We start from the raw sequence: 268,510 nt of genomic DNA on the forward strand, positions 1-268,510 counted from the left end.
CAGAGCATCGTGTCATAAGACTCTTCAAAAAATTGTCACCCACCCATGCTAATCTTTTTTTTTTTATTATTAGCTATGGTGTGTGCGCACATGTGTGTGTGCGTATTGGAGCATATTATGCATGCAGTTTATTTTGAGTGAGAAAGGGGAGTACAGTCCAGCATGTGCAAGTCAGCAGCTTCACAGTTGTTAATCACGTTAAGAGAACATCATGCAAGGGACAGAACATGCAAACACATCCACTAATCTACTACACACATGCGTCTTTGATGATCACACACTCGGAAAAAGGAAGAGAGAAGGGCAGAGAGGTTGGGGTGGGGTACAAGTCAAAGTCATCCAACACTGGCAGGTTTGCCGCAGCCTTGGAGGGCATGTTTTCATTTTCTGATCAGATAAGAAGCATATATCAGGTATGTTTGAGGAGCTTTTTCTCTCTTTTTCACTGTCTGCGTCTCTGTCTTCCTCCCACCTCTGCACACAGGGCCTTCGGTGCTGCAGCGCTGCTGACGAGCTGGGATTGTGAAGGGAGACGCAGGGCAGCAGAGCTGAGCCAGTGATACTCTACACCTCTCAACCACTGGGCAGTGGGGCCGCTGGCTGTACTGTGCTATTTGCAAAACACGAAAGAAGAAGCCAGTGCTTCTTCGGAACTGGCTTGGTGATGTTTGTCGACACCATGAATGCACAAATATTTCTTTGAAAGAGATTTTCACATTTTTGCCTTCAGGGTTCGGGTGGCTGCAGTGACTTGAAGATGCCATGTTGCCCCTTTAGATATGACTGTGCAGGGAGAAACCCAGCTACTCCGTCACCTGGTCTGATCTTTGTGAAGCATAAGGCTGGGGGGAAAAGAGTGAAGCTTTAGATGTCAAACTGCTATAAAGTCTGTGTTTGCCTGAGAAATAATATTGACAAGTCAAAGGCTTTTGTTGTCTGAATCCTTAGAATATACTATTCAGTTTACTTACAGTATTCCCAAGATCAACAGAAGATTAAATCTCATAAAGTGCCTACATAAATACCAACAGTAGGAAAAAATACTCCGTTAGAGTATACTTGCATTCAAAATTAAATGCTTTGATTACAAGTTTTGGAAACCAAGTACGCACAAGGTGTTAGAATTAAAGTAGTCACCAAGTAGAATGACTCCTGTCAGTGTTATATTATCATTTCACTTGAAGGCTATTACATATTAATGTGCAACCATTACTTTAATGTTGTAACTGGAGCTATTTTAAATACTTTATAGACTCTGCGTAGTTTAATTTGTATGAATACATCCAATTTACGAACTGATGACGTTTTTTGTGTTAAATCTTAATCTTAAAGCTAGTACAACCTTGTTGAAAACATAAATAAAACAAACATGAGATAATTTGCTAATCCTTTTTGACATATTCTCAATTGAAAACCATACAAAGACAATATACTTAATGTTTAACTCATCAGCTTTATTGATTTTTGTAAATATCTGCTTATCCTGAATTTGATGCTGCAACACGTTTCAAACAAGTTGGGACAGGAGAAACAACAGACTGGGAAAAACACCTGTTTGAAACATTCCACAGGTAAACAGGCTGATTGGTAACAGGTGATAGTATCATAATTGGGTATGAAAGGAGCATTCTGGAAAGGCTCAGTCAAAAATACATATCCCCCTAAAAAAGAATTAAAGAGGTAGCATAAAATGGACAAAACTCAAAGTACAAGTACCTCAGAATTGTGCTTGAGTAAGTGTATTTACTGCTTCTACTACTACTACTCCACCACTGGTGAGGTTTATGGAAAACCAGTGGTGGATGGTGTACTTAGATGTATTATTGTAGCAATAACGCACCGCAAAAATAACCCATTACAAAACAAAGCTCTGCATTAAAAAGGTTACTTGAGTGAGAGTTTGCAAGTATAAGTAATAAAATGTGCTGAAAATATCAAAAGTAGAAGTCTTAGTAATACAGACAAATGGCCCCTCTGAGTGTTTTAGTATCATATATTACATAGTTGGATTATTCTTACTGATGTATTTAGGATCTCACAGCTGTGGTTGGATGAGGTGAAGCTAATTTTAACAACGCATCATATGCTCATTATACACTACTGGTTGTGCGTAAAACTGTAATGGAGTACAAGCATTAAGACACATGAAATGGAAATATTTAAGATACAGTAAAATACAAGTAATTTGTGCTTAAGTACAGTACTTGAGTTGAAGTTATATTTTTTCAGTAGCATGGCACTTAAAGAAGCTATACAATCAGAAATAACAGGGACAGTAGTTAAAGCAGAAAATTAATTACTGTGCAAATGCATTAGCGGTGGTGGTATGATTAAACAGTGGAACCCCAAACCGGCAATGGAAATTCACATGATCAACACTCACTTAGAGGCAGGGGGGCTGTAAAAATTCCTGCTCCCAGGCCCATTATGAGCCAGCTCTGCCAATGTTGGCCACAGAGACAGACAGAGGAGGCTGGGATTGTCACAGACAGAGCAGGGATTGTGTAGTGCTGATCTGTCACCTAACTGCAGCAACAGAATGCAGACAGTAGGCCGTAATTATTGTTTGTAGCCCGGTGTTTGCCAGTGCCACAGTTTCGGCCAAATAGCTCCCATTCTTGGCGATGTTTGGAATTTATCGTTCGGCCCTTTTATTTTTGTTGCTGAGGCTCCTGTTTCTCTTCAGAGCAGCAGCGCTGCAGGGGGAGCTCATTAAAAAGATCGCACAACAGGACCAGGAGAAGAATCAAATAAGGTTCACCATTACTCAGCCTGTAATGGGACAGGGCAGCAGATAAGTTAAATCTTGTTTCTGGGTGTCATTGCTTCAAAACCACAGGCGCTGGGCAGCAATAAGGCAGCCTTTGTTTAATCTCCCATGATGGTGAATCACCGACCCGCGTGCACAGTAGCCATAGCAATCCTACCCAACATTGTTTGCCCAATCGGAAACCCAGACAGGGACAAGATTCGGGGGCTTCCCTGCTCACAGAGATGAACTGTTACACAGAATAAATGATTTATTGTACTTATAATCAGAGTTTGTAGTGTGTAGTTTGCAGCAGAAGATGTCTCCATCTTACATTAGTTTTTTGTTTTTTCTCTTTCATGTTTTTTTTTGGTCTTATAACTTGATTGGCTGCTACAGCATGGCAGATTTAGTGGAGGGAGTGCTGCAGCGGTTTGCTGCGCCTCATTGAGCGCATGGAGATCAGACTGAAGTAAATCACAATGTAAGAAAGAAAAGCTGTAAATCCTGCCGGAGGCCCCCAGTGAGCTTTTGTCAAGTCTGTGTGTGATGGCGAGGTTATTATCAGTGGTGCGAAGTAGCCCTGGACACCAGTGCAGAGGGGAATATTCTTTCTGCTCCACCACATTTATCTGAATGTAAAGATTTTACATAAAAACATATGATAATGCTATAAAATAGTTTACTTGTTAAATATTGAAGCAGCGGTTTTCAACCCTTTTGGTAAGTAACAAAAAAAGCAGTGTGCAGTTGGGGCCCCTTGCCACATTTCACGTGCCTGAGTTGTTAGCGGCTCAACCAAAGAGACATTTGTTGTCTAAACTTTACGATGGCCAAAGAGGTCAAATTTGTGTCAAAATCCAATTTGTGTATGAGAAGTTTGTTTTTTCTTATTTTCTATTCATTCATTCCTTAATTATCTCACAACCCCTCAGATTCATCTTGAGACCCTGCAGAGGGGCCCGACCCTTCATCTGGGAACCTACCTCACTCTATATAAAGCAGTTAAAGCTAGCCCCGCTTCAGCTCGCTAACACAGTAAAATGCTGCATGTTCATTAACGTATCAGTATTAATAATCCAATGATGTCATGCATAATCGTCAGAGGTAGCATTTATCTGCAGAATAAGCTCATACTTGAGGTCTGCTGATCATACTTCTCTAAATTTACTTTAAAAGGGTTTTAAATACTGGGCTACTTCTTGTAATCGAGTACTTTTATATTGCTTTATTAGTACTTTACTCCATACAGGATATTTCTACTTAATATACCGTTGGCTATCATGAGTATTTTTTTCTTAAGCTCCAGTTTTTCTGTCAGTCCAAAGTGAGCAGAGTAAGGACGGGCGTTCGTTTCGGGGAATGCAGCTTCCACTGGATACCTTTAGCCATAGTAACAACAGAGGAATTAAACTGCAGGGGCTGTTTTCCAAATCTCCATAGTGACTGACAAAACCCTTGGAAAGAATCCAGAATGGTCACTCTCTAAAGACCTCTCTTTCACTCTCGCTCTCTGTGTCTCCCTCGTCCTTTGTCTCACTCCGTGTTTGCAGGGAGTGATTGGGTCAGGAACAGGGAGGGGAAACAGGCGAATAATAACCCCCCAGCATTTGCTTCTGTTATTCAGATACAATCATTACGTATGGTATGCCAAATATATAGATTCAAATTCTCAAATGACCCACTGTCATTTTGAGTCATACTTATTTCAAGGATAATATCCTCTGGTCACACATATTTCAAGCCAGCCTGTCAGTGACAATCACATCACCAGTGTCACTCGCAGATGCCTGACTGCACCAGGGGGGCATCACCCGGACTGACTGACAGCTGCAGATGACTCTCTCTCCTCTGCGTACTCACCTGCCTCCAGACTAAAAAAGAGTGAGAGAAACCCATCAAGTGTGAGGACAAAGGAGAAACATACATGGAAGGCACCCGTTCATATTCATAACAGTTTCCAAAGTCAGAATAACACTGTGGTAAATTATTATTTAAAGAGATTTAAATAATCCCCCCGCCGTGTGTGAGTCGGGGCTGGGCTGGAGTTTGGGCTCTGTTGTACTCCAGTTCCAAGAATGAACAGCATATTGTAAGTTCAAGGCTCATTCTGAATTCACGTGGTTCTCTCAGTTAATAACCTTATGAAGGCCAAATGTCACCACAGTCTAGAGATGCTTCGAGGCATTTATCGTAAGTGGCATTATTCACGCCAGTTTGTATCTAAACCACACATGTAATTTCTATGAGACAAGAAATTACTGTTGGAATCGTTTTGTGAAATGGAAAACTGCTTTTAGGTTAAAAAAATGCAAATACAAAAAATGTGTTAGTGTTTAACAAAATCTTAAGTTATAACTGGGCTTCAATCATGGAGTAAATAATGTACATTGATAGGCGTAACGTCAAAACTGCAGCCGAGTCTGCTGCTCCTGCAGACGAATATGTTCTGACACACAAAGCTGCTTTTGAGTCCAAGTGCTTGCGATGCTGCTGTATGTTCAAACCCGGAGCCACTAAGATACAAAACAGGTCAGCGTGACCTCAGCACTGCTGTTCTCTGAGTCTGCAGGTGTTCCCACTTCCACTGCATGAACTGAAAATCTTTTTTATCTTAATGATAAAAAGAGATCTTCGGTCTGTTTTCCCAGGTTGTGACTCTGATGCTGTTTCCCTTGAGAAACAGGCAAAAAATTCATTCATTCAGCATTCAGCAAATTAAATGTTTTTGAAGAGTCTGCAGGGAGTCTGGAAATAACTTTTAGGTTTGTCAAACACTGCAGGTTAAATATTAGAGAGACTGATGAGTACCCCTGTGACCCAAGTGTATGCTAACACACACAGACTGGGGCGACTTCTTTAGGTGCTAAATGCTGCACCACTTCCACCAGCTGGTCACTGCCTCTGATAGTCTTCTCACAGAAATCTGATTCTGTTATTTTAGTTTGCACTGTGCAGTAGTTAGAGGGGCACTTCACTGGTTTTACACTTCAAAGTCGAATTATTAGTAATGTTTTGTAAAACTGCTGAAAACAGTTGTGTTTCAGTTTGTGTTACAAACATTGGATGTGGAGTTAGAAAGACATTTTCATTAAGCAGACAGGGAAAGACAAACAAAAGGTGCTATTGCATGGTGGGAAATGTGAGATCCAGTGTTTTTGGAGCTTGATCCAGACAAACTCAACATATCTTAACCTCTGTTGCATTAATTTTGACTTGTTCTTTTTTCTTTTTTTTTTCATCTGTCTCATGTTGGTCCCCCAACTTTATTACAGCGCAATACTAAATCACTGGGGTGCCCATTGAGTTGTGTAAGTATGGCAACTATAAACACAATTTAAAAATGAAACATATTTTATTGAACATTTTTACAGCCGAAAACATTTTGTCAGAAGCTGCCTTATACTGAAATTAGGAATTTTGTCTCACTTATTTAGATTCATAACTGATATACAGTGATCGTCTGTTACAACCCCGAGAGGAGCTGCAGAGCAACGAGGTGAACATCATAGCACCCGCAGCTGTTTTAGGAAGCAGTAATCTCTGAAAATGCATTGCACATTCTGGAAGATCCCAAACAAGCAAAACACAATATACAACAAGTGACAAAATCTGCTTTCCCTGGCAGATATTCTTTTTGTGATGTATTTCATAATAGTCAATAAGAAACCAATGACTTATGGTACTTGTTATAATAGAAACTACGGTGATGTACAGTCTGGGGCATTGAATCCATTAAAAAAGTTCTTCATTTTGACGATGTTATGTTCCATATTCAATTTTCTAATTCATTTAAGTCAGTCATTTAAGTCAGTCACCAAAAAGACAACATTGAACTTAATGTGCGTAAACTGACATTTTCAACTCTAAACAAGAGGCACAACGCATACGTCTGTAGGGCTGCTGGGGCTGCAAGAAGTTTTTGTTCAGGATTATTTGACAAACACAAAACATCTCTAGCTGCTTTACAACAAAATCATCACATCCAAGACTATAAGCACATGAAGAACCAGCATGTGTGGATATTTCTGTGAAACATGATGTCCTGCTTTTATAATATGGGACAGTATTGGCCACATCTCACGTGAAGGGTGTCCAGGGAGTCCTGGGCTTGCAGTACACTCCCTCCTCCACTAGATGTCCTTCTTGGCTGTGTCACAGCAGACGACTCGCCCTCAGGGTGCACTTTTCTGTCCGGTATTTTAAACTCGACTGATGCAAATGAAGACAGACTACCATTTTTACTTGCAAAGGTTTTGGAAGTGTCAATTGTAGGCGACACCCTGAAGCCTCTTCCTCTGACGCTGCTTGTATCTTTTTTCCCACTTTTGAAACTGGAATCATCCAAGAAGGGGTCTGAATCGCTTCCATGTGGCATGTTGTAGTAGGTGCACTTTGGAGTTGGAGGCTTTGCCATCTCCTCAAGCTCTGATGAGGATATGGCTGCAAGAGGGTTGTGCCGGGTTTTATACTGAGACAGGGAATCCTCGCTGGTGTTCTCCTGACCTGTATCTAGAGATGTGCTATCCACATTACCGTACATTCCCAAGGAGACTGGTGGAGATTTTCTGATCAGGTGATTCTCCTTTAGCAGCCATCTACCTTGGTCGATCAAAACCCCATCCGCTGAGTCTTTTTCTGAGGCGAAAGAAATGCTCTGTGCGGCCTCCGCTGTAGCTTCAGCGTCCGCCTTTTGCGAACTTGCGCCACTGAAATAAGACAGATCCTCCCTCGAGGCTTTAGTGCCTGAGTCAAAAGAAGAGAAACTCCCTCCACTTTTTAATCGGGAATTCTGCAAGGTGTCTGAATTACTTGTAACGTGCAGTTTGGAGTTAGCTCGCTGCATGTTTGTTCTCCCATTCGGGATACCAGTCACATGTCTGCAGACTGGAAAAGGTTTCCGTGAAGCCTCTTCCTCACTCTCTGTGACAATATCTACAGAGTCCTGACTTTTATAGCCTCCACTCTCCGACGTTTCCGGCCTGTAGTCGGACAATTCTGAGGTGCTCGGGCTGCGGAGACACTTTAAGCCGTATGAAATATCCTCTTTACTTTTTGGAATAACGGTAAGTTTGTTTTGCACAACTCGAGCACTATCTGGCTCTATCCTGATGTTCCCCTGAGCATCGTACGTGAATGTAAGTGAAGAGGATTGTAGGGCAGAGTTAACAAAGTCAAGTAATTCCTGGGATATCTCCACTGGATGTGGCAGACTGCTGCTTCTTTCCCCTCCCTCCTCTGCCTCAAGTTCATCAGCTTTGTCTGATCCAATATCTTTATCAAGCTCACACTGACCCTCGGAGGAATACTTGGTTGGCGATTCATTGTCATGTTCTGCTGCGTTAGCATCTACAGCTGCCTCCTCCTCCTCACAGCTACTCTGCTGCTGTAAATACGAGGCCTCCTCCAGGAGGACTTTACAGTCCGTATCAGCAGCAATGCTGTCTGCATCATCAGGGACACTTTCTTCCTCTGCTCCTTCCTTTGATTCGTGCTCTTCCACCTCGTCTAACACCTCACTGAACTCACTACTTTTACTTTCTTCATCATCCTCCCTCTCCTCTTCATCTCGGCTTTGCTCTGCTTTCATGCTTTCTTCAATCTTCATCTCCTCTAAGACTCCTTCCTCTTCTACCGATTCTTCCTCAAGACTGTTTCCTGTTTTCAGCAGCTCTTTCCTGCTCTCCTCACCCTCAGCACGCTCTTGCTCGTCTATATTCTTGTCAGTTTCATCTTCTTCCTCTTCCTCATCTGTGATCACCCTTCCTTTTGTATTTTTTACCTCTACATCCTCCTCTTGTTCCTCCTCTTGTTGTCTATCTTGTTCCTCCTCATCTTCCTCCTCATTGTTTTCCTCACTAACCACCTCAGTTTCGTCCTCTTCCTCATCTTTTTCTCGACCGTCTTTTCTATCATCCTCCATTTCCTCTTCCTCCTCCTCCTCAGTAAACTTGTTCTCTACATCTTTCTTAGAAACCACATCTGCTCCTTCTTCCTCCTCCTCTTCCTCCTCCTCTTCCACCTCCATAACCTCGTTCTCTACGTCTTTCTCAGTTATCGCATCTGTTCCTTCTTCCTCCTCCTCCTCTTCCTCCTCAGTAACCTCATTCTCTCCATCTTTCTCAATAATCGCATCTGCTCCTTCTTCCTCCTCCTCTTCTTCCTCCTCAGTAGCCTCATTCTCTACATCTTTCTCAGTAACCACATCTTCCTCCTCCTTCTCTTTAATTAGGTTTTCAACCTCCTCTTCCTCATCTTTCTCCTCAATAACCTCCATCATTTCCTCTTCCGCATTTTCCTCAACACCTTCCTGTGCTTCCTCCTCTACATCCACAGAAAAAGTATCCGCTTCTTCTTCTCCTTCCTCCTCCTCCTGCACTTCCTCAACATTATTATCTACTTCCTCTTCATCTGTCTCTTCAGTAACCTCATCTGCTTCTTCTTCAATCTCTTCACCTTTCTTCACCTCAGTTTCCCCTTCCTCCCCCTTGTCTTCGTCATCTGCCTCTTCATCAACCTTATCCTCTACCTCTTCTTCCTCCTCTGCTTCCTCAACACCCTCTCTCTCATCCGTCTCAACACTACCATCCTCTCTTTCTTCTTGATCTTCTTCATCCTTGAGCTCATCGGCTGTCTCCTCAATCTCTTCTTTCTCTCCTACATTTAATTCCTCCCCCTCTTCTTCCTCATACAGTGTCACCTCTTCCTCTGTCCCTTCCTCTGCTTTATCAACAGTTTCCTCTTCCTCTTCTTTTCCTTCCTCTGCTTCCCTTTCCTCCTGCCTATTGTCATCCATGTTTTCTTCTGTCGATGGCCCCTCTTCTGCCTCTTCCTCCCCTTCCCTTTCTCCTGTTTCAGTCTCTTCACCAGAGCCATCATCATCTAGCTCTTTTGTATGTCCTTCCTCTCTGTCATTCACCTCCTCCCTATCCTCCCCTACTTGTTCCTCATCTTCATTTTCTTTGTCATCTTTTTCAATCTGTGATATTTCTGATTCTTTTACGTCAGTGCCTACTTCCTGAGCTTTATCAGGTTCTTGCTCTGTCATCGTCTTGGTCTGCTCATTGTCATCTTCATCCTGTTTTGTCTGAGTAATGTCCTCAGCTAAAGTATCAGGCTCCGGTGATTGTTTTGTTTCATCGTTGCATTCTTCAACAAATTTTTCCACGTCTTCCTCGGAGTCTGACAGTCTCTCAGTTTCTACAAAAGTACTCTCCTCTGCAGGGTAAAAACCTTTAGCTTGGATGGTTGAAGAAATCTGTTCCCTGAGGTCTTGCGGCATATTCAGTTCCTCCATCAGCTCGTCAATAACCAAATGCTGATCCTCGAATATATCACCCCCTTCAGAGACCACGTCCAGGGCGAATTCTGTCTCTGAAAACTTGGGAGACAGCGGTTCACTCTCAAGCCTTTCCCTCAGAATCTGGAAATCCTTCCAGCGTTCTCTGAGGTTAGAAGACGCTCTGCTTTGCAGATCCGTCAGACTCGCCCTCTGCTCCTGCTCGTCGTCAATGGCAGAAATCTTCTGCAGGGATTCCATCATTAGCATGGCCTCGGAGGTGCTTCTCGATTGGTTGCCATCTCCCGCTGCAGATCCTGTTAAGACATCCCGCAGAGTCATCACTGATAAGAATGACAGGAAGGCTTTACACGATGAGCCGAACACTGAAGCCACTTGTGTTGGGAAATCAGGAAGGCTGTTGGACTTCTCAAGATTCGACGTCGTGTTGGTGTCAGGCACCCTTCTGATGCAGTGGACTGATGAACAAAGTTGCCGCAAGGCAGGTTTTATCTTTGCATGGGGACTTAAAACGTTGGATGTAGATGAAGATGACTCATTATCAGCGGGAGCGATGGCTTCTGCAGATCTGTGCGCCCTCAGTCTGTTCTCCTGGTGTACAGGATCGACTCTGACACTGGGCATGGAAACGCATAAACCTCTCATGTATTGTTCATTGTGCAGCAGAGCTGTAGCTGGCGCTGCATGGCAAAGAGGTACTGATAGACAAGAAGATGATTTCTTTACAGCATCACCAGGCGATGGATAATACTCATCTAGATTAGTCTGGCATTCAGTCTTTTCATCGGATTCAGAGTCACCACCGATCTGGAACATAACCTTCGTCCGAGGCTCCGATTCATCGGCAATGGCCTCCTCGGTGTGCGGTGCAGGGTCTGGGCTGACTTTCTCCAACCAGCTCTCAACATATTGGTGGATTTCAGAGGGTGAAGGATTGAGAGAAGGCATTGAAAAACTCTCACTCAACTCTGAAGACTTTTTAGGTGATGACGTTCTATTTTCAGTCATGGATTCAGGCTTGCTGATTGTCTTTTTGACAGGCAAAAGAGATTTTTTGGGTTGTAAAATGTCCAACATGTTCTTTTTCATTTGAGGCCTTCCAGTTGGAGTATTTACATTATGGCCGTTATCTTTAGCTGCTGCTTTACTCATGGTTTGTCTCTGAGGTGGGGTCCTTTTCACATTTTCAGTGCTGGCTAATAAGGCTTGCCCTTTCCTGGCAGTCTTTTCCTCCTTACCCACTTTCTTTATTTGATGCTTTTCTGCTCCTCTGCTCTTTTGGCCACTTTTAGCACTTTCTGATGAGCTCAGGCTCTTTTTTCCCACACTGGCACTGCTGCTGAGCTTGTCTGTAGATGAATGTTTGCTATGTTTTGAGGGGCTTATGCTTTCCTTTGGCTTTTTACCTGAGCTGCTTGTTGAAGTCGAATTCTTCTGACTTGGAGCAGGGTTAGTTATCTTTTTCTTCTCACTTTTAGGAGTTTTATCTTTTGTTACTCGCCCCTGTGTTTGAGAGTCTGTTGCTGTTCTGGCCTCGTTCTCAGTCTCTGACTTGCTCGTAATCTCATGTGTTGGAGTTACTGGCTCTGATGACAATGATAACATCTCCTCTTTCTGTCTTTGTAGTAAATAAGTAGTTGAAAAATCTATATCACAATCATTGCTGGATGAACGCGGCCCTGACACAGTGGATGGTTTGCTGTCTGGCGCTGGAGTGGAACCATGCAAAGGTACACCGTCTACGCTATAGTCCTCATTTGCAAAGTAGTTGTCATAGCAGCCTTGACTCTCATAAATATGCATCACAGTCTCTGTAACCTCCATCCCGTTATTCTGTATCTGAAGAACCTCAGCTACTCCCGATGACTTGATGGAGGAGTGGGAGCCTGCCTTTTTCGCCCCTGCAGACGCCGTTTTCCGAGGTTTTGGGATTGGCCTGCTGCTGCTGCTGCTGTGTCTGACAACGCAGTATCCCTCAGTTGTCTCGCCATCAGCCGTCTTCTCCATGTAGGAATAATGTCCCAGGGTGCTCTCTTGAACCCCTGACTCTGTCACCGTCTTCACACTCTCAACAGACGCCGTCTTATTAACATGCCGAGGACCTGGCGTAGGAGTGCGTTTGAAGCCTGCTTTTGCTTTCCCCGAGGCCGTGGATGTGTACCCCTCATATACTCCCCCGTCACTAAAGCCGACGCCCTTTCCAGCTCCAACCGGGTGGTTCTCCTCCTTTGTTTCATCTTCACTGATGCTCGAGGAGTCTTTGGCAAAGGCGTTGTTTGAGTCAGGTGAGCTGTTCCCCGACTCGGAAATCGAGGAACAAACTGTCCTCTTGCTAAGGCTGGAGCGGCTGAGTGTGGTCGTCCAGTGGAGCATCTCCTCCTCTTTAATGGTCAGATGAACTTTCATCTCCACCGTCATGCTGCCGTCTTGATTCACCCGGAAAGACTTTTCAATGTCATCTTCCTGAGGTACAATGAAAGCATGATGCTCATTGCCGATCCTCCCGGTTCCACAGGTCTCTATGGAAGTGTGACGATGGTTGACCTCTGTTTCAAACGATCGGCCGTGGCGATGCAGATGGCTGTTTGCGCTTCCACCTCGAGACTTGTTTACTTGGTTGACAATATATCTCTCTGATGATAAGGAAAAATTCCTTGAGCCTCTTCCACTCGAGAAAGATTTGGTGTTCTCTTTGGTTGGAGGTGTTTGATGATATGAATATGAAAAATGGAAGCGTTTGTGAAAGAGAGAGAGAGAGACAAAGAGAAAAAACTGATTTAAGGACAATATAAAAGCACAATGGAGTATTCACATTGACATTTTAGAAAATAGCATTATTTGCTTTCAAGATGACAGTTTTATTCTACTGTCATGTGTGTCATTTGTTAAAAAGGGAAGCTACAGCCAGCATCCAATTAGCTTAGTGTAGCATAAAGACTGGAAGCAGCCAGCCCAGGTCTGTTCAAAGGTAAAAAAAAAAACAAAAAAACAAAACAACAACCTGACTTCCAGAACCCAGCTGACTTGACAGCCAGCAAAGGAATTCACTGCTGTGGGCTGAGAAAAAGTCTGACACGTCACCATCCAAACAACAAGATAAAAGGTGTCTGTGTTTGTTTGTGCAATTTAGAGTTGCCTGTAGGCAGAGTTTGTGACCTTTGGACAGAGCCAGAGCAGCTGCTTCCCCTCATTTCCAGTCTTTGTGTTAAGATAAGATGTCCTAGCTCTTCATTCTTAGGGTACAGACAGAAGAGTGGTATCAATCAACTTTTCTGACTCTTGCTCAACTTATTCAACAACAAATAACAACTGGATTTCTCATTTGAAGTACACATTAGAAACATCACAGATAAACAGAAGTGATGGGATTGCACTTTCTTCTATCTGTTACGCCACACTGACCACCAGCCTTGAAAAAAAAAAACTTCATAACATGAAAGTTGGTGTGAAAGTCCTCACAGGACAACATGTTTTAATGCTTAAGTCTGGAGACAAAACAAATGTCTGCACAGTGAAATGTTCAACTGTCTGTCAAAGTTTCATTCTTTCTTTGTGTACTTTGCATTTGTAATTATGGAGTATGATATTTTTACATAGCAATTTAGACTAGTACAAAGTAACACTTACGTGATCTGGGCTGCAGCATAGCTGGCTCCATTGTATCCATGTACATGGCTTGTGCCATCTGGCCTGCTCTGTGAAAATTGTAGTTTCCTAATCTGAATGGCTCGTTTCCTGCTGCCACAACTACTCCAGAGCACAGGATGAGCGCTGCAAGACCATCAACCTGAAAGCAGCAGGAGCAGAAATACTTTTCATTGCACGCTCAATGATGGCTGACATTTGTTTGGCTGCGTACTGTCCCAAAACAGACTGGAGATCACAGATGATACAGCACTTCTAGAGGAATAAAATGCATTTAAAGGTTCTCACTACACGTGACCTTTAAGAGAAGGGTTAGGGTTAGGCCTGTTGCTGTTAAAGAACACGTGGGCAGAGGGATTACAGACTGATAACCACCAGGGGGTAGAGATCTTGATAGCACCACTTAGCGCTTCTTGGAATGCTAATAACGTGTATAGTCATGGGGTTAAAGTCTTGTTTCGTAATTCCTGTAACACAATTTACGGTGAAAGTTAAGTGCGCAGCAGTTATTTATTTTAGCTGTGCAGGTCTGTGTACACAGATAGAGCATCTCCCAAAACAAGAATCTAAAAGTCAAATCTACACATCACCTCTCAACAGCTTTCTTCAACCTCACATTTATAGACTGTCCTATTTGTGTGACCCAGACATAGACAAAGTATCTTCAAGGACAACAACTGAGATATCATGGATTCACACGACACGGTGCTAATTGAGAAGTCACAAAAACAACATCCTGTCTCCCAGTTGATCACTTATGCATTTTAGGAAATACACATTTGTTTTCTTGAGACGAGTTAGATGAGAAGATGGATACCACTTTTATACACATCCATTCAACGTGAAGCTGGCGCCAGCAGCCAATTATCTTAGCTTAGCATAAAGACTGGAAACGAGGAGAAACAGCTAGCCTGGCTCTGTCTGAAGGGAACAAAATCCGCCTACCAGCAACTCTAAAGCTCACTCATTAACATGTGATATCTTGTTTGTTTCATCTGTTCAAAGTGTAAAAATGGCAGTTGGTGGTTTTACAGTAGGTGGTGTGTGGTAGCATTTTTAGCTGGGTGCAGGGACTGGTTGCCTGTTTCCATTCTTTATGCTAAGCTAGGCTAACTGGCTGCTGGCTCCAGCTTTACGTGGAAGAGACTGAAATGAGAATCGTAACAATTCTCTCATCTAACTCTTGGCCAACAAAAGTATTTTCTAAAATTTACTGTTATTAACTATTTTTAAACACATTGACCAGATTAAGCTACACCCATTTCACAAAAGAAGATGGTTATGTTTCCAGGAGTTGCCTTAAATTAGCATTAATCCACAAACATTCTCCACTTTCAGTTTGCCAAACACTTACTCTTCTGCCATCTGTCGAGAAGAGTTTCAGCACTGGGAACTGCAGGACCTGGGAAAGGTAATCCAGTAAAGCGTCAAATGTTGGTGCGGTTCTTCTCTGCAACACAATCGTGCGTTTAACGGTGGGATCCCTGTTGTTGATGACCTCGAGTTTCTTCGGTGTCCGTACTGCCACCCTTTCAGTGACCTTCGCTGGCCTGTTGTTGACTTCATTCCTTCTGCCAAACTGCCCAAACTGGAGTCGCTGCCGCTTCCGTCGCCCTGCGCTGAAGGGCCTGGTGGTGTTCCACGGTACCTGTCGTCGGTTCACCTCATCCAGGTTTAATGGCTTCACCCGTTTCTGGTCAGAACACACATATGATCCCCCATCGTGCAAGTCATCTAAAGCCCTAACCACGTGGGTCCCGCGAGGTGTGGTTATGGTCCTCACTCCAAATGGCAGAGGCACTTTCTTGGACAGAGCATCCAGTAGAGCATCAAATGTCTTGAAGGTGCGGGCATTGATGACCATGCGATGCCCACTGAATTTATAGTCGCCACTTTTGTAGAAACATACTCTTTTAGAGGCTGAGGGATCAGAGGTGGGCTGGAGGGGTCGGGAGGGTAACGTGTGCCCGCTGCCAGAGGACAGTTCCTGGGCAGATGGGTCCTGGACAGGTGTGTTGCTCATGTTTTGTGCAAATGGCTAGAAACAAAGCAGAGAGTGCTGATCGTTTGTTACTGGGGTTACGTTCAAGTTATGTTATGTTAAGACTTATGAGTGTCATACGCAAGCTTATTAGACAGGAAGGCTGTGTAAGGTTAAAGATTCAGTCACTTGCAATGGATTCCAATGATAACAAGCATTTAAGGTGGGAAAGAGATGTTAAAATGTCTACAGAAACTTTTCAGACCAGTCCTGCAGTACAATCCACTTCTCCACTGTCTAAAAATGCTGCTTCCATGTTTATCTCTAAGCTCTAATGCTCTGCCAAAAGTAGGTTGTTGTCAAAAATTGCCTCTGTTGGAATCGACTGTAACTAACTGACTTTTCCATCCTCATCTAAAACGTGAAGAGCTCATATGAGCACTTAAAACAACACTGAGAGCAGTGTTCAGCATACATTTATTGTGTTTGCTGTAGGAATTAAGTGGACTAGAAACATGAGGCACAACATCATATATTAACTGAAGAAACAATGATGTACTGTGTGTGGTCAGTGTAAAAATCTTAAAACTTAAATGATTAAATGTCGAGTAATATTCTTTAGCTGTTACATATACATATTTAATATTTTAGCTATATTGGTATATTAATGCAATAATAGATGCTATGGGTGTAGTTGACATTATAGTTGCATAATATCTGTAGCCTAAATACAGCATGATAGAAAAGCGCAGAGTCTCTGTTGTGTAGGCTGATAGTTTCATAAGTTGTATAATATTCTACAGTAAAGCAAACATAGTCTGAGGAACAATGTTTCATAACAGATTCTACATCGTGTTTGTGTGAAATAATAACCACATTGCTACTGTGAACAAGACAAGTCTAACAAGATGTAGTTATTATGTAGCTGTAAGCAAAGGCCATACACACACACACACACATACACACATACATATCAACTAATGAGATAAATCACATGCTGTAGATACTTCAGAAAATTACTGACTGGTAAACAAACATGTCAACAGAAATGTAATGAACAAGACTTACCATATATCTCACATTTCACCTTAATTATGAGAGCTAAAACAACAGGAAGTGTGCATCCGTTATTCCTCTGAGCGCTGGTCAAAGCCTCTCAGCAGCGTTCAAGGGCTATTTTGGGACATGCAACATCATGGCCAATTTGCTTAATCTTTGCTCACACTTAATCAGTATATCAAGGTAAAGGTAACAAAGGAAAGAAACACAAAAGAGCTGTATCACGGCATGCTGAGAAGTTCTACTACCAAAAAAGCAAAAAGGAAATGTTCCCGGAGACCCCTCTGCCTCACAAACGTCTCGCCTGCCATTTCCACGAAAATGCAACGTGAGAGAGGGAGTGAATGGGCAGAGTAAAGAGCTTAATGGGTGCCAGAATAAACAAGCAAATGATAAGGAGGTGGTGAGAGTTCATGAAGGTATATTTCCAGGTCAGATGACATTAATAAATCTTCCCCGCTCCAAACAGATACCACAGGTGGTTCGGACTATTTCTAATTTGCAAGCAGCCTGCATAATCAGATTTGAGAAGTCTTGGCCTAATAGGGATTAGGTTAAAGATTTTGCGCCCTTGCTGACAGCATGAGGTAGAATAGGGTCTTAAGACAGCACTTTTACCACACAGCAGGTAATGGAAATCCACCATTAGATTTTGGAACACACAATATATCCGTGTATGCACTTGCTGAATATGCAGGAGAAGGTAATTAATCAGAAATACTGCAGTTTTGTATCCAAACTCGGAAGGCTAACACAGTATATGCAGAGGTTTGTACCATGTAGCAGACTAGAATTTTGTTCAATGGTAAATGATCATGCATCACGGGGTGGAAGCTGTGTAGCTGCACTGCAGTTGGCAGACAGTGTGCTAATTACCAACTGCTGCTGCCTGAGTAAAAGCTGCTAATACCTCCCCTGGCACGTGCAGCTTGCTGGAAGATGTAGACTGGCTGGTGGGGGGACTGAAAGAAGGGCCTGTCTGGTCAAACAGTATCCAATAGAATAGAAATGTTCCATTACATCATGTGTTCAAAGTGTGAATAAGCAAAAAATAAAAGCATCATTAATATTTTTTCCTGTTTGTTCCCAATACCTCTTGTAAACCAGTGAAAAATAATGTGAATTTTGCCACAATGTTTGACATTTTTGAACTGTATACTGTTTATAATTGGCAGCAGATTGCATTTTTGCTGAAATCATTTGCAGTCATTGCCTAACCTTCAGTTGCTTGGTGGTAATGTCACATGCTGATCTGTTTGGATTAGTAAGATCCAAATTAGTGGGTCAATCAGTGCCACATCAATGTAGCATAAGATCAACAGTGTGCCATCATTGTGGCCTAGATCCTGTTAGTCCAAAGGTCACAGGTTTGATCTGCACAACAGCCATGCCTTCATCAGAAGCCATGAGTGCAACCAAAGTCCTTTAGCAAGACAGGAGCTCTTTCACTGACTGTTAATTACGATGAATAATGCAGTGATGACTGTCGATTGCTGCTCGGAGCGAAACGAATATTTTTACACCCAATGTACCTGCAGCTGACTTGTTTTAGGAATGGAAATGTCAACATTACCTAACAAGAATTACCACTGTGAATGTTCCAACACGAACCTAAATCATTGTTTTTCAATCTTATTGTCTCTTTGACCCATTTCCTGTAGGTCATGAACTGGTCCACCAAAATGTTATCTCTAATTAACATGAATAAAAGCAAAGATCAGAGAAATGTCCAAAAAAATACATATAATTTTGCACAGCATGAATGCCTCTGCTTTCCTATTCTATTAATTGTTGTTGAATGCTAATTGCAGTCCCTCTGACGTATTAGTATTGTCAGAAACAAGGGACCTCCCTTGTTTGAGACAATACTAGGGCTGCAACTAATTAATATTTTCATGATTGATTTGTCTGATTGTTATTTTCTCAATTAAGTGGTTGGTGTATGAACAGAAAAAAGTGAAAAACGTACCATCACAATTTCCAACAGTCCCAAACACAAAGAAGCTATATTTAACCACAGAAAAGACTTTAAAAAAATCAGCACATATCCACATTTGGGAAATATGAAGTGAAGTGATAATTAGGGAAATGTTTAATCTATTAGGCCCACTAAAGCATCCAGCGGCCACTCCATTATTGACACAAGCAGAGATGCAAGTGGCACTTTGGCGCCATCTGACGACGGATAGCGATACTACAAAAATGCATGCTTTGTTTTGGTAAACAAGAGGGCAGATGTTTGTGCATAACCACAGGAAATACGGGGACATATATTTAGATATTCAGAAATATGTGTCCTCTTGTCTAATTAATGCGCTTAGAGATGAAAACCTACTGCTCTCAGCTCTACCCAAGGAAGCTTGGGTTCCGTCTCGATTAACCCCCCCTGAACTCATCATGCATCAACTAATCAGGTCTGCTACACAGTGGAGGGTGCGTGTGCGGCTGTGCGGACCCGGTCCATCAAGTAGACACCGCCGCTTTCACTTCAGTGGCGTGGTCTTTGTCGCGAATTTTCTTTCTTTTTTGCTCCTGATTTTTGGATTCCATCAGATCAGTCAACATGGGCAAAAAGGAGGAAGAGGAGATTATCAGAATTGCGAAGAAGATGGATAAAATGGCGCAGAAGAAGAACGGGGTGAGATGTCTGAGGAGAATGAATGCATACCTGCCCGTCTGCTATGCCGTTCAGGGTGATGTTGATTTTTAGCTAACGTTGGCGCTAATGGACTGTGATGGGGTTAGCTGCCGACTGTCTAGCTAATTGAGCCTCTAGACAGTTCACTCGCTGTCAACACAATAATGCACAAGCTTGTCGTTTCACCAGAGTATTTTTTTCTGGTAACTACAGTGCTACCATCAACAATTAGCTCCACGGCTAATATACGCTACCTGTGTTGACTAACTGGCTAGCCGCAAATAGCTATCTTGCAAGTCTGTTATGTTAACGGTAGTTGCATGGGTTGCTAGCAGTTAGCCACATAGCAGCTCAGAAGTTCTTGCTAGCTTTGCGCCTTACAACGCAATAATATGTAGGATTTAGTCACTGTAAGGTAAGTGAGATTAGGTAGATAGATTTAAAAGTCTGGTGTGAAATTACGCTGTTATTTTTTAGATTTTTTTGTCGTGTTTCGCAAGCGGCTAAGTAGCTAGTCCCTTTAATGTTTTGGACGCTCAACCTTAGCCGCCTAGCAATTGTAACTGTACTAACGCTACAAGTAATATAAGGTAACGTAATAACGGTAATGGGAGCTACGACAAGTTAATTGTTGATTAACGTGTCTATTATCTTCAATTAACCATTTTGTCTTTAAAATGTTAGAAAATAGTAACTAATGCCTATCGCAATTTCATAAAACCTAAAGTGCTAATGTTAAATTTCCAACCAGCAGTACTAAACCAAGAGATATTCAACTGAATATACTTTAAGACAGGAAATGCAGCAAATCATCACATTTGTGAAGCTACCACAATATTTGTCATTTTTGATTAAGAACTCACTTTGCTTATTATTCAGTTGTCAACAGTTTCAGATTAATTTTCAGTCATTTGACTCATAACATAATCAACCAGTTGTTTCCCCTCTAAACATTATTGTTGAACTTGCTAAAATAATTGGCTTTTTTTCCCTACAGACATAGTGCAATAAGTAGTTAACAATCCCTTAAGTAATCAATTTTCTCCAACTCACTTATATCAGAAATATTACTGTCAGTAAACCCTGCAGAATGGTAGAGTATATCTTATGAATCACATGAGATCATAATTGGTGTGAAATGTGACCATACTGATGCATGTCCACGTAGGATTCTGCAAACTAACCAGTACCTACTTATTATATTGTTTTATTTATTGTATCTTTATCATATCTCATGACCTAAAACGTGTCCAAACACCCCTCCTTTCTCCTCTGCAGGCTGGGGCTTTGGACCTATTGAAGGAGCTGCGCAGTGTCCCCATGACTCTCGAGCTGCTTCAGGTATCTTTGCGCATTTCTTCTTAAAGGCTCTTCATCGACACAGGCAGTACTCAAACTCCAAAGCCCGCTGACACAGTGTCTCTCCACAGTCTACCAGAATCGGGATGTCCGTTAACGCCATCCGCAAGCAGAGCACTGACGAAGAAGTGACATCTCTAGCCAAGTCCTTGATCAAATCATGGAAGAAGCTTTTGGGTAATTAGTACTTAAATTCTACCAAGCCAATCACAGTATTATTATATTGTAACCAGTTGGTAACAGCTTTATAAAGCCCAATTTTGGAAAGGCAGATTTCGGTCCCACTGTAAGACATCATTCTCTGGGTACACCAGCTGTCAAAAATGTCCATTGGGAGTTTCTTAAATCACTTGCATCTATTCTCAGCCCACAGTGGTAGTGAGTGAGGTGTTCAGCACCACAAACAAATAAACAGCAGCCAGCAGTTTCATGAAGACATCCACACTGATTTCAAGCATCAGACAGAGAAGATTTAAGTTTTTTAAAAAGCTTACATGTTATGGTGTAATATAGGCATAACATCCTGTCATGATATTGTTCTTAATGTCCAAATTGAAACATCTGGCCATCCCGGTATTTGATTTTTGCTGCTAAAATGACCTTCTTGACATATGTTCATGTTTTCTGTTATGTCATACCTAAGAATACATGAGTTGCAGTTTCAACCCAAAATTTCCATGGGCCACTGTTGAATGTCTTTCTCCTCTGTCTCTCCATGTGTCCTGTCTGTCTCTACTGTCTGCTTTTAATAAAAGCTAAAATGCCCCAAAAATCTGACACTCTTCTATGCGCAGATATTGTAAAGAAATAATACAAAATATTATAGGAAACCACTGAAGGAAAGCTGTGAGGCTGGCATTTCTTTCTTAATGCAGTGCTGTTCAGCTGTCAGGCATATCAAAGAATTAACTTTACAACATTCAGTGCTGGCCTTCTCTTGTGTCTTATTTTCTCACTTCCTTCGTCTTTGTCCCTTGTACTCCAGATGAGCCTGGTGGTGGAGAGAAACCTTCAGATGAAAAGAGGAAAGAACAAACAACACCTGTTGTTTCTCCATCACAGGGAAGCCCAGAGGCAAAAGAAGAAAGGTTAACAAGAAAGATGATGATATATTTTGCTACTTTAAGCGTCACTGATGGTCACCTCAAATGTTTTGCTACTTAGATGTAGAAATGGAAATGTATTTTCTCTGCTTGTCCTCATTTTTGTTTTGCTTCACAAGCTGATTCAAGTTCTCTTCTCTTATTGCTCCCACAGCAGCTCCAGCAGTAACTCCAGCAGCAAGAGCGAGCCCACTGAAGTTACACCCAATACATTAATCAACACCTTTCCTCGTGCCCCCAGCACCTCTGACTCTATCAGGCTCAAGTGCAGAGAGATGATATCCAATGCTCTGCAGGCAGGAGGTATGCCTGTTGTTGTTATAGTAACATTAACACATCTCCAACATAGGAAGTCTGTTATTGTGGTTGGTTACGGTTGGCTTTATTTACAGTATTTTCCAAACATTTTCGTCCACTCTCTGACTTTTTTGTTTGTTTTGTTTTTTCTCCCAGATGATTATATTGCTATTGGTGCTGATTGTGATGAACTCGGAGCACAGGTTGAGGAATATATCCTTTACACTGAATGAAAAACGAGTTTGAAGCAGATGTTTTTGTTACTTCAAGATGTATGTTGCTCATGGAATTTGTTCAAATTTGGCACAAACGTCCACTTGGACACACAAACAAATTAGATTATGGTGGTCAAAGGTCACTGTGACCACACACTAAAAATATTTTTGACCATAACTCAAGAATTATGACAATTATGACAAAAAAAACACTTTTCTGGACTATTCAGCACCTGCCATGGGAATTTGACCACAATTCACATTTTGTTGGTTACAGTATATTATATGAGTTCAGACGGACATGGATGTAAACTGCAACTTCACTGGTGGAGGCATGAAACCGTGAGGTTATAATTCTAGTTTTTGTTTACAGTGATATAAAAACCTTAGAGCTGTGCCTAATGAATATTTTCATTACTTAGTATCTTACTTCTAATCTTAATTTAGTTTTTTAATTACTTTCATAGTCTTTTCATGATCGCGAATCACAATTTCTCCTGCCGAAAGTCATTTGTTTCTTTGGTGTATGTCTTATATCTAGTCTTCCAAAAATACCAAAAAAATCTTCCCATTTGTGAGGCTGAAAACAGTGAACGTTGAGCCTTTTTTCTTGATAAATAACGGAAATGTTTAATCAGTTGACAACATTTCATTTTTAGCACTAAATGTTTCAACACTAACACAACTGATGTGCCCAAGTTAAATTCCTTGACCTGCTATCACGTATCTTCCAAGAGTTTAAGAACACAGACATGAAATACAAGAATCGTGTGCGGAGCCGAATCTCGAACCTGAAGGATATGAAGAACCCTAATTTAAGGAGGACTGTGTTATGTGGGAGTGTAACCCCTGAGCGGATGGCTAAGATGACTGCAGAGGTGTGTTGGCTGTTGGTTTAATCTTAAAGATCCTGATATTGGCACACAGTCAGTAGTTATTCCAACACTGTTCTGAGTGTTTTGAGCGCTTTTACTACCATGTGGGTATAACATGATCGTATCGTATTGTTACACCAGGACCAGATTTAGATTAGTTTACTGAAAGGCATCATTCTTGTGTTCTCCAGGAAATGGCCAGTGATGAGCTGAAGGAAATGAGAAAGAATTTGACCAAAGAGGCTGTCAGGGACCACCAGATGGCCACCACTGGAGGCACTCAGACTGATCTGTTCACCTGTGGCAAGTGCAAGGGGAAGAGCTGCACCTACACACAGGTACAGATTGCCGCTTCATATTAACTGGCAGTAGCAGAAGGATATTATGGTCTGCGCAAAGTAACAGATGTGGTTAGAATCAGTTTCACTGCTGTTACAAACAAGTAACAGCTGGGTTTCTTTCAGCCATCCCGACATAGTCATTACTGCTCCTCTGCTGGAAAAGTTGATATAAGTTTGTGTACTTTGGTTTTGGTTAAAATGACGTGGTGCATTTTATGACTCTGTGCTCATCGAGCGACTTGTCAAGTTTCAGTGTTCACTTTGACATTGCAGCAAATGGTTTGTGCATGTTTTTGTCGTTCCCAGGTTCAAACTCGCAGTGCTGATGAGCCAATGACCACGTTCGTCTTCTGCAATCAATGCGGGAATAGATGGAAGGTACGTTGGTTAATGTGGACTTTGTTGCCTGTTTGAGGTTTAATAGAATTGACTCTTCATGCAGACTGTTTACCTCCACATCTATATTTTAAACCCCACCTGTGCACAACTCATCAATGCTATTCAGCCTTTAAACAGAAACCTGCATACTGGATATTAATGCATACAAATTAAGACTGAATTGAGGAGCCGAGTCATCAATTAGTTAATCAGTGTAAAACATATCTGCAACGTAGCTGCTACTCGATTATCTTTTTATGTAATTTATCCAGAAAATGTCAAAACATTCTCTGGTTCTGGTATCTCAGATTTTAAGATTTGCTGCTTTCCCTGTTTAAAAAATTGTAACTTGAATAACTTGTTGACTTGACTAAAGAAGATATCTGGAGACATAAAACTTGAGCTGTGGGAAGTTGTGATATATGTGATATACTGTATATGTGATGATATATGTGGAATTTTTTTCTCTATTTATATTGACTAAATAAGTTAGCAATTTAATGAAAAAGCTATTGATATACGTATTAAATGCTAACTAAAATATCTGTTACTTGCAGACCATCTACATTTATCTCACACTTTTGTTTTCATTGCAATAAATATATCCACATAAGTTAAAAAATATAAATAGAGCTTGGCAAAGTGCATCTTTCAAGGGTAAATAATAAGATTTGTGTTGCATTTACACCATAAATGTAATCAGTGTAATTTCATTCGAAATCCTTTGTGACATATGCGAAAATAAATGTCTTTCAAGCAATCTGAGAGTGAAATAAATAATAAACTAAAATCCCACATATGATGACAATACAGTGATTGGGTGGAGGTTTTTAACAAAACATCCAGTCTTTGATTTGGAAGTTTTTTTTTCTGCTGTTATTTTATGACTTGGTCATCAGTGCTTAATGTAAATATTGCAATATCTGGGTATTAATTAGTTTTTTTTTGTGTGTGTCCTAGTTCTGCTGAGTCTGCAGGCATTTCCACGGCACTCGGACAAGTAGCAAAATTCCTGGACCAGGTTCTGTCTCTCTGCAACAGATTGGAGCTTTGCATTCTGTGGTACATGGTACGCACATGCCATACAAAGATGCCACTGCGGTTACCGTTTGAGTAAATATCCTGTTCATAGATTGAGCTCATTGTCAGTTCCCCCGACTCCCTCCCCCCAAAAATCTTTTACTATTGTTATTAGTTGTTTCTCACTGTCAGATATATGCGATCAGTCTTGTCTCATTCTCTTTTATCTGCATTTTTTATATGTAGTTTTAACACTTTGGACAATGTCGTTTTGCGTTCCCCTCACAACATTGCATCATTTTATTTAATTTCCCAATAAAGTGTAATCCATTTGATTAAAAAGAAGTGCTTTTCATTACTCTTCAGTCTCTTCTGGTTATATGAATCTTGAACATAATAGGAACAGTGTGTGTGTGTATGGAGGAGTAGTATACATTTGTTATTGGTGGAATATTCATCACATCAAAGTGAATTGCTGATGTATGCATATTAATCTGTGCAGAGACCGGATAATGTCATTGGCTGAACCAGAGAAGACACACAATTGTTTCCTTTTTTCTCGAGGCTTTTTTTTTTTTTAATTGCCAGGTGCAACCACTCTTATGTTGGCAAACAGTTGTGCTGCATCACCCTCAGACAAACTGAACCCAGACCAGTCACACAACTCGATGGAATCATTAAAATTTAGGAAGGCTGCGTGGCTAAAAACAAAATTTTAAAAACACTACCCTTAATTTATCTGCTAATACATTAAAATTCTTTAAGGCTTCCAACAAGGTAAAGCCACTTGAGTGAAAATCCTGTCAGGACAGTATTTAGAGATGTTTGTTTTTCTCAGGAAGTTTTAGTTGCTGTTGTGGTTTTGTCTCAATTAAAATGGCCACAAGTCATTATTTTCCTGCAGAGTCGCAGAAAAAGAAACTGAATGCATCTGGTTTGGGGGAAAAGCTCCCGGTGGTTTGTGCAAACGTCATCATGTAATGCATGATGGTTCTTAACCTGGGGTTTTGGAATAAGAGAAAAAAAAACACAAGTAAACATACTATTTTTTTCTTACTTTCCCTAATCTTTGCCTCATCTGTTGTGAATTACTTGTTAGTTTTGCTTCTTCAAACCCTAAAAACTGTTAAAAAGAAACAAGTTGATACAATGGAAACATCACTTTTTGGTTGAACTGCATACAACTTACACTCAACCTTACTGTAGACACCAATTCACTTTAAGCTTCATGTTTTGTTGACATTGGCTTTCTTTCCTCATCCTGCTGCATGTGTGAATTCGAACAAATCGTTTCTTATTTACCCCAATATGTGCAGAAGGGTGAAAACCTCATTGGAGTTCTTGTGTCATTTAATAATAACCTGCAGCTTCTCTCTAAGTTTAACCTCCTTCAGTGGATGTTTATTCCCATCAACTCATCTCATGAACAATATAAATTAAATTGATGATTTCTTCATCTGAATTCATCTGATCAGTTTTTCTGACGATCAACGCTTCTAATATTTTCGGTAAACATCATCCTTTACTGGACACACTTACACTTGCAGGATGGGAGAGAATCGTTTTGCTCGTGTTTACCCTCGTCCTAATATTATAGTTATCTAACAACATTCTTACCATGAGGCAAAGTGACCGAAATCCTGTCAGAACAATATGTGTTGTTGTCTTGCTTTTTTCCCAGCAGAGTTTTAGTCCTCAGCGACTGCATTGTGTGTTTTTGTGATCAAATCATTTCAGAGTCAGTAAAATTATTGTGCTTTATTTTATCTCAATCAAAATGCCCACAAGTCATTATTTTCTTGGAGAGTAGCAGAAAAAAAAAAACCTAAACCGTATATTGTAAACATTCACATTTTTTGTTTTTTAAAAATGTATTCTTCAGTAAACTCAGCGCAAAATAACACATTTCATATAGTAAACAGAAGAAGAAACAACATTTATAGGCATCACTCCAAACCATTGGCTTAGATTGTGTTTTGAGGTTGATCTGCGCGGTGTATCCATCAGCTCAAATTGCACATAGTAAGTTAAAGTTAACTCTAAGACAAGTAGAAGTGCCACCGTGAAGCACACAGGTTGGCAAGAAGTTCAGATCAATCAGCCCTAACCACTGATCTTTGTTTGTCCTCAGCAAATAAAGACATGTGTTGTCATCACCCTCCACCATACCATTTGGCAGCGCCAACAAAATGGACCGATGTAGCCACGATTAAGGAATCAAGACAAAACACATGCAATAATTTGGCCAAAAAGGGGACAATTTCCAGTAAACTGGTGCTCCAGTAACCACCCTTATGGCAAGAGTCTGAAAACAACTGTTGCCCATGAGAAAGGTGTCATAAAATCGAATGTCAAGGCACTTCCCCATGAGAGGATCTTGTCTTTGAGTGACATGTTTGTGAGGCAACAAAGTAATTCAACTAAAACTATCAGAATACATAAAAGTACTTAACACTTGGCAACTCCAATTTCAGTCAATGGACACGCTCTCAATAAGCGTATGAACACAGTTTACGTGGTAGCTTTGGTGTTGCTGCTAACCTGGCCTGACCCCCACAGTCAGTTTCACGCTGCAGTCGGGCTTTTAAAACAGATGCTTAAGTCAAAATCTTGCAGAACGATGTGTGACTGTGAAGTGACTCCACAACCTGTCAAATTTTGGTGACACTTTCTTTTACTTGTTTGTAAATTCCTGCTAATTTCCAGGACGTTTCTTTTCCGTATAGAGGCAGTCAATTCCAATTAATTCCAAATAATTGTCAGCTCAACGTGAAACAAATTTGTCTCCAGGCAAACGTGCAAGTTGACATGAATGGAGAATTAATTATTTGCTTCGCTAGATGAGAAAATAAAACCACTCTCATATCTTTAAGATTGATATGAAGCTACAGCCAGAAGCCAGTTAGCTTAGCGTAGCGTAGCAAAATCCTCCTACCAGCACCTCTAAAGCTTGTTAATACATTATATGTTGTTTGTTTCCATACAAGGGGAAAAATAGCTGTTTTAGGGGTGGTTACATGGCCGACTATTTAGTTTCCACTGGTTGCTGGACGTGTAAAATATCAAGCGGTGGAGGTGCCAATAGGTGGATTTTGTTATCTTCGGACTGCTCGGGCGAGCTGTTTCCCAGTCTCCAGTCTTTGCGCTATGCTAAGCTAACTGGCTTCACATTTAGCATACAGATATGAAAGATATAAATGATATGAGGTTAAAATCCCCATCTAACTCTCTGCTACCAAGCAAATATACATATTTCCCAAAATGTCAGACCATTTCCAAGTTTCTGAGTTTCCAATCATACATGAATAATGAATAAACATTCATTAGATGCAGCAACTCTTTCAAGGACCTAATTACTTTTCCCAATCTTAATACCAAGTAACTTAGTAAGGAAACTTCCAGGAAATTATTATAAAATAAAGTGTCACTCAAATGCACCTACCTAAGCAGAATACTTTTACCATAGGTTTAAATATGATTTGTACTTGTTGGTTTTTCTGTGTTGGCAATAGATAAAAATACTTTATCTGGTAAATACAATTACTTATACTCTTATGTCACACTGGTAAAACTATATTAAATCAAAGCGATGTGCTCTGAGTAACGCTTGAATTAAAAAAAAGAACCGTGTTAAATTGGCAATCCTCTGTGGTTAAGATGGAGTAAAGAAAGTTCAAATACTCTTCCATCACTGATTTGAGTTTCTTGAGGAAACAAATTGCACTCTGTGACTAGAGCTATTGTCACTTTCTGTTACGTCACCTGTGACCACGTTTACAGCAGTTTCAATCACGCACAGCTTCTACATGAACTGGAGTTGCCAAGTCGCTGTCACAGGTACCAAAGTGTGAGGTTAGGTAACGAAACAGGGTGAAACCAAGGTAAAATCATATAGTACCCCACAAAGCTGCCTGCAAGTAGAGCTAACATGTAGCCTTTGACTTGAGCTTTGATTTTCATACGCAGTAAATAGAACCAGGCGTTTCTACATAAAATACCCACAATTCCATTTTTACTATTTACAAACTCATAAATATATAGTCTACAGTAGGAATCATTCCCCCCCAAACAATCATACAAAAAAACAACAGACCATAAAAAACTCTGAACACAAATAAAATAGATTATTTCTATCAAAAGAAAGAAAAAGAAAACAGAAACAAAATGTATTCATATTCCTTTGGAGTGTTTTGCTATGTTGATCTGTAGCAGTACTTGTGATGTCGAGCCCTCGGGAGATTTTGAGACCTGAGTGTCTTCGGTCAGGTGCAGATCACAATAGCGCTGAGATCCCTGGGAGGGGCCAGGCCCGGTTCATGTAATCCTACACTGAACATACAAAGAAAATTTTAAAAAAGGGGGGTAAGGATGAGGGGTCGGGGTGGGGGGAATAAAGACAGTTAAAAGATCACAGGTCATCACCACCCTAAGATTCGGGGGACTGCTCTGACAGAGTGTTGAGCAGGTTTTTGTAGGCTGGGGAGTTAATGTAGCGGGGGTACGAGTCTCTTTGCATTAGTGTGTAGATCTGCAGCTGGGCATCGTCGAACGTGTGCAAGGTGGGTTCCTGCATGTTCCTGTTGATCGCCTCACGCACACGGGAGTCAAGGCTCACCTGGAAGTCAAGAACAGGGGAAAACTTGGCTTCATTTTTTGTTAATGAAAGGTCAGTGACAAAATTGATCTCACGTTCATGCCTGTGCAGCAAATATGAAGCTACCAGCAGCTGTGTAGCTTAGCTTAGCATAATTACTGGAAACGGGGGAAACTGATAGCCCGGCTCTGTCTAAAGATAACACAATCCGCCTACCAGCACTTCTGAAGCTCACTAATTAATAAGTCATATCACGTTTGTTTAATCCACTGTGTTGTGTAAGTGTCCAGTCATCTCTGCGGTTTGCTGTAGTCAAGCATACAAACTCCTGTAAAACTGCAAATTAGCATTGACCCAGGCTACCTGTTTCCCTCCATTTCCAGTCTTTATGCTAAGCTAAGCTAACCGGCACTCGGCTGTAGCTTCACATTTATCGTACAGACATGAGAGTGGTGTCAATCTTCTCATCTAACTCTGTGTAAGAAAGCTAATACGTGGATTTCCCAAAATGTCAAAGTGACCCTTTAATGCAAGGCAGAATTAGATGAATCGGGTATAATGAAGTTTCACTCTTGAAATCAACACATTTCCAATAACACAGTGAAATCACGAGCTGTCAGACCTCTTTAGGCGAGAGAATGGAGATGTAGTCCTCGTAGATGACCCGAGCCTTCTCCTCTACCACACTCTTATTGGCCTCTTTGCTGAACTCATCACAGGCTAACCAGAAGAGCATGTTCTCCTCGCTGAACTCTGTGCGAAGAAACTGTCGGAAGGAGTTCCTCCCCGCTGGGCAGCACATCAGCTTGTCAAACGACTGCCCCCATGAGCGCACCTCCTCCAGCGTGGGCTTAGGACTGCACAGAGCGTAGGCAACACGCAAGTGAGTGATTTCAACATTTATTTTCCGCAAATACGTTCACGGATTTGGCATTTTCGTGCAGTGAAATGAACTGACCAGTCTTCACAGTCTGCGGTCCCTTCCTTGACGTCATGAGAAGTCTTTCGGCTCCTCTCATCCCGGTCTTCATTCCTAATGGTGACATGGAAACATAGCATGCAACAGAAAAACATTATGAACTGCACAGCATCGTTTTAGTTCTCTTACTGTAAATGTATTACATTTATGTTGCTGTGTAACAAACATCGCAAAACATTCAAAAAATATCTTTCCATTGTTATACACAAGTCTGAGCAGAATGCATGTACAGCTTGCATGCATGTATCATTAAGCAAAAGTAATTTACATTTATCTTTGCAACTATTTTGATAATTAATTAAGGTCAAAAGTAAAAAAAAAACTTGCCTTCTGTGACAGTAAACTGTAAGTCTTTGGTTGTTAGACAGGTGGTCGGACAAAAAAAAAGCTATTTGAGGATGTTATCTTGGGTCTGGGACATTTCAAGAAAATGTTCATTATATATATAGATATAACAAATAGTTCTATAAATAATATATTGTGTCTGTTGTCCAGCTCTTGTCTGTGTATGATGATAGTAATAATAATAATATTAATAGTTATGTGTTTAAGATTGCTTATGTTTGTTTAGTGTGCTATCTCTGTTTGGCTGCATGTATTTGCCTGTGTTGTTTGGTAAAAGTGTTCTCTGTCCTGTGCTCACATGTAATGAGAGTTACTGGGAACGAGACTCAAATTCCAAATATTGCCAAATATTCAGATTCTGCAGATACGTCTCTCGCATTTCTCACACTCGCAGCAGATTAGGCATGTTCAACGTTGTGATTAGGCTGCTGCAGGACAAGAGTCCACAGATCATGACAAGCATAAAACACGAGCTGGAGCCTGCCGCTCAGACACAGCAGCTCAGGCTGTGCCGTCCCGTGTGCAATAATGTCGGCCATGCTGGGCCACAATGAGCGAGTTCTCGGGTGGGGGAAACACCTACCAGGAACAGCTACAGCAGCAGCACCAGCAGAAGCAACATGCATTCGAGCCCCGTGGGTTGGCTTGGCCCGGCTGGCCCTGCTGGGCCGGTGCAGTTCCCCCCGCTGCCGACTCCTGCTGCACCGACATCTGCCTCTTTCGCATCTCCATCCGCTCTGATCCCATGGGCTATGACAGGCAGAGGAGAGGCGCTGAGTTCAGTGTCTAGATGTCAGGAATAGTATTTAACTGAGACTTCATCTTGTGGCAAGAAAATCTGTTGACCTGCAATGCATCTGTATGACACATAACAGTGCCAGTGCCATAGTAAGAACAGCATGGTGTACTGTGATGATACCAAAGACCAGTGTGAAATCCTTTTAAAAGCACCTTGATCACTTTCACCGTGGTAACAATTAATTTGATTTATTTCATTTACCACTCAGCAGTTGACACCTATGTATTTGTTATGTCTGCTGCTGCTCTGTGGCTGCGGCGTGTGCTGGCATGCCCAGAGGTCACACTGCAAAGGAATGCCGTTTTTTGCTCTATTCAGGGCAAAATTGTGGAAGAATAATTTGCTGATTTTGTTTTTCCTGCCAAATATGCAGGCGGCAAGCACATTTTAGCCCCGCTAATCTGAAACTGGCTGCATGTTCCCTTTTACACTCTAACAGCATGCATAAAAGCGATGGATTGTTGAACATGGGCTCAATGTCCATAATCCAAAATTTGAAATATCTCATTTGTGAAAGCCTGAGTGTAAAAGCAGTGCATTAAAGGATTTGCAATGCTCACTGGGCCCAAGTGAAGCAATACATTAAATACACATCAAAATAATGTAAATATTTTTCTCTGTTTTTTTTTTTTTGTTGTTGTTTGTTTGTTTTTGATTATTGCATGTCAAGTGTGACTTTGTCCTGCACCTTTAGGCTACATTTATCATGTTCATTGGATATTACCGTGTTCTGACTGAGACTCCAGCTCTCTAGCATTCAACAGAATCTCCATGAAGGTTTTTGCAGGCCTGTAGACTACAGACAAGCTATGTTCACAGAATGACTTCTTGTCTGATTTTAACAAATGTGTCATCACCGGGTCAGACACTGCCAAATCCTGTCAGATCATTTATGTAACAAAGCTGCCGCTTCCACCACACGGCATCATCCGGCTACTACCTGACACAAGAAACGACGCTTAAAAAAAAATGTCAGGAGATTTGGTACATGGGAGGGGGGGCGAAGGCGCAGCTTGCAAATCTATAACCGCAGCATCGCTCTATCACAGCCTTCAGTGAATACGATACTATTTGGTCGTTTCTAAAATGGATCCGCGCGGTTTCATTCAGACTCGGTGCTGGCTTCGGCTGCAGATTTCGTGCGTCGTGCCAAATGGCATATTTTACGCGTTAAAGGTGTCGGGTACTTCAAAAGCTGACACAACTGCAGCACGCTATGGCTTGACTCAACAGCTATAGACGATGAGATTGGGGGTGGGGGTGGTCGTATCCATTCAAAGGATAAATCATGATAACACCAAATAAACCGCCACTCTCCCCTCAATCTTACGGTAGCAGAAATGTGAACGACGCTGGGATGTAATGGTTCCCGGACGATCTGACAGCAGAAACCATTGCATTAGCAACTCGCACATCACATCAATGGAAAGTGCCACCATGAAGAACCGTGGAGCTTCATCGCCCTGGACAACCACCGAAAAGACACTGCCTAGATCTGTTAAAAGCCCGCTGTACAGCAAGATAGTGACATGCCATTTAAAACGCCGGGAAACGGACGCAAACGCCCCGCTTTCGAAATGTCCGTGCAATGATACATCGGTTTGCCACCAGTACTTACAATTTCACCATGTATGCACAACGAGAAGAGGTAAATCTTTGCCTTGATTACATCCGATGGCACATAAGGCTTTTTTTCCCGACCGGCTGCTTCAAGTCAGTACGCATGCGTCTTCTCTCCAACTCGTAGTAGCCAAGTGAAGAGAGTAAACCCCTGACAGTATGGCACAGGTTTACAGTGCAGCTCCTTTTCCCTGCCTTGTGTGTGATAAAGGGACTATTCAAGCAGCGGAGGCTGCGTGATGTCAGTTTACCATAAAGAAGAGGGAGAGGAACTGCAAATTCAGGCTAAACTCGAACCCACCAGGCAGAAACACACCCATAAACTTCGCTCGAGCTCCCGTTGCATTGCAGATACTTACAAAACTCAAAACATTTCAAATCACCAGGTATATTGCCCCCCCCCCCCCCCCCCCCCCCCCCACACACACACACACACACACACACACAAGAAAAGTCACGATTTGGTCGGCACATGCGCCAGTGAGCCTCCGCCTGAAGTCGCTGTCTGTGGTGCTGAAACAGGCGGCAGCTGATGGAGTGCAGCACTTGCTTCAACTTGCTGAAGGATGGCATGACTTTGGCAGCCAGGCAGCGTTGTATCATTTTCGAAGTGTAGTCTTACATGTCTACTGTGAGTGAGTGCTTTCACATTCTTCACTGATTTATGCACCCAGAGCACCGAACTGCTCCGTTTCTTTTCAGCTCTGAGTGAATTTTAATCCACTTGCCACACATGCACGCTCACATGCTGCATGCATGTACTCTTCCGTCAATGCACACACAATCATACACATACACACTCTCTTTTTATAATCCGTTCAGTTGTTTATGTCCTGAATCTGTTGCATTCATTTGCTTGTTTAGTTGTTTCAAACATGAATAATAATAAAAAAAAACTACTCTGGGATAGCAGCTGCTATTCAGTTAGTAGTTAATAGACATTAGATCTGTTGCATCGCTTCTCTCTGTGCAGCAGCCTTTCCTTTATCTCTTCTACAGATACTTACCAAGCTCATGTGTGCTGCTAATCTACAGCACAGGCCTGCAACCATTAAGGATGCAGACGACAACACTGCCATCTGAAGGTAGCTCAAACTACAGCACTGACATGTTCCCCATGCACATGGCAGCAAAGCACTCACTGACACTGAGCCTCGGTGTTCACATGAATGTGTGAAAAGCAGCTATGTTTGCAAGGTACAATCTTTTTAATGTGATCCTCATTATTTTACATGGTGCGATGTGTATGTTTCTGTGCCCTTGCGAATGCTAATTGATGCAGAATCAAGCCAGACATAGTGGGCTGTACATTTTCACACATATCTTTCAATGCAGTATACTATATGCCTTTATTAATGCTTTGTTTTCAGGGGCATGCCATGTCTTGCTTTGCAGAAACACCAGATGGCACTCTGCCTATTCTTCAGAAGTCTAATAAAACATACTCTATTTTATGTAATTATCTTCTTAATTTACACCAACAGATTTGTGCTGTTGCCTGTCTGCGTCACGTTGTCAGTGAAGATGCTCTCTGATGCCATGGAAATGAATGTCACCAGTTCTACATTGTGATAAGAAGCTGTAGGAGCGCCTTGGTAGCTGAATAGCTACAGCACATGTTGCCACATAACCGCAGTGCTACTGGTTCTATTCCAGCCTCTGTTGCATGTCATTTACCCCCTCCTTCCCCCGTCACATTTCCTGTGTGTCTCTTGTCCAATACGGGCAAAAATACCCCCAAATAATCAATAAAAGAATAAAAAAGCTTGTGCTGCACGATGGGAGCGTCTGTAATATAAAACTGAGTGGAGAGCTGTTCTTACAGTGCCCGCACAGACCTGGCACTGTGCTGTGATACTGCCTGTTGAACCACTTAGGAATTTAAGCATTCATCTGTTCTGTTATCTTGCCAAAAAAAGGGAAAATAAATAGATTTTCTTCTCTGTCCAGATTAATAACTTTCTGAACTGGGCCGTGCCCTGAGCAACCACGCATCTTTATTCCCCTCCTGAGATATGAACATGTGACTTTTCTCCACAACACTTCATTTAACACCTTCCCCTGTGTTCATGTTACGCAACACAGACCCACAAATAGCCAAGCGAGATTGATACATGCACACGCAAGCAACGAATGATACTTTATGCCGTTGTGATTCGACACACAGACTTTTCCCTCCGAGGGCACGATGCCAAGTGGAGGAGGGAGTCTGAACACGCAAGGTCACACGGAGGAGTAGGACACCAGAGCTGGGTGACAGTATGAATGAAGCCTTTTCAATATGTGATTAAGGGGATTCAAAGCATTGGGAAGCTTTGAGGAAGACAGAATAAACTGCAGATTCAATCACTGGAGCTCAACGTGCAGATAGGCACCGGAGAGAAAGTGTCTTACCAACTTAACACCTCAAGAGATCATGCCTGGCATATGTGAGCATTGTAAAGGTGAGGACGAACTGTCCGATCACCGCAACAAAGACGAAAACAGGATAGAAGAAACATCAGCTACTTTCCCTTCATTTGATTATTATCTCCTGCTGACATTATTGTTCTTCTAATGAATTTCTCTTTGTTTCCCTCGGGTACGTTGATCAAGTTGCTCTTTGTACTGTAAATGTCAGGCTCAATTTAATAAAACGCAATCAGTGTCTTAATCCTTGTAACCAAGTTACACAGTCATCTGTTCTCTTGTTTTTTTACTTTAACATCACATTATCAGCATAACTCTAGGCAACAGGTCTCCATGCAAACTGATTGTCCAAATTACCGCTATCAGTTAGGGGTAAACACAATTCTATTGGACTCAGTTAAAGAGCCTTGCGGGAGAAACATTTTTGTAGCTTTACACACACAAGGTCTGTGTAAAGCTCCCCCCCCCCCCCCCACACACACACACACACACACACTGCTCCAAGGGGCTCTGAACCTGGACTCAGGGTTAGAATATGATCATATAATTTCAATTACCTGCACACGCTGACAGTCCTGCTCTCATCTTAAAATGTGCAGGAGCTCATGAGACTATCAGTACTCGTAGCCTCTTTGTCCTGCTGACAAGGACTCTGAAATTGATGTTCGGAGGCATGGTCCTTATCAGGACATGCCAGTTATCATTTCTGTAATTAGGTCTGAACTCTATTATAACAAATAGTCTCTGAACCAGGTCACAAGAGTCATGCAATTACAACTGGAATATGATCCATAGCAATGGCTTGTGAATGGAAAAATATTGGACGTTGGGCTATCATCACCACTGTGAAAAAGCTATCTAAGTATAATAAACTGGTACAAAGATAAAGTATAGATGCATGTGTGTCTATGGTATGAGATACATACATGAAAATAGGTATAGGTTTAATAGAGCACATTATCTCTTCTAACGCGAACCGGATGTGACTGATCATCAGTATGAAAGATGATGTGTTTGGATGTATTTGTATCTGTGGTCAGCAATAGAATCTGTGCTTTAGTGTAAACTCAGTCACAGCTGTTCTAAAATAAAGACAGGTCAGGGCATCCTGGTGGCCTAGAGGTCTAAGATGCCAAGTAATAAATCTTTTCCACAGTTTTAACAAAGAAAGCGCAGATCTTCCCATCATGTGTTATCTACTGTGGGCTGAAATATTAAATAAACTAAAAAAGGTGATAAAAATAAAGATGGGTGCATATGGATGACTCCACAAGTGGCTGCCAAACCCACACAACTAACTGCTAATGCAACCATCCAAACTTTGATCCTTTATCCTCTAATTATGAGGCATTAAATCTTGGCAGTAGGGCAGTTAATCTTTTTCACACCAGACGCTTTGAGGTGTGACAGCAGGAAAAGCACAGGTGTAATTAATAACAATAATGATGACCAGTGGACACCTGGCCACCTTTTTTCTGCTGTGACCTGTCATGATGTCTGCTGTAGAAAAAGTCTATGAGTTTGATCCTCAAGCTGAATATCTATTCGGCTGCAGAGGTAAATTTAAAGGCTTGATATGAACATCCACAAGTGTGTGTTTCCTCCACTTAAAGGGGAACTCCTCTGATATTACACATCAAAGTCTGTTTACAGCTGTTGGGGAGAACTACTGCATATGAGTCCTTTTGTGTCTCCACAGGGGGATAATCCGATGAATTGCCTCAAGTGATGTCACTTGAGTCAGCATCGCTTGGGGCTGAAGACTACAAATTTAAAAATCAAAAAACATCCGGTAGTGTGGAGGTAGACAGAAGGTAGCCCGCCCCTCATCTCTGCTTGAGGCTAGCATCTTGAGGCTACTTTAGCCAGAATAACCAGAATGTCTGAGTTGCTTGTGGGTGAGTTGCATTGTGGGTAACGTAGGCCCCTGATTGTGAAGAAGAATTGGTGGATTTTGATACTGTGTTTGACATTTAATCTGTCCATCATGAGTCTGGCAGTAACTGTGCAGTCCTCTTTTAATGTCATGGGTCACAGTCTTTTTTTATCCAGATGCAGCTGTGTTTCATATAGTTTTATTACTATCAATCTGTGGTCAAAATGCTAAATATTTTGACAGGAACGCACCAGGCTCCAGTTCTGCTCTCGGACACACGGTCAAGCAACACATTGGTGAATATATATGTTAATAACCTGAACTAACTTTTCTGTCCTCCCACTCAGCTCTAGGAGCAGCTCCTGTGTCCTCATGGCTACCCTACAATCTTGTCCCCTCTGGAAATAGTAATATACTGGTACTCCTCCTTACTTCAGGAAGCTATCAGAAATCTTTATTTATCCATTTACTGGGAATGATTCTGCTGTCAAACAAAAGGCAAAATCACTTTTCAGATTACGTTTAGAAAGGACTGAATGTGTTTGTGTCTTACTCAGTTGTTTATCATTAAATACTGCAGCGGGATGTCCGGTCCGGCTGTTATGTATTTGGACTGTGTGGGTGTACAACTTTATTTAGATTTCAAGTGACCAGTATCACACTATTTCAAGACACACCATCTTCTTTTAATCTTCTTAAGCCTCGTTCAGACAGGAAGTGGATCCCTAAATAGAGGTTTGGCAAGAAGCAAAAAGAGCTGCTGATGCTGAGGCAGGAGTACTCTAGTGCAATTACAATAACAACAAATGATGGTATGACGGATGTTTCATTTACTGCAAGCGATTAATGACAAGAAAAACATTTCATTTAAAAGATGTGTGGAGATATATTTCTCTGAAGTTAGATTAGGCTCTTTTATTTTGACAGAAACTTTCAACGACAGACATGTTATTTTGTGTTTTGTGGCTGCTTATTAGTGCAACAACAAACAAGCACCACACTGATTAGTGTGTTGTGATTCAAAGTTTCTGAAATATGTACTCAAGCAACATAAACTTGTGTGCAGTTGTAGTTTTACGTGACTGTAAAAAACAGTAATGCTTTTTTTAGGGGGAAAAAAGACTATAACATTCTCATACCTCAAGGCACACCATCTCCTGCTCCTCTTGGATTGGGTCATTGTCGTTCAACAGGTATCCCACACTGTGCCGGCAGGTCCGGGCTAGTCCCCGTATCCGCTGCCACATCAGGGACCGGGTGCGTCTGATCCCCCGCAGAGCAGACGTGGGCCTGATCTCCCACTGCCTCAGCGCTCTACCACATGGCATGTTCCGTCCATGAGGCCTCACTCGCCACGTGAGGCTCAAGTCTCTCTGAGATCATAAGAAATCCACGCTCCTTGCTCTTTTCCGCTATGTTTTCCGGGCGTCTCTTCTGAAGCACATTGTGAGCAGAGGGAGGGGAGGGGGAGAAAAAACATCAGTGACCCTGACGACGAGAAGAGTGTTTACAAAGGAGAGGGCAGAAGGGGATTAGGACAATGTTCCCACTGGATGCAATCCTGATTCCTCTGTGCTTTACTGCGTCTCACCAGCTTAGGCCAGATTAAGCCAGGAGGTTTTAGTGTCTGAGTGAGATGGACGGAGAGGAAGACTAGTGACAGACGTGGATTCATTTGTGATTGTATATGCTCCTTGATGAATTCCCATGTAATGCAATGGATTAAAACACATTTGTGAATGGACTTTGTAGAGGAAACATATGGTCTCAATGTACACAATAGATGTACTCGTAGTGTAACCGTAGCGCTCGTCTGTTTTAGTGAGGCGCTTCTAAAGCATGGTACTTGGACATGTCACTCACAACAGAATCACAAGGATAAACACTGATCAGAGCTCTTCAGTGTGAGCAATCGAATGACTTCAGCAGTACGTCACCCTCACAAAACCACAAAGTACACTGTCCACTGATAACACAGCTGATTGTAATTGATTGGCTGTGGTGTAAATCTCATTTTGTAGCCCAGCAGGATGTTGAAAATATGTCTTGCAGATGGAAAATCTCTCCAGTGCTTCTTTTGCTTCGAGAGACTATTTGCAGTGTTGTCCAGGCTTTGGCAGCAGGGGCACCGACAGCCACTTCGGCTGTATCAATTTCTTATTCCGCAGCGGCCCTCACTTCTGGGGTTTATTGGGCAAGGCTTGCAAATTATTAAAGGACAACAAGGCAGTAGAGACAGATTTAGAACTTTTACATGGTAATTTAAACCTAAAACACAAAAATTTTAAGTCACTGACTTGTGGTTCTAGAAATTTGAGGAACACATGAATGTGAAAGTAGGTCAGTAGAAACTTTTAAATAAGTTAATTTAAACTAATATTCCCAACTTTATCAGTCCTTTTTATTATGTCCAACACTGTTGTACCCTGTGTTTTTATTTGTACTGATCATCATTACAGTGTTTTTCTTGCTTCTCTCTTAAAAGGGCTACATAAATAAAGTTTATTATTGTTAAGTGGTAACTGGATAATGTTACTTCTGTGAAAGCAGCTGTAACTTTTATTGTCCTGCAGGAATCAACCACATTTTTAAGTGAAATGAAACTGAACCGGCTTTGTGATCTCAGATAATTTCATTTGATCCACCACGTTTATACATTGTACATTGTTTCTAGGAGAAAAAAAAATATGTATTACATAAAATTCCTAAATTTAATAATATTCCTGCTTATAGCTAATGATGTTGCAGCAGTTAGTTATCAGTTAGTTATCCTTAAAGTCTAATTTATCTTCAATTTTGTAAAAACGCTCATAAAATTCCCCCCTATTTACAGGAGACATGGAGTCTATCTATCTATATAATTTGTCAGTCATCTATTGCCCAGATTATTATACCAAGGGACTGTAGCCATGATGTTCTACCGTTAAATTACTATGGGCATTAGGGAGGAACTGATTTGTCCGTCTTCTCTAACTTCTGCTGGGGTCAGACTGACTCATGTGACCGGCTGTCACATGATAGAACGTGACGCCGTGTTGTAGTCTGTCAGCTGTTCGCATAGGACAGTAGCTGGGTGAGTAATTCAGCAGAGTTTTTACTCCGTTATTCATTATCAATTGACAAAAAATTCCCAGTTGTTTTATGTGTTTGATTCTGTAATTGGAAATGGTGCCACCTGTGTAGCTGTTATCATTTTGACACGGCGACCGAACGGAGGTGAAGCTGCGTTAGCACAGCTAGCTTAGGGTTAGCATCCACATCTTATTTAGCTAGATGACGCTAGCTAACGCTTAGCTAACGGTTTCACCTGTGTCAAAATTACCGCTGTAATTTTACAGTTTTACATATGTGTGTCATATTTGGCTACAGGCTTAGTGCAGTTTAATGTCATACGCTGTGTATCGAGTTTCTCTATCTTAGTCTTAGAAAGACCCACCATGATATGTCGTGACATTGGATTAAGCTAGTTACCTAGCATAGCCTACAGCCAGCGGTTTCAGCTTCAGATGCTGGGCTGTTTTTAGCAGGCTAACTAACGTCAGAATTAATCTATTAGGATGAAACGTAAAGGCTGATATTTCTGCCACACGTCGAAGTATTCCTAGTTTTAAAGGTACACTATTTGTAGCTCAAAAGTACCTACATATCTAATAGCTGTCATCTTGGTTACAGCATTGCAACAGCTAATCAACATAGTTAACTAATATGGCACATTTAACTGATTACCAAAACCAGGCGTTGTGTTTTTGGATGTCATTGGTTAATGTATTGCATCTTACATTTACAGCCTGTAGTAAAAACCCAAACCTGTAACAATGCCTGATGTTGAGTTGTGTTTATTCTGGTCTTTCCATCCAGGTGGAGCTGGATTTTTATCTACACTTATCGTGGTAGATATATTACAGGATGGATATCCGCGGGGCTGTGGACGCTGCAGTCCCCACCAACATCATTGCTGCAAAGGCAGCTGAAGTGCGAGCCAATCTGGTCAACTGGCAGTCCTACCTGCAGTAAGTAGAACAGTAGATAATTTTAATGTACTTTTACTGGACACTTTAGCAGGCATAGTTGTACAGTCTAATGCAATTCCAACAGCTCTGCCTTTACAAAGCTTACAACATTATCTGTTCAACTTTTATTATTGAGGATGTAGTGCTGGTGATGTTGTCCTTAACTGCATTATATTGAAAGTTGTTTACAATATATTATTTTCCCACCCCATTCACATACATTCCCCTTCAGCTTCAGAAAGTCTACTTCTCATGATATTGAGAGGTTTCAGGGCTCTATTTGGCAGTTAGACGTTAGAAAAATATACGCGCTTTAAGATATCTATTTTGCTATGATATTGCATTATCTCTTAAATTCAGCATGATGTGCATTTCAGCTCTCATTGCACCAGCCTTTCTGAATACATTAGTGTAACTAAGTGTCAATCTAAAAGCAGCTCTGCTCGAGTTCCTGTGTTGTGATTCACTGTCTTGAGTGATACTTCCTCTTTGAGCCTGGATGTTTTGATACAGCAGATCTAATGACTCACATCATCATTACTAAAACAAACATCTGATGACTTGACTCCTTGTTTCAATTTGTATGGCTATACTATAAGCATATTTTTACTGAGACTACCCACCTTCATGTACGATCCATAGTGTGTTTTGCTTGAGCGAGAACATGTGGTATTTCCAGGTTAATTGCCACTATTGTGCAAGCTTCCCTTGCAATTAGAAGCAGCATGCTAGTGATAGGGCAAAGGTCAGTCCTCCAGTGAGCGGGTCAGTGGCACATATGTACGCCATATGGTAAAGGAGATGTTTTGAATACCTCATGAACAATCAATAGAAACCATCACTATTTATTAGCCTATCCACTGTTGGTCTTGCTGTTGTTCGTAGTCTAAAATGTCCATAATAAATTGCCCTGAGTGATTGTATATATTGTATCTTGATAGGAGTCAGATGATCTCTGCTGAAGACTGTGAATTCATCAAGAAATTTGAGGTGGCCAACTCTGAGGAGAAACAGGTCATTCTGACCAATGAAGGACATCAGGTATCAAGTCCTTGACATTATCTGTGCATTTTTATGTATTTAGTTAATGTTCTCATCCGACACATACTTTACCAGTGCACTTTTAGATTTCTTAGTAGTTGTTTTCAAACTTCATCTTTAATCCATAACCTTTCAAGCTAACCATACACACAGCTGTCTGCATGAAGAAGTCTTGGAGGCCCTTTGCAAGTATACAAGTTTGTATATATCTATCTTGTTTTGCTCAGTGTGCAAAGACCTTTCTGAACCTGATGGCTCACATCTCCAAGGAGCAGACAGTCCAGTACATCCTGACTCTGATTGATGACACTCTGCAGGTATACCGACAGACCCACTGACTATGGACAAATAGGACACGCATGTAGACATATGTAGACATTTTGAGAAGACAGCAGGACTTTGGCCAGAAAAGTTGAAAGGATCACATCATTTTACCTTCACCAAGCAAGAGCTTTGATTTAGCTCTTGTGTCCACTCAAAGTCTTGGGAAGTGTCATGATTTTTAAAAAAGTTAAATGAGGAAGTTGACAATGGAAGAAGATGGTTGGTTGAGTAATTTTTACACCTAAATTTAGCCCAAGTTCATGTTTATGTGCAACAAAATAAATAAAAAGATAAGAGTAATACACCTAGAACTTTTTAAATCAATTATGAATGTACTGACAAACACAGGAATTCAGTTGGCTAAATTCATGTAGCTGAAAGAAACACTAAACAATTTATAATGGTTACAGTTAAAAAAAAAAAGTAAATACTTGAATGGGCTAATATGCAGTTAGTATTCTGTTACCCAGACATGGACTTCCCTTCTTCTTAAACATGTCATGTTAAGTTTTGCTTTACCTGTTAAACATGTAATAGTAACTCTGTGTCAGTATGACGTTTTTCATACACAAACTTGTAAAGATGTATTGCGTTCCATGCAGTCAATCAGTTTCTCCAGCTGTGCAGCAGATGCATCTGATTCTAAGAGCTCATCTAACATCTTAACTCTACTCTGACTCAGGAGAATCATCAGCGTGTGAACATCTTCTTTGACTACGCCAAAAAGACAAAGAATACCGCCTGGTCCTACTTCCTTCCAATGCTGAATCGTCAAGACCTTTTCACTGTCCACATGGTGAGTTAAGAGACTTTGATACTGAGTGCTTTTCAGAGAGTGGAAAAATACAAATGCAAGACATATCACAACTCAAGCTGTTCCTGTGACATTAGAGTAGTTGGTGCATGTCAAACCCAATGAAGTCCCACAACCCAGGCAGCTTTTTGCTGTTGAAAAATTTTATCGACTGTCATGAGGAACGTTGTCAGTCCATATACTGAACAACATCAACACATGTGTGCACTGGGCTGTGGAGCAAGGAAACATCCAGTCCATACTTTAAACTTAAAGCACAGTGGGATATTTTTAGTAGCTTGTATGTTCTAATTAAGCATACAGTGTACTCAATAGGGTACCAGAGATCTATTTTCACAGGTAAAATACTGTGTCCATTACATTTTTCACAGCCATGAATTTTTCATAGATGTGACTCTGCTTCTAATCATAGCAAGACATCAATTATTCCTCACAAAGCAGCCTTCCCCCTTTTTCCACAAAACAGGCAATTAATGTAATGATTTCTCCCTGCCACCTTTTTTCAAATATAGACTGACCACCCAATGACAAACTGAGTACTATGATGGGGCACGCACAGCTTGATTAAAAATATCAGCCAGATGGCATCCAGCAGGTGGGCATAATGTAACCCCCGAGTCTGTGACACAGCACTTTAACTCAATCCAACTGTCATGCTGATTTTGCTTTTTAATTAGAGCCTCGATATTTCTGCACATCCTCTCCTTGCAAGGAGGAAATTGGAGAATCACAGGACTCAGGAGGCACTTTGCAAGCCAAAATTGTTCATGAGATAGTTAGACAGTAATTTTTGCACTTTTGTTCAGTATTCTGCCGGATTTTCAGGACAAGTTTTTTAAAATTCAAGGATTGTTATCTCTGTGTGTCCAGCCTTCCCCAGTATTCTTATTTCTTTATTTCTTCATCTCCCTGGAATAAAACTAGAGATGCTGTAATTCATCATAGAGGACATGATCATATAGTTAGTGCTACAAATGGAAAAAGTTGTGGGGTTTTTTTTTAAGTTCCTCCTTACCTTAAAACAATGCAGCAAAATGAATGAATTTCATCATTGTTGCTCAAAATATACATTTGCTATATGAATGTTCAAAGAAATGCTTTAAAGGTCTGCCAGATTACCATTGCTGCCACTAAATGCTATACTATGATCTTTCAGTGCAGTTTACTATGGCCATGCTCTACATTTCTGTCGTTCATGCACAACAGTATGAATTTAAACTGTCTTCCCTTATTAGGCTGCAAGAATCATCGCTAAGCTGGCTGCCTGGGGCCGTGATCTGATGGAGGGAAGTGATCTGAACTACTACTTTAACTGGATCAAAAGCCAACTCAGTTCACAGGTATGTAAATCAGAGTTTGTTTTTAAAAACCATCTTGTGCTATTTAAGTCTATTTATCTAAATATTTGGGTGACAGAGGAGTTTTCAGTGACCTCTGTCAAAAAAGCTGTTAACTGCATGTGGAACAAAGACCTCAATGTTAATAAATGAAAATGGCTATAAATAAATAAAAAATGAATAACGTTTGTTATAATTATTGTGCTGTAAGAAATCTAATTTTGTGTGTAATTGAGCTTGGAAAAAAGTTAACCGATTGTTTCTTCTTTTAAATTTGTCATATCATTGGTTATTAATTTCTTAGATATTGGCACATCAGCTTCTAGAGACTTTGCTACCCCTTTCTCACATAGAGTTTAATTTATTCCTTCTTTTTCTTTTCAAAGAGTCTAATCATCTTAAATGCCAAAGTAATTTCTACTTTTTATCTCTGCTCATTTTCCGTTTATTAAATTCTATTGGCAGCACGGTGGTGCAGCAGTTAGCACTCTCGCCTCACAAGAGGAAGGTTGTGAGTGTGAACCCGGCAGCCAGCTGGGCCCATGTTTCATGTTCTCCTTGTGTCTGCTTGGGTTTCCTCTGGGTGCTTTGGCTTTCTCCCACAGTCCTAAAACATGCAGGTTAATTTGTGACTCTAAATTGCCTTTTGGTGTGAATGTGAGTGTGAATGGTTATTTGTCTCGGTGTGTCAGCCCTGTGATGAACTGGCGGCCTGTCCAGGGTGTCTCATCCAGTGTCAGCTGGGATTGGCTCCAGCCCCCCACAACCCTGCAAAGGATAAGCAGTTATAGATAATGGATGGATGGATAAATTCTATTGTTTGGGCTCACTGTGAAAACCTTGCCTGAATGAATGTAATGTATTTATTTATATTGAGTTTGAGCAGGCGTGTCAGGCCTTGAGATGGTCGGTCTGATGAAAGCTGCACTGAAGGGGCTGGCTTTGCCTTGGCAGATGTATGCACTATGGAGTGGGCTGATAAAACAGCTGAATATTGATTTCCAGTTCTTTTTATGCTTCTGCATTGCACACCGGTATTTCTAAAATATCCGGCGGTGCAGGTACAGCGCTTCCAAAAGCATGATTTTATCAGCCTCTCTTTGTTTTGAACATTCTGTGTCTTTGCAAAATATCTCCTTTAAACTATAACTGCTTTAATTGTGTTTGATATTCATTTCTCTCCTCAACAGCCAATCAAATCAGTGAGCATCCACTGTCACTGAAGTGTTGTCAAGCATACAGCACATACGGTGTAGTCCAGTGCCTCTGAAACGTAGCTTCACGCGATGGATTGTGAACAATTGTGCACCTGTTTCTTTTGTTTATCTCTCATTAGAACCTACATGGTACAGGTCCAGAAACAGGCTCAGGAGCAGGAACTATTTCCCCCAGTGAAGTGAGTATGAGTGAAGTGCATCTTCGGTCACAATGGCGCTTCCAAAATAAAACAAAAACAAACAAAAAACGGCAGAGTTTGTGCAAGCTGGCGTCTGTCAGCTGTTGTGAACTTTCACATTTTCTCTTTCTCCTCTTTATCTCTCCCATCCTGTTCTTGCACTCCAGTTTTTCATTAATAATTGCAGACTGTTGGAGATCTGTGTAGAACAATCCTCCATTTAGACAGCATGGTGTTTGCTGCCACTGGTTGGTTTTAACTGTACATGTGAAAATTGCATGCAGTAAGCCACTTCTCCTTAATGCTGAAAGCGCATGACAAACACAGCTTCTCCTGTGCATTAGGATAACGAGGGAAAATTGGAATAGCATTTGCACAGCAACAGCATCGTCCCATTTTATTTCCTATACTTTACCAAGCATCCATGATTATTCTGAGAAGTGTGCTCAGAATTCTATTGACACAAGTGCTATCTAATAATAACTGAACATCATCTTTTCCTCTGCATTTACAACCAGGTAACCTCCACTCCTCCACTCTTTTGTCGTCACTGCTGCCTGTTCTTTCTGCTGGACTTCTTTGCTTCTCTAATTAACAGATTAATGTGATCTATTTTCTCCTCTCAGATTCCTCCACTCTCTAATCTCAATTTGCATTATTCTGCTCAGGTGTGATGGGACACTTTTCCCTGCTATTGCTCTGTATCGTACTACTGGGTCTGTGGCCTAGCATGTGTTGATGTATAATACTATACTGCATGTGCAATGCCTCAGGTTTGATTGGTGACAGTAATGCAAGTTTTGGACTGGCCTTCTTCCACGTGCTGTATCTGCTTGTCAACTACTCCATGTTTTAGACCTGCACTAATTGTAGTTGACCCTCTAACATTTTGTTTGTTTTCCTGATTACACAGCTAAGGCTTATACTTCTGTTGAGTAAACGTTTGCCTCTGTATTTTGCAGAGCTCCCAGTATGTCCAGTGTGTGGCTGGATGCCTTCAGCTGATGCTGAGGGTCAATGAGTATAGGTTTGCCTGGGTGGAGGCTGATGGAGTCAACTGGTGAGTAATGACTCCTGATACCTGCAGTTTTTTAATACTAATTCAAATTAATCAGAGTAGTCATGGTGAGATGGTGGCGGTAAGATGTCGTTGTTATGGGTCTGATCAAAAGAACTCTCATGGTGTTTTATTTATGGTGTATCAAATTCATCAGTAAGTTAAATGTTATCCTAATAATCCATTGACAGCAGCAATATAAATCTGGAGTACATTATGTGCAACTTGCCATTCAGACAGCTGTCAATATAGAATACAGGACACAAAAGTACAACAATAAGCAAAGGCAATAGTAAATACAGAAAAGTGTACACCAACACCACATTTGCCATCATTACTCGTCACCGAAACCACCAGAGAAGAAGAAGTTAGAAACTAGAGGAGCACCCTGTCAGATCCAAGGCTATTAACAGGCCAAATTACATTTTCTTTAAAGAGCCAATTACTGATGGAATAAAAGACCTCTTCCTGTTAGTGCCATCTCAAGAGGGGAAATCTCCGTCCTGATGGAAGCAAATTAACCTCATTTTGTTAAGGCTGCTGGTAGTCCAGTAAAATGACCTGAGCTCTCTCTATGGCCCTGACATGGCATAAATTGACCCTTTGTGTGATGCTTGTAAGCTTTGGAAACTGTATTAAAACTTCAGAGGCCACAATTTCAGTGACTTTAATTTTCTGTATGCGTCACAATCTTGATGAAATCTACCTTCTACTCAAAAAGAAAAAAAATCTCCACCCCGTCCAAAAATGGACCTACGGAAAAATATTGCTGAGGATCCCAAAAGTCCCACATGGATGTGAGGGATGTTTACGATTATTTTGTTTTGCAGTTTACACGGCCAGAAATTGTCTGAGATGTTAATCAACACTCGTGATGTGGAAGTTGAATTTTTTTAAGAGTTTAACTGCCAAACTGTCTTGTGGTACAAATTATTAGTGATTCCCACCATCTTTTGCCATACTTTTTTCTTAATGCAGCATCGTAAAACTAGCCTTCCTGCTCAGTTTGGATCAGAAAATGATTGCACGTCTATGAACTCCACACCTCTGCACTTACCAGCTAATTCTGCAAATGTACGCTGTGCTGTCTATCTGTGGTCATTAGTACTCTGTATTTTGAGCAGCTCTTCTGTTATCTAAAGACTGTCTGTCTGAACATTTCAATCTCAGCCATCATCAGAGATAATGGATGAGCAGCATGTAGGCACACAGCTGTGAAAGCTCCTCTATTAGTAAACAGATGGTAGATATAGTGGTCCTTTTCCTAGCAGTGTTTTTTTTCTCATTATAGTTTTTATTTATCTTTCGTGCTTTCTTTTTTTCTGTTAAAGCATCACAGCGGTGCTGAGCAACAAGTGTGGCTTCCAGCTCCAGTACCAGATGATCTTCTGTGTTTGGCTCCTGGCCTTCAGTCCTCAGCTCTGTGAGCAGTTGAGACGCTACAACGTAGTGCCAGCGCTGTCCGACATCCTCCAGGAGTCTGTCAAGGAGAAGGTCACTCGAATCATTCTGGCAGCCTTCAGGGTATGTGTAGAATTTCTCACTCATTCTGCGTGTCTCTAAAATGCCATTTTGCACAGATATGTTTTTACCACACTGGCTGAACTGCTGTCCCTTCCTGCCTCATGGACTGGCCAAGGGGCCCCCAAGATTTATTCCCTTTTTTATTCTTTACTGTTGGATTTGAACTAACATTTCACCACATGGAAAATAAGGCAACATTTACATTGGCTGGTTGGTTTTTATCATATTAGAAATCATACCAGCATTATCCGTAATAATATGACACACCCCTACTATGATTTGGCTGGAAAACGCTGCTCTACTAGTCCTTTATTTTTAAGCTATCAAATATTTTACCTTACCTTTATACTGATATAGGACATACTGTGTGTATTATCTGAATCTTGGACAGCACTTTGAACATTTGTATTTAATTTGGCTTTATACTTCACCACGCAGTGTATCGCAACAAATTAAAATAACAACTCTTAAAACAACAGAAGAGGCAGCTTGCAAAACCAAGCCCATAAAAGATATATCATTTATGATCATGCTGCCCTTTCAGCTGCCTGCTGTGATTGCTCTAAACATCTACTGAATATTTAATGCAGTCTTAAGAGCCGCGTTCAAGACTTGCTCTGTTGTTTTGTGTTTATGCATGCCCCATACTACGCCCTGGAAAAATTAAATAAATGGCAGTGGCCTCGTTTATCTTCTCATGCTGTGCATGCTTTTTTACAAGAGGAACTTCATCTGACAGGGCACCAACACAGGTCTGAAACATCTAAGAAATACAATGAAAATCAATGTGATACTTCCAGGTTCTCCGAGGGCTGATTGTTGGATTTTGGAACAGAAGTGATTTCTTTGTTCTCACTAGTAAGCATTTTATACAGATCAACACGCCTCTCCTAAGTTAACATACTGTATACTGATATTTTTGCTAACGGTAACAATCTTGTGCTATAACACTGCATTTGTCTAGTCAACAGCCAGTGGTACCTGGCCAACTTCAACGTATGCCACATAAAATACAAAACTTAATATTAATTTCTTCTCTACAAATCATGGCCTTGAGGAAAAATGAATTATAAGTGAAAGGCTTCAGAGATATTCTGGTTTAGTCCACCCTGGCAACACCAGACAGCCACACAGCGACCTTGCTGTCGGGTCAGATGACCTTGCTGACAGAGCACAATGGTGTGGTAAAGGCATTGATTACATGATTGAAACATGAGCTCATACATCAGTGGAGGAAAGTTGCCTGATTTTGAAACCCAACTTAAAGTAAGTTATTTAAGGTTGCTTTTACTTCTCTGTCAGCCAGTTCCCATCAATATTCCACTGCAATTGTGACCTCAGGAAATAGGCATCTGTGTTCCTAAAGGACTACCTTTCTTGTGTCTTTGTTTACTGACGTTTGAGACCACATTTTATAGAATGCTCTGTACTGTGTTATGTTTGCCGCAATAGACTGTACATGTTCCTGCTTTGAATTTCCCTCAAAGCACATTCATCACACCTCTCATGCAAGCAGCGCTGTCATGTCAAGCATTTGTGAGTGCTCCCATAAAGCGAGGGGCTCTGTTTTTAATTGGCCAGAGAAGTTTGTAGTTCAGTTTAGTGCTATATTTAAGCTAATTAAAGGCAGTGGTGAGCAATGAAGGGAGACCCTGAAACGTCTTGACGTTCAGTGGATTTTCCCCAGAGTCGTTCATCTTACCATTATCGTGAGTTAGGAGAGCTACAAAAACATTGTTCATCGCCAGCAAATACAGAATTGTTTTGTTGAGACCCAAAGGCTCACTACTGTGTGTCAAATTTTATGGAAGTTGGGACTATCACATGTGATAGGAATTTGCTTTTCACAAAATTCTTCGACAAAAATATTCTACATTGTTCAGCATGTTGTTATTTTCCCAAATGTCCTAATTATGCAAATGATTTTGCTCACCACATGGGAATAGCAGTGTGACTGGAATTATCCCGACCATCTGGAAGTCCTTGAACACATCCTCAAAGGCAGTACTGTGTTTATGATGTGTTTGCCCTAACCTGTCCGTGGTACGAAAAGTTTCTCTTTTTTTTACAATTAGGAAAACATGACATTTCTTTTAGCCATAGACCTTGAAAGGCAAGCAGGCTCTTAGCATTTGCTGTGACTTGGCCTTTTTGCTGTATTTAAGAAGGATGCTGTGCTCACATTGCAGGTTCTTGCATGAAAACATTTGTCTGATATTTGTAGTCAGCTGTAGCTATGCCCTCAATGGTGGCGTAAAGGGTTCAGAGAGCGGGATCATGGATGGAGTGGCTGTCTTTGATGTCAGACCCCCTTGAATTCACTTTTCTTTAGTGTCACTCCAAAATGTCAACACCACTTTTTTCTGCAACTTTGTCCAGAGATTTTGCTACAGAAATAGCTTTAACAGTACTTGAACATTGTGTTCCTGTTGCAGCACAGCTCTACATTCATCCCCTTCACACCTCACTCACATGAAACGGAAGCTTGGTTCAAAGTGTTCTTTTAAATGCAGTGTCCACCTGGGGAGAAATTCAATACTTCAACTTCAATAATGTCATTTGATACTGGTAGTCTATGGTTTGGATACAAGCCTCCTTCACACTATGTTCATTTTAAATTATGATAAAGAAGTTTTACACACTGTTTTGAATAAAATAATTCGGCTTTTGGCTAATACCCAAAACTCAATGTCTCCCACCCCCATTATATAAAAAGCTCTGTATAAATTCAGCTATTTATGACCGACGACATGCTCACTGCTGTATATTTGCAGCAGATTACAGCACTCTCTGCAAACACTTCACCTGCTCACTTCTCACTCCACAACGCTGTTCAGAAACCACAGAATTAGGAGCCACCTTTTCTTCTTTTTGTCATTTGAATCCTCTGGTGTCACTGATTGTTACTGTGGAAACATGGCTCTTCGTTATCCGGGGGGTAGGATGACTTATTTTTCAGGCGTAAAACAAGCCAGTTTGTATTTTTGTGATGCTGTCTTACTTGCATTCAGTGAACCTAAGAGTAAAAGTAAGACTGGCCTAATGTTACAGACCAGTGTAAATATATTGAAACTGCTCTCAGGTCAAACGACCGCCTGTGACCAAGCATCTGCAACAGCCTAATACACCTAGAAACATTTTAATATAAAGTACAAATGGTATGGCAAAATTTCAGTTTCTGCCATCAGGTCTCTCAACCCTATTTACAGTAATATCTTTATTTGACAGCATTACTTCATGTGACATTGAAAAAAAATACAAAGTAGCCTCACATGATTGTTAATTTAAACACAAGATACTTGTGCTCAAAAAGAGGATTCATTCTCAGTGAAGAACCTTGGACCCCTAATCTGCCTCTATACATGCCAAACTACTTTTTAAAATTAGGGTTTTTTAAAGTTACGAGGAACAATTATCTTCATTATCAAATTCCCATCACAGCTTCAGCAAGCTCGAGCTGATATGTTTAAATTGTTTGTTAAGCCAATTTCTGATATTTTTTTGAGTGAGTGTAGTCACATGTTTGCGTTTGTGTGTAGTGTACAAATCAAGTCTTTTCCTCACGCTGTTTCTTTGTGACAGAATCTCCTGGAGAAGGCAGCCGAGAGGGAGACCCGACAGGAGTACGCTTTGGCCATGATTCAGTGCAAGGTGCTGAAGCAGCTGGAGAACCTTGAGCAGCAGAAGTACGATGATGAGGACATCACCGAGGACATTAAGTTCCTGCTGGAGAGGCTGGGAGAGAGTGTGCAGGATCTCAGGTACCTAGTGGACTCCATTTCATGAGGATCATTCAGTCAGGCATACTTTACCAAACCATTTACTTTCAGCCAGAAGTTCTGTACAGATTGTGATTGTGAAAAAACTGAATGGAATGTGATGAATGTAAAAAATAAATGTTTGGACTAAGTCTTAGAATTAAGGGTATTGTAGTGCTATGCATCAATCTGGTCTATGAAGTGGTCTATTTTCTAAAGACATTTCTGTTCATCTTGCTGCAATGCTGCATTGATTACATGTGTGGGTGACCTTAAGATACTCTTGAAAATGGGCTACGCCTCTTAAATCACCACTCTTCACAACAGATGGGTTGAAAGAAAGTAGCTCCTTTTTGCTGAAGGAGAAATAACAGTGACGATCCTTTGACTGTTTTTTTCTTCTTCTTCTTCTTAATCAACAGCTCATTTGATGAGTACAGCTCTGAACTCAAGTCCGGCCGCCTAGAATGGAGTCCTGTGCACAAGTCTGAGAAGTTCTGGCGTGAGAATGCTGTCCGCCTGAACGAGAAGAACTACGAGCTCCTCAAGTAAGAAGGAGCATGCACTGCAGCCAGACAGTTTATTTTCTCCATCTCCCGTTTTTTTTTTTTTTACCTTGGCGTTGGTGGAGCCACTAAGAGCAATGCTGCTGAAAGAACAGCTTGTGCAGTTACACAAAGGCACAAAATATGCTTTATTATAGATACAAAAGATATTTCCTCTAGAGAGAATAATTAAAATGAACTGAAATTAAAAGACTTGATTTGTTCTGAAAAGTTTAATTGAGTTTTTTTTCCTCTAAACTGCATGTGACAATGGGGTTTTGAAGGTTTAATCCAGCTTCCTGAATAAAAAGAAAGTGTGTAGGACCAATTTTAAAAAGGCTTTTGAATTCAATAAAACATGTGTTGTAAAATGTGTTGAACTGAATTTAAGAGTAAGAATAGAAATGACATAGCTTTAGGAATGGTAACGTCAGTCAGCTGGTTGTGCACTCAGGCTGACCACTTTTTCTGAGATAAAATATCAAAACAACTGCTGGATGGATTGCAAAGACGTTTTTGTCCGACTTTTTCTGTAGCGCCATCATCAGGTCAAAATTTCAATTTGTCCAGTCCTTTGGTGTATGACCAAATACCTGCAAAACTAATGACACTCTCATATTAAACATATTAACTAACATATTAAACTAAGATGGTGAACATGGTGAATGTTTCAAAGCATCAGCATATTAACTTTGTTGTCGTGAGCGTGTTAGCATGCTGATGTTAGCATTTAGCAAAGTTCAGCCTCACAGAACTGCTAGCTAACGTGGCTGCAGACTTATGTCTTGTTTTATGTAAGTTGCATGTGAAAATGAAGCTTTGAAAGATTTAATACTGTTTCCCAAATTCAGGAATATGATAGTTGTATAATCTTCATTTTAAACAGTTTTAAATTAATTGAAACTGAAAGTTTCAGTGTCGAATGTCACATATATACAAAACACCGTGTGCCTTCACTTCTCAGGCTGTACTTTTAAGAGCTACCAAAAAGGCACACACTCGCCAGCATCATGTTTAGTGGTTGTACAGCCTCTTTATATTGTTTCTCATTCTTGTTGTGTGTGTGTGCGTGTGTGTGTGTGGCCCATCCAAGGACTCAGACCACAAGAGATAACACATCAACTTGTTTCTCTGTGCTTTGTTATTCCAGTCACATACTCTGTTGGGCCTACTGACATTCAGTAAAAATCCTGATCTATCCATCTCATTGTCTCATCACTGTCCTCTCTCTGTAATCAGATCAGGCATCATCTCATCTTAAATTACCCTCCCTTTTTATTAGTCTTTTTTCCCGGACTCTCACCCACGCTTTGTCTCAGTTTGAACCCTGAGGTGTCACTGTTTCAGAGGATGCCTTCTGTCTCATGTCCTTGGATTAAGATGTTAGTGTTTGGGTTGTTCCTCAGTTTTAGAGTAACATTAAGTCAGGCTTTCAGAGAGATCAGTGCATTTCTACACCCAACTAAGATTAGATAAGAAAAATAATCTCTATTTGATGAAGCTTTCTCAGTAAAGTGATGGCCTAGAAGCATCTGAGAAATCTGTGATTTTCAGAGTGAATAACATGTGATGGAATCTGCCGTTCGATGCAGGCAGACCTCCTTTTCAGTGCCTCTCCTTTTGTTTGCCTTTTCTTCAATAGGATCTTGACAAGGCTGTTGGAGGTGTCTGATGATCCACAAGTCATTGCAGTGGCAGCTCACGACATTGGAGAGTATGTGCGACATTACCCACGTGGCAAACGGTGAGGCATTTTTCTGCAAAAGGAAAAAAACAATCCATAATAAAGCCTAAAGTCACTCTGTGTAGAATTTCTGACCTTTGCACCCCGTTGTGGTAGTATCACAAGACATAATGATAAACTGCAATGCAAAAAAACATATCCACTATGGTTTTTTTCATGTGAATCTATGTCTAAAGTGAGATAGCAGCAGTGTATAAGCACCACTGAAGCCTCCAGCCCGTCCTATCCACACCTCAATCACTGTCCTCAGAACCAGCTGTCCCTTCAGCCGCTGAAAGGACAGCAGGAGGACATACCGTCTTCACCCATCATCCGAAACATGGTAGACAGTAATAGGCTGAAAAGCATCAGACACAATTTATTGTATTGTATACTGTATATGTTCTATGTATACATCCAGTTTTTTCAGCTCTTTGCCAATAATTTTACTGGTAATGTTTGTGATTCTGTTGGCCCTTTTGTTGATCTATCTGAAAAACACACACAATCTTCAGGAAGTAAAAGAGATTGTTGTCTGTTTCTTTTCTGTATTGCTGAAGTTAAGAGTGTCTGTCCACCTTCTTAAATCCTGTGAGGCTGCTAGTTCTCATCTCCACATCCTTCCTATGCATTCTTTAGGTTGCCATCAACAGACACTGTGTGATTGACAGATTAATAGCTTTTTCTTGTCTCCCACATCAATCTTATTACCCTGTGTTCTGGTCTCAGGGTTGATAAGCCCCATTTCTAGTGTTACGCTTGTAATTAGACCCCGTTAGGATCAGTGTCCTCACCAGACTTCCTTTATATTCACCTACTTTTCTTCTCTTTGGTCACACCATTTACTGTGTTATCACAGGAGTTATGGAGGTGTGTTTCTCCTTTTCATACCATTATATCATTTTACAAGGTCAGTGACCCCTGACTGAAATAGTACCTGTTTTCTGTATGGATAAAGGTTTTCTCCCATTACTCCTTTTTTCCTCCCATTTCAGGGTGATTGAGCAACTGGGTGGAAAACAGCTTGTCATGAATCATATGCACCACGAGGACCAGCTAGTCCGTTACAACGCCCTGTTGGCTGTGCAGAAGCTCATGGTCCACAACTGGTATGAACACATTTGTGTATATACACAACAATATAATTTATATGAGCCACTTATCACCCAGACGTTGTTATGAAAAAAAGTAGTCCTTATAGTTTTAATCAAACCAGGCTTTCTGACATTAAATAACAACCCCCTGCATTTACTTATAAATGATTTAATGCCCTGTATACCCTCACAAGTATTTTCATTGATTTTGAGTGATTATCTACTTCGGTTTCAGTTGGACGGAGATTTGCTGGAAATTATGTGAGGACAATGTATTCGGTGTACTGATGAGAATGATAAAAGCCTAATTTGCTCCAACAGGTGCAACAAAGCTAACAGGAGATTTATAAAGGCGTCAGTCAAGCTCAGTCTGTACACATCCACACAGTCCTAAGAAAGATCAAATTAAGCAAAATAAGTGAAATATACCTGTGTGGGAGGACCATGGCAAGACCTTTAAAGATGAGATACAAAGATATTAGTTTATTACATCAGTATTTAATGTCTTTGTAGCCTCTTTTAGTGACTAACCATCCAGCTACTAAACTGTTTTGACTGTGTGTTTTATGTTATTCATGGAGAATACAAAGGCTGAAATGTAGAAGCCAAAGGTTATTGAGGATTCTGCTCTGACTGTTTGTGCAAAGAGGAAGAGTTTTTTTTTTTTTTTTTTTTTTGGTTGTTCAATGTGTGCAGAGCTTTGTCTGCACAGCTGCACTTTAAAGGTTGCCTCTGTGCGTGCACCAGTTAGCTAACTAGGCTAATGCTTGGGCACATTTGGGGAAATACACTTTGCTTTCTTGCAGAGAGTTAGAGCAGATGATTGTTACCATTTCATGTACCATTTTATGTCTTATTTGTTGAATCTGTTCAACTTGACAGTGGTGGCTTTACAGGGGTTATTTGTGGGATTTTTTCTTGAAGAGGAACAGTGAGTTCCCTTCTTAGTCTATTAGTGCTAAGCTACACTAACTGGCTGTAGCTTCACATTTAATGTGCAGACAGAAAAGTGATATTAATCTCCTCATCTATCTCTCATCTAATTTAAGATCAAATATGGACAATCTTGGATCAATTCTAAAATATTCTTAAAATATATTTCTAGTCATTTAGAAAACTATAACTCAACTTAGTGTGTTTTTTTTTCTATCGACTGGATTGCTCAGAAACACAAAACAAATCAACAAGCAACAAGTGAAAGTGTGTTTCTGCTGCCACTATCTAAAACACACTCTGCTCCCTGAGCAACTGTGGATGGAGGTATTGTGTTTAATGTCATGGTGTCGTGCTGTTTTCCCATCTAAGTGACCATAATGTTCTGTGCAAACTGTATGTTCGCTGAAGAGCGGGCATAAGTTTATTTATTCACTGTAGCACAAAAGGTTTGTTTCAGTAACTGAAAAGAAAGACATGCTCATTATCAGACATACAATAGAAAGCAAGATGTCCTTTCCCCACCTCAGCTTGAATGCTGTGACTTTCAGTGTGAGATAGATGGCTTCTTTTTAATCCATAATAACATCTTGCAGGCTGAACAGTCATTAACTGTTAGCAAGGGCAGATGCAGGGTTAATTACATGATTTGGTCGTTTCGGGAAGTTTCCTTTGAGCCCAAAGAGATCTTTGTGATCTAGATTCCTGTGTTTGACAATATTTGGCCGTATGTTGAATCCCAGAAACTGGAACTCATGTTGTTATTTTATTATCTGTCTGCAAGAATTGAACTTGAATATGAGTTGTAGTCTGAGTTAAGAGCTGATGCAAAGTTCAGCACTCACCTTTTATACACAAAACAAAGTTGACTTGATTTTATATGGAAATGGATGTTTCATCACTCACTGCTTGTTGTAAAGCTGCGTGAAAGCAGCAGCGTCTAATTTAAAAGCCTGGCACACAAATCACATCTGAAGACATTCATCTATCTTTGTATTTTCTTTCACTTCTTCACCTTCCAAGGCTTCATCCCAGTCCTTCTCCTCTGATGAACTCTAGGCTGTGACATGCTGTTACTCAGCATGTCTGCTGATGTGGCAGCACAGTGACTGATTTTGTTTTTGTGTTGATATGATAAAATAGTTTAGCAAAGACAATGATGAAAAGCATGGGCATGTTGGGATGGGATGTTCATTACAGTTTTCTCTGTTACATCCTGGCTGCTTTTCCACTAGTTTGTTTACTTCGACAGAGCCTGTTATGTGAGGGGTTATTATGTCTCATGGTTGTTTCGCCACATTGAAATATGTGTGCTGCCTCAATTCATAGCCTTCATGAAAACGGAGATATGTGAATGCTTCTGCAGAGCGAGGAAAATACTAAGGTTGCTGATGTTATTATTTTTTTTGAAAAGGTGATCAAAGATATTTTCAGAGCAGCTCACCACACCCACTGTCACCTGAGTGGGTTGCCCTGCCATTGTTTCCATGAAGATCTTCTTACTGAAGGGCCCCTGCTGTCATGACAACAGCCCAGATGGATGTATGAACTGAGGAACTATTGTTATTCATCCTTGTGGCCTTTATTCTGCTTTGAAGTCATTTTCTTTAACATGTTTCCTGAACTGGAAAGAATCATGAGTCAGTGTGATTTTTGCCACGCAGCTCCGTATTGATGGATTGCTGTTTAAGCCCATCAGCTATTGATGGTCATTCTGTCCTGGTGCTGCACTGGCCTCAGTGTCAAAGACTGAAGCACAGCCCTTTATACAGAAGTCGATATTTCATGACGTATTATTAGATAACATTTCATGCACTAGCCTGGCTATAAGGTTCACCAAAATGCCTGTTGAAGATCACAGTGTGCTCCTGTTCAAAAAGCCAGAGGGAGGCAGTGAAAGTGACCTTGCCGAGAATTTCAAGGGAATAAATGGCCTTAAATTCATATTCCTCTTACCAATCCTTGTTTCACTGAAATTGTCACTGAATAGAAAGCGCTGTTGATTTCCAGTGATTGAATGCTGTTTATTTCCAAGATACCTTTGTCTTTTGTTGTTACATTATATTATTACATAAAGCTTCTTGAAAATGATGCTCTACTTGTTAGAAAGAATGCAACAGCATTCAGGTATTTTTGTTGTTGTTGTTTTTGGCAGTAATAATCAGATTAATCAATCTGTTTAGTTTAAATTCATCTACTGCTTTTTTTGTGAAAGCCAATAGAATAGGATAATGGAATAAACAGCATGAAAATGTGCAATATTTGCTGGTGGAATTGTTGAATCTTAGTGTTAACTAATGGAAACCTGGTAACAGGAGCCTAGGAAAATGAAATTGTGAAAGAAAAGGTTGAATATCCGCAGGCTGCCAGCACAAAGTTAACTAGAGATCCACCTTTTTGGGTTGTGGCCAAACCCCGTGTAGGCAGATTGACCAAAATGAATCCATCTCATTAGCCTGCCGTTCCCCTAGCAGCAGAGAGAGTGCAGGGGCGGTGGGTTGTTCAGTTAAATATGTTTAGTCTGCCGGACTCATGGATCCTTTATCTGACTGAGGTCTGTGCAAGTTAGAATTCATGGCCGGACCTTGCTGGGAAATATATCTGCTGTGTATTGATGAATCTATGATGCTGTCCGTGGTGCTGAAGCAGCAGACAGATTTGTAATTGTCCCTTTTTCTCTCAGTCCTGTTGTCCTTCTGTCAGTTTTGTCTCAGATCTATAATATTCTAATATATGTATCTAATAAGATGCAGGTCTCTCGTTCTCTCTGTCATGTTAGGTGACTGCTCCCAACAACAACAAGCTGGTCAGGGTTAAACAACACATCTGTGAACTAAAGCCAAGGAACCAAAACTCAAACACATCATGACATCAGTGATTAGTGAAAACATCCATAGAATACAAATGGAAAGAAGTAGACCTGTACAAGGGACAGCCCCACTGTCAGAAACAGTAAATAGTTACTGTGACGCACTATTGTTGTTGCTTTGTCATGGAACAGCAGCAGCGTGCTCTTGTGAATGCACTTGGATAATTATTGTCAACTGATTGTGATATAATGTAATGTTATCAAAGGTGAAAATACAAGAAAATTGACCTTGAATGTGGCATTTCAGCAAAGTGAAATTGCTCCCCGTATGTGTTTTATTACATTCAGTGATCCAGTGCCAGAGAAATGAATTGGCAAAGCAAATCACGCTCTGTGTAAAAGGGCCTTTAGATGTGTTTTCCTCTGCAGAGACAAGGCTGAATATTGAAAGTGTTGTAAATTAGGTTGCTGAAGTGTGTGGATTTCATTCTGATACTGTTTTTATTTAGCATGCATTTATCTTATGATTGGCTCTCACTGCCTGGTGCCGTATTCGCACACAGTAAGACCTGATTATTGTATCCCACTTTCAGATTGGTAATAAACCACATTATAATTTGTATTTTAAGAGAGTTGATGTATTTCCTTATATAGCATGTGATTTAAGTATAGCCAGTATCTTGCTGTTCAACCTCCATGACTCATATTGCTGTGTTTAGGTATTAATTCATGCAGCAGCTACAGATGCATCTGAGAGCGCTTTGGCTGCAGAACACTGACTTCTTGTTCATCTTTCCAATTATTGTCATCTGCCTTTATTAACTCCCTGGCAGTGAACATACTGTATAGCTGCTCTTTGTAGACCAGCTAAGGTTCTCACTGACAATGTCAGGGAAGTGTGGAGGGTTTTCAAGTTGGATGTTTTTTTCCCTCTTAAAAGCTGAAAATCTCCATGACACTGTGAGTAAGTCCCTGTGGGAAACAGAGGATAATGATCTAAAGATAAAAGCTGTTGACTTCGATAGATTGGAATTGATGGCGAGCTCGTATGAGAACCATTCCTGCCATTTCATTAATTAACTGCATTTTTTGTTTTCTTTAAGTCACTTCATTCAGATCAGTAAAATTTTCAGGTGCAGATGCAGAATTTTGGCCCTCAAACACTGCACACACCTGCTTGATTTGTTCATCGGGGTCAGTTGTCCGCAGTGAGATCAAACATTGAAGTGGCGTGGAAGCTTTGACCGGAGATGAGAAACGAGACCAGAGAAAAAAATGGAAAAACGCAGAAAAGTACTTTTAAGTTTTATGACACAGAAAGGCTATTGTGCTGTGTCCTGTGTCTCTTGCATGTTGTGCTGTATAAACTCACTGCTGTGGTTCGTACTTTAAAAATAGACCAATGTTGTTTATCAGCACTCACTGGTCTGAGTCTTAGTTTTTAAGGCGAGCGTGCTTTCCATCGTCAGCCTTTTCCGTTTCTAGGTTTGTGAGAGACATTTGATATTTCTGGTAGCAGTGAGGTGAGTTTCATGACATCATATCTGAAAATGTTACCGCCAAAAAGAAACCTAAAGGAGAAGTGTGACCTTTCAAAATAATGGAGTTTTATTTCAACACATAGACTAACATCATGTCTGGGTCAGAATGAGCGAGTGAAGTTCATATTCAGAGAATGAGACTGTCAGTTAAAATCACCACTTACTCTGATATTTAAGGATATTAAAGGACCTAATTCCACTTCATTAATCAGCTGGATGGGATTTGAAATACATGTCACTGAAGGAGTAGTTGCACATTTTTGGAAATATGCGTATTTGCTTTCTTGCTTAGCATTGGATGAGAAGATTGGCACCATCTAATCTGTCAATTCAGTATGGCTCTATCCAAAAGTAACAAGGTCTGCCAGCACCTCTAAAGCTCAGTAATCACTCACTGATGTTACATGTCATGGCAAAATGTCAGACTATTCCTTTAAATGATATTTAAGGTGTATTGAAGGTTATCAGGTGGATAGCAACTACAAGTGGATTTTTGTTGGGAGTGTTGACGTGTAACTTGCTCTTTCCTCCACAGGGAGTACCTGGGAAGACAACTCCAGTCCACTGATCAGCAGCAAGCTCCGGCCGTGGCAGCTCGAAGCTGAACTATTCCTGTGCATGTGTGTTTGTGTATTACTGTGAGGATGAGTGCGTACTGTGTGTACATTGGTCTTTGTCAGTTTAATGATCAGATGTTCATTTTGTGTAATAACTTGAAAATCAAACAGTGTGCTTACCTCCTTCCACCCGCACCCCAAATGATTCTCCATGTCGACTTGATTTGACTGTCGTGCTTGGTGTCGTGCCCTCTCAGCTAAGTGATGTGTGGTGATTGAAGTCGCACTTAATGTACAAAACTGCGAGTTATTTAAGTCTTACCTGTAAAACATTGTATGTATCCCAATAAAGATGCTTACCTATGGTGTCCCTGTGTTGCATCTGTGCTTCTTGTGCAGGATTCGGCTGTTATTGGGGTTACAACCGCTGAATAACAAAGAGATTTACTGAGATTAACCTGATTAAGATTATTGAGTTTTATCAGACCGTATTCAGCAAGTAAATGTAAAGGCTGAGGCTGAGAAACAAGGTTTTTAGTTTGTGTGTGTTTTTCACACAAATGTCCTGTAGGATAAAATGATGCCGTGATGACATTTTATATCCAGAGATCATTGGTGTTGCTGATATTGAGCTTCAGGTGATTGTTGCTGCACCATGTGATGAAGCTCTCTATTAGTCCTCTGTGAAAAGCAGTCGTAAAGTGAAGGCGGCAGATTTCTCACTGGACATTATTCACTGGAATCACACGTCAATATAGTGATAAATTCCATTTCACCAAAAAATACACTTCACTACCTTTTATTCAATTCCTTCAAAGTCTTCACTACATATTTCATATGAGTCTGGCCAGACACGGATGCAAACTGCAGCTTGACTGGTTGGTGAGGCTGTAATTCTAGTTGTTGTCATGTTTACGCTTATTTGCCTTCAGGCTCAAGTTGAGCATAACCTTCACTTTGAAAAAAAAAAATCCATTCATCCTTCAAACTGTGCCTGCAATACAGAGTAAGAAAGCTTGTGAAGTGTTAATTTAGTAAATTGTAATAATGCTCTGTTGTGAAATGAAAAGAGGCCTTGATGCAAAGCTTTTTTTCTTTCTTCCAACTTGAACATTTTAAACTGAAATAAAACATCAGAACTTTCAGCCAGAAAAGGTAACAGCCTATTTCCAAAAATCCCCCAATTTCCTATTGGATGTACAAAAGTGGAACTCCAGCAAAATCACTTTCACAGCTTTAAAAGAAATAGACCCTCAGTGGTCGCTTTATTAGGTGCACTTGCACAAACTAACGAAATTCAATACATACCTTTACAGCATTAATGTTCAGTCTTTGGTGACAAAATACATAAACTCACTTCTATGTTTGTTCTTGAGCCGTAGTTAAAGCTGCTGGTTATGTTGAGAGGTGTTTTGTCCTCCCTATTTACATACACGACTGGGAATTAGAAATTTAGATTATTAGAAACACCTCTGAATAGAATCCAGTTGTCCACCATTACTGTGACCTTCATGCTGACACATCATGGTTTCTGTACTTCTGCCATTTTAAAGTGAATATCTTTTGTATTCGGACTGTTGATGCATCACTTTGGGCCTTTGGAAATTGTAATGGCGATTTTTCAGCAGTTAATCAGTTACTTGAGGAAACAGCAGTCCTGCTTTTCACATGCAGCAACCTTTCCAAACTCTGTCACCCAGCCTGAGTGAAAACAGAACCAGCCTCTCCAGGCTTTTCCCATTCTTCAGAATAATTTGCCGTCCAATCACTGGTGCCTATCTTGGTCTTTTGACGACTGCAAAAAAAAAACAGATAACACCCTACAGTCATCTAAAATAAAAAGTTTTTGGCAGAATACAAACTGCACACCTGCGATGTTAACAACAAAACAGTGAACCTTCATTCAAAACTGAGGACGGAGGTTTTGATTGTGTTCTGCTAAACATGCAAAAGCCTCTTGTTGATCAGTAAAGACCACTTCTTCCACATCTTCTTCTCGCAGTTTGTTCTCAGACCTTCACTCCTCCAGACAACATTCAGGGCTTCTCTCTGCAATCCTCTAAAACTAACAATAACCCTTTGGTTCTGGGTGACTGACGGCTCTGCGGAGAAAACAATTTTGCGACCATCTTATAGAGTAAGTTAGCTTTCAAACGCTGTTGTGCCTTCTGGAGTTCTTCCATCAGAATTTAAATTGAATCGGAGGTGTCTGACCTCTTTTCATCTGACCTTGACATGCTTTTCCATCAGTATTTCAGCTCATTCGGCTCACACAGTCGAGGTAACAAACGGCTGCAACGTCGAAACAGCGACGCAATCTTCCCACGGGCAGAGGCATCTGTTTGAATGTATTCTGACTTTTATTAAAGGAGGTTTTGATCAGGGATAGAATCTTGAGTTTTTAATCTAAACGGCGCCCAAGGCTGTTTTTTTCTACCTACTGTACCGACCTCAAGTGCTGGTTTATATTTTTCTCTTTAATGAATCTCTGAGGAACAATTTGGCTACAGCAACATCGACGCATTTGTATGGAAAAACATGGCTATGATTACTTTTATGTTTTGTCTTCAAACACTCAAATAATTCCTTTGCTTGCCTGTCAGAACAGTGCCATCTCATTGCCATCATCATCACTTACTCATATTGTACTGTGTTTTTATAGGAATATTAAAGGGGAACTGGTTTGCAGGTTTTGGGCAGCACCTGATGAAGAAAACCTGGGTTAACAAAGAAAGTGGATAACCACCATTGTGGTGGTCTTTATCTCTGACGGGTTTAGTTTTTGTTGAGCCAGCTCGCACAAACAAATTGGCTGTGTCGAACTCGCTTTGCACTAAACCCCTCAGGGGAGTCCAGTGAGGCAGCTGCAGCTCATCCCTGTCTCCTCTTCACTCTTCAGTATCAAAATAAAGGCAATATTGCCAATCAAATGCTGAAAAAAAAAAATTCTCAGATGTCCGTCATCATGTTGAAATGATCTCAATGTTCATTACAGTCTGTTCAGCCAATCATGCACAACCCTTTGCAATGGTACACTTTCAATTTGGAGACATTAGTATTTAGAACAGCGACTGTCTGCTGAACTCGCAGCTGCATCGGCAGCCACAAGGCCCGGCTGAGAGCGGCACACCCATGAGTAATCTGCTTCCACATGCCTTCAGCGCTGAAGTTAAACTCCACGAGGAGAATTAACATCAACTTTCATCTCGACGTTCTCCAGAATATCAGCTCTCACCTTGTTTGATGAAGAGCGTCCTTTCACGCCTTAACACCTACAGTTTCTTGGACACGTCACTCGACTTTGCGAGCACGCATTTGAATCAGGTGTCAGTCTTTGCCGACTCTGATGCACTCGTCCTTCGTGCTTTGTCGCCTGAGAGGTCTGGAGAGCCGGGATGCACACAGAGTCAATATTTATGTAGAGGCTCGCTACGCCCGGCCGCAGTTGCCTGGCCCTGCTTTGCTCTCTGAGCGCTGTTTACAGTGGCTGGCACTCTGCAGTCCCTGTGCATGCTCACCTGCAACAACTGATTGAACTCTGGACCCTGAAACAGATGGTTTTTCTTCCCTGGCTGCCTCTTTTATTATGCTAACCACATTTGTTGCTCAGGGTCAAGGCGGAGGGTGGAACTGGCTGCTTGCATGCACAGTCAGCCTCTGAGTTTGGGTTTAGGTGAAGCCCCCCCTGAGGTGATGTTCAATGCAGCTTTGTTCCACCTCTCTCAGAAAGGTGTTTTATGTCCAGGTTTTTCGTGCATATTCGGGTAATTGAGTGTGTGAAGAGCAAATCAAGTTTCCAGTTCATGCTTCTAAATTGTTTGACATTTTCAGCTGTTCATCTGTTATATTAGCTTACTGAGAGTATTGTTGCCTTGCTTCATCGATCAACTCCCCTTGCTCTTGTAACCATGGGTTGGAGACTGTCCGTTCCCATAGTGACAACAAAACAGGACTCTGCCAACAGCCACGCGGCGTGAAGCTCGATTTAAGCCTGCATCGAAGGAGAATGAAAAATACCAGTGTTTACCAGTGCGAGCCGTAAACACCAGAGTGTTTACGGCTCGCTCCTCGGCCTGAAAATAATGCTCCCGCCTGTAACATTTAGCTGTGGATGCCTGTTATCTCCTGCTGTGAAATCAACTGTGCTGTATGGACACATGAATTATCTAATTTCCAAGGCTTTCAGGGCTGGACGTAATATCGCTCATGGCCAAGCAGGTGGATAGGAATCATTTTCCTGACGGGCGGTGTGCGCTCACACGAGGCTGGAGTTTCAGGCTGCACTGAACAACCTTTGGAAATACTCTTATGTGAGACGCCTGATTAACAACCAGTAAGATCTGGTGTAAAGAAGACGCTCCTGAAGTGTTACTAAATCATTTCATCATCATTGGTGGCAATGTTTAAAAAGGGTTCACGTCTCCAAACATTGTGGAGCATTGGTAAACTAACAATGAGTGGTTGAGGCCCAAACTGAGCTAGAAGGAGAGTGAATATGGGACTTACATGGCACCAAATGAAACATAATGTTGCTCCATTTTCTGTATGTGTAAACAGGCTGCAGTTTGCTAGCATGGCAGCCATATTAATGCCAAGGCCATATAATATGTTCAGCTATGTACAGCAACTTTCATGCAAGAAATGCAGCTCAACGTGCTTTACAACGAAGAAATCACATGCACCGAGTGCTTCACATAAAAGACATAGAATGAGCATGAAAAGAAGAATAAAATATTGGTGTAAAAATAACACAGAGAATAAAAACCCAGTAAAGAGAAGGATGAAACTAGAAGCATCAGAGGTTTCCGCACTCCTCTTATTCCTTTACTGCAGTGGCAGGCAGCAATTTCAGACTTAATAGGCGAGAACTCAGGAAGTATTTTCGCCTCGTGCGCGCACACACACACACACACACACACACACACAGAGTCATGTGGTGCATTATTTTTGGCCAGATTACATAGACTTACATACATTTCCTCAAGACTTACCCTAACCATAATCATAACCACTACTTGCCTAAACCTAGCCCAAGTCTTCACCCTAAAATTTTATGATTTACATTATGAGGACTTGCATTTTGTTCTGATAAGTAAGGCGAGTCCCCAGGATGTGACTGTGTAAACAGATTTATGTCCCCACAACATCAGCAATACATGGCCACACACACACACAGAGGGAGAGAGAAAGAGAGCCTCCCAATTTCCAGATGGGCACAGATTCACCATCGGTCTTGATTAACCAAAACAAGCCTATTTCTGCCAAACCCAGAACGTCTTCCCATGAGTTTCACCTCACTGTGGATTTTATCTGCATCTGGAAAAAAAAAAACAAAACACCTTGTTGACGTGCTGTGGGGGTTTGTGGCAACCAAAAACGTAATAACGGCCAATAATGTAATAACTACCAATAACGTAATAATTTTGGCAATTTTAAATCTAATAAAACCAATAATGTAATAACTTGCCAATAATGTAATAAAACCTTTGAGCCAATAACGTAATAACTTTTTGCCAATAATGTAATACGTTATTACATTATTGGCTAAACCCTTTGAAAATGTAATAACTGGTGCTGATAATGTAATAATAATAATAGACTGCAGTTCTTGGGAATAATAAACTTTTTTGTGCAGTTCACTGAATTAAAATAAGTACAGTGGACAAATTTAAGATTTATATTGATCAGATAAAAATGATATTTGATCCTGTAAGATCCTGTGATGTCATCCAGGTGTTTAACAGAGGGTTTAGCACAAATCTATGATATAACAGCCTATAGATCACATTTGGACTCTGTGAGGAACTGGAGCTGTTTTATAAAATATATGTTTATATTGTTGATATATATCTCATCAATTAATATCCATCATGTAAGCTGATGGAGGATTTTCACTTCCACTCCAAACCTCTTCATTAGCTCTCTCTCTCTTAAGTATTAGTGTCTTTGAATCAAAGTGTCTTTTAAGTATTAGTGTCTTTGAATCAAAGTGTCTTTTAAGTATTAGTGTCTTTGAATCAAAGTGTCTTTGAATCAAAGTGTCGTCTTTGAATCAAAGTGTCTTTTAAGTATTAGTGTCTTTGAATCAAAGTGTATTTGAATCAAAGTGTCTTTTAAGTATTAGTGTCTTTGAATCAAAGTGTCTTTTAAGTAATAGTGTCTTTGAATCAAAGTGTCTTTTAAGTATTAGTGTCTTTTTATCAAAGTGTCTTTGAATCAAAGTGTCTTTTAAGTATTAGTGTCTTTGAATCAAAGTGTCTTTTAAGTATTAGTGTCTTTGAATCAAAGTGTCTTTGAATCAAAGTGTCTTTTAAGTATTAGTGTCTTTGAATCAAAGTGTCTTTTAAGTAATAGTGTCTTTGAATCAAAGTGTCTTTTAAGTATTAGTGTCTTTGAATCAAAGTGTCTTTTTATCAAAGTGTCTTTGAATCAAAGTGTCTTTGAATCAAAGTGTCTTTTAAGTATTAGTGTCTTTGAATCAAAGTGTCTTTTAAGTATTAGTGTCTTTGAATCAAAGTGTATTTGAATCAAAGTGTCTTTTAAGTATTAGTGTCTTTGAATCAAAGTGTCTTTTAAGTAATAGTGTCTTTGAATCAAAGTGTCTTTTAAGTATTAGTGTCTTTGAATCAAAGTGTCTTTTTATCAAAGTGTCTTTGAATCAAAGTGTCTTTGAATCAAAGTGTCTTTTAAGTATTAGTGTCTTTGAATCAAAGTGTCTTTTAAGTATTAGTGTCTTTGAATCAAAGTGTCTTTTAAGTATTAGTGTCTTTGAATCAAAGTGTCTTTTAAGTATTAGTGTCTTTGAATCAAAGTGTCTTTGAATCAAAGTGTCTTTTAAGTATTAGTGTCTTTGAATCAAAGTGTCTTTGAATCAAAGTGTCATTTAAGTATTAGTGTCTTTGAATCAAAGTGTCTTTTAAGTATTAGTGTCTTTGAATCAAAGTGTCTTTTTATCAAAGTGTCTTTGAATCAAAGTGTCTTTTAAGTATTAGTGTCTTTGAATCAAAGTGTCTTTTTATCAAAGTGTCTTTGAATCAAAGTGTCTTTTAAGTATTAGTGTCTTTGAATCAAAGTGTCTTTGAATCAAAGTGTCTTTTAAGTATTAGGGTCTTTGAATCAAAGTGTCTTTTAAGTATTAGTGTCTTTGAATCAAAGTGTATTTGAATCAAAGTGTCGTCTTTGAATCAAAGTGTCTTTTAAGTATTAGTGTCTTTGAATCAAAGTGTCTTTTAAGTAATAGTGTCTTTGAATCAAAGTGTCTTTTAAGTATTAGTGTCTTTGAATCAAAGTGTCTTTTTATCAAAGTGTATTTGAATCAAAGTGTCTTTTAAGTATTAGTGTCTTTGAATCAAAGTGTCTTTGAATCAAAGTGTCATTTAAGTATTAGTGTCTTTGAATCAGTGTCTTTTAAGTATTAGTGTCTTTGAATCAAAGTGTCTTTGAATCAAAGTGTCTTTGAATCAAAGTGTCTTTTTATCAAAGTGTCTTTGAATCAAAGTGTCTTTTAAGTATTAGTGTCTTTGAATCAGTGTCTTTTAAGTATTAGTGTCTTTGAATCAAAGTGTCTTTGAATCAAAGTGTCTTTTAAGTATTAGTGTCTTTGAATCAAAGTGTCTTTGAATCAAAGTGTCTTTTAAGTATTAGTGTCTTTGAATCAAAGTGTCTTTTTAAGTGGAAGTGAAAATCCTCCATCAGCTTACATTAGATGGATATTAATTGATGAGATATATATCAACAATATAAACATATATTTTATAAAACAGCTCCAGTTCCTCACAGAGTCCAAATGTGATCTATAGGCTGTTATATCATAGATTTGTGCTAAACCCTCTGTTAAACACCTGGATGACATCACAGGATCTTACAGGATCAAATATCATTTTTATCTGATCAATATAAATCTTAAATTTGTCCACTGTACTTATTTTAATTCAGTGAACTGCACAAAAAAGTTTATTATTCCCAAGAACTGCAGTCATATATAATATTATTACATTATCAGCACCAGTTATTACATTTTCAAAGGGTTTAGCCAATAATGTAATAACGTATTACATTATTGGCAAAAAGTTATTACGTTATTGGCTCAAAGGTTTTATTACATTATTGGCAAGTTATTACATTATTGGTTTTATTAGATTTAAAATTGCCAAAATTATTACGTTATTGGTAGTTATTACATTATTGGCCATTATTACGTTTTTGGTTGCTACAGGGTTAAAAAACACACAACACAGTCTTTTATAAAGAGAATGCATAACATAAGATGGGAAATAAAACCTCTGATTGGCAGTAATGATGTAAAGCTAAAAGAATGCATTCAAATCTAGTTAAATCCAACATTTTAAAAGAAGTGCAGAAGCGTGAGGCAAACATGTCAGGTCTGTGCCAGGAAGTCACACTGAATCAAAGGCTAAAGTCAAGAGACATGCTTTTAGCTTTTTAAAAAATACCTAGCGAGCTGCTTGAAGAAAAAACTGATTAATTCAGCTTATCTTATTAAATGCAATAATTAAAAGTTAATAATTGTGTGCATCTAATGGCTAAAACCCGAGTTCAGAGAATGTCACCATGTATGTAAATGAGCCAGGTGACATTTGCAAACACATGTGCACTACTTTCCCACACCTAATGCACCTGCCGAATGGATTTAGTCTTCAACAGTCATGTCATTATAGAAAAGCCTCCTGCACACTGACAATAAAGCGGGAAAAGCTAGAAGATGCTGTTCAGATGCAAAATATGATTTAATATGCAACTAGTATCTGAAAATTGTAAGATGACGGGAGGAAGGTGGAAAGAGGCTGTCGGAGCCTTTTTGTGTTGATTGCAAATTACATTCTCACAATTTGCTACTTTATTGAGGTGATCTACATCCTTCTTTCTTTTCCCTTATGAATTGATGTCAAATTTAAGGTTTTAGGTTTATTGTGATGGATCAGCTGATGATCAGCTGTGATGGTTTCTTGAGCCTCGGTTTCTTCAGCGGGCGTGACGGAAACGAGTGTAGAACTGGGCAGCGGTGCCATCTTTGACCTCACATTAGAAATGTGCTGTTCTTTTTGTTTGAAGTGGGAATAAATCAGGCCGACGCAGGCAACAGAATCAGCTGCTGCCGTGTTGTGATTATGACTGTTTGACCTGTGAGTCAGGCCGCAGAGCCCTGTCACGGTGGTAAAAACTGCTTCCCGTAGTTGGGTGTCTGAATGCTCTTTCAATAAATGCCAGACATTAACAAAATGTGCATGTCTCATGCTCTAGTGGCACTACTGCTACTGCTTGTCCAAACAAGCACAGCCTAAAGAAAATAACATTTTGTTCCAAATTGCTGTCCTCTGTGCAGAAACACAGCATCAGCGCCAAACTGCAGCTGGATTCTCCAAAGTGGAAGTACGACTCACGCTGATCACATTTCCCCAAACCGAGTCGTTTCCATACCAAGCAAACACGGCACTCCTGGAGTGACCACAACATCTGGACACCTGATGAAGGCGATCACCTCACAGACTTGATGAAGTCATTATGTAATTATGCTGCTCAGGTGTTCATGAAGTTCATGCAACAGGTCTCCACGTGTCAACAGCAACAGCTGAAGAGCTCGTTTTGTGGCACAGACATATCTTAAAACCAAGCCGTCTTTTCTTGGTTCACGAGAAGAGGCGTTTTAAAGAAACGTGGTCTTCATCAGACAGTGACGAACAAAGGCCATGTCACCGCTCTTTTCTTCTTTTTTCACACTCGGGGAGATTTCAAACAATGCAATGAATATAAATCTTGTGCTGAAGAGACATTATTATGAGCTCGGCCGTGATTGCGTGTGGATTTTGATGAGTGAATGTAGTTATGGAACACAACAAAATTGCACCACATCTCAACAGAAATGGATCACTAAAGCCTGTGTGGAGCACAGAGGGGGACATAAAAATGAGGTCCAAACAAAAAAAATCCACCTTTAAAAATGAAGAAGTAAGATTTAGTCTCATCATGAAACTCCTCTGTGATGAGTCTTAGCTTTAAGGGGTAATATAAAGTCCCCGTTTTAATCTGAAAACATCCACCTCACAGATTTAAATAATGCATTTCAGCCCACAGGCACGCCTCCACCCTCCCTAACCCTGCTGTTACCCCATGACCACTTAAATACTGTAGACCGGCACCAGAATCAGAATCAGCTTTACGCACAGTTCCAACAACAAGGACGTGACTGTAAGTCATTTGTTGATTTCTGCAAAATAAACCTCATTACATCACTAAACTTATGCATCCAAAGAGAGTAACAAGATTATTTTGACTGACATGAGCAGACTGGCTGATATACTTGTATTATTAGTCATAGCAGTACTGGTAGTTATTAATTTCTTGTACATTGTCAAGTCCATATTGCTGTGAACTGTGGATATCTGAGGTCTGCACCCCTCTGATAGTCCACAGAAAGGCTGGTGGACTTAATATATTGTCCATTCGGAGCTTAATGAAGTCCAGACATTTGGATTCAGCTCACTGATACCTAACAGAACATATGAATTATGACATATTATTTATATATTGTAATATATCCAGTGAGAAATAGCGCCACAATATATCTGAGTGTCTTTTTCGGAGAGTATTTAAAGCCACATCTCTGCATATGAACAGGAGTCCCTTCTCATTCGCTCACTGAGAAACAGCTACATGTCAGCTTAATACCTTCTGTTTTGAAGAATGTCTCGAACAAGGCGATCACCAGAATTGAGTAGCATTTTCTCCATGTGAAGCATGCCTGGCTGAGCGTGGGAGGAGGATATTTTGAACTTTAATCAATAATACAGTAGAAGGATCGAATGAGTGTTGCGCTGCAGATGGGGAAGGGTTTCCGAGTGGGAAATCTACATTTTGCTGCTGTGGGAGAGAGCTTCTTTTGTCTCGAAGAGCTGCTCGGAAACTAAGGCGTCTCTTTGTCTTAATCTAATATGGCAGTGAATGTTCCGGGGATTCCACAGGAGAGCGTCAATGCGAGCGGAGGGTGTGACAAGTTTCAAATCATGAAGGCTAAATGAGACACAGCAAAATCAGTCTGTAATCATCTGGTGAAGCACACTTGACAAAGCCTGGCTTTCTGTGCAATCATTTGGGAAACCTCCAAATAAAAAGCTGAGGTTTTTTTCACGCTTTCACACATTTTTTCCCTCCAAATGTGAAGCGATCACGCGCTAATATCTTGCTAAATACCAATCGTCATCATGAAACCATTAATTAAAGCATTTTACTGACTACGGACTACCTCTGGAAGGCCGGTAAAGTGCAGAAAGGAATTCATGCTCGACCCTCGTGTACAGGAGGTTGCATAACAAACACTTCCTCTCCTCCTCTGGAACTCAAATAAAATGGCCTGTTTCAATAACCAGAGGAAGAGTAGCAGATTGTATGTGTGCGTAAACAGACCTTTATTAGGGTTGAGGGTAAACACTGTGACTGTCCTTTTTCTCCTCTGCTGCTCTCATGTGAGGGAAGACGTGATTCACCCTCTCATTACAGCCAGTTCAAGGTCGAAGCAGGACCTCGGCGAAGTTGTATCAAATATTTGTACGAGCAAACAGAGTCGAGCCTGTACGGCCCCTAACAATACAACACACCTACAGAAAGCGTTTGTCCCTCAAGCAACACCTGGCCATGATGGGTCTCTAAGCAACGAGTGTCAGTGCATGAAAGGAGGGAAACAGCGCCCGCTTAATTACATGCTGGTTAAAATCTATCTGCTGGGGGAGAAAATAAACAAGGGCGACTGGTTTTAGAGGAAGAGGCTGGATTTTCTTTCCATTTTGAGCTCTCAGTGCTGCTACGTTCTGCACTGTCGTGGGGGTGATCAGCGGATTGTTTTAAGGAAAGCTGCACATACAGAGGTGTAAGTTGAGCCCAGAGAGCTGAAACGAAATGACAAGAACGCAGTCGAAGTGATGCAATGAGCAGTTTTTACGTGAAGGCCTCTCTATTACTGTGCTTATTTCTGCCCATGTTATTACACACAGGGCTTCTAGTGTGATGCTGCTGGCAGATACAGATGCAGTCACCTGAAGGTTGCTGCTAGGTGTGCCTACTTCATGCCTCTTCATCATCTGGCAGTGCTCTGCATGTTTGCATCGCGGTGGCAGTTCTCACAGGAGGCACTAGGGAACATCTCTTGGCAGCATTGATAAGCATTTTCAGAAACATGTTCACACACATATTGTAGAATAATTTTGCTAGAGGGAACTCATGAGCTCATCTGAATGTAGAAAATTAGGATTTATTTCAGGTTAATGTGGCTGGATAGACAAGCAGGTGTTTTTTTTTAACTATTAGTGGTGCGTTTTAGCAGAAATAACGCAAAATAAATAACCACATCTAAATAAAGCGTTCAGTGCATGTGGTGGATGTATTTCCATGTGACTGAGATGCATGTGCTTAGAGCCGTTCTGCTTGCTGGATCCTGTCATATCTGTTGGCTCAGCCTCTGATGTCACTGAATGAGCAGTGCGGGCTTCCAGTGCGCACCTTCGGGGACGCAGCGGTGGCACAGGCAGCGAATTCTCTGCTTTTCCACAACTACACACAAACCTTTTTGTTTGCGACACATTTCCCGCAACGGGATCCTGACCTGTGTCCGAGCGCTCGGCGAGAAACTCCTCATCAGTGCTGCTGCATTTCAACGAACTTTTTGGAGGCGGAAAAACAGGTACACTTGTGTTTTGATGTCCTTGAGCGCGGGCTGTTGCGCTCCATTTTTTCCCCCACTCGGGGCATCATCTGTGCAAGTAGAGAAATTTGCTTTTTGCTTTTTTTTCTGCAGACATCGTGAATCCAGCTGTTTTCACCGACACCTGTTTTAGTTGAGCGGTCAGTTTACGCCCAGCAGCAGCACCATGGAGAGCAGCGTGGTGCACATCTACAAAGAGGACAGGTGTCCCTCGGGACGACCGGAGGAGTGCATCCCAAACTTCACGTGGCAGCCCGGCTTATCGGACGTCTTCAACTACACGCCCAACGGCACCTGGGACGCCGAACCTGAGCCTATGTCGCCCATCATTCCCATCATAGTCGCGGTGTACTCCGTGGTGTTCGTGGTGGGCTTGGCGGGGAATTGCTTGGTGATGTATGTCATCATCAGGTGAGTTTTCAGCTTTGAAATATGTCAGCTGTGTCAAAACACGGTGCAGGTTAGTGTGAAATAGCGTGCGCAGCTGCAGGCTGGTGAAGCAATAATAACATATCATAAATTAATGGCAGTGAAATTGCTGTAATTGAGTCAACACAGGGCCACAAATGCAAACAATGCGCGATAAGATTGCAATTAAAAGTATAATTAAATTTTGTTATTAAATTTGCATATTTGGTGGAGTTTCGTTGTGTGTGCGCCTCTTTGCTCTTTCCTTTACATGTGCATGTGTTTAAAGGTGTTTTTATTGCCGAGTCCAGCATCCAACCTCACCTGTTTTTTTTCCCTCACCATGTGACGACTGTGCGTTATGGATTGTAACAAGGTTTGCAGTGATTGTAATATCAATATTTCCTTTCCACGCTCATCCCTTCATGTAAGGCACCGTCTAAATCATCACAATGGTCCCCTGGTTTTAAATGCAGGATGTGAGATCAACGTTGACAGGCTGCATTTTAAATCTTTAAGAGATGATGGGAGTGTCTGTGTTTGTAAGCAGTATTTTGGCTGGTGAAGTTAATCTGTTTGTCCAGGAAAAGAGCTGATCACCTTGGTAACTAATCCTGATGTGAAAAGTGATTTAATTAACCTTGTTCCTCGTGCTTTCCTGTTTCCCTCCTCCACAATAGATACACCAAGATGAAAACAGCCACCAACATCTACATCTTCAACCTGGCTGTGGCCGACGCCCTGGTCACCACCACCATGCCCTTCCAGAGCACCGACTACCTGCTCAGCTCCTGGCCGTTCGGCGAGGTGGCTTGCAAGGTCTTCATCTCCATCGACTACTACAACATGTTCACCAGCATCTTCACGTTGACCATGATGAGCGTGGACCGCTACGTGGCCGTGTGCCACCCTATCAAGGCTCTGGATTTCCGCACCCCCGTCAAGGCCAAGATCATCAATGTGATCATCTGGGTGCTGTCGTCTGCTGCTGGGATCCCTGCCATGATACTTGGCAGCACCAAGACCAATAATGGTAGCTAGACCTTACATTCACACTGCTTTGCACTGGTATGACTCCACCTTTGATGTTTAAGCCTTTCTGCTCTTTTTAGTCAGGCTTAAAATAAATGAATCCATTCGATCAGCTGCAAATGGGCTCTTACAGTTTCAAACTTGAAGCCACAATGCAGCCCAATGAATTATCTCAATTGGCTGCAGGAAGTATACTTCAAATTCATTACAGCCACTTGACCAGATGAAGCTATTACAGGTATAATCGACCCTCCTTGAGAATGAGAAAAGCTTGAAAGATTCATTCATTCATTTATTATAGATTGTTCATGTTCACAGTGAGCTGCCATTCAATGAAGTGCACAATGCACTTTGCCCAGAGCAATAGACTATCTGATGAATCATTATTACATATTATAGTTCTTAACCATGTGAGCATGTCAGCGTCCATTGGTCGGTCTGTTGTTGTTATCTGCTTATTCTGAATTTGATGCAAGCAGCACGTTCAAAGCAAGTTTGGACAGGAGCAACAAAAGTCTGGGAAAGTTGTGGAACGCTCCAAAAACACCTGTGTGGATCATTCCACAGGTAAACAGGTTGATTGGTAACAGGTGATAGTATCCTGATTGGGTATGAGAGGAGCATCCTGGAAAGGCTCAGTCGCTCACAAGCGAGGATGGAGCGAGGTTAACCACTTTGTGAACACATGATTGTATAAAGGATATTACTACATGAGCTCAGGAACACTTTGTCACGCTGTTGTCAGGTAAAACACAGTTCATTTGCTAATGACTGCATTTTGTATTTACATTTCGCACAACGCCTCCACTTTTTTGGAATCAGCTTCACTATCAGCACATCTTAATGAGTTAATGTGGGTAATGTAGGAAAAAAATGTGTGTAACCTCAGCATACATAAGTACTATATAAACATTAAATAAATGGTTTTTAACACTACAATGTACGTGTAAGATAAAAGCATTTATTAATGTATTAGTCAACAATCGTAACTAGAATTTTATTAAATATATTTTCATGGGAGAAGTTACAATTGCTGACAAATACTGTACATCAATCAATTTTCAGAAATGAAAGCTGCATTTAACTGAATTATCGTGCATTAAAAACCATTGAAGTATATGAACATTTCAACGTTTAGATACTGTTTATAAATGTAAAAATTGGGACATCAGCAACTTTTCTTCCATTGCTCTACTTTGTGTTTTGTGCTAATTTGGAAATGTTAGCATGCTAACGCGCCAAACTGTGATGGTGAACTTGCTGAACATCACCGTGTTATCACTGACATCATGAGCATGTTAGCCATCAGAATGTAGCTAACCTCAGAAATTAGCATTTAGCTTGAAGCACCTGAGCACAGGCTCACAGGGCCGCTGTTGCTGTAGATCCTTGATGTTTTTATTTATTTCTATATTATATTGTGTTTTAATAGGGACTACAGAGTGTGCCCTACAGTTCCCTGAACCCTACATCTATTGGGACACCCTGATGAAAATCTGTGTCTTCATCTTCGCCTTTGTGGCACCGGTCATCATCATCACCGTCTGCTACACGCTGATGGTCATGCGGCTGAAGAGCGTGCGCCTGCTGTCGGGCTCACGCGAGAAGGACCGCAACCTCCGCCGGATCACGCGCCTGGTGCTGGTGGTGGTCGCCGTCTTCGTGGTGTGCTGGACGCCCATCCACATCTTCATCTTAGTCAAGGCGCTGTCGGGCAACGTGCCCGAGACCACCGCCGTCATGGCCGCCTACTTCTTCTGCGTGGCGCTGGGCTACACCAACAGCAGCCTCAACCCCATCCTCTACGCCTTCCTGGACGAGAACTTCAAGAGGTGCTTTAGGGACTTTTGCTGCCCTGGAGCCCAAGGACACGGAGACTGTCAAGGGGTGAGCCGGGTGAGGAGCACCCTGCGGGACCACTCCTGTCCCGCAGAGGCCCGGGGAGACATGAGGCAGGCCAGACCCGTATGACTAGCCATGGACATGTCCTCAGTGCCTTTTCAGGGCTGGGAGGACTCCAATGATCTGGGACTGACTCAAATCACCACTGCCATCTGAGGGAAAGGCTAAAGAGAGCGATAGCTGTTGGTCAGAGAATCCAAAAGCATGTTAACTTGCAGGATAATGTGGTGATACAGTTTTTTTTCATTGTCAACAAATCCCACGAAAAGACCCAAACCATCCTACGATCCTATGAGCTGGTACTGCCTGGTAATGGTTATTCTCTCAGTTTTCAAAAAAACATCAGTGAGACACACTGGATGTCACGTTCCTTCAATATGATCAACATTTATTTAGATTTAGCCCCACATGCACCATCCTGCTGCCAGAAATACTCACTAGACCACCAAATGTGTATCAATCCACCGCTGAAAATAGTCCCCACTAAATACACAATTTCCTCTGGTTAGAGTGATATTTGCAGAAATCTACAGTGCCCAGCTGTCTGAAAGCTACTTCAAAAAAGATAAAAAACGAACTATATCTATCATTTGTGACTTGTAGAGAAATCATAAATCACTAAGAGGCAGATTAGCGCATTGTTGTTATTGGTCTTTGGCGATTTTATGATTTAGGAAAATAGAGAATAACACCAGGGTGATCCTTTAAGATGATGTCTAGATTAAAATCCAGTGAGACAGTGACTCTCCACATTGCCTCCAGGATCGCAGTCCAGCTCGATACTAAATCACTGTATGGTATTAATGTAGAAAACCCCTTGTGACGTATTGATGTATTAAAACTATTGCGGTATTATTTTTCACTCTGTTGACATCAAACGACGATGAAAGATGTCCATACAAGGCAAACCAAAAGTATTTTATCATGTAGCGTGATCACATTGTGTTTACCTGACCTGTAAATTGTCCTATAGGTTCTCACATAAAAGTGATTAATGTAGTTCTCACACACGTCTAAAGATCAAGCTTTGTGCACAGAATGAAAACAGGTAATTTCCCCTGATTATTTTGGGGAGAAAACTGCATTATAAGCTTTGTTTTAAACTCTGTTTTTTGTGAATAGCAGTTTGGTGCTTTGCTGTACTGTAAATGTGTGAATAGTCCAGTCTCACTTCAGCAGTAAACCCATGTAGAATATTTAATAGCCTCTCAGGGATCATCCTCCACAATTCACCACGACAAGATACTGAATATAAGTGTTTTCTCCTTGACAAGATGGTTGACATTCAGTGTTGACACATCCGCGGCTATTGTTCTTTAAAGCCGACCTTTGTGCCATAAGAAGCTATTTTCATCTGACGCTGCTCCACACCTTCAAACATTTACAGCTGCTGATGCTACGTCTCGTCAAGGAGACGTCGCGTATTGTACATAGTGTTGTCAACCTGGCGTGTTCTCACCTTGTCAGAGGTACATGTGAAACCCGGGCAGAGGGCTCCAACAGCTGGAGTGAACGGAATAATGTACTATTTCTACACAACAGGGCTTTATGTGGCTTGTGCAATTTAATGTTCATACTGTAAACCCCTGCTCAACGTGGTATCGTTTCAGCTTGATAACTATGCATTTTTGAGTTCATCCTTATAAAAATTATGTTTTCCCTCAGCAAAAAAAGAAGAAAAAAATCGTTTGAGTGATTTGCTGTATTTGGTTTCCTTATTGCAGCTCAATAAGGCTCGTCTGGGCTTTTCTTAATGTCAAGCTAACCATTCATATATTTATCTGTCTAAATCTGATAATGCTACAGTATTTATAGCAGAAAATGTGTTTTTGTGCCTTGTTTTGTGTGCCTTATCTTTAGCTATTTTGCTTGCTGTAAAAGACCAGCAATTAGCCCCATGCATTTTTGTGATGATTTAAGTGAACATGAAAGTATATCCTGGTATGAGCTTGCTGTGTAAAGTTATTGTAGCAAAATCTAAATCTCACTGAGTCCATCCCACCGTTAGCTTGGTTACAGTTTCTTAACTTTTCCTTTAATGCTGTAACTCACTCATTAGACATGATTGCATTCATCAACAAATGATCCAGGTCTGAGTGTCATGTATGTATAATGTGCTGTTGCATTGCATCCCTGTATCTTTTGGACATTGTGCTGCATCTTTAAGCTTTGAATGTCAAAACATGCTTCATATATGTGCAACAAAGTCACAATAAAGCTGCAAAATGTGAGAGTGCTTCATTTTAAAGAAAACATTTGAAAGGAGGGGTTTTGATTCTGTCTTCAGTGATGTTCAGGCGGGTTTGATGAAGATAAAATGTGGATTAGCATCACAAAACAGCCATGACATTATAATTCACCTGGCCAATGATTCAGGGTTTTTTCAGTTTTAGATTAATACTATTCAACTCACATTCAAAGTTAGTGTTTCCATGGTGAGCGCACTGACCGAAAAGCAGAAATCCAATGCTTGTTGTATAATTATGAGGCGTTCTGTGTTGGTGGCCTTGCAGGAATTTGCAATGACTGAACATTCAGCCGCTGTGTGAGGATCTTAAGGACATGCTGCTGCTGCTGCTGCTGCTGCTGTTGTGCCTCTTTGATTGCTCAGGCATGAACATGGTCAAGAACATTCTGAAGGTGGGGGCAAAGGTTGCAGCACCAGTGCCACCTTTGCTGAGAAGATCTGCGTGAAGCTTAATATGGTGTGGCAACTGATGGCATCACTGATAGCCGTTTGTATCTGACAGTCCACCTCTCGCTGCTTCCTCCACTCTTGTGCCTCTGATCAACACATGTATCACCAGGAGGGGTTTACACCGCCTTCCTAAGGTCCTACATCCTCTGTGTAAGAGCTCTGACAAACCAATAGGAGGAGATTGTTTTCCATTTGTTAAAACAACCTATGTTTGTGTTGACCTGACAAAGATGGCATGGCAAAATGCACGGTAAAAAGAGCATGACTTGACACTGGACACTGGAATCAACAGTCAACATATTGTTAAATACAAGGCTGGATTATCAAACTGGCCCCGAAGCCCCGGATCCCAGGTTGCCCAAAGGCTGCAGGTTTGCTGCGTCATAATTACTTTGTGGTATTTCAATTAATTGAACGTGTGTTTGTGCATACTGCAAGAACCCCTGAAGTATATTGTTAACTGCAGTAACAGGTCCTATTTAATTATCAGGACCTATTTTGCATTAGTCCCTGAGGTAAAATTGAGTTTTATGGTCTTTATTACTTCAGTATATAATGAGCTCCCAACTAAATACTACATACACAATCCACAGAGAGTGGAGACTAACAGGTGAGAGGTTCAGGGCGTCTGGCTTGCTTTTGCCCTGTGGCCCCTTTGTGGTTTGATTTCGTGCTGCCTCACTCGATCCTAACCTTTAGCCAAAGAACTAGATGTTTCCCTCAGGAGTTAATCCAGCCCAAAAACAGAGCTAAAAGAGAGTGACTGACATTTATCAGGTGACCATAAACACGACTCCAAATCAATGATAACGTTGCTCTGTAACTGCTGGATGTGTAAATAAGCAAGTGTTTGCCAACATGTTCACCTCATTAAGTTAAGAGGTGATATTATATCGGTGTTGCTTCTGTGGCCAAAAAAAAAAAAGAATTAGTTTTAATGATTTTAGTTTAAGAATTAGTTTAGTTTTAAGAATTTAGTTTAATGAGGCGGATCAGAAAAAAGTCAGATCAGTTACTGCTGAAACAGTCATTTGTATCTGATTCGGAAAGCAATGATGAACCACGTGTTTGGAGTTTAGTTTGGAGGACATGTGGAGTTGGAAGATGAGGGATCGCATCTTCAAAAAATGCAACCACTGCCAAACGCGAGCACCCAACCGATGTGGAATGGAAGCCCAGAGTCAGTGCTGCTATGCTGGGCTATAATTTCCTTCTCATTTTATTTCTAATTGCAAAGGACAGAGTTTTGTGCCGTTGAGGAAGATATAGCGCTCTTTACAGCAGCTGACAGGCCTAATAGTACCCAGGGCTCCTTAGAGATTTGAGTGGCAAATTAAATCAATCAGTCCTTGTCTGCATTCATGAAGCTGTCAGCCATAATGACCAAAATTGCTGGCTTTTTTTCTACTCTCTGTCTCTGTCTCTCAAGGTTAGTGTGCATCAGTAAGCCGCTGCCTATAGCCAGGCTCAGGAACAGGTTTCTGTGTCTAATAAGGCTCTAATAGGCTTCATTGTTCGAAGGAAAAACTGTCACTCATTACTTGCTATATAAAGCACATGCTACAGATAACAAAAAATTGGGATTTAGATATTCTACTAGTATAATATGAATTAGTATTATGTGCTATTACAGTATATCTATACAGTATATTGATATATTGAACCAACAATGTTTACCACTTAGTGAGGCATCCATTATAAGCATTATTCATAGTTAAAAAAAAATCTGATTAAGTAATGCCTTGTAGATCTTTTAGAAGATATTAATGTGAACAAGTTTGGGGTTGCTAACGCGTGAAAAAATCTCTGTGGCTGGTGTTTATACTTTCTGTTTGGCAATCATGCTGCTAATGGGTTCCTCACTTTCTAACCTCACATCTGCGGTGATTAATGTTAACCCCACCCCACAGTAACCCCACCCAACACCCAAAGAAGTAACAAACCAGAAAAAACAGATTTCCTTTTCATCCTATTCATTATTCAGCTGTTTATTTATTTTAACTTAATTTTATTTTATTGTAAATGTTGTTTTCCAACTCTTATTTTCCACACTGCGTGAACTGGAACTCTGGGAAGGAAACATCAAATCTCTTTATTGAAATTTAAAGATCTTTAGTATAAAATATATCAGAATTAGCTGCCGACCATGTTTAGATTTCCTCCGTGGGCTCTGCTTATAACTGTAAAGCATTAGTAAATGATTTATTAACCCTGGATAAATCGATGAATTACAATTTATAAATGTGCATTATTATAAAATAGTACAATTCAGTTGGTACTTATGGCAGTGATGCAAAGTTACATAAGTACATTTCCTCCAGTGCTGTATTCAGGTATAATTTTTAGTCATATGTGCAGTGTTGGGGTGTAACAAAGACTGAAATGCATAGTCTATGGGGACAATAGGTTTTCACGAAAGCTGCAATCCTTTTTACTTGCCACAAGGGGGCAGGCGACTATTAAAATCCTCATTGGTCACAACTGGTTACGCCAACCAATGGGAACCTTTTGCGTCCGAACCGTTACTTCCGGGTGTCTTCAATGAAGAAATCCTTTAGCTTTTGAAGCCTTATTTGTTTTCCAAGGAAAGCTACGGCCTACGTAGCCATAAAACATTTAGGAAATGAACAGAATATTCGGACGCGGAAAGCCGAAAGCGCCTCCTCCGAATCTGTCGGACTGTATCGGGAATGTAAGTACTGCCTGGCTGATCTGTGTTGCTGTTTATGTCTCTATTATGTGACCTAGCGGTGTCGTTACTCTGCTAGCATGGTCAACATGGTAGCTACCTATCAACCTACAGTTACTAAACACTTTCTGCTACCGCCTAATATTTGTCTTTACTCCTGACTGCAAAAGATTTGTATTTATTATCCACAGCCGTCAGTTCTCTCATAGGATTTTAGCGGTCCAGGTCCGTCCTGTTTTCCTCCAGCACACACAAACACACATACATACACACACACACACACACGCAGCGCACACAGGACATTTTAACACTGTGTCTGCGTTTAGTCTGTGAGGAAATCATTACTCTACCTGGTCTCCTCACTCAGGTGGATGCGAGGGCAGAGTCCATAGAAAAGAAGATTAGCAGACTAGACGCTGAACTTATGAAGTACAAGGACCAGATGAAAAAGATGAGAGATGGGCCCTCGAAGGTACACACAACACGTCAACCATTGGAATAATGAAGGGTACAAGCTTGTTAATACACCAAAACATCAGTTTTATTTATTCCCCTTTTAATGCAGAACATGGTGAAACAGAAGGCAATGAGAGTTCTGAAGCAGAAGAGAATGTGAGTCCTGTACCTCATCATTTTGACTGTCTTTAATATGGTATGAGAACTAGAGCCCAGCCAGTATACTGGTATGGCAGATACTATTGACCATTATTAGCTTATCACAGGTATACCATTATCTGAGTGTACATAGCCTTGATCAAATACTGTATCGAGATATTTCTGCACAGTAATGCCATATATGTTAATGTATGATTTCTTTGAAACTCTGTCATCATTGAATCACTCCTCAGTCAGAGAGATCTCAAGTTTCAATTGTAAAATGTCTCATTTAGTGCATGTCCTGGTCACAATTCATGAACAAATTTAATTTAATCTCTAGTAAAAATATTTGCATATGTTAAGAGTATAAGCTGATATACGGATGTCAGTTTTTTGTTGTTGTTTTTTTAAACTGAAATATCATCCTATATCACCCTCAAAAATCCAGGGCTTTAATAAGGACTGAGATTTTAAAAAGTCTTTTCTCACTCATGTGTGCAATACAGATGCTTAAAAACCAAGTGTATTCTGTTTTCCACAGGTATGAAGGTCAAAGAGAGCAGCTGGCTCAGCAGTCTTTTAACATGGAGCAGGCTAACTACACAATCCAGACGTTAAAGGACACCAAAACAACAGTAAGGCCCACACCACTTGATAAGAACACTCGGCAGTTTGGGTTTGTGTTCACATGTATGAGCCGCTTTTTGTCATGCTGTCTTCTACACCTGCAAAGGGTCTTTTTTTTCGTGAGTGAATGTTTTGATTTTGTTCATTTAATCAGCAAGCAACTGGAATAGTACCTAAAAGTATCTGAGACTGAGTCAATTCTAGAACATACTGCTGGTCGCCAGATTCAGATCTGACTTGATCCGTATTGCCTGTGCTGATGGAGTCCTTTCTACCAGTGACTAAACGTGCTCTGTACTTTCTGTTCCCAGGTGGAGGCCATGAAGATTGGTGCAAAGGAAATGAAAAAGGCTTACAAGGACGTTAAACTCGATCAGATTGATGTACGTTTGTAATATACCGCTGAACTGTTGGTGTTATCTGTTAATGGTTGAGGTTACACCAGTTATCAGTACTAACAAAAAACCAAAAAAACAAGCAGAAGTATGTCAAGCTGTACACAGCAGTGAATGGGGATTCTGTCCAGATGTTAGACTTACCACCATCAGATGTTCTTGTCCTGCTTATATAATGAAATTATATATCCTTAGTCCTACTTCAATCAACAGTGAAACCGTTTAATAATGTGGCCTGATGAGCAGATTTTCTAGGAAATTTATATGAAATGATAAATGTAACACATAAGAAAAGGCAAATTTGCTTCTTACATACACTTTATTGTCTTCTTGTAAGTAAAAATCATTATTCCAGTTGTTCCAGTCAGAGATAGACTGTCAGACATTAAAAGTGATCACATGTGTTTGAACTTTCAGGATTTACAGGATCAGCTGGAGGACATGATGGAAGACGCCAACGAGGTACAGGAGGCCCTGAGCCGCAGCTACGGCACTCCAGACATAGACGAGGATGATCTTGAAGCAGGTAAACTTGGCTGTATCTGCGTAAAGGCATCTGTAATCTTTATTTTGCGTTCGCTTTCTGGGCACCTTCATCTATAGAGCAAATTCAGTCAAACATTAAAGCTTCCAGCACTCCACAAGTTGAGCAGAGGCTGTAAAGTTACAGGAAATATGAAATCAGGACTTTATGTTCCCATGATGCTCAATGATCAAGTCCCTGTGTGTTCATATGTTTAGCATTTCTATCCCACAGACCAAAACCAGGCAGTCCTCAGCAACTAACAAAGTCAAAAATCTCCACGTTAATCAGAAATCAGACTTCAGAGAGTGAACACAAGGGAAAAGCCAGGGGTAACCAGAGACAAATTTGATATCTGCGTTTACAAGCACATTTTAGAAACACATTAAGAACAACTGGCAAATAGTCAGTCAGGTTAATGACATATCCATCTGTGTAAAATCTGTTTACCTCGAACAACCCCTCTGCAACCCTGCAGTGGCTTTTAATGAGTCTGGGGATAAAGTTTATTCAGCAGTAACTGATGAGCAAATGGACCGAATATCTGGTATATACAACGCAGTCTCTCATGATGGATTACATGGTGGATGCACTGGTTGTGTCTTCTAAATCTGGGATAAATCATGCTGTACTGGTTGGTTTGGAGGAGCTTTTGAAATGGGATATGCCTTCATTGGTACTTACTACCTGCATGAAATGCAGACTTTACAGGATTATGCTCCTGTTTTGGGATCCAACTTGTGTGACCAAATTGAAAGTTTAGATGCAGACACAGGCAGAGATGCCTTTTCTGTACTATTATTAAAAAAAACAAGCAATGTTCCAGACAAGTAGGAGAGGCAATCAGCTGAAGAGGAAAACCATTGTCTGGAGTCTGACATGAGCACATTGTTTTGTGCCTGAAAGCTGCCCACTGCATTCTGAACCACAGAAAACAAACAGCTCCAGACTGTCATTTATACACTGATGTTGTAGCTGCTCCCAATTGTAATGCAGCATTTAATATTAAACAGCCATGTGCAGTAATGAAACAAGACAAATAATAGCCATAAATAATCAATAGTATTACACAAAATATTCCCTGAAACAAAGCAGTTGCTGGGACATTAACCTGGACAACATTTTTCATGTTGCCTTTTTTGGTTAATTTTAGTGTTTATTAAACTGGTTGAAACTTGTTTCAGAGCTGGACGCACTGGGTGACGAGCTGCTGCTGGATGATGACAGCTCCTATCTGGATGAGGCCTCAGCTGCCCCGTCGATCCCTGAGGGAATCCCCAGCGACAGCAAGACGAACAAGGTAACGGTCGTCCGAGCGCTGTGGAGCACAGCGATCGCTAAGCCTGACGTCATACTCAAGGCACAGATTGGACAATTACACTGTTGAAAATACATGCAAGTGCAATCAGAAATAATCACACTCTTGTATGCTTTACATGTACAGCATCATATTTTTCAGAGCATGGCCTTGTTTTTTAGGTTCCCCAGGCGGCCACTTGTTTGAATTCATTCTGTTATTGTACACTATTAAAAGTTCATGAACACCCCTTTCATATATTTCATCCTTTATTTTTTGCTAACGTACCATACATAATGTATTCATGCTGAGTCGGGAAACTCCAGCATCTTAGATTGAACAAGTTCACATTATCAAATTCAGGATTTAGGAGTTTGTGTTGAGAAAACTTCCCAAAGTGAATGAATGTATTCTCAACCTGCTCTTTTACCTGCATTTCTATGTAACAATAGAGTGAATCTGACCAAGTGGTTACATGTTACTGACTGTGACTGAAAACCAATCTCATACTGATTACTAATAAATACTGCTGGTCATGTGTATATTTTTTGTAGTAAATGGTCTAATATGTGTGAAAGTCTTGGTCTTTTAGATGTTTACAAGCAGCTCTGATGCCGTCTGACTGCGTCCATCCTGTTTAGCACAAACCAGCTGAAAGAACGCTAACAAAAGCTAAATGTGAGCGTGTGTTTAGAGCTCTGTTTGCTTGTGAATGCAGTCCCTGAAGTGTCTTCTTCTCTTGTTTTCAGGACGGTGTTTTGGTGGATGAGTTTGGCCTGCCGCAGATTCCTGCCACATAAACATGGGATGGATTAAAAGCTCTGCACTTCAACTGAAAACACTTTTATATGTAGAGTAACGTTTATACATGTAAAACCATTTGACCTGAGGACACTACAGTTTCGAAGCTGTGTTGGGTTGTGTGTTGTTACCACTACCGTGCTAGCATGTGGCCTTGGAACATACTGAACCTTTTTTAAAAGAAACATTGTTCCCCTTCCCTCCCTTTCGTCCTCCTGTCAGTCTTCGTTCAACACCAGTGTTACCGAGTTATTATTTATTTTTATCTGTTTTGTTCTCATTCTAGTCTTGTGTGCTGTCTGGTCATTACCATTTTGTTTGAGTTCTCAGAAGTGGAGATTATTTCCCACTGAATCCATTCGAATTTCTGCAGGTTATTTGAAACATGCAAAATAAATTATGTGTTTTAATTGAACCAGGATTTGTTTATTTATTGATCCTTGTCTCATCTTTGCTTTGTTGGCTTTGATTTTTTTCCTTTTGGTACCTTTGAGCCGTTGTGGATTGTACTCAACTCACAGACCTTGACTTTTCTGCTGCTGGCCAAGAGAATGCAGAAATATGCACTTTATTAAGACGTGGAATTGTGGTAAAATATTATTTGTAGCTGTTCAACCAGGACCAGATTAACTGACATGGTGGCCCTGCAGAACTGATGTGTGTGCTCATACCAAGCGGCACACAGCAACGCATTTCTCCAATAAATTTTGCCTTGAGTCTCAGAAATCAAGCTGCATTCCTGCACTATAAAACTACCGAACCAATGGTTTGCTGTCTGTTAGTTACTGTTTGATCAAACACGTACTTGTATAAAAAATATGCACCATGTAAGCTAAATATCCACTGCAATATTGTCATTGAAGTAGTAGGTTAGACATCACTCGCATGCAGCTTCTTGCCAAGTGATAGATAAGAGGATTTATACCACTCTCAGTTAGCTTAGCTTAGCTTAAAGACTGGAAATTGGGGAAGAAACTAGCATGCATACATCTAAAGAACTGTTAAATGAATTGCACTGAAACTGAAGCCTACTAATTCTGGTGGTTCCCTTGACTTAGCCCCGGGCACCATTAAGTTTTTTTTTTTCCTTCTCACTTTGCTTTTGAAGGACACAAAACTTTATTTACCATAAATGCCCTCAATGCTAACTGACTTTATCGACGTCTCTGAAGATGTCCATTTAAATTAAAAATGTTTTTTATTTATTAATTGTTACCTTCAGATGAGTTGAGCAAAGTCATCCGTTGACTGTACCGATCACTTGTATTTACAAGTATTTTGTCTGAATCAAACAGGAACACACTGTAGACAAATTCTTAAGGAAACACATATCATCTCGTTTTAAAAGTCCGACTCTGGTGGGACTCGAACCCACAACCTTTGAATCACTTCTCACGTGCTTGACTAGAAGTCCAATGCGCTATCCATTGCGCCACAGAGCCAGATGAACGCATCACCGCCTAGGGGATGCCAGCTTCCTGTTGTTTTAGGGTACAAGGAAACTAATTTTGGACATGTTTGGTGATCGCTATTCAAATATTGTGGTAAAAAAAAACAAACAAGATGCAGTGAAAACTCGCAGCAGTTTAGTTATATACGGTATGTGGGCACCTTTTTTTTAAATAGCTTTTGGTTACATCACCGGCATGATCACTTTTGTGTGTGCGTACTTTAGTTATTCTGTATGTCTTGTTCCGTTCATAAAAGATAAACAAAGTAAAAATAAAACCGTAAGAACTGTTTCCTGTCTGTCCCGGAAGTAGTTAGCAATCAGCTAAATGTAGCTGTGTGATTCGTGCTGTCATTTCAGGACGCCAAAAAGCAAAATGTCAGAGCAAACGATAACAGTGACAGTTGCATACGGTAATACGATTTTGCTTGATGTTACACGATTATTACATTATGATAGATGTAAACGTAATAATGTGAGTTTGCCAACCATTGACCGTCGCTCAGGTAGCTAGGAAATGGTTAGCTAATGTAGCTAGCTCTTAATAACATTTGCGAGTAGTCACCTCAGGAACTAGGTTAGCTTTAATATAGTTCACTTGTTGTATGCCTAAATACGCTTTAAATCCTGAATTAAATATTACCCACATATAAATTTATTCCACTCAGATTCAATGTATTACTGTCTGTTTTTAGTATGTAGATTTCGGTAATGAAACATTACTGTAAATGATTGCTTCTGCAATATCCAGAGTATGTTCAAATACTTCATAACATCACAAGCTTCAAGGGTAACTTTTACTAATTTGTGATTCGGTTAACTACATTTAGTTCAAAAGGTTTAAAGTATCATTTAGAGGTTACTGGAGTGAAAATGATGAATCTGAATGGTCATGATTTTATCCAAGTAATCCACATTGTTCCAGAAAAGTTATTTAGAAAATAATTGTGTTTGTGATTACCAAATGTTATTGATCATGCTAACATTTTGCAGAGTTGCTATAATTTTTTTTCTCCCTTTCCAGGATCGACAAAGCACAGCATCACAATAACTGGCCAGGATGATGGCAAGGGCCCCGTTGTCAAAGACCTGTCAGATGCTCTCACTCAAGCTACCGGAGTTCCACAAACCTCACAGAAACTTATCTTTAAAGGTACGCTGTAGGTCTCTCTTTTCTTTCACAGCCAAGTAGGTGTGAATATCATATATCCAGCTATAACCTTGCCTTCTCCAATCAGGAAAATCACTGAAGGACATGGAGGAGAGTCTGTCCAGCTATGGAATAAAAGAAGGCTGCAAACTTATGATGATTGGAAAGCGGGTAAGGCCTTTACATGTGTGATGTCCCCTGACGTGTGACTGTGTATGCAAATACTGACAATGATCTACAAACAGAACAGTCCTGAGGAAGAAGCTGAACTGAAGAAGCTGAAAGACATTGAGAAATCTGTGGAGCAGACAGCTAAAAAGCTGGAGAAGGTAGACGGGGAGTTGACTGGACTCAAGAATGTAAGCAATCAATCATCAGTTGTGTTTTTGTTTTTTTAAGATACATAATTGTCCCTGCATTGGCCGGTTTCTGTCAAATTCTTGCATTATCATCCATTTCTCCACAGGGCTTCCTGGCCAAAGACCTCCAGGCAGAGGCGTTGGGTAAACTAGATCACAGAGTGAAAATAGCAGCTGAACAGTTCATGAAGATCCTGGAGCAGATCGACGCTTTGGTAATCTATTTTTGGTGCATGTGTTCTTTCTTTGTGTGCATGTTTTTTTTAACGTATGTCACGTATAACAAACACCTTCTTTCAACAGAGTCTCCCAGAAAATTTCAGTGACTGCAGAATGAAGAAAAAGGGACTTGTAAAGACTGTGCAGGTAAACCACTTTTCAGTGTCACCTAAATGTTTTCATTGAAAATCACTGAAAATACTGGCTATTACTATTAAATATGATTATCTTCTGTCGATAGGATTTCCTGGCCCAGTGTGACAAGATTGAAGCTTGTATATCAGACCACCTATCAAAGATCCAGTCCAAAAATCTTGCCCTGGCAGAGTAGATCTACAAAGTCTCCCATATAATATGCTATACATTGCTCTGTGAACAAGTGCAAATTGTACAGAAAACCTCAAGTGTGGAGCAGCTCCTTGTCTGTTTATTGTTGACGTGATGTGTATGAGAGAGCCCTCATCACAGAGAACCCTGTGAACAGTGGGAGGCTGGTTATCTGCGCTGATCCTGGGTACAGCCGGGATACTTTCTCTGGGTTGAAGACCGATATGAAGTGCTCCTCGATAATATAACCACAGTCACACCGTGAAAGGATCAGAGGTGCTTTAAATTGTGTCAAAATAAAGGATGTTGATCCTCAAAGAGCATCCAAATCTGGTGCTGAATATAACTACCACAGCCAAATGGCTATCAAATTATCCACAATGATGTCATTACCCAGAATCTCACTGACTATACAGTAATATAAAGAAACCATGTTTTGTTTTTCTTCATATTGTGATGTACCAACTGTGGAGTGTTCCATATAGCAGTTTGTACACACAGCCAAAAGTATGTGGACACCCTCATTGAGTCTGCTGTCCACTCTTCTGGAATTGTTTTTCACATGGTTTTGGAACCTGGCCGCAAGGATCATCAGTGAGGTCAGACACTGATGTAGGGCCATAAGGTTCACAGTTTAGTCCCAATTCATCCCGAAGGTGTTGGATGGGTTTGAGGTCACGGCTCTGTGCAGGCCTCACCAAACTGAAAACATTTCTTAACTCAGTTTCTTCACAGGGGCATTTTCATGTTGTGTTTTATCTGATGCTGTGGAGGTAAATTAATTGAGAACTATTACAGTCCTAGCCCACACCTCACTAAAAGTTACGTAAGTAGTACACAATGCTGTCCACATACCTTTGGCTATATAGTGTATTTATTATTCTTCCATTGACAGTCAGTACCAAGCCAGCACCTTCTGTTAAATGCAGTAATTGATCCTGTTTAATCATTTATCTTTCAAATAAGTGTGAACTGTGGAATTGGTATTGTTTTAAACTATCATATTGTTTTAAAATAAAAACATTTTGAAAAACTCAGAACCTCCAAAGTTTTCATTTCCAACAAAACATAAGTGATTTGGTAAAACCAATTCAGTCACAATAACAGACTCTTTGTTTCAGTTTATTTGCAGCTTAATCCACAACAGTCTTTTCATTCATCTTTACTAGCTTATACAGACCCTTCAGTGGTGTTTTCATAGATGTGCAAATCAGCTTTGAGAGTAGGTTTGAGGAGTTGGAGAGGGGGTCCAGAGGTATGGTCCAAAAAGCATCTTAAACAAATGACCTTCAGTGAGCTGTACCACAGTGAAGCTTGCTATGAGCCAAATAACAGGATATAGCTTTTCTAAGTGGAAACCCATTAAAGATAAACACAACATTCAGAATAACCCTTGTCCAGAGCTGCTTCTGCCACTAGTCGTCTTTGTCCTTTGCGCCGTGCTTTAGTATGCGTGTGAATGCTACATAGTTGAAGTTGCCTTTCTTGTCAATGGGCGCCTCTCGGAAGAGCTCGTCCACTTCTTCATCTGTAAACCTGTCACCCATCGTAGTGAGCAGCTCCCGCAGGTTCTCCTCCTGGATCATACCTGTGGGAGAGAACATTTTTCATGCCAACAGAATGTTATGTCTACCGGGCTGCTGCTGTTACCTTTCAAACAAGCACACCAAATTAAATGACTTGATTAACAGAAACAAAAATATGTCCTGACAGGACTGGGCCTTGAGACGTTGAGAAATGACATTAGCAATGTTTAGTTAAATTTCAACCCACCTGTGCCCTCCTCGTCAAAGCAGGCAAAAGCATTACGGATCACATCCTCGGGATCAGTGCCGTTCAGCTTCTCTCCAAACATGGTCAGAAACATGGTAAAGTTGATTGGGCCCGGTGCTTCGTTCATCATCGTCTCCAGGTACTCGTCTGTGGGGTTCTTACCTGGGAAATAAAGTAATGATGATTTATGACACTCACTCTCACCCACCACCACACTGAGAGCACATTAGCTTCACAATAACAGGTGCTAGTATAGTTTTTAGTATAGTTTTCAGCCTAGTTTTCACTTCTTCATTTTCATCTCTAATCTTTGTACAATTACAACTCAACTTGAGCAAACTAGACATCTAACATCTAGAACAGCTTTGAAAGCAGAGATTTACTCTTAATTATTGTGTCTAAATGCCTGTAAATATACTCCTAAGTTTACCTAACGAGGCCAGCATGTCATGAAGGTCTTCTTTGTCAATAAAACCATCTCTGTTTTGGTCGATCATGTTGAAGGCCTCCTTGAACTCCTGAATTTGAGACTGGTCAAACATCGCGAACACATTGGAGGTTGCACGCTGAGGACGCTTCTTGGTGTTCTTTCCCTTGGCCCTTTTGCTCGACATGTTGGCGGCTGGTAGGTCCCCCTCTCCTGTAATACAGATGACATGAAGGCTGTAAACAAGAGCTCGACAATATTGTCTAAAATCTGTATCGCTATTGTCAAATGTAACTCAATAACTATTAATGTTAGTATGATAGGTATACATGTTCTTAATCTGTCGTATGTGTTTGTTTGGACTGATCAGAGTAGTAAAGACCAGGGCTCCATTCATAAAATATGGCTTTATTATTCCAGGCGATGGTTATGTTAGCAAAGAATCCTGTTAATTATTGTACAGCAAACAGTGGACCTTTGAACACAGTTACAGAATGCTGCAGGAATTACGTTTTCTGTAGGCCAACCCAAAGTTAGCATCACTCTGGTTCCCTCTACAAACAGCCAATGGCATTTTCCATTGCATTTTGGACTATTGCAGGAAATAAGATCTGTGGCATTTTAGAATATTGACACGCTTTGTTCAACAAAATAATCTTTTGAGTAATTAACCTTTCCTATATACAATAATTGGATTTCTAATATCTGTGATATATGTGACTTTGACTGACCTAAACTGAACTGTTTGTTTCAACCCTGTGTAACGTAGAGTTAAATGCCATGATCAAAAACCACGTTCTAACGTTCCACTGGTCTTATTACAGCCAACTGAAAGTGAAGATGAGGAGCTCACTTTGAAAAGGTTTTATCATCATCATCATCATCCAACAGCTGATCAATAATAAGGCTGTACTGTACAATGGATGGATGTCAGATGACACAGCTGTTCTCAACTTAGTTATATGGAATTCAGGCTCTTTTAATAACTGTACATAACTCATTTAACTTCGCAACAAAAGCATAATGTCGATAATTTAACAAAATCTGTTTAACGTTCGTGTCCTACATGCAGTCATCTGTCATGGGGATAGCACAACAAATGATGTTGGCGTTAGCCTGGAACGAAATAGCAAACAAAAACTGGAACAAATGCAAATGGTCGGAAAATAGTCATTGATCTGAGAAAAAGTCGTTACCTCTGTTTGGGCTGCAGCAAACTTTAGCTACCAAACTTAATTCAGAAATCTCCGGCAGTATCAAGTTAACATATCATTTATTAGCTACTATTCCTTAGCTAGCCCAACGTTGACCTAAATAACGGACTGACCAAGCTAGCTTAAGCGAGCTAACCGAGACCAATTCACAGAACAAAACAGCAGCTTTCTGTGGCCTTAATGAGCACAACATTTAGAGGCAAAGACAAGCCAGCAAACTAATTCACCCACCTTAAAGAATACTAGGGTGACTGCTCACTAGTTGTGTTCACAGCTATCACAGAACCCACCAGGATGATGAAGAGGAACCATCAACGCTGTCTATCCTGTTTCCCATTCTGACCAATCACAGCCGAGCTGGAAGGAGCCAACAGCCTGGAATATTCCATGTTGCCTTCGTATCTACTTTTTCGTGTGTTTTTAAAATGGACCTGATGAGTTAGTTAAACAATAAAGTGGGCATACTGAAAAAGAATTGTATGTTTTTTTCACTTCGACAACCACCTAACCGCAGCTCTAATTTTGGCAACAACTTTGGATTTGTCCGAATGATAAATGCTGTCGTGTGCATGCTCTACCAGCAGGTGGCAGCAATCACCAACAAACTTGTGCAAATTGCCGAAGGTTTTTGAAACCAGTACTCGAAGGGTTATTTTGTTGCGATTCTCTGTGTGTAAAAACCAACTTGTGCATGATTTTGCACAACAGAATGACTGCATATCGGTCACAAACATGTAGGTTGGGAAACTGGACTGTAAGTGTTGGGAAACAGTTCCGTTTAAGCGCTTTGAGGTCACATCTTGCTTCAGCCCTGCCGGTCGCGTTGGTCGGTGAATACATGTTCTCACATACAAAAGTTCAGCAGGCTTCCGGTCTAGGCTTTTAGCCGGTCATCTAAACGATGGCGGTTTATCGTCTGCTTTGGTACAATTCATTTCATCGCACTCTGCATATTGCAGCCACTGAAGTAGTGCAGCCCGTCTGTCACCTTCCATTAATGAACCGGACCTACGAATACACCAGAGAGTCCCACATTTCCTCCTTAAGCCCTGCTCACAGCGGAGGGCCAGGCCCGGCAGAGGCTCCTCAGCTCGCCTGGCCCTTCTCATGGTCTCATGGTCTAAATTTAAAGCCGCCCCAGCCTTAAAAGGTCCTGACGGTGTCTTGTGCATTCTGCAGAGTGGCAGCATTATTTTTGTTCTGTGGGCTGCCGTCCTGCTCACTGCCCCTCACCCTGCTGCTTTGCCTGGGTCTGGACTTGCTTTAGCTACTTTTGGAATAGCGCACCTTTTCTCTTGTTTCTAGATATTGTGGATTGTTGAATTCGTAGTTGTGGTGAGTGACATAAAAAATATTTTTTTCTTTATGAGTAAGTCTGTCTCTAATACTGAGGAGGAATTGTCCTAGGTTATGTCTTCTGGTTCTGTTAAAATCCTGATTCAGTATTGAGGCCTGAGGCCTTCTTTGAACCACTTTAATGTTTTGTTTTTTTTTATTGAATAGTTTTTACTTTACCTTATACTTACAAGGTCTTGTTAATTTTTATCTACTGTGTCCTTGTAGCTTACTGCATGTGTCATTGAAGGGAAACTTCAGCCTCAAGGAGAAGCTAATCTGTTCACTTAATGCTTGCTTTAACTCAAAACAAGAAGTTTGTATGACTCAGATGTTCTCTTTATGCACTCTGTGCCCTCATGTCTTACAGTACAGTTTACAGTTTGTGGCTCTTCACAGATAAAGAGGCATTCAGTACACCGACTGTTGGAGGTGTTGCTCAAGGACAGAACCATCAGAAAATACATTTTTTAAACTGCAGAACTTTAGAATAAGAATAACCGTACTGATCTATGGGTACATGACCACAGGCCTGTGCACAGCGGGGGCTGTTTATATTTTCAGGCTGTGTAACTGAAGCAGTATCTGCTGAAATGATTTGTTGATTGATTGATTGGTGAATCCACAGAAAATTAATCTGCAACAGTCTGCAACCGCTTGTTTGCTTATTTTCAATGGCAAATAAAAACCTTTTGGACTTAAGACTTCTGGTTGAACAAAACCAGCAGTTTGAATATGTCAGCACTGGCTGAGGAAATTGTGAGGGAGACTTTTTACTGTTCATAAAACAAACGATTATTCAAATAATCAACATGTTAATCAGCAGTGAAGGTAAATATTAGCTGCAGTTTCAGTGGACTGTCATCTATTACTTTTATGTGTATATCTATACTGTCGTTGACCAAATCCTCAAATTGCTGAAGACATCCCCAGACACAACATTTTATCATGAGTCACTGGATTACATCAATCACATTTATTGTAACACTTTTGTAATTCCCCCTTTGGAGATGAAAGCCATTTAAATTCTCATATTATCTTTGAAGACGCAAAACCAGGCTGTTGAGACATCAGATGCTGCCATCGTTTAATTACTACCTGCTGCTTCTCCATGTAACACAGTAGAAATAGATCTTAACCGGAGCTAACGCTTAAATCATCACATCATCTTAACAACTGGTTGCCTAAACCACCATCCCTAATACCTAATCACCATCCCGCGCTCTAAACTAACCCCGATTCAGAAACCAATCTGCAGCGATAATAACAATGAGATTGAATTTCAGAGCTGGTAAAGTGAAGGGAAGTCTGATATTATAAGTTGGCGGAGTGGCCCTCAGGATGTCAGGATCGTTACAAGTGACGCAGAAGCAGCAACAGCAGCAGCATCATCAGCAGCAGCTCCAGCAGCAGCAGCAGCAGCTTCACTATGAGAGCAGCTATTACCTGAGCACCAAGTCGTCCGTTAGCAAGCAGTCGTTCTCGACTCTCAAGACCAGCAGCCATCGGTAAGAGGATGGGAGTGACCCAGACGTGAGGTCCAAAATACATGTGAGGCAGTTGATATTTGAAAAGTCTGAAGTGAAAATGAGGCTCTCTTGATGTCACCGTCGCTTCTATATCCTCAGAAGCGATGAATGCATTCAAGCAGACCTCTTTCAAATATCCAACGCTGTACTTTGGGTCTGGTGTGAAGTGTGTTCAGCTGCAGGAGAGAGAAGACACACAGCTCAAAGTGTGTTTTCATGGAGAGTGTGTGCTGTGGTCTTCATCTGCCCAGAGATGTTCGTCTTTTAATGATGTCTAGGATTTGTTTTTATGTAAGGACACGTCTCATTCTCCTTGTTTTTAAGCCTGCAGTCAAGTTCAAGTCAAGTCTTTATATGCAATCACAATCAAAGCTTAAAGCGAGTCAATTCAATGTAAAGGCCTAATAACTGAACAGTGCCAGGCCTGTGTGATATAATTGTACCAAGTCAGAACTTGAGACCTGAGTGTTTTTGTGTCAAATCACATTCAGATTTGAATTCAGATTTTTAGAGAACCGGGTTTTAAGTAAGTTAAATCTCAAAGTGGTCAAGTCCAAATCAAGGCTCAAGTCCTCATTTTTATAACTTAAGTCTGAGTCTAGTCCTGGTGTCCAGGCTTGAGTCTGCAGCTCTGGGCAGTTGAAATGTTTGTAATAATTAGATCTGTGTAGCAATAGTATTGTGCTTCTGTATTTGTCAGAAAGAGCACGTTGTGTTCATATCATTTTACAGTTTGGAGCCAATTAGCATCTCATACCATTAGCGTATTCAAACACAGTAGTAATCTCACTGAATGCAATCATACAAACACCATTACAAAATTAGATAGAGCTGAAATTTTATTAATTGAAAGTTGACCAACAACAAGTTTGTTAGTGAAATGTGAGGATTTGCCAACTATCTATGACTTTTGGACTGCTGACTTTATAAAATAAGCAAATTGATGATGTTGATTTGTAAGTTGCACCTTTTTCACAGCATTGTGGTATTTTAGAGACCAAGCAGTTTATCAATTAATCACAAAAATAATCAGCAGATTGATAAGTAAGGAAAAGAACTGCCGAGGGACAATTTTTGTAGGCATTTGAAGGTATTAAACCTGTAATCTCTAGCTATACAGGGCCCCTGCTGGTAACACTGTTCTCATGTGTTGTCAAACTTACATCAACTTTCACTCATGTATGAAGTTCTGTGTTAGAATCAAAGGAGGCTGGGTCAGTAGACTCAAAGTCGAGTGTGAAAGCGGTTCTGTCTGTCAGCACACGTATGTTCTGTTTTGTCACCATCACCGGGAACATGTAATGTGGTCACAGTGTCTTTGTCCTTCAGGCTGCAGGGCTCAGTGTACATGCTGGAACCATGATAGCTCTCTAAACGGGGTCAGGGAAGGAATTTCAGCTGTAGTGAAGGGCTGCCAGATGTATTCACTGACAGCCGAGCTATTTCTGCAGGCGGGGCGTGAGACGGTGCCATTAGGCCAACTGTAAAGACACTGTATGGAGGTCATGAAATTGTAAACGGTTGTGCACTGGCTTCCTCCGATGTTTAATAGTTAATCGCTCTTGGGCCAGTATCCACAGTTACTAGTGAAGCTGATTGTTAGTGTTACTCTCCTTAAAGATTTGTAACCAGGCCCACACCTTGTTACTGTTGGAAATGACTGATGGTGTGAAAAGTTTCTGACTGGTACTTTTGTTATTTAAATCCTAAGATTGACACATACTGTTGCTTCTCAGACTGTAAGGAATGAAATGCTTTTATCAGCAGTAAAACTTTCATACCTTTGACATTATTATACACTGAACCAAAGACTTCCTTTCAGCACACCTGGTGAGTCAGCAGTTGAAAAAACGTTTTGACTCTGCAGAAACCTTTGAGGCTCTCTCCATCTGTATGTCTCTGCAGCGCATCCCTTCTCGCCTGTACAGAGTTTATCAAAGCCACGTCGTGCCGCTACTCTTCTAGGCCAAATGGATAGACTAGGGCAGACTTGACAGAGATAATGCATGAAAGCAGGGCTTTAAAATGAAACCCCCTGCTGTATATCCACAATTTCCGGCTCCATTTATAAACCCAGCTAACAATAGGGGAGGCCTGAGGAGCTGATAGGTTACTGAGTCAGAGTTTAATATGGGTCAGGGTCCAAGAGGGTGGACAGAAATACATCCTCCATTTCTGAGTAACTGGAGTCAAGCATATTCTGAATGTGTCTTTATGTAACAGCACACTTATTTAAAGTTTTATAAATGCAGAGAGGCGGTGTGGTTCTTGTTGAGTATTATTTTTAGCAGCTTTGCATTCCTTCTTTTAGGTACCTTTAATCTTTTTTTTTGCCATTATAAACAAATGTGGAACATACTGTAGAAGTTGCATTGAAATTACTTGGTCTATTGCCAGTTCATTTAACTACATGCAAGTGTCAAATGATGTCCGTCCTCTCTTTACAGGTCTAACCTATCCAAACACCCATCTACCATCTAAATAGTTAGGTAGCAATCAGTAATTAGTATGAGAATTGAGTTTGTAGCATTTGCACAAACTGTCCAGATACTGGGCTTTCCCGCCAGAGTTAAAGCAATATGTAAATATGTAAATAATAGTTTTACCATTAGGTACAAGAAGGTTTATTATATGAATGGACAACACAAGCAGTAAATGTTAGAGTCAAAAACTCTGTCTAAGGCGCTTATAAGAAAAACATTTAGCCTTTGCTAAGAGAAGACCATAAACTCTATATGGAAATGCAGCATGTATACTGGTGTTTGCAATGTTATGATTGTTGTCACTTGCCTCTAAGCGTGAAGACTGCTGTGAAGACAGAGAAGGGGCAGGAGGTGGTCAAACTGAGCCCGCTACCCAAGAGAGCCAAACGCACCTACCTGGCAATGGACACAGACAAAGAAGTTATCGGCTATGTCATTCCCGTATTTAGAGCCAAGTGAGTGAAGACAGTGTGAGACACAATAGACTGATTGACTGGGGTAATACATTATATATGTTAGATTTGTATTGTTTTCAACTGAGCATGTGTCAGAGGATTAGCAAATTATCACAATATATTCTATTCATGTTTTACACAGCATCCAAATTTTTTTGGAGTTGGGCCTGTAGATTTTTATTACAGTTAATTACACTAAATGAGAGTTTCCCGTCGCTGAACGTCTAAACTGCTCCGGTTTGTTGTGCCACCAGTCATGATGTTGTTCGCGGTCTGATGGAAGCCCAGGAGGAGCAGGTTACGGAGGAGGGGATAAACTATGTGGCCATGAGGAACCTGTTTGTCAGGGAGGCCAGCGAGGCCATGCGCGTCAAAGTGGAGAAGAAAACCAGGACAACACACATCAGGGAATCCGCCGAACGCATGGAACTGAGCAGAACGGTAAATCCTTTTCATTCCTTTGCAGACTGGGGTCCAATTTCAAACAGTCAAACCTCTCACATGCACTCATGCACTTTATGTGACAGTCTGGCTTCACTCTCTTACTGCAGATGGACGAGTGGGCAGAGTTCCGGAAGAAAATGAACCCAGACAGCCTGACACACCCTCCAGAGTTTATTGTCAAGCCCCGTGGACAAACTGTCTGGGAGGGCAAGACTCTGAAGCTGCACTGCACTGTGGCTGGATGGCCTAAACCCAGGATTGCCTGGTGAGATATCCTCCAAACTCACCGGTCTCCACCCTCTCTGAGTCACAAGAAAACCGAGGCTGATGAGACCAATCAGTCGCGTGTGTGTGTGTGTGTTTGTGTGTGTGTGTGTGTGTGTGTGCGTGTGTGTGTGCGTGTGCGTGCGTCATAGAGAAGTTTCCATCCAAAGATCTCGTCATCGGCCAGATCTATTTTCCACAGTCAAAACACAAACACACACTCCTTTGCAATTACAGACTCTGAAGACGGCGGTAAAAATAAACCGGCTGTCTTTCTGCTGTCTTCAAGGTACAAAAACAGTGTGCTCATTGACGCCAAGGCCCACCCCGAGAAGTACACAGCCGAGAGCAATTACAACATGCACTCCCTGGAGATCAAGAAGTAGGTACTCATTAAGCTCACGCTGCATGGCCTCAGTTCGAAATAAATTAGATGTACCCAAAATACACATTACCCCAAACTGACTGTTTTATGTTGAAAATATTATGCAAATGAGATGCTGCCAATTCACCATGTCTGCACGTTTTATTTCCAGCTGCGATTTCTTCGACACTGCTCAGTATCGTGCCTCTGCCCTCAACGTGAAAGGGGAAGCTTCCTCTGTGGCTACTATTGTTGTCAAAAGTAGGTAACTGTCTCAAAGTTTATAGTAGAGCTTTAAATTAACACCACTGCAAATGCAACACAGTCCTGCAGCTGTGTCTCGTTTTCAAGGCCTGGCTTTAGTTTGAATGTGTTTGGAAGAAAGTCCTAAAGCTCATGTTCAAATGGAAAATGATTTTTGTACCGACAGTTTATCAGATTTTATTATTGTCAAATGTGCATCACTGAACTCTCTTGTTCTCAATACAACAAGGTTGCTGATTTTCTTATTTCTCCGCAGGGTTCCAGGACGGCGAGGAAGCAGGACCATTAGATCCCAAACCACGTGAGTCACTTTAAATAATTCTATTTCAAAAATAATATTACAATTCACGTTTTTTCATCGACGGCATTAGCATCCATAGCAGGTGGCAAAAACAGCTCTGAACACGGACTGTGCACTGCAGGGTTGGTCGATATGATGACATCATATCCCATGCTACAAAATGCGTCCACCAGTAGAGATTCAGCAATCCTGTTTCCAGTACCAGAAATTTTCAGTCAAGAGGCGGTGGAGACCAAAAACAGAGCTAAAATTTTGGATTTGCATTCATCAAGTGGACAAAAACACAACTATGCCAAATGAACAGTTATGTCTGTTGAAGGTGTAAACACATGCAACAACTCAATGTTGTGTTTACAGCTTGTTGCACTAACCAGAAGTCAATTAATGCAAACAATTAATTCAATCAATTTTTCTCTTCTGCAGACGGTTTCTGCCCTGAGCATGGTGTCACCTTTGAAACAACCATTATTGACAAATTCGAAGTGGCCTTTGGCAGTGAAGGCGAGACAGTGAGTCTGGGCTGCACTGTCATTGTTTATCCCACTGTGAAAAAATACCAGCCTGAAATCGTGTGGTACCGGAACTGTAAGTAGAACAACAAAACAGAAATGGTGCCTTATTATCCTTTATGACTGCTGTATATTACCTTTCTAATTAATGTGCCATATGTGTCCAGTCACATGTCTTTTGTTTTTCTCTTATTAGCTGTCCCCTTGAAGCCCTCTAAATGGGTACACAGCCACTGGTCAGGGGAACGTGCCACACTCACTCTTGTCCACCTCAACAAGGAAGATGAGGGCATGTACACCATGCGCGTCAACACGAAATCTGGCTTTGACACCTACTCTGCCTATGTGTTTGTCAGAGGTACAGTTCCCGATGGATGTTTCAACTGAAGCTTCTGAGCTCATTTCACAAAGGAAAAAATTTTGCTTTTTTAGTTTTGTATCACATTGAAAATTTAATTAATCTATGAAGCACTTGCAAGTCTGCACTGAATTATAGAGCCTTGAAAAGTGTTATAGTCACAGTAAAGCAACATATTATCACCACACACACACAATCCTGCTGTGTCTTTAAGTGACACAACGCTCTCCCTGAGGTGTTTGGTTTCCTCTGTGAAATGCTGCTTCTATATCTGTCTGCATGTCGGTGAAGTGGCCACACGGAGTGTGATCTGACGTAAAAATGTATTATTATTATGTAGTTTATGCGAAATAGGGAATCGTCAGATTCCCGTTTGATGTTACTGAGATTTAAACTAATGTGTCGCAGCCAGCTGCAGTCCTGCCACACATGCTCTACTGTAAAGGCGTAAGTGGGTCAGAAAATGAAAACTGAGTGTGTAATGGAGATCAGCCTGATTTAGAAACAGCACTACTCACAAGTGTGTCTGTGTGTGTGCCTTTGTGTGTGTGTGCGCCCGCGTGCGTCTTGCTATAACAGATGCCGATGTGGAGGTGGAGGGGGTTCCCGTGGCCCCCCTGGATGTGCGCTGTCATGATGCCAACAAGGACTATGTGGTGGTAACCTGGAAGCAGCCAGCGGTGGAGGGCAGCAGCTCCATCCTGGGATACTACATCGACAGGTTAGTCAGCACACGCCTTCGTATGTTAATCAATTACGTAAGTTGTTTGCCAGAGTGAAATTATTCAGTTTCTTCTGGTTACCCTTCGGTTACTGTATGGGCTCTGCATGACACCTAAAATCAACATATGATGGGGGAATTGCATTGCATCCTGATAATTAGATTACAACGTTGCTTGTGGTGTTCACAGATCTTATTTACACGTGTTTCCTTGGCAGGTGCGAGGTAGGCACTCACCACTGGGCTCAGTGTAATGACGTCCCAGTGAAGTATGCCCGCTTCCCCGTCACCGGACTGGTGGAGGGGCGCTCCTACGTGTTCAGGGTGCGGGCCTTGAACAAGGCAGGAGTCAGCCGTCCGTCCCGTGTCTCCGAGGCCGTGATTGCCATGGATGCCTCCGACAGAGCCCGCCTCAGAGGTGAGAAACACCACCAGAGCCCTGCCGACACGCTGCAGCAAAGCCAACAACTGCACTTTGTTTATTATTATTATTATTATTATTATTATTTTCCCCACAGCTGGCCCCTCAGCTCCTTGGACTGGGATGATCAAGTTCACAGAGGAGGATCCAACTGGTATGACAGCTCCAAACTCTAAATAAGACATGACAATATTCCTTGAACTAAGGTATTGAAAACAGTTAAAAGCTCAAAGTGAGGTTAAAGTGACATCCTTCAAATAATGTGAACTTCCTCTTGCCTCCTCAGTGGGTGTTGTGCCTGGCGAACCCACTGATGTTGAGGTTACCGAGGCAACCAAGAGCTACGTGGTGCTCGCCTGGAAGCCTCCAGTCCAGAGAGGTCACGAAGGAGTCATGTATTACATTGAGAAGGTGAGAGGAAACAGATAGCTGTCTGTTGCAACAGCTTGTCAGTAATCAACAGAAAATTCATCTGATGTAAAATTGCCAATATGTTTAAAATTCCAGTTGTCTGATTTCACTGACTGCTGTGAGGTTATGTATTACCACTGGCACGTCTCTGTGGACCACAGTGTATTTCAGGGACAGACACCTGGCAGAGGGTGAACACGGGTATGCCGGTCAAGTCTCCTCGCTTTGCCCTGTTCGATCTGGCTGAGGGAAAATCCTACAACTTCCGTGTGCGCTGCTGCAACTCTGCTGGTGTGGGCGAGTCCTCTGTGCCCACAGGAGAGATCACGGTCGGGGATAAACTGGGTGAGACTTGCATTTATATTATGTAGTAAGTTTTTAGGGCATTCCTGCATACCGCTGGGCAATGTGACCCACAATCTATATCATCAGTTTATTGTCCAGCTGTTTTCCTTCATTACTTCCCTCTTTGCTTGCTTTAATTTGTCTTACTTCCTTTCTGTCTTCCCTCTTTTCCCAACAGACGTGCCCTCAGTCCCGGGCAATCCGGTGGCCACCAGGAACACCGACACCTCAGTGGTGGTCTTCTGGGGGGCCTCTAAGGATGTCTTACACCTGGTCGGCTACTATATTGAATGTAGCGTGGTGGGCACAGATGTCTGGATGCCTTGCAACAACAAACCTGTCAAGCAGACCAGGTAGGTATGGTTAGATCATGCTGGGTTTATGAGTTCACTCAGACTCAGCAAGTCAGTATTTTATACAAATATTTGTTATTGCTGCTCTAGATTATAGTTTGTTTTTTTGTTGGTGTTCAAACTGGATAACTACAAATGGTAAAGATGGAATACTAGTTTAAAAAAAATGTCACTGACTTCTTTATTCTGTGATTCCTTGCCATCATCTATCACCCTGGATGTTTAGCAGGCTAATTAGCTCATCCAAAGTTTAGGTAAGCTAGTTAAGCAGTTGTAACTTTTGCTAAATAATGACAGTTACAGGATAGAGAAAAATGGTAAAACTTAACTAAACCTTAACAGTAGCACAAGTAGACAAGAGTCTTAAAGTTAGTGTCCTTAGTTAGTAATGTCAGTTACATCTACCCAAAGCTTGTTATCATTAGCTAACATTAGCAAACATTAGCTAGCATAAGATGCTGTTCACATCAGATTAAGGAAGGTTGTAGCTAATCCTGGGCATATTAAATATTGAGCAGTCGGTGTCTTGTATTGCTTATGAATTTATCTTTTCATTTTTGAGATGAAGGATGTTTTTATTTCATATTTTAAAACTTACAAAGTCTGGCTTGGAAAGTCAAGGTTGGTTAGCTAAGCTAGCTACTTTGGCTATGAATTTTCAGAGGAATTAGTAAGGGCGCTAATGCTTCATAGAATTAGTTTCCTCTTTTCCTGAAGCCTAGTATAATGTAAAGCCTTTGTATAACTGAAACACCAGTCTTTCGGTTGTCATTTAACTTGTGACATGATGAAATCATGTGCAGTGATAATAAGATATAAGAGACCCTTAAGACCTTTGTCCATACTGTTTTCAGGTTTGTGTGCCATGGCCTGACTACCGGGGCAAACTACGTGTTCAGGGTGAAGGCAGTCAATGCTGCTGGATACAGCCAGAGCTCCCCCAGTTCTGAGGCTGTGGTTGTGCAAGCTGCCATCTGTGAGTGTCCTCACAACTCATTTCCTTCATTCACTTTAACATTCAAGCCGCACTCTCTTCCTCTGCTCCATCCTCCCAGCTGTTTTTAAACTTTTATTTATCCAGGGAATGTTTCCTTGGAACCAACACTTGCTGCTTTAATTGGTTAATTAGTTCAACATATTCACACATGACCAGCAGCCCTCTGAGCCTCTTAACTCATCTTTGTTCATCAAACTGGTTAACTTTCATTACTTGTTTTCCTTTTCCTAACCAAAAACCTTCAATCATTATCCTCAGTTTTATATTTATTCTCTAAGATTTAGTTCTGATACAGTTGGGTGCCCAAATATTCCTTCTTTTGCTGCTAAATTCCAACATATATTGATTTCCATGAATGCATTGGCATCTGTTCATATATGACTGATATGGTTGATATATTTGCATGTGCTCCACTGACATACTCACCACTAACATTGGATTTTCTCATTTTGCTGTTTCCTGTTCTTTTATTTATTAGTGACAAGGTTAAAGGACCAGTGTTTAAGATTTAGGGTTATTGACTGGCAGAATGTGGCAGAAATGGAATATAATAATCATAAGTATGTCTTCATTTAGTATAATCACCTAAAAATAAGAATTATCGTGTTTTTGTGACTTAGAGGGAGCAGGCTCTCTTCCACAGAGTCCACCATGTAGCAGTGCCATGTTTCTATAGTAGCCCAGAATGGGCAAACCAAACTCTGGCTCTACAGAGCGCCTTTCACCTTTTTCAGAAACTTCAGGCCACTGTAGGTTCTCCTACAAGCTTGGAAAGGGAGGGTGAGGTGAGGGGTATTTAGGGGTATCCACAAGATGCCACTAAATCCTACACACTGGCCTTTAAATAACAAATTCTATTATGTTTTACCATGCTTTTACTGTATGTAAGTATTCACTTCATTATAAATGTGTTTTTGCTATTTGAAAACTCTTCAGGGTTGTCTCTTGGTGCATGGCCAAGATAACGGCTAAAACATTGTGTTCTAAAGAGCATGACCCTAATGAGAGTCTCGTCTGGCTTTCGGAGATTTTCGTAGCGTGAAAGTTACCCTGCTTCTGGCCTAGAGTGTAAGTACTTTATCCATTACAATGACTCTAAAAAAAAGTGTGACGCGTTTGTGTCCAAAGCATGTTGCATGTTCAGCTGTTCCACTTGTACCTGCTGTGATAGGTTAACACTAATGACGACTAAGGTCCATGCATATTTGCCTAATGCCAGGCCATCTGTATTAGAACTGAATTTTTCATGACAGTAAATGCAACCCTGAATCCAAAGAAGTTTGGACGCTGTGTAAAACATAAATGAAAACAGAATGCAATCATTTACAAATGAACTGTGTTTGCCAGCAGCACCTGTTTACCTGTGGAATGTTCAAACAGGTGTTTTTTGAGCGTCTTTTGTTTGCATTGAATTCAGAATAAGTGTATATTTACAAAAATCAATGAAGTTGGTGAAGTAAAACAGTATTTATATTGTGTTTATATGAAAAAGGATTAGAAAATCATCACAATCTGTTTTTTTTTGTTGTTTTCATACAGCATCCCAGCTTTTTTGGAATTGAGGCTGTACAAACAAATGGGGTCTGAACGTCTGAAAATTATCCTCTGTAGCAGACCTCTTAACTTTTCCTCTCACACGTTGATGTTGTATATACTTTCTTTGCAGCCGTCCCTGGAAAACCCACTGGTGTGAGCCTGCTGGAGGCTGTAAAGGACTACATGGTGCTGGGCTGGACCGCACCTGCTAAAAATGGAGGAGCTGATATCAGGGGATATTTTGTGGACTATAGGACTGTGAAGGGAGACGTTGTTGGGAAATGGCATGAAATGAACCACCAGGCTTTGACTACTGCCTCCTATAAAGTAAGTTCTTTTACTGGCAGCACTCATGGACCACATTTCCAATGAAATTGTTCTGCATTTTGTCAAGCTGGCGGGCAGTTTGACCTTTATTTCATGTTGGTGACGAATGATGATACTCAAATGAGTTTATCTACTTGTTAAGTATTATAATTTAACCATCACTCAGACATGTAAAATTTAATGCTTGCTTGTCCAAAACAAGTATGCTAATAATGTCTCTTTGTCTACATTCATTTCTTTTAGGCTGAGAACCTGAAGGAGAACGTCTTCTACCAGTTCCAGGTGCGTGCTATGAACATGGCAGGCGTGAGTAAAGCCTCTGTGGCCAGTGCAGCTCTGGAGTGCAAGGAGTGGACCATTACTGTGCCAGGTATGAGGGGCAATATGCATGGATTGGTAGAAGTTAGAGAGGAAGCAACTAGGCGATTCATTGACAGAAAATTCATGGAAAAAAATGGTGATCGCTTAATCACTGTATCTTAAATCTTTTAAACTGTATTTTTATATTCTTCCCCACACAAATGATCTTTTATCCTCTAAGGTGCTCCTGTTGGTCTTCATGTGCTGGAGGTTCGTGACTCCTCCGTCGTGGTCCTCTGGGAGCCACCTGCATTTAATGGCCGCACTCCTGTCAATGGCTACTATGTGGACATAAAGGAGGCCTCTGCTGGAGAAGAAGGCTGGAAGGCTGTGCATGAGAAGGTCAACAAGATGAAATACATGAAGGTGAGGAAGATGAAGAGATTGGATCTCTTAAAGATGTAGTGATTCTGTAGCTGAGATCTGATGGCCCAATGGAGTTTGAACAACATTATCCTTCCTTCATATATGTGCTGATTCAGGTGAAGGGGCTGAAGGCTGCTACTTCCTACGTCTTCCGTGTGCGTGCTCAAAATCTTGCCGGAGTTGGAAAGCCCTCAGCAGTCTTAGGTCCAATCCTGGCCCAGACTCGCCCTGGTGAGTGTGATTGTTATGCAACTCACACCTTCAGTTGTATAGTGCTCCCACGCAGGTCTGTAAAAGTAGGGAAAATTACTTTAAATATAGACTCTGAACTGATGTCTTAGATTTTACTATTTGCCACTGTAATAACTATGATCCTGAGTTGAAGAGCTAAATACCGCCAATTCACACACACTGTAACCATGTACTCTCCTTTCCTCAGGCACCAAAGAGATTTATGTGGATGTCGATGATGATGGTGTGATCTCTATGGTCTTTGAGTGCTCTGAGATGAGCGAGGGCTCTGAGTTTATTTGGTCCAAGAATTACCAGGCTATCACAGACAGCTCTCGTCTGACTATTGTCACTGAAAAGGGCAAGTAAGTGTCCATTATGTACCCAATTTCTCCTGCAACTTCAAGGGGTCGAATGCGCGCTCTTGTTCCTGTTACAGGCTTATATGCAAATTCGTCTCCACTGTAATTTTTTTTCACAGATTAGGAAACAGTCTTGCTGCTTTAGTCCTTCCTCTTTTCTCATACCTTGTACCAATGTGTCCTTAATCTCCAGGTCCAGAGCTATTTTCAACAGTCCCTCATTGGAGGATCTGGGCACCTTCTCTTGTGTGGTCACCAACACTGATGGCATCTCTTCCAGCTACACACTCACTGAGGAGGGTGAGTCAGCCCACAGTCTTGGCATCTCTCGTCCTTTGCTCCAGAAACTTGATTCACATGTTATTTGTTTGGGTGACATTAGTGCTAAAGGTGTGAGGAGGGCCTGAAAGACTGTGTGACTATCACTGTTTCAACAGCTGCATCAGTGTGTTACTCTATATGTGTTTGTTTTGAACAAAGTATTCCAAGTAGATCCAAGGTTGTACTTGACATGTATTTCTGACAGCATTAATAATGTGCTTTTCTACAAGACTCAAAGTCAAATAAGGAAAAAACAGTAAACTTGTTGAAGAAGAGTTGATGCTGAAGGGTTTTTGCAGAGGTCAAGACATTCACCCATTTTGCTGCTGTTGTTGTTTTGTTGTTGTTACGTAACAGGTCTCATGCGTCTTCTGGACATCAGCCATGACCACAAGTTCCCTGGTGAATATCCCACCACATCACAGATACTGCTAATGCCATGCTTTCTTTTTCTCTTGTTGTAAATTATGGCTAGCAATACTATTGTAGATATAGTTTGGGAAGTAGAATATCCATCATTTTCACTTAACTCAGCAAATGCTCTCTAGAAATACAGGTCTGTATTGCAATTAGTTATCAAGCCATGGTTATTTTTATTGCTTTATGAATTAATGTGTAGTGGCTACTGGAGCTTTCAAACATGTGTGTTTCCCCAGTTATACCCTTTAAGAATGAAATGGCCATGGAGCTGCTTGAGAAGGGTCGCGTGCGATTCTGGACTCAGGTGGAGAAATGCACTTCTGCCTGCCAAGTGGAGTATGTCTTTAATGACGTCATCGTGACTCAGGGAAAGGTAGGCCTTACACTCAAAAAGTCTAATATACATATCTCTTTATGTCACGTTGTCCTGCATGTCCACTTCCTGCAACTGATGGGGTTTCTCGCTTTCAGAAATACACAATGAACTTTGACAAGTCCACCGGCATTATTGAAATGTTTATGGACTCTCTGGAGGTCACCGACGAGGGAACCTTCACCTTTAACTTGGTGGATGGCAAGGCTAAGGGCACAACCAGTCTGGTGCTCATTGGAGATGGTGAGATTTCAAATGCAATTTTTATTTCCTTAGTGATGTTGTGCAAACAGGTTTTCCAGTACATTAATGTTCAATGTGAATGCAGACTAGACCCAAACTGTAAATTGTCTTTAATGGCACACGCTGAAAGCCTTGCTCTGCTTGGTGGCATTTGCTGCAGTTAATGTATATGTCCACTAAGGGGCAGCAGAATGCAACCTATTCTTTACTGCCCTCTATTTGTGATGGAGCTGACTTTGCCTGACTGGATATTTAGTTATACCAAAAATAAGGTTGTCATTGAAAGGACTCTGGTGTTTAATATTTATTTCCGTATTTATTTTTTTGCTTTCTCTGCCATTGTCCAGAATTCAGGGAGCTTCAAAAGAAATCAGAATTTGAGAGGGCAGAATGGGTCAGGAAACAAGGTAAGAGAGCTAACTTTTCCATTACATAAGTTTAACACTAATTACACAAGTAATGTTTCAATAATTATCTTTAATCTATTCACAGGGCCTCACTTTGTCGAGTACCTTGACTTCACTGTTACTGCAGAATGTGACGTTCTGCTTAAATGCAAGGTAAAAGGATGTAACTGTAAAAAAATATATACTATTGTTCATATTTCTTAAAAGATGGAGCATCACAAATGGGTTCTTTCTCCCCACAGATAGGAAATGTCAAACCAGACACTGAGATCACCTGGTCTAAGGACAGCATTGAAATTGCTGAGGATGACGAGGACGCAAACAAAATCGAGAAGAAGGACTGCGAGCTGACCTTTAATATCGGAAAGGTCAGCCCATTAGACAGAGGCTGTACTTTGTGAGGAGTTGTGAGCTTATGAGTAAAGAGCTAAAAGCGATTGCTTCTGATGCAGCTACGCTTCCATGATAGACCTAGGCTAGATGCTACGCTGCCAGCCGTCCCTCTCTGACACACAGAACCATAAATGATGAAACACTTTTTGAAAATATTCAAGATCCCAAGTTTCGCTGGAGTGCTGCTGGAGTCAGCACGTCAGCAACACATTCTGGGTAACAGAATAGACATATTGGCTACAGATGACTCTTCATTTTGGAGTTTTTACTTGTAATTCTATTAATTATAGACTTATAGGTTGTGCTTTCAACATTTATGCTCATATAGTGTAAATACAATATATGATTTTTCTGTGTGATTAATTCATATACTTCATTTTTAACACTGTATTCAATTTAACTCCTCTGGCCACCTCACTCAAACCTTTTAAAACTAGAAAGCTGTCCTTTACTGAGGATATTAATCTGGTCTGTCAGTCAATGTTGGTGCCAGTGAAGTTACATTGATGTTTCAAGGTATCTATACATTGAAACTGTATCAGCATTACTCATAAAGAGAGGGTTGGTGTCATTGCATGAGCTCAGGAGAGGCGGCCTGTTCACGGCCACTCCTGTCAGTCGCATTTGCATTAACTGGCTTATCTGTCTAATTCACAGTGGATTATTAAGCAAGAGAAACAGAAAGAAAAAGAAGGGAAAAAGCCACCTGCAGAGGATGTTCCCCCGCCACCAAGACCCAAAGTCTGGACATAATCTTTGCTGCCATAAGTTGACCCCTATAATTTCTCCATGTGTCCTCCTCGTCTTACCTTTTCCATGTTTTCCTTTTAACGCCTGCAGCATCCTGGGCGGGAGAAAAGCTTGCCTTTTCGGTTTAGATGGTCTTTGTCTGGCTGTTCTACTGTCTTTTATCTGTCCCAAGAATTATATTGTATTCCCCTCTGTTTGAGGTGGAAGGGAATTCATTGCTGTCTCAAGGATACTGAAGTTGCATTTACTTTAAACTCTAGATCTCTAAGAATGATGCAGGTATTTACGAGGTCTTCCTGAGGGACGACAGAGGCAAAGATAAGAGCACCTTCAATCTGACGGATGCAGGTAAAGTCTCTTAAAAGAATTTGAAGTAGAAATCAGTGCTGTGGTATCAGTGAATATGACATTAATTGCTGTTCTTTATTTCCCAGGATACCAAGCGGTAATGAATGAGCTGTTCAGGGTCATTGGTGAGTCATTAACCTTCACACTAAACAAGCAGAAAAAAGCAGAATGTGCACACTTACAGTATTTTTCCACTGCGTCCACTGTCAACAGCTCGAGTCTGAAATATTTTATGCAGCATTCTACCATTAATCCATATGGTTTCCCAGGGATGTAGATTAACACCTGACTTTTACTCTTTACTCCTGCAGCCAACTCCTCTTCTGGAATCCAGGTGGTCAGTACTGAACATGGCATCATCCTCTACTCCATGGTCACATATCACCACGAGGACCTGCGTGTTGGTTGGCTCCACAAGTATGTAACACCAACCATAATCACCTACATATGTAACATCCTTTTCTAATCTCACATGTGCACTTGTCATGATGACGATGACACACACTGGCACAAGCCAATATGAACACAGCCATTTTAACCTGTGTGGCTTGATGCAAACGTTACCAAACTTGAATTTGTCCATGCATTGGATATTAAAATATGCTGTGTCTCCACTATGTAAAATAATTTGACCAATAATATAATATATTTGCTTTAATTAATTCATTTATTTATCAGGGACAACACACATTAGTTAACAATAGTAATGTGAATTTATAAGATTTAGCCAAAAGTTTATTTTCAGTCTATGAGTAGGTTGATCTTACTCATTAAAATATAACAAGACATACAAAAAGCAGACAAAACAACATCAAAGCACATACACAGTAGAAGGATACAGCGTCAATGACAAGAAAGCCTCCCAAAAACAATTACAAAACAGACATGTAAAGGCACCAAAGACACACATATCAAACCTTAAGACAACTGACAAGACTTAACATCACAAAGGACTAAAGAACATAGTCTTACAAGAAACTGATGACACACTGATGGAGAGCAGAATGATATATCAGATCTCACGTAGGCACTGTTTTTTCTCCAACAGCCATTTTTTCAGCTTTCTAGCACTGGAAGCACAGGTTGTTCAGTTCCTCTAAAATCTCAGATCAGTTGCTTGTGTTTTCACCCCTGTTGACAGTTCTAGCGTACCCACTTGTAGTTTTCTTCACAAAGTGACTCGAAATGGATGGAGCAAGAATGTTAAGTATTTTAGAAACAAGTACTGCATCTGCATATTTTACCAAATTACCCCAGCTTTAAAGTTCAGATTTTGGGTGAATGTCAAAATGAAGGTGACGGTTTGGCTTTTTGTCTGAGACCTCTCATTAGGCTTCAGGGTGATTTTACATTTCTGAGACCAATTAGTCAAACAATATAATATGAGACAGAATCATTGCATTTATAAATAATTATTCCACTTCCATAGGTAATGCAGATTTTAAGGCTAAACTGACATGACTGCTTGTCTATTGGAATCTTGCTGTTCATATTACTGTGTATACCTTCAGTAAACAGTCCAGCATCAATGATCTCTGTGTTGCCCATTTCTCCATTAGAGATGCTAAGATTGCCGCCTCAGAGAGAGTTAAGGCTGGAGTCACAGGAGAGCAGCTTTGGCTTAAGATCAATGAGCCCACTGAGAAGGACAAGGGCAAATACTGCATGGATATCTTTGATGGCAAGGACGGTGTAAAAAGAGCCTTTGATCTGACCGGCCAGGGTGAGTGAAACTTTTAAAGCTAAGCAAGAAAGATACTTCAGATTTACAAGTCCCATTAATTTGGGCTATTTTCGTGCTTATGCAACTATTAATCATAATAAGTTTATTTTCCCTGGTGCAGCTTGGGAAGAGGCATTTGAAGAATTCCAAAGGCTCAAGTAAGTAAACAAATCCTTCTGTTGTGTCATTCTGTATTTCTGAAGAGGATGTTTACACAAATGAACACTGACAGTCATCACAAACTTAAAATAGACTCTATGTACTTTGTGAGTCCTTTCAGAAAGACTCAAAATACACTTCCTGACATTGTATAGCATAGAAAACAGGGTTCTGTCTAGAATACCATTTTAGGATGCTTCTCACAGTGTCTCCTCCCTTCTGTAGGGCTGCAGCAATCGCAGAGAGAAGTAAGTGGTTATTTATTATTCTTTGGTTTCTCCCTAGAGACTCAGCTCTGTGAAATTATGCAACATTTTTTTCCGGATATAGAGGCCATTTCAGTTTTGATAAAATTTTAAACTTGAGTTTAGTGGGATTGAAGATACATGAGCCTATCGGTCATCGTAATTGATCTCATTCATGAGAAATGGTTTTCCGGGAGATGAAACGACTGTATTTCTGGGAATTTCTAGCTAAAATATATTTAAAATATCATCACGCATACGGTAGAGTTAACAATATTGTAATACGTTTTTATGAAGGATGGTTCACTTGACCAGTTCAAAAAGTCAGGGTGGGTGAACACTATGTTGTCAGCAGGCAAATGCTCCACAGGTTGACTGGCTGACTGATGGCTGACAGTTGTTTCTCGGCTCACTCTTGTATTTCTTGTTTAGACCGTGCTCGTGTTGTTGGAGGCTTGCCAGATGTGGTTGCAATCCAAGAGGGCAAGGTATACAAATTAGACGTTCAGTGTGTTAATACACTATATTAGGCTCTTTGTCTCACCTTCCTCTTTCTTTGTCACTGTCTCATTTTTTCGAGTGTCTCTTTGCTGTGAACTCAGTGGAATCTAGTTTTATATGGCACACATCAATCCTCCCGCAATCCTCTTTTTCTTCTCTTTAGTCCCTGAACCTGACTGGCAATGTCTGGGGCGAACCCGTACCTGAAGTGTCCTGGCTGAAGAACGAGAAGGAGCTTGTGTCTGACGACCACTACAAACTCAAGTTCGAGCATGGGAAGTTTGCCAGCATCACAATCGCTGCCGTCACCACGGCAGACTCTGGCAAGTATGCCCTCCTGGTCAAGAACAAGTATGGCACAGAGGCAGGCGAGTTCACCGTCAGCGTCTACAACCCAGAAGAAGAGGAGAGCAAGGAGGAGAAGAAAGGCTAAAGGATGATGCAGTGTAATGAAATAAAGCAGAAAATATGAACGACTGGGCTATTTCCAAAGCATTTTACCCCGGCACATGCCGGTGCTACAAAGCAGTTTAAATAAATGATGAATACGGCTGCTTCCTCCTGCCTCTTTCATATGCTGGGCTAAAGAGCTTTGGGCATTGCTTGTCAAGGAAGAAAACAATGAATGTGACACAGAGAGATTAACTGTGTGCTTGTAGTTGCTTGACATGTCTTCTGTCACTTTTGTCCACTGTCAGCAGTAAATGTAATTTATAATTATGGGAGATGGTTGACCTGTCGTTAATCTTTGTTTAGAAAAATAGCATGAAGGCCAGCAAAAGCAAAAAACATTTTTTCTTTAATATGACAGTAGCATTTCATTCGGAAAACCTTTGACCTCTTAAACCACGTCATGCTTGAGGTTTATGTGTAAAATAAAGGAAAAAAACTGATGTCATGAACTCATCGGATATTTCACATGCTCCACTATTTAGAGCTCTTTGTGTCTATTTCTAAACTGCTATTCTATTTCAAGTTCACTGTGTGCATGTATGTTATGTGACGAACTGTACAACAGTTTCTACAAGAGGTGGAGCAGGAAAACCCTGATGAAGTGTGACAGTAAACACACGGCAGTTGAAACTGGTTCATTCAACATGTCTCGCACAACCCTCAAAGCCATGTGCAAAAAGAAGAATAGGCATACTTGGCATACAGGTCTTTTTGTAGAACTAGTCATATAAGCACCAGATGCTATCAGGGAAATGGGTTGAAAGTTGTGGAATGTTGTATTTCAGGTACAATTGATGAATCTATATAGATAAACTGCCCTGCAGCATTTGTTCTTCAGCTGTGTCTAATGAGTTAAACAGACTCTGCTCTCTCTTCAAGGTACTCTTGTAATAAAGGTGCACCTGCTTTAGAGGGGTTTGCCTTTGTCTTCACATAATCACCCACAAACAGTTCATTCATTGAGAGAAATGCATTGCCTTCATTAAAGTTAAATAATTTGCAAAAAGCTCAAAGGTTTGGGGGGACTATTGGTATTGATGGCTTATTAGAAAACAGCTGCTCCAATGGTGGCCTTTCATTAATGGTTCCTTTCACCATTCAGGGGTTAAAGAGCCAAGGGTCCCAAGCACCAGAAGGACATTTTACCTCTCACACATATGTAACGCTTAGCGTAATATCTCTCAATAAAGTCGTATTTAACTATGTGAGAAGTTAAAATAATTAAACCCTGGACTGAAGTGTCTCACCAGCTGTGTGAGTGCGCCGCCACTGTGCGGCTCCCTGTCCCATCAACTTCGGCTCACTGTTTCCAGCAACACCAGTCAGTCACGGTGGTCCAGGCACGGACACGTCAGGAGGCTTTTGAGGAGTTTCACGGGCAAAGATATGGGAACTTGCTGAAGACACCATAACGTCCTTCATCGGCAGCATCCCGCTGAAGTAACCGAAAGGTAAACAGTTAGCGATTAGGTGGTTTCAACCCATTTGATAGCCGCTGCCTGTGATAATGCATATTTCTGATTGTACCGTCAGCTAACTAATGTTAGCTAGCCTGTAAGCGGGCTAGCATATTTTGGCTACGATGGATTCATTTGAGTCATACATAGCTACAGGGCTGGGAATTCATTCATCACGGAACAAATGAACAAAACCACTTTTCATTGAAACCGGCGACCTAGCGTTAGCAGTGACTCTTGCCTGTTACCGTTTCACCGTTTGCTATTAGCTAACGGATCCTTACGATAACATTGAAGCTAGCCGTGTCTGAACGGTAACGTAACAGACGGGCAAACGACTAGCCGAGCGCCGTCTCCATTCATTTATTTTCCTCTCTGCTTGGCATTTTCTGCTCGACTGTTTACGTCTTGAGTCTCTGCTAACGACAGACTTTTCAGTAAGTAAACGTAGTTTAAAATGTCGTTTTTGGTTTCTGTTTATATTTCCGCAGTAACGTTCATTTCACGTCATGTAAAGCGCTCGTGCAAGTTACTGTTGACATTTCAGCTTTAGTCTTTGAAATTAGCATTTTTAGCACCAAAGAATTGTGTAACGTGCAGCTAGCTCGTGCGTGGTGTCAATTCACGTTTTGTACTGAACTGTTATCAACGTCTTCCCTGGCTTGTAACGTTAAGTGTTGCCACCTCATCAAACTACCCACCTGCCTGTGGGTGGTACTTGTAAACTCCATTACCGACAACCTCAGTAGTTTTCAAGTAGGTTAAGATAACTTTTCTCAAGCATTTTATGTAAATGTGAAATGTGAGATAGTCCCACAGTGTTACAGTCACTTAATCATTGACACTCTTCAGTCTCTCACTACCCTTAAGTATTCGATTAGGTAACCCTGCAGATACTTACTATCAGCTGTTATGACATCTCATTGATGAGTACATATTAACTCGTTTGTGCTCTGTTTCTAGTTTATTGGGGTTTACTAGCTTCACTCACGTTTAGTACAACAACCAAGCATTTAATCCTCTTTCTATGTGTTAAAGTGGCATTGAATTGAGGTTATTGTTAGTTTCAGAGGCTGTAGTTAGTGAAGCTGTTACATCATATTGTGTTATGCAGACTAAATATTAGAAACACTTACCAGTATAACATATAACAGTGTAACAGCCTCCTGCCACGAATTTGAATGAATACACCTTTTAAATAGGTTTATTGGAGGGCTGTTGTAATGCACTATATGAGTGCATATTGTTGAAAGCTAACTGACTTGGTCTTTGTTTTGGTTTTGACTTACTTTTCCACAGTGCATCTGATTTTTAATCTCAAAGAAGAAGATGGTAGTTTACCCAACATGAAATGCATTTGTTCAGACTTTTGTCCTCTACACTTGCTGCAGCTGAGGAAGATTGGTTAAATAATCAAAATGATTACAAGAAAAAGTGCTTTTTGCTTCTTCTTTGTCACAGGGTGTAGCCTCACTCCTGCATGGTTGAATCCGTGTTTGTCTTTGACTATTTATGCTATATGCATCACCAAATTCACGGCAGCCAAAAATCTGAGCATAAGACCTAAAAATACAGAATTTGATTGCTGATTTGAATTCAACATTCCCATTAAAAAGCTGTGTTTTTCTTGTGCTGCCAAATGTGTAAAAATGGAAGCCAGCGTTGTCTGTCCGGGGTTTGTGGTTGCCATGGTTTATGTTACACACATAATAAGTAGGCTCATTTCGGTTCAGTGTGGTGCAACCTAATACTTGAAAGAGCGTAACATAAGCCTTATGTGGTCTGGCTGGCCAGCTCAGTCACAGGACTGATTCTTTTGTCACTACGTCAAAACAAACGTGCACTGGATCATTTCAGATGATTACGTAGTGAGAGTAACTGCAACCATAACACTCAAACACCTGGTCTTGTAATTCTTAATGGTACAAGTATACTATGTTTAGAATAAGGCAAGGGCTCTCTACATTTATTCTGGCGTAGCATATCCAGTGACTGCTGGGTTGTTTGTGACTCAGTACACACTACAAGTAATATCCTTTTTTTTACTCAGATTTTCCTGTCTGAAAGGAAAGTATTAATCTATTTATGCATGACTCTTGTCAAAAATTCAAACACAGAACAGATCCCAGCACAGGGGGGGATGAACCAACAGCCTTGCACTCAGTGGGCCTCTGTGTTTTGTTTGATTGTGTTTACAAAAGGCTTAGCAGATGGGACAGTAGGAATGAGGCCTTTTTGGAAGAACCTCATGTATTATGTTTATCTCAGGCATTCACTTAGGAGCTAAACCCGGCAGGAGATTGCTGGAAGTCGGACCAGCGAGAACCTCCTGATGGCAAAAACGTGTTTGAATGCATCATAGCTTGGACTACAGTGTCATGAGTGTACCCGTTCCATCTGTGCAGAAGGAAGATATGATTAAAATTAGCACTTGGGCTAATCTTAGCAAGCTGTATTGATATTTAATATCTATATTATCTATATTACTATGTTAACTGCACTTTCACCTGTTTCTTTTGTGGTCACATATCAACTTGAAGGATAATGAGCAACAAAAGATTAACATGTTGAAGTCCAATGTACTGAATTTCCCATTGGTTGACACCTGCAACCAATCAGTGTCATCAATCCCCCTGTTTTGATCACTAGCACAATAACAAGCAGCACTGTACATGTGACTAGCTGTACAAGAACGTCATGCTGCTTTTTTTTCCCCCCTGAGCGTGTACTCTTATCAGGGAAGAAACATTGCTTGGCCGTTCAGAGGAACTAGCTGTCCCTTATCAGTCACATACTGCCACCTTAAAGAGACCACCCCATTGGCTGAATCCTTTGTGTCCTGTCAGCTGACTGGGTGGGCACATGTGCACATCCTGCAAAGCATAGTCCCAGAAGAGGGATGACAAAGTTTATGATAGTGTTACACAATCGCCACTGGCATCAGGTAGAGGTGTACTAGTATTTACTCCTGGGAGGGTTGTTCCAAGGTGATCATGTGGGGTGTATTTGAGATTAGATCCAGGATGGCAGGGAGGCATGATCACCATAATCTGAGGGAGGAAACAAAAAGTCCCAGTGGAGTTTCCTGAGGTGGAGAAAGTAAGAGCTGAGGCAGCACTAACAGTGATGAAGAGACAGAGATCCTGGGGGGACAGTAAGCCCCTGGAAAGCACCACAGAGGACAACACAGACAGCAGTGAACAGGATGAGTCCTCGTCTCTGAGGTCGTCTTGGTCCCTGGTGAGTCAGCGCTGACAGGTCTCTTAGTCTGTTAGAGCTTGTGGCTGATGCTGGAGGGACTGCCACACTGTTAGTCATCTCATATTGTTTGGTTATTGGCTTTCTATTGTAGAAAAGCCTGGTGGCTTAATACCTGACCAGAGTGAATCAGATGGATCATGTCAGTTTAGAGCTTTTGTCAAGACATGTGTTTTCTAGGGATAAGTTAGACTGTGGTGGTTAGAAGAGGGTGGAACACTGATGTAGTGTTTGTTTTTGAGATGATCAGAAATATTCAGGCTGAGTCATGAAGCGGTATCACCTGTCTAATGTGCTACTCATTTCTAATCCAAAATACTGAGTCAGTCCTAATTCATTTGTAGTTTGGGTTCTGGCATTATAGCTACTTGTTGTGTGTACCTTTACTTCTGAGTTGACACTGAAAGAACACAATGGGTAGCTGCAGGTAAAGCAAGTTTGTCACATGTTACTGTGTTTTAGATAACTAAATACTGGTGCCCCTCCAGACTGCCCCTGTGTAAATACCAGGGTAGTGTTTTTTCTAATGTAAAATATTCCCTTTTATATAATAAACTTTCTATATGTTTGGAGCCTACTCTATGTAAATCTGCACATGGTGTGAGCACTGTGTCAGTACAGGGGACTGTAGCTTTGCACTTTTAAAACCTGACTTTCTATGGATTCAAAATGAGAGTGAAAGTTAATTACATAATGCTCCGAATTTATGTCATCTGTTATTTGCTTGCATGGAGAATGAAATTACTTTGCAGCCAAAGTGTGTTGCTTTTATATGCTCCAGACCATGCTTGAGTTCAGTGGGCCCTCTGCAATGAATAAATTCATCTACTGCATCTATTTTTCGTCCCCTTGGTTGATTCTTATTGAGTCACTTGCGTGTACCAGTCCTCACTGCATTAAACACCTAAAACACGTATTCGTCTGTCGACAGTCTTTGATGGTTCTGGCAGAAAATGTTTTGACCAATGTTTTGAGAAAATATGGATCTGGTTTAACCTTGCTGTCTATTAAAACAAATCTTTTTAAATTTTCACTAACTCGAATGTAAATGCCAAATGAAATGGTAATATCAAACTGCCTTCATTTTAGTGATTTGACTCATATTTCCGGATAAATGATGACCTATTAATCATGAAGGTGTGGTTTTACTGCATTTTGATGATTCGTTTGTGTATTCATTGTTTATGATTGTCACGATACATGCTGCCACTGGGTGACATCATTAGAGAGAAAATCTATGTTTCCAAAGTAATGCCTGTGACACACAGCTGTACAGCTCTAATGAACCAAATGATGCAGCAGGTATAGACTCCATTACTAACTGCCTTTTGGCAATAAATAAATGGATGAGCAATCATTTCCTGAAGTTGAACGAGCACAAAACTTCCAACTGGTCAGCTCCCTTCATTGTCTACCTTACAAAGTAAGTTAAAGTATGACCGTTAGTCATTAAATAGATGCTGAAAAACTGATTCATGCCCTTACTTCAAGCCCTTATTTTCGTTCGTATTTTATCTTATTATCAAGTGAGGTTAGTCTCCATCTTAGTTTCTATTCCTGTTTTTATGTTTGTTCTCTGTCCTTCCTTTATGTGACACACTTTGTGCTTGTAATTTCTTTGTCGTAAAGCAATTTTAGCTGCATTTCTTGAACGAAAAGTGCTATAAAATTGGATTTTAGGATAATACATTACAATTTTTAATTTTAATTTAAATCTTAATCTCCTAGTTATTTTCATTCAGATTGTAGTTGCATGCCATCCTCCAGAAGACTGCCATTTTAGTCAATGTCAACAAAAGGCCTTAACGTGAGAATAACTTATTTTTTCCATCCTTCTTGTGTACAAATTTGGGGTGACGTTCTCAGAAAGAATTGAGAGCTTCCTGTTGTTGACAGAAGGCCTCACATCAAGTCATGTAAACCTCTCTACAACCCTCTGAAAAGTCAATTAACATTGATGGCTTTTTGATTTCTTGGATGGTGGTCGTCTGTCTGTGTGTGGTTAGAAGTGTGACAGTTGTGGTGAGTAGCTTGCATAGATTCATATTTTATCCACTAGCTTACTCTCTGGTAAACATATCATGCCAGTTTGTCATATTCCATGATGCCACCCTTGCACAAGTGCCCCTATTCTCTAACCCCCCCACTACCCCCCCTGCTCTAATGGCTAGAATCTGAACAAAAGGTCAGTGTGAGATAGAAGCATTTCAGTTTACATAAACCCAATGAAGTCAGCAGGGGAATGTGTTTACAAGCCCCACTGAACCGGACCCTGAGCAAAGCAAAATCATGTTTGCTAAGTTAATAGTTATATGCGCTCTGTGTCACAGTGCACAAACGGCTGCAAATTATCCAGTTCAGTAAAGAGGCCACAGGAAGGATGGAGAGTTTGGGTGATTATATACGATTAGCCCAGGCCTGTGTGTAAATTTCTCTCTTATTTTGTCACTCCAACAGATTTCTTGTAAAATAATTTACAGTCTTACAAGCTGCTTCTCCCAAGTGATGAAAAATACTTTGAAAAACTGTGTTAAACAGTTAATCCAATATAATTATAGCCACAGCACAATGGCCTCCGGTATTGTATTTGATATACTTATATATGCAAGGAGATATGAATGTAAACAGGAAGTCAGCTGCCTCCATGGCAGCAGGGCAGTGGGAACTCTGTGTGAGGTTGTCTCTACTTATTGTTTCAGTCCAGCCGTCAGCCCCCCCCCTTCTCTGATGTTGCTCATGTGGGACAGCGGCCAGTGACTGGGTAACAGTGGCACTCTGGCAGTCTGTATGCAGGTCAGGAGATAACAGACACCACAGTGCAGGCAGGCATGCAGAGAGGGAGCTTAGAGATGAAAGACAAATGAGAAGAAGATACTTAAAGAAGACACAACAGTGGATAGACTGAGAGTATTCAGGGAAATTAAGAGGAAAACTGTTTCCACGCCTTGTGCAGGCCAAAACCAGCTCCCCTTCTGGACTCTTGCTGAACAGTACACCCTCATCCTGTCTTTCCCTTGACTCAGCTGATATTTTGTTCTCTCCCCCCCTCTAGGCGGACACCATGAACTACGTGGGCCAGCTGGCAGGTCAGGTGCTGGTAACCGTCAAAGAACTGTATAAGGGCATTAATCAGGCCACGCTGTCGGGCTGCATCGATGTTGTGGTTGTCCGCCAGAGAGATGGCACTTACCAGTGCTCACCATTCCACGTGCGCTTCGGCAAGCTGGGTGTACTGCGCTCTAAAGAGAAAGTGGTAAGTAAAAGGTGTGTGCGTGTGCGTGCGTGCATGCGTGTATAATCAGTCATCAAGACAATTTAAACATTTGTATGTACGGGCGTTGTTGCTAGTATTGCCTGATGCTGTGTCCAAACTCATTGTTTTCAGTTATTTGCCTGAATAGACCAGTTTTCAATGTAGGCTTTATCGACATAAGTGTCTGACAAAGAGTGAGTGAGAGTGAAAGTGATGCTGCCATTTTTCTTCTGGTGTGATATTGTACTAAACTGACTGATCAGTCATATTGATATGTTGAGTTTGGTGACCTAACATTTTTCCCATCATAGCTTCATCCAGTGTGAACCTGAGCAGTTAACCATCATGTTAACTAAAAACCATTTAATTATGTTTACAGAGGTTTTGATATCTTTCAAATGCATAAGTTGTAGAAAACAATGTTCTGTGCCATGGGTTGTCTGTGTGATTTCAAGTCACAGTTAATCACTGTACTGCACTCACTTCTGTCTTGAGAAAATGGCATTTTTACATCCTTTACATTCACCTGATTGATGGGTGGGAGAGTAAGTTAAGTTGTTTCTGTAGTAGTTTTGATGTTGCAGTAAGTAAATGCAGTTTAATGTCATGGGTTTTAAAAATAGCAGGTCTACTTGAAGGACTGGTGTAGAAACCAGCTTCAGCATCAGATCACACAACCTTTCCCTTGTTTGAAATGGCAGTCACTTGAGTTTATCAGCTTATATAAAGATTCAGGATATTCCCTTGTGTATTCAGTAAGTAATTAGTAATGGCTGAAATGAAATAGTTTTTATAATCAAATTTGTTTTCCCACCACATGACTACCAACAGTGAACTCATCCATTCTATTCTTAGTAGCAATGATATGCTCTAACTTGACGAGAGCTTATGTGCTTGCTTGTAGAGCAGAATGGGTGATGATTTGTGGGGATTGACACTGTCTCACCACCTACCCAGAATGCTGATGGGTTTGGACGGAGGACTGAATGAGTGGTTCCTATGGCAACAGCTCCACAACTTGAATGTGTGGGAGGGGGAGGAAACGTGAAGAAGAAGGCCTCAACAACAAGGGCTGTTGTGTAACAAACAGTTATGCATGTGTCCCTGAGTTCACTTATCAGATCCTCGAGGGCTGCTGCTAAATATAATTTTTTTCAAAGTTACTGGACCGAAAAATTATGGGATATTTGTTCCTGACATGCAGATATTTTTAAAAATTCAGAGTGGGAATGAAACGGGCGTTGTGAGCCAAATCCTAATTAAATTTTGGCTGTGGATGGTGTGTTTGTCCCCATACACTAGTCACTTCAGCTGGCAACCAGAAATGTTTTTAAAGTACTGTTTGATTCTAAAAACATTTTGGATAGCAACTAAGACAAGCTATGCATAAATAGTTCCTCTTTTCTTCCCTTTTCCGGTGACAACTAAACATGAGACCCATAAGTCATATTGGCTTTCACTCTCAGAGAGAAACAATCCAATATTACGCCTTAATTTTGGACATGCGCAGGCAGTCGTTGCCTCTAGCGTTTCCAGTAATCCAGCATGGCGTTGGCAAATCCACAGCTCAGCCACTCAAGCGACCTGTCACTGACTGTGAAAGGTTGAAGAGGACCCTCATTTATTCTGGCTCATTATTAATTGGGCATTGAAATTCCCAGCCATCACTCACCACACATAAATTCCCCTCAGCAACCCAGAGGGGGTGAAATTAAATCTTGAGGCTGCTGAGAAACCACACTGGCAGTAAAGGACATCAGCCAAAGGAAAGATATTACATGACAGATCACAAAAGTTAAGAAAAAAAAAGATACAGTGATGTTCGTGGCGTTGCTTGAGAATTAATATTGATGATTTGGTTTCAGGTTGTCAGGCTGAGCAGAGCACTTGTGAGTCAAAGTCTGCCTCCTCTTTAGACTCTGCCAGACGTGACCTGGTTTTTGCTTTTGTGGTGTCAAGTTTTTGAATGGCCTCAGGGCCACTTGGGGTTTGTCTGGCAAACACGAATGGCACTGTTCTATTGGCAGGCTTCATCGAATGCAAGCCCAGAGGACCCATACACTTATTAGGTTTTGTAAAGCCCAGGGAGAGAGATGGGCCTGTAAGTAGCTGCAGGCTTTCTCTGTAACCTGACAATTTGTTGGAAGTATAATAAAACCAGGTCCAAAGTGATTTTAAATCAATTAAAAAGGCATAATCAGATTTACATAGATGGGTAGATAGATACATACAGACATACATACATACATGCTGATTAGACCCCTAATGTGTCCTCTTTATGATTTCCTAATGAAAGTACTTTTGTACCATTGCTTTGCTTATATCTCTTGCCATATTCTTCCAGATCGACATTGAAGTGAATGGAGAGCCAGTAGACCTGCACATGAAGCTTGGTGACAATGGAGAGGCCTTTTTTGTCCAGGAAGCTGAGCTGCAGAATGTAAGCACCCAATTCACTGCACGGATCAATGAAGCCCACCATTTAGAAAAATGTTGTAGATTAATAACCCAACCTTTTTATTTGTTTTTTCTTTTTTGTAATGCATAGCGACTAAAATTGAATGATCCATTGAATGGCCTGCAAATTAATTTTCTGTCATACAACAACAGCAGCATCTTTCCAGGTTTCGACTTTGTGTTGCTTGAGAAGCAGAAACTTCAAATCTTTTTTACAATGACATTGTTTTGTGTTTCAGTATAGCAGCCAATCTCATCATCCTTTGATAATGTTTGTTATTCAATGAAATTTGAAGATGAAGAATTTATTTTAAGAAAATCCCATACTCACAAGGATGGTCATACTAAATTCAATAGTTTTTGTACTCTCAACAGCAGAAAGACACTTTCTCACGACGCCTTCACCCAACATCAACTTCACGCAATCATGAAGTACAAGTGTAGGGTAATGTTTGCTTGAGGGAATTACTCCTATGCAGTTGTTACATTCTACGAGTGACCTATTGCTCAAGCCGTCATTATAACAGCTCAGCAGTTACAAAAACCCTGTTCTGCTGGACTTGAGTCATCGGCTTCACCAGGGATCATTGATGCTGCTTTGTTTTGCACTTGTTTAAACATATCTTAAGCCTCAAGCACGTTCTCACTTGATCCTTCAGCAGATTGTCCCTGCCCACCTGGCCACCTCCCCAATCCCCACTGAGAGTCACCTGTTCTGGATCTCGGAGGTTGAGCACAGGGCAGCAAAAGATCTGGAGGATGACCCGGCTGACCCAGAGGACCCACCCGAGCCTCCCACTCCGATCACGGTGGCCACAAAAAAGAAGAAGAGGCGGAGGAAGAAGCACAAAGGAGACCCCCGAAGAGAGGAGCTGACACCGCCCATGTCGGTCACTGCTGGTAATGCTATTGCTGCTAACGCACCTGCTGCTATGACTGCTGCTATGTCCAGCGCTGGGCAAAATGAAGAGATCTTTGAGATGGACCTGAGCTCTGACGAGGAAGCTGCAGCACTTGTCTCAAGGTAGGTTCAGGGTCAGTGCTCGCTGCTTTATATGACCAGTTTAAATAGAAATGGCTTGATTTATCTGATTAATGCATCTGTTCACCATGGATTTAGGTCACCCTCAGTGACCACAATGAGAGATATTGACCCCAAATTACCGGCAGCCAGGCACAACCTTGATGGTTATCCGCTGTCTGACGGGGACTGGCCAGCAGACGACAGGTATGTATTGAGATGAACATATGACCAATTGCGAGGGTGTAGCGGAGACAAGTATATAGACTATCTTGGTGATTGTTTGAATTTGTTTATCCTTCCCTTTAGTCATGGTTTGTCTCAGGCCTTTTCCCCAAAGAGTGATTCTGAACTGGTGGTCCGGCCCTCAGAGAGTATGCTCAGAGCCGAGTCCCACATGCAGTGGACCTGGGGAGAGTTTCCGGAAACAACCAGGGTAAGCACTTCTCCCGCTAACATTCTGAAGTGCATCGTTTTTAGTATATTCCCACCTTAGTAAATTTTTCCTCCCCGATATCCAATATCCAGGTCACCAAAAAAGAGAAGCCAGAGCCACTAAAAACAGTGACCATCACCCCATCAGAGAGCACCCACTTCCGCGTCATCCTAAGCTCTGAGGCCATGGAGAATGAGATTGATATTGAAAAGGAAGACGGGGCCTCCTCCTCAGTGTGTACCATTGTCAAGCCCGAGCCACGCACCCCAATCACCACTGTAACACCTGTGAATCCTCTCGCCTCTGTCAGCACCGTAACCTCCATAAGTCCTGTAACCCCCACCGAGCCCCTGGATGTCCTGCCGTCCAATGTGGCAACCTCCACCCCTTCCAACAGCCAGCAGAGCGACTCACCCTCTAAGAAGAAAGGTGCGTTTGGTCGTTATCAGTTGCCACTTTTTCAGCCATCTCCTGATCAGCACTAGTTATGATTGTACATTAACTGCTCAATAATTCTGTTTTTGAATGAAGGTGTCCCAAAGAGGAGCCAGCATCAGGGTCCTGAGGATATCTACCTAGACGACCTGAATGTACTTGAACCTGATGTTGCTGCACGATATTTTCCTAAGAGGTTAGATAATGAAAGCGGCACCTAATTATGTTACTGCTTGACCTATTTTTATTGAAAATGGAAAGATAAATGTGCTCTATTTTAAAACCAAACGTAGCAATAATATCCTTCCTCTAAAATAACACTCTAAGCCTTAAAGACTAGTAACATGATGTCTTCTCCTTTGTTGCTCCAGTGAGTCTGAGGCAGCGACGAAGCACTGGATGGACTCAGAGATGCGCTCTGGTTCACAGTCTCCACAGTCTGTGGGCAGCGCAGCAGCTGACAGCGGGACAGAGTGTCTGTCTGACTCAGCGAGTGACCTCCCTGACGTAACTCTTTCTCTGTGTGGAGGCCTCACAGAAAACGCTGAAATATCCAAAGGTACACCAGAACGGCATTCATAAAAAATGGAGCAGAAAGTGCACTTAGTACTTTCATGCAGGATAGAAAGTTAACCTCAACCAGTAGAGACGTGCATATTCGTTGTGTAACTATACAGTTTCCCTACCGTATTCGCCACATTAGAAGACGTCCAGCCACTGTGGGTGTGGTATGTTTAATGGTAACAGTGCTTTCACCCACACAGGTCTTCCTTAATGGGGTTTAATCCCAACAGTGCTTTCTCTCTTCTGTCTCAACCACTGTCTTTATCTTTACTGTACACCTGGGTCAATAAATATATATGTAGATATAAATGTACATGCTTCTGGAAGTGTTTTCTCTGAAGCCCTTGGCTGATGTGGCTGATTGAAGAAAAAGTTTCCTGACCTTTCTGTGTGGCTTTAAGTAAGACATTGTGGCTCACCACCACTGACCTTTTCATCTGCTGTCTTTAATTAATGTTCCTCTTCCTTCTGTGTTTGCAGAAAGGTTCATGGAGCATATCATCACCTATCATGAATTTGCTGAAAACCCAGCAATTATAGATAACCCCAACCTAGTAGTAAAGATAGGAAATAGGTATGTAATCATTTTTATTTCACATGTGAAACGTACGAAAGAGATATATTTTAAGTTTGTAGTCAGTATTGTCTCATAACGAATCTCTGTCTTCTCAGATATTATAATTGGACACTGGCTGCACCCTTGATTCTAAGTCTACAAGCATTTCAGAAGAATTTGCCAAAGGTAACTGTGGCCTTAGTTATCTGTTCTCTATATTTTTAGTAGCAGTTCAGTTTTGGATCATTGTAAATTGCATTTTTAGCTCATTAACTGTCTCTGTCTTCTTGTTGTTCCTAGGCTACAGAAGAGGCCTGGATGAAGGAAAAAATGCCAAAGAAGTCAGGCCGCTGGTGGTTCTGGCGAAAAAGGGCGGATAGTACAATCAAACAGGTGTGCACGTTATAAGCATTAAAATTTTTTAATTGGACTCACATCCATATGTGCAGTCTGTTTTGTATCTACTTTATATGTTGTGATATTTATTCCCTGTATTCTTGCAGTCGGAGACCAAGCTTGAAACTAAGGAAGACTCTCATCTGGAGGAGGAAGGACCCTCCGTATCTCAGGAGAAACTGTCCTTGCCGTAAGTGGTACCAAGGGTTTATTGATACTCACGACACAAGTCAAGTGAGGTCAGTGACATGTTGAGCTGACCTGACATAAAATTATCCACAGCTTCATAAATGTGTTGTTTTATGACAACTTGGCAAAATCACATTATACTGTGAGAGAATGAAGTCTAAAAAACAAAGGTTAGAGGGTGGATCATCAATGGCTGAGTATGTGAAGTAATGTAGAGTTAATGTAGTTAATTCAGGTCTTGAACAGTTTAGAAGTTGCACAAAATAATTAGCTAGGAACAGAAAAATAGCAAAGTCCCAAAACATGTACAACCTGACTGACTATTCCTCTCAGTGGATTTTTGATAACAAAAAGTGTTTTTGTTTCCCTGCAGGCCAAAAGCAGGAGACTCATCCAGTGATGAAGAGGCCAAGGAGGTGAGCGCTGCATCCTGTCAGGAGAGACTGCAGCCAGTAGATGGCCAGCACCACCCCAGCCCACACACTTACAGGAAGTCACTACGCCTCTCCTCTGATCAGATAGTAAGTGCATTCTTACGCAAGTTTTCCTTCCTCAAAGTCATCCAGTCTACTTCTTTGAAAGTATAGTAGTCTGGGCATCCCGGTAGCTCACAGCAGCCCTGATGTGATTCCAGCCCAGACCCTTTGCTGCATGTCATTCCCTCTGTCTCTCTGTCACTCTCTCTCTCTCTGTCACCATCATAATAATAAAGCAGAAATGACAAAAAATAGTATTCTACTACCCAATCACCTTTATAGAATTATGAAGTTGTTTTCAACTTCATACATTCATATATTCAGAATTCATAGTTTCACTTTCATATAAAAATCTGGCTGGATTTCAGAATAAATGATTGATCAGATTACGAACAGAGTAGAGTACTTGGAGATGAGATTTATACTTAAAAGGTTTTTTTGTAGTTTAGAGCTCCCTCTGCTGGCCTGTTTTAAACTTCAAAGTGTTTACTCCACTTCAAGCCTGTAGGGGGCTCTGTAGACCTGCACATGTTCATCAGAATGTGGCAAAACAAATCGTACTGGAGAGTAAAGGCGACACTGTAGGACCACATGTTAGTGAATGAAAGAGCTTGCGCCTCCAGATGCCTTCACTGTTTTCCTCATGTATTGCCAGGCCAGTCTGAAACTGAAGGAGGGACCTAATGATGTGACGTTCAGCATCACCACCCAATACCAGGGCACATGCCGCTGTGAGGGCACCATCTACCTGTGGAACTGGGATGACAAAGTCATTATCTCTGACATTGATGGCACCATTACCAAGTACGTCCAAGTCTCGCACCAGAAGTTTCATTACCCTGCTCAACAGAGTCAGGATGCTGAACTGCTGTGTGTTATTATTCTCCTTTTATGTTACTGCATAGCACGTGAATGTACACATTAATGCTGAACTAGAATTTGTAGTAAACTAGCTTTTAGCGAAAGTAGGGAAAAATGTCTTTAAGTTCTGTTCTTTTTGTAATGTACAGTGTATGTCTCATTGTTGTTTTTAAGAAAGTAAGTAATTTGTGCGTCAGCAAGACAGCATCTACAGAAGTACGATATTTTTATTAAGTCCCTCATATCTATAGATTGTCCTCATGCTTTAAAATAAGGCCCTCATTTGATGACCAATGTGATCACCGCAGAAGGTGGCCAGTGGGTTAAATGAATGAAAGAAAGAGCGATGATAAATGAGTTTTAAGGACATTTATCTCCTGCCTTAAACATCTTGTGCAGTTTTCTTAGCAACTTCATTTCCTTGTCAAATATCAGATAGCAAATAGTCCAGTTTTATTTATGGTAAGTTCTTTTAATTAGCTTAAATCTAGCTCAATCTCTTTTGGCACAAATCTAATGTCTGCTGCCTTCCAGACGCCCACTTTTAGGTTCATAGGTGGTCAACATGAAACAGGTCCAGCTTATTATCTCTGTGACCCTTCAGGCCAACCTGTGACATGTGGCTTTCTTTGAGTAACAGGGTAAAGAGCACAGGGACTATAATGAGCCCATTTACATTTCAGCCTTTACACACTGCCATAAGTTTGAAGTTGAGACAGTGCCTCCCCTGTGGGGACAGTAATCCTCATTAGTGGAGAACAGTCCATAATGTTCCCTTTTTATGATGAAAAATAGTTATGGTGCTTCATGTGACCTTCTTTGAACGGTCTGTGCTACCGATCTGCTTGATTTTCTTTGACGCACATGTTTTCTCTGACTCTCTTACTCTACATCTGTTACGTATTTTTGGAGCCTGTTTTGAAGTGATGCCCCTGGCAGATTGGGATATCTCTGTCTTTATCTCACTAATGTTTGTTTAATGTTTTAGGTCAGATGTGTTTGGACAAATCCTGCCACAGTTGGGGAAGGACTGGACCCACCAGGGCATTGCCAAGCTGTACCATTCAGTAGCTGAGTAAGTGCACAGCACTGATTAATCACAGAGGAAGGATGAATGGTTGGTCAGTGGGGAGCACTGTCTGGGTTTGATCATCTCTGTGGAGTTGATATTTTCTTCCAGTGTTTGTGTAGGGTGCTTTGAGGTGGATGACTGGAAATTTAACTGTAATCAAGACAGAATTATTATAGAAGCTAAAAACACCATGAAATTGCTTTGCTGCTTTAGTCATGCAGAGAATCTAATACATATAGGAGCAAATAGACTGTAGTGACCATTAGTGGTAATAATATATAGAATCTTTCCTCATTAAACGTTCATTGAATTGCAATGACTTCTGCACATCCAGTATAACCATCTAATTAAAGTGCTATGCTTAGCAGCTGCTAATGACGGTCATACTATTCAACTGTATTGCAACAACTGTTAATGAGCACCGCTTTCCCCAATGGCAGGAACGGCTACAAATTCTTATACTGCTCAGCACGTGCTATCGGCATGGCGGACATGACAAGAGGTTACCTGCAGTGGGTCAATGACGGAGGCACCATTCTACCCCGGGGACCTCTCATGCTGTCTCCTAGCAGCCTTTTCTCTGCCTTCCACAGGTACAGGAAAATGTATTAGAAATGGCGACCATTTTCAGTCTCAAAAAGCCAAATACTTCTTGTTCCCCAGGTCATCACAAACTGTACATGAAATCCTCCTTTTCACCAGTTCATTCTGATTTCAGTCTATATTTGTCTCCCTTCAAGCTATAATCGTTCTTGTCTCCTTTTCTTCCACTCAAAATCCTGTCCGAATCCTCACTCATCATAATTAACCTTGCATGTGCTGAGGTTGTCAAGGCTACAGAAAACTCATGATCATGAATTTCTAACTGAATAACCGCGTTAATTAGCCTTGTCATCAGCTTCCATAAAAACCTTGATTTTGGGATGCTGAAACATAAATAAAACAGAATGTGATAACTTGCTAATCCTTTTTGACATACACTCAATTGAAAACAGGACACAGACAATATATTCAATGTTCGACCTCATCAACTTCATTGATTCTTGTAAATATTTTCTGAATTTGATGCAGCAACACATCTCAAACAAGTTGAGACAGGAGCAACAAAAGGCTGGGAGAGGGGGAAAGCTCGTTAGATGTAAGAGAATAGCAACTTGCTGATTTCTATGTAGTTTGAGCTGTAGATGGAATATTTAGGAGAAGACGGTCTTTTGTCTACATTTTTCATCATAAAGAATCCAAGTAACTCATTCCAAGTGACGCTAAAGAAGGATTTTTGTATTCATTGCACAATTTTGCTGAGAAATGATACCAAAATTATTGGTCTTGGAAACAAGATTTGGTGCAGGATGTGACTGATCCATAGTTTGTATTTTATGGAGCTTGGCAACAGTTAATGTCAGCATCTGTTAATGTGAAGTTCATTACACAACTATGAAACTACATATACTATTGTTCCAGCTGTAGCTTTGTGTAGCTATAAATGTCAGTGGCTTGTTGGCATCGCTAAGTTATTGTGCCCATCTCCTGCCATCTGGCTTAATTGAATACTGTGTGCACACCACACACAAACAGTAAAATATAGGCGTTGTTATTCCACTTAGGCCCATTGTCGATTTCATGCATGTACCAGGCTAAAGCCTGTGTTTTTCCTCTGTTTGTATCCATGATTTGTCAAAGGTCAGCACACATACACCAACCTTCTTTTTGGTTGCTAGTTTAGTTCAAATGCTGCTCTGCTTTATTTTCACCATAATCATACATTATGGCTATAGGATTTTTCTCTACCCTTTACCTCGTACATCATGCTTAATGTGTCACCATAGCAACCTACAGCATGTGGATTTTTGTGTGATGTCTTTAAGTTGCACATATTTGCATTATTTATTGTCCCTCTTCATCTCATTTGCATGTAACAGAAACATCCCTGCCATCCCCGCGTTGGGGCTAAACTGATATTTGAATTTTTTGCAGATGCCTCGCTCAGTGTATTTCATGTAAACCTACTGTAGTATAGGAGGAAAATCATAATTAAATCTGAAGAGATTAGAAGAAAGACTGAGAGAAATTATGCATGTCTTAGGCCAAGTTAACTCTACTTCAGACATGACCCATGGTAAGGACATGCATGCGTGTGTGTCTAATTAAATCGTCTGTTTGTTTCAGGGAGGTTATTGAGAAGAAGCCAGAGATCTTCAAGATTGAATGCCTTACAGATATCAAGAACCTGTTCCAGCATAACAAGCAGCCATTCTACGCCGCCTTTGGGAATAGAACTAATGTGAGTTAATGGGCGTTTGAAGATGTCAGACTCCCAGACATTAAAGCGCTCGCTTTTTACATGTCAGAGAGCTGCGTTTTCCAGGAGTCGGTGCAGTCATGATGTATTCTGAGTTCAACATGACACTTTGGCTATCAATTAGCAGACACAAACATATGAAATCAGGACTGGGCTGAACCTGAGCTGAGGTCACTTGCGGCTTATGGTCCCATGTGACATCGTCTGTGTAAGGGAGCTCAAGCCGGGCACAGCGTCCCATCTTCAGCTGCACAAACACCAACGCCCAGATGAAGCACGGGGTCAGCTGTCAAACCTCTGTCTGTCTTTAATGCTCGCCAAAGAAAAGAAAACAAAAAAAAAATCGCACACACAAACACACACAGTCTTGTGTTTGCCCACCAAAACATTCAGTCTAGAAATATTGCCATTACGTGCATTAGGTGGAACACAAACAGGAAATCTGTGGTTAATGTCATTAACGTGCTTATGTCAGTTTGTACTAATGTGTGTTATGTATGAGAGCTGCTTTCTGAAAATGACATAATCAAGTGTGTTCTGAGATGGCTTTTAAAGGCCCAGTCGCTGATTTTTAAAAAATATAAATTACAGCTTTATTCACTTTTATCTCAGATGGAAAATTCCATTTTGTGTGTTGTTGAACTAATCATAATTGAAAATAGTGGCCTGTGTTGTGCTTGTAAACACAATCATCTGAAACCTCCTCTGTGGGAGTGTTGCGAGTCCTGTCTTTCAGTTGCCACCATTTTCTTTCCATTTGGATCACAGATGGACTTTTAACCATTTTGTCTCCACACAGGATGTGTTTGCCTATAAGGAGGTGGGAGTTCCAGTGTGTAGGATCTTCACAGTCAACCCCAAGGGAGAGCTGATCCAGGAGCAGACCAAGGGAAACAAGTCCTCGTAAGTACATGAACTGGTTTTGAATTAGTCCTGAAAAGTGACTAAAAGTCAGTTGTAGTGGAAAAGCCACCGAGGTTTATCATGCAACAAGCTTTATGGAGCTTTGTAGCATCTTTCAACTCATTGTTTTGGTTTTACAGCCACGCAGCTTTTGCTTAATTGCTATCTAGCTAAAAATACTTGTTCCAGATTCCATTTTTCTACATATATACATATTTTTCCTTTATAGTTCCAGGTTCAGTATTTAACCCATAATTACTTCTGTTCTCCGTCTCTGTCTGTCCTCACTTTTCTGTCTTTCTGACCTCGTCTCACTCTCCACAGTTACGGCAGGCTTAGTGAGCTGGTGGAGCATGTGTTCCCTCTGTTGAGTAAGGAGCAGAACGAGGCCTTTGTCATGCCGGAGTACAGCTCTTTCTGTTACTGGAGACAGCCCATACCAGTCATCAACCCCGACGAACTGCTCTGATCTTGCACACATGGATACCCAGGTACATGCAATTGGACTGTGCACTCGAATGCATCTCCAGGAAACACATGGACTGAAACCCAAACTTTCCTGTATAGTACTCCCTGCACACACACAACTCTACAATGAGTGTAACACAGTCACAGGGTTATGGCCACAAACATAAAAAATCTCTTAAACTGTAATTAGCCGTTAGATATGAGAGGAAGGTATCTCCAGAACAGTAAATCCTGGTGAATAATCCCTGAAAGTTTCCATCCCTGAGAGTCAAGAGACTAATCACCAACTAAATTATCATGTTTCCTCATGCCTGTGAAGGCATCGTAAGGCAGTGAGCACTCTTTAGTCCCCATCACTGAACAGGGATAAAGATCTGAGACCGATCTTTTCTCTCTGTAACGTCTAGCAAACAGGATGATCTGCATTTGCCATCAGGGAAGCGACTGAAGCCCCACACGTGGATTTAGCCCTCAGCACCAGAGTCTGAGCTGCGCAGAAGGAAAAGACATTGTTTTCTTGAGTCACGTTTTTCACATTTTCTGAAACCCCGAAGAAGCCGGATAAAATGTTCAAAGCAAAAAAAGACACACTGTTTCTGAACAGGATAGGGACTTAAGACTGGCCACTAGTCATGTGCAGGTAATATTTTGCTGTTGCTGCTGTGTTTGCCGACACGCAGGTATCCAGTGGAGGCTTTATTCTGTAAAGTAAAGTAATATAGTGGTAGTGACTGGCAAATAATTACTACACCACCTGCGAATCATATACTGTAGCTAGTTTCCAGACAGCTATTCCAGGTTTGTTCCTTACTCTCTCGGCTCTGGATCAACTGCAGTCATCAGTTCACCATTGGCGGAGTAGATTTCAGATTGCCACCTTTTCCCCGGAGAGTTTGAACTGAATGAGTCATGTTTGGTACTGTTAATATTAAAGGTCATACAGTTAGATGTGACTTAAAAAAAAGAAAATCCAGCAGCTTCATGGTATATTGTCTTGCTGTTATTTTAATGTGGTTTTTGTTATCCAAGCTCTGGCGAATCAACTGTGTTTCGTTAACGTTGCAGTCATTATTTATGATAATTGATATGTTTAAGTTATTGATTTCTATCGTGATGCCTTTGCTTGTCTGAAAAAGTAATTTATCACCAATGCAAGAGGAAATTGGTATTTTGTATGGTCGGTTGCAGGTTAACATGCACTTAACAGTCACTGCTAGGCCTTGTGCGATCTTTTTCTGGTCTCGTGTCCCATTTTCACGATCTGTATTCCTTGTTTTACAGTGAAACTTTCAACACGTAAGATACATACACAGTACTTAGCAAACCTCAGAATCTGCAGCTTTAGTATTAAAATATGTGAGTAAATGTAAAGGATAAGGCTTGAGTTAGAACAGTGGAAATAAGCAGATCTGGAGAGAGCTTAAAATGAAGGATTTTCCATTTGCAAGGGCCTCAGTAGGCTGACTGTCGGATGGGTGTGTGTGTGTGTGTGCATATGTATGTGTATGTGCACGCGTGTGTGCATGCATACCTTATCACTGAGTGCTGCTGCTGTCGGGGGTGGCAGAATCACTCACCTTTTGCATACGTTCCCTCAGTGGCTTTACCGACACTTATCCAACGCACTTTGTCTAAGCTGCACCCAGAGACGCAACTCAGAACACCTCTCGCCCACATGCACTTCACTGAAGGTCTTCATAGGCAATAGACCAGAGTATGCAATTGATGAAGAGTTCTAGGGTAACCTCTTTGTTCTGTGAGTGACCCTCTGGCACCACAGACAAATCAGCTTCTGATATATGTCAATGTAAGTAATTGTTGATGAGGCAAAATGTGGGGTTTAATGAGAAAATAATGTTTATTTTGGGTTATGAGTGCTGAACAGAGCTAGCCCTTAGCCTTTGCGTGCGTGCAAGAGTGTATGTGCGTGTGTGTGTGCGTGTGATTGCGCGTGTGTGTTATACAGAGAAAGGACTGATCCTGAAGAGCCACTGGGTCTTAATTGGAGATAAACAGGAAATACTTGACTGTGTACAGGAAGCTTTTTGAAGCACTTCACTGGCATATTGTGTGTGTGTGTGTGTGTGTGTGTGTGTGTGTGCGCAGATGTGCCACTCGACTGACATGGATCATACCTCCAGCACAGGTGTAACAGTAACGTGCAAATATGTGCTAGCGAGGATTAAAAATCAGAAAGGAGTCGGAGCGAGACTTGACAGACAAAACCATTTAATGGGAAAAACAAAGCACAATATGCGATGATGGCTACATCCATTAGTCAACATCATTTCGCTGAAGTGTTAATGCATTCACTCTGTAGCTCATATGTTTTTGTGATGAATATGCGTGTTCTGCTTTGATTTGTTTGCTCGTTCTCTACAACGTTTGGTGAAGTCAAATAGATTTATCTTATGATTAACAAAATGAATTCCATTCTTTCTATGAAAGTGAAGCATCTTGTGTGGAAGAATCACACTTCATCCTCTATGATCCTGGGACACGTGGTGTATAATATTGTTTGTTCTCACTCAACTGCTGTTGAAAGTGATCCAGTATATATGCTGATCATCACATTCTTCTGTCTCTGATGCCTTTTGTTTTATTACTTCTTAAAAAGTGTATGATCTGTTGTGGGACTGTGTTTGTTTCGTTCTGTTTGGACGTTATGCTTGCTATTTTGATTGTCTGACCAACAGAAATCCCTAAGTGTATGCTGTGTTTGATTTGTATAGAAATGTGGTTTAAAGTATGTTTAAAGAACAAAATACATTGTAAGAAGAAAGAAAATACAGGCCTAATGAAGCTAACAAAGTGTGGCTTGTGGTCATATTTGTATTTAATAAAGTTTCTAACTGAATACTTTTGTGTCTGCTACACTTTCTCCTGCCTGAGTACACAAGTTCAACAGTAACCAGAGGCTAGATGAGTAACTTTTACCCTGTTGCTTATTTTTTAAGTAGCAATACATGAATGAGGTTATTGCAGGCGAAGTCCCTCAAGTAATTCCAAATTTCAGTTTACCGAATAGCACAAATCACAGTGTTTTTCTCGTCTTTAAGGGCTAACAGTGGCTGAACTGAAGGCTAAATACACTCCCCTTGCTTCTTGGAGTTTGGTCTTGGAATATTTTCGAAGTCTCAGGAGTGCAGAGAGGGGAAATTTATTTTTCATCCACACCCACTTTACGTAATGACACAAAATGCCTTCTAACCTTGTCTTTCTCCGGCTAGTTTCTGAAGCCAGCCGAGCGTCTAACAGCAAGAAAAGCTTGTGTTGCTTGTGCATGTTTATTAGTCATTCTCTCCTTCTACAGTGCAGATTACAGCGAGATGAAGTGAGCGCATACATGGCTTACTGCCTAATCAGTAATAATATATTCTGCTAATATGTTCATACTGTATACTCTCTGAGATGGGTTTGTTAAAATAATAATTACATTTTATGAATTTTAATGTTAATTTATAAACACTTATATACACAAGACATTCACAATAGATACAAAAAAGGCAACTTGATAATCAAATATATTAGAAACAAATCCTGCTTCTTGTATTCAGGTATATTTGGCAAATGGCTTACAAATTGTAATTTAATGACATCTTAACTGAATTTCTAACTGAGGATCTTCACACAGTGGCACTACATGGTAAAATAGCTGCATCACAGCAAATCAGTGAAAACTATAGTTTGTTCAATATTTCTTCCAGTCCAACTGTCTGGGAGCAAACCAGTCTTTGCTGTTACTGCCCAGCTGAGCTCCAGCTATCTTTTGGCCTGTGGCGCATACAAGAAGATGGCGCTGTAGGTGGAGAGGATCTCCCTGGCCTCTGTGGTGGCCAGCTGGCCCCGGGTCCTCACCAGGCCCACGCGGTCTCCTTTCCTCAGGGGCAGGATCAGGCTGAAGGACACCGAGCCTCCGCAGCCACAGTCGGCGCCGGCTGAGCCCCCGCGTTGACCAGCCGCAGGCCCAGCTGAGCTCTGCAGCCTCTGGACGCTGCGGTTAGACACGGACAGGACGGCCTCTATGCGGTCACCCTGCCTGGCAGTCAGCAGTCCTGAGATCAGGTATCGGCCATCCAGAGGGACAGTGAAGATCCCTGCAGAGATGAGAACGGCAGAGAGTTAGTGTGGGTGGGATCAATAACGTCTGTAATGTTTGTTGAAAAGAGTCAGATGTTCCCTCAAGGTCCTGTTCTTCATCGCCTACATATGTAACATATGTATACATACATATGAATTAGGTAAAAGGATTCAGTTTTTCAAGTCTGTAAAACAATAGTCAGGCGCCCAGGTTTTACTTTTTGTAATCATTAAACTTCCTAAAGCCTTTTCAAAGTAAGAGATGGGGACAAATCCACAATCCTCATTCTTCACCAAAATCTATTCAAAAAATAATCAAAAGCAGATAGGAGCATTCAGACATCCAAATTACTCCAATCAGGTGGATATCTTCCAAAAGTTGTCATTTTAATGCTAAATTCTGTTACTATCCTTCCACTGCATCTCAACAGGGAAACCTAAAGAGGCTATTTTGAATAAAAAGAGCAACTCTGAAAGATATCCTTGATTTTATTAAGTCAGACTCATGAAACCTCGTACTGTCTTCAGAAAAACTTGAGTGCATTTCTGCATAGAAGTGCGAATGATTTTAGATTAGAGCATGTGCAATGTTGAGGACTGACAACCTGTAGGTGTAATTATCACAATTTAAGCAATAAACAAACCGCATTCATTGATTTTTTTTTTTTTTTTTGCCATATGGCGTATGTGGTTGTAAATGCCACAATGACATATGTGTTATCACACTGAATGGTTGTTTATACATATGCAGCAGACACAGAAAAATGTTAGCATGCTCTCTTCTTTTAGTCCAGTTTGGGTCTCCACCACCCTAAAGAAATGCTTATGAGCATTTTAGCTGCTAAATGCGCTGCTGCGTTCACCAGCTGGTCGTTAATGTTGTCTGTCTGACGTTTGGTGTTGGGCAGGTGGCGGGCAGTGGACTTTTTCCAACTGTTAGAGTGACCTCGACAGTAAACCAGTGGACCGTAAAACCAACACAATGAGCTGAGATACTCTAAACACTCGGCAGAGCTGAGGAGAGTTTAAGGGTTTGGAGATTATTTTCTTGTGGATTCATTTTCACATGACACAACCGACCTGTTGCTAATACACTGTGAAAATATTGGCTTGTGCAACTCAAGCTGGGTGGAAATTAAGAGGAACACAGTTACGACACATTGACAGATGATGACAAACTGAAGAAACTGAAAAGCTGAAAGTTCGTTCTGTAGGATTGACATGCAACAATATAGTGGCATTGCAACAAATGTTATCTCTTTGTTGCTGCTGCTGTTGTGTACCTGTGTGTGGATTGTAGTGTCCACCATCATTGACTAGAACTCTGTTGAAGCGGATGACGCCGAAGTCTCCAGAGAGGGCCTGCTGTGTGAGGCCGGCGGAGAAGGAGAAGGGATCTGCAAAGTCGCTGTTGATCGCTGAAACTGGAGCAAAGAACATGTGAGTCCACTTTAACGTCTCCACAATCCTCGTATCTGAGCTCCTGATTTGTGCACTTTTTCTCTTTTTCAACACAGCCGATAAAATGGAGACGATTGGTTTTACCTGGTGACTGAACCGGAGCTTGATACATCGGGTTCCAGGGCACCTTTGCTGCTACAGGAACTACAAGGTACACATGAAGGAAGTGTTAATTATGTAGATCACAGCTGTGAGCTGACAGGTTCACACCTTTATTTTTTACAGAGGTCTCATTGATGCTTTCCTCTAATTGAATGTTGAAAATTAATGCAGAGAATCAATCTTTTAAATTAAGTGTCAAAAATAGATCTTTGTTTCGGTGAATATAGCGTTTTCTGCATCAGTGATTTTCTCAATCATCACTGAATGTAACAGGGTAAAACTTTCTGCTGAGTGCCTGCAGACGAGCTAAAATCTTTCCACAGCGAGCCCACACCTCCCTAAACTAAACACATCCAGTTCCCACTCCCTCGCACTCTCGCAAATTACTCGCAGCTTTTCCAGCTTTTTACACTCATATAGTAGAATGGCAAAGCCTGTGGATGCATGCAGCGTGACCCGATAATGAACCGCTACAGTACCTTGGCGACTGGTCGACTGAGGCTTGAACGAGGCAGGCTGCAGGGGAGGATAGCCTGCAGGAGCAACAGATGACAAACACATCATGTTTTACCATCATCTGAGGACAGGGGTTAGTGAATGCGCGAGCCAAAGGCAGTTGTTCGGTTTTCCATCTGAACATTATGGCAAAACACTGTGGGACAGTTTCCCAGAGATGGTATGAATTAAAAGAAAACAGGTTATAATCTACACTGCATCATTTTGGTTTTACAAGTGGCTTTTTAAATCAGATTTTGATGTTGCTGTTTCAGGGATCTATAAGCAGGGTCAGGTGTTTACAGTTTCCTCAGAGGCCTGGAAATGATTTAAACCTGCACATATTTGTGCAGCTTGAGTTCCAAGAACTCCAGAACTGTGACTATCTGTCGTCTCTTCTGTCCAATTTGAGCTGGCCGGCGCTAAAAGCCTTTTTAGTGTAGCATTCTGATGTGTGGATAACAAGAAAAAGTACAAGTGTAATTAACCTTCGTTATGGCTTCCATGTGTAAAAATGGCTAAACAGAACAAAACAGACCCGAAAACAAATGCAGATTTTGTCATTGCTGATTAGTTTTGATGAGTTTATCTGACGTCACCCTCAACTGACAGCACTGTTGAAAAGAAGAACTTGCACATATTATGTCACGCATGTGGTAATGCTGGCTCAGTCCAGCTCTGCATGGTGCCAGACTTACGACGCAGGGCCATAAAATTCCCTTCTTGTCGTGGCAGTGATGACAGATTACAGCATTCACTCAAACACGTTACAGCAGAATCTGGAGCTTTACATGGCTGTAGTTATTATTATATATGAATACTTGATTGAGCAGGCTGAGACAAAAAAGCTACAGGGGACGAAGAGAAGAGGTTTTGGGAATAAGGTGGTTACACCTTTGTGTTGAAGAGGGGCTTTAAATAAATTCCAGTGTCAGTGTCATTCCTTGAATGCACTGGTTTCTGTGGTCATATGACGCGAAGTGAGTGCTGATCATCTGGTGGAACCGAATCCACAAACAAGCAACCCGACGAGAACTGTTCTTCTGCCTTGAATCTCTGCCGGCCGACCTCAGACAGATTAAAAACAGATCCTCGTTCAAGAAGTCACTGAAGCAGGAAGTGATGAGTCTCACCGAGACGTTTCATCGCTGCTCTTTTTGGAGTCTTTTTGTTTGCTTTTGTTTACTTTCTGGTGCCGTGGGTGTGTGACTGGTTTCCACTGTGGGTTGCTGCTGTTTGTAGTTTCACGTGTAAGGTCGGTTCACTTGTTTTCTGATCTTTGGATCTGTCTCGTAATGTGCTGTTTTGATACTATGTGACTTTGATTTGTCTTTTTAAGCTAATGGGGATCTGAATAAAGAATTATTTTAGTATCAGTATTATTATGACTAAAAATAAGACCCGAAAACCTGGGGAAAAGACCATTGATATTCCAGTAAAATTAGTTACGGCATTATTTATTTAAAATTCTGATATATAAGCACAGGAAAAAGGTGTAGCTCTGCAGGTTTTTAAAATGCTGGAGAGAGTATATCTTCCCTTGTTCATACCATGAGCTCCCCACTGCATTGTATGCATTTCATTGGGATTTGTGCTGTAATTTGTGGGCTATAATTTTAAAGCATTACCAAATCAGGTTTTGTACCATGTGGTCTTGGGTGTAAAATTAGATTTAATGCTGATTTTTTCAGAAAATAATTTATATCACGACTGAAAAACTCTGTAGTGTTCTCAGCTGCGGTGTGAAGGTGGTGTAGATAATCAGGACGTCGGGACTACTCACCTGGTGCTCCAGCAAATCCTTTGACAGGCATGCTGGAGGAATCCTCAGACCCTCTTCGCACAGTCACCCTGCGGATGTACCCCGGAGGTCCTGCCTCGCCCGTCTCCACCACCGGCCTTATGGGAACCAGGGGGATAGAGGGGTGGCCGGGTAGCTGGGGGCTGGACGGCTGCCTTGGCGGACTGATGTTGATCGTGTGCGTGTTGGGCTGCACCGGCTGGCTGGGGCTGTGCGGCTGCCTTGGGCTGGAGGGCGGCGGCGGGATGATGAGAGGGATGTGGATTTGTTGGATTCTGGTTCTGGGGGGAGTTGAATCTGGCAAAGAAGCAGGCCTCTCCAGTCTCAAGGTCGTTCCTTAGAAAGCAAAAAAAAAAAGACAAACAGTGGCAAGATTTGAAACACATCAATTTACAGTTCCCTTTCTAACCATTAGACAGACGTACCATCAAGCACAAAGAGCTTCTCGTCATTACACGTCTTACAATCCAACTCAAAGTGATGGAAAATGCTGTAACTGCAACCGCACAAGCCTCCCATTTACTTAATTATTTACTTCCTCTCTCACATTCAGACCACAGCCCTCGCTTCTCTTGTGAACTCTGCTTTTACGACTTATATTCTGATGACAGGACAAATTAGACCCAGCTTTCACTGCACCTCCGAGCTTTTTTTGTACCCTGCACTATTATTACCCTTCATAAAAGCAAAAGGAGGTGGTCGGTGTGAGCTTGAGGCAACGAGAACCATCTGAGCGGAAGCCAGTTGGCTGCTTGCCAGACCCCCCGAGGCCACAGACATCACCTGGGCCTGAGCGTAGAGATGCTGTGAGAGTGTCCTGGGGACAAATAGCAAAAACAATTACAGTACCTGCTTTCTGTCAGCCCCGTCTCACGACCAGGTGTCAGACAGACTGTGTCATGCTGTATTTAAGATCCAGGGAAGAGGTTTCTACATTAAATGTCTTGTTCGATGCTTCCTGTGTCTGTATCTGCAGTGTCGTTTAAACCTTGTGGGCGAGGTTGGGCAGAAATGGAGCGCGTGTAACCGGATTACAGTAATGTCATTCAGCCAAAGACACTTGCATCAAGGAAATGACCACTTATTCCAAATGATTATACAGTAAGATTTGGCGGAAAAGGCTCTGCTCTTTGAGGAAGCTCTCAGAGAACACAAACAACAAAGATTCTGCAGGGAGAATGAACACATGATCCACTGCATGATACAGATTTTCATGTTTGTTAAACCGTAGCAAAGCCAACAACACCAACTTTAGTACAAAAAAGAAGTTGGGGTGGTGAAAATGTGTAGATATGATGCAATGTGAAAGAGAGAAATGCCAGACTATAAAAAGCCTCTGTGCATTTCTGTCTGAATCTGACTGGATGTCACTGGTCCGCTGGTAGATGATCAGCTGTTGTAACAATAGGCCACAGACGCCGGTGCCTCTTCAGCCTAGAGCTAACAAAAACCCTCTATTTACAGCAAGACTATGAGTCTGCAGCCATGCTACTAGCTCCACGAGGCTGTCCTCACACAGTGGTGCTTCGCGCTAAATGCTAACGTCAGCATGGCACCATGCTCGCCAGCAACATACCGATGTTTAGCAGACGCCTACCGCGTTCATTTTAGTCTGGCATGCTGGCGTTGCTAATTAGCACTGAAACAAATTACAGCAGAGGTGTACTCTTGAGGAATGGATCTCCCATATCTCAAGCAGTGCTCCCACAAACGTGAGGAGGCCCATGTAAGCATACCAGCACAAGTAAGACACAATGCACACTCCAGCTGATGGCGTTGCGCGAGCAGTTGTTGGGTGTCCTGCACCAAGCGACGTAGCAATGTGCCGGCTAAAGGCAAAGAGGACGAGCACTGCTTTCTGGCAAATATGTGTGTAAACAAATCAAAGGTCAAGGTCCACTTACTCGGTTTTTCTGGAGGTTTCAACCATGTCCTATTTCCAAGATCAAGAATGAATGTTCATGCTCAAATCCACACGATGGTCTACCTTTAAGTGACTTTTTAGCATCTTGAAACTTAAATCATAATCATCATGGCTCTAAGTTCTGCCACAGCCAACAATATTACAATGAATCAAGCATTAACTGTTAATTCAGCTGTATGTTCAGTCTTGTGATGCAAAGCAGCCAATCCAATAGTACCCGAGTGCCATCGTCTTACATTAGAGTCTGAATGATACTCTGGATTATGAAAGTAATCAACCACTCTGTTCTTATCAAATAAAACATCAGCAGCCGTCGACCAAATTCTTCCTTCTTACTGCGAGTGATATCACGAGCTACTCAGAAACCACACGTGTAATTAAAAACAAATTAAACCCAGCAATGATGTACTGAGATAATCAGAAATCTCTTCTTCATTTCCTTCCTATGCCTCCTTCAGGACGCTGGTTGCCTGAGTGCATATTTCCCATGAGCTCTCAGCCTGTGTCTCACTAAGGGGGCAACCGCAAAGTCGGGAAAAAAACAGAAAAACACACACTGAAAGACGCACACCAGTGCTGGTGCAACCATGAGCATCACCAAAACCAGATGTTACTGCTCACAAGCAGATTGAGACACTGCAGGGGGAGCGATGCTTTAGTCACAGATTCGGGTGACAGCTCGTGAGTGTTCAAACGGGGTCTGAAAGCGTCGAGGAAGATTGCAGTAGACAAGCCGATCGCGCGATGGAAAATGGTGTCAAGGGGCACAGAGCAGGGTGTGGTGGTCACACGCACATTCAATATAATGCATCACTCACGCTCTGACACACATTCTTCCCCTTCCTCTTCTGCGCACATGGACACAATTTCATCCTCCACCCCATTTTCCTCCAGTGATATTAATGATGGGAGGTTCAAATTGTGCACTGCATGGCAAACCTCAGGGACTCCCATTGTGTATCTGGGTCCATTCTCCTCTGAAGACTTCCAGATGGGCTCCCTGGTCCGGGATGGAAACACCTCACCTCGTAGCTTCAGAAACCTCTCTGGGGAAGCTGTTGCAGTCAAAGCTTGGTGCTGACTAAATATATACAGTGTGCATCTGTGGGGGTGTCGAGTACAATTTTCCATTCTTTCCCAACAGGCACCCTTTGACTTCAAAAAGCCTTTGATATCTTGTTTTTCTTGTATTCTCTCATCACGCTAGACAGTTAATCTTACTTCCTGTCTCTCCAATATAAAGTTAGAATGATCAATTGCAAAGCATTGATCCATGAAATCAAAGCCTTTATTTTATCCCAGCTTTAATACAACCACTTTTTTTTTTTTCTATTTTCTGAAGGCCTCGCCTGTCGATAGACACTTACAGGACAGGGCGGAGGGAGAGGAGGAAAAGTCCTCTGGCATTCTTGGAAGGACAAATCGGAAGAAAAAAAACTGACAGAAGGAGAGAGCGACGAGGGAGTAAAGAGAGAGAAATTCAAAGATAAGCGAGAGAGAAATGACAGGGCAGTGATTTGAGCCAGACTGGGATTACCTCCAAAAAACAGGAGGCGTAGAAAAAAAAAGCAGCTTGAGAATCGAATTAGAAAATTCAGCACAAGAAGGCTGATTAGTCACCGTCTGAGTGAGGAGCAGCATGCTGAAGCTCTCTAAAAAACAGAAGCATTTTCCATATTTCCCAATTCCTAATAACCTCTATTAAGCAGTTTTCACCCCTCTCGCCTAATTTCAAAACGGCTTTGCGACGCAACAGAGTTGCCGCTGCTCAAACACTCCTCCCCATCGGAGCGCAAACAGCCGGGAACAAACACATGCAAGCTGTGGTGGCAGACTTCTGCAGCAGCAGCTGTTGTGGGCTAAGCAGTGCCAGCCAGCATTTTGCAACTGAAGTCACACGATTCCATTCAGCAGTCACACTGAGGAAGGGCAAAGCTATTGCAGTGAATCTCGTCAGCGATGTTATTACAACACCTCATCTGTGTGCAGCCTCCTCGGGGTCTTCATATGACTGAGTGGAGAATATGAGCTCAAACACACAGAGGAAACATTTCAGTAGTCTCTCAACAACCACCACCACCACCACACCCACAGAGCTGGGATTTTCAGGGAATTTTTTTATCTCTATTTAGACTATTTCTCGCTCTCCCAAACTTGCTGAAAGCATTAAATCTTTATGATACCTCAGCCACACGGTCCGACTCCCTCTCTTGCGGGATTTGGGATACAGACAAAGAGCGCAAAGTGAGAGGGTATGATGATATTTGCTCTTAAAGGAAAAGAGCAACATTTAGGAGAGAGGATTGAAACCACTCCCGTGGCTGTACGGTAAATATGAAGCTACCACCAGCAGTTTGCTAACTTAGCTTAGCATAAAGAACTGTAAATAACAGGAAACGGCTCGCATGTCAGGCTGTTTTCGCTTACTTTTGGGTAGAGCTAGACTAAATGTTTTCAGTCTCTGTGCTAAGCCAGCTGCTAGCTGTAGCTTCATACTTAGCAGACAGACATGTGAGTGGTATCAATCTTCTTATCTTACTCTCAGCAAGAAAGCAAGTAAGAGTAAGTCCCAAAATGTTTAACTTTTCTAAAAGGGAGAAACTGTCGTGGGGTTTTTTAATGGGATATATTAACAACTAATAGTAATAAAGTAAGAGCCTTACACAATCCTGCTGCGCTGTCTGATTTAATGCTGGGCAGAGGTGCAGTATAATGTTACATGCACAGCACTGAAATCAAAGTTTGGGAGTCACAGACCATATTTGGCAATAAGTGAAATAGGATACAAATTGCCTTCATCTCTCTACCCCACGACCACTAATCCAGCTGCCCTCCTTCTCTCCCCAGGTCCCTATCATACCATTGTTCTGATGGTTTAAGAAAGGGAGGCACCACTGATGGGGCCCCCGGTCATGACGTCACAGCTAAGGGTAGTCGAAGCATCTGGTCCTGGGTGTGGAGCCCTGCTTCTCCACTCTCCATCAAGACCGGCTCCAGCAGTGAGTCAGGTCCCTTAATGAGGACCAGACTCCACACATCAGGCTGAGGTCACCCTACGGGAATCTCGGGAGGTTAGTATGTGTACGGGGAGGGAGGGAGGTGTGTATGTGTGTGTGTGTGTGTGCAGAGAGGCCGGGAACTGTGATTGAGGTCTACAGTTCTGTGGTATGAGTAAATAAAAAATGCAATGTCATGGTGCAAGAAAGAAGACCTCACAAGTCAACATGTTCATAAAGGGAGGGGGAAAGATGGAACAGTCTGACCGGTTGTTCTGGCATTTACATAAGGGCGCAATGAGGCACAAAACAGCGAGGGTAAATCATCAGAGCAGCGAGGAGGGGCTGAGCAGTAAAACCTTAAGATTCTTTTTACCTATCCAATTCCTTATATAAAAACTGGGGAATTCTTCGGACGACACAAATCTAAGTGGCAGGAAGTTTGCAGCGTGGGCCTCTGCCTCGGTGCTGGGACATATTGAATGACATACTCAAGGCGAGCACGGGAGGCCCAGTGAACCCGTGTCCTCCCTCTCCGGGAAATACCCTGCGGCCATTCATGGGATCTGATCCTTTCCTCCAAGTCTCCATGTAAGCCGAGCAAGCCGGACACATTATATGGAGGATTATCTTCAGGAAAAGTTTGTGTTTACACAGATGTTAATCGCACTTGATAAACTCATGTGGCGGACGTTAGAGAGGAAGCTGCAAACGAGTGTGTTTTGTCAGTATTTTTTCTTTTCTCAACTTCTTTTGACTTTTAAGCAGCAACATTGTGTTATAATCTGTTTAATGACTGCCATTCACTATATAGTAGCTTTTTTGGACATTTTGAGAAATATGCTAATTTGCTGTCTTGCTGAGAGTCAGACAAGATTCACTTTGAAGCTACAGCCAGCAGCAGATTAGTTTAGCGAGTATAAAGACAGGAAACAAGAGGAAACAGCTAACCTGGCTTTATCCAAAGGTAACTAAAAACACTCTAGCACATAACCCACGCCTCACAACAGGTTTGCGCTTTTACACTTCTTGTCTTGTACATTACAGAAAAACATACAGATTAAGATATAACGTGTTAAATAGCAATGTGCTAATAGGCAGATTTTTCCATCTATCAACCTCATACTGAGCTCAACTAACCAGGCCCAGACTGCAGCTTCATACTGAAAGAACAGTGTGTTATCGTTTTTCTCATCTAAATGTTGAACTATTGCTTTAAATTCAGTAATGAAGCGAAGCCTGCAACATAGTTCAACGGAGTCTGTCTCCTGTTACGCTCTCATGGCATAGTCCTCTTATTGCAGCACACATGCAGTGCACTCTTTTCATTGTGCTGTAGTGAAGTTGCTGCTGCCACACTGGTCACCTGAAAGCTAGCTGTCCCTCTCTCTTTCGTAAGCCCCACCTCCACCCAAGCATCCACCCGTAGGGTCTGAGTCTACACTCCCAGAGGTTGTTGGTTCCTGCTGTGTAGAAGTTACTGATTCCTTTTAGGGATTGACAAGGTCAGAGCCTGAAAGCCAAATACCAAAGCTGTACATATTCAGCATTCACATAATGATCCATTCACTGTGTTGAACATTGAAGTTCTGTAGTGATAAAGCCTCTGAATGTTGCCTCCAAATTCAGGGATCTCCAAATGACTTGGTTTATGTCAGTGAAACTAAAGAGGCCCTTTGATACTTCCTGTCATTCAACGATATCATCAAACCATCCCCAAACCATCAACTCACCTGGCTCTTTGGCTGTGACGTCTTTAAAAACATGTTTGGCCATTGCAGACAGCTGTCCCTGGACCCTCTGCAAGGAATTCTGCAGTGTGACGATGTCTGCGCCATGATTCCCACAGGTGATGTTCATCCTGTACACACAGTCCCGCAGACCGCCGACATGTCTCTCCAGTCCATCTTTCAACTCTTTGATATTGGCAGAGACCCCATCTAACCTCCCACACACCTTTTCAAGTCTGGTCACGCGTCCATCGACAGCAGAAACGTTATCAGAAACACCTTGTGTGTTCTGTTTACACTGACTCAGTTCAGATGACACCTGTTCACTGAGCGTAGCAAGCCTGCTCCTCAGATCCTCCACCTGACGTCGTGTGTCATCGTCCCGATTACTGGGTACTGCAATGACTGATGCCCGGTCGTCCCGTGCTGGACTCCCAGTGCCACTCTGCCCGGCGTGGCAGCATGTCGAGTTTATTCTGTGCATATCCTGGTTGTATTTGCTCAAGGAATCGCTTAACCCAGTGACAGCACCTGCCAGACCAAGCACATTATCTTGAAGATTAATCAGTCCCTTCTGGAAGTCGTCCATCGTCTTCGCACGTCTATCGTTTGCGGCTGACTGCCTTTCGACATGGTCTTCAAGTTGCCGGAGCTTGCCTTTGTTGGCATTGACGTCTGTATGAAGAATGTCCAAGTCATTCCTATACCGACTCAGGTCTTTCAAAATGTTTTCTAGGCTTTTAGGTGTGGGTAATGAACTCACTGCACCTACAGAAATTCCTGAAGCTGAGCATCCTGCAGAGCACAGCTCTCCAACAGTGTTGACCTTATCATCCAAACCTTGGAGGAGGTACTTATTGTTGTTGACTTCTGTCTGGATGGCATCTATGGAGTCACTAAACATCCCAGGGAAGGAGTTGTTGCTAATCTCCACCAGCATGTTCGTAAACTGGTCTTCCATGCTGTTCAGACGTTCATCCAGAAGCTGTCGCAGTGCTGCCACTTCATCAGCAATCGTACGTGTCAGCTTCTCTTCAATATAGAAACAGTGACTCTCTGCATTTTCCTCTGTTATATTTATGCGTGCCTCCAGCTCTTCGATCCGTAGGCTGAAATCATTGTCGTCGTGAGGTGCAGATAGGTGTGCCAGCTCATTGTCAATGCGAACATTGAGGATGCGATGAGCCTCTGCAATACGGTCGATCTCACGCCACAGGTCTTTGTGGTCACTACGATCCTCTTCTGGTTTGGATGGATCAGTCTGCCTTTGAGTTCGTACAGGCCCATCTGCAGCGACCATGTCCAGACGCAGTGTCCGGATCTCCTTTCTCAGATCTGCCTCCTTGGTATTAACCAGCTTGGTCAGGCTGACCAAACCTTGGTCGCTGCAGTCTTCACAGGTCTTCTGCAAGGTCTGGATCTTGTCATTGTATGAGCTTTGTAGCTTAGCCATCTGCTCCTCCACATTCTGGTCGAGCTCTTTCTTCAGCTTTTCAAATTTTCCATCAATGTAGGTCTGTATGACATCAAACTCAGCTATGGCTGGAGTCTGAGATTGTGAGGCATCCATCAGGACACGGATCTGCCCCTCATGACTTGTCATAGTTCCTCTTAGGTCCTCCAAAGCATTGTCCTTGCTTTTCAGCGCACTGTCTATATCATCCAACCGGGCTACTATTTTTTCTATAGCCTTGTCTCCAGCAGTCCCACCTCTAGTTGCCTGATGACCGTCCAGCACTGCCGGGCTCTCCTCCGTGCCTGCAGCTGCTGCAGAGTCTGGTGGACGCATGTTGTTGAGAAGTGTCACCAGCATCTTCTTTGTGTCTTCCTGCAGGTCTGTGCGGAGGCTTCCAGCTAAGCCTGTCAAAGCTGACTGGAGATCCAGGACTGTTTGAGACAGGCGCTGAACTTCCCCTTCCAGAAGATGCACCTTATCTGTCCCACCGTGCCTCGTCTCATGGTGCCCTGTCTCTCTCCGCTCTGGCCCTATGATCAGAGAATAACTTATTAAATTTTGATTAATAAATAGAAACTATTGTATATGTGTCTCTCCTCTTTAAGAAGATGATGTAAAGATATTTAGTATAAAATGACAGGAACAACTACAGTAGAGCAGAAAACAGTGTCTTACTCTGTGTGTGTCTGGTTGTATGTCCAGGATTTGGTGGGAGGTAAGGTTGTATTCCCTGAACTGTTTGTCGGTCTGGGGGTGGTTTCAGATCTTTACAGTCCAGACCTTGGTAACCAGGACAGCATCTCCACTCTAACTCTGTGACTGTCTTGAAGGCAATCTTGTATGTGGGTCGAAACCGATTTTGGTATCTGCAAAAAAGAGCAGAGTAATCAATGCATTTTTCAAAATGCTAAAATTGGCAACTCTGTTACAATATTACAGATTTTTATTGGGAGCTGTTGACTCCTGAAATCAAAACGTCTGTTTATTTTTTTTAAGACATGGACATTATTTGAGCTTCACTACTGTTCCCCATCCCATGAAAATTTCAACTTTCCAGCCAAGGCAAACAGCTCCCAAAGAAACAATAGATGACATCACTTCCCAGAAGGCAGGGGTCATGTCATGCAGAACATCTGGAAAGTTGAGGACTGAAACAATCATCTTTGCACATTTCCCAAATGTCACCCTCCCTGATAACACTGTCCCAGCTTGACAAATAGACAAACTGAAACTGAAAACCTGCTGGAAAATAACACTTTACATTATGGCAGTGATCAGCTATGAGTGCTTAAATCTCATCCCAACATGAGATAATGTGAAGCCAATACTGCACATCATAGCTTAGAAATGGAAAAATCCTGAGGTGTCTATTCTCACTGCCAGCTCTTCTTGCTTTATTATGCAGAAACTTGGAAATGTGCTCCTGTGACATAAGAATGATCTGTTTCCAGGGATCTTTTCCACAACACAGTGGCTCTTGTGCATGTTTGTTTGTGTGGATCTCAAAGCCAAACCACAGAGACCATGTGTCGTTTCACAACTAATAATGACTCACAAAGGAAAACATATCAAATTGCAAAACAGTGTCTTCCAGTACAGAATTAATGACAATTGTTACTCACCAATTACTGTACTCATTTACAAATAATCAATCACTCTGTGAGAGGAGCAGATTGATTTGTTTAACTCAAAGGTTTTGTTTTGTTAATAGATCAAAGTTAGAGAGGAAATCTTAAAATATGGACAATAAATGCAATTTTCGACTGTGCTTTTAAATGTTTCTGTGACATATTTTTAGTCCACATTAGCTTTCGGCTATATATCTCCTGTTTTAACCCTTTGCCTTTTTCAGTGGGCGTTTAAGCTTGCTAGAAAATGCTGTGCTCTTGGTTCTGCCAGTGGACTTCCTTCAGCCTCTGTAAATATTTCTGCCTCCAGGTCCCTCTCACGGAAACTCAGAGCTGCAGTCTGTCTCATGCATCTAAACATGATGCCTTGACCCTCGCTCCCCGGAATTGCTCACGTCACTTGTTGCTGGCAGTTGGGCTGGTAGGCTGGGCAGGGGGCCACTACGGGCTCCTGGAAGCTCTCCACACTCCCCTGCACGGCGCAGCTCACGTTCCTGCGCACCACATAGGCACACCAGTTCCTGAGGAGAGAGGCAGGAGTACACAAGAGCTTCAGGATGTATTCACCAAGAAATGTGACAAGCATTTTAGAGGAAAATTGTGCAAATGCCTTATGATTGTTTAGGATCTTTTTTTGTGTGTGATTTGGACAGTAAAAAACATTTGTGCTACTTTCCGAAAGGTTGCATCATTTCAGTGAGATTTTGCTTCACCTTTTCTGTTTGGCTATTTTAGTTTATCGGGAAAAATGCAGCAATGGTCTGTTTCAGATGAGAAACTGGAGTAATCACTCTCACTCCGGCGTCTATCTGGATCGTATCACCTTTGGCAACACTCGAGCCAAATTTAGACGCATGCTGATAAAAGCACAAGTTAACAAAGCTGCATGTGACCATAAGAGGCAAAAATTTTCACCGATCTGAGGTCATTCCGATCAATGAGAAGTTTGGGCGTCATCGCGTTTTTATTGGCGTCTGCGCAACAAAAGCGCACAGCTTTAACCTCCAGGAGAAGGGGGCTGAAAGAAACGCCGGTGTTGGACTGCTTGTCCTGACTTTCCCCACAACAGAAAAGTTAAAATTGTTCGCCACACAAGCATAAACCCTCCGTTACTTACCTATTCCTGTGTCTGTGCACCACTCCAGTGTATGCAGACCCCTGGAACAAGTCATAAGAGGAGGGAGACCCGTAAGTGAGCTGAAAGTTCAAAAACAGTGCGAAAACTGTCCACCGCCAGTCCATCTCTCCACTCCTGTAACTCATACTCAACAAACGACTTAAAATAAATATCCCTAACTTAAAAAAAAGATGGCCACTCTGTTATTATCATGCGCGCTGGTCCCAAACACCAAAATCACATCGTCCCGGTGACTGATCCAACTCCAATAACTCAAGTTTGGGGAAGTCCACATTCACTGCAACTCCCTTGGAATGACGTTTAGGGCCCACACCCTCCCCCTAAAAAAATCAGATGAAGAAAAAAAAACTTTCCTCCAGCCTTTTAAAAAAGTTTTATAGCCCAAAAGGTGCTTTTGTTCCTGGTAATGCCCTTTATTGAAGTTGTGCTTTTTAAGTTTTAGAGCAGATGGAGTCATTAATCAATGTAAAAGACTCAGAGGATGCGACCACCAAAAAGTATTTGGGTGGCAAGCTGATTACTTCTTTGTCTGCCAACAGCCAATGATTCACACCTCACTGATGAACATAACAGAATAATGTCTTCAAAGTGCAACCTCCAGGGTGAAAAGAAGTGTGTGCAGTAGTAGCGCTGATGATATTCATGGGCAGGGATAACAGTAGTACTTTACATTCAGTCTGCCTGCCAGTGAACGGGGATGTGGAGGCAGACATTGTGTGCATTCTGTTCTTTTCTGCTGCAATTCACTGAACAGCTTCTATTGTTTTAAGCCAAGCTGAGCAGTATCTGAATGTGGAGGGAGACAGAAAGTAGCACATTAGCTACATGGCTTCAGTCTGCAGCACTTGAGGCAGGAATCCATTGTCAGTGCTTTAGCGCTGTGTGAAAGTGTGAGAAGGAGGAGTGTTTCCACGCACACATGTGGGGCTGTGAAAATTATTTTTGTGAGATGGCCTTCAGCAGTTCCCCCCCCCAGTTTCCCAGGGTGCTATCGCAGGCCGTGCTGCATGAATTTTTCCTGATCAGAAAAATGCTGTCAAAAATGATACTGGGGGCAAAGAAAAACAGACGGAAGGAAGGATGTAACCAAGGGAGTTGAGATTTAAGAGTGTGGGTGAGAAATCGAGTACTAGATGTGGTGTAATGATTCAATGATTCAGAAGGATGCTGTAAAGCATTATGGCAGGAAGAGATGTATAAGCGCACATGTGGACACACAGTCATCCACATAAGTAACACTCCTTCTCTCTCCCAAAAATAACCTTCCATTCCACTGAACGAGCTCTCTTTCTGAACTGCTGTCAGACCACAGATAGCCCTTCCCAAAATAAGACTGCAGTGTTTCATCAGACAGTGCGCTCCGGGTCGGTTAAGTGAGAGATGCTGGAATAGGTTATGTAAGTGAATGATGTCTGCATATATTTGATTTTCAAGTGTTTTATCAGCATGAGCATCGGGTCCAGTTGACATGCCATTAACACCCTCACGTTCAATGAGATTATTGACCATTTCCATGATTTCCTATTATTAATTTCCTCATATTTACCCATAATTCCACTCTATGTTAACCCATAATATACATTCAGCAAACCTCCAGATCTACTGAAGGCTATTCAAGCGAGAGAAAGTGGGCTGTTATTAGGGTATCATGTGAGCATTTGTGACAGTTATTGGCTGTTTGTTTAGTCACCACTAGAGGGCAGCACAGCAGCAGTAAAGGAAGCAAAAACTCTTTCTTGTAGTCATGGCAATTCCTTTCCAATAGTGTTGGAGTGAGAGAAGGATATTTCATTACTGAGACAGCAAGAGCGCCCAAATTTCCCCACTCACATTTCTATTTCTCCATTATCTTGCCATGCTAAGCTCACGTCAATTATCTGGTTCTGGATTCTATTGGAATCATGTCTCTCAGACAAAATCATCATCAACTATGTGTCTGTCTTTGGTTCTAAAAGCTACAAAGTCTGTTTTCATTGCTCTAATTGCAGCTGGATTAAAGCCCTTCTTCGTGATGACATTATCAAACAACGTACCTCACACCTGTGTGTCCTGCACAAGTTAAAAATAGTCATTAACCTCATATATGCCCTGACATTCATGCAGAATGGGAAGTAAGATGAGTCACGACCGAAGGAAAATACCATATCTTTCAGTTTAAACACACAGACAGACGCACACCATGATTTCAGCCTTAAATCCAGGGGACATTTCCTCGTTTCACCTCTCTCAGATCGATATCTCATATTTTGACTTTGCAGAAGTTGGAGGACTGATTGGAGTTGGAATAGCCTGCATTGAACTGCGGAGGATCCTTCTCAGCATACAATGCATTTGTCATTGAGACATGCATTTTGCAAGGCCACCCCTCACCAAGACTGCTTTTGAATCCTTTAAATTCAATGTGCTGCCACTGAAACGGTGACCTTGATCTTTATATTCATTTGTAAGACATGTGCAGGTGCACCTTTGAGGGTATTCAAGGCTGCTACTGAGGCAACACAAAGCAGGTTTTGTGCTGTATTGCAGAGCCATTCTATTAAAGGAACACACTGCTTCATATCAGGTGAGTCAAATTAAATTGCTAATTAGTGCTAATTGTGCGTCTAAGTGCACTGTGGATTTTGTTGGTGTTGTGGCTTCTTAACAGTAAACATGCCCTTGCTTTTTTTGTCGCCCAGGGAGAGTGAGCAGCGCTGCAGAGATGGCTTTCATTTGGCAAGCAACAGCTATGCACCATGCGCATTACACCGGGATAGTGCTGCACTTTCAGTGGGTGACTCAGTGGGAGAGCAAAGGCATGCACACACTGTCTACACAGGTACTCTTCAAAGTGGGGTCAAGGGGCTGCCTGAAGGTGCTGCGGTGGGATTGTTACTTCAATTTCTCTTTACGCCCCTTTAGCCCCACAAAATGAAACAGAGTATGAGACATGGTGTTTTGATCACATATTCCATTTTATTCACCCATTGCAAGACTTTCTGAGCTGAAGCAAATGCAAAATTGTTCTTATTCTGAAGCCTGAATTACACTCTACAGCCTTCAGAGCCCTGTGCATCACTCCTGTTGTGAAGATGCTGCATTATTTGTCCCTTTTAGACAAATACCATTGTACATGAAGACTAGCATGCATACATTTTCTAGCAGGATGAAGCAGCCGAAGACTTCTTGGTTTCACTGCCTGCTGTTAGAGTCTCAGAGGCTTTCTGAATATGCGTTAGGTGTAAGGGAAGCAGAAATGATGATACCTCAGAGAGTCGACTCCAAATTGTCTTCCATCATTATTTCAGATTCATCCCCCTTGTCTCCCCGTCCATCCTCTCCCTTCCTGTTCATTTCGATTCCCACTGAAAAAGTCTTGACGGAGACCGACTTGTATCGCTGTCACTTTGTAATAGTCGACTGATCGAAAATAGCTCCCTAATTAGTCGACCTTTCCACAAAGTGTGCTGTGTGCATTTGTGCGGTCTTAGTCTGATTGATCTTTTTAGGTTATTAATTGGCATAACACTGTGAATGGCCTCCTCTGGATCAGGTTGTAGGTTGGATTTTTCTTGTTTTGCTGTGGAAAAAGCAGAATGGGTATGATTCAGTGTCATGATCAGAACATAAGAACATAAGAGGAAGTTCAAACAGATGTCATGGTCAGAGACAGACAGGGAGACAGACTTCGAGGCAAAGGGAGAGATATAGTTGCCTGTTGCGGATGCACACAAATAACGCACCCACACGCACATGCATGCACAGTCACACACAGAAACACACACACACACACACAACGTCTCCCCACTGAGTCTTTCACACATGCACACACACATGTGCATGCAGACCCACACTGCAGATTAGGAAAGCTGATTTATTGGTTGTAAAATGTTAATATAGCCATAAGCCGTGCTCATGAATTGTTAATTAAGGCCGTGACAGACTCATCACCTAAAATGTTAATGAGGTGAGATTGCGTCGGGGCTGAGAGGTCTCTGTGAGCTACGGAGCAAATACAACAGATGAGCTGAATCTGTGAGACCCCCCCCCCCCCACACACACACACACATACACACATGTGCTATAATAAGAATGGCTGAGGGCACCTGAGATGGGTCGTGCCCATTTGGCCATAGAGTAATTAAATTAATGAGAGGCAGTGTATGAATTAACCGTTGTGATAGTGAAAGGGAAAGATAGATATGGTCCATTTTTAGCCGGACCCAGCCTATATCTGTACTGTCTTGTTCAAACTGACTCATCAGTGGTGGAAAGAGTAGTCAGCCATTTTTATCTTTATAATAAGATAAGAAATAGATAAGATTTAACTTAGAAGGTTTATGATAACAGTGAATGATGATAATTCTTAAATAACCCTTAGTAAAGTGTCCAGCACTGAGAGAGGACCCGCACAGACTGGGAGGACCTTAGTGGTTTCAGTCTGTTCCTCAAAGAATCAGGTTCCACCCTGACTGATCCACTTTAATGACAGTGGAACCTTTATTTTAATGACTTATAGATTTCTTTAAAAAAATTGACTTTCCATAGCTAAAATATCGCATAACATTGCAGCCGCATGAGCCAGTTAATTGTTAATTAGATACATCTGTGTTAAGTCAAAGTGTCCGCTGTGAGAGAGGTTTCGTTATCTAATTTTAATTAATGTTGTTGCTTGTCAAGTTGGAACTAATTTCGAGTACTTAATATACAGTAAAGTGCACCTTTTTATATGCTCAGAATGTGTTTTGCATATAAAATCTGTGCAACACAGTAGTTAGTAGTTATCTGTCAAATGAAAATGGTGGGAAAAAACTTTTGAATCCCCTCTGAGGTGTGGCTTAATGCATGAAACTGCACAAAGCGGAGCCTTAATTAAGTACAGTGCTTGAGTAAATGTGTTTTTCCCCCCCCACCACTGCTCAGTAAAGCAGTAACTGCTAAAAATCCACAACCAAACAGACAAGTGGGGCTGCACTGAAAGGAAAGCAAGATACAGCACAAATACTAATTATATATAATATATTTAATTTAATGGTGGGCTGTTTTTTTTTTGCAGAGCAATTACTACAGATCAACACACCTACTGACAGCAATGTACGCTACATTGATATACAGTGCTGGATGATGCAATGCTCGAGTTATTCAGCTCCTTTATTTGAGTTAGAGTACTAAGACCACACTGTGAAAGTACTCCAACACAAGTAAAAGTCCTGTACTCATAGTGTCTGAAGTAGAAGTACTCATTGTGAAGTAAAATGTTCCCTGTCAGTGTTCTACTATTACATCTGATGTTTTTGGATTAATATTTCTGCTGTTTTCATGTGTATGTTGCATTTTACTGCTGTAAACATTTAAAGTTGAGCTAATTACGCGTTACATACTGTTGGCTAGTTTAATCTCCAGCGACACTTCATATTCTATAAGATCACCATATGTTTGTAGCATCTTTTAGTTTATCAGAGACATTCACATTCAAAATCACCAGATTTGGAGATTCATGCTTTTTACCAGACAGAAAGGGAAACAAAATTTTTTCCTCTTAGATGCAGTGGAGTAGAAGTATGAAGTTGCATAAAATCAAAATACAACTGACTCAAGTAATCAAAATTGTACTTGAGGAGAAAAATACTTAAGAAAATGTACTTAGTTACTTTCCACAACTCAGTCAAGATGGCCCTGATCAATGCACAGTCTACTGGAAACAAGTCATTTATCCTGAATGACTTCTTTTTTTATCAGATTTTGCAGATTATTTGATTATAATCTATTTTAAAGATGGACAAGATCCTAATGGTTGGGGGTTTCCATCTTCATATTGCTGACACTATGTGTTTTACAGCCTCTGAATTTCTCAATCTCATTGTTTCCTTCAATTTCAAGCAACACATATCAGGCTGTACACACCTGGGTGGGCACACTCTGGACCTTGTTTTTACCCATGGCATTGATATTGAAAATGTTGACTCGAAGGATTTATGTGTCACTGACCACAAATTTGTTTTATTTGACATTTGCTTTCTGTTGGAGTCTCAGCCTTCGTGTCATATGAAATGTAGTTCTTTCATAAAGGAGACCTCAGCTGTCAGTTTCTCTGACAGTGGTATTGTTTTAAAGGATGGATTCGTGGACGCTTTCCTGCGATCGTTCAACAATCACTGCACTTCAGTGCCGGATAAAGTGGCTCATCTGAAATTTTGAAAGATCCCTTCCAAAATTGATTAAAACTATCGAGAGTTTAGACATGAATGTCGAATGACTGAGCACTTGTGGAAACCCAGAAGTACACAGGCTGCATCTCAGAGATCTTATGGGTACCATGAAGGGTATAGGCTGAGAGTATAGGCTGTCTTATTTCTCTAATCTAATATCTTCCAGCAGGAGAAAACCTAAAGTCCTGTTTGATACCGTTAACCGTCCAAGTCTTCTTTAATAGTGACTGCAATAACTTTCTATTATTATTATTTTATAGACGTGGTTGTAAATGTTAGGGAAGACACCTGATACTGCTCCCTCAAATCCATCCGTCTTGCACTCCTTTTGTGTCCATAGACGATATTGCAGCCCTGTCTCCTCCAACCCACTAGATGTCCTACAGACCGCTCTATTTTTAAAGGTTTTTAACTTCATCAGTCCCTGTTTAGTCAATATTATAAACCACTGTCTTTTAACAAGGTGTGTCTCCAGTTATTTTAAGCAGGCTATTGTTCAACCTTTATTGAAGAACTAGTCCTGGACCTGACCCTTCCAGAGAACTACAGGCCTATTTCCAGTCAACTCCCCTTTCTTTCAAAAATTTTCTAACAAGTTGTTGGGAAGCAACATTGTAGCTGCACAGGGATAAATTTCTGGTTTCTGGAAACTTGCTTCCACTGATACAGCTCTCCTTTAGGTCTCTAATGATATCTTGATGGCTGCAGATGCTGGAGATCGTTCAGTTTTCAGTTTTATTGGACCTTAGTGCAGCATATAGTGCTCTTAACCACCACATTCTAATCCACAGGCTACGTCACCTGGAGGACATGTCTGGGACTGCACTGGAGGGGCTCAGCTGGGACTAATTCAGCGCACTGATAACATTCAGTTGTATTTTTCAGTAAAAACCAGTGAGCCTCATTAACTTTCTCTTCTAAACAACTGCCTCAATACAATAAGGAACTGGATTGCAGAAAGTTTTCTGCTGTTAAATGCTGATAAAAATGAAGTCTTGATTATTGCTCTTCTCAGTCTAGTCTATGAAATCTTGGTGTGATTTTTGACTAGTCATGAGTTTTGATTCCCACATTAGGATGCTGGCTCGATCATGCTCCTTTCACCTAAGAAACATAACCACACTTAGGTTTGTTGTGTCAAGAAGTGAAATGCAGATGCTAATACATGCTTTTACCACGTCACGTTTGGACAACAGTATCAATCTCAATCTCAAATTTACTAAATCTCTAATAAATCTTCCTTACACTGTTTACAAACCGCCCAAAACGCCGCCGCTAGGCTCTTAGCACGATCCAACACATAGTCACATGTTACATGTCTTAACGTCTCTGCACTGGCTTCCTGTTAATTATAGAATTCAAATTTTCACTTTTAAAATTTTGGTGCTCACTTATAGAGCCCTACATGGTCCAGCTCCACAGTATATCTTAAACCTTTTGCACCCGCACACCAGGAGCCGAGCTCTTATGGCCCCAGGGTGTTATGTTGTACCTTGGACACGTTTTAATCCTGCACAGGACTACTGGGCAGGATTTATGGCATCAAGGGGTGAGGCTGCAGATCGCAACCAACCGAATATGTCTCACCTCAACCTCCCTTTCAAAGCATGCAGGAGAGCCTCTAGTGGCTGCAAAACTTGCAAAAAATGCAAAAGGCGCTCGTTAGAGCCAGTGTTTGGTTTGTCTGTACAACTGTAGCGATATGGTGAACTCTGTACTCTAGGGTCTAGGGTAGTAAAAACACAATTTATTATTTTTTATTGTACACTAAGGAAAACACTTATGAATATCATCTTTCATTTCTGCCATTTTCTGCCAATAGATGCCCCTAAATCTTCCACACTGGTCCTTTCAGACTCGGGGAGATTGAGCTTTCAGTCGCTTGCCTTTAAGATTTGGAATAGTCTTCCAATAAACCCGAGGTCTTTGGTCTCCGTTCAGACAGGCATTTAGGCAGCATCTGATGTTTTATGTTTTAACCTGCGTCTTATGTTATTTTCATCATATATATTTTATCCAGTGTTTAACTTCGTTTCATTTGTAAGAACACTGTTTTCCATACTCGGACTGTTCTTTGCAATGATGCATGATCTGTCACCCACCTGATACCTTGAAATACTGCTCTTTCCACTCTCATTGAGTACTGTACATATCAATACATAATCGTATTCTACTGTAACATATGCATATTTATTTCTGTGCAATATCATTCATGCTGTAGTCACTTTATCTATTCCATGTGCAATCTGTGTGTAGTCTGTGAAATTCAACAGTATATTTTCTTACAGTTCTTTGCAGCAACATAATATATATATTTTTTACATACTTTTTTTTTCTGACATAAGCCCTTTGTACAATTGTACATATTTATAGTCCGCTTTTTATTTTGTATCTTGTATTTCTCTATTTCTATTGCTATTTTTTTGCAACTGCCATTATCTGCTGCTTGTAACAACTGAATATTCCCACCTGGGGATTAATAAAGTATCTTGTCTTATCTTATCTTATCATATTGTTGTTTTTATTTGATTTCGTTTGATTCTTTTACTGTGAAAGGATGTATATAAATAAAGTTCACCGCCTCCATTATATGTATTACATTGCTGAACAACGCTGTGTACATCAACAGCACACCACCGTCTTCTGATATGCGTATAGGCATTTGTGAGCATTTTTACTTTTGTCTCCTAACGTACCGGGACAGAGGCGTATTCATATCTAACGCACCCTCGTACAAAAGGCGGGCTATTTAAACCTTCACCGACCTGACTGACAGCCGTTTGCGCCAGTGCTGTCTCTGTTGGGCTGTTTGTTAGATAAACTGAATGGATGCTACCGCTACTTTGGCCAATGTAGCTTTTCACAAGTAAGCTAGCCCGCTCAAGACACGCCAAAAAGTTCAGTCATGTCGCCTTAGAGCGGCTTTGCGGAGGAATAATCATGTGGGCTAATCTCAAACTGGACTTTTCTTGTCCCGCTGTGTGTAACGTTAGCTGTACTCTTCCCAAACGGCCAGGGATCATCGCTTCGCTCCTCCCAGCTAAGGTAAGTGTTAGCCGTTTATACATACAGTATATCATGATATCTGGGCTCTGTTTAGTCAGTCTGAAGGACGTGCTGCTGTCTTTCAGCTTGTGGTTTATAGTTTGTTGTTAGTTAGTTTGTAATTTCGGTTGTGCCTCTATGTGCTAGCTATGTACAACGTTGGTGTTAGCCAGTTAATGTGAATCCCTGCTTTGAACTGGCTCATCTTATTTTGTGTTGATGTTGGTTGTTGGCTTTGGTTGGTTGTTGTCACTTGCACTTGATGCTTTCATGCTGTTTATTTACATGTTGCTGAATGATAAGCTGCTGTAAATGCTCACGTTTGAGCTGGCTGTGGTGTGTTTACATTAGGGCTGTGTAAACTGTGCGATAATGATCCATATAGTATGCACATTTTATGAACACATGGTGGCCACAAGTAAAGGCCTATTTCTTATTGCTTACTCGTATTTGATTTGATTTTTCTGCTTTTAGTTAGAAGTTTAAATTTTCAGTAAAGCTGCTAACAAAATATAAAATATTAATGTATATGAATATAAATATGAAAATGTATATGGAAAACACTTATAGTTGCAAACAAAATAAATCTAGGCTTAAAATGTGAACATAGTTGAAAATATCAAAACCAAACGTGTCACACTCTTTCACAGTAGAACTGTTGAATTATAGCAGCAAACAGATAAGGCAGGTGCTGGTTTTGTCTTGGTTGGTCAGAGGCCTTCCCCTGTTCGGATTTATCCTGATCTGTGGCACTTTCACTCTCCTCCATGTTTGTTTTTGTTGCCTTTCTGCAGATTTCCTGCCCGCATTTGTGCTGTGTGCAGGAATACAAATGAGTGAAACCATTGCCATAAAGAGATAAATACAAATGGACCATAATATGAAATATTTTTCTATCTTCACATGATATACATTGTCATATGCACATCCCTTATGTGCATCCAGTTCTTGGTATTGTTTTCTTTTGGTGGTTTTCTTTTGGCTAGTAGAAAGTAATGTAATGATTTTAAGAATGTAAACATGACTGTTGTCTTGGACACGGCCCTCTCACATATTGCTTTAATGTAATACTGGCTTCACTAAAAAAAACTCAACATGGCTTTGGTCATTTAAAAGAATTCAGTGCAAACACGCACACACATGTCACATTCAGCTACACAATACAGCAATATTTCCACTCCAAGCAATGCGATTATATGACTCCTTGCTGCTTCATATCAAAATGACATCTAAACTGCTGAGCACTCCACTTCACTCAGTGGCAACATTAAGCTTGGATCATGTACTGATGGTCAAGTGCTGCTTATCTGCCCTACATAACATTTCATTACAATAGACTGTCTGCTCCGAGCTATGACTTTGCGATTGTGTGATGTGTAAGTGAATAATCTGCTGCATAGCTGACGTGTCTTTGTCTGCTGATGTGTAGCAGGCGGTATGCTGGGATTCGATTTATCCAACTCAGTTCACCAGATAGTATTTTCCCTGCAGTAGTAGGTTTATGAAGGTGCTTTGTTGGTCAATGGCCACATGACAGCTGCTGAAGTCAAAGGTCAGACAAAAGATCAGGAACCTGTACAGGTAGCTCCAGTATATTCAGTTTGAAATTGAGTCTAACAGAGCATTGTTTAGATTTAACACTACACCAACAGACCTTTAGAAGGCACTGTCAAGTAAACAAAGCTTAACATATGACAGTAAATTGCAATTGCAATTGCAATTAAAAATCAAAAGATTTTTTTTAAAAGGAAAAAAAGATTTTTTTTGCATTCAATAAGTGATTAAAGCTGCAACGATTAGTCTATAAATTGATTAGTGGCTTGAAAGAAAATTAATCGGCAACTATTTTGATGATCGATGAATCATTTCAACAAGAACACTAAAAACAGCTAATCGATTAATCATGAAAATAATTGGCTGATTAATCAATAATGAAGCCCCACGATTGATTAGTTAACTAATTGTTGCAGCTCTGCTCCACCACTTACTCAAAAAATGGGTTGAATGGCAAAAAGAGTACAAACTAGCACTAGGCCAGAATGAATAGAAATGCCAACAGCCTGGAAACACAGAGATGCATCAACAGATGTTCACACCTGGGAGAGGCATGGGTTATCAGAAAAGGCAAAAAAATACTAAAGTAGTTTATTTTTTGATGGAGTACATGTAAAGGTTTTTGAATGTTGATGCTCCACATTACCCATAAATAAAAGATGCTCATTAGATACAGTTATTGTCACATTTCAGTCTGAGATGTCTGGTAGTGGCCACAGAAGCCGGTGCCCGTCACATAGTAGATTTCATGTATTTGTTGCCATTAGGCTTTGACTACAATGTGGGTTGGGGTTTGTTATTATCACTCTCCAATCTGCACTGGGCCGATCTTGGTATTAGCTTGTGGGGAGTTCAGGGCCTAGACGTGAAATATGAACTCTGCACACAATCATATTCACATGATAAGTGTTGCAGATCTGTCTGTCTCATGCAGTTCAATCAACTCTGTGACAGTATCATGTGTTGCCAACACCTTTTACTCTCAATGTGCAGAAGGAAATTCTCAGGTGTCTTGAAATATTGAAGGATAGATACAGATTATTTGAAAGCTATCTTAAAGTTAAACTGAAATCACATTTTGACATTATTTTTGTTAACAATGCCGAAGTGTTTTTGAATGTATTGTTAGAAGATTTTTGTTATGTAAAGGAAGAAAAAAATGGAAATATCAGAAATGCTCTTTCTTTTTTCTCAGATGGCTGGAAAGTCCTGTTGGTGTTTGTTTGATTGACAGCTGGCAGGCTGCCAGAGTGCCGGTGTACGAGAACGAGAGACAAGGTAAACAAACTTGCTCTGTAGCCTACGTGTTATGAGCAGACAACATGTTTTTACTGATATGGAAGGGTAAGGACCACACCAGCATCTAACTGGGCTAAAGTGACATTTGCAGGTATTTTACATGCTGTTTAATGTGCTGCAGCTAACCAGCCAACTAGCTGTCTAGCTTGCAAACTGCCACTTGCAGTTTCCCTGGTGAATGATTGTTTGGTCGCTTGCTTAGGCAGCTAAGGTGCAGGATGAGATGTGTGGTCATGCTTAGCTAGATGAGAAGGATACTTTAGCAGGACAAGTAATGTGGGTTGCTGTTCAGAGTCTATGGTTGCAGTTAAATAGTCTTAGTGAAGTGTCTAACTGGGAGACGTAAGACCTGGTTGAATTCTCTATTAATGCGTAGGAAAGGTGCATCGGTGCATCCTTCCTTAACACCTTTAGCATAGGATACCCTGGACCATCCTTTATGAAAGAAGAGGACATAATGACATCCCACAGTTCCTTAATAGCCCTTTCATTTTAAGAAACAACCTCTCTGTATTGGAAATGGACATAAAATAACGCAGCCATTACTCAACCACTCTAAGTGGAGTCATAATGATGTTTGCGTTAGCTGAGTTTACCAGGGTCGTCTTTTCACACACACACACACACACACACACACGCACACACACAAACACACACTTTGACACACACACACACTTTGACACAGAGGTGATGCTGTCCTCTTCTCACATGAACGCCTGTGCTTGATCTTAGAAATTTCTTCTTCAACTTCTCATGGAGTTTTCATCAATACAAGCCCTTTATCAGTCGACCTCAACCTTCTGTGTTTCATCAAGTAGATTTTCTCCTGTCATTTCATTTTTAAATTTCTTAATCTCTCTATTCACGCCTTTGTCAGACAGTTGCGTAACGTAATGTAGACAAGGACTACTCTGAATCAGATGAAAGTGATGTAACCCTCTCTCAGATTTTGTCCTTTTATGTTGTTCAGAGTGAACAAACACTTCTTTGTCACGTCTGCGCTTTGTGTAAAAGTGTGAAGAAAGAAGTAACCTTGAGCCTTGCTTGAATGCCACAGCATTTGTTGGAAAAGGGTACATTTTTCCAAAAAATCTGACGCACTTTCTCAAGTTTCATTTCACCTCAAACTTGAGTGTGAATTCCTCTACGTGCGCACATGTTGCCATTTAGATATGAAGCTTTCATTAAAGAGGTGGAAATATGACTTTAAGGTTGCTCCATGGTTGATGTGACTTACAGATACAAGTTTGTCATTCTTTCCAGTGACACCAGAAGAGTATTGATCTACAACTTTATGCTGCAGTATGACTCAGAGTGATCTAAATGTTTTTTCGTGTTGAGTGCATGGCGGGTGGGGTTGGGGTTGATGATGTCAGCACAACATCAGAAGGGGCCTGCAGTGCTATGAGTTAAGTGACCCACTTTGTAAGCCCCCACTCCCGTTACTGTACATAATCCCCCACTGTCCCTACTCCTCCTCCCACATGCTGAACACCCCCGGTGTGTGCAGTGTTGCACTCTGTGCCAAAGCACCCAGCAGAGATTCACACAAAAGTAGTCATCCTTTTAAAACAGAAAGACTTCTGTGTTCTTCAGCAAGACAGAGCGAACAGAAGAAAAGGTGGGGGGAAATGCAGATCACCAGTGGTCTCTGATCCATATTGGTGTGAATGTAATTGATTTCCCGCTGTGTGGAATCTGTCTCTCAGAGTCACAGAACAAACACTGACTGAAGGGCAGAAAAAATCCGGTTTTTATCTCACAGCTCTGTCTACATCAGTTTTATCCCTGTCAAATGCACAGGCAGAGTATAACACACACAGCCTTCAGTCTTTGGCTGTCATGGCTTCATTACAGCAGTGAACTATGTTTTTTACAGACAATGCCAATTATCACAGCATTTGTATCTTAAGTTAGTTTGAGGTGCTCAACAGGAGAGCACATACAGAACGATATAAAACTTTATTTAAATTTAGACTTTGTGTCAGTTTGGTTTCAGTTATGAGTTCTGTGGGTAAGGAGTTCCACATATCGATCCACCTAACATGAAAAGTCGTGTCTTCAATCCAAGACTTCCGATAGGGCACTTTTGTTTACTGGGCCAGAAACCTGCAGAGGTTTCACCATGTCACTGAGCTCATTAGGAGCCTGGTTATTTAGTCATTTGTGCATAAGTTTACACAAGGATGCTCTGATCTGTTGTAAAGGTATATTGACACACCAATGTAGACCTTGGTTATATTAATCTTGGATTGGCAATGATGTGCTTTGTTATAAAAGTAATTGATTCTGCTATCATCTACAGCTCAGAAAACTGGGCCCGTCGACTCAGTTTTTTTGCCCCACAACAACGTGAGACCCCTTGCCTCGTCTAAGTATCCTTGGGCATGATACTGAACCCCAAATTGATCCCTGTGAGTGCCATGCAGTATGGCACATGGAACGTATTTATATTGCGTTTTTCTAGACTGATGACCACTCATAGCGCTTTTGCAGCACAAGTCTGCATTTACCCATTCACACACACATTCGTACGATGGTTGCTAAGCCACCTGCTCATTACGAGCATTAACCATTCACACACACTCGCATCGGGAGAAATTTGGGGTTCAGTATCTTGCCCAAGGATACTTGGGCCTGAGCTAAGCCGCTTAACTCTAGGTAACCACTATACTCGGTGCACCTATAAAATCTAATGCAATCCATTACAACAGCTCAGCACAACATCAGCAATACTGGCCTCTGCAAGGAGTGGAGCTGATGGTAAATCTTGAGAGGCAACTCAAATTCCCACAGCACATTGCAACAACCATCTTAAGACCTGATGTGGTTCTGGTGTCCAATTCCACAAGGAAACTCTTGCTTCTGGAGTTCACAGTACCGTGGGAGGACCTCCTGGAAGAGGCATTTGAGTGGAAGCTTACCAATTATGGCTGTCTGAATCTCAGAGAGGTGGCTGCAGAGCAAGGTGCTTACCAATGGAGACTGAGTGCAGGGGCTTTGCTGCCCTTCATTCAGAGCCCTTAGCTGGATGGGCATTGAGGGAGAGAGGAGGAGAAGAGCAATTCACATGATCATCAACATGGCAGAGAGAGCCTCAAGGTGGCTGTGACTCAAGAAGAGAGGAGAGCCATGCAGGCAGAGCAGCTAGTTTACCATCTGGACACAATCTTGGGTTTGATCAACCTAAGCTGGGTTGCCTCATGGAGGGTGGATGATGTTGAAAGACCCAAAACACTTGATCCCAGGAACACCATCATCAGTATGATCTGTTTGTATTGCTTTAAATTCTGCCTTACCAAATGTTGTGTTTTGCTTGACACTTACAGAGAGGTATTAATTTAACTAGAAGTTTATTATTGAGGTTTGCAGTGGTGCTGAACTGGACTGCTTTATATTGACAGAGGTTTCTAATATTTTGCACACACCATTTACAAATACAATGTGAGAAGAATATTTGGAACATCTTTCAGTTTTACAGCAGCACCACTAACTGGCCTCAGTAACAAAACATGTAGTTTAATTGATTCCTCATGCAAAGTTTGAACAAAAGCTGGCCATTATTATCACACACAGGTAGATGATATGGCTGAACTCTTGTACTGGATTGCATTAGAGTTGAGGTGTACCTAAGGATTTGGCCAAGGGGTGTATTTTGATATTGCCAATAGCAGTGCTGTTATTATACGGATCATTATTCCGTGTGGGTAGATAGTCCGAGTTGCGGTATTGGAATCAGTATTATAGAGAAGTCAGACAGGTAAACAGTCTGTGTCTAAATTTACTCACCATTTCTACACATTTGTCAAATGTCAGATAGAAATAGTTTACTCCTGAAACGTATTCATTGCATTTGGAAAATAACTTTTAGATTTGATTTAACTTCTGACGAGGGCTGATGGATATAATGAGCCACCTCTGTTTTAGAGAGCCATAGACCTACAAGTCAAAGTGGCCACAATTATGAGTATACGGCTCAGGTTGAGAAGTACGGAATTTCCCTTTTAATGTTAAGCGTTAGACATCATCTCAGGATACAGGATACCTGTTGTTGCTGTTGTAAACCGCAGTACCTTTCAGAGTTGTGCCTCAGCCAAGACTTAGGCTGCTCGAAAGTCCTCAGAGTGCAGGCTCTGCTGGCAGTAAAGGCTCATCTGTAACACTGGAGACAGTGATTAGAGAGAGGGAATCAATAATACATGGTAAGGGACGGCTAATGTACCACAGGGACTGTCAGACAGACAGCGACGTCTCTGATACCCAGCTTGCCATCTCACATCCGCTGGTTTCGACACACAAAGCCAGACTGAGCAAGCACATGAGGTATGGAAAGCAGCAGGGGAAATAAAAGCTGGGGAAGAGAAAGGTAAGACAAATAGAGATAAGAGTTTTAAAGCACAGACAAAGAATATAGGAGTATAGCAAAAAGAAACTGAAGGGTGAAGAGGCTCAAATTTAAAATCAAATGTATGATTTAATTAATCATTTCCTAAAATCCCCAAATCACATGCTCGCAAAGGAATTGCCTTGGCTGCAGAGGAAGAAAAGCAAACAGCGGCAGACCAACACAACAAGCTTATTACAGATCCATGTGTTCAAAAGAGGGCCCTTCATCCTCACACCGACATGATATTTCAAAAATCAATACAGGGCTGTGAAACAGGCCAAAATGAAATAAGTGTGCAAGCTATCCGGGAAATAAGATTGGCAGGCAGACAGGAGCATGCCACCAGTCTCCGGGGACGGACTCTCGCCAAGCGGTCTCTCATCCAGAGAGATTGGGGTTAATGCCTTCTCTGCATTAGCACGCTAACACCACGCCAGCCGCCTGACCTCAGATACAGAAATACTCGAAGCGCACGCGCACACACACACATACGAAGATGAGAAGTATGAGAGAATGATAATCTAATTAATCAATGATTAGAACAACTGCATGCTTCCTTTTTTGAATGCCACCCCCCCGACACACACACAAAGAATACTCCAGCCCCACCTCTCCGTCTCATTTCCGGAACTGCTCACCATTAGGCCGCAAATACAAATACACAAACATAGTTTACAGATTCAGACGGAAAGATAATTGCCTGCATGAAGGGGCAGATGTCCTGACACAGCTTCTGTCTGAGTAAAACCTCATTACTGAATTGACTCTCCAGAAGCAGTCTCCTGCACCACGACGCCACAGGTTGCTTGTTACTGCTTGACTTTCTCTTCACAGCTTGAACCTCTACAGCGGCAGACCAGGCTCTGTTAGCGCTCCCATTCGACATCGCCGCCTGTGACCTCCTGCTCATCATGGCAGAAACATGGCAAAGCAATGACTCAAGCGAATATACAAAGTTTGTGTGTTTGCTTGTGGCATTTGGCTGGGGAATGTCTCTATTATATCGTGGAGGACACTGACAGTGGCATTGAGCAGGGTGGGAGTTAGGAGCTGTGTATTGAGGTAATAGCAAAAGCGTTACCACGGAGACGCTGGTGAAATTATTGAAATGTTTTGACTCTTAACCACAATTTAGATGCCGCTGAGGTGAAGCTGAAGAGACATGAAAAGCTGATTTTCTTTTTTGTATTTAGCAGTGTATTGAGATGGAATGAGTCTGTGTTTTGTGTTATTCAATGAGTTCTGCCTATTGAAAGCACTCAATGCCACCAAGTGTGAAGGGAGTTTATAAGAGCAGAGTTTCAGAAAGTATGGAACAGAGGGAGAAGCAGATGAAAAGTGAGGGACGTGACATCGATAAAATGTCAGAAAATAGTGGAAAAAGGCCAATACAATTTCCCAAAGCCCAAAGTGTGACGTCTTCAAATCTGTTGTTATGTCTGACCAACAGTTCAAGGCCTGAAGATATTAAATCGGAAGATCGGAAGATCGGAAGCAGGCTAGGTGCAAATCGTCATGCCTTTTTTTCTCAATACTTAAAAGTTTTAAATCCTGATCCTTAATTTTCCACCTCTACTCCCTTGAAGAATCATCCTATTCCACGCTTGTATGATCACACAGAGTATGTTTCTTCTTGTTCCTGCTACTAGTTTATTTACAGAAACGGCCGAAAACAATCACAGTGATTAATCTGTTTATTTTTCACCTTATCATTGACTTCATTAAATAAAATAGCTAAAACTATCCATCAGTATTAATTTGAGCCAATGTGCCATCTTCAAATTACTTCTTTTGTTCTGCAACATTCCGTAATCCAAATACACACAATTTATAATGCCAGAAAACAGGCAAAAGCAGCAAATCCTCACATTTGAACAAGCAAGTTCTCTCCCATTTGCTTAAAAAATCACAATTAAACGTTAAAATGTGACAAAACATTTTCTGTCACTCCGCTAATCGATTATTGAACCACAGTAACTGTTTCGACATTAAAAATATTCAAACTCAGGACTGCATGTTTTTTATGTCTGTACCACCTCATGAAATTGAAGCACTTTGGATATCTTGCACATCATTTTTTAAATTTTGTTCCTAAATGCAGCCTTGCATATTTGGAGTCTAATTTAGGGTCAAGCTCTATGGGTTTTACAAATGTTTGTCTGCACAGCATGAATTTATAATTAGAAAGATGAATCATCTGGGCCTAGCCAATATGTCGGTCAGCATTGCTTTATTCTAGATATTGGTACTGGTGTATGTGTCAACTGATAAGTAACAGAAATTACAGTGCAGAAAGGCCAAATATATGTTTGAGGAAGTTTTAGAAAATTGTCTCCATTGCATAGTTTGTCCACCAGAGAGCGCTAACAATGACTATGCCACTTTATGTTCTACCAAGGTGGAAAATTGTCTTTGCCCATCTGGCAGTTCATTAAAACATTAAAAAATACACACACACAGCAGACTTAGTCAGTTCTTTTAATGAAATAAATTAAAGGATCCTCATTGAAAATACTTTGTTTTGCCAGCAGAAGTATCATAATGAGACTTTTTTTAAACTATCATATCTTGCAATACCAGCCTCAAATTCAGTATTGGTTGAGCAATATTTGTAATTACTGACCAACCAATGACTGGCTGAGGTTTAAAAGGTTTAAATGATTAATTTTGTGTTGGGTTCATCAACAAATGAGTTGTAAGTAAAACAGGTAAATTGGGCAATTTATCATTGCAGTTTCATTATTTGTTGGAGGCAACTTGTGCAGAAGCAAGTGTGACATGCCTGAGTGTAACTCTCTGACTTAAAGAGATTATGGCTTGTGAGTAACACCGTAGGAAGCGTGTAAGGTTGTCACAAACGGGCTGACTGGCACCTTGTCAAACGCTCATTCACCCTCCCATCACCACGCGCCCCCTCTGCTGGGTTCTGTGATTCATCATCTCCCATGGCGAAGGAGGTTAAACTGTAAGGGGACGTTTGTCTATGTTGGAGAGGACTCCCCCTGAACATCCTCTCCTGAGCCTGTGATGACATTTTCATTTGACCCATAGCCAACATCCCTGTAATGAGAAGCCATCAAAAAGCAATCTCCTGGAATAGAAAGGGATTTCAATTTGAGGATGCCTATATTGATATGCAAAATATAAAAAAAAAGCCTTTCAGCCAGATCAGTTGGATACATTGGGGGCCAGTGGATGCCATGGATTGGTTTGATCTGTGTATGGCAGAATAAAATTAAGCTAATGGTTAAAGACTGAGAGAGGACATTTCAAAAGGACAAAAAATATTAATGTGGCATTAAATTTAATTTAATTGATGTATGAATAATGGTGTATAATTAGTACGCAAAAAGCCTCAGTGCAAGTACAAGTTCATAAATCTGTTTTGCAGTAAGCAAGTGTTATTACTGGAAGCTGATATTACTTGAGATGAGTACTACTCAATCAGTGTGGTCTGAGCAAGGTGCTGTTTTTAATTCATGTGTTGTAACTAGCGCCTTGTCAGTCTCTTTGAGTTTGAAATGGTCAACTTTTAGGCTGAAATTACCTATTATTTTCATTATCGATTAATCTGCGGATTAGTTTTTTTAATGATCATTAAATTGGTTTGTCTGTAAACTATAAAAGAAAGTTATATTTCTCCCATCCCAGAGTGACATGTTTGTCTAAACAACAGTCAAACTTAACGGTATTCAGTTTACAATCATGTGTGACAAAGAAAGCATAAAGAAAGCTTCAGTCAGCTAAATGCTTACCTTATTTTAAGAGTTAGCCATTCATTTTGTGTTGATTGAATAATTGATTAAGTCACCAATCGTCGCAGCTTTGGCTGACTTCAGAGCTCTCAGTATGTCCGAAGTACATTTGGTGAATTTTAACATTTGTACATTTGGTGAACACTGACACTTGCTGGGTTTCCATCTAAATGTATTGTGGACCGAATTTCGAGAAAACCGACGTAAGAATTCTGGTTTCCATCCACTGCCATTGTGCAATTATTAGGTGTAGCTTCATTGAGAAACAGTAGTTGGCACCAAGAGAAGGGCAACATGGAGTAAAGGGCTATAGGTTAGAATCCAACCCCAGCTGCTGCTCAGGATTACTCAGTATTACACCGCTTCATTGTACCCTGGAAGACTTGATCTTGTCGAGAAGAGCTGTGTCATGCTCTGATAACTGAAACTGTCTCAGTGACAAATTCCCAACCTTGGGACACTCCACTCTGATGAAGGCGTTCAAAACAAGAGCACAGGGCCTTGAGAGTTATTGAGAACATGTCATTCAGTAACTAATGACAAATCAATTGTGCTGATTAGTCAATTGATCAGTTGATTTCCTCAGAACAATTTCAACAACTGATTCATTATTTTAAGTAGAGCTTTCCACACACTTGATTTTTGGGGCTAATACTGATTTGAGTGTTAAAAACATTTTAATAATGTATAGAATACCAACAGTTTATTAGGCATTTTTAATCACACGTTTAATGTAATGTTTTTATTAACCAAAATGCAATACAAAATGACACAAACACATTTTTATCCTTTGTTATTAAAGAATTAAGGTGGCACCTAATGCTAAACAACATCAAAAAATGGCAATCACAAGTAGTACCATCAAGTTGTAAGTGGCCAAGGTGAAACCTTCACGTGTCTGGTTTAGTCCAATCAACAGTTGAAAATCCAGAGATATTCAATTTATGATGATAAAACAGAGACAAGAAAAAAATCCTCACAGCAGGAAACAGCGAAGGTTCGGCATTGTTGTTTGAAAAAAATGCTGAAATGGCTGTTAATCAAAATATGTGCTAAAAAATTTTCTTTCAATCAACTGATCAATTATTTTCTATTATTTGACTAATTGTTTAAGCTCTATTCTGTATAGAGCTATGGAGTAATCAAGTAAAAAATGCAAATATTAATTTTAAAATATGTAACTGTTATTCAACAACAGTTAAGATAAAATGAACAAATTAAGCTATTTGAAGACCATTTCAACAACAACAACAACAACCTTTAGATTCATTTTAAGAGTCAGCAATAGTGAATCTAAAACCTTTGGCCCTCTGTCTAAATGTTAGTTTAGCAACCATCCTTTTAAAATTCTGTCTCCAAAAGCTCAAAGTCACCGTTGTTCTAACCTCATACCTTATTACGATGACCGCAGTGATGATGGGGACTCTTCTCACATGTCCTGCACGAAGGCAGAAGTTCTCATAGTTCAAAGCACAACAGGTAGTTGTACAAGTGTATCACAAAAGAAGATCAAGAAAGAATATCATCATAACTTCTGTCTGTTGTGAAGGAAACAATCGCAGAGTGAGTAAGAGAAAAAAATATTGACAGTAATTTTCATTCAATTTTCCTCCATGGGTGGGACCAGATGAAAACATTACATGCTCTGCTGTCATCGGAAGGTTTCATTTTCTCCTGAGCCTTGGATGAAATCTACCCTATTGCCACTCCCCTCCTCCCCCGCACTCAGCGTAATGAGAGAATATTTCCCCAGAGTGCGAAAGCAGATCCAAGCTGTACTTTTAGAAACTTTATTAAACCAACCTAAGCAATTATTCTTGTGTTTGCCTTCCTTCTGACGAGTGATGATCTATTCAATAAGGCTGGTAAATGTTAATGTGAAATGAATTTTCACTTGAGTTAGTGATTGGTGATGTCTTTTCAGGTTGCCAACAATGCCACCAACATTTCATATCTTCCAGTGGCGTTGGTTTAGCTGTATGAGCTGTACGGGCTGTGGAGATGTGAGATAGGTATTGGAGCAACAACGACAGCAAAACCTCTGACTCAGAGGGATTGCATTTTAATACAAAAGTCTGGCGAGACTCCAGCAGGGGCAAAGTCTTTTTATTGAATCGCCCAGTTAGCCTGTGATCAAACACTTGGGTGGGAGATTGCGTTCCTTAGCTGACATTTATCTAGTTATCTTTTCAGAGAAAAGGGGAAAAAAAATGTAGAAAAAAATCAATCACACTTTAGAAATGAGACAGCGTCGGCAGCAGGCTGATAGATGTATTGTCACACGTTGTTACCAAGAACTTCAGCATTCAGCCTGAAGAGATACCCAAGATGCCCTCACAAGTCAATTAGCTGCTGTGCAATGCTTGTGTTATCACAGTGGAGATGCAGGTGATGGAAAGACAGTGGACCAATCCCCTGTCAGTAAAACCCTGAGCTACTGCTGACTCATGTGAGAACCAAAAACCTCCTTAAGTCACTGTTTCATATGTGAAGGAATATTCTTGAAATGTAGTTTGTTGGTTTGTGTTGCTTTGATTCATTATGCGTTTCATTATTCAAGTATTTCATCTCCTTTCTGCTGGGCTGGAAATATTCATTATAACTAAAAGCATTACGAAATTAGAGTTGTTCAATTTTCAGGAACCGAGGTGCAGATTACACAGCAGATCTATCAACGTGTCGCCTGTGTCACTTGTTCCTTTTGAGTTCCTACTGCGAGTACTCAAGTGGACATATGAAATGTGTCAAAGCAGTTATTTCCCGTGCAGAGGGTAGCTTTCATTTTTAGAAGGCAATTGAAACGTTTGAAACAGCTATGATTCACACTTGTCCAAGGGGTGAATTTCCATACGGCAGTGGGATAGAGGGATTCATCTGAAGTTCCTTCACTTTTGTAAAAGTTTGCTTTTTATGCATTTTAATAGCCAGTGCATCCTCCTGAGTTCTAATCCACACGAGAGGCACTATGTAGAGAGAGTAAAACTGCCTTTGAAATCTGTACAAAAGAAAAGTTCATTAAAAATGCTCACTGTAAGCAGCAGTGGTCCTATTAGACCAAAGCAAAGATCCAGGATAAACCCGTGTTTCATGTCCGTGTAAATGGGCTGACTGAATTGGTTTTAATACAGATCCTCTGCTTGGCTGGGTAGGAAAGACTGAACAAGACTTTATTATTAGTATTACTATTATATCTACAATTCGTATAACCCTGTAGTAGATACTGGTAGTGATGTGTTGCCCTCTCATCAATAAATTCCAGCTCAGAATCCCCAGGAATGTTGTTCAGATTGGACGATTGGCACCTCATGATTTATGTCCAAAGCCAACTTTCAGTGTTAAAGTAGATGAATGTTTGGCTTTTATCTAGCCAACATAACCACAATCATTTCTTAACATGGACCAAATGCTTTAGTTGCCTAACCCTAACCACACTTCAACCATATTTTATTTGCCATAATCACAAGCTTTCTCTAACCTCAGTGATACCATACCTGCAACACAGACAAAAAGTGAGGATTTTTAAATTGTTTGCATTGGCCCTTTGAAATGTTATTATTGAAGGTATTTGTGAAGTATTGAAGCTTTTGCCCGGTGACATGGTTCACAAATTACTGCAAAGGCTCTTTATTCATAGTAGAAAGTGAGCTTTGATTGTTCTATGGAAAGACTTGTTGCTCTGCATTTGATTGCTTTCTGCCTCAAAAGTCCCTTAATGGCTGTACAATAAAAGTCATACAAACATCAACAACGAAATGTAAAAACAAAACTTATTGTCCTTGGTTGCTGTTCTAAGAAGGATCTGGATAACAGTGGCTTGTTGCACACATAATGACATCGCACAGTGAGTGTAAAGCAAATCCAATTCAGTTATAAAACAGCATCCGTCAAGCTGTCACTGTGAGGATGGTGGAGCACAAAAACATTCAAATACTGCAACGTTCACACGGCACCGAGGTTGCAGTTTCAGAACGGACTCTTGTGTATTTGTTATGTAAAATGAAATTAAGATTTTCGTGTCAGTTCTTGTTTTTTTCCATTGACATTGACTAATTTCTGTATCTTTAAGTGTTCTAAAATTCAGTCAAAAGTCAAAAAAACAGTGACAAGTAACTTTAAATTAAGGATTTGGACAACATTATACTGTTTGATTTATAGTCTGGCAAACTGTGAAAATGAAGAAAGGCCTCATAGTCAAACTCACAGTGGTCTAAAAAAATCACCCACAAAAGTCATTTAAATGAGGGCAGAAACACAATGGATTTTCATCCTGCAGTAAACAATAACAAGATCTAACTTTAAAAAGGACTTTGCTTGACTGTCAACAAATCTCAGGGATAAACTGGACACCATCCACACCGGTTGTTATTGATATGTGCAAGACTTTACAGTAACAATAATTTTTTGCAGAGCTCTTTGTGAGGGCTGGTGTTGAGGGAGTAAGGTGTGCATGATAAATTGACTTGTGAATTTTAAGGGCCATTAAATGGCCTTGTTGCTGAAAGTCTTCGTTACAAGTGCCACAGTTCATCCTTTTGAAATGCAAATTGGGTGGATGCTTTATTTTAAAGATTCATGACTGCAGGACAAGGTAACACAAAGAAAAGAGCTTTTCCTGAGTGAATCTAGCAATGAAAATACTACCAACTGTTTTTGGTGAGTTCTATTTAATGCATTTGAATGAATGACTGAATCAAATGCAATTGCTGTGTTATTATAATGAAGTAACAGTATAGAATATGATGCACTTGATGCCACGATGGCATGTCAAGGCTCTAGAGACATGCTTATTTTCTCATTAAGAACTGTTGCATTAACAAACTCAATTTGCACCTACTCTGAACTCTCCAGCACAACCTGCCGTTACCTAGGTTACCGTGGGAGTCATCCGAGTATAATGCACCATCAAAAGAGTCTGACACAAACCGTATGCTGCGAGTCCTTGAAGTTGATCGCACGACAGACTCAGAGGTTTAGGCTTGTAATGACGAAAGCTGCACATGTGAAAAGTTGCCGAGGAGTGAATTGTCCTTTGAATGAGGGTGAATTTCACTTGCACAAGATTGCCCTCCGTAGAAAGGCTATACAGCTGATGTGATCTTGGGAAATGAAGGCTTGGGAACATCAGTGATGTATTTCCCAAGGGAAATGGGGAACTGAAATGTATGGAGATAATTATTTCCTCCAATCTTCCGGCCTGCCCCCTGCCCTGGTTCTCTGTGTCTCATCTGTAACTGACCTCTGCTGCTTCCCAGAGACGTGTGCGTGTGCGTGTGCGTGTGTGTGGGTGGGGGTGGGGGTATGTGTGTGTGTGGGTATTTGGTCACAACTAGTATTCTACACATCAGAAATCAAAGCTTCTCTAAAACTCTTGGCAGAGGGTGAAAATTTATGCTAGTTAAGTAGTTTAGGGTGTATTTGATGGTGGGAATGTTGGCTAACCCCCAACTCACCCCCAGAAACAACAGCAAAGGTGTTGCTTTACTGCAGCGGTCCCCAACAAATTGAATTTAGTTTTTACCAGTGAATAATTCCTTATCTGACCAAAAACTCCTCTTCAGGATTATAGAAAGCAAACAAAAATGCTCAGTTTGAGACTTGCAACTTTGTGGTTTTGCTTCATTCTCATGACTCCCCAAAGTCTGTGATAAATTGCACACTACCTGCCCAGCACCAAAGGGCTGACCACCTGGTGAACATAGTGGAGCATTTAGCAGCTAAAGAGCCAGATATTTCCCACAGGAGTAAGCAGAGGCCAAAACAGAGCTATAAGCAGAGTGAATATTTCATCAGGTGGCCAGAGACATGACTTTAAGTTCATGCTTCTGTTGCTCTGTGTCAAAATGATGTGTGAATAGGCAACTGTTTGCTAACACTGTCTCTTTTAAACTTTGTAGGATGATAAATGTGTAAATGGCGTATTTATAGCATGTCCTATTGCACCTGTTTTTTCAGTATGAGGAAGAAACCACAGCTGGCCACCTTTTAGTACAGAGTGGCTTAGACCTGGTTTTGTTTTTTGTATTACAGAAAAATGGTAGATTCCACAGACAGATTAAGAGCTTTTTAAGAGTTTTTATGTTCTGCAAATCAATACCATAAATATCATGTAAAAAAATTTAATGATTTTACTAAACAATCACTCAATAAACGGTGTTTATCTATTAATCAGACAGTAATAATCACAAGTCTTTACTATGTGTAGGTAAGGTCAGCCATTCCATCATGAGCCACTGAATGCCAGTTGATCAGAGTGGTTAAAACAGCAGCAGCGTCAAAACCAGTCTAAACAAGATGTGAAGTCTTGAAGGGTGAACGGCATGAGGGTGAGGGATGATGATAGGCTTCTTGTGACATGGCTGCGCTGTGAATATTTCCACCGGCATGGGGTTGAAGGGTCATCCATCATTCTGTGGAGACAGAAAGACAAATAGGCTGACACTCTCCCGTGAGTGGCTGTCATACATCTCTCTCATCATTATTGAGCTGTTGGGGACCGGCACCCCATCAGCCCGTGTCACACTGCCGGCATTTTCACTCAGCCTTCACAGCTCTTCACAATGCGTTTGGAATCCCAACAAGACGTTTTTCACCCAGAAGATTGTAGTTTGGAATTAAAACAGCAGCACTGAGTGTAGATTTTGTTAGTAAAAATCACCTTAATTTCCGCCACTTCATCAGCTGTTTAGATAAAACATAAGACCTCATGTGCAAAACAATTTCAAAGTAACTATCTTATGTTGTGCTGAAATCATAATTAATTTTTCAATCACCAAAAAATCAATAACCAATTTTTTTTGATAATCTTTGTTTCAATAATGTATTATACAGAACTGCTGAATGATCACTGTGTCTCTGCTTGTCTTTGGGTTTTTGACTGTTTGTCGGACAAAAAAATCAATATGAATATGTTAAGTTGGGCTTTGGGCATTTTCATTGATTTATCCTTTGATTAAGAAAATAATTAGCATTATTCAACAATAATTTATCATTCATCAATTATGAATAATTTCGGCTTCAAGTTTCTTTTAGTTGAAGCCTTTGTAGCCTTGTTAGTCAGAGAGTGTATATAAAGAAAAACTGTGATCCTCTCCCCTAAACCCTAAGCCTGGAGGAAATGGCAGGCAGAACGTGGCTAAGAATAGAATGAAGCTGTGAGGGTCGATCCAAGCAATAGGCCCATCAGTGGGCATATCCTGCAGTCCTGATCTGTTTTTGTTTCTGGTTGGCTGCACGGTGTAATCACCAGGTGCAAAGAAATCTCATTATCCCAGGTCCTGATCTCGGCACACCGGACTGAATAGCAACTATGTTCGGCTAGTGTATTAAAACTTTGACCCCGGCATTAATTGGGCATGACTTGTTGGGTGCCTGCACTGGGAGACGGTGAGGGATTTTCACTGCTAGGGATTGTCTTCCCCCCCAGCAGCTGGTGGACAGTGTTTGCAGAGCACCTGGGACTGAGCGGTCAGGGTTCATGAATGCAGTGCGTTTTTGTTCGCATTTTGGTTACCCAATCTGTGCAACAGGAGTATGAGCCTCCTGTATTGGAGCACTAATACTGATATAGATATCATTTATTGCTATAAATGAAATGCCTATTTATTCTTCAATAACACTGACTTGGCTTTGAAGGGCCAATAAAAATTCATTAAGACAAAGATGGCAATAACAATGCTTAGTTATTAAGCAGGAGCCTTTGGAGGGAAGAGCCAAATACTAAAATTACACTACTGTGGGCTCCACATGGATGTGTATGTGTGTGTGCGTGCTTCAGTGTCTTAGCTTTTATGTATTTTGTGCATGTGTGTGTGTCTACAGCAAAGCCTAAGGAGCAGACACGGTCGGCCCTTGAGATTAGAGTGCAATAAAGGAGGATGAACGCATCCGGAAAGCTCCAGAATGCGCTCCAGACACCGTCTTACTGGAAATCAATCCGCTCGGTCAGGCCCCCTGCGTACTGGGTTTAAGTGGGAGTGATGGCAGGAGAGAGGGAGCCGCGTAAAGAAACTGAGGGAGGGAGAAAAGGGATCCACGAGGGGGAGGGACGGGAGGGAAAATGAGTAGAAAGGCTGAGTGAGGGGGCTGATTGAAAGCATTATGGTCAGATGGATTAGCAGGCTGCCTCTCAGCACTCAGGTCTGAGTAGAGGTCAGTGTGAGCCAAAGGGACAAGGGGCCATGAAGGCTGCAGCGTGTTTGTTTTTCAGCACTCATCGGCTGAGGCTGAGATTCATTGAACGGCCAGGCTCAAAACGCCAATACCTCTGCTAGTTTAATAGCGCACGCACACAGAGGTGAGTCCACTCTCTCGACTGGAGCCAAACAAAAAAGTGAGAGGGAAGAAAAAGGGGTTTTGTTCCTCAGTTTTATTTGATCTTCCTGCGAAACTTTTTCCACTCTCTTATTTGAGTGCTTGCTGTGGCTGGGGTGGAGAGAGCCAAAGGTCAACAGTCATATCTGTTGTGCTGAGGTGTAACCTGGCAAGCATAAAGGTTGACTTGAGTGTAATTTGCAACTCGCTTTATATCAGAACAATGATCATTGTTCTCTTTTGTGAATGTGTCAGAGGTGTCAAATGAGCGCATTACACACTGATCGTGGCTACGGCGTCACTGTGAAGAGTCAAGATCCCACACACAGACACAGAGTACTAGAACACTATGAAGATGTGGGTGCTCATCCAAAAGGATAAATCTGCTGTGGAGGTGTCAAACACACATTAGACTGTACCGTGTCTTCTCATTGCTTAGCCTTTATTGATGTGCTTTAATCACCAAGAGGAAATAAGTGACAGATTTGTCTTGGTGACATTGGTCTACAGACATATTGACGACTTGAAGAGTTTCACACTGCATACTGATAGCCTAAACATTGTGCAAGGACAACAGCAAATGACTTGCACTTGGGCAGCAAACACACTAAGGTAGAAACTAATGATTATTTTCAGTATCAAGTCATTCATCTTATAATAAATCAATTAATTGTTCAAGAGATAAGGCTGGTGGTTGTCTATATTTTTCTTAATGTCCCTGCTTGTGGCACACAGCCTTAAGCCCACTGGTTCAGAGTGAGGACGTCCAAAATATATAGTTTTGTTTTTTAAATTCCTATCCTATAGCAGCATTGCAGCGTAGTTTTTATTATCAGAAGTTGCTCTAGCCAGATTGCATTTGGACCATTTTTCATCTGATTAATACACATTTTGTGCTTTAGTATTTACAGCAGCAGGATGGTGTGGCAACAAAATAAACCACAGTGTGTTTCATAGTAATGAAGCAGCCTTTAGTGTACTTGTTTGACTCATTTATGTGTGTTTTTAATAATTAATTGAAAATTAGTATTGAACAATGAACACCTATGGCGTAGACCTCCATCGAGCTTGGACTACATGGGTCATACTGGTTAATGGGATTACTTCAGTGTTGGCTTTGGTCTTTTCATGAGATTTGTTGACATTAAGGAAAACACCAGCCTTCTCCTTTAATTTTTAATGTGTCAAAAAAACCTGTGAGAAATTGCCCATTACAAGTTCCCAGAGCCAAAAGCGATCTCTTCAAAATTCTAGTTTTGTCAGACCAACAAGCCAAAATCAATAGACATTAAATATACAACAACAGAGATCAGAGAGAGCAACAAATCCTCACATTTAGGAAGCTAAGTGTTTGGTATCTTTGCTCAATAAAGACGTAAACGTAAAGAATTAAGATTTTAATGCAACTAATTCATTTGTCACTATTATTCCACAACAAAAGAAATGTAGATTACATATATTATAACATCTTCCATAAGCCCAAACAGAGTTATTTCTGCAGTGCAATATAACCAGTAATGTTTTCTTTTCCTGGTTTTGTATGAGTCTCAACAGCAAAACAGCTGCCTTTTGTTGACTCTGTGTCTCCTGTAAATGCTGTGAGCTTCAGCCAAACATAAACGATTGCGGTATTTGTTGTTTTTTAATTAAATTCCACGAGGCTGCTTCCCTACAATTTTATGGTCCCTAATGGATGATGAAATGTCAGTCTTGGCATTATGACAAATCACAGTAATCAGATCAATTGCCATACAAGAACATTTTCCACCTATAATGACAACTCGCCTTTCATGCCATTTTGAGGTCTATTGCCATTTAAGGGCCCTCCAGAGTATACACCTATATTAACTAAATAGCGAAAGAGAGCCAAGCTAATATTTTGAGTGTGAAGTATTGTTTGTGGTAGTCAGTAAATATGTGCACCTGTTTGAAATCTTGATGCGGACAAACAAATTGCTAGAAGGAAATCAATAAGGTGTGGGGTAGAGACATGAAGAGCAGAGGGAGTTAGTATGTGTGTGTGTTAGTAATAAAGTGATCAAAGATTCGCACATGCGCCATACTGGGGTTTATTCATAAGACAAGCTGTTGCTTGTCATTCGGCCAGGGCCACTTAGAGCTCCCGGGAAAGAAATGATCCATGTCTCCATCCGAATAGAGAGCCACATGTTGTCAAGTCAATACTTTGCTATTGAAATCACAGACAAAGACTTCCCTGTAAGGCAAGAAAGCTTGACCTTCAAGAAAAATCACAACTCTTTCAGTGTGTGGTAAAGAGCTCTGTCTGTCTGCCTGCTCTCGTGTCCGTCTGCCTGGAAGCACAGGAAAATATGTTTTACATACAACCAAGGTTTTGGTTGTTGATTCAGTTATCCAAAAGTATTTCTGTATTGCAGTGTTGAACTATTAAATTTCATTTGCTTCTTTTGCTCATGCACAGATTTGTGGTGTGCAGCAAGAGGGCAGCAGATGAGCACTCACTCCATCCTCCTGGCGAGAAAGATGAAAGAGCACACTCTCTTTTTGGAAAACAATGAAATAATGCCAACATTCACCTTCACTACGCTGTGTTTTCCTCCAAACACTCAAGTGACTGTAGCTCCTATGCTCTGATTCTTTAAGCGCATCACCTCTCTGCCCACAGCTGGTTGAATCACATATTCCTCATATTTCTAAAGAAACACCACAATACAGTTATCTCTGTGGCCAGCGGCTTGCATATATCTATCTTTGTACCTGGTGGTTCTTACTGCAGGCTCCCCGTGGCCTGAGTTTAGCCAGCTCAGGTGACGAGTTGATTTGCTTGAAGCGAGAGCTTGGGGAAGAGCCTGGGGCTGGGCTGAGACATCAAACACCAAAGAAACACTGATATATAGAGAGAAGCACGAGAGCCTGTCATCAATCATATCTCCACCAGGATGCACTGCTGGAATCCAGGCTATCAGAGACTGTTGTCATGACTACTGATTGCTATTGCAGGAAGAATCCGCGATCAGTGGTCAGATGATGAATACTTGTGTAACATTCTGAAAAAATGTATTAGAATCTCAGTTTTGTAAGTTACTTTTTTTTTCTCACTATAATGTCCAGCAAATTCATTCTCAGCAGCAGCAGTGCCCGTGTCAAATGCAAATGTTTTAGAGGTCCAGTGTGTAGGATGTAGAGGGATTTATTGACAGAAATGTAATGTGGTATTTATAGTTATGTTTTCGAATTGTTGTGTTTTTGTAACCACAGAATGAGTCCTTTATATCAACAGATATACGGAGTCCATCATGATTCTACAGTCACTCCGAGCAGACAAACCCAAACACTGGCTTTAGAGAGAGACTGTGTTTTTCGCAGCCACTGTAGGCAAGGGCGAGGCGAGGGGGTGTTCATTTGGTTGTAATATGCAACCTCACCACTAGATGCCACTAAATCCTACACACTGGTCCTTTACAATAGCCCTCTCTTCACTCTTCCCTTGCCAAACATGTGGAACCTACAGTGGCTATGAAACTCATGGAAAACACTAAAGGCGCTCTCTAGAGCTAACGTTTGGTTTACCTGTTCTGGACCACTGTAGAAACATGGTGGTACAACATGGCAGGCTCAGTGGAAGAGGACCTGCTGCCTCTGTAGGTGTAAAGAGCTCATTCTAAGGAAACAGAAACATAGATTTCTAATTTCAGATGATTATACACTGAAGAAAACATACTCATGAATATTCTGCCAACAGATTCCCTTTCTCTTACACACACAACACGAACAGAGTTGAAACAGCTCAGACGATTTACAGCATTTAAAAACGAAGCTGAGAACAGGACAAATGAGATTGTGGTTGTGTCTCAGTAAGGTTGAAGCTGGTAAGAGAAAACCACCACATGCTGACGCCCGGCCATGGCCTCTTGACAGTCCACCCCCGTGTAGATAGGTATCCACAAATGAGCTCATTTAAAACGAGACTGTTGCTGCGGCAAGGCTAAAAGTCAGACAGCCAACTCTGACAGGTGTCAGAGTGCCCAGATACATCCTCACTGAGGGCACTGTACTGCACTTCTTTCACCTTCAACAGCATTAAGGTACATTTTCACCATGGGCTGATTTTTAGTGCAGGAAAGGGAAGATTTCTTAGAGATATAGGCAAAATGTGAAATCGGCAATGATCTGACGCACAAAGTCCTAACCAACAATCACATTTCATGTTTGAAAAGAACGTTTGTTGTCATTACAGAGAGCTGTCTCTGCATTCATATTGGTATGGGTTAAGTTCTGCTTTGTGACACTCGAACATGTCTTGTCCTTTACTGAATAATCTACAAACAACACAGAGCTTTATTCACACTGTCTATACTGAGGAATATTGATGCTGGTATGCTTGTGGGGGGTACATTGATGAACTGTGTGAAAGACTGTGTCATTTTCCACTGGCAAAGATATTTTGTACTGATGGATATGAAAACCGTGTCTCATAAATGGACACAGCAATGGAACAAATGAAGTAGAAACAAGATATCAAACTCAGAAATACCGACAAGTAGACTCATTGGACCTGTTGACAATGGAAAGGACAGTATGAACCCTCCTAAGACTTGAGATAAAGGTTTTGTTTGACCCTTGGACTTCATAAGGTCCTATTTCGTAATTGTGAAAAAAGGAATGATGTCATGTGTGAGATCCCCTAAACATATTTACAGGATAACTCTTCTATAGTATCATCAAAGTTTTCTTTATATGCCAATATTCAGGTTTTTAGGAATATTCTTGGGACATGTATACATCACATACGGAACATGTGTTTCAGTTGTTTTTGTGTTTGCAACACATGGCCTCTTGCCTGTTCCAGGTCAGCTCTGTGCGTTTGCTAGCTATCAGATTGCAAGGTTGGGGTAGAGATGCATGCAAAAAAACAATAGCCCACATTTCTGGTCAGCAAGACAAGTGCACCCACTTTCACACACTATGACAGACTTGGATATCAACAAGTTTTTGTATTTGTACAAATATTGCACTGACAACTTTTTCAAGAAGGTGTTTGAACAAATGAAAGAGGGAGGCTGTGTTCGTTACATATAAACAGGAATACTAGCAAAATATTCACTTTTATTTGCCAACAGTTTAATAGAAATCTGGATATTTTGTGCATGTAAACATAGTTACTGTAACATAAGTTGTCCCTTATCTAAAGATCTTTTTCTGTAGTCATACTCTACATGGAGATAATGAAAGATGTTGAGACCTAAGCACAAGTTGAAAATATATTTTCTGTTTGGAAACAAGAGCTAGGATGCTCCTCTGTTTCCTGGGCGATGTTCTTGCTTATAACTGCTATAAAAAAAGATTCTCAGATGAAAAGATTGTTCCATGTTACCACAAGGGTAAAGTCATTTCATCTTCATCAGTAAGATGAAATACTTAATAATATCTTATGTAAGATGCAGCGACTTGCCTGACAAAACTATTAACATCCAAACATTTCAGATAAAACTGCACGTGAGCCTGATGATTCAGAGTTATTCAACGTAGCATGTTTCGCTTACACCCTTTCCTGACATGCATTGTTAAAATCTAATTAAGCAGTATGTTTGCTTTACATTGGCGACAAGCCGTTTGATAAGCCCAAACACTGTATGTCCTGTCACAGAGTGAAAGTGTGAAACAAACCTTTTAACCTTTTAACATTTTCATGCCTGTCTGCTTCCTAGAGAACAACAACAACCACAAAGAATCAACTCATGACTTTAATTGGAGCCACAAAGCGTTAACAGTGGCTCCTTTTTATCCGATACCAAGAGACGTCTTGGCAGCCATGGCATCATTTTTTTTATTAACTTATGCACCTACTTATTTATTAAGACAGTTGAAAACTTTTAACGCGGGAAATAACAAACCTCGAAAATAAAGAAATATCCCTTCCAGTAAATCACCAGCTAGTGCGAGCAAAAGGTGATGAGGTGTATCCAATTAAAAGTGGGGAAATGATCATGATATGGCTGGATGGAAAGTAAACACTCCACCACGGATTATAATAAATACAGGCCTCTCCTTTTGGGATTGCCAGCTCAGTGTGACAAAAATAATAACGCTCAGTATCTTTTGCCTCACATGCTGATGTTGGAGCTCCAGAGCGTCTCTTTGCTAAATGCCACTTCATTTCTGATTCAGTGCACACAATGGTTGCACACAAGTGTTGTTTTAATTTTGTCATTGATTATTCAAACTTCCGGGCTTTAGAGTTAGAAGTCAGTGGCTGGTATAAATATATAAAAAAAAGAATATCAGGTCTGCGACTGTGAACAGGAACATTTCTTGAGACTTTTTTTTTCTCCTAACTGCGTGTGTATGTGTGTTTTTGTGTGTGTGTGTGTGTGTTTGTGTGTTTGTCTGTAATATGAGCCAGGCTGGAGCACACACTGAGGCTGTGTGTTTGTGTGTGTGTATGCGTGTGTACTCTTTTGCTCCCCTGCTGTCAGTGTGTGGGTGACGGATGGCAGTTGCGTGTACCGCCTGTGATGTCGCACACAGACAAACACAGACACACACACATTTGGCTAGCAGTTTGAATAGCTAACTTTATTACATGGACTTAACCAGGATGACAATGCTCTCTAATGGAGCATGCTAACGCTGTGTCACCCACTCTCCTCCTGCATATTCCCACTAATCTGGACATAGCAGCCTCCAAGCATGTTGATTTGTTGCTAATGAGACAAGCCTGTCAACAGTGGATATTGATAAATTTTCTCCTCTATGTTACAGATATAACCTAGAGTGCAGTATAGTATTTCTAAAAAATATTTCAAACAAAGCAAAACGTCTTCATCCATTACCTAAATTTGAGAAATCCTTTCTGCAGACAACTATTTAATGTCTCCTACACAACCTTTGAGGTGTCGTAAACAGCTCTTTCACCCTGTTGCATCTCCACATGCAGGCTTTGACGAATGGAGCCCCTGCAGCAGGGACACGCACACTGAAGCTAAAAATCTGGGCTTCTTATTTTGTGTGCGTATCCTGTGGGCGTCTCTGGGGTTAGATTGAGGCAAAGTAGGATGAAGCGTCCCCCATCCCCTCAAAGTAAATATTAAGGAGAAACATGGAACTGATTTGCAGTGTGTGTATCAAGTAGCACGCAGTAAAAAAAACTACACTAATTCGTGTTCAGCCGTTTTCATGTCTACATCTAAATCTTTTTACTAACTCGTTGCTGGACTTGGACTTAGGGTTGGAAGGAAAAAAATGCATTCACATAGGAATCACAATTCTTATCTTCCACTTTCTTATATTTTATCTTCTTACTGGAGAATTACAAGAACAGATTCATGCATGTCATTATTATTGTTATGTTGATAGAGTACAAAAGGTGGAGGTCAGCCATGCGAGCACAGTGCAGCGGCCTGAGTTATTTTGTTGTTTATCTTCAGAGAAAACAAGTGTTTGGGCATATTTTAGATTTAATAACTCTCGAAATGAATTAGCTTTGCAAGACCAATGCAAAAATATTTTGTTAACTTCATACACCACCACCATCAGACTAATAATAGCAGACTGGAGCACTGAACTTCAGCAGTAGCAAATGAGCCAACTAACCTGCACACACTAAAACACGTTACTAACCTTCGTGCAGCTGTTTGGGTGAAGAAAATCAACTCTGTCCACAGTCTGTTTCAATAAAACCTGGTCCTGTACAAAGTTGTGGCTAATGATGTGTTTCACTGGTACAATAGCGTCCCAAGCAGAGAGGGTGTTTGTAAGATGACAACCTGACAATGTTGTATGCATGCATTATAAAGATGTACAAAAAGAGATTTAACTATCAGTGTCTCTTCCAGAAGTAGAACCTCAATTACAAATGCAAATTACTCAAGAAAATATTCTTCACTGCATTTCTAGATAATAGTTAATATTTTTTGAAATGATTAAATATTTGTTATTTCTTTTTCTTTTTTAGCTGCCTTTTCACCATTTCCCACAGTCCAAGACCTTTTGAACTGAACATCATCAGCTCCACATAAGAGGTGAGTTGCAGCTCATCCAGACATAACTGTAACGATAGCAAGACCGGTAGGAGTGGACCAATGTGGCCAGTGTTTAGAGATTTCAGGTAGAAAATTGGAAAGACAGCTATGGGATAACATGTGGGTGGATATCATCTAGAGCTGCAACTAACGGTTATTTTCATCAATTAATCAGGAAAGTCAGAAAATGGTTAAAAGTTACAAGGTGTCCAAGGTGATATCATGAAATTGATTGCTTGTCCAACCAAAAGTCAACTGACCAGACATATTCAGTTTAAGACCACATAAGACAAAAATACAAAATACTTTGTAAAAGCAATGTTTGGTATTTTTGATTGAAAAATGACTTTAATGATTCATTTTGAAAGTAGCAGCAGATTAATTGTTTCAGCTGTATCATGTATGTGGAACTTAACAGCAGTTGTTGTCGTCTTTCTTTTTTTGTTCTATACTAACTGGTGAAAGAGACCCTCAGTGAGAGATAGCATTGAGTCGCAGCAGCTAGCCCGGAGGTGATGCCAAGACTTTATTGCTCTTTATCACAGCAATGTCTTGTGATGTCTGTGTAGGTTCATCGCATTGATCCAGGCACAGCAGTGTGATGTAAAGTCGAAGTCACACTACCCACCAGGCTGTTGTTGTAGAATCGCATACATTGAATTTCTCATCCAAGATTGCTTCTACTGATTTGTGGGGAGTCCCTAGCATTTAAATATCATGATGACACACGGGAGTCATTGCGGTCACATGTGAGTCCTGAGCAGAACGGAAGTCCGTTAGTCATATGAATTAAGGTGTGAATGGGTGTGAAACCACCTGAGATGGGGTGTCATAAGTATGGTATCCTGTAATATCTTTAATCCTACTACAGTACTCCAGTGGATAGTTTAATTTTGACTTGATATAACTGGATCATACATTTTTCTTTTTCAAAACATCTTCTTAATGAAACCTATTATTCTCTTCAAGTACAGAGATGATACAATATCACTTGAAGAGGTACAAGGGGGAGTTTCAATATGTGATGGGAATATTCCCACATTCACTTGGCATCTTTTAAGAGGATTTTAAGCCAAAGCCTATTGTGAATGCGTCACATTTTACACGCTCAGCGTGATATGGATGAGTACGTGCCTTTCACGCTTTTTCAATTTTGGGTGTATGTGTACGTTCACACCTGACCATTTTTGCATGCTCTAGTCATGTGTGTCGGTTTGTGCATGTATGAATGTGCCTGGGTGTCTTTTGATAGAGTGACTGGAAATAGAAGCTGACCTTAAGAATGTGATGGATGACCGGGTTGAATACAGAATACTAAGTTAGGCGCTAGCCCCTGTTGGCTTGTAGCTTAAGGTCACCACGCAGTGACAGAAATGGGAATGGGGAGGGGGGGGGGGAGACAATTCATCTCACCGTGGCCTGAACCTCTGATCCCTCATCACAACTCTGTCTCGGTCTTCTTGTGTTTTTGCGCAGCCAGACGTGTCACGATGAATTAGGCAAACTCACTTGCCAGTAATTGGTTTCTGGGGAAAGGTTTTTCGGCTGACATTAGGAAAAGGGTGGCTTCCTTCTCTTGTTAATTGAGTCAGTGGTTAGAGTCAAAGAACATGGCAGAGATGTTCCTCCACAGTGAACAATGGCATTAAGAGGATCTGCGCTGAAATACTTTCTGCTTCACTTTGTCAGGTCATCGAAAACCTGTCCAGCCTGCCACCATGTTCTGTGAGGATTTGTATATATCATTACGAAAGACAGATTAAAGGATAATGGGTTGAATGACAGCTGCTGTACCTCCTGATGCGATTGCAGCTGATTTGCTCAGAATGTTGTCGGTTAGAATAATGTTGTGTCACGGTGGATGGGTCCGCAGGGTATGCTTGCCAATACATTTTTTATGCCATGTTCTCCAATAAGCAAGTGAGCTGCTGGCGAGGGAAACAAAAGAGGATGCCTGCACTAATATGTTTGCACATGTATGTCCATTATAAATTTATTATAGGGATGAAGTTCACAGATATTGACTCAGTAAATAGAATTCTTATCATAAAATGATTTACTGGAGGCAGCTTTTAAATGGCTTCTGTGAGTGTCTGTGTCTGTGTAGTTGTGGGTGTGCTGTAACACATCAATGCAATGTGTGACTCTCTAATCTAGACTCACAATGTGTCTGTGTGTGTACATGGTCTTTGCACCCACATCTCTGCAATGGCAATGTATGTACTTCTGAGCAGACCAGGCTCTTTATTGATTAGAAATCTTCTCAAAGACAGTAGTGTTGTGGTTGAAAGGGGGGTGGTGCATATAGATCATAATCCACACCTCTTCATGAGGTTGTAGCTGCGTGTGTGAACTAAATCGTAGAGGCTCAGATGAAGTACAGATTGTACTCAAAACTACAAATATTTCCTGATGCTCATATCATTTCACTTACCTTGAAGGTACAAAGTAATTTTCCAACAATATAAGGCGTACCAATTCTGGTACACATGTGCTCATGGCGCGTAAATACTGCATGATGACACATTAGAACACTGAGGGTGATCTACCATAATGTTAAGTAATTCACATGCTATGCTGTCAATGACCACATGTAGACCTCCTGCCGTAGACCCCCCTGTCCAGTTGGTGGTGAGTATGCTTATTTATTAGCAATTGTCTTGTCTTTTCTCTGATCTCATGTGCGACCTCATTGGTCTTGTTGGCTTCAGCCATGGTACTGGCAGGCTGTAATGATACACCACTACGGGTCATGGTGCAGAAGGAGGGCATGCCTTCCAGTGAAGTGTGTGGTTGCAAGATTGGGAAATCCAATGCCCAGAAACTGTTGTCGACTTCTGATCATTTCCCTGGGAGAAATGTTCCCCGACTTCAAAACGAAGTGTCACTGGTAGTTTCATTCTCCGGTGTGGCGGCAGAGCACGGGTTCAGCCGTCACAGCAAAATTAAAACAGCCACGAGACGTTGTCTGTTCAAGACAAGGACACAAAACCTGGTGACAGTGACAGACAGCGAGCCCCCGGTTATTTTCACTGTCAATGAATATGTCCATTAATCAATCAGTTGTTTGACCTATAAAATGTCAGAAAATTATGAAAAATTTTGGATCAGAGTTTCCCAAAGCCAAAGATGTCGCCCTCAAATGTCTTGTTTAGTCCACAGCCCAAAGATATTCAGTTTACTGTAATTCAGTTTACTGTCATAGAGGAGTATAGAAAATATCCACATACAAGAAGCTGGAATCAAAGACTTTTGGCTTTTTTTCTTAAAAAAAACGACTCAAACGGATTAATCGGCTATCAGAATAGTAGGCGATTCATTTAATAGCTGGCATTTATCGATTAGACATATTAAGTGTTGCAGCTCTATTTGGAATGTACTCGAAAAAGTACCCACTTTCTGGAGAGTGTTAGTGTGAATGCATATGGATACATGTTAAGCTTATACTCTGCTAATGATCCAGACAGTATTTGAGTTCATGCCTTTTCACACATGTGCTCTGCATGAACAAGTTCCAGCTCGTAAAAAGATGAAAAAGCTGAACCGTGATGGCCATGTTGACAGCCTGTAGTGCTATTAAATATCCCTCTCTGTCTCTTTCACTGCCACTTTATTTGCTACGAGCTCAATTTTCAGACATCATCATAGCCAACATCTGGGAAACGGTAAAGTGACAGTCATCCTTGAGCTCATCAGTGTAAAATAGACATTGACCACATTCAGCATGACACCATCTTATTTCCTGTCAGTGGAGTGGTGGAAAGTGGTCGGGTTTAAAACTCCTTTGTGAGAGAATGCTGCGGCCTTAGCGATGCAGCCATAATGCCATTTGATAACCAAGCGGAATAGAAGAGAAATAGACAGATGAAGGAATGATGGCTGGATAAGTCCTTAGAATCAGGGGATGGCTGGTAAGACACGATCCTTGCCAGGAATTACAGGCTCTCGTTTTGCTTTGGGTGGGCTGGTGTGCTCTGAATTGTAATTTCAGGTAGAAACGTGGACTGTGGGTCTGGCGATACCATCATCAGCTGGGTGAAACATGAACTCTTAGGGCATCATGAAATAAATATGTGCAGTAGAAAATGAAATCACTCCCCATCAGAGGATCATTCCCTGTTCCGGGAATGGATGTGCTCAGGCTTAAATCATTCATACAATAGGATTTCTTCACACTGGGAAAACATCCTCTCACTGAGTGACCGTGAGCTGTGTAAACATTTTTAATTTGGCTTGATAACATCTATGTGAAAGTCTTTTCACTGAATGCCTTCCAATAGGAAATCAATGTAGGCTGATTGTAAGTTGGAATAGTGAGAGGTGGCATTGTTATTAAACCACGGTTCATACAGGGTCAACCCATTTACTCAGGTTATTTTGAGCTCCCCGGCTGTGGCACGATTGGTCAAGGCCGGGTTACAGCTATAGCTGAAGCCATATCTTTGACAGCCCTATTTTGTTTCGAAAAGCGTAATGCTGTTATCACTCCCATATCTTCTCTGATGATGATGCTGATGCTGATGTGGATGACGGTGGTGGTGACAGTCATCTAGAACACGTTTTGCTTTGACGGTTCCTCTCAGAGGTTGGTCCTCGGTGAGCCTACAGGCATACGTGTGGATTCGATAGTATAAAAGATAAAAGCTATTTCTGTTCGGTTCAGTAACTATGAAATAATTGCTCACCATCAAACGTGATTTAAATGTCACAGTTTCAAGCTATGTAAGCAGCATATTTTGCCAAGTCTGACACTATTTTGACTGCGTAAGTCTCAGCCTTCACTGTTAGACATTTCTGTCGTGTCATGGTATTTCTGCCAGTATAATGCAATAAATCCTCTTTCCATTAAATAACTGAAGATTCCATTGCATGATGGAGATGATCTCAATATCTCAATAACAATAAGTAATAAATATGTGAGTACTGTATTTTTTAAATGTAGTTTTTTAGTATATTCAGCATATTTGCCCTTTGGTGCCCAAAGTTGTGTTTTTACTGTCTTTGATTTAGAATCAGTCACTTTTTTTTAATCACAAAATAAAATAAACATAATATTTACTTATTAAAGAAATACATTTCTTGAGACCTCGCCTGCTTGTCTAGTGAGCCGTGTGGGGTCCTGACCCCAAGGTTGGTAAAGGATGAGGAAGGTTTTTAGTGCAATCACGATTCTGCATGAAAATGTTAGGATGTTAGACTTAGGACGGATAATAAGAACATTTGAAAATATCAGATCTAATGATCTCATGCCCTTGTCATATCCTGTTAGTCGCTGTGTACAGACTTCTCCTGATCAATGTCAGAATGAAATATGTCTCCTCTTCTGCATTTGGCTTTTGTTATTAGGGCTACTTTTGATTATGTTTGGATTCTGGCCTGGACCTTGCCTTTCCTGTGACGCCGCATCTCATTGAAAATTCGGTTTTATGCATTTAATCACAGGAGTGAGTTGAAAATGAAGAAAATATAAAAATAAGTGACACTTACTGGCTATAAAACCATAAAATGGATGCTTCCATGTGGCTTAAGATGGCAATCTACAGGTTAACGGTGCACATCCGCCACTGTTTATCATCTCTTTGCGCGTAATACCAACACCCAGAAAAGAGTATAAGACCTTCAATAGGTTTTTAATAAGCAAGGAAGTCATTGTGTGGTAATTATCCTCTATCTCATTAGATTTGTAATTACTGCAGTATTACTCTCAATTCTCTTTCTTCTACTTTGTTGAGCTATCGCTGCATCTGTGAAGCCAGAGCCCATGTTGAGATAGCACATGAACTCAAAGGGTGATCTGACAGGCATTTCCCAGAACTGATGTATGTGTGTGTGCGCTTGTATGTGAATGTTTGGTGTGTGGGTGTTTGCAGTGGCAGTTGGAATAAGTGTACACGCGTGCCTTTCTGCGAGCACACATCAATGTGGTGGTTGCCCGTGTTAAACTAAGTGGGATCTGTTTCAGTGTTGACGGTAAAGCCGGGTTTCATGTAGCAACTCTAAATTGCTGCCAGTCCATCCATGAAACTGGTAGCAAACAGTAGTCTTGGTGTGATGATAAACATGAATAATAAACAGGGTTTTTGCAGAGGCAGTGTCGAGAGAGACACAGAGGGAGCGGGAGAGCCGAGCATCCACAGTCATTTGTATGTGGGGAAGGACCATCCTCTAAAGGTGTGATGGAATAGCTTTGCCTTTTAATCAAGATGCATACAGCATCGTATCGGCGGGAGATTTATTGCTGAATTGCTTTCAGTCGGAGTTACCTGAAAGAAAGCTCCATATTCTCAAAGCCAAGGGGCAACAGCGAGCCAAAGTGAAGGTGTTGTGTGATGTTTTTCAAACAAAGCTTTTAATTCCGATTTATTACGTATTCCAAAAAAGTTTGCTATTGGTCAGGCCGAGCATCTAAGCACTTAAATGTAACACATAAAACAAATTAGACTGCAGTTCAAATTGAATTTGGTTATGTTGATTATCAAGCATTGCTTCAGTGTCTGTGTCTTTAAACAAACGGGCAACAGCGCAGAATTCACATCATAACTTATGCCGCACTTAGTTATTGAATCCAGTGTCTTCGCCAAGTGAAAGCCGTTAAAGAGCTTTCAACTGCGACTGTAATACAAGTCAATAGTTTATCTCCTCATCTCTCCTCATTAGTGAAATCTCCAGGCTACCACACTGCAGATTATTGTTTTGTTTTGGAAGATTGTGATCTCCTAAGCACTTTGCGAGAGCCATTAAAGTGCCATTTCCTTTCGCAGAATCCCTCTTCAAGTCATTTTGAATGAGTGTTTTCTGCTCGCTGGATGTTTTTATGTTTATAGTCAGAGAATGAAGTGTTTGTTTTGTTGTTGAGGAAGGCGGTGAGTTTTCCTTTATGTATGAGATGGTGGTCGTTTTTCCCAACCTAAGCAACCTTAGCACTTTAAGCAGTTATTGAAGGCATGTATCTTGTTTTAGGATAGCGGATCTGAGCATTCGACGTGCTGATGAGTTTGTTTTTTTTTCTAAACGCACAACATACAACTGCTCATTCTCACTTATAGCAGTGCCAAAAACACTTTTACGCCAACACTGAGTGATTCATGCATTATTAGGAGCAAATGTAAACAGGCTTAGAACAATTTTGACAAAAATGCTACCAGTTTTGCTAAGGCTGTATGATGCATTTGACTGTAGCTGGGAATATACAGAATGGCACTTCACTGTTGCCATTTTGTGGTTCAGCATGCTGCCACTAGAGCTCACTCTTAAGCAGAACAATGCACTTGATGAGAGTTGTCTTATTCTTTCCAGTCTCTAAAACAGTGCTGCACCCTGTTTCCTTTACATATCTGCTTACACATGAACAAGCATTTATAATTTTGGCAACAAGATGGCTCCCTACTATATTTGGATCCATTTAATCGCACTCCTGCTACTTAAAGTATCTATTAGATGTAATGCTTTGTAACCCTTGTTTGACTGCGGTGCTGTTCTTCCACAATAGAAACCTTCAGATTATTTCTGTAACCTTCCCTGACTACCCCCAAAAGTTGTTTTTGTTTCTTTGTCATCTTTACAAAGCTAGTCCAAAGGGCCCGAGTCACGTCTCTGCAAATGCCTTACTAAGCTTCTTAAGTTTAATTATTTGCGTTGCACTTGTAGCATAGAAAATCTTTGGCTTCTCAATCCAGTCATGCTGATGACGCAGCTCCAACACAATGAACACGTTAAAAGTTAGAACGCTACTGCGATTCTCTCCACGAACACCCTGTTGCTCTTTGTGTATACAGGTGTTACAATAGGAAAGCAGAACAAAGATGAGCAAGCCTAGACACTTCTGAGCCACAAAGAGCCACTCTGTCACAAAAGTAATATGACAAGTGTTCACTTTTGCTCTCACAAGGCCCAGGGAAACGATCCCTTGTTACAAGGCAGTGGCAAGTACAGGCAACAAAAGACAGGTAAATTGACAGGACAGTGGATAGAGAAGAAGCGGTTTACAGAGACTTAGAAAACACCCAAGGGAGAGTGTGGGTAGTGGGTAGCAGGAGAGAAAGAGGGTGAGAGATAGACTTAGAGAAGAGTAATAATGAAGAATGAGTGGGAGAGAGCTGTCAAAAGAGAAAGAAAGTGATCAAGTAGGTGTGCAGCTCCAAGGGAGGTAGGGGAATGAAGAGACAAGGTTGGTGCAAAAAAGGCGAGGAGCGACTGTTTTAATAACTTCAACTTACCACAGGTCAATTGAGACGAGCTCTCCCCAAACACACAGGTGCCTTAATAAAAGCTTCGCACATCACAGCCAATAACTCACCATGAGAAACCAATGAGAGAGCGGCTGAGGCGGTGACAGACATATGAACCAACATATGGATCTCCTCCACCCCTCTGAGAGCTGGCGTAAGAGTCATCAAGAGGAGCAAAAAAGAAATCAATACCAAACAATGGCACAGCAACTTTATTAGTTCTTATTAGACCAGGTTAATGAATCCCACCGCTGTTACAAAATGCACGGACCTGAGGCTGCGCATGGATTTTTTCCCCTTCAACCTTTCCATCACTCCACCTGAGTGTTTTTCATGTCATCATTCACGCCGACATCCACAGCTCACCTCACAATTCTCTGTTGCTCCCGGGTGAGCACTGCACTGTGTTGGACGTAGGCTTTTAATGGCACGCATTTTTTCCACCACAAGCTGCTTGCGTGCATGGTGACATATCATGGTAACCACAGGTAGTAACGGCTCAGATGCTGTCGGTCACAAGACAGAAATATTCTTGCAGGGATCAGTATGTTCATCCTTACTCTATTTTTAAAGGCAAAGACTGAAACAGAAATACAGTCAGTCGCAGCAGAAAATTTCTGAAGATGAACTCACAGTTTACCTGTTGCTCTTGTAGACAAAACCACACGATTTATTCTGGTGAATTGACACCTTTACTCTGGGGTGAGTAAGTAGAGTTGAGTTGATGAAATAGTCATGATGCTCCCACATCATGACTATTTCATCAGCTCACCTTTTAATTAAAGATGAAAAACCTTGACTTCCGCCAGCAAGCAGTATCACCTTGAAATCTGTTCAGTGGGCCAGTTCGTGATGAGCCCTGCTGGCAGGATCAGTCCTTGTGTTTTAAAAATGTGGTTTCAGATTTGTTTCTCAGGATCACAGCTGGGGGATAACATTATATTTATATTACGCACTGATAACTGATCTTTTTGAGAAGTGAATGTCATAATTTTAGGGCCATCGTTCTTGGTAATATATGTTACAATTAACATTGATGGCATTCCCACAAATGCATGATGCAGCCTGGAGGAGATTTATGAACACTGATTATATGTTTTCCATTTATCCAATGAAACAGTGCTTGTGCCTCGCTGAAATTGAACTGAAAAAAGAAGAATTGTTACATGCAATAAGAAGCAGAAGATGTAGAATATATAGTTGTGTCATTTTTAATTTCTAGCAGTGTGTCTTTTCATTGATTGGTGAGTCACAGCAACATGAAAAGAATAAAAAAACTTCCCATGATGTTTTATCCCGTCTGGCCCTGACAGTCATGTGAAAGTTTTTAATTATAATGTGATGATTAAAGTAATTACTTTTCAGAAAAAGCAATAATCTAACAAGTTACTACTTCTGTGTGTTAATGTCAAGATACATTATACAGTTTGAACACACGTACATATTCAGTATACAGCTACGGCAGATCATTAGACATAGAAATCAATAGAAACTATAGTTAAAAACAGTATATTGTTTGATAATTAAAAAGATAAAAAAAGATAAAAAGATTTGCTGCTTTTCTTTGTTTGATAGTAAACTAAGTATCTGTGGTTGGACAAAGTAAGATTCAAGATTACTTCACCACTTTTAACTGTTTTTTGACCAACCATTTAATCAAATAGTCATGAAAATAATCATCAAATCAAAGGATGATGAAAATAATAGTTAGTTGAAGCCCTTTATTATAGAAAGAACCTGCGAGCAAGGCATTTAACACCTACATAGATGTAGTGGTAAAGCAGTTTCGTCTGAGTGGTTATCGCAATGTGCACAGAAAAGTCCGGAGAGAAACACACTGTTTGATGTGTCACTCTTGATTTACTGACCTGTGTGTACTCTGTTTAGCTGGTAGCAAAATAAAAGGCATTTCAACCGGTGCTTCCCAGGCTTATTTCATTTCTACTTAATTTTTTGTAACCTGCCATCTTACAATAACGCATACCGCAATTACAGTGTTCTCTGGGTATTCAATTATGCGCTGCAGTGAGTGTTTAGCCTTGATAGAAGGGGCAATGCAGTGAAACAAGCTGTAGCGATATCAATCTTTAGCTCTGCCTGCAAGGTTTAATTTTACACAATGTGATGGTTTTATGTTAGATTGCTGTAATCCAAGTAAGAGTTAGGTCACACAACATGCTTTAATTAATATAGTCAATCAACTGCCTGATGTGATGTGTCACTCTCCTCTTACACAAACGAAACAGCTGTTTACTTGGCTTAGAGTGCTTTAATTTGTACAACTCCAACAGACAGGCTTAGACCCTATGAACCTAACCATCGCCTTAAAACACTGACCCAAAAATCAACTGTTACTCATCCTCATCATGACTAAATTACCCAATCATCACGCTTACCAACAGCGTTCAACAACACGAGTGACTTGTACAGATGTCGACCTCGCCCTGCTCAGAAGGTGAATTCCAGGAGCCTTTAGCAGAGCTGGCAGCACTGTGTGACATGATTGGTCAGGCAGATTTCTTGTGAAATCAGTTAACATGAGCGGTCCTCATTAGCAGGCTGCACTGCTACAGTCTCCTTTTTAAAAAGCCACTGCAGGAAAATAATGGAAAAGGCACAACAGCTGCCATGAGAATTGTTTTCTTTATTTATTTTTGGATGCCATTATTCCCTTGTTTTGTTTGGTTTTACTCCACATATGCACGTACATACAGTACATATCTGCAGAAACAGACACAAAGGCACAGGTTTGACAGATTTAAGCCATATGCTACATAGATAAAACAACAAAGCTTTCTTTTCTTATTTTTTTAGCTTAGACAATAGAGAATGCTTTTGTACAAGTGGCTTACGTAGAAGTATTTCACATACTTTTATATAATGAAAAGCCAGAGATAAGATGATTCAAAAGTACCATAGATTAACAGAGCACACTGTATATGTAGACAGGTTTAGACACTAAAGCTCCATTTGGACTGGATTTATTTCTCTCTGAGAGCAGGGTGATTTAAACATTTAACATGTGGTCAGTGATATTATTTCTGTCCGGAGTTCATTACTGTAAGTGGGTAACTTTGCACCCCCACCCCAGGAATAATTTGCAGCCACAGTTACCTTTTTCGTCGACCTTCCTGGTCCTCCTGTAATTTTAATCCCATCCAGAGCGACGTCCTTGCATTTTATAGTGGATTGCAGAGTTTGTTTTTTTTTTGCAGGAAGCGCTGCTGCTAGCAGCAACATGCTAACACCAACATATAGGCCAACCAACATATAGGCCAACCAACATGACGATGGAAAAAAAATTAAAGCCAACTACAGATGATACTGCTGTTCTCCTCTGAAACCTGAAATCTGTATTTGTTTAAATTTTGGCAAACTGGCATCAAAGTATGTTTCCTGTTTGTGATGTACAGACAACTATCACTTGATTCATTTGATCCAGAAGAGAATAATAAAAAAAAAGTCAGGAATTCTCAGGGAAGTTCTGAAGCATCTGCCTTGTAAGATTTCTAAGCAGATGTATGGACATTTATTCACCACAGACATCAGAGCAGAGATAGAGGGGAAACCTGGGAAACCTTGACACACTGAATGTCTCAATGTGTCCTCAAAGCCTCACCTCACATGATATCTTTTCCTCACACCAGCAGCTGTTCTTTGAGCTAAATGTTAATGCTATAGGGGTGTAGGGGTACAATGAACGCACAGTTCATATCACGGTTTTGGAGTCGGGGTTTGGGGGGGGGGCTCGACTGCATACACAACTCTCTGTTGCTGTTGTAGCTGACCGAGAACCTGAATTGTTCCCAAGCAACTTATTTAAAGGTCGAGGGCAGGTCTTTCAGCTCCGGCATTTAATTTACGCTCGCCATAGTGTGGCTGACTTGCATGCTAGTCAGTTTGTTTTGCTAACCTCAGCACATGGCGCTATTGGTGTACAGCTAAAACTTTCTTGGCAGAACTGGGAACTTCGGTTCTGCATTATACGCACTGTGTGGTCTGCGTGCGGCCCACGCTTAGACCTGTGAAGTGAGACTTTATCTTGTGTCTGTTGATGTTTTCAGAAATGTTACAAGTACACCCAAGCGTCAGAAGAATCTGATGGCACTGTATGTGTGTGTGGGTGGGGGGGGTTTCATCTTGACACGTGCCTATGCTGTTAAAAGAAAAAGAGGAGTGAAAAGGACTTGTGAAAAGTTGAGAAGGCATTACTCATAACTACTTGTTGTGCTATTGATCTTCGTAATGGCACGACCACCTACTGTATATGCTGCTCTGTGTTTACCCATGAGTGGCAGAGCTAGGAGAGGAAAATTGGCTGATTCACTGAAAGGATGGCATGGCTGATCAAAGGAATGTGAAACCCTGCTGATTTAATGAAACTCTAACTTGGCTGGCCAAGTTAAACCTTATTTGTTGTTTCGTTTTTTGTTTACCCTTGCTAATGTAGTCAATATATTTGGGATTAAAATAACTGTTTTACAGGACACCCAACAGCGACCTAGAAACAGAAAGCAACAATTATAACAGGTGCTGGCAATTAGGTTTATCTGGGCCTGTTTTCATTTGTTTCACTGGTGCAGTGGAGACTGCAATCACAATTTTTAAATTCATTTAGGAAATAAAATATATTCATATAACTGTTTAATGTTGGAATCCTTCTATTACTGTATAGTAGTTTCAGTGCATTTCCTTGCTGCTACAAAATCCTGTAGCTCCTGTTGTCAGATGTGCAGAATAACCCTGCAGAGCCATTTTACCTGAGGCAGGGTGATATTTCTGCCCTGTAGAGTGATTCTGTCTGGGTTCAGGTTGTTTTGACCAAGATAAGGTGATCTCTCGTAGCACTGTTGCAAACAGCAGGTGGCATTTGTGAATGCCGCTCTCTGTACTAGCATGCAATGTGTGTTTTGTTGTCATTCTCATATGATTGTATGCAATCGTCTACAGTGCTAATGGCTCTTTTATTTCCTTTAATTCAGTCCCACACACTTTGAGTCATTCAGTTTCCGTGGACGGATGCACATGTCCACACTCAGCCGTTTCATTCTAAATTTTCACATCGCCTTCTTTCCCAAGAGGTTTAAGTGACCCAAGAACCTCTAGTGATTTGTCAAAGTGTTGACAAGATGATGATGTGGAAGCTTTTTATTAATTGCATGCAGACACATGATGACTGCACCAAATAGTTTGCCAGTAACAAGCTCATTGAAACTATGAGGTTCCATCTGCCAGGGTATTTATTTTTCAATTGCTCTGCATGATCTTTTTTTTTTCTTCTTTACATTAGGTTTACACCACCTGCATACTGCCAATGTTCCTTGCATTGACCCTATTAACATACGATATGGTGTCCTGCAGGCATTCAGCGTGTGGATACGATCCAATAAACTTCTTCCAGGCCATCTAATGGCCTCCATACTTCTGTACAGCCCTCAGCACTTCCAAAAAATCTAAAAATGAATTGTATGCTTTGGAAAACAGTTGCCAAAAGAGGCTGAAATGATGTTTGATTATTCTTTCTAAAAAAAATATCTGTTTTTGTGCATTTTATCCAAAAGAGGACAAACTAATAGAACAAGCAACGTGTACCTTATTTCAACGTAGCATGTCTTTTAAAAGGTCTACGAACCTACACATTACAAAATAAACAAAAAGAGGAGAATGCCCTCTAGCTACATTTCATTTTCAAATCATAAATGTGACATGTGCAGTGTCCAATTGGTCCTGGACAAACAGGAGCGATTATGGTCACCTATTATGTGATCATGGACTCTATTTTCCCATGTTTTTGTCATGGTTGTCATGAAACAGTTTACATTATAAGCAAACTGTTTTTTTTTTTAAAGTTAGCTGACTTAAGTTCTCTGTTAAAGCATTAAAGATTCTAACTCAGTTTGCAGGACGGGAGCTGCATGGTGAGCCTCTCCATGGTGACATAGCAATAGTCTGGAGTGGTTGTGTGTGTCCCTGCATGTGTGTGTGTTCTCGTGTTTTAGGTGAGGAGGGGCCACAAATAAAACAATATTCGGGCTAATCACAATTATGTGCAGCAGGTTTACAAGATCGTGATTTTACTTTATTTCACAGAAGCAGTTTTTTTATTTGTGTGCCAATTTGGTTTCCAAATTTAAGCATTACATGTTCTTTGTTGTTTCAGTAAAAGATTGCTTTTTTTTATAAGCTCGCAACTAAAGCAAGATGTTCATAGTTACACTTTTGAGGCCAAAGACAGCTCACCACTTGGCATCAGTATCGATGATGCAGATAGAACAAAGAGCAGGAGGAAAACAAAGACTTACTAAGTAACACTATGTAAAGAAACTGTAAATATTTAAAGCTAATATGTGCTCACTGTGCTAGATGTTAGGATTTGACATCCTACAATCCCCCCTCGCCCACCCAAATAAAACCTAAATCCTTTTTGGTTTACTAGAAGGGTGTACTGCACTGACAGACTGGCACTTTTTCTGGGCTGAACCTTTTCTCTCACCCAGTGCATGCAGGGACTGGCTCCAACCCCCTGTGACCCTGGATAAGTGGGTGCAGGAAATAAATGGATGGAACCATATGCCCTTTAAAAATGCAATTAGTTTGCAGTCACGCCTTGCAAAAGAAGGTGCATATTTCATGTGAATACAAAATAGGTCGGAATTTTTTTGTGAAAACAAAACACAGCATACGAGACCTTGTCTTGTACGTAGACTAACAAAATTAGTTTCGACTCTGAGTTGGAAATGATTAACATTGAAAATTGGAGTGTGTGGGAACTTTCCATAAAATGTCAGCTCTAGTTTTTAATTTTAACTTTAATTAAAAGCCTTGTTGTGACCTTGCCCACGACTAGTTCTCCTTTATCTTTTCAGTGTTCTGCTCAGTGAAATGGGATAGTGTCTGTGAACTGTACCTTTTTACTAATATATGTGTGCTACAGGCTGTGTGGAAACTGTGTTAGATGATAGAATATTTTCACAGCTTGTACACCTTATAATTTAGTCCATAGTCTTCATGGAAGTTATCAAACCAAAAGTCACATCTTACGACGTCAATTAACTGAATCAAACAAAACAGGACGTGGGTGAGGACGTCAATTCATCCAAGCTTTTCAAAAGGTTTGTAATCATCCTTGGCTCTGATTTTCCTTTTACAGTTTACGAAGCAGCTGAATGCCACAGTGCAACAGAATGGCGTGTCCTTGGTGTTGCCTGACAACCAGAGCTGTTTTGTACTAATTGAATTGAATTGCCTTCTATTCAATGTTAAAGATTGCAGCTTTTATGGCCCACTCAGCCAAAGGAATCCAGGCATGCAGGTCTGACAAATTGCAAAAATATATTTAGTTTTTTTAATAAATGCACTGGTGAATTATTCATCTGTTTCATAACGATGCAGTAATTTTAATTGCACATAGGGTACACGTGGAATTTAAGAGCATAATAATAGTAAAAAAATATTAGTTATGTGTTCCAAAATATGAAATTAGTCTTGCAAACTGTAGAACAAAACTATCACTAAGGGACTTGAGCAGTCTTCCTAACTTTTCTTTTATTTGTGTTAAAAAAGTAGCTACAATATTGCTCTGTGAGAAACCACTAGAGTGTGTTGCCCGGCAACATCACACTTTAGCTTGCATGTCAATATATTTTTAGATTTTTATTAGCAATCCTGATCGCTGCCCACTCGGGGCTAAGGAGGGTCTCTGTTTCTTTTCCTTTTTTTTTTCTAGACAAGCAGGTAGTGCAAATCATTATGAATTTATCTACATTTAAACTCACAACACAAGCTGACAGCAGTGGACATACCTTGAAGTCATTGTGTTTAAAATTGCTCCGGTAACAGCTTTAATAAAATACAGATGATATCCAACAGTGAAAAATACCTATTTGAATATTCAAGTATGTATTTTAAAGGTGAATTCTGGTATTTTTAAATATGGGCCTTTTGTGTTTTACATATTTTGGGTTGTAAATCACCAAATGATTAATAGATACAAAAATTGTGGAATTGGTCCAGTGGATTTCCTCAGCTGGCAGCCGCTCAACAGACTGCTGCAACGTAATCCTCAGAGTACATCTGTAAAAAGTGCATGTTTTTGCCACTGACAGGATCAGATTGTTGTTCAGTGTCTGACAACAGTATGGAAAGGATCCTTACAGAGATGGATCTTTTCAGGCAGCCCTTTCCGATGGGGAACTGAAGCTGTTATATTGTTCTTTTCAAAGTCACTCGACTCCTTTGACAAACACGGGAGTTTTAGCTTGTGGAACAAAGTTGCTGTTCTACCACTGCCTCAATTGGTTGTTTTTTTTTATGTTATTGTGTAAATTTGATGTTTTTAGTGTTATTTTCTGTTGTAACTAACATGCAACATATATTTAACATAAATTACGATAATGTGATCAGACAAGCCATCCAATATTTGTTGAGACATTTCATTTAAAAACACAAATGTCAGCCTCATGCTTTGAATTTCTGGAGGAACAGTGAGGGGGGCATTTAAGTAGTATTTTGGGGACCATGAGTGACTGCACACAGTTTTTTGGTAATCCATCCACTCGTTGTCGACATATTTCAGTCTGGACCAACATGGTGGACCAGCACCAACATTGCCATCCCATGCCGCCAGCATGTCACAATTTTCTAAACTCAGGGATGACATCTTTAAATAGCTTGTGATGTTTTCAGAGTGTTTGCTTCCAAAATTATTCAGTTTATGAGAAAACAGCAAATCTTCACAATGGAAATGGTAAAACCAACTAATGTTTGCCATTTTCATATGAAAATTGACTTAAATAGTCAGTTGGTCAATGGACAAATCAATTAATGATAGCAAAGCTATCATCAGTAGCATATTAGGAATGACTATTTTTTTAAATGTACATCAGCACAAGGTAGGAATTCAAGCCAGAATTCCACAGTCACTTTCTTTGACATCGTACTGCTCCATACTCCAGGTCCACTTTTCATACACACAACTCAGCATGTTCACAACCTCTTCACCTTAATATGAGCTAGTGCTATTGGGATTCAGAGATATTTGAGAGATAACTTAAGTAGTGAATGCCATGATGAAAGGCTTCATATACTGTAGAGTGCTGCTATTATCAGCAATCTGACCTCCCCTTATAAAGGCCTTTCTATTTTCAGGTTTAGCACACTCATAGTCTTGGCAGCGTGCTGAAGAAGAGGCTCTGAGATATCACATATCGCATTGCTCCAGTCTGCTGTGACACCAACACACTGCTGCATCACTCAGCGATGCACACGGGCTGGACAGCCCAGAATATTCTCAGAGTGAGAGTGGGCCACATTAACGAACAGAAGTGGATGCAAATTGAGTGTTAAGACACCCCAATAGCATATATCAAAGTGTTGGATTTGTTCCCACAAATTAATATTCCTACCAAGAAGCTGTCTCCCACATACATTTCTTCAGTCTCCTGCAAACTCCTGCAATATTGCACTGCTGTGTTCTTTCATTTTCAATGTGAAACATCTGAGAGATTAATCACTGCAATACATACAACCCAGGAGCAACAAAAGACTGGGAAAGGATTGGAATGTTCCTAAAACACCTGTTCTCCACAGGTAAACAGGTTGATTGGTAACAGGTGATTGTATCAATATCATGATTGGGTCTGAAAGGAGCATCCTGGAAAGGCTCAGTTGACCACAAGCAAGGATGGAGCGAGGTTCACCACAAAAGTTTGTTGAAGACTTTGTGGCCGTATGCGCCAAGTCAGATGTTTCTGTTGGGAAAAATGAAAATGTTATGTATCACTTGTGTTGCCTCCGTCAGACCCACTTATTTGTTGTGTTTGAGCTGCCTATGGAGGCTGTCCAGCAGAAGTTTAGTTGGATTCAAAAATTATGTGATGTTGTGTTCCATCAAATTCAGTGATATTCATTACATTTTTAATGTTTTCTTTTGGAATTGTTGAAATTTTATTCATCCACTACATGGACTACAAAATGTGCTTAAATTGTAAAATACAGAATTTGGAAAAATGTATTCAGAAAGCATAATCTGGAAAACATTGAAATGGATTTAATAGGGCGCTAGATATTACTGCATGGGCTCTGGAATACTTTTTCTGGAAAACTGTTTGTTTGCAAACGATTGCATTCTGTTTTTGTTCACGTTTTTCACAGCGTCCCGACTGGGGAATGGTTGTACAAGCGTGCATAAAGATGAGCACCAGGGTGCCTTAAAGCAGTTGTTTGTGGCTTCCTCCTGGCCCTTTGTCCTTCTGACCTCTCTCTGACTGCAGGGATGTGAGATATTTGGCAAACACACAGCAATCAGCAGTGATGACACGTTTGAAAAGACTTGCAAATATGATACTTTATCCTGGCAGTGATATTGAAACTGTTTAAACTGAATTCATATCCTGCTGATAGGCGATGCCAAGTGTGGCGTCAGTGCAGCCTCTTTGTCTTTGAAGGAACCAGAGAAAAGGGTGTGTGTAGTTGGTGATAAAATGTATTGTATTCTTCTCCAGCTTACGACTCAGCAAGAAGCTCCCAGGAGGAATCTCACCTTGCCTGCTTGCAAACTTCCAAACCTGACTGGAATCTGTGTGGTATCACATGGATTTGTTTCCATGGCGTTCGATTGCCCCATGTGGATATGTTTCCATGGTTTTTGATTTCCCTGTGTGAGTCTGCCCCTGTGGATCTCCACTGGTGTATTTTAACTCGTTTCCACTGTGTTCAGTAGTATCACATGGATTTCTAAGAACTCGAGCTTGAATACTGGTTGCAATAGTGGATGATATGTGAGAGTTTAGTTGGCAGGTGGGCTGAAATACACTTACACCTATAGGTTTATTATATTTAAAGAAAATATATAAAAAATATAGTAAAAGATAAATCAAGCAGGATTCACTTTGCATTTTTATTGTGTTATAAAATGTTCTTCTTATCAGAAAATATCAGCCTATAAAATGAGATTTTGCCGTTTGTGTTAACCTTAAGCAGAACATCATCATGTAACTGGCCTTTTTAACCATAAATCGGTGGAAATAGGAGAAATAATACTGATCACAGCAAAGTGAAATTCAGTTGAATCTGATGATCAGACTCGATAAAGAGAACTGAGCTCACAAAAACATTTGATTTTACAGTTCATAAATAGCAACAAACAAACGTGCTGAGTCCAAAACATATCATACACACTCTGTGTACGGCTAATGGCTAACCAAAACTCAAAACTGCTTTCATCAATGTTTTTATATTAGCAGTGGATCAAATGCCTGTGTAATGTGAAAGGAGTCACTCACATTGAGAATTATCACCCGATACTGCAGTTTCCCTCAGCTTGGACCATTTTAGTATCTTTTAGCTAATTGTTTTGGTAGCCAGCATGTGACACTCTTAGTTCACTTTTACTGCTTCTGTCAGCGTTGCCTCCAAACACTGATGCTGTGTTCATTCATGATAAATGAAGTAATTTGGTACTGTAATGCTAAGTGTTTCTGTGGATCAGAATGGTTATTAGCTGCAGCCACACTGCCCCGTGGGCCACTAAAGCTACAGCTTTATGATCTGAGCCTGCTAATCAAAGTTACCGAGCAAATGAAATCTTCAGCTTGACCATTACTTTTTCCACATATTGTTATCTTCAGGGCATGTCTATATTTACATACAGCAGCCGCACACACACACATGTACATACTGGCATGGAGCAGAGAGGGGTAGCAACAAAGCTCAGGCTAGCTGAGGTCCACAAAAAGCAACTTAAACAGTATAATAGATGCTAGCCACATTAGCTGCACAACATGCTAACACCAAGTTCAACAGGCTAACCTACAAAATAAACAGTAAAAGTACCTAAAGCATTGCTTGTTGACTTTTTAAAACATTGATTTGATGAAATATTTAGAATAAATCAAGAAAAGTTCTTATGAAAAAGAAAAAGGTAAATTTAGTTTAATTTAGCTTGCTGTCCACTACATTGACTTGTTACAGCTCATTTCCACTCCGTCATCGTATCAGATCAGTTAATGCAGGTTTAAAGAATAATAAACTAAAGGAATAATGTTGCGTATCAGATTTTGTCTCACCGTATTTTCCATTTATTCTTTCATCGTATAACAAGTGCTGCAACAATCAACTGAAGATAATCAAGTAGAAAGTCAAAGTCTTAAGTTCTGTCACTTTGAATATTTTATATACAATTTTATGTGCAGCAAATAACATATGCATGTTTTTTGTGAATACACATTGCCAGATATATGGGCTGAAGAGGTTTAATATCAGTTTGTGGATCTAGGTTATTGTTTGTACTCCAAACAACAGCAACATTATAAAATGTCCTCATGTCAGAACACTGAAGCATCCTTTGTTGTTAAATATTTAAAGATTCTTGGATAATACAAAAAGGCTTCCAGGCAGATTTGTAATTCAAATTGGACCTTGAGGATGTGTCGCATCCTTCGGTGAGGATGTGAGGCAAACAACAAAAATTTTAATATCAACTTCGTGACATCAAGTAATGAGAGTTGTACTCCACGTGTGCAAGTGTGCAACCATGGATGTATTTGTCTATGCATGGTAGCCGTCTTTTTGGCTTGTTTTTGGTTCTTTCATTACATAAATCGAGCGTCACCTTCCTCTTTTATCCCCACCCCAAATTTAACCTCACCCCAACCCAATTACTCTGAAGCTCTTTTTGCTGCTGAATATGCTTCAAGCCTCCGCCTTTGGTCCCAGGTTAGTTCACTCTCATGTTTTATTCATGCCTTGTTGTTATTTGTTTTTTTTCTTGCCGGTTCCCCGTGCGTCATGATGCACTCCCTATACAACAAACCTCAAACAAGACAACTGCTCACATATATAGAGTACAGATAAGGGAACATTGAAACCATACAGCTGGTGTCAGCCCGTGTTATTAAATACAGTAATGAGCTCTCCTTATTTGAGAACTGATCTGTAGCTGCTTGAGGTCCTGTGTTGAGTTTGCTAGAAGTGATGCGATTGACACCATATTTTTTTGACATGTGTCACAATCTGAGGTTAGCTCAAAATGGAGAAAACAGGAAATGAATATAGAGAAAAAAAAAAGTATTTTAAAGCTGCAGAGAAGCCTTTAAGTGATTTTTGACGTCACAGTAGTATCGTCATAAAATGCTGCTCCATGATGCAAGATGTGATGGAGCCTCCCTGGAGAACTGAGACGATCTAAAGATCATGACGGTGATGGGGGAGGTGGAGAGTTTCACAAGATTCAGTCTGAAAGGTAGACTGACCAATGACGACAATGCTATTTAAAGATCAGCGTCCAGCAACTGCTTTTCTTTATAGAACACAGGAAGAAAGTTCATTGGGCAGATATGTTTGTGAATGTGAGAGGCTTTTAGAATGTGGGGAAACAGGAAATGCCTCAAAATTGAATTTAGTTGAAAACAGGCAGGAAATTGAATAGAGCGAGTGAGAAAGATAGCAGCGATTCACCGGCAGAAGAAAACGAAAGGAGATGTGAAAGAATGCATCTTCCACGCTGAACTTTTCCCAAAGGCTTCATCGGTAACACACTAGCTGATTGTTTTTTTCAGGTTTTCCTGGAGTAGATTCAGAGAAACAGCAGGCTTCCCCACAGTTTTCGTCAAACTTTGACACCTTTGTCAAAGTTCAAATTGTGTTTCAGGTTCTTCTCACTGCTGGAGAAGGTGGCAATGTGTAGAGAGATTTCAGTTTTGACATTTTGAAATGTTCCTGTACAAGGCACTCTCATCATTAAAAATGTTATATAGACAGTAAAAGATGTTTGCTTCGTTTTTAACTTCATGTTACAACTCCAATTCCAAAGGTTTGGATGCTTTGTGCAACATAAATAAAACCAGAATGCATTCATTTGCATATGTGTTTGCTGACGACGTGTTACTGAGCCCATGTAGTAACATCCTTTATCAATCATGTGTTCACAAAGTGGTGAACCTCGCGCCATCCTCGCTTGTGAACGACTGAGCCTTTCCAGGATGCTCCTTTCATACGTTTTAGCATCACGTGAGTGATATAGTGTCAATGTAAATGTAATTAGTATTGAAAGGACTAGCTGATAGTCAAGGATTCAGCAGTTTCAGCTTGTTAAATGTGAAAATTTGTGAAATTCATTGTTTAACTGACTGCAGATATTTACACTACCATGTACCTTTTGCTTGAGAATCCTGGACTATTGAAAGCAATTCTTGGTTGCAGCAGGAGTAATAATTATACTGATTTGTTTTTGTCAGTAAGTGTATACAAGTACAGTCTTTAATCCTCAACATGTTGGCAGGTTACACATTTTGTTCAGTTTAAACAGACTTTACCATGCCTGCTTCCACTGAAACCACACGTTATGGGTTTGGATTCAACCTTGGTGTGCAATACATCATCCCACAGGGTCTATTCTGGTGTCTGGCTGTAACATCCAGCCTCTGTGTTATGGTAAACTCAGGCAGGTTGTGACAGCAGAGTGACAGAAAAAGCTAATTGGTCCAACTGATGTGTCAGCACAGTGCTCGGCTCAACCGAGAAAAGCCGAATCGGTAGCAGCTTCTTCCAGCCTCTTACATCTGCACTGTTGGACCGCTAATGGGAACCGGCATACCACAAGTCAAATACAGTTCAGTGAGGTTGAGTAAATGTGCACAGCTGTTGTGTTTGATGTTGTCTCATGATACACATATGGACATATTAGGCCAGGCAGCAGGACAGTTGAGGGTTAGGGAGTAATGTGTTTAGCAGCTGATGGCACACAGAGATGTAAAATGAACCTGAGGGGTCTTGAGTTCATAACTTTTCTGTTTTGAAAAACTTTCCTCTTTTCATAAAAGTCCTGCTTCACATTCTGCATGTATCTGTGTCAACACACTAGGGATGAGGGACACTTGCCACAGTAAAAACATCCACAATACAAAATAGGGAAATGTCAGTATACACTGACATTTCTTGACAATGACTGCACACACAGCCAATCACCTCACAGAAACAACAGCTATTTCCAACAAAATATATGGCAGTTTGAAATAGAATAGCACAGCAGGGGGTTGGTTGACTTATCTACGGGGCTCAATTACCAACCAAGCAAAGTATGCAGCTGTCCCAGATGTCCACAGACCCACACCAGCCCTATAAGCCCTAGCACCTTTATAATTTGAATTTATGTTGTGCTCATATGGTTACCACCTTCACAAATAACCATCAACTGACACGTAAAGCAGTGTAATCCCATGCATTTAATGAAGTTGCCATGTATACTCGGCTCTCTCTGCTGTGTTCATCACTCAATGGGAGCTTGGAAGCGGGAGGGAACATATGTGCACAATACCCAGAAGTTGTAAACGGGGACCCAGACAGCAATAAACAACAAATGTTTGTCCTGGGGCCACCTAATACGACAATCTGGCCATGGTTACTTAAATACACCATACACACCAAAAACATGCAAAAGAAACAAAAAACCCTGAAAACACACAAAAACATCTGAAGTTCATCACAAAGGGATGACGTGTCCATATGTGTTCACATAAATATTGAATGCATGTCATATATGTTGACTGATATATATAAAAAAGTGGTTCTAATTTGCTTGCTAATATAGTCCAGCCCTACAACACACATGTGAGCTCAGGTCTTTGTATGTGTTTGTATTCTGTCTTCTGCTGTTTACCACTGAGCAGCAGCTGGAACTTAAGCTGTCTCAAGGACAGCTCTGACTTTCCCAGTGAGGCAAAGGATTTGAACACAACACAGGCCTGCTTCTCCAACCTTCACATGCAACGTCTGACCCCTAAACTATGAAATTCTGAATCACACCCAAGCACCATTAAAGTTCTGCCACGTTTGTCTTGTGTTTACACTAAATATCTTGTCTATAAACCGCATCAAAACAGCATATCTGATCTTTTGGCTCAATTAAGACGAAAGTGTACCTATTTTTAGACTTGTGGTTGATCTTAATTTAAAAAATAGTTTGTTTTTGCTTGTATTCTGACATGTATCCCAGATTGAATCTGTTTTAGCCTTGAAATGTCTTGAGTCTGGCTACAATCTCTTTTTAAGTATTTGTTGTATTCTCTCAGGAGACATGACTTTGATAGATGTTTTCGTCCTTGAAGCCTGGGCTGTTTTCCCCTCAATGAAAGACTCATCTGAATTAATTGATTCATTTACAAAACAATACATATTAATAGCTTTACAGGACCTGAGAATCAAATGCAAATCTTGTATGAATGTTCCTATAAAGAAGACAGCTTTCCTGCATTTCGCACTACCTCCTGATTTACATTTTCGTGGATAAAACATACAAAATAGATGACCCTCAATATTCTTCCTGTTCTTTTTCCCACTGCACCCTCTTTATCTTCTGTTCTAGCCACCTCCACCAGACATGTTTATTTATAACGACGCCTCTTGTGCAAACAAGCTATTGGCGAGTTGAACACTGAGTAGTTCAGAAGCAGGCTCAGAGACATCAGGCACAGCAAAGCCTTAAAAAGCACAGTTTGTGGTAGCTCTTTAGATCCCACCCAACCACTGGAAGGCTTGGGTAATAAAGCACTGCCCAGTGGAGGCCTCTGGGGATGGGCCGCTGTCTGTGTGACTCATCCTCCGAGGCTTATTTCCTTCTGGTTCGTTCCATTAATAACCATATGAGCCTATCTGAACTCTAGTTTCTAATAGCTTCACACCCTCTACTTGGCCCAGAAAAGAAGAGCGTCTATCCTAAATGCTGTAGCCCTGAAGCTTGAGAATATAGCCACCCTCTCTTTAAGTTTTATGCAAATTTCAAAACCATTTAGTATAAATATACCATGTGTTGCTAGCTACAGAACTTAATTCATGTTATGAATAAAGACAGATGTGCTGCATCAATTGCAAACGATTTTTGTCATTAAAAATATGAAGTGTCCAGGTTAAATTAGCTGCATTTACGGTAGATATTTAAAACTACATGCAGTTGCACTGACTGCAAACTCATGCATAGTAATTGCTGCACATACTGCACAGTGCAGGACATAAGATGCACAATAACCTCAAACATTCATGCACAGAATACAAAATGTTTACTGGAGTTCAACAACTTTGTACCTGCTCAAAATGAGAATTATTAAATGAAATATGATGGAAATCTGATTCATGAAGTTCATCCTGTTCTGGAATACCAGCAGAGTGAAGCCCACATGTTTACATGGGAAAGTGTAAACAAAAACCCTCATTCAATATGGCATGAAATAGCTTTTTTTTTTTTTCCTTTTCTTTTCCTTTTTGGTACATTGTTTTGCTGCCAATGTGAAACTGGAGGGAGAGCAGGAAAGGAGGATTCCCACATTCAGTGATGATGCTCATGGTATCTATTTATGTCTCTGTGTGGGCAAATTTGTTGTTTCCTTGTGTGGGCAAATTTGTTGATGCTTTGATGAAATATTACTGGTGTTACAGTTTTCAATCCCATCGGACCCACTAATATAATCTCAAGACGTTTGATTATACTGAATGTAGGAAGTGCACAAAGAGCTTTCGGCAGGCTTGGTATACAAAACCTGCTCAAAGATGTCAGCGCTGTCTGATTGCCATGAGCTACTCTCTTAAAGGAAAAATATACATGTATACTTTTTACTTATTATTCATGGCTTCAACTACAGCATGGCTAAGAAAACTTTGGTTTTCAACTTTGTCTTCACGGCTAATATGTTTGCTATTAAGTTAACAAATAAACCTGCCACAGCTAATGCTCACCTGCAAAGCTCTGTGAAAAAAAACTCATCAATTGTGTGTCCAAAGTTTAGAAAACAGAACTGCTTCTTTTCAAATTGTGCACAGCTGAGTGAGCTCTGAGCGTGGATAATGGGTTGTATTGTCATTAATTGCAGTGTCAAAAGGCTTCACATTATTTTGTGACCTAATGAACATCATCATCTCGAAGACAGGATAGTGAGACAAGGGAGAAAAAAACCACAGTAAAGAAATGCTTTTGATCTACTAGCTGACCGACCTACCTATCTGTTTATCTGTCTATCCATGCATCCTTCCAACTCATGTGGATTAACAGGTACCACAAAAGTGGCTTGTAAAAGGGGGGGTTTTGAAAGTTGACATAGTTCTGCCTGACCTCAGGTTAGCTTCTGTTCCACTAGAGGGCTTCTTATTGATTTTACTAAATGAAATTTCAGACATTAATCAGGGGGCTGTCTGTTCATATTCTAAGCTTAATGGCCATTTACTACTGCACTGGACCTATATATATATGTATTTTTAAAAAAAAACATTGATTGTCACGTTAGCATTCAACAAATACAGCTCAGATGATTCTTAGCTATGGGTGCACTAACAAAACCTCATTGTCTCCTTTTCGCGATCTTTGCAATAATGCTGATAAAAGGGAACATAAACAAACCTTATTATTGTATGAGGGCAGCAACAGTGCCCTGAACAAGTGACTGTGACAGCACAGGACTATGAAAGACATCAGCACTACTCTTCAGCAGCCACATCCTCATATGGTAAATTCACCTATATGTACAAATATTCTCACACTGTCACACCTGCATGAATTACATTCTCAAAGTGTAACTTAACTAAGTTACGCAAGCTAAGATTTTCAAAGGAGGAAGACTGATTTGTGATTAATATTTTGCTTTAGTTTAAGACATTCAAAAATGAGATGTCAGTGATACTTTTCCATATATTAGACTCATTGTTGTGACATTGCTGAACAGGAAGTTGAATTTGTTAGCCCAGCGAAGTTTTGGTGACCATTTCTCAGAGAGTAGTAGAGCTTACAAAGAACACAACAGCAGCAGCCACAAATTTGTATATGTGCTTCTTAACATTCTGCTGAATTTTATCCCAGAAAACAAAACAAAACAATGAATAATGTAGAGGTTGAGGAGATAATTTATGTTTTCTTTATGCAAAATTTTGGCTGGTCCTGTCTCACACTTCCAGAAAACTTACTGCAAAACCTGTAATTAATCAGAATTAGAAGCATCATCCCGGCTTGTAAAGCAGGAATCCACAGGAATCTTGTGGATTAGCTTTGGAGTCATGAAGTGATTTCTGACTGACTGGTGGGCTATGTTTGCTTATAAAGCCTTCTCCAGCTACATTTCTGCATGCTGAGTTACATGTCAGTGTTTCTGTGCAATAATGAGCCTTCTTGAGGTGACTCCCGAGGTTTATTCTGCTGACTGACTCGTTTAGAAAGTGAAAGTAAGCTTCTCGTTTTTCTCAATTTCAGCTATGTAGTCACTGCATTTAGTGTTTTGCACTAATTCACTGTAACTTATCTTGTGAAATGTGTGGCAAGGGTCTGGTTCAGGTTTAATTGTTCTGCAAATTTCTCTTTGGAGATTAATAAAGTATCTATCCAACTATCCAACTATCCATCTATCCATCTATTTTCAATTCAACTTATTAAGACGTTTCTCTCTCTAACTGTCCCCATAATCTGCATCCATGCATGTCATGTGTTGCAAATAGAGCCCAGTGGGAAGGGGGGAAAGAGAGAGCGAGAGTGTACCGTAGCCTGGTGTACTCATGACAAAAGTATAGCTTCTGATCTCAGGTAATGTTCAAGTCTCGGCGGTCCTAAGCTTGTTGGGTCTTAAGGATGCAGGTATGGGCCGAGTTTAGTTTAAATAAATTTTACATGAAATGTACAGTAATAAGGCATCATTTCAGTGATGAGACAGTGGAAGAGCTTTGCACTGCTCAGTATCATTTTCATGAAGTTAAGGAGCAGTTATTAATATGGTTGTCTTTATGTTTATTGTCGACCTTGTTGACATCTAAATGTAAACCCCGTTGGCCATTCCCAATGCCGACAAAGTTAGGAAAATCCTGATCTCGTGAAAGAAGTGTATCCCTTTACAGCCATGGTGTGTTTACACTGTCACTCTGCTCCTGCGGTGCTTCTAGTGTTACTTCAGGGGAGGTATAAAAAGATTCTCCAGCTCTCTGTCAGGGAAACACAGCAGTACTGTGAAGGAGATCAAATCCACTTCCGGAAAAACAGCAGCTCCTGTAGCTCAGCGACGATGCCAGAGCACGGTCCCGATGAGGCTGAAGGCTCACTGAGGAAACCTTTGCAAACTATTTTAGCTTCTTCCTCCACTTGCCTGATCTGTTGCCTCGGAGTGACTAATAATGCTAACAAGTTTAGATTTTCTTTAATTCCTGTTGGAAACAACAAGAGCTCTTCCAGATTAGCAGGAGGGAAATGCACTTTGTAAATGCAAAGTCTGCTGAAATCCCTTTAAATTCTCTAACATTTCTGTCGATGTTGACCAGGTGAGAGAGACTACAACGCCTCTAATTGTTATTGATCCTTCAGTGTGCGCACCCTTGTACAAATAATTCCTATAGGCATGTCGAAATTGTTCTCTATTGAAAGTGCTGTTACTGATTAAAGCGGCCTCTTGTGTAGCTCAGGTCTGGCGCCTCCAAGGATGAACGCAGATTTTCCTCTGAGTTCATACACAGCTCATTTCAACTTTTAATCTAATTTATTACCATTAATTCAAAAGTCAATAAGTTACAAAGATGGTTGCACATTACTCTCAATTAACGCACCTTGCTGATAGACAGAGGGAAATATAGTGTTTGTCACTCTAATATCATTCTCATTACCTTGATGGATCACAATTACAGGGTTGAAGTGTCAGGTAGAATAACAGGGGAGATGTATCAAAGAGACATGAAAATCAGCGTTAGTGAGCAGCACACCATTGGTCTCACTAATGAATCCCGTTCTCTGCCCAAAGATTAGTTTAATGGACATGAGTGTGTGAGTGTGGATGTGTGCGAAAGCGTGGGTGGGTGTTTGTCTCGGATAGACTTGCAGCTGTCGTGGTGTTTTCTCTTTGATGAGGAATAGTAAATGAGCTGCAGCAGATGATGCTGCCACAAGTCGTCACAGCGGGCTGCGGGCAATGTCCAGCAGAGGCCATGGCCTTGACCTGTTATATGAACTGTCTTCATATAACACTTCAATCAAAGCAGACAGGAAAAGCAGTAACACTGAGGAAGATCGTAGCTTTCTGCTCGTTTATTACAGAATAAAAGGCAGTAATTCATTGAAAAATTCATTAATTCTCTTGCAGGCTGCCATTTGCATCAAGACTACCTAGATGGAGCTTTACATCTCTCTGAGAGGAAGCTTACTTCTGTCTTTTCATTTTCTAGATGAATTGATTGTATGGAAGCAGGAAATTCAGGATTTTTTTTTATCGTGGCTCTTCAATGTATAAAAACAGGACTTACTGCAGCCAAAAATAGATCTACCAACACTGACGCTCTCCTCCACTCCCCCCGCATCCTCATTATCCAATACATACACATCTGTAGCTCAGGGGATCCAGACTTTCTTGGTTACTCCAGAAGCCGTTTGTAGTTGGCAAAGCTCCAATGGAAAAAAGAAGAAAATCTGCATTTCACATGTAGACGCTTGCATCGCTTGACACAAATCCAAGTGAAATTCTTTGATTTCCACCAGAGATGACTTGCATGTAAAGATGGGACTTCTGGCAAATCCTTTGAGGAAATCTTTTGCATTTTGTAGCGTTCTCATCCAACCCCCCCAAACATGGGAGGAAATTGCATTGCCTTGCCTGAGCTGTATGGATTTGAATACTTTTCAGTCTGTTCTGGAGCATTTTAAACATGAATCTATTTCCATCCTGCTTTGCTGGTTTTACAGGTATTTCATACCCTCTAAAAGCAAGAACCGTACCATAAATGATGGTTTAATGACTCATACCCATATTCCCCCAACCAACTGTCATAATGGTGTCGTATATGCTCTCCTGATTGCTGCTGTAGATGACATTCAAATGATATTCATAAACAGTAGTTTAGTGGCGGTGTTATGAAAGGTATGTATATATAGGAAACCAGTCAAATCTTCTAGCAGCACGGCTAGATGTAGCAACATGTACATGTGAGATTTAAACAGCTGCAAGGTTTGTTTTTCTGCAGAAGCACATAAACCAGTTGGGCAGAAAAAAAGACTGTGGTTCTAATTAGGCAACATGAACCACTCACCTCAGACTTGACAGATTTGGTTAACAACTCGGCTTCGGCGCCTGGCTGTGAGAAACACCATGGCTCATAATTATAAATTTCTCGCACAAAATACTTCCTTGAAGTAATCTCAAACTTGACACTCCAAATTTATCTCAGCCAGAAGATTCAGCCAAACTTGTTTGAAGATTTAACAGGCGGTACTAGTCATCAGCCCATGCATTTGTTTGGTCACAAATATTTTAAGCTTTGAGAGCATGACTGACTTTATAAACCCACCACTCATTGCATGACCCTACAAAGGCATGTGGGCAGATTATTAGCATTTTACCTTAATCTGATATCCCAAACCGTATAATCAATGGATGATTCCTATGCTCTTACATTGCTCATATGGTGTACCATTCAAAGCAAGTTGCACAGCGCATGCTTGTCTTCCTACCCCCACGTCCTGCAGAAATGCTATAAATAGGTTTTCTGCTGCATGTCTTCTTCCTCCTATACACCTTTTATGCCACAGGATTAGTTTTTGAAAAAGGCAATTAACTGACAGTGTCACTGGCAAGAAAATACCCGGGTGTGAGTTGGTGTGTGTGGAAAAAAAGCCAAAGTTAACTCAAAGAAAACATTTTATGAAGGCAAGTTTCACACAAGGAATGAAAACATGGGAGACAAAAACCCAGAGTAATGAGCAGCTATTAGCTTGTGGAGCACCTCAGTGCTCCCTTGTCTGAAGATACTGGTTATGTCCACTGTTATATAATATTACATAATCTCAACTCTGAGAACAAATGGCATTAGATGATAGGTGTGATTCAGTTACTGCCCCTCTCTTTTACTAAAAATGAGAAAGGCATAAACTCAATTTCAGCTGCCATAGAATTCTTTTTATATTATTACCACAGACAAATGCCCAGCATCAAGCTGGGGGAGAATGTCGGCCAAAACTGAGGGAAAATCTAATTACAGTGGAGTGATTGACCATTCGAAACGATGCTACTCTAGGTATGGCAAATCTTGAAGGCTAAATGCATGGATGTGACAGGAGATCCATATTACATCTTGCATCTGCGTAATGAAAATGTGATATTGGAGACATAAAGCACATGTAATTGGCAGTTCTGTTTAACGAAATCACAGGAAACATTACGACTGGAGCAAAGACAACACAGCTCAGAGAGAAAACCGCTGTTTTCACTGTTTTTTTTTTAGGTAAAGGTATCTTTGAGATTTCATTAGCTTTCACACCTGCTCACTGCTGGAACTTGCGACACATTGACATTCATTTGCACAAAATGCTGCAGGAATTCATTAGCGGCCAGATGACAAGACATAAACTGCACTCTGAGTGGAGTACATGCTCGATTTAATGAAAATTATTACTTTCCACAGTTTCGACACAAGTGACATGATAAACTGTAGCTGCAGCCTCAGTCTTCTGCTTTCTGCCCCAGGATGATTTTGATCTAGATAGATAGATCCTTTACTCTTTGGAGATGAAGAAAGTATCTATCTATCTATGCTTGCACCTTTCACTGCTTTATGATCGCCAGAGAAATAACAGATTGGAAGTAGTCATTTGAATGTACAAGCAGCCATCATAACTTCCTAAATGAATTTATGCATGGTGAGTCAGATACAACCCCCCCCCGCGCCCACCCCACGACTAACAAAAGTAAATCCATATGGATGTTGTACAGATCAGCCTCATAAATGCGTCAGCCTGTGTAGTTGAAAGCTGTCATATTATGCCGAAATAAAGATGAATTTACCAAATGGCAACTGTGTATAGGAGATTATTTAATTAAATAGAGTAACAAAATAATTTACCTGCATTTCAAAACACTTTATCAGAGAAATCAATTTGAAAACCATATCCCACTGAATATTATTACTAATAAAGTCCATTGACGATGCACAATCAGTTCTAATCCCTGTGTTACAGTGCTGTAAAGATAATAAGCCTCAGTTTGATGTTTTCTATACAACAGAAAGAAATCTTCGACAAGACCCGCAGCTGCTTGTTAGTGTTTCTTGTCAAGACAAAGTAAGCTGCAGAGGGGGAAATGGACAGAATGCGAAGCCGTGCTAATGAGCTTCATTATCAGTCAATGATTTTAAGAGGCTTTGTGAAGAGATCCACGAGGGAAATGAATTAGCAAAATTTAGATTAGAACACACCAGTGATTCATATCAAGTACCCTTTGATGCATCAGATTATTGGGTAGCAGAGGAAACAGAAAAACAGGCATAGAAAGTGTGTGATGAGTGAGAGTACTACACAAAGATACACCAAAATTAGCATGTATAAACCTGCTAAACATTGGTGCTTGAGTTCTTTCCTATTGCCAGTAGACTTAACACATTAAATTTGCCTTAATGTATTTATTCCAGATCACGAACACGCCGGAAAACAGTAGAAAGCAGTGTGGAGGCCAGTGACAATGTTATGGCGGCTACTTTTTTATCTTTTACTTCAGTTTCTCTTTCAAACTGAATGTTTCCCATCGAATCAGGACAAACTCTCTCACCTCGCTGTCTTGCCTTTGTTGCATCTTGCACAAGAGCAAAATTGAAATGTAGCACGTCCACCTGGATATCATGTTGAGACTACTGCAGAGTCATTTGACCCTTTGTTGTTAGAGGATGTTGCCCAGAGATCTCCCCAGACACGGCTGCTTTGCGTTCCAGCTACGATGCCATTTGTCTCCGTCCTCTGCACAGCTTCAAGCCCGATCAGGAGCGTTTCAGAAGTGGAGCGTTTTGCCTGATTTTGTTGACTTTTCAGATTTTTTTTGCTGATTTGGTCATTTTTTCTCAATATTTGTGCTTCTGCCATGGCTAAGTAGGCTTTGTAGTAGCAGGCTGTGCAGCTGTGCCTGGTGGAATCTCCAGGTGAGTGGGTCCAGTGTTAATGAGGTATAAATAACAGCATGGCTGTGTATCATTCAAAATACCTTTTTCAATACCTTGATTTTGATACTGATTCCTGAACAATACTTTTTTTCAGTATAGAATCCATTTTAACAAAAGTAAAACCACATTACACATTACAGCACGATTATTCACTTCAAAGGAGGAAGCTGTTCAAAGACCTGTGAACTGCTGGAATAACATTTTTTCTCTCTGCACATTACTCAACTGGACTAAAATGAACAAACTGATAGAATGTCTGTACAGTACTGGACTACAGAAAAATATTAGTAACTGTCAAAAAGAGCATTAATAACTTCCAGCAGGGGTCAGCGCCATTGTAGCATCTAGTCTGCCCAATCCAGCGTGACGTTTGTGTTATCGGGAAATGGAGTGAGACCTCTTACTTTCTCTGTGCTAAAGAGCAGCTAGCCAGCCATCCACCATGGCAGCTTCAGAACATTTCTCTCCTTTTACCTGTTGGTCTGTCTCCAACACCATGTTTGCTGTCAGGAATGCTCTCCACCATGTCTCCAGGTTACCCATGCCCATTGTGGCGGGAAGAAGATGCAGCACTTTGTGGTCTGTGCAGATAGCAACAGGTGGGGAAAAAAAGCTCAGCCTGTGGGCATAATGTTGTATTTATCCTGAATACCTGTTAAACATGTAATGTTAAACAGCCAATCACCACCATTATTAGATCTTGCTGCAAACATGCTGCATGCTTATTGTCTCACCTCATCTCTCCGAAATTTGGTACAGAATGACAAGTCATTTTTTGCTGTCTCTCAGTTCTGTACCCAGTCCTAATTTTTTCCCTTCCATTGATGGACCAATCATCACCAACCTCTCACAACACACACATTGACATCAAAGCTGATCTGATAAACATAAAGTGACGCATTACCAGGTATAAAATGCAAATTTTTTCAGCAGGTAAAAAAAACAACAACAAAACTTAATATATCTTGAAAGTGGCTGTGTTGATCTGTGAGTCATACTCCTGTTCTTGCAGTCCTCCCTCCTCTACCGCCTTCTTACTTCCTTTGCCCCTCCCTTTCAGACACCCTCTCCCCCTCCATTTCTCACCGCGGCAGTAGGTAGGGAGCATTGGATCCCTGCTGCATTACCGGGGGCTTCTGATCTAATTGTTTTGTAATGCAGGGATTTTTCTCAGGATGACTCATAACTCAGAGAAGGAGAAAAAAAAAGTGCAGATGTCACCAAAAATTCGGATGAGTGCAAAATAACAAGCAGCAAACCCAAAGCAAATTAGAATCCTTGCTTCATAGCTGTCTCTTCAAACTGATAGTCCTTCCCCCAATTTTTCCTATTTCCCTCAGTACTATTTTCCTCTTTTCCTTCAGCACAATTTCCCCAGATTTCATGCTTTTCTTTATTCTCAGTTGTGAGTAGCTAACTTACTGATAGGGTGTTAATCCTAAGAGTGCTAGAAGCAGCACTATAGTAGCAGTTATAGTCCATCCAATCCGATTTAATTTAACATCTTTATACATTTTTAAACATTCAGTGCAGCTCAGCAAACAAACGCTGGTCTGCTTATATTGCTGTCACTAAAAAAGCTGCTCAGGAGAAATTGCTGTGTGATGTGAAATGGTCCATTGTTGCCACAAAAACCACAAAAGTGAAATTGGGTTTTGTAAGGCTTTTAATGGGTCTTAACTCAATTGGGGATAACTTATCTTCGCTGTTGCAACATAACAGCATGAGCCTTGGTGATGTCCAGAACCTGGGCTCATTTGGCTTCAACGGATACTATCCTGGACCACCATGCCCACACTTATATACTATACACAGGTAAAGTGTCCACTAATCAGTGTACAAAACACCCTTTTGATACTATTTTTCACTAATATGCAGTAGCTTCTGAGTGGTAATCCTTGTGCTGTTTGCCCTGAGAACATGACACAACACAAGATGTGAGAAAGATTAGTTTCAAATCTTCTGTGACGGTCTGTGAAGGAAAATTACTTTAAAATGCTGCTACACTTTTAAAATTCTTTACAGTTGTGAAATGTTCCACATCTATATCGGCCCCAAAGTAATGTAGACATTCAAATATCTGTTAAGGTGTATTGGCAAACAGGCAAAACACTAGTTGTAGATGTGGAAATGTGCTTTTTAAGAGCAGTCCAACATGTAATTCCTTGTCTCCAGATACCGTTTCTGATACCTGAGCTCAGGACTTTGGTTTTCATTAAGTTAATTAAGTGCAATACCAGTGCCCTTTTTCCTTTTTACATATGCATAAAAAGTTTTTACGTATATACAAAACCAGAACATATGACTTTGTAGAGATCTCAAGATCAGTCTTCTGTCTTTAAGTTGAAGTAAACTACACAGACTCCACAATGTGCAGATACACTTGCTTGTGCAAATTTAAACACTTACAGGATTATACAAAGTTGTTTTTTCAGTTTTATAACGGTGACAGAGAAGGAGTATTTGACGTGAGCTGGTCACATCTGATCTCTACCCAACTTAACACCAGCTGAGAGGCTTGTTTTTGCTGCCCTCCAGTGGTTAAGCTTGTCAGGGTGTGTCAGTGCACTGTAACATGACTGTTGGGTGTGGTTACAGGTGCAGCAGAGCACACTTGTGGCGCACCCACTAGTGACGCTGTGGGTGGTCAGGGATGCAACAGACTTGAACCTTTCACCCAGAGAGTGAGGTGAAACCCTACTTTCCAGTCTGGTGTCTCATTCACTCTTGCCCTGCCAAGTAGTGGTGACAACAAGGGTTGTTAAATATTCTTACTTCAAATATATAATTAAGTTGTAAAAAAAAAATCCATACATTGGAATGTGATAATAAATGATTGATTGTTGAAAAAAGAAGCACTGCTGTGGCATCTGCACTGAACTCAATGCATCATAAGCGGGAGTCAGGAAAACACAGTTGGTGTTATTCAGTAATTAACGTTATTTTACTGGGAAAATCTGTTGCAGTCTGACACATTTAAATCTCTCTGCTTGTAATGTCCAGTGAAAAAAAATGACTAAAGACTATTACTAAGGGTCCAGACCTACGCAACTTCATGAATGAAAGCCCCTAATTCTGCAGAGAAGGTCACAACAATTCCACAAAGTAATAATAACATGTGGTATTACATAAAGAATTAAAAATAGCTTTTGCTGATACTCACAGCTCTCAATCCCTCCTCCACAATATCATGACACACTCCCAAGTTGATGTGATCTAAAACGATGAACCCTTCAACCAAGCACTTTTCTCCCCTGGACATCTAATTATGCTAAATGCCTCTCTTAGTGTGTGAGTGGTCCTTTCACCGGCTCCTCTGATAATCAGGATGTGGGCTGCTGGCTACTTGTTAGCTGACCTGCTCATTATTCTTTGGCGTTAATTTGTCTCACGTTGAGGTGCGCCTAATTGTTTGCAGCTAGCAGGGGACTTGCCCACCATTCTAACCCAAGTTAACATATTCCTTAATGGAGTATTTGCCTGTCGGCCTTTTCAGCAATATTAGTCACAAAAAACATAAAATTTGTCTTGTGAGGAAATATTACACTTTCAATACATGTATTTTTGTTCAAGCTACTGTGCATTTAATGTGCTATCAAAGTTTTTTATGTGAACAGAGATTTCTGTGTCAAACACCGGAGCCTTCTGTCATATTGTCAGCAGAAGGTAATTGATCGAGGATCAGCTCTGGACAGCAGGGCTTGCCAATTCATACAAAAACCTTAACCCTACCTGTCGATCATTTAAGCCCTTCAAGCAGAAGATCGAACATTTTCTTCCGTCTCTGCATTCCCCCACTCTAGATGGTGTATGTGCCTGCGTGTGTTTGTCCAGTGAAGCTTCTTCTCCTTCTATTACACGACAAATGCCACGGTAGTCACCTGCATCCTAAACCAGAGATTAATCTTGCTTATAACATTCCACTGTGTGACAGGCCAGATTGAGAAAAATGTCCCCCCCCCCCATTCTCAATTGCCCTGTGGGCTTGTTCTGCTCATCCTCAAGACCAGTTGTTAGGGAAGACCATGATTTATAGGCCCATGCTGGGCTGTGAGGTATATGGGTATTTGTGAGCATAATTGAGCATCGGAGCTTTATTGGGTACTGTGTGTGCATGTGCATGTGCATGTGTGTGTTTGTGTGTGTACAGGATTGCAAGCAAGGAGATTGAAATATGCTATCTCTCATTGCGAATTTGTCATTGTTGCAGCCTCCAATTAAATAACTAGTCTGTGCCTCATTAGGCTGTGTAAATTAAGGACTGTATAGATCCCAGGTCTTGAAGCCACACCGAGAGAATAAATGCCTGTTTGCAGCCAAGCTCCTTGGCAAAGATTGGGAGAGAGACAGATTTTTTTTTCCTCAATTTCTCATAATGTTTTTTCTGGTACATCCAGTTGTAAACAAACAAAAAAAATGCCACATTTGATTATTTGCAGACAGCCACAGTTTATGTAGAAAATGGATGTTCACATAAACCAACAAACACATGCATTTACAGACAGAAAAACAAATAACTGCAAACACATTACAGATTTAACGTCCTGCTAATTTGCTCAGATGTTTACAAACACTGGATTTCAAAGCCTCACAGATCTTTTATTCAGATTTGTCAGCTCCAAACCACCAGCCATGCATGCCTACTGATGGCTAATTACACAACATATGAAAGGGAGCGGAGATGCTCTTTGACATCCACACACCGCGGAGCGACCAGCAGGAAACTGAAGCCTGTTAGTGAGGACACGCTTAGCCTGGGCCTGGATGCGCTCAGCGTGCATTGTACCTTTCTAAGATGCTCTCTTTTGTGAAATCCCACAGATATCTGCCGTACTCTCGCTGTGTACTCAGGTTTATGAGGACGCAAAAGTAGCATCTGTCAGCAGCACTTCTGGTAGCATGCACAAACTCAAAAACAGCAACGCAGACATAAATAGACTATAAAGGTATGTTTGCATGTATGTATATACAGTATACTCACACACATGCTGCTTCCGGGTCTTTGATCAGCTTAACTTTAAACTGGAGATCAAGTAGAGTCGTACATGCTTGCGGTCTCACTCCCACGTCTCTTAGCTTCCCTTGAAGTCTCTGATAGTGAAGACACAGGTGCCCTAATAGTTTGAGATTGCCATCAAAGAGACCTGTGTGATCTCATCCTGTTCAGTTATTCTGACGGTCTGGCTCCTGTAATGAATATTTAAACATGTTCATTTCTTCACACTTGACATGTGAAGAAAGATCCACTGCTGTTGCTATGAAGTGCTAACCATTGCCAGCGCCGCTCTAAAATGTTAAATTGAATGATACCATAGGGACATTCCTCATCAGGTGTGCAAGTTTTCTTTTTTCGAGAATTGGCAAAGGTCGTCGCTTGGTATGGTCAGACAACAAGTGCAGTGATTGCGTTCGATGAAGCTCTCATTTAGCTCTCACCTTTCTTCTCAGAGTTTGTCTTTATAAAATCGCTGTACTCTCATTGTGTATCCGACACTCACATGCCTTGCTTCCTCTTTCCTTCCCCACATCGCTGTAATAAAAAAAAACCCTATATAAGCACTTTAAAATTAATAACCAGACTTCTAATCCTAATTGGAGAAGTCCTGCCTCACTCCTTTTGGCTCCTGCATCGTTTGGCTGCAGTGGCGTGCAGCCACTGCTGGTTTCTGGACCACAGTTGCAGTGCCAAGTGGGACTGGCTGAGATACAGTGACAGGGACAAGGTCAGCCAGAACACTATGTAACCATTGCCAAATTCCGGGCCAAAACTCAGTCCACAAGCGTAATTAACCATAATTACAGAATTATATTCACTGCAATCATGTGAGCTTGGGGTTATATGGTGTAAAAGTAATCAGAAGCCCTGAATCTTTAGTGATTAATTGGAAAGCATAATTAGATTTGGAGATTTGGAACAGAATACTCAGCAGAACATATCTAATAAGAATTTGAAAGTGACAGATGCTTCGTTAATATGAATATCTGAATTGGGTGAATACATTAGCAACCCAGTGATGGTGCTGCTTTTAGGTATGATTCAGATCTTTGTTTGCTCTGAAACACTTGAGGAACTCAGACAGACAGTTGGAAAACAGATAGCAACACTGCATAATAACATCTTTCGCGTTCATGCTCTCTCTCCTGGATCCGACGCATACATGTGCAGTATGTCAGGAAGGCCAACGGTAGGGTCCCTAGACCCTGAGACTGGATAGAATATCAGTTAAAAAAAAAAAAAAACTCAAAAAAGATGACGAACTGCAATAAATCCGTGAAGTGAGTCTGAAGGAAACAGAGGGTCAGCCTGTCCAGTTTCTTTTCAGCTCCTGGATCCACTATAAAGTACAGACAAATAAAAAAAAAGAAGGGGTGGGGGTGGGGGATGGGGGGGTAGTTAAACCTCAGCTTTGGTGAAGTCCCTCAGGCTCAAACTCAATTGTGAGCAAGGTTAGCTGAAATTGGGCATTGGCTCTTTCAAAAACCCACAGATATTAGAGAGTAAACAATTCAATGCTAGTGTATGGCATGAAAAGGAAGTTTTCTAACTGTATTAAACAGTCCTTGTGTTTTATTCAGCAGGCAGATGGAAGACTGATCATACGAGAATGTCATATACATGTACAGTATCTTTGTGACTATCTATAAATGTCACACTCAATACGGCAAACGTCATCTTGTGCAATATAGTAAGTGTGTATCTATCTTACCCATGTATGTCTGATACCTGGTTATTATGTACATTTCTCCTGTTTTTGTATACTGTTACTGTATATTACGTTTACCCCTCTTCCCGATCTTCTGCCGTATGATTTTCATTTAGGATGAATTTGCTCCAGGATATATATATAAAAAAAACATTGTGATGTGCAGTTTCTTCGATCCGTCAACGGCTAAATCAGTATGGAGCACATCCCTTTGACCTTTTCATGTCTGATCCCAGCAACAGAGCCAAGATACATATTGATATCGCCTTAATGCTGTCTCTGAGGCACGTTGCGTTGTCCTGTGTGACACACACTGCGACTGAGCTTGGAAATAAACCTGGCTGTAGTGCAGCATTAACTGCGCTCACACACACACAATATTCAGCTACACATTTTACCATAAAACGTATTACTTTAATGTTCATACACACACACACACACACACACACACACACACACACACACACACACACACACACACACACAGTGTCACTCCCATGTTAATGCCCAGCACTAACTTGTCAGTAATCATAACCATTCATACATAACAGTGAGTTCAGCATTTCAACAGCTGTTGTATGTCTACCTTTTTTTTTTTATATAAATGCCCCGCCCCATCCAGGCTCACGAAAAGGGACAACTAAACAGCTAACCAGCCAAACCCAAACCTAGCTTACCACTGGGCTCAATGGGCTGCTCTCTCTGCACTCTGCTGCCACAGCCTTCAGGTACACAACGCTCACTGGTAACGGCGCTAAAGGTGATTTGTAGTCAACCCGGCCCACTGGACTTTCGCCCAATGCTCCCGATGGCTCTTCTGACTATGCACCTGACGGCTGATTTGAATTTTTCACTGAATTATTCAACCATTTGTTAAATGCCCCCTTAGTTTACCCACCACTGTGGCACAAATTCACCCGCTTTTGGCCAGTAGCAGGTGCTAATTTCCAACTGTGGGCATGTTGGTGGCTATCCCTTTCACCAAACAATGATCAGTGATTCTTGTCAGCCACTGAGTAATAGACTGGCCTGGATGATGTCGAGCAAATATGCTGAGCTTGGAGCCAGTGACCGACCTTCAGTTTAGTTCGGTGGCTATAACTGCAAATGAAGACTGCAGATGCTACCATGTACCTTCCACATAGAGATATATTGCATTTGTGCATCTGACAGCCAGTATCTCTTATGGTATCACTTAACATTGAATGTTTGAGTTGCTAGATTTTCATACACAAACTTCACAGCATGGTGACAACTGTACACTACAGTTACTCTTAGACTCTTAATAGTAGACAAAAATTAGACAAAATTAGTGCTTTGAGAGAGACATTCAAGCGATGCTTTCTCTCTCTCCTCCACACAGCACAGCCAGTGTCTGTGTGAGGTGTGTGTTCATGTCAAATGGTCAGTTTCGGAAAGTTGCAGTAATTGTCAGAAGCATGCCTTTCTATGCTGATGTGGGACAAGTTATAAGGGAGGGGGTTTCTGAAGCTTTTTGGTCATCTGACAAGCAGTTCTGCTGCAAGTCAACAACTCAGAGCTGCAGTGCGCTGTAGAACAGCAGTGACATTAGCAAATGACAGGGTGGTAAAAATTTAAAGCAAACTTTTTAATGAATGTGTTAACGTTCTTGATATGCATGCATGCTAAACACATCTTACATACAGTTACATACACAATGAGTTCTTTGGAGGAACCACATGTAAATTACCTTAATTCTTGTTTATGGCAATAGAAATTCAAGCCTGGTGTTGATAAGAAAGTAAACCAGTATTACCTCCCCTTTGTCATTTAGCAAATGAGTAAAGTAATGAGGAAGCCCATTAATTAGCTAATGGAAACATGCCCTTTGTCATGTTTGCTCTGGCATTTGTGCTGAATTATCATGTTCATTTGATTAGTGTAGCTGATGAGCTCGGTGGATTAGATTGGAGATGGCACTCTGCATGTGCAGAATCTCAAGATGAAGAATTGTCCAAGATGGACAGATGCACATCCACTTCTATCCTTGGGGCTTGGTCCGACCCGTGTTGCCAACATGGCCGACTGTTGCCTGCGAGCACAGCTATGAGTCACACTGCTGCAGTGCATGATCACACACCTTTGCAGCATGCACAACTCGCTGTGAGTTCACCTTGTGGCAGCCCGCTGTCACATTAGGCTGTGAGGTAAAAGCATTAATGTGGAGAAGGAAGATAAGATGAGTGACTTTACAGATGTTGATCATTTTAGTTCATGAAAATCTTTCATTTTCATATGTAAAATATTCTTTTGGTGGTAATGTTGGGAAAATGTCAGGATGATCTAAAAAGCTAAAGCAAGCATGTAAGAGTAGTTACAAACAGTATATCGTCCTTTACAACATAAGACCCTATATGTAGTTCTGTTATATTCCTCACATTTTCAAGGTACTTTTTACTCTTCAGAGTGCTCGTGTACGTACAATCCAAGGCAACGGGTCTGTTATAGACTAAGCACACATACAAAGCTTTCCTGAGACAGTTGCCTGCTCAGGAATAATAAAGTCGTTCTAATAACTTCAATATACAGCTCAATACGAACACACACAGGAAATTCAGTGCACTGAATGCACTGACTCCCACTGAAAAGAAGAACTCTCCAAGGACAAAATGAGCCCCTCTTCATCAAGTTGTATTTTTCTACTTCGTTCATCCGCTTTACACGAGAGAAATGAGAGATGATATAAAGAAGGAGACAGACCAGTCACTTCAGTTGTAATTACTGCTGCACTCTACACATCTTAAATGAATATACATTTAGTTTTGTGCAACTGCTCTATGACAACTCAATGTCCACCCCGGAGTCAGAATATTTAGATAAACAGTGATTCATCAGTTATCAAAATCATTTAGATTTAAAGATCAGAAAAGACTATTGATTCCCACTTGGTTAAAATTCACATGTTACAAGAAACATAATAAAGAGCAACGAAACATCTATCAGTGAATAAATAAGAAATGAGACAAAATTACAGACACATGCATTACAGTATCATACGCCATATCCTTGTTTGAACTGCATCTATCAAATCTCGCATTTGCTGGCAATAAAAGCAGAGTCTGTTGGCAGATGGGAAATGGGAAAATCCCTCCATCAAGTCAACAACACGGTTAGAAGGAACCCACAACCCACAGCCCACAGTCATGATTCTACTGGCCCTGAAATCGCCAACAAGACTTCCCTTTTATCAGCTCCTCCCGGGAGGGAAGCAGCCGGCATAACCTTTATCCAGCATGAGTTCAGGTCTGCCCTCCCAGACACAATCACTGCTCGAGACAACCTTTAAATGAAGACAGATCTGCCTTGCTGTCTCACTGTACACTCACAAAATTGTCTATTGTGCTTGTCTGTTGGTCTACCCTCTCCTCCCCCTCTTATGTTTCAATATTGCCATCCTCTCAAAACAGGTTACCTCAGTGTCAAAGAGCACACACCTGGAGTGCCTGCAGGCAATTTGTTGAAATTTACCAAGAGATATGGTGGTGAGAGAGAGAGCTGTGTGTCATCAGGTGCCCTTCATCAATGTTGCAAAGCAGGTGGATGTTGACTCCTTTGACTCCCCTCAGTTGCCCCCCTGTTCACATCTGAATAACAATAGCTGGAGGTGACGGTGTCTGGCATCAGCCTGGGTGATCTGTACTTACTGTGCAGCTTCGCATTAACAATTTCCAGGCATTTAAAAGTGTTATACAAGGCTCATACTGAAGCCAGTGTTGTGACATAGGAGCAGATCGAAGCATTAATAGTTGCACATTTTATTACCATTTCATGAGCCAGGCTGCTATAATAATGGCCGCCAGTTTACAGGCATGAGGGCTGCAACTCATTTCCATTTTAATAGTGCCATATGTAAGGTGTTTTACTGCTCTGTGCAACAAAATGGCTGCAGTGGATTCACAGGGTTGTGATCAATGTCTGTGACTCCACAAGTGTTTACTGAGTAGCTTTTGCCTCTATTCAGTACTTTTTAATGTTGTTTTCTTGTTATTTTCCAGAAAGTACCATGTCTCTGGTAGGTAAACCATTAGGGTAAAGCCTGGAAATCAGACTGGATTATCATTTTGTTTTCACCTCATCATACAGTCTGGCATTGTGTTTATTTCAGCTGTTCTTTGTTTTGGATTTTGTGTGACTCATGTATCCATCCCGTCATTGTTATTTTCCGTAAACACAGGAGCGGTTAGCTAAGAGCGAGAGAGAGAGATACCCTATTCCATTTTTTGACCACAGGTAGTGTTGGCGTTTTTGTACCCCTTTACCTGTTGTTTTTTTGTTTTGTTTTGTGTTGTTTTATTTTTTTGTATTGCTAATGTGCACTAGGATGCACATGTACTCAGGAGGTGTGATTAGCATTCTGCCGGTGCTGTCATGTTTTTTCACTGATGTCAACGAAGGCAGGGAAAAAGACGACTGCTAGCCAGTAAATGTTCATGTAAAAACGTGCTATTACAACTATTCAGTGCATTTTTGTGAGAAATACAGAGCATAACTTTTTATTAAAGATTTGTTTCTCAAAGAAAAGTCCACAGGACAGCTTTCCCACAATGCAACTTGACTGTTGAAAGTTCAGTTGTAGCTTCAGGTGTGTTATGCTAGTAGCGACTACTGGAGTCTCGAGCCTCGAGTCTCAAGCACAGATGAGAAGCAGGCTGCAGAGGTCTGCTAAACTCACTTGACAGATCTTTGTCATTTTCAAACTTGTGGTCCTCAGCACCAACCAAAGCTGACTCAAGTGACATCACTTGAGGCAAGTTTTAATAAGATTTCAAGCAGCTCCCTCTGGAGACACATAAGACTTTTTTACAATTTTATTATTTCTACTTTATTTATGTAATTCCACTAGTGGTAGACCGATTAACCAGTTGGCAGATTGCATTTTGAGATAATAGACATCAGTAGATGCCTGCGCTTAAGGGACTAATTAAAGGATGTCTGCAGACACATCAGAGACAACACACATTTTTTCTTTTTAAATGTTTTTCTGTATCCAAGTGAATATTACATTAGTGTTAAATAAATTCATTTCACTGGGACCAAAAACAAAGACATGGTACTGGTTGCTACTGTGTGCACTGATGTTTACTTGTTTCTTATTTATGAACATTTAATAAATTACAATCTCTCTCAGAAACAAGATGCTGCTGTCTGCTGACAAATGCTGTTAAATTGTAATAATTTTTCATTCATTATTTTTGTTCAGTTTTTTCCGATCAGTTTTTTGATTACCTGTGGACATTTATTCATCTAGTTCAGCAGAGACAATGCAGGCAATAACATTTGTGTTCATGAAATATTCGTTTAAGTTCAGAAATTGTGTCTCGTTTGTTTTATTGTAATCAAATTCTTGTATTTTATCAGATGCAAAAAACAAAATTTTGGCATTATGTGTCAGCCATCGGCTGCGCTGCTCTCTCAATATCGGCATCTGCCATTGAAAAACCACAACTCATATAACTGTCAATCTTATCCACGCTTGTTGCTATTTTTGTGGCCATTTTTCTGATATAGTAAAGCTTACTCTTAATTCCACCCTCAAAGATCTGACTTGCTTGATTTTTTTTCCAAGTGGGCAAACAGTCGTCAGTGAGAACCACACCGGACCTGTTTGAAATGCTGAGGCGACTCAGTGGTTAATTAGTGCAGAAATTCTCATGACTATGTTTGCATTAAGGAGGATGCCTGCACAGCCATCATGCCAACTAATTAATGGTCTTTTCACTTCTCAGACCCTTGGTGCTACCTTTACGGTAGCCTTTAAGAATCACCTATGGAAAAAATAGAAACATTTCCCACATGGTGATACAGATTCTTCTGTTTTCTTCATACAATGCATTCTGTCAGCTCGGTTGCTGAGGTGGGATGTGGGTATTAATATTTTAATATGTGACAGCACAGAGGTGGAAACATCTCACTGTTGGAAAACGGCATCCATTGATTTGTCACAGTGTGAAGTGATGGGCTTCTCAGAAGAGGTGCTTTGTCCATGTCAGTGTGGCTCACGGGGAAGGAAGTCATAGTACACATGACCTTTCAACGTGCCATTGCTGTTACTCCTTCATATTAAATGTCACCTCAGCTACTTTTTTCACCTGTGGATCCTCAGCTGATGTGTCACCCCACACTTGTGAAATTTCTCCCAGCAAACTGCTTTTGTTATATTTTTCTTTAGCCACCCAATTGTTTTTGAGAAGCTGCTACTGGCACCCAATAAAATTTTGTGCTCTATGGGTTAACTTGTCAACCTCGCCATATAGGAGTGCAATCAAGCATCGACGTGGTGTCATTAGCACACAAGGTGGCCGAGCGGGCTAGAATTAACAATTCAGATACAGTGTCCTCCTCACATCTTGCTCCATATGCCTCTGCCTTAACCCGTCTGGAAGAACCAGATGGTGAAAGAGCTGAATAACACCCAAGTCCTCATCAGTCCCTTGGTCTTACTCAGTGCGTTGTGGCTGGGATTTCTCTCCACTTTGTACTCCACCCTACAGTATCTCTCCTTAATATAAAGTGCATGCATTTTCTGTCCTCTTACAGCATGTAGCAAGTGACTGAGAATAACTGAGAACTCAGACACTAACTCTTCATCATAATTTACACCTGTAACTCTTCATCATAATTTACACCTGTGCTATGTTTACTAACAAGGAAGATGCAAATGAAGTGTTTGCTGTCAAGACCCCGGCATCTCCAAGCTGTCACATACTGTATCCCCAAGATGCAGAAATTGTCAAAAACGAGGGCTTTCTTACGCCCTTTCTCAGAGAGGTCATCCGTTACAAGACGCTTATGTATTTTTCATCACCACCAGCATTCCTTGTTTCATCTCGCCATAACCCTGGCATCAAACGACTGACATTATCACAGTCCTGAGGGTGCTGAGGACATTACAAATTCATGTGCCCTATTGACTTCGGTCGCTACATCAGAACAACCACCTGCAGACACACAGAGCGGTTCACAAACTCAACTACAATAATGAGATGGTGAAAAGTTTAGAATTTTGGAACTTTAGTTAGCACAATGACGATGAAGATGACGATAATGGTGGTGATGTCGAAAGTCATGGGCAATAATAAGCACCTTCATTACCTGCAAAAAACATGGTGACTTCCCTTTGAGCGGTAATGGTGAACACCCACAAAAACCAACAAATATACTGTATGTGTGAGTTTGCTGATAATTACAAGTGGAAGAATGGGGGAATGAGTGTGTGTGTGTGTGTGTAATGCTTGTGTACAAGTATATACATGAGCTCATGTGGCAACCATTGTCTCCCAAAAAATCCATTTAGAGGCTACTCATTTGTTTTGCCATTTGTGTTAAACAGGAAACTTGCATTGAGTACTTTTCTCCTAGATTCCCTTTGTATATTGAGGAGAGAGTAAATTTACTTTTATATATTTTTTATGAGATGATGATGATGAAAGGGAGTGTCAGGAGCTAACAGTTCTGTAACGTCCTGTAATGTAAACGCTCCTAATCATCACACCCGAAAAGGGACAAAAATTTGCGTGTTTTCCCGGATGTCACGTTTCCATCACCTGTGACTACTGCAGAGCCATTTGACCAGGGAATGAATGCTGACAGTACTCTTCCCACTAAAGACCAGATGTCAGAGAGTGTTAATTGTTTTTGTTTTTGTCCAGTGTGAAGGAGGTATAACTAAGTAACAGTAGGCCTGTGTATGCTCCAAAAATTTTCGATGCTCATTCCTCATTCCTGCTCCTTTTTTTTAAATACTAATTTCTAAAATCTATTTTAACCAAAGACATAAGGAGACAAAAGCCAGATGTTAGTGGGTGTCAGTGGGTTTTTTGTCTTGTGTGAAAGCAGCATAATAAGGCTGGTGTAGGAAGTGGCAGTATAATGTCCAGTAGCATGCATGTCCTGTAGCAGTGTGTATCAACAGATAGTCCTACTGTTTGTACCACAGGGAAGTCAGTCATTTTTTACTTTTAACCAAGATGACAGTCTTTCCCTTACCATAACCAAGTGCTTTAATAGCCTAAACATAAGCATAAGATTTAGCTGCTATAGGCAGATGTTATACAGCAATCATGGATTTGTGACGGCGGGTGCAGAGAGAGACCCAGGAGCGGAAACGGAGAAGGTTAACAACAGTTTATTTTGCAACAACAGGCAATAACTGAAACAATCGCTGGCAGCGTGAGGTCCAAACGAAACACGAACTCAGAGAGGTCCAGAGAGTGCTGGGCTGTGTGGGCAAGGGAGGCACTGGAACAAAAAGAGAAGAGACAAACAATTAATCAAAAAAGTTCAGCAAGCTATCAAAACGTACTATACCACAGGAGACTGAGACCAACTGATACCACGGTACGCGGAAGTATACTCTGGCGTCGAGGAGTCACTCCGCAGAGGTTAAATAGGCGTCCTAATCTCCTGAAGTGAACTCAGGTGTGCCCAAACACTCCTCGACGCATCGGGGGGGAGGGGAGCCTCAGGAAAACAAAACGTAAAGTTACAGCCCACAAAACAGAACACAGGAAATGGACCTTCAAAATAACAGCACAGACAATACCAACCGCCACAGTACCCCCCCCTCAACGAACGCCTCCAGGCGTTCTACCCGGCTTGTCCGGGTGAGCGGCATAAAAGTCCCGAAGGAGAGAGTCATCCAGAATGAGTCCCCTGGAGACCCAGGAACGCTCCTCTGGACCGTAACCCTCCCAATCCACCAAGAACTGGAAACCACGGCCGCGTGGACGGACATCCAAGATCCGTGACACCGTGTAGGCGGGATGACCATCAATGAGGCGGGGGGGAGGTGGGGCGGCGGCCGGCGGGCTGAGCTCGCTGGAATGCACCGGCTTCAACAGGGAAACATGGAAGGTGGGGTGGACCTTCATAGAGTCTGGTAGCTTGAGCCTGACGGCAGACGGATTAATGATCTTCAACACCTCGAAAGGACCGACAAAACGGGGAGAGAGCTTACGTGACTCGACATCCAACGGAAGATCCCGTGACGACAACCACACCTGCTGACCCGGTCGGTACTCGGGGGCGGAGACGCGGCGAGCGTCGGCCAGCCGTCGGTTCCTCTCCGTGGAGCGGGTGAGAGCAGCTCTGGCAGACTGCCATACCTCCTTAATCCTCCGGAGGTGCTCCTTCACAGAAGGGACGGATACCGCAGTCTCCTGCTCGGGAAACAAGGGAGGTTGATAACCCAAACAGCACTGAAACGGTGACATACCTGTGGCCGAACAGGAGAGGGAGTTGTGGGCATATTCTATCCAAGGCAGGTGTGTACTCCAAGAGACGGGATGATGAGCAGCCACGCAGCGAAGAGCGGACTCCAGATGTTGGTTAGCTCGCTCTGTCTGGCCGTTACTCTGGGGATGGTAACCAGAGGACAGACTTGCCGTGGCCCCCACCGCCTTACAGAACTCCTGCCACACCTGGGAAGCGAATTGTGGACCCCGGTCCGAGACCACGTCGAGGGGAATTCCGTGAAGCTTGAACACATGAGTCACGAGTAGACTAGCAGTCTCGAGGGCAGAAGGCAGTTTAGGCAGGGGAACATAATGCACAGACTTGGAAAAGCGATCAATAATAGTTAAGATGACAGTGTTACCTTCAGATGGAGGAAGACCAGTAACAAAGTCCACGGCGATGTGGGACCATGGGCGGCTTGGGACGGGCAAGGGGTGCAGTAACCCCGCAGGGGGATGATGAGAAGCTTTTCCCCTGGCACAGACAGAGCAAGCGGCAATAAATGCACGGGTGTCGCGGTACATCCTCGGCCACCAGAAGCTCTGACGGAGGAACTGGAGGGTGCGGTGGAAACCAGGGTGACAGGTAAGTCTAGAGGAGTGAGCCCACTGGAGAACTTGCGACCGGACCGAATCCGGGACAAACTTGCGATCGGGGGGACCGGAACCAGGGTCCGGTTGTTGCTTCTGCGCCTGGAGCACGAGGGATTCGATCTCCCATGTAGCCATACCCACGATGCAAGCCGGCGGGAGGATGACATCCTGATGTTCCGAGTCCAGGGGAGGGGCATAGAGACGGGACAGGGCGTCGGGCTTAGTGTTACGGGAGCCGGGGCGATAGGAGAGGGTGAAATTGAACCGGCTCAAAAACAGAGCCCATCTGGCTTGGCGGGGATTAAGCCTCTTCGCGGTGCGTAAGTAGGCGAGGTTTTTATGATCAGTCCAGATCAAAAAGGGAACCGTAGCGCCCTCCAGCCAGTGCCTCCATTCTTGAAGCGCCCAAACCACAGCCAGCAACTCTCTATTCCCGACGTCGTAATTCCGCTCGGCCTGGGATAAGCGGCGGGAAAAGAAAGCACAGGGATGCAGTTTGTGAGTCTGAGGGTCTCTCTGGGAGAGGATGGCACCAGCACCGGAGTCGGAAGCGTCCACCTCGACCACGAACTGACGAGTGGGATCGGGGTGTTTGAGCACCGGGGCAGAGGTAAACAGTGCTTTAAGCTGGGCGAAAGCCTGTTGGGAATCGGGAGACCACTGGAAGGGGATTTTCACAGAAGTAAGTCTAGTGAGGGGAAGAGCTACCTTACTGTAGTCACGGATAAATCTGCGGTAGAAGTTAGCGAAGCCGAGAAACCTCTGCAACTCCTTCCGGGTGGTGGGAACGGGCCAATCCGTGACAGCTTGGATCTTGGCAGGATCGGGTCTTAGCTGACCCTTGGCGATGATATAGCCGAGGAAACCCACTGAGTCAGAGTGAAACTCGCACTTCTCCGCTTTAACAAACAATTTATTCTCAAGAAGTCTCTGAAGCACTAGTCTTACATGCTGTCTATGTTCCTCTAGATCTCGAGAGAAAATCAATATGTCATCTAAATAAACGAAAACAAACCGGTTTAACATGTCTCTGAGGACATCGTTAATGAGAGCCTGGAAGACAGCGGGGGCGTTGGTGAGACCAAAAGGCATGACTAAATATTCGAAATGACCTAACGGTGTGTTGAAAGCTGTCTTCCACTCATCACCCTCCTTTATCCGGACGAGGTGATAAGCGTTACGCAGATCAAGCTTGGAGAAGATGGTGGCGGAGCAGAGTGGTTCGAAGGAGGGGTCGATGAGAGGGAGAGCGTACCTGTTCTTAACGGTGATGTCGTTAAGTCCACGGAAGTCGATGCAGGGGCGAAGGGAGGCGTCCTTCTTCTTAACAAAAAAGAAGCCAGCCCCTAACGGAGAGGATGAGGGGCGGATGAGTCCAGAGGCTAGAGAATCCTGGATGTATGTCTCCATGGCTTCCCTCTCGGGGCGTGACAGGTTATACAGCCGACTAGAAGGGAGAGGAGCACCAGGGAGGAGGTCTATGGAGCAATCGTAGGGGCGATGAGGAGGCAGGGACAGGGCTAACTCTTTACTGAACACAGGGGCTAGGTCATGGTACTCGGGAGGCACGGAGGTAAGGACAGGGGGCGTGGGAGGTGGTGGAGAAACACGGGAAGAAAAGGGGTTGGCCGAACGAAGACAGTGGGCATGACAGAATGGGCTCCAGGTGGAGATACTAGCTGTAGTCCAGTCTATCTGGGGGTTATGTTTAAGCAACCAGGGGAGGCCCAACACCAGGGGAATCTGAGGGGAAGGAATGACGAAGAATTGGATGTCTTCTCTATGATTCCCAGAGATTATGAGCGTGACCGGGACCGTACGTTGAGTGACCTGAGCTATACGTCGGCCGTCTAAGGCGGTTACATTTCTGGGCACCGGGAGGGATTCAAGGGGGAGCTTAAGCTGGGTGGCTAGTTCGGTGTGGATGAAGCTCTCGTCTGCCCCTGAGTCAATCAGAACCCTCATGGGAAGCGACTCACGACCCCAAAGCAGACAGGAGGGCACGGTAAAACGGGAGGGAGAGCTGGGATTAGGGGATGTCTGACTCACCAGTGCGCTCTCCGTCACGGGTGAGCCTGCCCTTTTGGCGTCTGAGGGCAGTTAGCGAGAAAATGACCTCCCTGGCCACAGTAGATACAGAGCCGCTGGCTGAAACGTCGCTGCCGCTCGCTGGGGTGGAGACGGGTCCGACCCAACTGCATGGGCTCCGAAGGGTGAGAGGAGGACGTGGAGGGAGCAGCGGAGTGGCCGGAGGATCCGCCACTGGCTGAAGGGGGAGCGAGGGAAGCTGGCTCGTGAACATGAGAGAGGCGAGTCTGGGCTTTCTCTCTCTGTCTTTCTCTCAAGCGGTTATCTATGCGTATGGCGAGGGAGATTAATGACTCTAAGGAATCGGGTTCATCTCTGGAAGCTAATTCGTCCTTTAACTCACTAGAAAGACTCCGTAAGAAAACACCTCGTAGCTCTAACTCCCCCCACCCGCTCTCTGAAGCTGCGATACGGAAGTCAATAGAGTAATCTGCCACTGATCTCGCTCCCTGCGCCAAGGAGAATAGGCGTTTAGCAGTTTCCTGCCCCTGTCGTGAATGATCAAAAATACGACTAAGTTCCCTCGAGAAACTGTCGAAAGACGAGAGAATGGGGGAGTGCTGTTCCCATAACGCTGTAGCCCACTGCGCTGCCCTGCCCCGTAACAAATTAACTGTATAAGCTATCTTAGCTCTATCAGAAGGATAACTAAGGGGTTGTTGATCAAATACTAGTGAACAGCGCAAGATAAACCCCCCAGCATTACCAACTTCACCTGAAAAGGGTTCGGGGGCCGGCACATACGGCTCACGCTGAGAGACAGACAGAGAGGTAGATTGGGCTGCAGCGGTTGCCGGTGGGGGTGGCGCTGGTGTGGGACTTGGGGAGGAAGGAGAGCCACGGGTGTCCGTGCGGCTGAGGTAAGCGGTGAGGTCACGGACTTGGACGCTGAGACCTTGTACTGCCTCCATTACTCCCCGCAGCATGTCCTCGTGCTGGCCGAGACGTAGTCCTTGATGGGCGAGCGCCGCTCGAAAGGGGTCCGAATCCGCTGGGTCCATGTTGTGGCCAGAGTATTCTGTGACGGCGGGTGCAGAGAGAGACCCAGGAGCGGAAACGGAGAAGGTTAACAACAGTTTATTTTGCAACAACAGGCAATAACTGAAACAATCGCTGGCAGCGTGAGGTCCAAACGAAACACGAACTCAGAGAGGTCCAGAGAGTGCTGGGCTGTGTGGGCAAGGGAGGCACTGGAACAAAAAGAGAAGAGACAAACAATTAATCAAAAAAGTTCAGCAAGCTATCAAAACGTACTATACCACAGGAGACTGAGACCAACTGATACCACGGTACGCGGAAGTATACTCTGGCGTCGAGGAGTCACTCCGCAGAGGTTAAATAGGCGTCCTAATCTCCTGAAGTGAACTCAGGTGTGCCCAAACACTCCTCGACGCATCGGGGGGGAGGGGAGCCTCAGGAAAACAAAACGTAAAGTTACAGCCCACAAAACAGAACACAGGAAATGGACCTTCAAAATAACAGCACAGACAATACCAACCGCCACAGGATTTTCTTGAAAAATGTTTCCATATTGTATAAAAAACTTTGTTCAAACGGCATCATGTTTCTCTCAAAATGTGTTTGCTGTTGTAAAGTCGCACTGTAGTACGTGAACATAATTTCCTGAAGACAGGATGGGGGTCTGTGACTTGTGTGCAGGTGTGTACGTGAGTTCATGTTGATCTGCATTAATGACTATGACTGCGATAAAACTGATTGTTTGTGTGAGTCATCTTCACTGGAAGCAGCTCTGCGTAGTCATGCTCAAGACAGAAGCAAAATTTCCATGTAATCAATAGAACATAGAAATTAATTAAAAAAAACAAAACAAAGTCCACCATCTCTTCTGCTGATTAAAATGCCAGAGTGTCTCCAGCTAGAGCCATCTGATAGACATAACCTTTAAGTGGGCCATTAGGAATATATTAAAAAAGACTCATTTCCTGGGGACATGCCACTGATTATTAAAACATCTAAAGCAGGGCAAACCATTCCCCTCCTTCTGCCCCCAAAAAGATCACTATTGATGAGGAGTTAACACATTAAAAGATGAGCGCATGAAATGAAATTTGAATTCCCACTTGTAGGACATGGACACAGCCAGGAACAAGCCCACAAATCACTCGGCAGGGCCTCTGATATAATTTTCATATCGATTTAGGGTCAGGCCCTGCTGACTTTGCCAAACTGAGCCTCTGCTCTTGCCAATCAGTGTGCTTTCAAAATCAATGGGCCAAGCAAACACACAAGGGTGTAAAGTCCTGCTTTACCTTTAATAGTGCAACTGCAAAGATAGTCTAGTTAGGAAGGAATCAAGTGCTGCTGCTTCGTTAAAAATAAACAAGCAATCCACTTTTGCATCTTTGAGAACTAATTCAGGGATGGCAACTTGAGACTGAATTACAAAGTGAAATCAAATGTAAATACGGGATGAGTGATAAGTCGTGACAGTCAACAGGCGGGAGGTCCCAAGCGAAAGAGGAAACATTATGCAAATGAAATGCAGTGTCACTGTCAGGTCTGATGATTCATGGGCGCTCCATAAACCGCTTTATCTGACTCTAGCCCCAGTTAGGCCTATTGAATTCTTTGTCCTGGTCTAAACTTTCAAGCTAAACACGAAAACCTGCGTGTGTCTTTCAGAAGCTGAAGGTTTATTGATTTCATCGGTGGGTGTGTTGATGTTCAATAACGCTCATGAAAAAGGAGTTTAAGGGCCACATTCTTTCTTCTTCTGAATAGTCTTACTCAGTCATTCAATATTGGAGCAGTTTAATGATTTTTGAAATTGAACAATATATTGGTTCTTTTTGCCAGGATGATAAGGATCCCCGATATTTGGTTATTAAAGCTGCACTAATCAATGTTTTTATACTTAACAGTAGATCAAATGGCTATATCTAATGTGAAAGGGGTCACTCCAAGTGTTAGACACTCGGTAGAGCTGAGGGGAGCTGCAGAGTCGAGTGCTGATCATTTGTGCGTTCGAGAGTCTTTCAGGTCATTGTTTTGGTTTCACAGCCCACATTTTGGCCAACAAACCCGTTGTGCACCACCTACCCACCACCAAACAGTAGACAGACAAAGACAGCAACTAGCTAGTGAACATAGTGGAGCATTTACAGTCCGATATTTCCATCAGGAGTTGGAGGAGACCAAAATGGAACTCAAAGAAGAGTGAATATAGGAGATGAAATTCAGACACTATGCAAGTCCTGCAAGTTGCTGTTTTGAGAAGATGAAATTGAGCAGTTTATTGCCATATTTTACAGTATTTCATTTTGTTTGAAGCAAATGGTCTACAAACGGTCAAATACAATTGCAGCATAGGTTTTAAAGCTGCTGGCCCTGGCTTATATTTAGCCCTTAATGAGTAAACAGCCTTATGTAATGCCACAGTATGTTCACATTGTACTGTGATAGGTGCAAAGCTCACATAAAGCTTCCTCCATTTTGCCAATTATCAGCTTGTAGGAGAAGCCCATATTTTCAGCACAGACTGTGCTGTTTCCTTCATTTCCCATATCTGCTCTGAGGTGCACAGAGTTAGACAGGTGCGTGTTGTCCTCCAAATGTTTGCGCTGCAGGGGCTGCGTTCGCGTGGGCTTGCTGTTGAGTTAACTGATGTCTGGCCATAGCTCAGATTCCAGGCTCAGGATCCACGCATGCAGGAAGTCAGGCAAACAAGCTGAGGGGTAGAAGCTAGGCAGAGAGGGGAGGAGATGGCTGCTTGGCTGAGCCGGCAGGGGAAGGATTATGACTGGAGCATCGTGCCTGAGCAGCTTGGGCTGAAGGAGCGTGAGAGAGGCCAGCAGCTGGCCCATGGGGCCCACAGATGGAGCCTCTGGACGGGGAGTGGAGAAACCTGGTCAGGCATTTCAGATGGACTTGTGGATGACTCACAAGCCCTCAGCGTCCCATACACCTACTCAGAGTCATGAGGCAGGCAGTTTGTGTCCTTGTGATGCAGCTTGCAGGTCGTGTTTACTGATGCAGGAAAACAGGAAATGGAAGTCATTACTTCCTTTGACTGTCTCTCTGGAATATTTCCACATTATAAAAAATACCTTGGGTCCTTTTTTCAAGAAACCTGATAATGACATTCTGTTGTCAATCATGGAGCATATATGCATGAAACACAGGTTAAATTAATCTTCCTCTGACACACTTGACACAGTGAGTGCCCATATGTGACAAAATCACTGGGAATATTAATACATGCTGTAGGTGGGTGTGAGGTAACTGACACAGCAAGGAGTTATTATTGCTGAGAGTGAGAAAAGCTTTACACCGAAGTGGAAATCCAGGACATGTCAAATTGATTTTAACATCACAAGTGGTGGTAAGTGGTCATTGCTGTGGTATTTTTTTTTCTTTACTACACTTGCAACAGATCACTCACCAAATCATTGTGACCTGAATTGTGAGAACTTGTTATGGTCAAGTGTGGGTAGACCAGAGTTAGATCGGAGTTTGTGTGAGATTAAAATGTGGGTTTATCCCTTTTCTTTGTCTGTTTAGCCATTTTTGACATTGCTGCTTGTGTTTACTAGTCTGTTCTCATTTTCATACCAATCATTTGCTGCGGGTAGAAGTGCAATCTGCATAACTTTCTTTTAGGCAGATATTTCTCCATGTTATATAGAACTACTGGGTAAGAACAGTCACTGGGGAAATGTTCTTTATAAAAGAAATAGCATCACAACCTTCCCTCTCTTAAGGTTTGACAAAATAAGATCACAGACAAGTTGTTTCTCACATTAAAAACAACTTCCTGGGTTGCATTTATATTTATATATATATTATGATCATGTTATATTAAAATTTAAAAGATGGCTTCACCCTTTCAAAAAAAAAAAAAACATGATAGGAAAGTCATTTATACCGAGTGGAAAAAATGAGGCACAATGCACTTTATCACACTGCCAGCGACCAACGGAGAGTAAAATTTGTTAATATAAGGACTTTATGGATTGTAACTAGTCGAGTAGACTATAGTGAGAATGAAACAAAAATAATTATCACTTAATGCCTTAAGAAGGCGATAATCTCATGATAATATATTCTTAATCTCCTTTTTGGAGAAAAAAATACATGATATGCTAATGTTTCACAAGGTGAAAACAGCCATTGGGCTCTGCTGTCGCTTGATATTGCTACTGCATTAAAATACTAACATTTCAGAGTATACTTTAATCCCCTCAAGTAATCCTCACACTCTGTGCTGAACCTCCGAATATAATGCGCCAATGCATGACCAAGCTGGTTCAGTTCAGTTCCCAGTGTACTCCAAGTTTTCAGAACATTATGGACCTTGTCTGCAACATTAGCTCCATTAGCACCTGGTGTGCTGCGCGGGTCACGCAAGCCAAGACGCTTCTTCCAGAAATAAACCAAGACCCTGACACACAGACCTCACTGTTGTCTTGTACTATTTGTGTTTTCCTGCCCATTGTGGCCCGCTGTCGCACGATTCTGTCACTCAAACAGAGGCGAGGAGACATCAAATCCTTTATAGAAACTCCATGCATATTTGAAGACGGCGCATTTGGCCCATAAATAGCTCTGTGGCTAAATAATTGACGAAGCATTTGCTGAAAATATATGAATAAGGCTGTGCATTCAGCATCAGTGGCCAGATGTCTCCCGTGTGGGATCTGCAGCATGTGCTGCATTTGGAGGTGAAGTACAAGCATGTATGCAGATGCCCGTGGCCATGTCGCCGTCTAAAATGATCTTGTATTGTTTCATAAAGACAGCAGGTCTGAGATTATACTGAGGCAAATGGGAATTTTTACAGGGCAACAGTGTGCTTTCAAACGTCTAATTTCTTTGTAATCATCTGATGCTCCTAGAGGCACGATTCTCTATCAAGATGTATGTAATTTGATTTATGTGGTGCTTTTAGTCTTTAGTTTCTTTTAACTGTTTAATATGATGAAGAAAGAGTCACTAGTAGAGCCTCAAAGAACATGTGTCGGGACAGGGGCCTTTTTTTTTTTATTTAATTGACATAACTGCTAAATAAACAAGTTGTTAATGTCTACTAACATATTTCATCACATTATAATAATAGTTACAATGTTGCCATAAAGCAGTTCTACTGACTGGTTTGTGATGTCGTAACTGTCTATTGGCTGACATTCAAATGTTTACTCAAAATAGTTTGTTCATGTTTAATACTTTTAAACACAAACATTAAATTTAATTAAGCAGTCTCTATTCTACGCTTGAATCGTCAGCTGAATGTAAACCTCTTCCACCAGCGAAGGTATTAAGATTCCATTCGTGTAAGAAAAGGAAATGTCTTCATACACAAATGGTTTCATATCCACCGCACAATTCATTCTTTTCATTAAGACCGACACATTTACGCCTGTGAGCTGGCCGATAACGCTGCAATAACACTACCACTAACCGACGTTCAGTGTTTCAGGCGATTAGTAGAGCTTAAAGTATCTTTTCAATTTAGTCACTACATGGTGGTTTGAATATGTGGCCTTCGCTGTCTGCAGTATTTGTTTATTGGTTCACAGATTCTGACTGGTGACTACTGTTATCGCACATCGGTCTGATACTGACTCAAATAGTATTTTTGTATTTTACTTGAGTATTATTTGATGGCTATAGTTACAAATTACTCTGCAGGTGTTACTACGCAGGTTAGTACATCCTCTCGTGATACTTTTAATAAAGTAATATTCTGATTTTGGGACTTGATAATTGAGTCCTTTTACATTGTGGTACTGCTGCCTTTACTTAAGTAAAAATTCTAAATACTTATTCCACCTCTGCTGCTGACCACCAGGCAATATTATGCAGAGGCAGCTCCTCTAAACACAAAGCAGCTTCCTCCAGGGCTAAAGGAAAAAAACATTACGTATCACTTTTCCTGTCAAGATTTTCCTAACCGGTTCAAGAATTCAAACCGGCAACCTGCTCTGATTACTCTCCCCAATAACCTTCAAGCTGCTGCCAGTTCAGTGTGCTGCGGCCATTTTTATATTCCCACCTCTCCTGATCATACATGCTCAGAGTGAAGAGGCGAGTGCTGTAAGAGAAGGCATGCTTTTATAGTGGTGTGTTTCAGTGCACAGGGGCCAGATGAGGTCCAAGTCTCTTCCTCATACATGGGGAAAATAAGTCCAACAGTGGAATGAATATTTTATTGTGAATGCTTGGCCAAGAATGGAAATACAACCTAAGTGTACCCTCACCATTCAATTTCTCAATGTCTCTTTCATTCTTTGTCCACCACACACACACACACACACACACACACACACACACACACACACACACACCGCATCTGGTCACACGCTGGCATAAACCAAATATACACACATGCTAGCATAAATGCACACATGCACATATGGATTCAGCTGACAGTACTGAATAATTGAGAGCTTGCAATAAAACGAATGGAGCACATTAGAGTGAGAGATGGTTGTGGAAATGGAGAGAGAGCTCAGGGATTGCCTGCAGGTGAGAGTTAACATGGGAAGGTATGGATGTAAGGAGGAGAACGCCACACGTTAGCCGGCTCAGTGTGACAGCTGGATTCGCTGTCGTCTTTTTTTCTCTCTCTCTCTCTTTCTCCTCTCTTGTCTCTTCAGTGCACAGCGAACAAGTCAAATGAACTGGAACAAATTGAACTTGAGGGCCTTTTCGCAGCATCCAAGATCAAGATGTTATAAAATATGAATATACAAATATTGAATTAATATGTAACAAAAGAAATGACTCAGGGATCGTAGCTTGCTGCTTTGCACAATATTTCGTGGTGGGGAGAAGAGAGGATTATGCAACCAAGCTGTGTTTACCATGTTACTTGACTGGAGCAGGTCCCAGGTCCTGTATGAACAGAAACAGGAAACAGGTCAATATATTCCACATGTGTGCTGCATCACACTACGTTACCCACTGCTTAGTGGCTTTACTCGCAGTATATACCTCAGCAATGTCTCGTGACAGGCTGTGGTTTGTTATTACACTGTATCACAACTAAAAGAGACTTCTGGACAGCCAGTTTTCGCTGCACACCATCATCCGGTTTTGTGAATCAGCTGATTGTTCTGCAGGCCCCTGGGAAGTGTTGGCAACATGCATTTTGTCCTTTTAGGTTCAGGTTCAGAATGCAAATAGCTCGGCATCAAAAAGCAGCCTCTTTGTGCATTTCAGAGAGACCGCTTGGCACTTGACACAGCTGGGGCTGCAGAGTGGAGGATGCTGGCAAACAACAAACATACACACACACAAACACAGACAACAAAAAGGGTTTCCCAGCAGACAAGTTAAACCCGGCTGCTGCTGTTACTCGTGACTTCCTCCATGTGCTTTATAATGGCGTAGTGGTTGGCCCTTACTGTAGCACTGTAAGTGATGACCACATTACGTGCAGTGAGCTAACGCTACCAAAACTGAACTGGATGTATTCAATGTTGAATGTGCTCCTCCTTCAAAGTTCTGTCCTGACTTTGATTAAACCCCTAAAAAACTTTCATGCCTTGAAATGGCTTGGATGTAACTCTGCATCTTTGCCTTCACTTAGTATGTGCGGGTCAATGAATATGCATAGTCCCCCTCCACCACTCACCTGCAGCTTGATCATACCTGCTCACCTTTGACCCTGCAGAATAACATGATAACTTTCCACAGCGTCGCATTACTATAAACCATTCTGTGTTTTGCTGTCTGATAGGTCTCCTGAATATATCACTTATATTGGACTTCTTGGATTGTATTTCCTCGTCTAACTGGTCTGAAAATGGCCTGAATATTAACGGGCTGTTGCTGGTCAGGGATTACTCGTAGCCCGTGTGTAGCAGCTAATTGGCTAACTTTATTTTCTCTCAGTTTCAGAGCGATATTCAATCATGCTGGAACATTATGCTGTACATCATAGCTGTTATATGGCTATTATACCTCTGGCACACTGGAGTAACCTGCTTCATAACACAAGATTGTATACACAGGAATGAATGAATACAACCTGCATGAATTCAGTTCTAATGGAGAGTCTTGTGAGATTAGAGGGGGCCCCAAAGTAATCTAGAGGTGGATTTTTACACTAATTATTTCACCATTGCACCATTTCAGCTGATGGGGAAATACAAGGTGAACACTGCAAGACTAATCCCACCGCATCTTATTTATTCTAGCAGATAAATGACCTTCTCCATTAAGAGGAAGCAAACAAGTGCTGCAACAAATGAATATGTTTACTGTATAAAAACTCTGGATTGTCATGAATATAAATTGATAATTAAAACAGTTTTTTTAAAAGCTTTATTGTGATTTATCATCACCCCATCTGACAGAAATACTATAACTCTTGTCTGACTTTCAGGTTGTACTTCGTGATGCAGTTGCACGGCTGTGAAGAAACAGATCACGACGGAAACGTAAGATACTTTTTATTTTAACTTTACGAGCCCTCTTTCTTTGATCACAGCCTTCGTGACAATCGGGTGCAGGATGTGATGTTCTGCTATTTATAAGCAGCCGTATCTCTGAATAAGTAATAGCACTAGAATAGGACTGCAGTATAGGTCACCTTTGTGTGGTGAGGCCTAATTTAGCGAGGAGTTTTGAGTTGCAGTGACCCCTTTAACTTTCATGAACCAACCAGAAACCAGCTAAATCCCACAGATTCAATAATGATGGGTTTGGCAGTCAGTGAAAGACAGAGACAAGGACAAAATTTTTAATTAAATATATTCAAATAAGCAATATGACTGTATGAACCAATTAAAATTGGTAATTTTTTTTAGATTAAATCCATTGAGTGATAAAAATACTGCATATCAAATACACAATACACACAAGTAATAATTAATGAGCATTAGCTGCTTTGTAGTGAAAGGAAAATTAATACTGGGAAAGATTACTCGTCACACACGCACACACACACACACCTCTAGTATATGGTGGCTCAGGAAGGACATTTTCACTGCTGGCTATTTTTGTGCTAATTTCACCAACTTCTTCCAGATTCCAATTAAAGTCAGCCGAAGGTGTTTCAGACTAGATATCTCTTAGGAATGTGGATTTGTGACACTTGGGTTGACCTTTGAGTAAATGCCTTTCACGGCACGTTCGTCTCATACATTACAAATGCCCTGTGTTATTCAGAATAGTGACTGATTTTCATGTGCTCTCCACTCTGTCTGATCGTTAGCTTGATATCAAACACGTTGTAGAGAGGGAGGGGGGCGTCTCACACAAAGGCTTACACAAAGGCTTACGTCTTCCAAATGGATACACACAACACAGTCACACTCCGTGCTGTACACAACCAACTAAAGAAGAGGCAAACAAAGCACATCTGGGAATTTAAAAGGTATTTGAGAACTGTTTTTGACATGAAGCACATTCTGCCAGCTTTAATTTTTCAATAAATAGCAACAATAAACCGTCTAATGCTGATGGGACATATATTATTGTTTTTTTATCAGTTGAATTTGGCTAGAAGGCATTATATGTCATATTATGCAACTAATAAAAATCTTGTATTGTTATAGCCAAACAGTAACTTGACAGTAAACTAAACTGCGATCTTAAAGCTGTGTCAATCAATATAATCGTATTAACAGTGGATTAAACTAGTATGTATATTGTGAAAGCAGACGTTTATAGCAACATGCAGAGAATTATCACTGGACTCTGCATTTCCCTTTACTTCTATGAAGAATTTAGCATCTTTCAGCCAATTGTTATAGCGCAACTGGTGGACACAGAGGAGCATTTAGTAGATGTGTCAATAGGTAGCTGCTTGCTAAAATGTATCACAACCATAACCATAAAAACTTTGTTGGTGAGAAAATGTCAGTGTTGTTTCACTGCCCTTAAGTTTCCAGACAAATCAATAACAATCATTGAACGTGGCTGTTATTAAAGCTAACAAAACAATGTATTTCTTCTGTTAAGATGTAGAGATGTTCCCATATACCTTAGAATATGGACAAACTCTATGTTTGTCCTTTTCAGAAAGAAAGACAGCGTTGAGGAAACGTTGAGAGTTATAGACGCCACAGTGAATGAGAGGCTGGCTAGCAAAAAGGGACACTTCTTGTCATGATCTACAGTTTACCAAATTATGACTATGGTGTTAGGAAACCACAGCCTGTATCCAGTATTTACTGACAAGAAAAATGAGAATAATATCTGGGTTGTCTGCTCGCTAATGCTACATGCTTAAATTCTATTAGTAGCCACAGGTCATTTTTGGACTTTCTTTCATAGTTCTAAAAAGAGCTGGAGTTCGAGGTGGGGGGGTGGACATTTCTTCTCAGGGACTCCACAGAACTGTTTGGTCCAAAAAACACCAAATGTTTTTCTGTTGTTTCAAGCCGGGCAGGTAACAACACTTGGTTTCTCTGAGCTCATGAGACATCTTTTGGTAGCAGCAATGAACCAAAAAGATTCAATGTGAATGAACTGGCAAACCAAAACCGTGGGCTAAAGATGGCAGATGAGTCATCTGAGTCGATGCTGATTCAGAAAATACAACTAATGCAAGTTTAATATGATCACTTTATGATGTTGTTGAATGTTCTTAGAAGTAATAATTTAAATTCATCTGTCATGAACTTATTATATGATTATCAAGCTGATTCCTGCCTAATTAAAAGTGGCAATTGCATGCAGCATGCACAGACATTTTAATCATTACAGATGGTTTGGTTTCACTAAACTGCACTGTGGATTTGTAACATGTACTAATTACCGCCTCAGCTCCTGTACAGTGATCACCCACTGATGCCTATGAGAGCGTAACACATGTTTAAACTGCACACATGCGTGATTGCCCTTTCGTCAGTTCCTTACTATGGTCTGCCCTGACAGAGCTGCAGGTCAGGTGTTGTCAGCTGTACTGTCGTGGTACTCGTCTAAAGCTCCTCACAGTCTCTATTGCGGATTACAGAGTGACTAATAGACCGTCACGATGATGCCATTGAAAAGAAGTCACACTTAAGTGAGTACAATTTGCTCCTGGCGTTTAAAGAGCATCTCTTACCTATTTCACCAGCTTGCCTCTGGAAAAGTGGGATTCGCAGCAAGTTGTGCCGTCACTCCCTGAAGCACTGTGCCCGACAAGGGTGTCAGTAAGGGGAAATGTCACTCCTGTTTGGCAAGAGTGACATCATTACACCTGAAGGCGAGAATGATGAAAAACCTTAATTGGAGCTCAGATAGATGCTTTTTCAGACATGGAGCTTTAGGTCTTTAGTTAGCTACTTATGATGGCATTAGTTGTGAAGTTTATGATTGAAGGAACATAAGAGTATGACTCAATATGTTATGCCTAAAGAATTCATTTTAGAACACAACATAATAAAGCTGAAATTCAGTACCAAGTAGTTAAAGATTCCTGCATTCAGAACAATAAAGGCAGGGTTAGGGTTAGGGCTATTTCTTTCTTTTTTGGAAAGAGATGATGAGGGATGGAGAGGAGAGAAGGTGGAAGGGAGAGATTGCAGTCTATTTTTGGGAAGTAAGATATGTTAAAAGTCTCCCATTTCAATCGTGGTTGTTTTTCTTTGGGTGGGTGGAGGAATGAATTTTTCAAAGATTTGATGCCAAAAGGCAAAATGTTGCACCGCACAATTGCTACAATACATATTGCTTTGAATGGAATCGATAGTCCAAAACTGCAGCTGACTACTTTGAATCAATTGTTGGCATTACATATCCAATCTTTCTGCAGATATATACATGTGTCTGTTTAATAACTCAACTTTTCTAGTTGCTAAGCATACTTTTAAGGTTTCTCTACACCCTCTTGGCTGCTTTAACAACCTCTTTGTCCCCTGTCTCTAAGTCTGTTCCTGAAGAGGGTGCCGGTGGTGCACGTTACCTGCCTCTGGCGCTGCTACACACACCCTGCAGATCACTCCGGGTGTGTGCACTGGCACAGAGGTGGAGAGCACTTTGCCAACACACAAACACACATGCATACAAACTTAATATATCTTCCTGGATTACAAAACTGCCATATACACTTTCTCTTCTTGCCTCTGAACGGAAGACTCCACTAGGACTTATAGCGGTGCTTATATTTAGCTCCTGCAGTCCCTTTTTTTTCCCCCCTTTTTTGTAGTGACGTCTCCCACGGTCTCCCCCAGCTGTTTTATCAAGTCATTCTGTCAGGCAGGCAACCCCGCACTGCTGCATTATTCATACTGTGCTATGGAGACTGGGGAATCAGAAGCCCCGACCACCACTTTGATGACATGCAAAGAAGGGGGAAAGACTCTCTGCAGCGTTTACATCTGCTGTCACCTGTGCTTTCCCAGCTGCTGTGATCATGAAGTTGAACACAGGAATCATAAATGAGACTGTACAAGTGTGCGGGGGGGCTGTTACGTGGGGGCGGTGAGATTTGGGAGGGTAAATGGGTCCTTACATGTGTGTGTGTGTGGGGGGGGGGTATTTGGTGAGCATAAAATCATGCATGCATGCGTGCGCTGAATCTTGTGTTCGCATGAGCGCGGACGATCAAATTTTGTGTAATGTTTTTTTTTTTTCCCCTCTGGTGTTGCATTTATGCAATACGTTCATTAAAACCATTCATCATCCTCACAGCTTTGGGTTTCCCTTGTACAGGCAACAGAAAAAGCACAGCTCCCTGCTGTACTATAAATATCTTTCATGGTGAAACACCCTCCTTAGGCTTTGTCAGAGACAAATCTAACCACCAGCTTGGATAAAATATGTCTACATACATTATTGGGTAATTACATAATCTGAACCATCTGACAAGGCAACGGATGTGATGGAAAAATGAAAAACGTGTGTCTCTCATACATCATATTTCTCAAGTCTGGCGCTGCTTAGGTTTGATAGAGATTGCGGCTGGAAGGAATATGGCTGATCCTCCATCATAGAGATTTTTTTTGTCAGTCTAACGTCATAATAGAAATACAGCAAAGCCGAATGGATTACACAAGCACACACACACGCAAAACAAAGGTAATGCTCCAGGATTGAATGCCTGTATGAAACTCTGATGTAAACATAGGCAAGTTCACGGTGTGTCTGACTGTGTACGCTGGTGTTTGCTGATTTGCGCCTGTTTGCATAAATGGGCGAGCCTGATTGACAGTGCAAGTTCCTGTGTTGACTCAGTGTGATTGAGTTGGAGATGTGAGTGCACTCTGCTGGCAGTGGTCTCCATTTGTCACCATCTCTTGCTGTGAGATGGGCCGGCAGGCGCCTGTCGGACCGGAGAGCTCCTGTCTGCCTCTCTGTAATCCCACTCTTAGCATGTGCGGGCACGTCTGCAGCCCCCAAGAACACCCATCTCATGGAAACTAATCCATTGATCCCTCTCCGTGTGTCAGTCACAAAAGCAGTTAGAGCTATGAGCTGCAGAGCTATACCATGTCAAGTGTAGCCCTCAAGTCACAGGAATCCATAGTGTGTAAGTAATTTGGAATGCAAATGGCTCCAAGTATGTGTGGCGCACAGAGGAAGACAATGTGCGATTGAAATAGGTGCTTTTGTAATAACGAATGAACCATTTTCATCACAGTGTGAATAACATGTCTGACTAAGGCTGGCTTTTATTAACGATATGTTTGTCTGTGACGACAGTGTGAGAAAGACAACCATGAAATACCACCAGGAAGAATCATTTATCATCCTCTGCTTCTCTAAAGTCTAGAGACAGTTTTTTTTTTCTCCTCTAAATATATCGCGTCTAGGAATAAAACCCAAATATAAAGTGATATAAAATGATTTATGAAAGAGGCTCATTGGAGAGTAGGGCAATGAAAATGCCATCCGCCTGAAAATCTAATAAGCATCCTCTCTGAATTGGCGAATGAGGCGGTGGTATGTACAGGAAGCTTTTCACAGGATGATCATGTATTAAACAGACTTCCCCTCCTCAAATATTCATGGGCAGAGATTTACTCATTAATCTTTCATTATCTTCTATCTCTCTATTTTGCATACATCAGGAGCTCGGAGCCGTTATTGGCTACAATCACCTTCATTTCACATTTTCCTGCGTGAGGATGCTCGCAGTTTCGTGCTCATTGTATTGCCTGCATGCAGCAGATAATGAGTCAACACAATATTTGAGTTTCTTATTTTGTCTGCACTTTTTCCGGCTGTACTGGAAATCAAATTTGAGGTTTTTGTGATGAAAGAAGCAGACAGTAGGATTTCAAGCTCATGGGCTTAAGTGCGAGAGGAGTTTGGGTGACCACACTTTGGCGGGCTCACTGAAGCTTAACAGGGTCTCACGGAAGAGACACACTTCCACTTGTCAGTGTGGCCGAAAGTGCACCAACAAATACCAACTATTATTCGTGACATTTTCAGATTTATTCTGATGCATCGATGTTTAAATTGCATTTTACTGTTCACTGCATCAAGTCAAAGTGGAGCTAGTTTTAACTATTTCATGTAAAGTGACGTGGTTCAGTCCAGTGGTTCCCAACAAGGGGGTCGAGTTCTCTTCGCAGGATCAGTCGATGAGACAATTTATGGGGTGCGAAAGGTTTCTGCTTCACAATTTGTTGAATTTTCTTTTTTATTAGTTTAAATATTGGTCTATTTTATTTTTTATTTTTTTACAGACGACGCATCATTTCCACAGAGCAGATAGAGCCAGACAGGAAGTCAGACATGGGAACTGGCTAGAGAGTTACATTTTCAAAATAAAACACGCTTTGCAGGCTCGCTATCACACATCATCTATAAAAGCAATTAAAAATCTTTCTTTGGTAGAACTGCTGCCTCCTCATCTGAAGCCTCAACTAGACATTGTTTTTTATCACAAACCAGATTGGTAACCACAGTTTGCATTTTTAATAATGCATTGTATCTCATAAACCTATATGTTTTTAATGTAAAATCTTGTGTGAAAAGTAACGAGTAACTCCAAGTATAAAAGCAGAAAATGGAAATACTCAAATACAAGTACTTAGTAACTAAATCTACTTATTTACTGCTATGTTATTTTCCACCACTGCAAACGGACCCACTGTAGAACTGCACTCTCCACCTTCTGTACCACCATTAAAAGGCATAAAAGAGCAGGATTTATGTTAGCTTTAAAGTCGCCCTCATATGATCAACATTCATATCAGCACCCAGTTCTTTGGAACTCATTTGAGTCATGTTGTGACGCGAACGATGTGTTCTAAATTAGACTTTTGGGGGAGAAAAAGTACAAACTGTTGCTCCGAGATGAAAGAAGTTGGTAGTCCACAGAGGTCAGCAGTTCACTGACTGCATACTTGGCTTCCCAGAACCGCCCCCAGCATGATTAAGGATGTGCTGTGATGTGATCCCAGTGATTACCATAGATGACTATAGGAGGGCAAAGCTGGGAGATGGTGTGTAGGACTTCAGGGGGACACTGGTGGGCAGGGCCTTTATCGACCTGCTCCCTCGGATTCCTGTTAATAATATACAGGGACTTAACACGCCTACACATGTGGACAGTGTGCAGACCGAAACGCACGGACAAAAGCTCAAACCGAGATGGTGAAAGGTATAAGAACAAACAAGGCGTTATACGATAAATATATCACATATATACAATCAAAAAGAGGCATTCACAAGAACTCAATAACACCACAAATCCTTGTTTCCAGCATGTGAGGAAAAACTATTTGAAATGAGGCAAAATCTAAATGCTGCTGCTGATAATGACTTTTCTCACTGTTATCATCCCCTACATCACCATCACCATGGTTCTCAGCAGCTCAGACCTTGTTATCCTGTCCACTCTCTTTCTTCGTGGTCTGGCTTACTGATAACAATGCAATTAATCGGAAGCTCTGGGTAGAGTTACTTTCTGGCAAAACAGAAATTCTTCCAGTGGAAAATGTTAATCCTTACCTTAACTCCAACGTTAACTTCAAATAGAAACTCCGGGGAACAATGTGCCAGTCATTTTTTGTGTGCTGACTGCCAATAAGCACATGCAGATCTTTTCTGTCCAAGCGGTGAGCTCTGCCTCTAACACCGTGAACTGCATTTGTTTCATGAAAGAAAAAAAAAAAAAAAGCAGCGATTTGAGACGTCTTGCTATTCTTTCAGTCCACTGATATGACTAATGTAATAGTGAATCAGTGTTGTGCAGAACCAAGTCAGGCTCATGCTGTTCCCACTGGTCATCCGGCTTTGAAGAGGTATGCATGTCTGCCATCTGTTGTTATGTTGGACACCCGCTGGCACCATACAATGATGCATGGATTCATAGCTATTGACAGGTTGTCAGAAGAAAATAGGCCAATAAATAAATAAATGAAAACACAATGAGGTTGTTGGCTTGAATTCCCAGTCTACTGAAAATCAATCAATTGGTAAATATATATAATTTTAGAGAATGTCTGGCTAGAGCCTGACAGATATTAGAGAGATTTAAGAGATCAACATCTATTATGAAATGTCTTTGTGTATCGGCTGATGCATTGTTATCCAATTTTGAATTTATTGAATATCTACAATGTTATCAACCTCAAACCTAGTATTGGTTGGGATCTAATTAAGACCGGAACAAGAAGGGAATATAAAACATCTGGAGAAGCCTTGATTGTGGCGAGACGGTACAAATGTAGCCTGGTGGGAGGAGTTATGTCATGTAAAACACAAGATAAAGTCATAAAACATGTGCCTTTGACCCGACCTGAGTTCAATTCCCTAATTCCCAGTGGTCCTCGGCACCAAAATTGCACCGTGTCATCTTGATAACAACTGACACACACCCCCTTTGTGCCCCACCTCCCACGCCGCACATGTCCACAGTGAGTCGGCAAAATCCAGAACAAATAAAAATGCCAATTCACTGCCACAGAGCCCAGTGCGGTGCTGCCATATGCTGCCACGAAATCAGAGCTTTACTTAGTCTGTGTTCAATCATCACGTATCCTCAATGACCTGGTAGATGTGATGCTGAACAGCTGAAGTGCATTTCGAATACAAAATGACAGAGGACACATGAAGATCCCAGAAGTTAACTTGCCAGTGCTGGATGAATGTAATCAGGAGAACTAATGGAAAGTCCCAGGATTCATGGGGAGAACAATGCGTCAGATTCAGACAGCACAATGCAGCACTGACTGTAGTACAGTGCCAGCTGAAACAGATGGGCAGATGAAACAGCTGTGTGTCTAAATTAATAGGGTGTGCAGCATCAAGCTGACAGCCTGTCTCAGTGGACATTGTGTTGGTTACTGGCTAGAACTGTAATCAGATTACAAACATTTTGAAAAATGGTAAACGGTGTGTATAGTCGCCACAGCCAATTTGACTGATTTGTTGCTTTTGCTTATTCTTGCTTTTCCTACTGACTGTGTCAGGAACTGCCAGTGGGCTGTGTCAACTGCAGTCTGTACATTTCAAATTAGGCATGATTTGTGTGCCTCTATGGCAGAGAGTGATACTTAAAAAGACCAAACATCTAGATTATAATCAAGCTAATAAAGCGTACAAAGCTTCTGAAACACTATGAGGTGCAGGTAGAACGTGCTAGCTCACGGGCTAGCCTAAATAAGCATCCCCCGTCACATTAATAACAACCTGACCATCACTAACCCGACAAGCCAGATGGTTTGTTACACAGAACCATCTGAGAAGTCATCCTTGGAAACTGGACACTTTGAAAGAATACTTGGCAGGTAATTGGATGAACCATCTGTCTGTCATCTATCACAGGCTAACATCAACCAATCAGATCAGGGAACCACATTAAGCCAGTCGGGAGAAGAGAGAAAACATCTTTTCCATCGAGAAAAGCCTTCAATGCTGTTCTTTGCTCTTCTTTCAATGAAGAAACTCTCTCCAGTTCTGCTATAACTCATGCTAGCAGCATCTAAGATAATCTATGGAGCCACCATTGTTGTTCTCAAACAAACAGTTGCTTCTCTTGCTGTTGTCGCACCTATTGCACACCTGTAGCTCCCAGTAGTTCCTCACTGAACACTGATTGGTCCAAACCACTCGGCCACAAGTGCATAACTTGCAGTCTGGCAAGATGGATTCTCACGTGACCTTTTGATCTTGTCAATCCAGCTGCCTCGCAAGGTTAAGACCATCACACACACACACTTGACTTGTTATGGCCTTAGAAAATTGTCATGCTTAACATATGAGCAAGCACTCACCTATTCACAAATCCAACAAACACAGAACATAATTAACATTCATTTGCAGTCGTTTTTCTGGCCGGGAGGAAACCACTAATCCAATAGTCACTCTCCTGATGTTTATCGGAGCTTTTTCACTGAAGGTGAAGCTCATGAGAGCAGCTAGAGGACCAAAACTGCAAAGTTACGACTGGAAAAAAACAAAAAAACAACAAGCTCAAAAATGCTAATGCAGAGTTTGGTGATAACTCTTTGTGGGTTCCTCACAATGAATAACACCTTTTACATTACACATACAGTAATCATTTGTCATTTTATATTCTTCATATAGAAATATTGATAAGTAAATGTAGCTAATGGTGGCAAATGTTAGCCTATGTCCAGAGTGCTGATTGTAGACCTGTTGTGGGGACTTGCCATCATTCACCAAGTGAACTAAATGGTCAATAATTTGTGAAAGTTTGCAAAATGTTGAGACATTAGCCACAGTCTACATTTGATCCCTACTTCCAGAGTCTCTAAAGTGGCCTATACCGTTCTGTGCGCTCGGGTCATGTGCACGCACCCGGTTTTCAAGTCCGTGGGTTTTAAGACGAAGATTATTTAAGAGACATAAAAATCTTACTGGATAAACTGAGAAAGGTTAGATATTTGTGCTCGGCAACAATTAGTGAAATTCCTCATGTCGTTACAGCTCAGGAAAAGAGGAAACAGCAGCGTTAGACGGTTCAGACTATGTACAAACCTCTTACATGATAACGAGCGCTTTGCTTAACGAGCAACTTAAAAACCCAAAATATATGTATCTTTGTATTAAATCCTCTCATGAAAACAACTGTAACCATACCCTTAATAGAATTTTAAGTATTTGACTAAAACTCTGTTGAAAGTGACTCTAGCCTATTTATAGGTAAAAGAAAGTGATATTTTCTTAAGAGGATTGAGGCCACCCACACTCATATGTATGACATCCTCATGCTGATATTCCCTTCTGTGAGATCGCATTTACATACTATACTCTGTCTGTGTCATCTCAGACTGCTTTGTACCAGCCGCCATGACACGCCTGCAGCAGTGTGACCTTCCTGTCTCTACACCTGGCTGGGTACTTTTTTTTTAAATTATTATTAGTCTGCTCTTCATCATAAGGCCGGAGACGCTGAGACACCCCGCAAGCTTCACCAAAAGTGCATCATATTTGAACAGCCCTTTTTTGAAGTTTACTCTGTGGCTTTTAAATGAGAGATTTATAAGCTTTATCCTGGGCTTGGAGGGAGGGTTTTTGTCCTCTATTTACAAAGAGGCTCTGCGCTGTTTCATCTGTAGGACATGTTTTATTCCAAAGAATCAGTGCGGTTTGAAACTCTGCCTCATGGACTACTGAACCATGAACGGGGTGGATGGGGACTGGATGTGTCACCGGGTTGTTGACGTGTTGCTACTGGGAAACGTCTCAGAAGACGCTAACATCTGACATGTGGTTTGGATACTGTCTAATGGTTTCTGATGAGAATGAAATCACCCTGAGACAAAACTTTTCACATCTATTCTTAGGAGAGAGGAAATCTAATCTCTAAAGCTGCAGCTCTGCAGAGAAAATTCAAGGATGTTAGAAATGATTAAACCCCAGGTATTGTTTCATTTTTCTTTTATCGGAGAAAAGTAGATCTCAAATATGCGTTAGTCAGTTTGATTTCTAATCTATTATTTAAGATTTCTCCTCCTCACTGGGCCATGCAGCTGAAATGCTGCGACTTTGATTGTTCCTTCTTCTTCATTTCCGAGTAGTAAAAGTTCCACAGTGTTTACGGGTGGTGGTAAACTGATCCTCCGGGTTTCTTCTGCACAACTCAACAAATAAAACAAGCGGTAGCATTTCCCAGATAAATACATAATCGTAGCATCCCCAGTCTGTTTCTAGCTGGGGAGCTTTCTTACTTGCTCTTAAATTTGCCCTTTATATGTCTAAATCCCAAAATCAGTGAACATGTCCGACTACTATGACTGTTTGTGTTGGTAAAGACGTACAAATCAAATTATTTCCTTGATAAAAAAATCTAAATATATATATGAAATAAATCATAATGCAAAGAAGTGGGCGCAAAAGATAATTCTGTGGTGAACAGACAATCGTTACCACTGCAAACTATAGTAAGAATAAACGTGTCATTGCACACCTATAACGTACTTTCAGCTGCCAGCTACTAATGATAAGTCCCTACTTCTTTTAGTTCGGTCCAATCAGTGGGAGTTGAGAAACAATGGAAAAGGTTCCACAGACTCTAATGGAGCTCAGCCTTTCCCGTTGCAAGTGTGCTGCACCCTGAAATATCTGCTACTCCACACAGACTCTTAGGCAAAATCAAACATATTCACATGGAAGACACTGTCATGTTATTCAGAGTGATGCAACACTTAAAGAAGACTGTTCTCAACTCATCCTCTTCCCCTTTTTTTTTTGGAATGTCCAGATCTCTAAAAAATACAGCGCACAGTTTAGTGACTAAGCCTATTAAAGCCGACCTGGCTGTCCAACTCTGGCAGGTAGATCCAACTGATCCAACTCCTCCGAGACACAAGTATTTTTTCCTCCGTCTAAAGATAAAAATACAACATTAGCTGTCTCATCTGTAACAGTACTGCATGTCTGTGTGGAATGGACTGTGTTGGCCAGACTAAAGGTCAATACTGCTGCGCATGAGGCAGCAATTTGCAGTGACAGTGAAGACAGTGTGCATGGCATTATAGCCAGGGACATCATGTAAGTGCTGTATTTACCAAATCATGATGGGCCCTTCCGTAGACGAAGTGATGGAGAGTTTTTGGGAGAGGGGCACACAGTTAACTCAGTGGAGGTTTTCTGCCTAAAGAGAAGCTTAACTTAGAAAAACAAATCTCTGGTTTTATATCTGGCATGTCCATGTTCAATGCTGCTTGATGCTTTGTCTTCTTAACTCACACTTACACCAGTTTCTGTGAATGTTCACTCTGTCTCGTTCACTTTCATTGAAGCCATTTGTAGTTTTAGTGCGAGCTCCAGCTGGCTCTGGCAGACTTGCACTGAAGGCCTGACTGTTTACAGTCATAATCACTCTGCTCAGTATTTCATCATTACCTACGTTAGACCTTTGACATCATGATTTTTTTAAATAAAAAGCTTGTTTTTAAATTATTAGACAGAACAGGACGGAGAGAGAGGGGATGACATGCAGCAAAGGGCCACAGGTTGGACTCGAACCTGGGCTGCTGCAGTAAGGACACGACATCAGAACATGGGGTGTGGGCCCCAAATGTGGGTGGGCTGAAGGCAGACATGGCTATTTTCAGTTCTTGTCCTTCTCTGCATGTGGCATTATGCTACAGATTGTGAGTGTGCGAGTACACAGCCATGCATTTGCATATGCAGCCACTCGTGTGTTCAGATATACCTCCTCTCTTCACTCCCCCAAATGATTCATCTCTCTGCTTCTTCCAGGAAATAAAAAGAGAACAGAGGGTTGAGGAAAACCAACTTATGTTTATATTTAGATGAAAGAGAAAATAACACATCAAATGTGGCTTTTTGAACAATCGGCATCAACACCAACAATCAGTGGGTATGTTTTTCCTCTAGGTTTGTCTTCTGTTTGGCACTATTTATGAACTCACCAGGGAAATGTTATATCAGCTCTGATCTGTCCCGCTAACTGAGGAAGCGGCTGCAGCACTGCAGCATCACAGGAGGCTTAACTGTTCCTGCACCAGAGCCGGCCAAATCAACAAATCTGCTCTCTGATAGAAACTCTGGTGCAAAACGGTAAACATCTGGAGACCGCTGCATTTGCCAATATTATGTCATTCAGACTCTTCATCGTGTTTTTGCTTTATGTTGTTACAACTCTCGAGGCAGGAATGCTGAACCAGAAATGAGCTTCTGATAAGTGACCAAACCATCAGGTCTTTGAAAACAGATAAGTCAGATCACTTACAGCCATTGTCTATGGCCCATGTTTGCTGTGGAAACAAAGTACATCATAGAGGAGAAGTTAAAATGATCTCCTGCAAACCGCCTGCTAAATCCTGCCTTGCATATTTTCTTTTTAAACTTAATAATTTGTGTGTCTCGGAGCATTGAAAGTCTCACCATCATTTGCATGTTTAGAAGGTCGGGATGCTATTAATAACTGTGCTGTAGGAAAATGTTTGATTATCTCTGCCTGCTATTTGCTCTACAGGTTTAATCAAAGTCTCAAAAACTAACCCAGTAAAACTGCAATGAGGTGGCTTTAATGACCTTATAGTGCCTGATCCGGATAATACAATTGCCTATAGACTATAAATTCTCACAATTTGTCCTTGAATTGGCATCATTTATATCAGTTGCTGTTGCACTGGATGTGTTTGTGTTAGGCAAAGACATTATTGCAGCAAGTACATTCATAGTGAACTGAAACTATTTTAAACAGTTTAGGAAAGGCTGATGAAATGAATGAAGAAATTAATCAAGAAAAAAGGAAATAATAATAATAATACATTATAGCTGAATTACCAAATAATCAAATTAATAATTTATGAAGCATAGACCTTGAAGTAATTTATTAATGACAAATTGTTATGCTAAAGCAAGATTTTGAAACATTTGTTAAACAGCGACCACTGTGGCCACAAGTGGGAATTACAAGATAATAGCACATTAAATGTGTCAAATTTCCAAGTTTCTCTTATGTCAGTTGCTTTCAACACACTAACATTGTCATGCAACCTGACAGAGAACAAGTGGAATGGTAGAACAGCGTGGGCGTATTCAGCCATCCTTCCTGAAAATTTCCCCCAGTGGCCAATGACACTAATACAGTTTTCTCAAGGCGACATGTGTTGAGAGGACATCACCAGGTGCAAACAAGATGACAATTATTACGGTTTATATTGTGATTTTAATCCATGAAGGTTTCATATTTGTTAAACTCTCCCAGTGCAGAAAACTTGGCTTATGCACTGGGTGAGCAATTTTAATTGAAATGAATGGTCATCATGGTATTTAGTTAGCGCATCCAGTTCTCATGATACATAGATGACAAGCAGGAAGCAAACATGCCTCCTGGTGAGCAGAGTCTTTACATTGTGTATGCTGAAATGCAGTCGAACAGTAGCACAAGTAGACAACCATAAAGTCACTTTCACCTCTGCAGAGATCAACAGTGTGTTGGAAGTTGCAGATTTCACCTGTCTCATTTTCACCTCTATGACTTTAATATGTTTTACATTATGGGTTTATAGACCTGTGGGCAACAAATGTAATCCAGCAGACACAATTGAAACAAGGCAGGACATTCAGACAATAAAGAAAACTACGAACCAGCATCACCTTGGGTACAAATTCACCAGCTGACATGTTGGATATTTCTGTCTTTATTGCCACTCCTTTCATTCCAGTGTGACTGTTAGACATTGTCAGTCTTTTCAATTCAGAGTCTTCTGCGTACACAACCACAGCCTGTCCAGAGCACAGTGCCAAGTCTATATCCAACTCTGAGGGCAGTCCAACCAAAATAAGAAGGAGAAATCAGACATCTTTCCATCTGAATAACAAAAGACTTCACCCTGCTTTTAATAAACCTCAGATTCCCAAATCAATCTGAATTAAAGTATTTGATTACCAGTTTCCTAGCAACCCAAGACCATGGCCATCTGTTGCTTCTGCAGGCAGACGAGTCGGCCTGTGCTGTAGCCAGCAGGGAGGAATTCCACCACGCTTTCCATTTCTCGAGCTCATGCAGAGGTCGTTTTTACACCGATAGAAAAGAAAGGACCCAAAAGGACAGAATTTGCAATATCTGCAAACCTCACTAAAACTGTTTTCCAGAGTGCATTCTGTTCAATAATTTAGCATTGTACTGGAGGAGAAAAATGTAATATTCATACAGACAAATGTCCTGCTCTGTTCCATTCAGGCCCTTGGAGGACCGAGAGGATGCCACATACTTCCTCTGACACAGTGGACTACGGGACACAAGAGTAGATTCACTAAGACAGGGTATCAGTTAGAGTTGAGCTGGTGACAACACCTGCCAGGAGGGCAATGTACATGCACACCAAGCATATTTGGAGTGGTTCATTTAAACTTACCATGAATATATCCTTTTTAAGGACTCTCCACAAGGAAGCCAAAAGTATTTGGCCATCATACTGTATATGTGAGGAATAATCACTTTACAAGATTAGAGCCTAATGATTGCATAAAAAATAGGATTTTCTGTTAAGATAAGTATGATGCTTTTATATTTCAGCTCTCCATCATTCAGGAAATGGAGGACTGTGATTGGACAGTTACAAACGCAACCACCAGATGCAAAAAAAAAAACAAAACAAAAAAACACATGGTCTACAATTTTGCAATTTTCTCTGTTTTTTTTTATTGTGTTGCTCTTTTTATTGACCTTATGACATTGACCCTCAATCCAAT

The 268,510-nt window shown here is 41.2% G+C and overlaps 11 protein-coding genes and 1 non-coding gene across 17 annotated transcripts; 7 read left to right on the forward strand and 5 right to left on the reverse strand.

Annotated features, from left to right (window-relative positions):
• Positions 1-6,673: 6,673 nt before the first annotated feature.
• On the reverse strand, positions 6,674-15,717 carry LOC121615537 (oxygen-regulated protein 1). The gene is made up of 5 exons (XM_041949915.1): positions 15,049-15,717; positions 13,677-13,836; positions 9,411-12,739; positions 8,889-9,371; positions 6,674-8,687 (listed from the first exon to the last, which is right to left on the reverse strand). The coding sequence occupies exons 1-5, from the start codon at positions 15,715-15,717 to the stop codon at positions 6,801-6,803; spliced, it is 6,528 nt and encodes a 2,175-aa protein (XP_041805849.1). The 3' UTR covers positions 6,674-6,800.
• A 3,474-nt stretch (positions 15,718-19,191) lies between these two features.
• On the forward strand, positions 19,192-25,312 carry tcea1 (transcription elongation factor A (SII), 1). 2 transcript variants are annotated; one of them, XM_041949395.1, is made up of 10 exons: positions 19,192-19,372; positions 20,651-20,713; positions 20,803-20,908; positions 21,717-21,819; positions 21,989-22,137; positions 22,288-22,344; positions 23,070-23,224; positions 23,413-23,559; positions 23,869-23,940; positions 24,901-25,312. In XM_041949395.1, the coding sequence occupies exons 1-10, from the start codon at positions 19,298-19,300 to the stop codon at positions 24,907-24,909; spliced, it is 936 nt and encodes a 311-aa protein (XP_041805329.1). In that variant the 5' UTR covers positions 19,192-19,297; the 3' UTR covers positions 24,910-25,312. The 2 variants fall into 2 exon arrangements, with proteins under 2 accessions (XP_041805329.1, XP_041805330.1); XM_041949396.1 differs by having other exon boundaries at positions 21,992-22,137.
• A 3,798-nt stretch (positions 25,313-29,110) lies between these two features.
• Positions 29,111-38,910, reverse strand: rgs20 (regulator of G protein signaling 20). Its single transcript, XM_041949699.1, has 5 exons — positions 38,722-38,910; positions 31,462-31,628; positions 30,513-30,587; positions 30,177-30,411; positions 29,111-29,575 (listed from the first exon to the last, which is right to left on the reverse strand). The coding sequence occupies exons 1-5, from the start codon at positions 38,908-38,910 to the stop codon at positions 29,387-29,389; spliced, it is 855 nt and encodes a 284-aa protein (XP_041805633.1). The 3' UTR covers positions 29,111-29,386.
• A 1,677-nt stretch (positions 38,911-40,587) lies between these two features.
• On the forward strand, positions 40,588-62,413 carry atp6v1h (ATPase H+ transporting V1 subunit H). The gene is made up of 14 exons (XM_041949827.1): positions 40,588-40,655; positions 41,441-41,592; positions 42,534-42,633; positions 42,861-42,950; positions 43,640-43,753; positions 45,007-45,111; positions 46,445-46,504; positions 47,467-47,564; positions 48,893-49,085; positions 52,668-52,846; positions 53,266-53,391; positions 55,031-55,132; positions 56,107-56,220; positions 62,024-62,413. Exons 2-14 carry the CDS (start codon positions 41,489-41,491, stop codon positions 62,091-62,093), a joined length of 1,455 nt encoding a protein of 484 aa, XP_041805761.1. The 5' UTR covers positions 40,588-40,655; positions 41,441-41,488; the 3' UTR covers positions 62,094-62,413.
• A 12,507-nt stretch (positions 62,414-74,920) lies between these two features.
• oprk1 (opioid receptor, kappa 1) lies at positions 74,921-78,168 on the forward strand. The gene is made up of 3 exons (XM_041948669.1): positions 74,921-75,168; positions 75,846-76,198; positions 77,630-78,168. Exons 1-3 carry the CDS (start codon positions 74,924-74,926, stop codon positions 78,166-78,168), a joined length of 1,137 nt encoding a protein of 378 aa, XP_041804603.1. The 5' UTR covers positions 74,921-74,923.
• Positions 78,169-83,323: 5,155 nt separating this feature from the next.
• Positions 83,324-88,110, forward strand: chmp5a (charged multivesicular body protein 5a). The gene is made up of 8 exons (XM_041948258.1): positions 83,324-83,489; positions 83,854-83,958; positions 84,052-84,098; positions 84,625-84,718; positions 85,022-85,093; positions 85,523-85,631; positions 86,813-86,928; positions 87,675-88,110. The coding sequence occupies exons 1-8, from the start codon at positions 83,421-83,423 to the stop codon at positions 87,723-87,725; spliced, it is 663 nt and encodes a 220-aa protein (XP_041804192.1). The 5' UTR covers positions 83,324-83,420; the 3' UTR covers positions 87,726-88,110.
• A 966-nt stretch (positions 88,111-89,076) lies between these two features.
• Positions 89,077-89,168, reverse strand: trnar-ucu. The gene is given in 2 exon segments: positions 89,077-89,112; positions 89,132-89,168. It is a non-coding gene; the product is annotated as a tRNA-Arg (tRNA).
• Positions 89,169-89,479: 311 nt separating this feature from the next.
• On the forward strand, positions 89,480-92,268 carry bag1 (BCL2 associated athanogene 1). Its single transcript, XM_041948259.1, has 7 exons — positions 89,480-89,589; positions 90,201-90,329; positions 90,415-90,497; positions 90,572-90,685; positions 90,793-90,900; positions 90,989-91,051; positions 91,146-92,268. Exons 1-7 carry the CDS (start codon positions 89,553-89,555, stop codon positions 91,233-91,235), a joined length of 624 nt encoding a protein of 207 aa, XP_041804193.1. The 5' UTR covers positions 89,480-89,552; the 3' UTR covers positions 91,236-92,268.
• Positions 92,133-94,981, reverse strand: myl12.2 (myosin, light chain 12, genome duplicate 2). The gene is made up of 4 exons (XM_041948260.1): positions 94,877-94,981; positions 93,435-93,644; positions 93,005-93,166; positions 92,133-92,819 (listed from the first exon to the last, which is right to left on the reverse strand). Exons 2-4 carry the CDS (start codon positions 93,616-93,618, stop codon positions 92,647-92,649), a joined length of 519 nt encoding a protein of 172 aa, XP_041804194.1. The 5' UTR covers positions 93,619-93,644; positions 94,877-94,981; the 3' UTR covers positions 92,133-92,646.
• An 875-nt stretch (positions 94,982-95,856) lies between these two features.
• Positions 95,857-116,607, forward strand: myom1a (myomesin 1a (skelemin)). 2 transcript variants are annotated; one of them, XM_041948497.1, is made up of 37 exons: positions 95,857-95,980; positions 97,267-97,488; positions 100,307-100,447; positions 100,702-100,888; positions 100,999-101,156; positions 101,445-101,537; positions 101,692-101,780; positions 102,040-102,084; positions 102,508-102,669; positions 102,790-102,951; positions 103,531-103,672; positions 103,891-104,090; positions 104,191-104,247; positions 104,380-104,504; positions 104,666-104,849; positions 105,028-105,202; positions 106,057-106,178; positions 107,866-108,062; positions 108,306-108,432; positions 108,604-108,788; positions 108,905-109,019; positions 109,228-109,384; positions 109,575-109,681; positions 110,060-110,104; positions 110,359-110,495; positions 110,594-110,738; positions 111,086-111,145; positions 111,231-111,298; positions 111,388-111,513; positions 112,549-112,636; positions 112,723-112,761; positions 112,948-113,053; positions 114,196-114,359; positions 114,481-114,517; positions 114,744-114,766; positions 115,196-115,251; positions 115,428-116,607. In XM_041948497.1, the coding sequence occupies exons 2-37, from the start codon at positions 97,322-97,324 to the stop codon at positions 115,695-115,697; spliced, it is 4,461 nt and encodes a 1,486-aa protein (XP_041804431.1). In that variant the 5' UTR covers positions 95,857-95,980; positions 97,267-97,321; the 3' UTR covers positions 115,698-116,607. The 2 variants fall into 2 exon arrangements, with proteins under 2 accessions (XP_041804431.1, XP_041804432.1); XM_041948498.1 differs by lacking the exons at positions 112,549-112,636; positions 112,723-112,761; positions 112,948-113,053; ... (3 more) ...; positions 115,196-115,251; positions 115,428-116,607 and adding an exon at positions 112,196-112,542.
• A 430-nt stretch (positions 116,608-117,037) lies between these two features.
• lpin2 (lipin 2) lies at positions 117,038-138,675 on the forward strand. Of its 4 annotated transcripts, XM_041949859.1 has the most exons (21): positions 120,107-120,414; positions 123,485-123,685; positions 126,030-126,125; positions 126,802-127,166; positions 127,263-127,370; positions 127,473-127,599; positions 127,692-128,028; positions 128,131-128,230; positions 128,406-128,593; positions 129,079-129,172; positions 129,271-129,340; positions 129,455-129,547; positions 129,658-129,740; positions 130,113-130,260; positions 130,871-131,019; positions 132,065-132,151; positions 132,589-132,741; positions 134,315-134,429; positions 135,247-135,350; positions 135,675-135,841; positions 136,226-138,675. In XM_041949859.1, the coding sequence occupies exons 1-20, from the start codon at positions 120,301-120,303 to the stop codon at positions 135,817-135,819; spliced, it is 2,877 nt and encodes a 958-aa protein (XP_041805793.1). In that variant the 5' UTR covers positions 120,107-120,300; the 3' UTR covers positions 135,820-135,841; positions 136,226-138,675. The 4 variants fall into 4 exon arrangements, with proteins under 4 accessions (XP_041805795.1, XP_041805793.1, XP_041805792.1 ...); XM_041949861.1 differs by lacking the exon at positions 120,107-120,414 and adding an exon at positions 117,038-117,168 and having other exon boundaries at positions 135,675-138,675; XM_041949858.1 differs by having other exon boundaries at positions 135,675-138,675.
• emilin2a (elastin microfibril interfacer 2a) lies at positions 138,031-154,862 on the reverse strand. The gene is made up of 9 exons (XM_041949856.1): positions 154,609-154,862; positions 153,887-154,012; positions 152,539-152,729; positions 150,411-152,393; positions 143,740-144,093; positions 141,941-141,994; positions 141,444-141,503; positions 141,182-141,322; positions 138,031-139,915 (listed from the first exon to the last, which is right to left on the reverse strand). Exons 1-9 carry the CDS (start codon positions 154,752-154,754, stop codon positions 139,581-139,583), a joined length of 3,390 nt encoding a protein of 1,129 aa, XP_041805790.1. The 5' UTR covers positions 154,755-154,862; the 3' UTR covers positions 138,031-139,580.
• Between the last annotated feature and the right edge of the window lie 113,648 nt (positions 154,863-268,510).

The sequence above is a fragment of the Chelmon rostratus genome, chromosome 12 (assembly GCF_017976325.1).
Source record: "Chelmon rostratus isolate fCheRos1 chromosome 12, fCheRos1.pri, whole genome shotgun sequence".
NCBI lineage: Eukaryota > Metazoa > Chordata > Actinopteri > Chaetodontiformes > Chaetodontidae > Chelmon > Chelmon rostratus.

What these genes read in the sequence shown, in the direction of transcription:
- LOC121615537 (XM_041949915.1), bottom strand. Translation starts at nt 15,717, where the DNA reads ATGAGCAACACACCTGTCCAGGACCCATCTGCCCAGGAACTGTCCTCT. An exon ending in TCTCGACAGATGGCAGAAGA is followed by an intron (nt 13,837 to 15,048) that starts GTAAGTGTTTGG and finishes TGCTGCTTTCAG; the next exon opens with GTTGATGGTCTTGCAGCGCT. An exon ending in TATGCTGCAGCCCAGATCAC is followed by an intron (nt 12,740 to 13,676) that starts GTAAGTGTTACT and finishes CTCCAACCAAAG; the next exon opens with AGAACACCAAATCTTTCTCG.
- tcea1 (XM_041949395.1), top strand. Translation starts at nt 19,298, where the DNA reads ATGGGCAAAAAGGAGGAAGAGGAGATTATCAGAATTGCGAAGAAGATG. An exon ending in TGGCGCAGAAGAAGAACGGG is followed by an intron (nt 19,373 to 20,650) that starts GTGAGATGTCTG and finishes TCTCCTCTGCAG; the next exon opens with GCTGGGGCTTTGGACCTATT. An exon ending in TGACTCTCGAGCTGCTTCAG is followed by an intron (nt 20,714 to 20,802) that starts GTATCTTTGCGC and finishes GTCTCTCCACAG; the next exon opens with TCTACCAGAATCGGGATGTC.
- rgs20 (XM_041949699.1), bottom strand. Translation starts at nt 38,910, where the DNA reads ATGCCATGTGGTAGAGCGCTGAGGCAGTGGGAGATCAGGCCCACGTCT. An exon ending in AGGAGATGGTGTGCCTTGAG is followed by an intron (nt 31,629 to 38,721) that starts GTATGAGAATGT and finishes TGCCTGTCATAG; the next exon opens with CCCATGGGATCAGAGCGGAT. An exon ending in CCATTCTCTCGCCTAAAGAG is followed by an intron (nt 29,576 to 30,176) that starts GTCTGACAGCTC and finishes CTTGACTTCCAG; the next exon opens with GTGAGCCTTGACTCCCGTGT.
- atp6v1h (XM_041949827.1), top strand. Translation starts at nt 41,489, where the DNA reads ATGGATATCCGCGGGGCTGTGGACGCTGCAGTCCCCACCAACATCATT. An exon ending in TGACCAATGAAGGACATCAG is followed by an intron (nt 42,634 to 42,860) that starts GTATCAAGTCCT and finishes TGTTTTGCTCAG; the next exon opens with TGTGCAAAGACCTTTCTGAA. An exon ending in AAGCTCATGGTCCACAACTG is followed by an intron (nt 56,221 to 62,023) that starts GTATGAACACAT and finishes TTTCCTCCACAG; the next exon opens with GGAGTACCTGGGAAGACAAC.
- oprk1 (XM_041948669.1), top strand. Translation starts at nt 74,924, where the DNA reads ATGGAGAGCAGCGTGGTGCACATCTACAAAGAGGACAGGTGTCCCTCG. An exon ending in GTGATGTATGTCATCATCAG is followed by an intron (nt 75,169 to 75,845) that starts GTGAGTTTTCAG and finishes CCTCCACAATAG; the next exon opens with ATACACCAAGATGAAAACAG. An exon ending in CAGCACCAAGACCAATAATG is followed by an intron (nt 76,199 to 77,629) that starts GTAGCTAGACCT and finishes GTGTTTTAATAG; the next exon opens with GGACTACAGAGTGTGCCCTA.
- chmp5a (XM_041948258.1), top strand. Translation starts at nt 83,421, where the DNA reads ATGAACAGAATATTCGGACGCGGAAAGCCGAAAGCGCCTCCTCCGAAT. An exon ending in TGAGAGATGGGCCCTCGAAG is followed by an intron (nt 83,959 to 84,051) that starts GTACACACAACA and finishes CTTTTAATGCAG; the next exon opens with AACATGGTGAAACAGAAGGC. An exon ending in TAAAGGACACCAAAACAACA is followed by an intron (nt 84,719 to 85,021) that starts GTAAGGCCCACA and finishes TTCTGTTCCCAG; the next exon opens with GTGGAGGCCATGAAGATTGG.
- bag1 (XM_041948259.1), top strand. Translation starts at nt 89,553, where the DNA reads ATGTCAGAGCAAACGATAACAGTGACAGTTGCATACG. An exon ending in AACAGTGACAGTTGCATACG is followed by an intron (nt 89,590 to 90,200) that starts GTAATACGATTT and finishes CTCCCTTTCCAG; the next exon opens with GATCGACAAAGCACAGCATC. An exon ending in AGTTGACTGGACTCAAGAAT is followed by an intron (nt 90,686 to 90,792) that starts GTAAGCAATCAA and finishes ATTTCTCCACAG; the next exon opens with GGCTTCCTGGCCAAAGACCT.
- myl12.2 (XM_041948260.1), bottom strand. Translation starts at nt 93,618, where the DNA reads ATGTCGAGCAAAAGGGCCAAGGGAAAGAACACCAAGAAGCGTCCTCAG. An exon ending in TGACATGCTGGCCTCGTTAG is followed by an intron (nt 93,167 to 93,434) that starts GTAAACTTAGGA and finishes TTTATTTCCCAG; the next exon opens with GTAAGAACCCCACAGACGAG. An exon ending in CTTTGACGAGGAGGGCACAG is followed by an intron (nt 92,820 to 93,004) that starts GTGGGTTGAAAT and finishes TCTCTCCCACAG; the next exon opens with GTATGATCCAGGAGGAGAAC.
- myom1a (XM_041948497.1), top strand. Translation starts at nt 97,322, where the DNA reads ATGTCAGGATCGTTACAAGTGACGCAGAAGCAGCAACAGCAGCAGCAT. An exon ending in CCTAAACCCAGGATTGCCTG is followed by an intron (nt 101,157 to 101,444) that starts GTGAGATATCCT and finishes GCTGTCTTCAAG; the next exon opens with GTACAAAAACAGTGTGCTCA. An exon ending in TGCAGCAATCGCAGAGAGAA is followed by an intron (nt 114,767 to 115,195) that starts GTAAGTGGTTAT and finishes TTTCTTGTTTAG; the next exon opens with ACCGTGCTCGTGTTGTTGGA.
- lpin2 (XM_041949858.1), top strand. Translation starts at nt 120,301, where the DNA reads ATGAAGAGACAGAGATCCTGGGGGGACAGTAAGCCCCTGGAAAGCACC. An exon ending in TGAGGTCGTCTTGGTCCCTG is followed by an intron (nt 120,415 to 123,484) that starts GTGAGTCAGCGC and finishes CCCCCCCTCTAG; the next exon opens with GCGGACACCATGAACTACGT. An exon ending in CAGGAGAAACTGTCCTTGCC is followed by an intron (nt 129,741 to 130,112) that starts GTAAGTGGTACC and finishes GTTTCCCTGCAG; the next exon opens with GCCAAAAGCAGGAGACTCAT.
- emilin2a (XM_041949856.1), bottom strand. Translation starts at nt 154,754, where the DNA reads ATGAGTTACAGGAGTGGAGAGATGGACTGGCGGTGGACAGTTTTCGCA. An exon ending in TCAGTCGACCAGTCGCCAAG is followed by an intron (nt 141,504 to 141,940) that starts GTACTGTAGCGG and finishes TGTACCTTGTAG; the next exon opens with TTCCTGTAGCAGCAAAGGTG. An exon ending in AGCTCCGGTTCAGTCACCAG is followed by an intron (nt 141,323 to 141,443) that starts GTAAAACCAATC and finishes TCTTTGCTCCAG; the next exon opens with TTTCAGCGATCAACAGCGAC.